This window comes from Fundulus heteroclitus, chromosome 13, assembly GCF_011125445.2.
Source record: "Fundulus heteroclitus isolate FHET01 chromosome 13, MU-UCD_Fhet_4.1, whole genome shotgun sequence".
In the NCBI taxonomy this organism is placed as follows: domain Eukaryota; kingdom Metazoa; phylum Chordata; class Actinopteri; order Cyprinodontiformes; family Fundulidae; genus Fundulus; species Fundulus heteroclitus.
The window spans coordinates 16,189,689-16,412,188 of record NC_046373.1 but is presented as its reverse complement, the minus strand read 5'-3'; the positions used below and the strand labels follow the sequence as shown (position 1 = coordinate 16,412,188).

Genomic DNA, 222,500 nt, shown 5'->3' with positions numbered 1-222,500 from the left:
CACGCAAAAAGTTCAGATGTTGCGCATATTTTTGGTTTCCTGACAGAAGAGGAGAACAAGTTCCCCCGTGACCGGGCTCGCTGTGATGGCAGCGCTTTGGACCATCTCTGAAGTATTAGGAACATTTGTTAAATTCAAAAAGAGATATGCAGTAATTTTCATTTTAGGATATGTGTTAGGTTACAGTGTACTTGTGTTTTTATTGCAATTTATCATGTTTTAATTTAGTAACTGTGAAAAACAGGATACTTAAAATGAACAATGAATGTCTGGATAGATTTTCCTTTATGGGTTGTTTTGCTGTTAAAGTCAGTTTTTTTTTTTTTAGTTATTATTATTATTTCCACTGTAGCCATACTGCTAAAAACAAAGAAAATGTTCATTCTTTGTGCCTATGAATGATTTGTATTGTTGCTTTGATTTACTGAAAGCTGTAGAGACTGTTGTAGTTTACAGTTGGTAAATTCTCAAGACAAGTCATTTTGTGACTCAGGGCAACTTTTTAGCATTGACAATATTTTATTGAAATATAAAACGTTGTGATGTTTCTATTTGCGAACCATGTGAGAATTTTCTGGTATTAAAGTACTGCACGCAATTCCCTAACAGTAAATTAACACATAATCGTTCCATCGATGCCTCTGTCCTCTGTCCTTGCCTTTCCAGTTATGCTAAAATATATGCAAAGTGAGACTTTAGATTAAGATGGTAGACATGAAATAAGTTAGAAAAAGCTGGTCACACGTATTGGCGAGTAAAGTGTCTGGTCAAAAGTTATTCGGTCCATCCTCCCATGTCTTATATTTCTTTGACGACCAGTAATGTCAGTGTGTGGCTAATGGGAACAGAAACACAGAGTTGCTTTAAGCTGACAGAACTACATAACCAGGAAGTGAGTTAGTTCCTTAGATGGTATTTCCTGGATATCTAGAGTTATGCATGTCACTACCCGATCCGTACCATCAGCTCATTTGCGCATCTGCGAACAGAATAACTTCCGGTGGGAAGTATTTTGTTTTTCTTACTTTTTTTTATTCTTTTGTATTTTTTCGAGGCAGGGGTTTCTTTTTGTATATCTTTATATTTGCGGCAATATTGCATATTCTAAAAATTAAACAGAAATACATAAAATATATTGTTTTTTGAATAGGAAAAATGTTTCCCAGTTGTGGTTAGGGAAATAAAAACATATAAACCATTTCTTAAAGTACATAAACCCCCAGCTATAAAAACATAGTACAAAAACATTTTTTGAAGTTTTATCATTTATTTGATTTGCATATGTATGTATTACATTAAATGGCGAGCAGGAAAACGAAACATAGGTCGTTTTCTCAATACATGAGAACGCGAGTCCGTACTCGCGTTCTGGTCAAGTCTGTTCTTGGTAGAACACAGAAAGATCGGACTTGAAGAGAACGCGAGCACGCAGCACATATTGTGTATTGGAACAGAAGCGGACTCGTGCCAAGTGAGGCCTTTTATTTATATATATATATATATATATATATATATATATATATATATATATATATATATATATATATATATATATATATATATATATATATATATATATATATATATATATATATATAAATATATAAATAAATAAAAAAATCAGTGACATGCAGTCAGGGGAGGCCAGGCCTCACTTGTCGTCATGGAAAGAAAAATATAAATTTTGATTCACTCAGTCATTTGTAATAAGTATTTTTTATCTAATTTTCTCATTTTTTATCATATTCTTTTTAAAATCGCAGACTTTTTGCTATTTTTCATATAAATCCTTGGTGGCGCTTGATAGCGAAGCCGGTGAGGCCGCAGTGAGCTTGGCTTCCCCTGGGATTGTGTAATCCCATGTTAACTGCGCTGGCTTCCATTCTGTGAATGCATCTTCTTGTCTCTAGATCATAAATTCAGTTGTTCAGACAGTTATGAACTGATTTTCCACAATTTAATGTATGTGGATTACGAATTATGTTTTGGTCATCATACTGTGTGCAGGTAACATGTTTTTGTGTGCTGCTGCGATCATAAAAGGCAAAGAACTGGTTGTAGGTGAGGCCGGCAGTTCCTTGGCCTCTAGGCAGGGGGCGCTCAAGGGGCACCACTCCTGATCCTAAAACAGTAGAGTGGCAGCAAGTTATGGATGTATTATTAGAGACTCTCAATCAAAAATGCAAGCTGTCTTGCCAGAATTAAAAAATGATAAATTGCCAATTGGAGATAAAAAAAAAAAATGTAACCCCTTTATCGGTACAGCCTTTAATGTAAAACCTTTCATTATTTTACTGGAATGACAAAAATTTGAATAATGAATGAATCAGGTAATATAAGACAATATTTAAAAAATTTAAAATGGCCCATTCCACCAAAAGTAAAAGAAGTACAATATAAAATTCTGAATAGTTATTACCCAACAAGAGAAAATCAAAAAAAAAAAAAAAAAAAAAGATTTGGATTTGAAGTTGATAACAGTTTTTTTGCCATGAAGAACCTGAAACTATTGAACATCTCTTCTATTCGTGTAGAGTCACAGGTGATTTTTGGCAGAACCTGCATATTTGGTTGGGTACGTACCAAAGTAGAAAATATAACACCTTTTGATATAAATTAAATATTAACATACAAAAATGACATTGCGAAAAATATATCTGGCATGATCCATATTGTCATGAGTATGGGAAGATATCATATACATGTATGTAAATGGAAAAATCAACAACCTTCATTAATATGTTTTAAAAACGAACTAAAAATCTTCTATTCATCTTTATCTTTGTTAGCTGACAAATGTGGACATATACAAAAACTTTGTAGTGACATGTCACAATTTCTTGTGCTTTAAGTCAAGTTAACATCATGCAAGGAATTGTCTCATTGCTTAAATGAGTCTGTCTCTGTTAATTGTTGATTTTAAATCCTACATATGTCTTATGTTTATTTCCTTTTGGAGATTGGTTTTCTAATTGTAAATTCATTGTAAATGCCTGTTTATTTATTTTTTTAGGTTAACTTGTTTTTTCTTCTTTCTTCCTTTGCCTTGCAAAAGTTAAGTTGATCTTAAACGCAAAGTGGAGATTCCTACTTGAGCATATAATCAAGGTTATGTTCAATAAAGTAAAAAAATTTTTTAGAACAAAATTATTTGTATAACGAAAGTCACCGTATAATTAAGGAAGAAATATTTTTTTCCAGTCCTGTTTGACCAAGCAATAAAACTAACAGAGTGCATTCAGACAATACAGATAAACGTTACGCAATGATATCTTCCCGGACTTCTGAGCATATCCGATGATGACGTCAAGCAATACAATGGAGACAATGTAAAACGTATCAATTTCTTTCAGAAAAGTCTTCAATATTTTATTTACGATATAGTTTAGCATTATTTAATGATTTAAGTATAAAAATAAGTATTTTCAGTACAGTAATTACATATTTTTTTTGGCGACCCGGAAGTTATGAACTTTTATTTAAACAAAGTAAGTACAAACTAGTAAGGCAATAGCAACAGTACAATTCTATGGAAGGCATAGAGGCAGATTTCAAAATGGAAATACAAAGTAAGATTGATGAGGAAAATAAAGAATGAGTGAATAATAATGATGATGAAACAATAATTAACATAACGGGATTTATGTGTTAGGATTGTTTTACATCAGTGGACAATTCCATTAGTATTTCAGTTAGGTATTTGTAAGATTCGATACATTTAAGAGATGTCAAATATAACTTGAATTCAGATTAAAAAAAAATTTAAGATTGGGGATGATCTCAAGACTCTCTGTTTATGAATAAAGAATTTTGCTAAACATAAAATTAGGTTACAACAGAGCTCTGTTGTTTTGTCTTTCAATTGTATTCCAAAAAGTACCATATCTCTAGAGATAGCGTTAGGGAGTGCGCAATTTTTGATTTGATCCATCTTTCTAAGCAATTCCAAAATGTTTTAGTCTGACTTCATTCATAGAAGACGTGGTCTATCGTTTCTACATCACTTTCACAGAATGAGCATTTATTGTCATCAATATTAAAACGAATTCTTAGTAGTTCTTTTGAGGGGTAAATTGCATTTAAAATTTTAAAGTGCGTTTCTTTAGCTTTGGGTTATATGGTATATTTGGTTTCTAATTGTGTGGTTACTGAATTTTTGGTTAGTGATTGATCGTCCATTAATAGATAAATTGGGTAGTTGTGGGGTAATTGGATGATATATTATTATATTTCGAATCTGATTAATAAATTGTTTTGGCAGCTTGCGCAAATGAGCTGATGGTACGGATCGTGCTACCGGTACGGATCGGGTAGTGACAACGCAGTCATTTATTATTATTATTATTTTTTTTATCAGTTATCAGTGTAGAGATGTAGTTTTTCTAAAGCTGCACCTTTCAAGTAACGCCACATGGGGGCAGCACAGGCCAGAACAAGCCAGAGTGCCTCGTAAGTGCGTTCTGCGTTTGATGCATTTCTAGCTTGACCACTGCAAACAAAAACAATGAACAGCAGCGACTTTTCTGATGTTCTTCAGCTTCGTTTTTTTATTTAATCTACAAAGCTGTCAGTAGAGAAAGCACCGAAATGTATATAAAGATAAGACAGCTAGGAATCAGTGTGTGTGTGGAGCATTTGCTTGTTTAAATTTTGGACAGTCAGATCGTCTTGGAAAACTTTTCTGCAGTTATACATGTCACATTCGCAAACTTCTGTGTAATTTAGTGGATTACTTTAAACTAAAGCATTCAAAGTAAAAACGGTTAAAAGTAAAATCCAAGTTTTCGCTGTTTTTTATTATTTTTTTTGGTTTAATACTAAAAATAAATCCACTGCAGCTGAAAGAAAGTGATACATTTGTGCTGCAGGCTGCAAAACTCGTTTTACACAGAGATATGAAACCAAGGTTTTCAGCAACTAATGTTAAGCGCAACACAGTTTGTGTCCGAGTTAAAGTAAAATGTCATGATGGAACTTTCGTTTGATTGAAGTAGGACAGAGTGATTTGGTTAATCAAACAGGAGGTAATGAAAAAGTTTTCCTTATTCCGAAAATGCTGTGGAGTCAGATTTTTTCTCAGCTGTGTGTCGGATCAGCCTGAAGCGTAATTTACACGAAGGTCCCGGTAGGACGATGTAAAGGCTTGGGGTTTCTTCAGAATGGTTGGATTTAAACAGCAAGCATTGCTGTACTGAATTAAATGAGCTGGTGATCATTAGTCTTTTGCTGCAACAAGATACAAGCTGCTTTTTAAAGTTTCTGTGAACTCATGTTTGCAGATGTACAACCATGGTTTGGCACCAGGTATCCCCCAGAACCATATGTGGTGCCCTCAAGCCTGTTCAAAGAAACAGCAAATCCCTCCAGTGAGCTGCATTTAAATTGCTATTTTATTCAGTTGCTCTTCCATTATAATCATACTTGTATTTACATAGATTTAAAAATGAGAAAAGCATTGAAGCATATTTATATTGTGTAAAGGTAAAGTCAGGTCAGTACATGTAGCGCTTCGTTTGACAGTACTGGCGAAGTAGCTCTTAGTTTTGAAAAGGTTGGTGACCCCTGAACTAGCATATGCTCCTTTTGGGGTTTCATCTTTCAAATTTGAAACAATAACTTATGTGGTGTTGCACTTTTTTTGCAGGAATAAAACATGAAATCTTCTGTTTTTCTTGCGAATTGATGAAATCCTCCGCACAATCTGAGCAATATCAGTTTTCTTGGTTTAAAAAAAAAAAAAAAAACTCTTAAAGATCCTTTTAATGGCTCCGAGGCATGGGGGGGTTGAATTAGTTCTCTGCTGTATAATCTGTGCTCATGGAGAAGCTCTCCAAACATCATGCATGACTATAGAAGCTCATTGTGGCATTTTTGTCCTTCGGTTGCAAGTTTTTTGTGCTGAGAGTCATGAGTTGTTCTGCGTGCCAGAGAGCTGAGAGAGGCTCAGCGATTGTTACGCCTCGAGTGGCTCTAATACAAATTTCACAGAGCAGACGAGGAAGGGGGGAGAGAGAGAGAAGGCAGCAGAGAGAGGGAGACACTTGGATTAGGAGAGAGACAAAAGCCCAAGAGGAAGAAAGGGATTGGAACTTGGAGTTCAAAACGAGGGGAGCGGGAGAATGGGAAGAGGAGCGGAGCGGAGGCAAAAAACAGAGGAAGAATGGGAAGAAGTGAGCGCGAGAGGCTAAGGGACACCATGCTTGAAAATTCTCTCTGATCTCTGAGCCTCGGGACTGCAGGCGAAGGAATACCCTGCAGAACTCTATTAAAATTCAACCAGCTTCACTTAAGCCTTCAGTTATTATAGAAGAGAGGCCCTTCACAGCTCAGCTTTCTGTGTTTGGTCTCTGTTGCATGCGCTGAGCCAACACTCGCAAAGGCGCAAGGGTGTCTTTGCTGCACGAAAAGATGGAGTTCTTAAAAACACACACTAAAAAAATCTACCAAGAGTAGTTCTGTCATTTGTAGTAGTTTGGACAAACTTTTTGTCAGTAGTTTTATCAAACTTGTCATTCAGGGAACTACTGTTAAAAATTTCTTATAGTTTTAACTAGGGATGCACCAATATGAAAATCTGGGCCAATATCGATTTCTGATATTAATATTGCTGTTATGTCCGATAACGGATATTTACCGACGTGTGTGTGTGTGTGTATACACAAACATTTCTGTGATGGTTAAATTTTGTACAGGGTTGTACCGGCTGAAAACTATTCTAACTTATCTGTGTTCATTTAAAAACCCCACAATGCATCACTGTCTCTTTAACATGACCACATGACCAACCCCCTCAACTCCCCCTCTTTAAACATAAATAATAGGGGCAACTAGCTGGAAATAAACATCGGTTGTTAATATCAGCCATGTTTTACTTATGGAGCCGATACCGATGTTAATGCCGATATATCGTGCATCACTGGTTTTAACATTACACAAGTCTACTGACCCTTACTAATTTATCTGCAAAGTCATTGAAAGGAGTGTAGCTCTGTTTGGTTTTGTTGATCGCTGGAGGAACATTTATCACAGCCGCTCATGGAAGACAGTGTTGAAGCAGAGTTTAGGGCAGCACCGACACCGTAAAGTGCACAGCAGGCTCATTGCGTAAGTTATCTTGCCAATTCTTTGCCTCTTGGCGAAAGAAAAATGCCGCAGTGAGATTCAAAACAGCACGCTGACTTTTGAAGCCGTGGCTCGTAGAAGGGGAAACGTTTGACTGAAAATAAAATGCGTTTGACGATCTGAAACAAAAAGCAAAAGCAGGAAACCTGTTGGAGAGAAATACTTATTCACAACACAAGTCTCTGCTCTCGCCGACAAACTTCGCTTTGACCTTCAGCAAGATCACAGCAAGATCCGGCCTCAGTGAGATTCCATTATGGTGTTCATATCAGACATGAGGAGCACACCAAGCTAAATGTCTGAGCTGTAAACCAGAGAAACTTCCTTTAAAAGGCCAAGTAATGACATTTTGACAAATGCTATGGGAAGAAATAGTCCCCCCCCCCACCATTATGTTTTTACAGAAACATTTAACTTTTTAAACGTTGCTTAAAACTGACACTTGACACCCATAGGTCTCAATATATGTCTCTCGTTCACTTGTACCAGGTAAAAATCACGCAGCAGCATTTTGTTTCAACTGCAGACATGACAAGGAGGCCTGGCTAACTCCTGTTGACAATAATCCAGGCGTGAGGTGATGAAACCCCGGACCACTGTCTCTAGGCGTCTAGACAGGACGGGCTTAATTTTTTGACAGTTTTGACCTCGACTGAAAGAACGGGCTTAATGACAGCGTTGACATTTGTGTCGTTTTAGGCTGGGGTTCATTTTTTTACACCTTACTTAGTGATGCTGGGTTTTTCATGCGGGGTCAAAGAGGGAAAAAGTCAATATAATAATTATAATAATCTTTTTTTTAAATTTTTTATTAAAACTAAGGAAATTCTTTATTGCCATCCATCCCATTATGTCAATGAGACGCTAAACAAAACTAATATGTTTTAAAGGGAAACAGACTTGTCAGTCAGCAGCATATAAACCAAATGGCACTCTATGCTTTCTAAAAATAGCACCAGGTGGTGTTAAATAAAGAGCAAACAGGAGAGGACCAAGAATAAAGCCCTGAGGTGCACAAGCAGAGGTTAGATCATCAATCATGACACAGAAGGTCCTGTCAGAGAGGTAGCACCTAAACCACTGAAGAACTGAGCCAGTGATGCCCACCCACTGTTCCAGTCTGGATATAATAATGTTACGGTCCACGGTGTTAAATCTAAAAGCACAAGTAAAACACAGTTATCAGAATCCATTGCTAAAATATATATAATTCAAAACCCTTACAAGAGCAGACTCAGTGTTGTGAAATGTTCCAAACTGGAACACTTCCAAAATGTTATAATAATCCAACAATCAAAGGCCTTTAACTTGAACCAGCTCTTCAGACTTCAGTGTGCAACGATATCATGCTCCAACGTTCCTCCGCCACCATGTGCTCACTTTCTAACGTGGTAAATAAACACAGCTTCCAAAAGTGCATATTTTGAAAAGGCAAAAAGCGAACAAAGACTATGCTGCAAACATTTTTAAAAAAAAAAGATTCATAACTGGATAATTATGAGCTTAAACACATTGTGGATTCACATTGTTGTTATAAAACTACATTGTTGCGCTACAATATGGTTCCTAAATTGTTCTGCAGAAGCTACAGACAGACAATACGGTCCAAAAATGTGCAGTTTTTGTAAAGTTAGATTATCTTTAAAAACAGCAAATAAGCTAAAAAAAATAAATAAAAAAAGACAAGCAACTCAACAACAGCTTAGCAGGGGTGGTTGCAGGTGAGCTATTTCACAAAACCGTTTCTGCAAACATATGTTTGCCGCTTCTTTGTCGTTGTTGTTTTTATTTTTGTCACTCCATGGCCGGTTTGATTTATGACTTCACTCAAAGGATGTGAAACAAACAGCCAGCAGCTGTGCAACAGACGCTGAAGAGCACAAGGGGACTGAGTCCACAGTATACCTGACTTGCAGACATTTCTATAAAGCAGTTAAACACCCAACGATGCTTCAGGGGAGGGGACTACTATCTTTGAGCATCTTCTGAGGTCATTTCTGTATTGCTCAGCTCCTCAGGGAAGTGTTCACCTGTTTATCTGCAGAAAGCTTTTCTGTGTTCAAGATTGCAGCTTGACTGCATTTTTTTTTCTTTCCTGTTACCAGGCAAGCAGTGTGCGGGGATTACATAATCAGACGGTTGTTTTTCTTTCTTTATTTAAATGGAAACATCTGCCCATGTGTGAATATGGTAGCGGTGAACTAGAACAGTCACAACAGTGGCTTTGATACCAGCAAACTTCAGCAACAGATGCGGACAGGCTCCGTGCAGAAATGAGGTCAACAGCAGGACCGTGACAGGATCCTTTACGGAGTGACGGCTGTGATGTGCTGCGACACGATGTTGCTTCCAACTGCATGCGCTTTGCTGTGTATTCAGATAAGCAAAATATACAATATGCATTTCTACTTCTATTACAGGGAATTGCAGAGAGAAATTTTCAAGGTATCTCAGTTTGTTTAACACAGTAGGTTATTTTCATTGTGTTTATATAGTACTATCGCAGAACAAAAGTAAATGACTGAATCAATAAACGCAGACCATATGAGCCCAGTTCACCTGGCTTAATCAGTCCAATTAAAGGCTCAGATCATGTATATTAGCGTTTATGAACCTCAACAGGCGGTTGAAAAAGAAATCTGTCAAAATATTTCATTGCAATGAATTGTATCGCTATAATCACAAACACAATAGGGGACAACCCTAGTATTTCATCATTTACTTAAAATCAGGGAATAGGCCCCAAGTTTGGCAATTATAGGTGAAGAGATAGCTTCAAGAGCGTGTCTATATAGGTTGTGAATAAGACTGCACCACTGAGTTTCTTGTTAAGAGATAAGGCGCTGAGTTAGATTATTCCCAGAGAAAGGACACAAAAGTAACCTACTGGAATACATAAAAGTATCTAAGGCCACATAGACCATCTCAATATAAACAATATAGTCACATTTTATGAAAATTGAGATATTTTTAATATATTGCCTAGACGTAATACTGAAAATAAAGTTTTATAGGACTGATAAACCTAAAAAATGGCGGTTTCCATTTTACGACTTTATCATCTTTGGAACAGGACAAACGTAAGAATTTCATAGATCTACCAAACGTTAAATAGTGGCTGTAAATGTATAACCCTTAATCAAGTCCTGAGGACACCAAAGCGCTTTACACTACATTTAGTCATTCATTCACACACTGACGGTGGTGAGCTACATTTGTAGCCACAGCTGCCCTGGGACAGACCGCAGGCAATGTGGGTGTAGTCTCTTGCCCAAGGACACTACGACTGAGGCTGTCAGAGCGGGGGTTCAAACACGCCGGTTAAATGACGAACTCCTTAGCTCCTCACACTACCTACAATAAAGACAAGTAATTAGAACTTGTCTTTAGAAATGCAACTCCGACACACCCTGTTTAATTAATCGGTACCTTTTCTCAGAAACATATTTCTACTGTGAAATAATTTTCATAAAAAATATTTTTTCCCTCTCTAATAGCTTAAATAACTTTTTTTTTATTTTATAAAAAGGATATACAGCTCTTGGATTGCTTTCAGGTCATTATATGCTCTCCAACACTGCACAGAGCGGAATAAGGGGGGGAAAAAAGGGAAATAAAAATAAATTACCGTAATGCGGAAAGTGAAGTTAGAGAATACGGCACAGAGAGAAACCTAATCTTTTAAACAGACAAAAGGTGTGACACATACATCCCTGTCTGTTTAGAAAAAAAAAAAACAGATCCTCTCTGTAATCCCCAGCAGAGGGAGTACAGTTTAAAGTCTGTCTGCACAGATCGGCCTTCCTCATTGGTTCCCCGTGACTTGGTGTCTCGGCCAATCGGCTCGCTTCTGGGCCACAAACATCTGAAGTAGTAATAATGTGGAATGTGCTGGCTCGGCATGAGCTGTCAACTAGAGCATGTAGTACTATACCACATAGGGATGGGGGGGAGGAGAGAGGGCGAGAGGAGGAAGTGGTAAATACTCAGTGACAAAGCAGAAGCCTCCCTGCGCTCTGGGTTAATGTGTGTCAGATTGTAGAGAGCTGCGTTTACGGCTTTAAATTACCCGACAAAAGTCCACCCTCTCTACTCTTATTACACATTTGTTTTGTTTATGAATGATTTATTGTTTCCTGCAGCTTACAGAAATATGTCGGCAGATATTTAGATCTTTTTTTTTTATTGCCTGTAAAGATCTTTGATTCATTTTGTTTTAGTTTAATTCACCCGAGCTGCTCCTCCCTTTGAGCATTTCAAAAACACGGCACTTACTTTCCCTTTGAGTACAGTCATGCTCAGCCTACGTTAAATCACCTCGAAATAGTTTTAAGTGACTTCTAGGACCATGTTCAGTCTTCATGGGGTCGTGTTGGTCTTATGGGTTGCATGATGCAAATCCTTCAGGCTTTTGAACACAGTCAGTGATCAGATTGCTGGCCCTGGAGTGGAGTTTCAACAGACTAAACACCTGCTCCCCTCGCTACTGGAAATATGTACAGAATGCATGGAGGCCCTTAGAAAAACACAACCAAAATAATCTCAGAGTGAGCACAGATCTAGAGGCACAGCATGTTCATATGTGCAGATGTCTCTGGACGGGATCACATTTATTTGTTCAGTGACAGCAAGACAGGAGAGCCGCTTGGGGAGACGGAATTTGGGGAGTTGAAGCAAACCGGTTCACACATATATAAACTGACCAAAGACGGGCGGAGCTATTCTAGAAATAAACTCTGGAATCTATACTTGGGTGTGTCTGCTTGTCTGCATTAAAATTCCTCCAGTCAGATTTGAGGAGGTTATTCCAGAAGATATGAGGAAATGTCTGAGTTTCAGGATCTTTAGTTCGAGAAAGAGCCACATTAGATAGGTTGGGGTGACCAACATTTTTGAAACTGAGAGCTACTTCATTGGTGTAGTGTCAATTTAATTAAAATTTATTTATATAGCGCCAATTCATTAACACATGTCATCTCAAGGCACTTTACACAGTCAAATTCAATCATATTATACAGACTGGGTCAGATTATACAGATTACAAAAATGTCCTATATAAAGGGAACCAGTTGATTGCATCAAAGTTCCGACAAGCAGCATTCACTCCTGGAGAAGCGTAGAGCTACAGGGAGAGTTGTCTGCATTGTCCATGGCTTTGCAGCAATCCCTCATACTAAGCAAGCATGAAGCGACAGTGGAGAGGAAAACTCCCCTTTAACAGGAAGAAACCTCCAGTAGAACCAGGCTCAGTGTCATCTGCCTCGACCGACTGGGGGTTAGAGAGAAAGAGCAGAGACACAAAAAAGCACAGGACACATTGATCCAGGAATCCTTTCTGGATGGTGTCACAGCTAACAGAACGGTGAGAACCGTTGTCTACAAGAGGGGAAACAGTGAATCAGTGCCGGTGAGCATTTACAGGAGTGATGGCTTATAAAAACCCCTCAAAGACCGGATGGACGACTCATCCAGAAGGTCAGGTAAACCCAGAATAATGTCTTAAGTCCTGCATGTGTCACTGCCCAATTAAGGTCAGGGTTCATAATTCAATTAGAAGGAGTGGAGCAGGCAATAATGGTATCAATGGGACAGATTCAAGACAAAAACCAAAACAAACCTAACGGCCTTCTCATATTTGGGCCAAAAGTAACACATCATGGGGATCTCTGTACCATAATATGTGGACTTTTCTGAAAAGGAACATCCTATGAGAGCCAAACATGGCGGCGGTTACGCGATGGTCTGGAGTTGCTCTGCCCCTCCAGGACATGAACGACTTGCCATATTGATGTAACCCTGACCACTTTCATGACCTTGAACTCAACCACACCTGGTTTACGCAGAAAGACATTGATCCATATCCCATGAGCAGGTTCTCCTCTGGAGGACTCTGGAGGAAACAAAATGAAGGTTTTGTTAGGACTGAAATTCTGGACTGAAACATAAACAAAATGCTGATGCTTGAGGTAACAGGCTGTTCATTCTTGAAAACCCTCCAATGTGGCGACATTTAAGCAATTCTGCAAAAAAAAAGTGGGACAAAATTGCGCCGCATCAACTGAAAAGACTTACTGCCAGGAATCACAAATGTTGATGGCAGTTATTTCTGCCAAGCGTGGCACAACCGGTCTAGGTTTAGGGGGTAATTACTTTTTTTCCATAATAAATGAAATCCGTCCTTTGAAAACTGCATTATAAAAACTTTATTCACTCTGACGATCTTTGAAATTAAAATTAGAGCGACCATGAATATATTGGTATGTGAGACTGGTTACTCCACATCTAAGTTAATGACTTCAGCTAGTTCAAACAAAGCATGCGTTCATGCCATGTTTTATGGATGAGTGGGACTCAGAAGCAGGCTAGAGGCAGGCACGATCATATGCAACACAAAAGTTGAAGAAAATTAGATGTAACCAAAAATCCAAGAAAGGCTGGCTCCCACTTATCAATTTCTACCCCCATTTAACTCCTGCACATTACCATTTCATTTCCACCTACTTCCATTTTTTACCTGCAGACATAATAATCAGTATCTATCTACTTAAACTGTTGCATGTTAGTTTATTTAACTTTTTTTTGTTGTTTTTGTTTTTTTTTCATGAATCATAGAGTAAAATAAACATAGATGCTCAAATCTCATGTTTGAATTTAGAGAATATTTTCTGAAAGCATATCACACATGACCTCTATTTTGTTTCGTACCCATGCTGGGGTACGTTGACATGCTGTGAACAAAACAACAGACAAATAAAAACGCTCTAAAATAAGGTCTTTGTAAAAGTCATCTACTGTTAAAGGAAGTTTGAAGTGATCCCGTGGTTAGATACAAGACAGCACATGGCCTACATTAAATGTCCCGCTGTAGTCGCCTTAATTGTGACAAATTTCTAAAGGTATGAAATTCTAAAGGGTGAAATGTCCAGCATCATAGTAAGACACGAGCAGGCAATCTGGAGGCAACGGGGAAACCAGAGACACATAACATCAGCGGTGCACACTATAGGATCAAACTGCAGGATCAAGCAATGGGCGAGTGAACCAAGGAATATAATGCAGTGAGTGAAATGAGTATCAGGGTAAGAAACTGGATACTTACTGGGTGGAGGCAGGAAGCTGAGAGACAGGAGGCGAGAGATAACTGAGCGAGGCTCGTGGGAAAAGTGACTGACCACATGGAAGGATGACTAAACACAAAGTGGAAAACAGAAAGAGTAAATGTACTGAGTAAGAACAAGAATCCCAAAAACATATCCTAGTAGCAAAAGCAAACCACTTTCTGCCAGTACCTTGACAGTTTAAAGAAAACACAGTGCAACATTAGAGAGTCGTCTGTTGCTTTGAAGTTGCCAGATCTTCTTGCAGTCTTCTAAAGCGGTCTTCCTCAATAGTCTACACTCTATCTGAGGGTCCTTTAGTTTTACTTTGAACTTTTGCCCCTTCTTGCTCAGCTTCAGTCTGACACAGTGGCATACTTTTGACTTAAAATAAAAGGCTGAACCACATAACAGACCATTTGGCTCGCCACTAACTTTTGAACAAGATCTTTTTGGTGCTTTCTTACTAGCGGCCTGTGACAAACACATACTGTGTTTTTGCAGTTTCTTCTTGACCATGTCAATGAAAACGATTTGACACGGTGGAAAACTAGGACAGAACAGGAAAAACAGTTTGGTATTTCACTTCCCACATAGTTCACTTTCTTCATGTTTTACTATATCTACAGCATGCTGTCATTATTAGGGAGAAGGACTGGATTGGAAATGACGAAAAAAGGAGGCAAAAAAAAAAAAAAATAATCCAACAACTTCAGAAAGCCTGGAGAACCTCTGACTTTGTCCCCTCTAAAAGATCACAAGGACACCAGACTCCTTAAGACCAGAGTAAATGAAGAGATCAGGGCAGCATTAAAGATTTAGCACATGTTTGCTATGCATACTCATGCTATACAAACATCTCTGAATTAGCCAGCAGGGCTGAGATTACCAGAAAATTTTGGTGTTTCCTTTTGAGTGTTTGCATTCCAGACCTACCCTACTGCAGAATATTCCCTCGCTCCTCTTTATTTTAATATAAATGGCTTGTCAAACATTAGAGCAGGGCCTCCTTTAGTTCCTTACGCTTCCAATGCAACACATTTCAGGACACGTTTCGCAACATCATAGGCAACATTAGTCACTATCTACTGATTAATGTTTCTTCTCTGGCAGGAAGATGGTTTCATTTAATTATGGGCATCTGGAATGAAGTAATTCCTGCAACCTTTAGCCGGGTCTGGAGTACCTTCACAAAGGTCTTCAAAGCAGATGGAAATAAATAAATGGTTTATTTGCTGCAAAACCACTGTGGGGCTTCCATATGCTTTGATAAAAAAAAAAAAATAACAGAAAAAACAACAAAAAAGCTCACAGGAGAGAAAGGTGTCAGCTGCAACACATTGCTCGAATGAACAATAATAATAAAAAATGCTGTTTGGAAATTAAAGCAGAAGCTTGTTTTTGAGTTGTGGTGACAACTTTTTGCCAACATTTTCTCTCTGCTTTATCGGAAAAAATAAGTGCGTTGGACATAGTGCAGTGTGTATACATTATAATATTAGTGCTGTGTGTATAGATTATGTATGCATGCATGCAGGTCTAAAGTAGTAAATGGAAACCTAATAGAGGGTCACCGTCACCATTCCCAGGTGTTTGATTCCTTAGTAGTTTAGGGTTCCTGGGAATCTTTCAGTTTTTCACCTTTTAGTGTTATTAGTCTGTCGACTGTGTTTCTTTCTTCTTATTTCTTGTACTCATCTTGATTTCAGTACATTATGGATTTGGTTAGTCGTTTTTCTGTTTCTTTTAGATCTTTGTTTCCCTGCCTGCCTGACTTCTCTCTTCAGGTCAGTCACTAGACGGTTTGTTTAGTTATACAGTCACTGTGGTTTTCATATTCTTGTTTCCTCCTTGTTTCTGCCACATCACTTCACTCCTTATCCCTCAGCTCATCAGCTTCATGTCATCAACATGTGGCTCGTGCTGTTAATTACGTTCACCTGCCCTCCTGCCTTCCTCTCCGTTATTTCCTCCCCTATTTAAACCGCTGGCTGCTTTCCCTGGTTGTCGGATCCACCGTGGTGCCGCCCCTGAGTCCTGTGTGCTCCTTGTTTCATGCCTGGCCCTTGTCATCGGCCGCCCTGCCTGTAATTTTTATTGTTTTCATTTCAATAAATTACCATTATTCACCTCATCATGTGGCTGTCAAGCTCTTGTCTGCATTTCGCTCCATCTAACCCCACCCCCGGGTTTTTATGTCCAACACAAAGCAATGCATAGTTTTCAAGTGAAAGGAAAAAAAATATATATCTTTTTCTTTAAAAGTTTTTTTTAAAGAAAAAAATGGAAGAATTTGGTGTGCGTTTGTTTTCAATCCCCTCTACCCTGACACTTCGAAATGAAATCCAGTGGAACCAATTGCCTTCATGCAATCCAGCTGGTAATGGGAGTTAACCTGTTAGCGGCGTAATGTTAAAATAATAATCCCAGATCTTAACTGCAAATTTACAACCAAATGGTTGTCCACCTAAAGTGAGCTGGGAGAGTAGTAGCAAAGAAAAAAAAAGCAGCCATGAGACCCATTGAAGCTTTGGGTGAGCTGCAGAGATCTACAACTCGCGTGGGATAATCTGTTGATAGAAGAACCATTCTGTTTTTCACGCCATAAGTCTGACCTTTCTGAAGGAACGGTAAGAGGAAACCCTTAATAAGTCCTACCTGCAGTTTGTCACTACTCAGGTAGACACAGCAAACAAGGCGCTCTGGTCATATGAGACCTAAACTTACTACGCTGAAAGCAAAGGGACGATCATTTCCCACGTATCCTGTAAATGCAACAGACAACACTCCTCCGCTTGTATGCAGTGCCTCAGCTGCATCACTGTCATCAGGCATAAATAGATTCAGATCATAAGCTGTACTTTATAGGAGAGCTCTTCCCCGCTTATAAACCATGACTGCGTACGCAGATCCACTGGGGCCATGATTAATTGATGGCGTTTCAGTGTTATCAGGCCTCTCGTTGTCAGACATCTACGGGACTCGTGGGCTGATGAGACATCAACATCACCGATTCAAGTTTTTTTTTTTGTGCTTTCCTTTTTAAAACAAAGGGGCCTTTGAAACGGAGCGCTCAGAGGAATTCGGTCAGCTGGACGTTCGTGTTCGATTACGCCTGAAGAGCACGGCGGTGAGGTAATTCTGGAGGCAGGATGAATGACGGAGGGAGATTACGGAGGCGATGGAGCCAGGTGTTTTAAGTTTGCCTCGCAGTCCCGCATTTGCATCGGCCGCCTGATGTTTCAGTCAATCTTAGCTTCGTTTTTCTTTGTAAGTGCAGAAAACGAGAAGGCTGAGAAGTACATTTCAAACCTTCGTGGAATGATGTCAGAATTGACAGAGAAATCTGAACTTGTCGTCAGACGTGGCACGTCCTGCTTTGTAAGAGGGATGCCTTAACCTTAGTATGCTAACGCTAATGATGGGAGTCAGAAGGCAAAGCCACATAGAAAGCATTGATCAATGACCACAGTGCATTATGAACTATTCAGTTGGCAGGAAAAAACATACAGAAGACTCTTGAAACAACATAACTAGATGGCACTTAGTACTCAGTAATTAACCACTCATGTATGCGGTTACAATATTAGACATCAGGTTTTTTCCATCAGATTGTTGAATTCCTTCTAAAAGAATAGACAATGAACATCTAAGACATACAACACCACATATAAGCTCCTGTTCTGGATTTACTTTCGTCAAGAGGAAACAAAAAACGCTAAATTACAATTTCACTAACACAAATTGCACGCTCCTGCAGAATAAAAGATGTTAAATGATATTGAGCACATTGTCTTACCCGGGTCACACTGCTGCCTTGCTGCCTTCCGTTTTAATAGTGAACAAAGACGCGCGTCTTTCACTTTATTGTGATCTCCAGCAAAGACAGGCTACCATAGGGTTTTAGGACAGATTGAAATATATTGTTGAATGAGCATTGCGACTCACACATCTATCCACTTATACACTATCATTGCTCACAACAAACCCAATGAACTTCTTATATTGCTCCTATTCTTTGCACAGGTTTCCATATTTTTTGTAAATAATCCATTTGGAACAAGTGTAAAAAAAAAGCCCAACTTGGATATTAGAACATAAATCTGCCATTCAGTTAAAACAGTATAGTTTTCTCACCTTGTACATTTAGGATTACGGTACAGTCTGGATTTTATTTTTCACTATTCGTTTGTTGATTTTCCTTTTTGTACTGACTTTGCCGTCTGTTTCCACAGGACCGTCTGACTGAACACTAAACAGGAGTCACCCTGAAGAAGTCTGTTGATGCGTAAATGTTGAAAAGGTGTTTGGTTTTGTCCCCGTTTTTGTTTCGACAACACATGGAGAGGACTCCGGAGGAATGGACAATGACCTGGAACAGCCGGTAATACGGTGTCCATGGAGGTCCAGCTGTTAAAGGATTTGGTTCATCTGATGTTCTTCTGCAGTCTCTACTGAAATTATTCATGAGCCTGGGCCATTTCCATTATGCATCACTTGGTGCTTCAGGAACATTTTGCTTATTTTAATCAAGGCAAAAAATATTTTCCTATCACGTTTTTATTCTCAATAGAATTACATTACTAGAGCCGCACCTTTAACACGTCGGGCTGCTGAAACCAAATAATTTCCCTCTATGGGGATAATAAAGTTCATCTTAACTTCACATTGATAATTGTATGATTGTTAAAGGCGTTTATGTGCTAATGTGCTCCACTGTTTAGGTGGTGGATCCGCCAAACAGCTCTCTCCACTCTGACCCCAAAGGTAGTGAGTGCGCTCTGTAGAGACTTGCCCAGAGACTCGCTTAGCAGTGCTTCTGGGTGAGTGTGTGTGTTTATACTTTGGGGTTTGTCCTCTCAGAAGTGTGTTGGAGAGCCTTCTTGACCTGGTCAATAATTAAAGAGACTGCTTAGCTGGAAGAAAGTTGCTCTGATAGTAAAGGCAACACTTTTTTGAACCGGACAATATGGCTGTTGAGCAGTCCAAAGTCAGCCTTTACAAGGGGTTGGTGTCGTTTGGCTCACAGGTTTTAGGTCGAGCACAGGCATAACGCGTGAGGAATGGCTGACGTGCAGAGAAAACTACAAAGGAAGTGAAATTAAGTACTGACACCGATGCGTTTTGTAGTCAGCACGAAGTGCAAAGAGTGAAGGTGTTCAGCTGTTATTTTGCACTTTAATGAGGAAAAAGCAGCACTGAGCCCTCTTCGCTTTTACATAATGCAAAGGTTAACTCTTTTATCTCTTTGGCTCTTATTTTTGTGTTCTCAAAGTCAAAACGTGATACTGTTTCTGAATTTAAGTGTCCAGCTTCCATAGGCTGCATAACAAAAGTCCTCATGTCTCTTGAATGAAATGGACTGAATTTGTAAAACACTTTTCTAGTCGCACTCACCATGGAAAGCACTTTACATCCACATTCACCCAATCACACTCACTAACATGTACATATATGTACTGATACAAACTTGGGGTAAGGTGCCTTGCCCAGGGGCACATTGACATGTCACAGGGGCAAGCTGGAATCAAACCCACAACCTTTTGATTACTCCGCCCATTGAGTCCTAGTAACCTCAGCTTTGGGAGATTTTTGTCATGTTAGAAAAAAAAAAAAAAAAAAAAAGAACAACAATTGTCTTCTAATTTCAATGGGACTCAAAGCTATAGAGTAACAGAGTTGTGCACAACGGTGACATAAAAGTAAAGTTTATATATATATATATATATATATATATATATATATATATATATATATATATATATATATATATATATATATATAATAGATGTCTTTTTTTTCCAAAAAAGTGAAGATTCTCAATCATGCAGGTCATGGTCATTCCAAAAAAGTTAAAAAACAAAACAACTGGACTTTTTTCCGAAGTTTGAAGACGTTTCGCTTCCCATTCAGAAAGCTTTCTCAATTAGCCTCAGCCTCAGGTCTTTTACAACTTGTCATCCAGGGTTTTCTGGTATTCAGCTCTCTCCAGTTTCCCATCAAATCTGACCAACTTTCCTGCCTCAATGAAGAAAAGCATGCTGCTGGTAAAACCATCTTCCACTGTGAGGTTAGTGTGTTCAAGATTATGTGCTCTGTTTCTTTCTACAAACATAAGTTTCAATTTTTCCAACTCACCCAGTAACTTTTCTTGTAGCTTCTGTACAACTTTACCATTGTAGTGTGGAAGAATAATAATACGTTTTTGAATGCTTCTCTCATTATTGCTCTCCTGACGTGTCAGCTCAGACTGACAGCCAGACCTTGGTAGATTTGCAATTCTCCCATAACAATCCCTTCTTGGTGAATGATGGCTTGAGCAGTGGTTTTGGAGATATTTAAGATATTTTAGATGCCAGATTGTTTTCTCACCTAGTATGGGAATAAGGCCAACCTTCTCTGTGTTCATGGCTCTTCCTGTGCCAACTTCATTCAGAGTTCATCCTCCTTTTTGAAAGATTCGATCCATCCCCACTCTCAGGATCACACGCTCCAGTGCTCTGCTTCCTCTGTCCTGGCGTCGTTGGAGAAATCCTCACAAGATCACCTCTGCCAATCCCCTCACTGCTCGCCGGTAAACATCGCTCAGCGACTGACCGCGCGCTCACCTGCCTGTCTCCCCTCCATAACAATCTGCTTTGCCCGCTCCCCATTTCCTGGAAGAAACGCAGCGGAGACGCAGCATATCTGAACCACCGGTCACCACCATCTGCACTTAGACTCTGAGGATGCACTCCCCTCCTCCTGCTGAAGGTAAGACCTCCACTTCATCTGTTTCTTCATTATCCATCGTCTTGCAAGTCAGGAACAATAATAACTAGTCCTGCTGAGAACCCAGACCCACCCCCTTTTGCACATTTTGAACAGATCTGTTAAACCATCACGCTGTGTCCGTAACTGCTGCCACCAGAGCCAGACTTCAAACAAACCTCTCCACAACTTTCTCCCTGACTGACCGGCCTGCTGTGTCCCTCGGGCTGCATGATGCCGTTCACTGCTGTACTCTGAGGCCCTTCGCAGAACAGCTGGATTTATGCAGATTAAATGACTTGCTGGGGACTGTATTTACTCATTAGGGGACTTCTGAAGGCAGTTGGTTGCACAAAATGTTGATTAATGTGTATTAAAATATAGGAGGCTGAACAGATGCATGCAAAACTTTTCAATTTCTCGTGAAAACATTTGGAAAACCGCGCATCACTTTCCATCCTCCCTACAGTGAGATTCCTCTGTGTAGGTTTATTCGACGGATCATGTTAAAGCACTCAGGCTTAATTTACAAACTCTGCCTGCCTAGGACGTGCAGATTCAATTGCCTGCTGGTAATACGTAGATTATAAAACTCTCGATGCATTGTAATCCTCCGTTCTTTCCGCTTCCCCTTTTGTGGAATGGGAAAGGTGTGTGAGAACAGGTAAGCCAGTAGCAGGCATTTTCTGCAGGATTACACTTGCAAGGGCGACTTTAAGCCTGCACGATTTGGTCGTAAGACGGGAGCAGAAGAAATGAGGTCACAGTTGGCAGACTGCTGTTGTTGCATGCTGATTAGGATGTTCTTTAAAAGAGTAAGTTGTGTTTAATCATTTCGAGAGACTGACACGCTTTAAGAGGTCAGTCAAGATGGTATATTTAGCAAATATTTAGAACTTTCACTGTTTTTTCGTCTTTGTTTCTAAGGAGCCGAACTTTTTTTTCATTGTCTGTTGAAGTGGTGTTGATTTAAAGTTCTCCGGGTCGAGGTTTTACACAGACGGTTAGAGGTCTTCGGGTAGGGCCAAGGCACGGTAATTGTTTCTCGTAGGTGGGTAAAAAGCGATGTCATTGGAGGCGGTTACCTCGGATACAAGGTTGGGAAGGTTTGAGGATGAGCGTTGAGTTGAAGTAAGAGAACGATGAGACGTAAGAAGGATTTTGCTCAGAGGAAAAGCGATGAACTCTTGGGAGAGCTAAGAGTAAATCCGGCAGCAGAGGAGCGGACCAGGAAGTAGCCAGAGGCCGGAAGGTGAAGCTGCAGTGGAGGCAGGACTCTGAATGAGGAGACGGTTCATCAGAGAAACAGCCGAGAGGCAACGGTGGTAACTCTGGAGGAGCTGCAGAGATCCCCAGCTCAGGGCGACTGTTATAGAGACAGTTAAGAGACTTATCTTTCAAAAAGGTTATCTGATCAGATGATACCAAATTTAAACATTCGGCCTAAATGCTAACCATTACAGTATAAAAACCTAAACTGCCTGCTTCTCTGAACACATCTTCTCCACTGTGATAACATGCTGGCAGGATCACGCTGGCAGGATGCTTTTCTTCAGCAGAGATAGATGGATGGAGCTCGATAAAGGAGGCAATCATGGAAGACAACATGTTAAAGCCTGTAAAAAAGACTTGGTTCATCCTCCAGATTTACAATTACTTTACACATACAGCCAGAGCTGTTATGTAATGGTTTAGATCAAAGTGTATTCATGTGTTTGAATGGCCCAATAAAAACACGCGCTAGAATCTAACCGGGAAACTCTGGAAAGGCCTTAAAAAAATTGCTGTCAGAATGCTCTCCATCCAGTGTGGCTGAGTTTGAGCTGTTCTGCAACTTTTTCAGTCCCCCCTGTATGTGAAAAGGTTGCGGTCAATTACCCCAAAAATGACTTGCATGTATTAATATTTGAAGGGTTCAAAGGGTATCAATGCATCTGCAAGGCAGATTTCTGTATGCCAATTTTACTTTAAGAAACGGAAAACCTTATAGGTGTTCTTGGGGCATCTTGCTTTTAAAAGAGTTTACAGATCAGGTTTAAAATGAGTCATTTGGTGAGGTATGTGTTCACTGACACAACACCAGTTTCAGCTCTTGAGTTTCACAAACCTAAAATAGGCCTTCTTGGTATTGTACTCTAACACTGAGAAAAAGCCTCCAAAGTCAAAAGAAAACCAACCTCAGAGATCCAAAAATCTGCCAGCTGGATTAATTCAAAGGGTGATGATAAAACAAAAACAAAAGCGACTCCCGACGTTGGCATCTGTTCAACAAATCTAGAAACAGCTGTGAAACCCGACGACATTAGAAACACTTGCAGATTTGAACAACAGGGGGTGTAGTGAGTGCTTTTAAGAGCGAGCAGTTCATGGTAAAGACACACTGTAGCCTTGAAATTCGAGGTGACCGCTGTTTTTAAACCGCACAAGATCTGCTTTCCTTTTCTATTAGGAAGGTCATCCTCAGTCAAAATTCCCAATGACCTCGGATCTACTCTATGTACCTTTAGACCCCTTTTGCAGCAGCTATGTGCCGGAAAGAAAACAGCTTTAAGTCTCTTAAAGGCTTCTGAAAAATATTGGAGATGATTTAATAAACCTTAATATCAGCATCACAGAAGATAGTCTTCTAGCCACAGATCAGATCTCTTGTTCATGAAGCAGACCGTCTCCTAGTTGCTGCAATGTTTCTGCTAACAGCAGACTTGCCTGCCTGCTTGTGTGTGTGGCGCTAAGGATTGTTTGCTCAGCTAAAATCAATGGCAAATGACATTTCACTATGAGTCATTTAACAGAGAGGTATGCACATTAAGCTGCCCGTTTCCATTTCTCAGGGCTGTTCTGGTACAAGCCACACCCAGTCGCACCACACTGTCCCCGAGTGTACGCCGTTCACACCTCCAACAGAGAACACGGGTAAATCTGCAGGGAGTAACCCAGCGCTGGAAAAAAAAAATGTGCCCGTCCTCTGGGGAGCAGTTCCTCAAGCACACAGTGGCCCCGAGCAATACGCACGTCTGTGTTTCCCCTCGTTCTCGAGCAATTTAAAAGGAAGCATTGGCTGATCCGGAGCAGCCAAACTGGGTTTTGGGTCGGCCCGGTAAATGTAGATGTCCGCACAATATGTTGCAACCCAGTGTAACACTCCATGTGTGCTTGTTTGCGCAGGCAGAGTGGAACAAGTGAGCTGTGCGAGTACATGCCTGTATTTATAGGCTCTGCTCCTCATGACCAAACAATACGTCGAGAAAATGTGTTCACCAGCTCAGAGACGAAGATCACAGAGCGATTTATCCGGAATCCCGCTGCCGACTTGGGATTCTCTATTATTGTTTTGAATCTGATTCGCATCACTTCGGCTGCCCTGTGAAATCTGTTTGTTGTTGCAAGTTAAACTCGTCTTAGAGACAAGGCTCTTCAGGTGAGTAGTCCTAGAACTATGCTATGGTTTGTTTTCACCGCTGGGAAATGGGTGTAACAATGCTTCTTTGTGATAAATCATATGCACTTGGTGAGTCTATTTCCCCTTTAACTGGTGCCACGTTTTGTAAGGAAAATGTACTTCCTTGTTAAGCAACAGCACTGAGCGTTTGGGCTGGTTATGTGAAAATCTTAACAATGAAAGTATGTTTTTGTAGCCATTAAACAAAAGATATCGGCATAACGGAGGAAAGAAACTAGAACACTGTTCCTCCTAGTAGCTAGTGCTAACCTCTGCCGTTAAAATGACTTCAGTGGGGCTGCGCAAGAAGGCCCTGGGACCCTTGGGCTTGGGGTCTTTCTGCATGGAGCAGTTCAGAAAGCATCTGTGAGGCATTTCTTGTAGCCATCCTTAACATCAGTCAGAGAGAAGTTTACTTGTGAGACGTTTGAGGTGTTCATTGCATGTACAACCGATTCCAAGTTACCCCACAGAATCTCAGTGAGATCAAGATCTGGTCTTTGACCCAGCGTGGGACTTTCCTACATTTACTGATATTTCTGGGTGGTTGTCGTGTTGCAGGGACCAGTTCTGCACCTGCATTCTTTTTTTTTAGACAGATGGTCTCACATTTTTCCCTTAAACCCCCCTCCGATACACTGTAACTTCATGCTCGCTCATGATGGTGATCCTCAAACCTTGATCCCTCAGACCACTTTTCACAGATGAGAGAGGCTCTTCTCTTAAAATGCTCTTCTCTTGGTGTTTAAATGTTTAAATTTGTGTATCATACGCACAGAGAACATTATTCCAGAAGTTACGTTACTTATTTTGAATGTCCTCCACTCACACAGTATTTTCCATGCAGTGGAATGACTTATAATTATTTTTGGGATACCTCTTTAAAGTGTAACTCACCCGAAAATCAACTTTTTTTTGCAGATAAACTGGGTCAAAGGGGTGATACTTTAATGTTACTGTGCAATTTTTTTTTACATTTTCATGTAAACTTCTGCAATATTTGTCTGAAAAGCGTCTTAGCACTGCCCTCTTAGGGTTGAATGGCGGCTAATGCTGTTGAATTTTCCTATTGGTTCAAACGGTACACGCTTGCGTCATCATTGCCCCGTGCTCGGGTATAAAAGCATCTCAGTCATCAGACGCGGAGTCAGACCGCCCCGTGGCATTGGGAGCATTGATTGATAGCGGTTAGCGTGTGTTACTACTTTGAACTTTCCACGTTCCACACATCTAGCTCCTGCCCCTCAGAGTCTCCTGGCACTGCTCACTTTGGTGGCTTTTGTGGAAATTTGTCTGGGCCCTGGGTTATGCATTTGCAGAGGGGTGAGTTACATTTTAAATGTTTTACAAGACTCATAAGATGTGAGGTTTTTTTCTGATGGCCTCAGTGTGAGGTAGTATGAAGCAAGAGTCAAGGAAGGTGATAGGTAGACAGCAGCAGCAGACGTCATAAAGCCTAATTGTCTCTCACGGGTTTCGAACTTAAATAAAAACCCAAAAATTAGACTGGAAACTCACCTGAAACTCATCCGTCTGCAGCATTACAAAATTAGTATAACCAGGCGATACAATCCATAGAAATAAACAGGAACCAGATTATTTATTTAATTTCATTTGCAAAAAAAAAAAAAAAAAGTACTTCTCACAATACAGATGAAGATTTTCCTTTAAGACTATAAAATCACAATACAACCAAAAATCTTGTAATCGTGTAATCTTTAAATATAATATTATTATATAATATTATTATTATTAGTGTTACCATTAGTAATGCTTTATGTATATGTATATCGTATATGCATTAGTTAATATTAATAACATAAGAGTAGAATGACATATATTTATTTGATACCTTATGAATAGGAAGAGATCGTGATTGTGATGTCGATTTAGAAGGGGTGGATTTTAATAGGCTTCTACTTCTACGCACTCCTTTAAATATTTAACATCTGTGTATTTATTGTGGTGTGTGTGTGTGTGTGTGTGTATATATATATATATATATATATATATATATATATATATATATATATATATATATATTCATATATATATATTCATATATATAATTTGTACTGTGCAATGTGCATTACAAAAAAACGAAACAGAAAATAAAAAATACTTATAATGCAGGAGGCGCTGTGCTGACCCCTCCCATGTACCTGTCCTGTCCCAGGATCTGAACAGAGGGAGATACAATGGCGAGCATATACAAAGAAACATTAAACGAAACCATTTACCAGAAATGTACCTTTCTCTGAAGGGACATCCAAATTAGCTACTGACTCAGTTGTGTTTCCTCTAAAAACATATGCTCGGATGTAAACTGTAACATAATGCTACCATCAACAAACCCGGGGTAGTACGTAAAGCACAGTTACAACAGCAATGTTAAACTACAGCATTATGAATAACTATAAAACACCATGCAATGCATCATGAATATGTTTGAGGGACAAGCAGAGAATAAATACATTATTGGCCCACTTTATGACATGAATAAATAAACAATCTTGGGTAATATGGTAATCAAGTCTGCACAATACACAACACATTATCAGGTGTGAAATTAGAAAGATTATGGCAACGTGTGACGTGAGACTTTCTCATTTAGATATCAGTCTGTTCACCGCCAAACAATGTCTTCATTTCTGTGCACGCGGGGCATCAGCGTAACACTAAACCTCTGGCTCACAGGGCAGGCTACCTCTCTGTCTCTTTGTTTGTCACACATGTGACAAGGGTACAATGAAGAGTTGGACAATGGGCCACTTATCGGGTGACTGGCAGGGAGTGGGATACATCCGTGATTATCCGTCACTCTGCAGCCTCGTGCACCCTGTGGCTCATAGTGGCCAGTGTCAGGTTCCACTCCGCTGTGAAGCCGCAGGCAAAGGCTCTCGGTGTCACACTGGAAATCTGGGAGGAGTCGCAGGGGTCAACGTAGTGAAAGTCTCTCAAAATAGATGAGGAGTGACATAGAGATTTAGAAGCTGACTTCTTAAATGCTCCAATCAGGACAGTACTGAGGATGCACCGATCTGGCTTTTCCCAGGCTGATATATAATTTGATTTTCTCACCTGCCTGCAATCCTGAAACAGCCGTGTTTGACCAAGCTGGTCACCGGCATGACGGAGAGGTGCCAGGCTGTTCCCACTGAGGCCCCTGTTAATGTGTAAGGCAATTAAAAAGTTAAACTGCCGACGTGTCCGATTTGTCTGAACTTTTTTTGTCCTGGCTTTTTAGTTGTATTTAAACAAGTTTTCTAATAAAAGCAAATAGGGTTGTTGAATAGTATTATTTATTGCGAATGGAGCTTGTTTAAAAAAAAAAAGCTGCATTTTGAAAGTGTACAAAAAGTATGAAGTTAGTGAGTTTTAATCTGTCTTGTAAATGAGATTTAGTGTCATTTTTTTCACATGGGTTTTATGTACACAGAAGTGTGTCTAACAACAACGAAGGTTTATACTGTATTTAAATTTTTTTTTCTGTGATGAAGTGAAAACAAAGCTCAGATTGACAAAATAATCCCTTTTTAAAAAAAATAAACATCTGAATCGGAATTTGGTTTATTGACCAAGTATTTTTTTTATAAACAAGGAATTTGACGTGGTGTTGTGCTACATGTACACTACTACTACTACTAGTACTACTACTACTACTACTTTATTTATAAAGCACTTTAAAACAACAGCAGCTGCAACAAAGTGCTGCACAGACAATAAAAAAACATTTAAAATGGAAAAAAACAAAGATTACAATAGAAATATAAAAGGAATAAGAGCAAAAGTCTCAACATGCGTTAAAAGCCAAGGAATAAAAATGTACACGTGTAAAAAAAAAAAAAGTACATAATGGATGATGTGAAGTTACCAGGCAAAATACGTAAGAAATGAAAAAGTCAAGATAAATATATGTATGACATTTTATCGTTGAGACAATAAAATGTCCTTTGATTTTTGCAGGAAGCAAAACAAAACAATTTTGCTCTGTTTGTATTAACATTTCTTAATAAATAAAATAAAAAAAAACCCTGAATTGGCATGTCAGAGCTACATTAAATCAGTGATGTGAAATTGGCTACAGAAAATCTCTGAGCTGTAGTTTGAACGCTGAAGTTCTGAAGGTATTTAAAGTTCTAGACGCTGCAAGGAACGTTCACCTGATGCTTCTGAGTCTCTGCGGCTGAGATCTCCACCATGCTGTTGTCAGCTGACCTCTCAGCCACCGCATTCAAGGCCAGCAGATTTTCTCTGAATCCTCCAGTCTTGGTTGCCTGCCATGACCTTATGACCTTCAAAAAAACACACACAAAAAAAAAAAAACACAATGGTTCTAAGTAGAGGGCAGGCGACTCACGGCGAGGATGAACTGTTACATCTGCAATAAAGAATGCTGTCGAGCTGGAGTTTAAATATCCAAGCGCCGCTGAACTACTACAAATGACGTGTGCGCTTTGACATCCCCACGCCTTTTTGGTGCTGTCAGAACTTCTCCTGTAATTCCGCGGCTGCTTGGCCCCGGCTGTCATATTCGTGCATGAGTAGCTCGTAAAGCGCTCCGTTTGTGAGTCTCTCTCTCTCTCTCTCTCTCTCCCCTCTCTCTCTCTTTTGCTCCTTCTCTCCGGAGGTGGGGGCAGAGAGGTATTAGCTGTGCGCCACAGACATCATTAGGACGGGAGACGCTTTCCACCGTCAGCGCCGGAGCGGAGCGGAGCGCAGCGCAGCGCAGCGCAGCAGAGAGCAGGCAGGGGAGCCCTGGCAACAAGAAGACACACCAACTCAGCAGCGCGTTTCACCCCCACAGTAAGTCACTCCAAACTACTCACTCCGAGCCGCTTTTCCCAAACTGTCACTGCTCGCTTTCCCTTCCCCTCTTTTCTGGAGCGGTGTGCGCGGATAGAAAAATGGCTGGAAGAGCTGGGTAAGGGTGGCGCTCTCTCTCTCTCGCGTTTCTCTCTCCGTCCTTCTCTCTTTACTTCCAAAAGGCTTTGGCAAAAAATGTTTACTTCTGTTCCAGCAGTCGCCAAACTGTCCGGGGAAAGGACGTCCGTACGCGGACACGCTTGTCATTTCGGGGCTTTTAGTGTAAAAGTGAGTTTTTTTTAGTGTGTGTGTGTGTTTTTTCCGCGACGGGAAGGAGGGGAGCGGAGCTCTGGCTGGGGGATGTGACCGAGCGAGGAGCGCGTTTCGCCGGCCGGCCGCCGCGCTCCGCCGCTAAAACTGCGCCACTCGACCTCGGCTCGTACGCGTTCGCCTCACGCCGCTTCTTTTCCTCCCTTCCCGGCGGCAAACACCGCCGAACGGCGACCTGTGCTGCTGCCGGGGCTTGTTTTCCTACTCTTGTGTTGTTGACAGGGAATGTCAAAGGCAGGACATAATATATTTATCAACGTTTCACCATCGCGGAAGTGTTTTTTTTTCTCTCTCCACCCGCCCGCAACGCGAACTAGAACTACTCACCAAAGTCAAGTTTATAAGCTCGCTGTTTTATTGCCAACACTTTAACTTGGAAATATGCCCCCCTCCCCCCCTACACGCATGCATTTCGCACACGTTTACCGCTGCATGTGTGACATGTTACTACACGGTGTTGTAGGACTACATTACCAGCTGGTTGTAAAGGACATACGGCTTGTGATTGCAGGACTACCCGTGATGTCATTCATCGGAGCTTGGACCATTATATAACGGGACTGTAGGGAAGCCTGTGATGGCAGGCTATTTTTACATTGTTTACACCTCAGAGCAGGGTAGGGCTGTACGCTTCCCCTCACAAATATGAATTTCATGTGCGATCCCAATGAGAAGTAGAGGTAGAACAAAAAAAATAAAAAAAATAAATAAAATAAAAAGATGCGTGGACATAAAGGGAGTGCTGCAGGTGTAAAGCATGCACTTTATGGTTTCCCCTGTCCTTTATGGGCGCCTGTGCAATAAACACTTTAACTGCTTCGTTGTGTACATTATCTCTGGCTCTCAGCGAGCGATCCTGCAGAGGGCTTTAATTTGCACACGTTTAATTAGAAAGCCACACTCTGACTTACGATGACATTATTAATAAACTCTAAGATCCAACTTTAGAAAAATGCAATATGTTCTCGAATGGGCAATATGAGCACACACCTAATTTATTGTGACTGCTGTTTATTTGTTTCATCCCACTAACCGTATTATACGCTCTCATTTTGTCTCACATGTCACGTTTTCCAGCGCTCCGATCATAATTTCAGTATGCATACGGCGACTACAAAGGAATTGTATTGACCCGGAACATTTTGGGTTAACATTCGCTATTGTATTAACAGAACACATTTTTACAATTTGAATATTTGCCAGCTCGAAATGTTTTTTTGTTCTTGCGGCGATACTGGGCTCATTTGACAGGAAGTGGCAGGTAGAGAAGCTAAAGGTCTCCAGGTCGGGAATCAAACCCACACATCGAGGACCTTATGCGCTGCATTTGGGACAGCCGCCCTAATGTTACACCCTGCGAAGTCCCAGAAATAGGTTTTCAGGACATTTGTAACCACGTGTTGGAAAACTCGATGCTAACCCCTTATCACGGCGTGTCAAGGGATGGATCCCAATATTTAGTTTTTTGCCAAATTTGATCAAATACAATGCCGGTAAACAATAAGTCCTGCAAATCTAGAAACAAAATGTGCGAGAGTTACCAAATTTAAAAGAAGTTTCGAATTAGCTGCTAAATCGATATGCAGCTAACTGGCGCTAAATTTGAAAGCAATTTTTCAAGTTCTTGTAAATTTTGGTTAAAACCCATGCAGATTGCTTGGATTATCTACTGCATTTCAAAGAATGCATGCTAATGTCTTGAAGTTGCAAGCTGTCTTTTTGTTTACATTTTAACTTTAGTTTTTAGTTGTTAAAAAAAAACAAACTATCTGAGTTTTAAAACAGGCAGTCAGAACTTGTACCGGTCTACAATAACACAAATTTTTCTCTAGCTTGAAATCTTTTTGTGAGGGATATGAAACTATTAAAGCAATCTCAGCAGTCTTCAATAGCACTTGAAGAACGGAGACAAAGCTTTAATTAAATGTACCAATAGCCTATATAATTAAAACTAATTAAACACAAGGATGAAAAAACATGCAACACTTGAGACCCCCTTCAAGTAAAAAGCTGAAGAGTGAGACAGAAACTTGAAATTTCAAGTGAAGGACTGGATGGTGGCAAATGTGCATAATTATATTTTTTGAGCTGGATATAAAATTGTTTTTTTTTTTTTTCATTTTTTGGCATCTTTTCTAACCATTGTAGCGACTTGTTTATGATACTCTTGCATGACTGCAATGTGAAACCTAGCCACGTGAAATGTGTGCAGTAAAAACTCAAACTGGACTTTAAAGCGTAAAAACATGATCCAGTTGTAAAGCAGCGCGGTTTCTGCTCGTAACATGCTCATTATTTCTTAACATTGTGACATCTATCACACAGATATTTAGTTCTTGCAGGCGCCATCTTATTCTCTCGCTTTCTAAGCTGTGTTGAAGGAAACGATGTGGAGGGCCATTTACATTCTGTTTCGCGCTCTTGAAACACCCTTCATTTGTTGTTGCCTTGTTTATTATCAACACACTCATCTAAATGAGACGGAGGCAAATTTAGAAGTTTGCAAAGATTGGGACGTCAAGAGGAGGGTTTCTTGACTTGTTTATAAGCGTTATAAAACAATGTTTATGACATTTATACCATGAACAGCATGTCCATTTATGGTATTAATATGATGTAGTTAATTTAGCAGGCACCAGTCTTCATGTTGGTGTTTATGTTCTGAACATGAAAGTTTTTAACACCAGCAAGTTTTCCAAAAAGCTTGTTTTTAATAAAATTAAATTTAATTTAATTAAATTAAAAAACTAGTTGTCTGTAATACAGAGGTGCCCATACAACACTTAACCACAAATAGCATAAAATAAATAGATTTAGATAATTATAGAATGTGTAAATTGAAGCATTTGGAGGCAGGTCATCCAACGTGGGTTTTGCTGGACAGGTCAAATCCCAAATATCTTAAATGCTAAATAGGAGGTAGGTTCTCACACATGGTTTTGCGTAGATCCCGCTGTGCACAGGTTGGGGGATCAGTCTTTAGCATGCAGGTTTCCAAAAGTATAATTCCCCATAACGATTTATGCGTATCGCAAAACAGATAAAATCCATAAATTGCTAAAAACAACAAAACTAAACAGCCACCACTGCAGAAGGTTTCTACATCCTCCTGAGACTGCCTCCTAGTGGCAGAAATTGGCAATGGTGCAACGTAGATGAACAAAGAAGCATATTTATTTACTCAGATTGATGACGAAGAGGAATTAGCAAATTATACAACGGAAACAGAGATACTGCTCAAGGGCATATGAGAGAAGATTAATGGGATTGTAGAAAAAGATCCTGAAACCACTCATGCAGATGTTGCACCCACTGGTCATAGCAGTAGAACAGCCTAGAAGGATACTGGCAGATGTAAGTTAAGGTGTTTTAGGCTCAAAATGAGATAAACGTCAGATTTATCTGCCAGGGTGAGTTTGAAAGCTAATCGATTGAAGTCTGAAAGTTTGAGGCTATTGATTTGTTGGTGGGTGGGCTTTCACTGGCAGGTTGTTAGGGCTACAGCTGAGGAGAAAAATATTCACATGTGGGGTGTATACAGTGCTGAGAAAAAATATTTCGCCTTCAGAGATTTCTTCTGTTGTTGCTCCACCCCCCCCCCCCCCCCCCCAAATCAAGGTGAAAAAAGTTGCTTATTTTATCAGCACCGTCTCTTCGTGTTTTCACTGCACTGACCGGCTCCATACCGAAAAAAAACTCTTTCAACTCTGAGCTGGGCCAATCCTGGTGCTAACAGAGAGATAAAGATATTTCCAAAAGGAGTTGGGAGTCAGTTGGTATTTTTTTTTTTTTTTTTTTTTTAGATTTTGGACTATGGAGCAACATATTTAATATTTCTGAGATTCTCTTAATCTTTGGGTAAACAAGACGTAAAAGACCAAGCTGAACTTTTCTACTGTGCGGTTATAATGCTGCTATCCAGGCGTGATGTGCCACACACACACACACACACACACACACACACACACACACACACACACACACACACACACACACACACACACACACACACACACGTAGTTCTCTGCATCCACCGTAGCCTTTGATTCCAGCCGCCACTCACTTTCAAATGGTAATGAGAGGCAATTAGAAGCCAATGTGTCCTAATCACAAGCCATTTAACCGAGCTTGGCTCATTTGTCAGAGCCCCGTGTGCACATGGAGCCTCACAAACAAACACACATGAGCATGCACGTCTTGTAGATCTTGCCAAACGAGGGAGGGGGGATGGGGGGCTTTATGTCTATGTGAGTGAGATTTCCAGGTAATGATCGGGTGGAGATTTCACAGCTGAACGAGCGAGTGACAGAAATGGCTCTTCATGTGTAAGTACAGGCAGAGCGAATGATGGGTGGGAGGGTGGGAGGGGCCCCACAGATTGACCAGGGCAATGGAACAACAGGTGTTGGTGGGTTACTCTAGAGAGAGGAGTCGGATCAACTCATCATCCCGCCATTTAGTTCGACTACAAGATGCAATGTGCTTATAGGTTCTACTGAATTTACTTCAAGTTATTTATGTAGTGCCAGTTTACAACAAACGTGTCCTCAAGCCTCTTTACGTGACAGTTTCAATTGGTATCCTGCTAGACTCCAGTTTAGTCTGCATTGAACTGGGTTGATATGAAATCAATCATACATTCTGAATCTGCTCCACATAAATGTCCAGTTCGCTCCAAATTATTATATAATAAGTCAATTCTCAGGCCAATTTTAGCTCTCTGGATTTTATAAGGCTTTGACATTCCTATATACATTTTGGCCAATCCTGACTTCTCTTAGAGATCTATAACCTTAGAAGATATAACAATGTTGTTCTTTTATTTACTCTTCCTTATGTAAGCAGTAATTTATTATTTGGAGTAGGAGCAGAGCCCTTGTGCCAGAAGGCCGTTCATGTTAAACAGGGTTTTTACTGTTATTCCAAACGCAAAGAGACAAATGATCATGTTTTAAACTCATTAAGGTTTTATGTTAGCGGTCAAGGCCGCAAACATTTCTTAGGGAGATGGCTTTTGTAATCTTTATAGCTTAAAGAGCAATATGTACTCCTGGTACCACAAAACTAATTTGTGTAGAGCCACAAAATCTGCCTGCCCCTTAAAAAAGAGAACGTATCAAGTTTTATATTGTATAAAAACATAGTTTTTTTGTTGAGATAAAAAAAAAAAAAATCACATCAGTTTAGCAACAAAATAAAACTTTTACAACAATGGAAGAAAACATTTTTTTGTGGAGAAGCTGGCAAACTTAGTTCCTTCTATTTCTTTAGAAACTAGGTAAGAAATAGAAGTAAACCTGTAATAAACTGGCTAAAATGGCTTTCAAGTTTTATCTTAATATCTGAAGTTTTACAAATCTATTTATAGAATTTCTATAAAAGTTTTGGTCAATGTTATTAGGAGCAAGTGTGTAAGGGCCACATGGTTTGAAACCACGCGCTGCGCTAGAGCATATGTTATTTTTACAGGCCTACAGCTACCACAGAGAATGATTTTTTTAAAACCTCCCTTTTCTGAATACAAACTACTTTCAGGATGGAAGGACGATTTAACCCAGTATAACAAAAAGTGTTTCTGAACAGGAATACCAACTATAGCTTTAATACCGCGTCATATGAAGACGGTCGCATTTGCCTGCTGTGTGAAGGTAAACTAAAACCAACTAAATTTGAGTCTTCTTACCTCATTAAGAACTTTCTCACTGAAGAGATAGGGGCATTGAAATTGAACTTGTTAGTGTGAATAGTTATTTTTCTATTTCATGGTAATTACTTGAAAATAATCCAGTTGACGTATACGTAAAAACTATGAGTAAAAACACAGAAAAGGAGGATAAGTGGTCAATATGTCCTGCAGCAGCCTAAGCCTATAACAACCTAACTGCAGGGGAACCTCGGGGAAGCCTAAGCCACTCTAACTATAAGCTTCATCAAAAGGAAAGTTTTAAGTGTGGTCCACGAAGGAGACAAGGTATCTGCCTCACAGACCTGGTTCGTCCTCCCTGTCTACGTTTAGAAACTCTAGGAACCACCTGCAGTCTTATGATGAAGTGCTCTGTTGGAGCCAAGGAGACACAATCCTTAATATAAGACCTTAATATAAGATATGATGGAACAATTGCAGTAGTTCAGTGTTTAGGTAACAGGTGCAAGTTATCTGCTACATGCTGGAAAATCATGTTGGGGTATTTCTACTTTTGGCAGTGTTGATAGGAAACTGGCTTTTCCTGGACTAAGAAGGGAATAACTCTCATATGTTCCTTTTTAAAATGCTGCCATGTATGATAAATGCACATTTAACTGTAATAAACTTTGCGAAGAGCAGCGTTTTGGCAAGATGCAATTTCCAGCCATTTATTATCTACCTTGTCGCGCTTTTACGTCCATAAATGTCACGTTTGATAGTACTTAAAACTGTATCGCTGCCTCTTCTGCATCCGACGCCTCGGTGCTGTCACAGCCGCTATCCCCGCTAGAAGCAACAGGAGGGAAGAGACTGGCGACGACTGGAAACAGAGCAATGTAACAAACGTGTAGGGAAGCACAGGGCAGAGGGAGGCGAGTTAAAAACAAGGTTATTAAAAATAAAAAAATACTCCGCCAGAGAGAAAGAAAGACAAAAGTCTCATAAGGAGGAGTAAGAGAGAGCTACTTGTGGGATTAAAAATAAAAAAGAGCGTGTGAGAAAAATGGTGGTGAAAATGCACGGAGCGGTGGGTGGGGATGGAGGCAGATCAAGAGATTGAGCTGTCTCGTTGAACCACGCGGTGCGCTCAGACCTTTTCAGCTTTTCCTTTCATCCTCCCCTATTCACGAGTACACTGAGTACACATGCTTGCACACAGGAGAAGGGACACACTCACGCTGTGTGCTGCCTTTAAAAGGGATCAATGAGAGCTCTTTGTATTTTGTTAAAGAACATTCTGCTGTGTGTTTTTTTTTTATTATTCTTTTTTTTTTATCGTGTTTCTATATTGTGTGTTATATAGTCCTGGGCTTGTTATGGTGCAGTTTGGATGAAATGCAGCAAGAGGCACTTCAGCTTGAGAATGACTTAATTTAACAAATGCGCTGGATGACATTTCCGTGATCAAGCTAGAAAAGAAAAATCAATATATGCAACTGTAATATAAATCTCATCTTTCCACGCTCTGTAGCGTTGGCTGGTGGTTGTGTGTGGACATTAGGCTGCACGCAAAGCTAATGTTTTTTTTTGTTAAATTATTCTATACCAGGGGTGTCAAACTCGTTTTGGTTTAGGGGCCGCATTCAGCTTAATCTGATCTCAAGAGGGCCACACGAGTAAACTCATTGCAAGATTAAATAGAACTAATACATGTGGACTTGTTGTTGATTTTTATGTTAAATTAATTTCACTTTTACACAATATATTATGAATAACCTCAGCGTTTTTAAGAAAAGTATGTGCAATTTCAACAATACTTTTACTCAGTTAAACATTTACTTGTGCATTATGCATAATAACTGATCAAAGTGATTGTACAATGTTGAAAAACATTTATTCACATTTTTTGGAACTTAAAAACACTGTCCTACATGACAAAATACATCAAACAGATAACAATTAAGAAATTATTTAAATTTTTCCACACCTGAAGCTTAATCTGCTAATTAAAACACAGCGCCCCTCGTGGACGATATAGGAACTGCAGATTTTCAATTAAACGAAGTACATGTTTTTTTTTCAATAATTGTTTTGTCATTCTCTTCCTTTTATCTCCTCTTTCTTTCACCTTTTCTTTTGTTCTTCTTGTTCTTCCTTTCCTCTCCTACTTTCCCATTGTAGTGTCCATATCATTTCAGATATTCCCTGCATGAATCATAATAAAACTGTTCACATTCATAAATCAAGCGGAGCACTATGGCAAAAGCAGGTCTGCTCCACTTGTGAAAGTCAAATCTGATGAGCTCTTTTTGGCATTAAGACAACAATTATTATTGCCACATTGCCAGAAAGGACACTGAAAAAAAAAAAAAAATATTTTTTTTAATAATGATAATGCATTTAGCCAGCGGGCCGGACTAAATTGTTCGACGGGCCGGATCCGGCCCGCGGGCCGTGTGTTTGACACCCCTGTTCTATACCTATGTCTAAAGTGGCCATCTATTTTGTGACTGTCCCAGCATCACCGGCCTGCAGACTTGTGTTATAATGTTGGGTCGATGAGCTGGCTGCGTGGCTCAATAACCATGTGAATAAGAGACGTCTGGACTTTGCTCAGCCAGGTGAAGCCTTTGGCTTTGTGACGGCTGCTCGTCTAGCTCTCTTGATCCGCAGTTGTCCATGTGCCTGGCAAGTCACCGTTAAGAGGCTGAACTTGGCTGAAGTCCAGGGAGTATAATGCCTCGACGGGGACGGTGACCTTCTCCACGCATCACCTCTCAAGTCCTGGCCGATCTGTGTCGTACGGGAAAGGGTTGAATGGAGGATAAGGTTGATCTCGGATTTTCGGTGATTTATGCAACGAGCGGTGAAGGCTGTATAGCATCAGAGCCGACGGAGGAAGGTTGTCACAGAGGCGAGTTGGTGCGGAGGTGATGGGACTTCTTGGTTGTGGGAAGAAAAAAAAAAAGACTATCGAGGTAACGTTTTTCAATATTGAAATCAAGATTATTCAAAATGATTATTCGTTGTTTTTGGAGGGGGAAAATGTGTTTCCTGCAAATAAAATAAGCAATTCATTGCACTTTACCAGAAAATAACCCTAAACTGGAAAAAAGCAATAAGTCGAAACACACATCTATCCATTGTCATACTTGTTCATGCAGGGTTGCAGGGAAGGCGGTGAAACTGTCTCCATTTTATCAGGAGAGAGGCAGGGTATGTAAGTCGCCAGTCCATCACAGGGCAGCACAGAGGCACACAGGACAAACAGCAAGGCACACAAACACTCATTCATACACACCAAGACTGTGGGAGGAAGCCGTAGACCATGCAAACTCCATGCAGCCCCTAAAACAGGTGAAAAGCTAAATTACAATACAGATAATAAATAAAACAAGAAAATGAACGATTGTCAGAACTAATATTGTGGAACAAGTAGTTTCAACTACGATAAGAACAGTTTAGCTCCTCCTTTTTATTAATTTTAATTCAAGTAAAACGTATTTCAGTAACTTTCTGTGTTAGATGCTCATAGATCAGTCTGTTGAGGCGTTTAGTTCCCGGCCAGAAGAAGTGCTGCTCCTCTCCTCTTTTCTCTCCATCCTCTCCTCTTTCTGCAAATCTCTATTCGCTACAACTTTTCAAACCAAAACTGTGCAAAACTCACGGGTCCAGGCTCATCAGTCGAGAGACATCACAAAGCAATAGCATACTTTCAAACCGGATTAAGCCAAATAAGTATGTAAGGAAAAAAAATCCCATACTCCCGTGTCACATGCTCGTCTCAGTATTGTAGCTTTTTAATGGCCGAGGTGGCTTATTAATGGGCTCAAAAAAAAAATTTTTTTTACCGTCCAAGAAATATTTTCTGTACGACACAGATATGATATGAATCGAATAGCGTTTGACTTGCCAAGCAGGTCAGAGCCGATCAAAGGGAAAATAGATTCCAATCCCTTGCCGACCGATTAACAGATAAAATGACGGAGCGGCCACAAGTCATTCTGAAAGTGGGGATTAAATCTGTCTTTTATTTGCATCCTGCAGAATAAATGCAGTTATTTTATTGAATTTCATACCTTTAAAAATATTTACTACTCACATTAAACCTGCACTCTAACCCTCATGTCCTCAGGGTTATAGTCCTGATTTAGTTTGTCCTTAGGGTTTGTCATCCAGAGAAACTGGGCACTTTGAAGTAAAACCGTACAACTTTGGACATTTTGTTACAATTTTAGTAAAAAGAAATACCAGTTTGCTTTTGACAGGGGGGCTTCTGTCCCAGTCGTTGGAAGTAAGTCAAACCCGAGACGCAGCTTCAAAGTGGGCGTGCCGTGCGGGCATCAACAATGACTTGCGTCTGAGCTAGAAGGATATGCATTCAGGGAGAGGAATTCAAAAACAGGAAAATGGGCAGTGATAGAAACAATCCCTGGAATACCAAAACCCACCCTTCGCCAGTGTTGTTCTTGGCCAAACGCTCCTTTCCATTACTACTGTTTACTCCTTAGGATGTTGACTCCAACACGCAGCACGGCAGCTCGCTCAGGGTCGCTGCCGTCCGCATCCCATTTCAGCGATTCTTCCCATGTGGCATCTGTATTATGCCACACGCTCCAGTCTATTTAAGGGCATATTCTCTTACTTGCGATTCAGAGGAATGTAAAAAAAAAAAACATCCACTATAGCCAGGGTAAATAGTTGAGCACATGGAGACGGGTTTGGGCAAGTCCGTGCACCCAGAAGTAGCGATATTTAGGTCAGCGTCTCTGAGGCCAAGACTATTCCTCCTCCGACATACCTGTGGCGTGGTCTGAAGAGGACAAGCAGAAGGAGGCAAGGCTGGATTACTGGGATTTTCAGCCAGTCACTCTGTCTCTGTCTGGATTTCCATTTGGCCTATACTTGTGGCTTGGCCCCGTTCAGGGTCCTTACTGGATGACTGACTTGATGGCTATGGATCAGCCTCATCTGGCCTGATGCTTTGTTGTGGCAGAAAGTTAGCTGTCAGGCTTTCGGGAGACATGTCGGTCTGCCTGAACCTTTCTGCTGATCATGCAGCGAGGCCAGGGCATTTGAAGCTCACGATTTGGCTCGGAGAGTCAGGGAGGTGTGCTAAAACACAGATCTGATTAAAAAAAAAAAAAATCGAGTGATTGAGGATGTTCACTGCCAACCCGAGGTTTTCAGGAATCCCAATAGCAATCGCGTTATTACAGTCGCTCTGGGCAGACTGTATTTCTCTCTTGAAATTCATCGTCCAGGCCCAGAATGGTTGTTAATGTGCTCTGTGTTCACAAACTCCAACAGGCTGTTGCTATTTGGGAACCAAATTGTCTCTTTAATGTGTAAGAGATGCTGCTTCCAGCATCAGTTATGTGCCTCGTTCACCGGCTTGTTTCCGCACCTCATTTGGTTTTAGTTTTTGGCCAAGTATCCTATAGCAATGCTGTGATTTTCTGAGTAACCTGGCACTACATTTGGATTTAATTTAAAATTTAAAATGTTTAAGTCTTGAGTTTTTATCACAAGGGAGCTGTGCTGCTGCACAAACGGTGAGGTCCATGGTGGGAGGTTTATTTGTGGCCATATCTGACTATAACCCTCTATCATAACATGCATGACTTATAAAAATGACTCAAACTCACAAGTTTCCTTCATTCTGCACTATTTTTTAAAGGAATGCAAAAGACTTTCAACCTGCGACAATGAAAACCTTCTTGTTCATTTTGCACAACAGAGAGAAAATCAAAAGATTTTTTCATGCACTTTTGTTCAGTATTAAAGGATTTACCGGTATACACCGCAAACGGAAAACACTTGTCACAAAAAGTTTCCATCATCCTAGACCAGAAACCCTCGGTGCAGCTGTTTAGCTAATGTAAACATCTATCTGCAGGGGCTTGCCCAGGGGAAATACCTGCGGTGGGAGAAGAACGTCGACCTAATGGGAAATTACTAGACATCCTCCGCAGATCAAAATAGCTCTGTTTTGTTTCTACTTTTCCTAACCTTAATTGCTCTTGTGCAAAGTTTCTGACTTCCCAGCCAGATGTCAGATCTCTATCTTTGCCACAGCAAAGCAAGTTTTCTACCTGGCTTTGGAACATCATCACACAATGCGTAGGAATTTTATCTTGAGGAACTAAGAGGCTCAACTATTTGGATAAGGAGACTAAAAAGGAAACAGTTGCAGGAATGCCACAAGCGCACACATCCATATACTGCATGGATAAAGGCAATTCCTTTGGTTTATCATTCAGAAATGGGGAATTTGGATGTTGTTTTATTTAAATTTTGGGATTGATTAAAGAAATAGTGAGAAACAAGACAGTGGTAGAATTGTGTACAAAGAAAATGGCATGTAACTTATTTTCTTATCTGGGTGTGACCTCATGGCCATTATTTTCATGATTGTAACAATGATTAAGGGCCTTGCAGATGTAGTGACTGCACCCGACCTTAGCTGTTACTTGGTGACATTTTTCCCCCCTGTGCATTGCGTTGTTTTTCTAAAGCCTTGCTTGCAGTGTCCTATAAAAGTGGGTCCCTGTGAGCGGATGCTGTCATACTATAACAGGGCTGCAGTCTTTTTCTTTTCTGAAGGCATCAAACTCTGCTGAGAGTTTCATACTTCCTGGATCAAGCGGAGCAAACGCTCTGCCTATGGTTCAGTTGCTGGTGACAGTTTCTGTTTCATAACAGCTAAAATTGCTATGGCATACTCTACATCTGCTTTAAAGTCCTTTTTTTTTTTAAAGCCAGAGAAATAACAGAAGTTGCAGCACTCCCCATCCTCTCCCGGTTGCTGCACGCTGCCAGTCAGCAGGCTGAAAGGATGCTAGGACCTTTTCTTCCCTTCATGGTGCGGACACGAATGAAGGAGAAATTTTCCTAAGCAATAAACTTTTTCTTGTGTTATTCTATGAAATCCCTTACAGCTGCTATAAATGTCAAATATTGTGAATTGGCACTTGGAAAGTTTCTCTTTAGGTCTGTATCAAAATCTAAACTTATAAATGCTATGTTCGACGTTTTAACAGTAATGAGCAACATGTTATATTTTTATCGTGGCACTAAAAAAAAAATTGCCGCAGTTCCGTTCTAAATAAGAGCAATTAGATGATGATTTATACATTTAAGCACTAAATCAAGAAACCATGATATCAATGCCTTTATATTTTAAGAATCGCGGACCGGCTCGTCCCTTTTCCCAGATTGTAATAATAGAAAGGAGGAGTGAATGAATGAATATTGGTACTGATGAGGTACTGAGTCGAAGTATGAGAGGAAGAAGGGAGCTTGATATTCTGGATTGATTTATTGTTCAATCAAATTGGACTGAAAGCAGATTGATTTCCCTGAAATCTTCGGGATCTAAAAGGACATGCATTGGACCTCTTCTGACTTGCACTAAAGAATATTTTTACTACATACTACATAGTATAATCTATTACTGTTTTTTTTAACTAAACTGATGAAAAAAAGGGTCATAGTGAGAGAGGAGGAGATGAAAGAGACATTTTCATCTCTTTCATCTCCTCCTCTCTCATTATAACCCTGTTGTGCTGTTGAGGAAAATTTGTGGGAGGATGTGGCTGAATTTAGGTTGAACGGATGAGACAAAGTTTGTTGGTGAAAGCAGCGATAGCAAATCTTTTCAAGTGATCAGGGCTGTGGTTCAATGCGCGGCTCTGTTCACATGAAAAGTAAGGTGTGCATTTGTCTGCGAGGTGGGTTTTGTTCTTTTTGATGTAAAAGAACCTAATAAATGCAAAAAAAAAAAGGTTTTATGCCTTAAATATTTGTGCTTATATGTTTACAGAACCTCTGCTGTTCTCTATACTTTGGACCAGTTATCATTAACTTGACATTTTATTTGCTTGAATAGAAATGCACTAATCAAGGCTGTCCTAGCAAATACCGATTCCCAGATTTCTTTGCTGTCAGACCTGAAAATTCTGACTGACAGAGATGATTTAGATCCTAGGACATAAAATTTGCTCATGTTCACAGACAAAAGAGGTCATGTTGAATCAACTAACAATTCAGATTATTTACATTTATCAGACTTAGAAAACATGGGCTCGCTTGATTCATTTATAGAAACAATGGTGGAAGTTCTTAGTGTTGATGCATTTAATGAAAAGGCAAAAAATCTGATTTTTCAGTATTCAACTTGCTGTTTACTGATCATAGTGGATCAAGGGGAAACCGGCCGATTCAGACCTCCGGGAGACCGATCGGTGCATCTCTGCGGTTGATTGGTTGCTTGTGTTTATTTTAACACGTTTTCAAAATTTAAAAAAAAAATGCATTAGATGCTTTGAAAAGTCTTTGAAAAGTATTGAAGTTATGATGTTAATGCAAACTAAAGCGGGCCTATTGTTTTTCTTTCTAGGCCCATATTGTTATACATACTGTAGACACAAAAATGAAACAGTCCTTAGTTTTGAATTGGATTTCAAATGGGTACATTTAGATTGATTATTAGGTTCAGGGAAGTTTTTTAAGCAAGTCATTACATTTTTTACAATAAAATAGCCATCATGGAGGACCTGGTGTGGATCTATATGTATGCTGGCAAAAAATAGTGTCTCTTCACAGATAGGAGGCGGTAATGCTAAAAGGGACACACTCTGAAGGAAACCAAGCAGCAAAACTTTCTGAGGTTTCTCCATTAACCCAGGACCTCCGTAGAAATGTTCCCCGTGTATGAAGTGACCACTGAGACATAAAAAAAAAACTAGAACCGTGTCGGTTTTTCAACTTCTCAAGGCGTCTTGTTCTGTTTGCGCTGAGAAAATCAAGAACGACTCTGGAAGTGAGTAAGAGCTATTTTGAGCTAAAGCCAGATTACTAGCGGATTCTCCTGCCCATGATTCGGCTCCGTTTCGTAACAGCTTCTCATTATGTTCATCACACGCATGTAATGTGTGACAGCGAGGGCCAGCGAGTAACCGCGCTGCATCGCGTGTGCTGTACGTGAGCACGAGGCGTGCCCTTGCTCTGGATGTGGGCTGCGTATTTATGATCGGAGCTGCCGCTGGTAACTAAGGCTGCAAAGTTTTTATCTGCAGATGCTGTCATGTGCTTTGTTCATTAGTGCTGACTGCTTGTGTTTACAACCCTTTTGGTTGTCTTGGGGATGTCAATATATTGGCGGTTGTGCAAATACGGATTTCAGGGACACTAAAAGGCTTATATGCTTGTGAAACTTTGCTCAGAGCCACTTTTCCTCAAAGTAGGCCCTGCAGCCTTGACTTGATCCTATATGTACTGCAGGTTTTGCAGACTGCAACATTTATTTATAAAATTAGCACTGTTAAAAAGCGTGTAGACTTACAGGCACTGACGTGGATGTTAAATATCTGGTGACCTGCAACTACAGTCTAAGCTTTATCAAAATGACCTGCATGCTAACTGCATTTCATAACAGCTTTCTCTGAAAAGGGATCGCTCCTAGATTTGCACAACTTTTTTTTTTTTTTCTGTTTATTTTTTTTTTTTTTTTTTGGTGGTGATGTGGAAATAGAAGTGTCCATTTTCCACACAGATGGTCGATGTAAAACGGGAGATTTCCACAAGTTCAAAGATTTTTTGTTGCAAAATTGCCTCCGTAGTTCCCGAATCCCAGCGTCTCTATTCCCCGAGTGGGGTCTCGTTTCAAGAAAAGTTGCACAACGGCGCCAAGAAGCTGATGGATTTGTAGCTTTCTGTTTAAACTTCTTGCGAGGGATCTCAGACTCTGTCCTAACGAGGGTGTGCCAAGTTAAGCACATGATTACAGTCAAATAATAAATACTACACGGTCCTCCCTGCTTGCAGCTCCGGGAAAAGAGATTAGTGACATTTTTATTGTTGTTGTTTACTTCTAATCTTTTAATGCCCAGGCACAGTTTCACAATGCCTCGTAAAGGTAGTAAGCTTGTGTCCTTTTACTCATATCCGTGGTTTTCCACCTGGAAGCCCCATGTGTTGGAAGAGACCTGATCTGACAAAATGTGGATTGGATAGGGTGAAGGATTTGTTTATTTTTTGCCATCAGTTCTGACATCGACATAACTTTTTTTTCTTCTTCAAAATATGCCTTATTGATATCGACTTACGATGCCATGTGAAAACACGAGTTCCCTATTGACTTTTTCCACATTTCGTCTCTTTACAACTGTAAGCTTCAGCGATTTATTTTTATTGGGAGTTTTGGGAGTCATTCAATCACCTGCCCTGTGTGAGCTGCATTTTGAAAAAAAATAAATAAAAAAATTGCTATGCATGTTTATTTAGTCAACACTCTGTAGAACCACCTCCAGTGCAAATAAACCGCAATTACCCGTTGCCGTATTTCTGATCCATTCTTTTTAAAATAGCTCAAGCTTAGTCAGAACTTTGTCAAAGATTTAAGTCAGGACTTTGACCAAACTATTTTTTGCAGGTCCTGATGGCCCAGTCTCAAGTCTTTTCCAGTCGTTAGCAGGTTTTCTTCCAGCATTGCCATGTATTTAGCTCCGTCAGTCTCATTAAGTCAATGTTGTCTAGCTTCCCTTTCGCCTGCTGAAGAATGATTTGTTTCCCCCAGCATGATGCTGCCACTACCGTGTGTCACTGTAGAAACAGTCTGTTTGAGGTAAAATGCAGTGTTGGCTTCAAACATGTTGTTTTACCTATTTAATGATTTTTATGGCTTCCTATGAACGGCGGCTTTACAGCAGATCCGTGGAGCGCATGACCAGCAGTTGTACTTTGGTTAGTGTTTAGGTGGGCTGCCCTCTCTTTACATACTTTTTTTCCATTTCCGGATGATCAGTTGAACATTTCTTAGCTAGATGTTTCAAAACTAAGGCTTTTTAAAATAATCTAGCTCAGCTTTAAGCTGTGTTCCTTGGTCCTTCTGATCCTGTTTCTTATCTAATGTTCTTGTTATATACTGAATAAGCGACCTCCCTAACACAGTTGGTTGCTCTTGCTTTTAGTTCAGGTTAAAGTAACGGTTTAAAACAAAAACCATGTATCATGGTCCTTCCTCTTCACGATTGTGCTCTACTCTGTGCTCTTCTATTGGATAAAACCGTAATGAAATACATCAACGTTTGTGGTTGCAATGGGACAAAACATGGAAAACTTTGAAGGGATTAATACATTTGCAAGGCACTGTGTGAGCACTACCATGCCAGCTAAATTCACACAGAATTAATCATTTGGGAAATCTTGCAAATCCGGTGTAAGCATTACTTCTAGTAGATCAGCCTTTTCTCTGGGATGAAAGCCGTGATGAGTCATGAATAAAATCCCTGCTTGGTTCTCAGCATTTGTGCACGACTCAGATTGAACTTTGTCTGCTTAAAATATTTTACTGTCTGACCTTCCCTTACCTGACATTTGAGTTTATAATTGCCTGGTGAGTATAGGAACTACAAAACTGGTGCTAAAAAGCCAGAATAAAAAAATAAATAAATACAAATTTCTTTTTACAGTATTCAACACGTTAAAGTAGGAATTGGCTGACTGTACCTGTCTGTACTGGGAAAGTAAATTGGCATTCACAGTCATGAGCTTTTATTGGTGTTTGCAGGATTTTCAGCTGTTGTCACGAACAGTAAATCAAACGGCCTGACGGTCCTAATGAAATGTGCTATAGTCATGCGGGGCCCTGTGGTATGCATTTCACATTAATGTCCATTCTCTTTTCAATTAATGTCTCGTTTTGCACCATTTTGCAAAGATGCTTCAACAACAGGACAAGCTGTATGACTGCAGATTTATTTCCCATGATGCTCTTTTCTATTAGCTAAAAAACAACAACAATCGATTCATATCTTGACCCATTTTTCTTTACACTTGTAGATAGTCCTGTTATTACTGAGAAGGAAGCAATAAAATTATTACGTCCACTTTTCGTAGTGATACGTAACGTCAGGAAGACGAGAAGAGAAAAAAAAAAATCCGTCGGCTCCCTTGTGCTTCCCTTCTTCTTGCTGCTTCGTTGCAGGGAATTACTCAGCTGTTCGCTTGATGCCATGCAGGTTGTTGGCCTGCAATTTTGTGCATGTTCCCACGCACACTTGGTAGTCTTACATCTGATTGGGTGTGACGATGCATCAGTGTGTGTGTGTGTGTGTGTGTGTGTGTGTGTGTGTTGAGTCAGACTGGGTTGAAAGAAGTTGCAGCGTTTTCAGAGAGCAACAACTGTGCGCCTGCCCCACTTTCAGTCTTTTAATCATGTATATGCACTCGGGGCACTCCTGTGTGCATCTGTGTGCACAGGACTCGTGTTGAGCGGAGCGTTAGAAAGGCTCCTGGTACAGTATATGTCAGAAGGGAATGCACACAGAACTCCCTGACCTTAGATTACCCTTTGCGTGGGTTTGTTTGTGTCAGCGCTCACTAACGCGCACGTAATTTCTCAAACACTACCAGTCGCTGCAGAATTAGCACCCTCTTGCAGCTGCTTTGTTTGGATTTGCTATTCAGACGCCGGCTTTTTTTGGATTGATTCCCTACTCACACTTTGCAGACATAGCCTAAAACACAGGTTGGAGAAATCTGTGGAAGATTAGGCCTAATGAACATGTTCAAATTAAAACAATTATTTTAATTGCCCGCTGTAAACCTGCATTTTAAATTTCAGTGAACGGGAAACTCTGGTCTTTTCCGACCAAGCGCGCAGATGCTTGAGTTGCTGCACGCCGTTTTAGTGACTGCTCCAAGGAAATAATTTAAGTATGACCTTGTAGTGTTTGTAGCCCCCTGGTGCCCATTACTGTGACTAATGTCCAGCATAACAAAAAGCCTTGAAAAGCTGTACTTGACCAGAACAGTAAAAAAAAAAAAAAGAAAAAAGAAAAAAACCCAGCGTGAGCTGCAGGGTCAACGAGTTTCAGTTCACGTCCCGTTCTTTCATTGGTTCATTCATTCATGTCCTTATCTGCACTGTACGTCGTGATCTAGAGGATATAAGTCTCTGTTTTCCAAGATTCCCCTGCAGGATTTCCGAGACGGTTTGAATGCTGCTGGATTGCAGCATATTAGAAAAACTTTAATAACCAAATTAAAAAGACGTTTGCCCTGTTTGTCTCTGTGTTGCCCTGTGATAGACTGGTGACCTGTCCAGCGTGTACCCCGCCTCTCGCCCATTGACAGCTGGAGATAAGCACCAGCACCCCTCGCGACCCCAACAGGGATAAGAGTATTGGAAAATGGATGGATGGATTAGAAAGACACCTCTGGTGCTTTTGCAGCGGTAATAGTCACTGAATAGTTTTTTGTCTGTTGCTCACTGGGCCATCCAGCCACATTGCCACAGCCACGGTTATCATAAGCAGGAAGGGGGGAGTGGTGGCCGAGTGGTTAGAGCACCGTGCTTGCTCTCTGAGAAGGATGCAAGTACCCGGTTCGATCCCAACTGCCTGCACTCTGGGTTCCTGAGCAAGACCCTTAACCCCAGATTGCTCCCCAGGCGTCGCACGGTGGCAGCCCACTGCTCCCCAATGGGGATGGGTTAAGATGTAGAAGTGAATTTTTCCATTGTGAGATCAATAAAGTTCAATTATAAAAAAAAAAAAATTATATTATCTCTGGAAAATTCCCTAAGAATTAGCAGAGTTCCCTGATATACATGGGGTGTTTCTGCACCTCCAACATCAGTTTCCCCTCTACTGTGAAGGAAGAGGCGCCATCAGTGCTTTTGATGAGTTCTCACTAAATGCAAAATCTTTTTTTTACTTTGTTTGTCTTGTCTCTGCTCACTGCAAGCTAATCACTCCCAGACTGTGTTGTTCACCAGTCACGTTTTATCTACTATAAAATGATTTTATTAACCCTATGAGCCTCTGGCCTCACTCATTCCTGCTTGACTTTTACTGCTTTGGTGGGACAAACAGATTTAGCATTTGTATTACATTTAAAAACTCACGACTTCCCTCAGTCTCCCAGCCACCAGCCCATATGTGCAGCCCAGCGTTGCACAGCTACCAAACCCCATAAAGCTAGAAGACAGTCAGGAAGGACATTAATCCATGTATATTCTGTGTTTATATGTTAAATTCTTTAGTTGATCAGCGTGTCACAAATAATGATGAGATGGGAGCGCATTGCCGTTACAGTAGAGTGGTGCAGATGCTTTCACATCCATAGGTCCGAAGTTTTGTGCATGCTCAGAACAGATGGGAGACTCTCCTGCAAACGGCGTCAACGTTCTGGACGACTTGTAATGTAGTGGTAATCCGGCGTGAAGCTGCTGTGAGCTGTGTTTGTCAACATGGGGATTATTCCTTACGTAACGTAAAAGGTTTTAGCGCTGGATGCAACATTCGGATATTTTTTTTTTGGTTTTGTTTAGGTAGCAAGAGTCTCGTTCTTAGACTCGAGCGCTAACTGCAAGTAAGACACGTCTTCCCCCTCAGATTTCTCGCCTGACATCCCTGTCAATCACGGGAGGGAACGTTGCGCTTCAGTTCGTCTCGTCGCCGCTTATGCTCACTGTCGGAGCATTTCCTCCTTTACGGGATCTTTTTTGCACTTTAAAAAGCACCTTGCTGAATGTTCCTGAACAAACTGTTGACAGTCGTGCTCTGTTAAGGCTGACTGTGTCTCCTTCAGCGTAGGTACATGTCTTTCAGTCTCTGTTCAGCTGACAGACAGCAGTGGCTGTTGCAGCATGGCTGTGCAGGGATACTGCGATGGTGTCGGGGCTGTTGAGATGTAGCCGGTACAGGATTACCGCCTTAATTTAGCAACGTTTTGAATATAAATACCACCTAAATAATTAAATCAACAGGTCTCTTCAGAGTCGTTGCTGGTTTTAAATGCCAGTTTTGGTCTGAGGAGTTATGTTCCAACATAAATCTTTTAAGTTTTTTTTTTGTTTTTCATACTTCCTTTTATAATAAAATAAGAGCTTTTGAGTATTTCTGACCAGATCCAGACTTAACGATGACCAGAGCTGCTTCATTTCTGGATTTGCCTCCTGCTTGTGTAATTTAGCTCTTTTTGGTGGTTGGATATCTCAGTTATGTTTTTTTAGACACATCTTGGTCATTATAAAAAAGTATATTTGCTAGTATGTCTTTCTTTAAATAATTTTGTTTTAAGTTGTGTTCTCTCTAAAATAAATAACTGTCCTATAATATTTAAGGTTTAGATCTGAAGTTTAGTTCAGCTGTGCCGCTTCAGAGTTGAGTTTATAACTTGAGACAGGTCTGTGTCTCCGGCCTGTCGAGTATTGATGGCTTCAGCCACCGTGGGATGTTAACAGCCTTGCAGGGTGTGGCCTCGCCGTGCCAGCAGCTCTGACCTTCTAACCTTGCTTATATAACTGATTTGTTTTTCCTTTTTGAAACGGCAGAAGGGAATTTTTTACGGTGTCACGTGCGACACTTCTGCCTAAGCGAATGAGTTCAGCATTAAAGACTGTGAATGTTTGCTGTTTGTTTTTTAGTTCATGGTTTGCCAGAAATTAATCTCTTAATTCTGCACAATGCAGGAGCCTCCCAGGATAACGCACAGTGCTTTGCAAAAGTGTTCATACCCTATCAGCTTTTTTTCAGAATTTGGCACTTTTCAACCACAGACATGGATGAATGTTATTGGGATTTCGCGTGAAAGGCCAACCTACAGTGAAGAAAAGAAAGAAAACTCTGAAAAGTGTGGTGTGCTGTTGTGTTAAGCCCGGTTTAGCATGATTTGAAATAAAACAGTACCTCCAGAGGTCATTGTAGTAGTCACCAAATTAGTCTACCTGCACGTAAGTTAATTTCAGTATAACCACTGCTCTAATTTGACATATTTTACAATTTTTTTAAGGCTTTGGAAGACAGGTCTCAAAATCCTCGAACACCAGGGTCCTGCAGCCTATGGAGGTGTCCCTTACCCTCCACACCTGAATCAAATGGCTACCCTATCTCACTAGCATGCAGTCAAGCTCTGCTAATGAGTTCATAAGAGAGTCCGGTGTGTTGAAGCGGAGACACGTCTAAAAGTCGCAGGAGTTTGACTTTGTGACTGCTGCTTTAGAGCGTTTTGGATAACCGTGGACAATTGCAGCAATGCGTTTCATGTACCAAAGCCCCTGTCAAATGATCCAGTTCTATTTTATTCAAATATTGCAAGCTTTGAGAAACCTACCCATCAAACCATCATCCAAAAATTACTAAGACATGGCAGTCCACTTACATTGACAGGCTGGGCCATTTATCTGGGAAACAGCCAAGAGACCCATGGTTACTCTGGATGAGCTGCAGAGATCCACAGCAAAGGTTGGAGAATCTGCTGACAGGACAACTATCGGTCATGCACGCCACAGATTTGTGGCAGTATGAAAAACACTTGTTGAACGAAAGCCATAGGAAGTCCTGTTTGCATTTTTACACACGCCGCGTGGGGAGAAGATGAGGAAGAAGGTGCTGTGGTGATAAAAAACAAATTTGAACCTTTTGGCCTAAATGTACAAGCTATATATGTGGTGGAAAACTAAAGTCCCATCTCCACAGTGAAACATGGTGGTGGCAGCTTTATGCTGTTGGGGGAGCTTTATACAAAAGGGGCAGGAGAGTAGGCAAACTGACTGAGAAAGCCCAAATAATAATAAGAAGGTGGATAGAAATGCATGTTACACTTTTACATTTCTGTTCCTATCCTTCTGCTTCCCAGCTATGAACTGCTTCTGATTGGTCCGTCTCATTAAGATCCCTGTAATGCGCACTGGAGTTTGCGGTCGTGATGTGGCTGGTCCAACAGACACACACAGGTGGATCAGTGAAGGTTAAAGTCGGATGATGAAACGTTATTTGGGTTAAGGGCAGTGCAGACGGTTGGAAGTGAGCCATGGTCTGACACACTTCCGAACACACACTCGTTTTTGTACGCACTGTCCTTCTTGTTCCTCCTTTCTCCCTGTGTCTTGTCCTCGCCTGGTCACTCTGAGGGACAGCTGGGGGGTACTTTCCATGTGTGCATGTTAATGCACGCCATTATCTATTTCAGGTGTTTTAGGATGGGGGATAGATGCAGCGGAAGGGCCAAGTGTTCGTGCATCAGTGTGTATCTGCGGATGAGAGCACCTGTGCCGCCAGCAGGACGCTGTCACAGTCGCTGTGCTTCCTGACGTACGCTGGTGACTTCCTCGAGCCCCACTGTGAACCCCCGTGATAACTTTTAACTTTTCAAAGTTGACTCACTCCGGTCCAGGAAACTATTCGCTGCATGGCAAACAAACAGAAATATTTGTAGAGGGCGTTGCTGTTTTCACCCAGACTTTTTTAGCTTTACTCTGACGGCGTCTGAGAGGTCGTTTGTGAAGAGCACAAAGCTTTCCCAACAAGCTTGGACTTACTGAACGACAATACGGCCCTAAGAGCTCAACGTCTGTTGTTGTAAACCGGGGAATAACACACGGTTATAGCACAGGTTCATCTTATTTGTGATAAACCTTTTTATGTATTTTCTTTAGTTCAAAATAAATATAATTCAAAATATAAAAGGCATACAAAAATCTACATTTTTACAAATAAAACAAATTTCTTTAATTCAAAAGACTGTCAACTAAATAATAAAAAACATCTAACATTAGCCAACTGTTTTGAACCTTTTTGTTTTTGGCACTATTAATTCAACACTAAAACTACTAAACTATAGAGGACCAGAGGAGTCACTGAAAAAGTAATACAACCAATTCCAATTAAGCATTTAAATCCTACAATTAGAAATCCAGTTTGAAAAGCGTTTTGTAATTGCACATTTTAAATGTAATTATTAAAGAGGACTTGTAAATCATATTTATTAATCCTTTATTGAATACTGCAAGTTGAAAATGTATTTTCAAATCCTATTTCTAAATGGACCTGTGCAGGGTGTACCCCGCCTCTCGCCCATTGACAGCTGGAGATAGGCACCAGCAACGTGTTAGAAAATGGATGTTAAATTCTTTAGTTGATCAGCTTTGTAATGGAAAATAGCTTTAAGCGTGCATGTTTTTATTTTTTTATTTTTTTAGCAGAGGGTTTGTGTAGGGGGGATTTGTGCTTGTGTGGTCCGTCTCTCATCCTGTATTTTGATGTCGGGCTCTTTTGAAGGTGATCAAAGCCAGACTTTACGTGACTGTGTGTCCCCTCTACCAACCAGGTATGTTTGAGGAATGCAGACTAACTTAATCAGGTGGCAACTTGTGGACAATTTCTAAATATTAGTGAAAATCCCCAAGATTCATCTAAACACAAACATCTTTAAGTGTATAAGATACGATAAGATAAGATAAGATAAGATAAGATAGGCTTTATTGATCTCCCATTGGAGAAATTCACTTGCCACATCGGCTCATTAGTCAAAAATCAGAAGAAGGTGCAAAAGTAGGAAAGGTGCATCAGTTATATACAGTGTATCTTCATATATACAGTATGTAGTATTATTACATATCTCTCTTTTAAGACTCCGTCATGTTTTTTATGCATTTTTTTGGTTTTCCCTACTCATCATTTTTGTGCATAATTGGGATGTTGGTTTGTGATCATTGCCTTTTTTTTAAAGGATTTCTAAATAATGATATTAAGCCTTTATCTTAGATATACACATGCACATATGCAGCTATTCAATTTAATTGGGATGTACCAACATATTATAAAAAATTGTTAACTTTGCTGGTTTTAATGCTTTGGCTACAACTTTCTCCGTTTTCCGCTGCTTTGTGAGACATTGCGTCCAACATGAAAACTGTATGATAAACACCAGGAATCTGGTTTTTGTCATTTCACTTTCCAAACACTGTCTCTAAAATAAAAATAATACCTGCTCAGTTGTTGTAAAACCATGAACCATCTCCAGCTTGTGTTTTTTTTAAGCACCCCAGTCTAAAATGCTCCGACGACTCAGATGATTGGTTAAAAACAGCAGCGTGGGAGACAGCTATTCATTCTTTATCTGAGGTGTGTGGAGGCAGGCGCTTTCCAGGCGAAATGCAAATGTGTTTCCTGATGGTGTCATGAAAGCCTGGGCTGTTTATAAAAAGGCCATCTATTTTCATAAACTTAGCTTTTGGTTGTTGCAAAGCTCCATCAGTGAATCATGTGCTTTGCTGCTGTGTCCCTGTGTGTTCCTGCTCATTCAGTCTGTCTGTGCATTTAAGTGTTAAGCAGTTTTTAATCTGAGATTTATTAGAATTAAGTCAGTCATTTCATGTATTCCTTTAGGCTAAGGAGTTATGTTCCTATTAGCATCGTCATCAGCATAATATGACCTTGGCATTTATGAAATAAAAAGTGATTACAAGAGGCCCAGCATGGTGTTTAGTTAGTACTGGGATGATCTGACACTATTAAAAGTTTGACCTTCCTTTTAAAGGTTGTTAGGATATCCGCATACAGTACTACTGTACAGTGTATTTCTGCAATTATTAAAACATAATAAGTACTGTAAGTACCTTCTCATAATTTTGTGCAATTTTTAAAGAAGATTTCAAGTTATGTATGTTCTTCTCTTTTTTTCAGAAATCCCTTTTGCTTTTTACCCAATTATTGGATATGAATATTGGATATGAAATACTACCCACCTAAGTGAAATTACAATCAATAAATCACATTTGAAATGGATAAAAAAAAAGGAAAAAAGACTCCTCCTGAAATGGCCTTTGGGCTTTGCAACGGTACCGAAAAAGCTATAAACTCAATCGTGAAAAGATGCATATTATTGCCTTATTAAAATCCAGTTTGTCTGGAATGGAATGGCTTAAAGGGCAATTATGTTTTAGAGGCAGACCTAACAAGTATGAAACGAAAATAAAATCACAATAAATAAATCACAGTCAGCCTTTCTATTGTGTTTTCCAAATAGACAAGTGTGAGCACAGACGTTCCCTGTCTAGGAAATGCATTTTTTTTACTGCGGTTTGTACTTTTTATTTGTCCTTTAACACTACGACACACATTCTGTTACACATTGCTTTGTTTTAATGGCCAATGTCAACTTTATATGTATGGCATTTCATAACCAAAACATCACTCCCCAGAACTACTTAAAGAGGACTAAAAAAGTAATCTCTTAAACATTATTTATAAAGAATTGCATAGCCTAAGGATTCTCTTGTTCAAAAGTTATATCTGAAGACAATTAGAAGGAGCAAATGCTTATTTTAGAAGCAGCCATTTATCAAACTCCTGGGTAATATTTTTTATATAAGGTCCAAACTGTACGTTATTTGCCAAGTAGTCCAAGAGCATCAAGGTATTCTGACCGTAATTGTTTGTGTTTCCCCACAAACACCCTGCACGGGCCTAAAAGACCGAAACTATATGGCTCCTTTCGCACTAAACATCTGCAACTTCCTCCCTTGACTGGTAGTCCCTCACGATGTCTCAATCCTGTGGCTGCCGACAAAATACATTTACATCTTAATTTATCTCTCAGGAGCGTTCCAGCCTTCTTTGGCCAAGTTGTGTCCGCACGCTGTTGATTGTTCATCTGTACAGCCAGCGCTTGTGTCCAGGCGGAGCGGCGTTTGCACGGTTTTGCACGGTTGCATTCAGTTTGGTCGCAGAGACTTTGGAGCGATATTTCCTGATTATCCTGATTCTCTTTTGCTCTGTTTTAACAGATACAAAATAATGATTTGGTTGTTGCATTGGAACTAAATAAGATAATACGGATGAATCAATTGAGATCTTGACTGGATTCAGCTCTTTGCAGTTGTAACAATACCATCTGGACTTCCTCTTTTAAAGCCGTACCCCACTTTGTCCCTGAAAGAGACGGCTATTAAGAAATGTATTGAAAAGGTTGTGCGTGCATGCATGTCTAGATTCCACAAGTTCTGGTCAGCTTCAGGACAAATTCCCTTCTATTGCATGCATGTTTTAGCTCACATTCACTTTTTTCCATTCACAAGTCATCTACTCAAGTAGCATGGAGGGCCCTCTTAGTCATGTGAGAGTCGATCCCCATAATCGCTGCAGGGGGCAAGACGACAACTATGCATACACACATTTACACCCGAGGCATAATTTGAGCAGACAATTCACCTAAAGCACACGTTTGGGGCACCGCACGTCCGGGATTTGAACCGGGGATGTTCCTCTTGCTCCGAGGCAGCCGTGGTAACAACTCCTCCATCACACATCCCCTCATGTGAGGGAATTCTGATCGAATCAGTAAGACATCGGGCCACAAGATATTAGAAAGAACATAGAATAACATTGTCAAACACTGTGATTACAACTTAACTTAAAACCACATGGTTCACCCCTCATTTCCTTTCCGTCACAACGCTCACAGCCAGAGGCTGCAGATCACATCGAACCGCATTCGTCATGACAATTTCAGCGCTTGATGAAATAGATTTTCGGGTGGCAGAGATGCTGAAGTTAGCAGCGGCGTTGGAGACGTTTCCGAAGTTGGAAAAGAAAGATGGAGCGAGTGCAAACGATTTCATCAACACTAATGTCACAATCAAAGATTTTTTTTCCCCCTCATATCCTGCAGCTCCATTCATCCGCTATCATAAACAGCGTGTTTGTTTCTGAGCGTTTTTGTCATTCGCCAGCTGTAATAGTCGCATGCATGTAGGCGAACGCTTCTAAAATATCACAGCCTACTATTAGCTGCTCTGCAAGCGTTCTTTTTGATGTCGATACTGTGCAAATTACATTGCTGTTACAATTCAGTTTCATTTTACATCCCCTTGATGAGAAACGTTGACTGTTAGAAAGAAAGACTGACGTGCGAGGAGTCTGCATTGAACTGTGTTGATGGAAAGATTGTCTCCTCATGAAGAGCTTCAACCCTCACAGAAAAGCCAGCACCCATTTTCCAATTTTATTTTAGGGTTAATGTTCCAAAATGGATTTTATTCTACTTTTTTTTTTCTTTAATACATACAGTATAAAGCTGTTTGTGCAAACTTTTATTTTTCAGAGTTTAACAGTTAAGCGCAACAATCTCTAAGCGTAAAAGAGACATTTTTGATATTTTTTATCCTATTAAAAAAAAGTAATAGATTAGAACATTATCCTCATTTATGAAACAAAGCATATATCCTGTATGCTTCGCCCTGAACTCAAAACAAAATGCAATTTACAACATGCTGACCTTTTATGTGTTTGAATTCCTGAAAATTGGGAGTTTCTACAGTTGAATGAACTGAACGGGACAAAAATATCCAGTTTTTCTGCATTTGTCCTGCTGTTCACTGTCAGATCCAAATAAGGTCAGTTTGGCAGTACAGTGTAAAGTGTGATGATAATGACACCCATATCCTAAAAATCGAGTCGAATGGGTGCTGAACTAAAAAAAAAAAAACACAGGGGAGATGAAAGACTGTTTAAAACACGTCTGGTGCGCTAATAATTGCATTGTGCCGAAAATGTCAAGCAGCTGAGCTCTATGCAGACACTTTTGTTAGTTTATAAGTGAATAACAAATTTTTTCATGTCCAACATTTGATCTTCTGCGCTGGAATGAAGACATTTTAATATCATAAATGATCTCGTTAAGCCAGGAAACCTAATCTCAACCTTTACGTCTAACATCTCCTTTAAAAATAATGAGTATCCTAAGTTTCCATGATGTCCAGGCAGCACTCAGACTTCTAGGGTGAAAAGTTTAAGTTGGTCTTCTGAAAACACGACCCGGACGGTACAGGTACACTCAGACAGGAACACAAACATGACAGTTTCACCCATGGCTCTGTTTTTATTTTTTTATTTATTTTTTTTACTTTCCGGTTTATAACAGCCTTACCTGTCAGAGTCTCTGGATGTGTCTGTGTATGTGGGTACATGCAGGTGTTTCCATTCCTGTGTGAGACAGGGCAGGGACGGCAGGCTGGGAAGCAACAGTACGGCAGGGTGAAAGGGAGGGGGGGGGGGCACAGACATACAGAGAGCGGGCTGTCGGGAGTATTGAGTTCCCCACACAATGACAGAGAGCCGAGTCTGGGCCTGGTGAGTGGAAGCTGTCTTTTCACAATATTTAGGTCAATGTTTTCCATGAAGCAGACTGACGGGGTTAAACCAGGTAAAAGCTTTGCTCCGTATTGATTCGACCCCTCAACTTGAGCCAAGGCGGATATCGATTTCTGACAAGATACAGGTTAAAAGAGGATATCATCATCCTGAGCCAGAAAAAAAAAAAGCAAGAAAAAAAAATCCACAGAAACTTAGAACACGGTGATTTAAAGGGATTTTTTTTATGTTTGGTTGCTTTAAAAGATTTAAAGATAGCTAGTATTTAACAAAACATCTTCCTCACAAACAGGAAATGCAGAGCTGTTATTGCTGTCTTCTGTAAATGTTTAGAACTTAGTGTTGTGGAGGATCTGTGGCGCTATACTGATTCGTCTTTATAAAACAGCGGGCTGAAAACACAGTGCAAAGCAGGTTGCATTATCTTCCTGCTGTCACTGAGAATTTGTCAAAAACTTCTCTCGAACAAATCTGAAAATGGCGTGCTGTGTTGTGCCAGCGTGGGGCTGAAATCTGACCCCGGTGCAGAATCTGTCTGTCTGCACTCTCAGTATAACATGCAGCAGTAGACCAAAAGAGGAACAGAGGATACAGCTGTTGAAACTGCCCTGTGGGTTTTTATTATAAAAGTTTGTTTGGTTAAAATCTCTACAAAAATGCAGAAAATATCCGCGCGACGTGAGATTCTCATAGCAATAATTATAAAATTAATAAAGTCTTTCTGCAAAGGGCCCATCAGTATCTGTTAGTGTGGCTTACTGTCATTATGTTGCCTTTTGTTGAAGCTGGATTTTTATACAAACTTGGTGTGTGAAGTTGTTTTTGTGTCACCAACGCGTGACTCAACACATTACGTGGACGTGGGCCTTCCAGGTCTCTACGGGACCTGCAAAGCTTGCTTCTCTGCATGTGTGAAATTTGTAACTTGTGGTGCGTTCACCTTCAGGCTCAGAAGTTCCCTCTTGCTGTTCCTTACAATAAGTCCTTTCAATGAGTTGCCAGAGAGCGTTCCGGGGCAAGCAGAGTTTTCCTCCGGCTGAATAATGCATAGTATAGCGCGTTGCTGCGAACTGCTGGTCAGCTGGCTGAAAGGAGGCTCCCATACTTTAGCCCTGCTTACAAGAAAAAAGAACTATTACAGCTGTTTTGAGCATATTTCTGTTTGTGAAAAACAATTTTGTGGAAGTACAACCATGCCTCTTCTTAGGTGACTACAGTCGGGAATCAAGCAGCACAGAGCCAGGCTCTAGCCGAGCAGACAAATACAACAACTAATATCCACTTGCTATATTTGGAGAGTTAATCTGTGAAGAGCAGAACAGTGAAAACATCAACTGTTCTCATTATTTATGTTTATTATTAACAAGGTTTTTATTCTGTGTTTTGAATTCATATGAACAACAATCATCCATCCATCCATTTTCTGACCCACTTAATCCCTCATGGGGTCGCGGGGGTTGCTGGTGCCTATCTCCAGCATTTACTGGGCAAGAGGCGGGGTTCACCTGGACGCATCGGCAGTCTGTCGCAGGGCAACACAGAGACAAACAGGACAAACAACCATTTACACACACACTCACACCTAAGAAGAATTTAGAGAGGCCAATTAACCTAACAGTCATGTTTTTGGACTGTGGGAGGAAGCCGGAGTACCCGGAGAGAACCCACGCATGCACAGGGAGAACATGCAAACTCCATGCAGAAAGACCCAGGGTTGGATTTGAACCTAGAACCTTCTTGCTGCAAGGCAACAGTGCTACCCCACTGCGCCACTGTGCAGCCCTATGAACAACAATCAAATATTATGTAAATTATAATTATTGATATTCTGTGTTATTGTACTGGTAAATGGTATTTTTCTGTTTTAATTAAGAGCAGTCGGACGACGTTATAGATTTTATTTTCCTATTTTATATTAAAATACAGTGAAATTGTTTCCATGACTAGTTTAAATGCATCCAGGGCAGGGAAATACTATAATATCAGCTTGTGTCGCGTTTAGTAGTTAGCCTGCTCACTAAACAATAAGTTATTAAGCGTTTGTTGTAACGTATGGCTACCCCAGCTATGGTTTGGTTGGTACACCAGAGTTGGAGTTGAGAGTTGAATTCCCCGTTAGCTCAGTCACCGTTACTGTAGGACTTTGTGGATGGATGAGCGAAAATAAATGCAAATCTGACTACCGAATGCATTTGAAGTGCACTGCATTTAATATGTGAGTATTGTTCAATGTTCAGCTGTATTATGTCCAGCTCCATTCCCTTTTACTCTAACTGGAATAAGTTCTCTTCACCTTTAAGGCTGCTTAAAACAACAGAATGCCAAGTAGGTGCACCCACTGCGTTTACCTTGACATATGGATAAAATTAAGCACTCTGCAACTTTTTACCTGCCAAATAGAGATTTAATTATTCCTTCTCATCAACACCTCTCATCTTAGTTTAGAGCTAAATGCGCACAGTGGGCGATGTATACCAACACACCATTCAGCTCCTGGTTTCCATGCATCTGCAACTCAGGATTTGGAGATGAAGTCCTCTGCACAGTGGGAGGCGGGCCCAGCATCGACAGGGTAAAGATAAGGAGGAGATTAAAACATATGGAAGGGGTGTTCATCACACTGATTGAGAAAATTCGCACTCTGCAACAGTTAAAGGAGCATCAATGATCGACTCTGCCTTGGAGCCTATTAGTCTCCGTATTGTCCAGAGGTACAGCATGTAATTAAAGTATCATTTGCTCGATTTCTTACTTTTACTCCAATCCTGGGTGCCTGTTGTCGATGAAAGACAGCAACTTCTCAAGGTGGAACTTTAAACGCTACGAGTGTAGCATAAAACTAAATAATTGGTCTAAATCAACCAATGATCGGATGAGACTTATGCAGCTTGACAGCTTGACTTGTGCTTTTTTGCCATTATGGAAGAATAGATTTTTTTAAATGAAAAAACCATAAGCAGCGTTGTTTTTGCTAATATTCCTTATAGTTAATACTTTGTTTCCAACCACAGTGTCGCAAGAAAAAAGTACTTTCTTAAGCCGTGTGCAATGTGTGTAAGTAAAAAGGAGAAGTCCGATACTAAATTTAGACGTTCTTAGATACAAACAACTCTGTGTAAGGAAATGATGCACTAATCAAGTGGCAGATAGTACAGATGACACAATTTCCCTTCAATCAGCATTAACCTGCGATCAGTAGATTAAATACCAAAAAACTACAATAGTATTTTTCTTGTTCATTAAAAGCATCGAAAGTGAAAACTCAGCTTTTTGTACTTTAAAAGTCACGACTGTATATAAATGCTCTTTTTTGTGAGTTTTGTAAAGATAACAGTAAGAGACAAACGCTTACATGCTCCTTAAAGAGCAAATCTGCATTGACTATAATTGTAATGGGCAGGTCAGACCGGAAAAATAAAACCTGAAATCAGTATGGGCCAATACATTGCTGCTTCTCTATTAATGGCTAAAAGAAATCAAATCCCATTTTCTAAGTGTCTACACAACAATATAAAGATGTTATCAAACATGCTTTAGTCCTAAAGGGCTGCTGTCCTGTATGTTTTGTATGTTTTTATGCACTAACATACAATTTCTTTGGTCTAGGTGTGTTGGATCAGGCGCACAAATGAAAACATACAGGAAACTGGTCGTTGACTCAGGAGCTGGACATTTCTGATTTAGTCAAATGTCCTCCCTCCACCTCTTTGCAACACCATGAGGAATTTTGCAAATGTGCTCACTTGCTTCCCCAGAAACGGCAGTATCTGCAGGGAAATTAGAGATGTTTAGTCAGAGGGAGCTACGTTCGTGAAACAGAAACTTAATAACTATGTTTTTTTTTAAGGGAAAAAAGGAGGACACAAGCCTCAAACCGGTGTCTCATGTGGGTAAACAAAGCCTGGTTGCCATGCTGATCGGGCGTCGGTGTATAAATAGCTTGGGTGTTGTTCTGAATACTCCTCAGAGAGGGCAAGAGAGCAGCAGAAAACTGGAATACCAGTGACAGAGACAGTGTAGGACACGGCACGCATGGGTGTTTACAAAGAACAAGGAAAGAAAACAAGACTTTTTTTAGCTTGTAAAAGACAGCGATTGAAAAAAATGTGTAGAACAGTGTCCATTATGGATATTATTTAATGGTCTTGACACACTTTTCTGCCTTTCATAAACTCACTCTGCTTTGAGATATTATCTAATTAGGAAATTTGATCTCGTTTTGTGAATAATTTTGTGAGCACCCGGTTGAAGGGTAAGCCGACAATTGTGCCGAAGGCTGTGAATTCAGCAGGAATAAAACTCTCCACTGCTCAATCAGTAAAATACTGTGCCCTGCAGAAGGAGTTATGCACCTTATTATTTCCTTTTTGTTGCATTAGAGGCACAAACTTCAGTGCTTTTCATTTGGATTTTATGCGACAGACCAACACAACGTAGCACATAATTGTGAAGTGGAGAGAGAAAGGATGGATAGTTTTGAACATTTTCAATAAAGAAAAAAAGCCACCCTGGGCAAGCTGCTCACATTGACCATTCACAAACCCAGCTCTGCATGTCATAAGATTTTCTGTTGGAGAGCACATGAATATAATTTGATCTGAACGACATTTATTGTATCTGTAGTCCCGCTGGAAGACAAATCTCTACCCCAGTCCCAAGTCTGTGGCAACCTCTGTCTTGGCTACCAATCGCGTATTTTACTCAATCACAGCCGTCTTTGTTTGGCCATGACTGTGAGCAAAATCAAGAAATTTGACTTTGGTTACGCTGCTCACAGTGCACAGACATTTTGGCAAACAAATATGAACAGTGTGTTTTTTTTATTATGAATTTATTTATTACATGTAAAGAAATCCAGAATATTCTCATTACTTCTGATGAGCTCGACTGTCCCTACTGGAGTTAAGCCTCCCCGGAGCAAGATATTGCCGCCGCCGTGTTTCAACTGTGTGATGATGTGCGTCATTCATTTTCCTTTACACTGTTCTCTAGTTGCTAACTACAGTAGGTGCCTTCTATGCGCAAAATTTTATTTAGAGGTATCAAAAAATACAAGTGTGTGCCACTGATTTTAGATTGTTGATTAACTGGGGTACACTTCCAGTAAAACTTCACAAAAAGGGAAAATGTATAGGCAAACGCAGGGGTCACCAACCTTTTTGAAACTGAGACCTACTTCATCGGTACAGTGTCATATGAAGGGCTACCCGTACAGACCTTTGAACTACAAGAGTCCAAGCTCACTTTAACTTTTTTAAGGTGCACCGGATTATAAGGCACACTAAATATTCTTCCCAAGCGTGTAATATAACGCCGTCCCTCCGCGTACACAGCTCTCTCCTGAGAGGGAGCGCTATCCGTCTCTGTTGGGAGGACAGAGTAGTTGGCCTTCACTGCTCTGTTTCTAACATAAGGCCAAAATACACATAACTTGTATATGGAATTAACTTATTGGGTTTATTGTTGCTAGCATGTACTCCGGGCACAGGCTGCCTTACATGAATGCACTTCTAGTTTAGACATTACAGTCAGGCAGTCTTGTAGACAGCTCAGGGGACCAATCAGGTAGTGACACAGTGTACCGTAATGCTCCGAATATCCATTAAGCGGAGCGGTTTCGTTGCTAACCAAAGTCATGCTGAAACATTTTAACATATTTTTGAGCACATTGTACCACATAAAATCAGTCAGTAAGCAAAACGGTAATCATATATAAGGTGCAACATAATTTTTTGAGAGAATTGAAGGATTTTAAGTGTGCCTTATAGTCTGAAAAATATGGTAATATAAATGTTTTAATGCTTTTGTCATTTTTAAATTATGTTAATACAAGGATGAATAAAAACGAAGAGCAGGTGAATTTCAAATGCAGCTCACTGGGTTGTTTTTTTTTTGCAATTTAGCTTTTTCCTTTGTTTTTCCTATGTCTGTAATGTTTTTCTGTTCATGTACAGCACTTTGAAGGTCTTGTTACTTAAAAGTGATATAAAAGTAAACTTACCTCACCTTATTCTTTTGAACAGTCTTGTGGGCACCATATATGGTCCTTGGGGGCTTCCTGGTGCCCACGCGTACCATGTTGGTGACCCCTGGGCTAAGAGATATGAATCCTTTCTTATAACACTTTAGTAGATTTTTTTGCTCAAAAGAAACCTTGTAAATGTAAACTGGGGCACAATAGTTGAAAGACGTGCTGATGTCTTTGTCTGTCATTGTTTTGCTGCAGGGAATGTTGGCTGTAGCTGCGGACAGGCAGACGTGAAAAGAACAGAGAGACACCTGAGACGCTTCTCCTCCACTCCTGGAAAGATTCAGTCCCCGCGTCAGTCAGCGTAAAGCTCCAGACAATTATCGGCTCCCGGCTGAGCAAGGACGCTCCACCTTTCTCGCCCAGGTAGCCGTGACTCCTCTGCGCAGGTAAGAGTCATATGGAGCACTCTTTTTTTTTTTTTTTTTTTACAGATGAGCTGCTGTGTTTATCTGTATGTTTGTGAGTAACTATGGTGTCGTTTGTTGCTTGAGAGCAAACTCTGACCGTCTTTGAGAAGGTATTGCTTATGTTGGGTAGTTAGCCCGGCAATAAATCTGTCAGGTATTCAGAAGCTGTCAAGGAATTGATCTTAATTGTGCTCCGGAGTGGATTTCCCCCCGCCAGGCCACTTTTATAACCATGGTAACCAGAAGTGTTTGGTTTTGAATTCGCTTTGATTCATTCAAACAAAAAGGAGCAAAAGCAGTGGTTTTAACTTATGTCCCACTAAGTGCCTCTATGCGGCTTTTTGTACTCATTGAACGGTGACTATGGATTGCTTTATATTAAAGTTTTCCTTGTTTAGCCAGAAAAAAAAAACATTTGTTTTTATTTTTCAACATATATTTATTTTATTTACATTCATTTCTTTGTCTATTATGACATTTCTTAGCTTACCCCCTGAGAAAACCTGTGTTGAAAAGATTTTACAAAAGATGAGTTTGCCTTTTGTCCTGATGTGGTTAAAATATGCAAAATGACATCTACACAAAGATGTTGGTTGAAATCAAAACATTGATGAGACACTAAATCCGATGGGCTTTTTAGTCTCAATTTAGATAAGAGATATGGATTAAAAGGAAAATTACCAAAAAAAAAAAAAAAAATTTAGGCTTAATGTACACAATGACTGGCTGACCTGTAATGGCTCCAAATGTCATGCAGATTTTCAGCTAACTTTTTAAAAGTCGCAAAAAAAAAAGAAGTGCTAATTATGCATGTTTCCATCCACTGGTTTGGAGCGAATTAACCAGGCTATGCAAAGCATAATTTGGTCAGAAGCTGACGTTATGCATGGTTGTAATAAACAGGAAGTATGGAACACACGTCTGAGAAAAAAAATTGTAATTCTGTCATGCCAGCTAGTGCTGGCTGTGCTACTTGCTGTCCGGACACATAAACAGAGATACACAACTTTGGGTGCATTATGAGAATTCCCGGGAGGACGCCGACAGCGGAAACAGTTGATCGGTCACGCGAGGTAAATGTTCGCTAGTAATGTGTTTCCATCTCCCGTTGTGCAGATTTACTCTTTTTGGTAAAGCCAAAAACATTCTTAAGTGAGTGTGAAAACGTTTTAGCGAATTTGAGGAAGTTATTTCAAATTTTGCCTTTTCCATCAACCTTTTCCAATACGATACTTCAAAATGCACATAAAAAAAATCGTTGATGGAAACACGTCTATTGACGTATTTAGCTCCATTCTCTTTCACTCCTTTTTTGTTATCTCCCTCGCTGCATCTTTTGCAACGCCCTTCTCAATCCTTAGCTTGTTTTTCAGCAGTTGTATAGTGAGGCTCACACTCTCCTTTTATGGCAAATAGATCTAATAAAAAGGGTTACTTAGAGTGGAAAGTGGGGAAAGCAATCTTCACTTTTACTATCCTCTAGTTTTACTATCCCTTTTATAGAAGATATATAATATATAAGTCCAATGGTTAAGGTCCTAGAATTTCTCTGCCTTCATCCCCATCTCAATCCCACACTGTGGAGTGTAATTCTCTTAAAATGCACAAGACAATAGAAATAAAGCTCCAACTTAACACATCTGCACATGCATTCATATTAAATGTATGATAAAAATTAGAAAAGAAAAATTGGTGATGTACTATTCCTGGAAACATGAACCTAGTGAGGAGCATTGTGAAAGTTCACTAATTAGAAATGAAAGTTTTAAGTTCTATTCACACAAGTTCCAACTCAATTATTTCATGTTCATATCGTTCTGCCTTAACATTTTGAATTAGCTGCAAAGCCCCAACTTTTTTTTATAGAATAACATATAACTACATGCACCATTTAACTATCAATAGAAAATATGCCATAAACAACTGTTTTCAAACTGCATATTATTACCAGTTTTTATCTGTTGAGTTGTTTTCTGTTCTCTTTGATCTTGTAAACTCTATTTTAATCTGAACAGCGTCTATATTAATGTATATGATTCTATTTGATGAAGTCAAAATGGATCTGAAATTCTGATACAACATGTAAGGCTGTTTTTATTTTGGCCACTTTCAAAACAATACAAGGTTGGAGTTCCTCTTTAAATACCCTTTCCTGATTCTGTTTCAGCACTTTAAGCTGATAAAATCTTCACCCGTGTGAATGAACGCCAATATCTTTGTTGTTATTTTGTTTATGCTAAGCTTTAAGATTGTTGGGAAGATAGGTTAGAAGTGACAGAAGGCTGTTGTGCCTGTAAAATCCACAGTCGGGCAACCACCCATCAAGCACCAGGCTTGCAAAAGGTTACAATAGAACCAGGATGCAGAAACAACGTGGCATGATTTATAAAATATGATAGTAAGAAGAGGAACTTTCATTTTATATTACGTTTAACCATATATCATCCATAAATGGTCCCACCAAAGAGTGAAATATGGGTGCAACTGCCCAAATCTGTTCCCATGTGCACGCACAGAACTCGCCAAGTTCTCACCTTCAAGGGGAAATGTCTTGGCTCTTTTACATTAATGCCTTTAATGTTCTTCACATATCAAAACATGTTTGTTATTCAGTGTGTCCAAGAAGAGCTCAAATCAGGTCAAGGTTGTCCTCCAAAACTGAATAAGTTCAATATGTTTTACAACACTATTAATGACTCAAAGCCCCTTGATAACGTATGGGCACACGTTAATTGATTGAAAATATATTCACACAACGTTAGTAGCCCGAATAATCCCTTTTATGCCTTTTGTTTATTACCCCCCAAAAAGAATGACGGTAACCGACAGCGTCAGTAAATTTGGCTTTGAGCCTCCTTAGTGTGCTGAGGGACGTGCTTCATAACTCTACAAATATGGTTTGAAGTACAGACTAATTCAGTTCTTAGAAGAACTGAATAAATGTAAAAATAAAGGAGTAGAAAAGGAAGCAATAGGGCGATTCTGCAGACATAAAGCAAAAAGGGAAAGGTAGAATGCAGATACTACAAAGGAGATAATACATTCAAATTTGTCAAAACAGATAGACCTTATATTCATATTTATTTTCTCCCTCATACCTTTCTCCTTTCTTCAGCAATCAACTCTGTTAGATGCAAACAACATGTTTTTTTTCCCCCGGCTGACTTATACATTTTGCTGCCTTTTTACATCGTTGACACTTGCTTTTTATCTCTGAGCAGAAAAAAAAAACCTTCAGGAAAGAGTAGACGGAGGAACGACAGTCTAAAAGCTCAGGAAATGACAGGTCGTCACATCAGCGTGATCAACGCATGGCTTTGAGAGGAGAACTTTAAGTTTACATCAGACAGGAAACATGGAGTCAGAACTATTAACTGAAGCATAAATCTTTTAAACTAGTTATGTTTTAAATGATCTATGGTATTTTATTTGCCGTTTGATGTGTTTTGCACATTACACAGCATCATGTGAGCATTTTCTTTGGCATATCTTGTGCCTCTAAAAGGCAGGTAACCTCCAGTCTGATACCATATCTGAACACCACCTGTGTAGACACAGATGGTGCAGAAGAGCCACTTCAGACATGCTGCTCGCACTGTGCCCAAAAACACGCACCTTGCAGTGAGCAATCTGCTGCAAAGTACCAGAAATATCCAACCAGAACGGCCCAAATAGCTGTAGAAAGGACGCAGACTTGGTTTCTCAGGTAGTGCTCTTGTATCGTATGATGAAGACGTCCCACTTTGATGTCTGTCACATCTTTCAGAACGAAAAGGCCCCCTGTAGAACATGGGTCACGTCGAATGGTGTAAAACTGTTACTGTAAATTAGTTTCCGACGCTGCACCCGAAAAGTTTTGAGATAATTTCGAGCCGCACATTTGAGAGCAACCTGAACCCAACAAAGGAGAAAATGTCTTTGGGAAAAGTGTCATTTCCATTTTGAAGTGTCGCAGAGACTGCTATGAAACAACCAGGGCTCTTTAACACGAGCTAGCCCAACATTTTACAAGACTGTATAATTTATTACCTGTTAGTTTTATAAACACTGTTGAGTGGACTGGAAAGATTAATGTCTTACTTTATGGGAGTGCAATCCCTCAACAACTTCTATAACTTTAGTCAGTTTTCTTGGAAAGGTCTGTTCTAATTTGGTGCTTTTTTAAGATAAAGTTTCTAAAGTGCCGATTTACACGGTCACATTTTCATTATAGTTTATATATATATATATATATATATATATATATATATATATATATATATATATATATTAGGGCTGGGCAAGTTAACGCGTTAATTTCGCGTTAACTCATTAGACTATTAACGGCGATATTTTCTTTAACGCGCGTTAACGCATGTTGGTCACATGCTTTTATTTTGTGAAGGTCTGTTGCTGCGGTGTAGGGGTTTGAATCAGAACAGTAGGTGGCGATAATGCGCCAATAACCTCGCTGTCAGCCCAGCCTCAGATTCAAAGAGGAAGAAAGGTGCTGGCCGGAAAAAAACACAGCTGACATGCGGAAGGCGGTGTTTCCCGCAGGTACCGCGAGCGAGCTTAGGCGGGGCAAGGCGGTGAGTTGGCGGCCGGAACAAGTTTTGTGCGGAGCGGAGCGGGGGGGGGGTCTGCATCGACGCCGTCGGTGAAGTCGCTTCTCGTTTCAAAGTATCCATGTATTTTTGCCTGTTTTCCCCCTGCCATTCACTATATGCGCGCGAGAAAGCAACAACAAAAAACCGCGTGTCAACGTCAAATAAACGCAAGCATATCGAGTTAGCAAGCATTTCAGTTTAAAGTTCTTCCAGCATGGAATATGACAGAAACAAGTTAGTTGGAACCACTGCCAAGTTAAACTTTGGTATTGAACATAAAATGGTAATGCTGCTCCCTGCTGTTACCTCAGAAATTGCCTGTTTTTGGTAGATTTTTTCCCCATAAAGAGAATTCCCTGTCAGTGGCAATAAGCTTTAATTTATTATTATTGCTATTTTTTGTTTTACATGTTTAAGTTGAGCTTTACACTAAATATGTGTTACTGATAAGTGCTACAAATGTTACAACACTTTTGTTCATATGGCAGCAGAACATTAAAATAAAAGTGCTCTTTACACTACTTTTGAATTCATTCTTGGAGTTTGTAAATACAATGCGATTAATCGCGATTAATCGCGATTAATCAGTGCGATTAATCGCGATTAAATATTTTAATCGTTGCCCAGCCCTAATATATATATATATATATATATATATATATATATATATATATATATATAAAAACACCTTGGACGGGTCCATTTATATTCAGGTACCAGATTTCCATATGAAACTTCTAAAAGCCATAATACATTCTAACTGTACTGGAAATATTAATACAAAATGCCAAATACTCTATGGCAATTTTATGGTACTTTTATGGTATATTTTATGGTACTTTAATACACAGCTGAGCAACAAACACAGAAATTTGCATTGTTTACTGAAAGCATCCCAGTGACATACTTATAACCTTCGTTAGCTGCAACTTTAAATTCATCTGTTCAAATTACTTTGTGACCACCTATTTGTAAAACCATAAAAAAAAAAAAAATCTGCATGCCTTTGATATCTTCATCTGTGATTAGGATGCAAGAGATAATTTCTGTGCCAAGAGGAAGAGTAAAACCGTGCAGGGAAATCCTGACAGCGCTTTACAAATTCAATTAATTCTCAGGGATAGATTTTTTTTTCAAATTATTTGTTACTGAGATATCCTTTCATAGGTTTCGGTGCAGCCTGCAGGGCGGCTCGCTGCGATGCCAAAGATGTCAAATTACTAATTAACCGAGAGAAGCATCTCAGATGCCTTTAGGTATTCAGCAGTCTCCGGCTGTTTCAGTCTTCGGATAAATGCTCAGGATTCCTGATTTTATTGACATCAGGAGTATTTTGGTCCTTGATTAAAAAATAAAAAAAACAGGTTTACATTACATTTTTTTTATTGCAAGTAAATTACTTAAGAGTCTTTCAGGGAAATGTTGTGTATAAGACAAAATAATATAATTAGCTTAAAACTTGTTCTTAATTTATTACCTTTATTACAGAGAGTTGTTACATTTGGGCCAAATTGCTGCCTTGAGGGGTTAAGCCATTGCGGTAAATAGACTCCGTGTGTGAAAGTGTGGAGTTTCCCTTCTCTGTTTTCCTCTAATAGCTTTGCTCGGCTTTATTTGATCTGGGCCTCTGCTCTCTCGTAGTAGGATTGAACTGTGCTTGGAGGGCGAGGAGGGAAACACACAGTCATTTCTACATGACGCAGATACAAATGAAAGCGGAATAATTGCATAAAGAAAGGGAGAGAAGAAGAAGAAGAAGAAGAGGAGATGCAGAAGTGTCTAATATATCGGGGTTGGATGGATGGATTGGTGGGAAAATAAAGCAGCAGCTACTGACCGTTCGTTTTTTTCAAAGCTAGTATGTTTCCACCCTCCTCAGTCTTGTAAATGTATGTTTGCTTTTAGCTAAAATATCTTGTCCTGGCTGCAAAAAGTTGATTTGCAAAGTATTGACAGCACGTTTGCTGCTAACTTTGGCACGAGGGAAGCTGTTATAAGAAGCATTTCCAAATGTTAGACTAAATAAACATACTGAAGATGAAGGTTTTTCTAAAAAATTCAAGGTGAAATTATGCTAATGCTAAAAAATCCATTTCTTAACGATTTTAGGACACGTTTGCTTAATGTTTGAGGAAATATTTGCTGAAAGCCAGTACTTGATTTCTATTCAGCCGACAAAACATGGTTTCCACAACTTTTTTGGCAATAATTTGGGGATTTGTGAGAAGATTAAATAAAGACACCATTGAACTCTCTTTCCCCTCATTAATTGCTGCACCCCAGCTCTTTGCAACGGTGCTTTCTGGCACAAACACACTCTGGCTGACTCTGCAGGCTGTAGAGTTTAATTACCTTATCTGGTGTCTGAGAGTTCATTCTCATCTCTGCTGGTTGTGAAGAGAAGAGGAGTGGAGGCAGATAAATGAAGGACAGAGGAGAGGAGTGAATAAAACAGTTACTCATTCTCCATGTCAGGTATCCTTAAAAGAAAACTGCGCAGCGAGGAATTTCCCAATCAAGGTCAATCCCTTTTTTTATTTGAAAAAAAGAAAAGAAAAGCCCATATCATGTTTTCACTAGTTGTAGTTCATGAATGAACGGCGTTCGTCAATGACAGTCCGGAACAACTAGGCAAAGCTGAGATCATAAAACCTGGTTAGCATAAAACAGACTGTCAGGGGAGGCGTGATCTCTTCCTGCTTATTAATTTGTATACAAATTAATAAAGTGCACCCTCTCGTTTTTGCCTGGTTGCGTTTGTGTCTTTGGCTTATCTCACGGAGCGACACGAACATGATGGTGTTTATGTTTGTTCAAATGAAACGCTGAAGCTTAGTGCAGAGTCACTGGGTAGCTGCGGGACACCGACTGGAATTCTGCCTTCGGTGTGGAAAAACCTGTGGCTGTGGGTCATTGTTAATGAACCATATGTGTGCTAACAGATTCTGAGTGTGTGTTTGTGAGGGGATGAGGGGTGGAAGCAGCTCCAGTTTCTGACGTTTGCATTGTTCCATTGTGAGCATAGCTTAGTATACTCAATGCTCTGCACAAGTATTTACATTCAGTTCCTTTACAGCCACAACCTTCAATGTGTCTTAGTTGGGTTAAAGTGATGGACCAACAAAAAAAAAATGTGTGTATAGTTCTAAAGTGGAAGGGCAATGCAGTTGAAAAAAAAAGTTTATACATAAAAAAAAATGCAGAGTGTGTCGCGCAATTGTATTTGGTCTTCTTTACTTTGATACCGCTTGATCATGAGGAAGACCAAGGAGCGCAGCAGACGGGTCCGGGGGAAAAGTTGTGAAGTCAAAATAGGGATAGATTATTAAAACAAAGACCAAAACTTTGAACATCTGTTCTCTGCACTATCCTAAAATGTATGCAATTTGCAACAACTCATGTAGAAAACACTGACAACATGTGGACGAAGGTGTTCTGGCCAGATGAGACTGAAACTCCCCCTTTTTGGGCTACATGCAAAATGCCATGGGTGGCGGAAAGCACTGCCCATCACCATGAATACACCATTCCCACAATAAAAAAAATGGTATTGGCAGCTTCATGCTGAGGGGATTATTTTCTTCACAGGACAACGGGAAAAGCTAGGAAGCACAACACACAGCAAGACATTTCCAAAATCATATAAGCATACACTGTGCAAATGCATCATAAAATCTTAATAGTAACTATTGCTCTGCACCATGGAAGATGTGAGACTGCAGGACTTGTTGCTGCAGTGGAAGCACTTCAGACAGATCTGACCGAGATACAGCATCCGTCCAGCAATAAGTGGACGGCAAGGTACGGGTGTGATTATTAGAGTCTGAAAAGAAGGAGAGGAGGAGGAGAAGACAGCTGTGGACACTCTCATGGCCGGGGCAAAAGGCAATAAGAATCATGCGTCACTCACAGCAGGATTTTCCCGGAATATATCTGACATGGCTTAATATTAGCCGGTCAAAATGAATCATCACTGTCCAGCAATTCAGACTCATGAATAGAGACGTTTCAGATTCTGTTACAATAAAAGATTTTTGGCTAAGATGGCCGACTTTCGAACCTTTCAAACTTTGCTTTGGAGGCTTAAAAAGCCTTCAGACTAAGCCTCAACCTACTGAAATCAGTAGGAAGACGTGAAAATGTATCTTAAAGGAGCTTTTAGCAAGTTTAAAGGTAAAATATATTTTTTTCTGTCCCATACATGCCCTTACAGTTGCCCCACGTCTACAATTAGTTTTCCTCTATTTACCGCAGTTGCGTCTATAGGGTGGATTAGTCAGTTCATGAGGGAGTGATATGGGTCACATTCTCTGGGCGACAGCTCTTGTTCAACTGGTTGCTTTGTTGAATCTCTGCTGTGATTGATGCATTAGCGGGAGAACGCGGGCTAACTTTCTTACCTCAGAAGACTTTACGCATCTAAACAAGACCTGTTGCTGTTGCAGCGGCAGATACTCCTTTTCTCCCATGCTGCACGACGCTGGTGTCATTTCAACTTGTCGCCAGCGGGGGCAGACATCTGTAAAAACTCTGGGACTTGCACCATGCACCTTTAATTGATGCCCTTCATCCAATCGGACTGAGCTTGAGGTATTTTATAAAGAAGAATGAGCACAAATTTCACTCTCCAGCTTGTAGAGAAAGAAGACAATTTACAAAATGATACAGTTGCTATTATAAGAAGAAGCATTCTGGTTCTCCTTTGGTTTCCTTTCTATATTGTGCAACTTAACTTCTGCTGCATTCTTCCCTGGTTTCTCTTGTTTTTCTCCCTTCTTTATAGCATTAAGCAGTGAGTAATGATGGCTGACATCATCTCTGGCTATGCTAGTCCTGACTAATTGGCCAGAGCAGTCTGACTGCATTAGATGTTATTCCTTTAGGGTATTCCCTGTCCTCCGCCTCCACTTTTTGAAAGATAACCCTCATTGTTTGCATAGACTACAGCAACGCATTGCCTCGGTTGTGCTGGCTTTTATTGCATTCGCGGCACGACAAAAGCAAACTGCGTTTGTTGAAAGCCGCTCGTGAAATTAGCACGCCTGATTCATATACGCGGCGTCTCTTTTAAACGTGAGAGATAAATAATGTTAAAAGCTGTGATTGCTGTCGAGCTTGACTGCTCTCATTAATTGGCACCATCAGAAAGGCACGTCTCGGGGTATCTCGAGAATATTACAGATGCACTACGGGGACGCTAATGTACCTCTGAAATGTCTTTGGTTATTGTGCGGATGCTCTGCGAGAGAACTATAAAGCTTGAAAAATGAAGTTGCGCCCCGGATTTACAAACAGCCTCCACTCATTTTCTCCTCCCACCCCCTCCCTCCCTCCCTCCCTCCCTCTGTCTGTCTTCTCTCCTTCACTTTAAGTGCCACCTTTTCAGGCAAGATAAAAGGATTACAATAATGGATTCCTCCCCTCTTTACTCCTGACTCCTGCTTGCTATCCTTCAACATCTCCCCTCTGTACATTCTGTCCTGTACATCACCCTGGCCACGAGGGCTGTCCTCTCGGTCTGCGGCTTAGTGCAATCGCACCAGCATGCAGTAGGCGCGCCGTGAAAGTTGGAGGCAATCGAGAAAAAGCGATGATAGAAAAAAAGGAAGGTACAGGTGGGTGCAAATTGGCGAGAGTGATCACTTCATAGGAAGATAATCACCAAATTAGCCATGTTGGATCGTTTCCATAAAACGGAAATGTCTTTTACATGATCAAGGAGCCGCTAATTCCTCGCCACCTTTTGGCCTCGCAACGCCCTCTTAATGAAACACAACATTGGCGTAGGGGAGCAGATAGTTTCTTGATTAAATAATGCATCAGTGTTCCGTCTTCATGGTTTGCCCTGAATGGTGGGGGGGCTCTGAAGTAATCAGGAGTTTATCATGACAAACACTTCTCACCACTTGAGCTCCGTTCAGCAGCTTTGGCTTTTAGTGAGATGAATGGGCATGGCCTTTTGTGTTGCCTGGGAAGTCCTCACGCTGAGACCCACCGACGGTTTATTGCTTTTTACAACTAGTCTCTATGATAAAGTGTCATCTCTCTCTACACCCACTGTTTTCCTACCTTTCCTGTTCTCTTCATACGTCAGTCTTCTTGTGGCTCACTCTTCTTCTGAGCTGTTACTTTAGTTTTTCATTTTTTCCCCCCTCTTTGTCAACTCTGTCATCACTTTCTACCTTTCATCTTGATCCTGCATCCTTAGCCTTCCCGCACTTGGCTCCTCTGCTTCTATAGTTTTCACCCCTCACTCACTCTGTGTGTGTGTTTAGCTTCCTTATGGTTTGGTTATCTGGTTCATTCCCTCTTTTAATAGTTGGCAGCATCACTGGGTCCATTTCCCCTCAGAGCTCCATTTCCTGGAGTCTTTTATTTCACCTTGCCATTTCTTGCACGTTGTTTTGACTCTAACGTGCAAAACTGTGCCGTTTGTGTAAATTACACCCACGGATGGAAACGCTCCACACCTAGGAGGTGCCCTACGGCCACTTTGTCTCCAACATCGTTATTTCCAGCAATGAAACTATAACTAATGTTTCTTTCATTGCAATCGCGCTTTGTAACTGATTGCAAGTCACTCCAAGCTCCATAGAAACATGGAGCTGCTACTAATTTCAACACTGACAAGAGGGAAGAGACAGCACCAGTCAGTGTTGTGCCAAAATTAAATATCATATTTTATTACATTGAAGCCTAAAAATCTTGAAAGTATGAAACACAGATTAAAAAGTAAGTAATTTTAAAAACAGAATAGGGCCTTTTGAGTATCGCCCTTTAAAACAAAACCCACCTAAATTTTTTGGAGAATCCTGTAGCATCTATGACATTAATGCATTAAAAATGTTGAGCTCTGTATGGTTGTAATCAGAAGAAAAGTGATCTTTTATTGACAACAAAAGTCATTACTGATAAACTATATGAAAGGGATTTGTCAGCATTTATTAGGGACAGAGACTTAGTGGAGCAAATGTGAGTAAGCTCCATGGATGTAAACAAAAGAGTTTCTCCACCAAGGTGGTGCCTCACATAGAGAAAGTGTCTTCTTTTACAGCTGTGTTTACATTTTAGTACAAAATATCAGTTGATCTTAATATATATTGCTTTAAATCAATAATTTCTCTGTCCAAATGTTCCTTTCCCCTGATTATCCACGATAATGAACTACATCAGTTACTTTTAAAAAAATTATGTTTGTGTTTAGCCTCTCAGGAGTAATACACAGGCTGATTATGTGGAGAAAAGTGAGACATGCTCTCATTCATGGCTTCTAAGCAGTCAGGTAACACAGTGGTTGGGATAAATGGCAGGGTTGACATCTGTGGACTTCAGAGTAACAGGGCTGGTCAGAATCTGAGTAGAAATAGAAATGTCTCTAAAGTCTGCCAGAATTTTAGTGTTTTGAATTGCTTGTTTTCACAAGTATAGGTAAGCCAAGCTCCCAATAGGGTGTTTTAAAATCCCTCAGTGGGCTGCCGGTTTAAGTCCCTGAGCTTTGAGACAACACATCTCCTGACTACTTCTTCTTAGAAATGTCAACTTGTTGAACTCAACCTTCTGATTCCTAAGTATTGAAAAACTTTGCTGGTTTAAAGACCTCATAACATGGCTTTGTGGAGGCTACTTTCTTATTTTGTACCCATCAAAATTAATAAAACAATTATTTATGTACGATATTTTTATTTTTCAGTAAAAATTTATAATTTTATTTTGGACCACTCTACATGTTCTGTGGATGTATTATTTTTGAAAAATGAATCGTTTTGATGAAAAAGTTGTAGCTATAACCTTTAAACCACAGTAATCGTATGACATGAACGTTATGTGTATTTAGCTAAAGCCTGCTGTTCCGCCACTATAAGAAATAGATGCACTACTACAGTTACTATGTGGAAAAATATAGCAAATGTTCTTTAATATAAGGATTAAACACGTTCAAGTTTAAATGTTATTCTGTTTGAGCCTCTCGTTTTGATCTTTTTCTCATGTTGCTTTATACCCGTGTTCCACTGTTGTTGCTTTTTTCTCCTTTTTGGAGTTTAGGATTATAACTGGAGTTTCCTCTTGGGCTGTTTCATTTAATGCCGCCCCGGTGTTCTCATGACCAACTTGTAATAAAACTATCCTTTAATTTTACCATCAGCCTTTCCTTGATTCTGGACCATCTTTTGCAGCACAGGTACTTTTATTGATGATTGCATAGTTTGAACTAGGTCTCCTATAGGCTACATCTGTTTAACAGAAAGCCCATTGTCGGAAAAATTGATTTGCCCACATCTGAGAACGAAAGATAAATTACACTTGCCGTAAATATTCTTTGTGCATTTTTTATTATCTCTCTACCAAATTAAATCTTTTTCTTAGACTGAAGAACAGACATTTCATTAAAGCAATTGTATAATGCAGCCCCTCTGTGCGGTAAGGCAACACAGATGTGCCGTATTGTGATGTTACTTATTCAAGTGGTGTAATAGCTCTAGATGGGGTGCCTGCTGTACACTTCAGTGAGCCTAATGACTTCACAAGAGTCTGTGTTTTGATCTAAATGGAGGTTTCACTAAATTACTCCGACTTCAACATTACGGACAGTTGTTATTTACCTAGAAGTACTGACACCGCAATCAATTGTTTCCCATCTCCTCAAAGCAAAGATTTCTAGGTACTAGGGACTCCAGTGTGCGTGTGTGGATGCGTCTCTCTGAGTGTGTGTGAATGTCTTTGACAGTCAGGATTACATAACAGACATGCCTGTTGCTGCAGGTCACCAGAGCAGACACTCACTCACTCACACATGTAAATCATTACAAATACCAGCATGCGGTGGAGCCGAATGTGCGCGCTATTGCAAGCACACACACACACAAAAACACACACACACAGGCACTGTCTCATCCGTCTCGCAGATCTGTTTAACCCACAGGGCGATTGAATCTTATTTCTACACATATACACATATATCATGCCATCTTTTCCCTTTAAAAGGCAACATTTTATAGCCTTCCATCCCTCAGCAATGGCTTTCCTGGTAGCAGGTTTTAAGACAGTTGTATCTTTGTTGCATTTTTTTTTTTTTTTTTTTGTTGAGAGAAACGACTCAGTTCCTGGAAAGTGCTTAGCTTGGGACAGAGCATGCAGATGGTCATATGATATGAGAGGGAATAAACAAACGTGCAGTTGAGGCTCTGAACTCCTACAGGAAGTTGGTCCTTTTGCCCTTTGAGCCCTCTGAGTTGTCTATGTAACTTTTATCCATCGGCCTGGGAGCTTTATTAAGGCATACCATACCTGGCTCCAGAGTCATGTTTAGATAATTTTTTAAATGTTATATTATTAGTTGTTTAATTTAATCCGATGTCTTAAATTATAGTATTCCAATTGTGACTTGTATGTATTTATTTACTGAATTATTTATAACATATACATATAAATACCATGCAATCTGTTTTAGTTATTTTAATTATAATGTTTTCTTCTATTTATACTTATTAATCTATTTAATTGTAATTAAAACATTTGAAATTATATTTCAAATGTTTAAGAACAAATCTAATGTTCTTTTCTTCTTCTTTTTTTTAAGGTGTCCTGTCTGGCAGTGTAGCGTTAAGAATTGCTGTTTTAAGGCCAAAGAGAGCCCAAAAGATTTTACTTTCACAGGTGGAGCCTTACTGTTTTCGGCATAGTGCTCCGCTTGATTTATACATGCAAAAATCTTGATTAGATCTTATGCTGGGACTAGTTCATGTTCAATGGACACAAAACAGGAAAGCAGAAGAGGAAAAAGATGAGACAAAATGCTAACGGGGAGAAAAGGTGACAAAAATAGAGGAGAGGAAAAGGAGAGAACAAAATAACATCCTTGAAGTCTGCTTCTACACCTGAGAGATATAGAAAGAACAGCAAAACCAACCGATAAAGTATTATAAATCTAATGTTCGAAACAGTCTGTTTTTAAAAAAAAAAAAAAAACTGGTTGCAATAGTTTGGGATTATTTTTTTATTTTTTGTATTTATTCATGCCTTGATTGCCATGATTTCATCACATTTGGTGATATTACATGACCATAACTAAAACTACTACTGTACTAACTTCAGTGAGTAAAATAACCATAGTATGTCTAGGTGGTATCGTATAGCTGAGCAAGTTATGTATAAATGATAAATCAGGTGCCTTCTTGTCTCGCGTAGCTGCTTTGGTTGTGTAACTCGTACCAGCAGTAGGATGTTTGAGCTTGAAGCGATAAAGATCTGTGATTTGATTCCAGCATGCCAAGGTTTTATTGTTGCTGTACGAAACATTATCTTTCGCTTCTCCAGGAGGACATAGTTTTCACCGCTGCACTGTTTGTTGCATGCATGAGAAGGACAAAAATGCAGCCCAACCCAAAACGGGGAAGAATATAATTTGATGTTGCTTCTAAAAACTCAAGTGCTCAAGCACTGTGAAAATGGTTCCTACACTCAATTTTTGGGAAGAAAACCACAAACTAACTGTAAAGAAGGATCCAGGTTCACATTCGGCCACTAAGGCCAACACATTCAGGGGTAGTTAAACTAACAAAACAAAGTGGCAAATACACTCACAAACGCGTGTGTTTTCATTTGTGTTTGTAAGTTGTGGTATACTGACTGCACATGAGTATTGTGTGACAAAATGTGTCCCGCCCAAGTAAATGAAGGATTTGGTGAAGATTAGAACCACGAGATGCTGCAGATTCAGTTTTATGACGGCGTGTCATCATAACACGGGTTCCTACTGATAAGAGCTGCTGGCAGTTCTCCTGAAAGCTTATGGTGGGTTGTACCGGGTGCTTTTTCAAGCTTTTTTCTGTGCTAACCCGTGTTACCTTTAAATAAAAGTAGTAAAATCACAATCAAAACATTTTTTAGAGAATTTTGGGTAATTAGCTCAAAAATTGTTGTTGTTATTTGTGGATGGAGCAGATTTCTTTTTTGTTATTCTTATGTGGATGCCTACAGAAATCTCCTGTGTGTTGGAAAGATTGCTTTTTTGACAGGAAATATTCATATAAAGATGACACTACAATTTTCCTGGCGAATCATTTGCTATAATCATTGCTCTTTATTTGCATCTTCATGTGCCGTTTTCAGATGTTATTGCAACCTCGTGGCTCAGCATGATTATTAAAGTTTATTTTGTCACTCATTTAATAATGTTGGCTCTGAGATATATTTAATTTTTAAACTGGGGAAAATATCCATTTTATATCCATATATATCATTATATATATATATATATATATATATATATATATATACATACATTTTATATCCATATATATATATATATATATATATATATATATATATATATATATATATATATTTAGACTTGTGTAGTAAAGGGCAAGATCTCAATATGAGTAGATCCCAACCCTACTGTCCACACACATTAAGGTACATGTGTGTAAAGCGAAAGTCTATTTTGGTTGCATGGAAAGAATTTGAGACAAGTATGATGGATGGCAAAGAATATTTTTAAAATACCAGCTTGTACCAGAGAAACCTCTCTCCTGTAAACTTAGATGGACTGACATGGTGATTAATTAAAAATGTATTGCAGCCTGTTTTCATCCCTTTTCCCTTTTGCCTCTCTGCTCCTGCTCTAACATGGAATCTGTATAGTTTTGGTATATTTGTTAGACGTCTCTGTTGCTCACAGTTTCTTTTTTTGTCCGGTGAATGCAAACGTACGTACTGTATACACGACAAAACCGTGGAGGTCCTGTGTGGAACATGCTGGGGTCCACTTTTGGGCACTGATTCTATTCTAAATGAAGCCGGAGTTTGTGAATTATTGAAACGCCTGTCCTCTTTTCCAGGCTCCTTCTCTTTCCTCTTTCCCTCTTTAGATCTCTATTTTTCTCCCTGCGTTCGTCTCTCCCAGACACGCGCTCACATCATCTCTTATCTCTTCTTTCAGATTGACTTGCGGACCGGTGGTCTCGTATGTGTGGATGTGTGATATTTGGAGCGGGATGTTGGTTAATCTCATGTTGTCCTTTGGGAAAGATTTGGCCCATATTACAGCCTGCTATTACTGCGTCTGAAACCTCTCGTGCATTGAGACAGTCATTATTTACTGCTGCTCGTCATTCTTTGCTCCCTCGCTGGCGTTTTATTCATGCAGCTCCACCCTGCCTGGAAACTGCAAACGCAGAGATCCAAATGCATCAAACTTCCTTACATCTATACATGTTTTGTTTCGCTTCTGTCCAAAACAGATCTAGTTAACGATTATAAAAAAAAAACGATAATAACCCATCTCAATGTAACACCTAACGAGCTAGATAAAGCAAAGTTGTTGTTATATCATTTACCACCCACAGGAACCGCTGGGAAAATACTTTTATTCCACCTTCGGCCTCACCATTTATCATCCAGAGCTTATCGCTGACAATGACTCTGCCCTTTGTCTTCTCTCTCGGGCTGTCACACACTTCCGCATAAATGTTGATAATCGGGAACGCTTGTGAAATGATTGGCCGGGCCGAAGATGGGCCTTTTTGTTTGTATAGATTTGGTGCCATGCATGGGTGCTTGGTGCCAACTTATTCCTGATTGTAGCTGATTGTGTGCTGGCAGTGGGGTTGGTCTTTATTGATATGGCTGGAGGAGATAAATGGTGTGCTCAAAAGAACGTCGTCTCTACTGGGAACTGATTCGACAGAATCTCACAAAAGTGAGAACACCTATAAGATGTGAGTCACATGACACCGGGGGAGGGAAAACGGCTAATTGGCCACGACTTGGACATTTTCACCTACAGGTGTCCTTACTTTGGTTGCCAGCTGTTTAGGCAATAACGGCAGCGTGTTGTTATTTTTAGGGGACTCCGGATTTACACTGTTATACAAGCTGTACACTGACCACTTCATAATGATAAAATATTTACAAAAATGTGAGGGGTGTACCCACTTTTTAAAGATACTGTATGTTTCATGTCTAATATATCTATATATGCTACTTTGTCTATTTGTTAAACTTTGTTGATGGATATGATTGAAATTTGATGCATAATTCACCCTGGTTTGATTTATTCTTTATTAATGACAGTAAGAATCAGGAAATTTTGTGTTTTGAAAGAAACTAACAAAAAAACATATTTTGCATCCCATGTGGGATCTTTATTATATAATTTTGTTAAAAGTTTGGTGTTTATAACCTGTGATAATTGCATGGTAGTCTGAGAGTTGAGAAAACAACAGTTGGCCCCTATAAGGTCCAGGAGAAAGATGGCAGAGGGCTCCTGATGTTTTAATTCCTGTTTTACTTTATGCTCAGGTTTAACTCTGTACATACACACAAGGCCGGCGTATAGGGGAGAAAAGTTAGGATGATTCCAAGGGGAGAGTTTTATATATTTATATGAACTTTTGGGATAATTGTTATTTTTTTATTTATGTTTTCATCATGGGGCCCAAAATTCCTGGCTGCACCCCTGCTTATACTTAATAGAAAATACTAGGAAAATGGTGCAACTGTATTTTTCACAAATTAGCTTTTGCACAGGGACCAGTTTCATTTGGTGAGCCATCTTGTAACACTAACGTCAGACTGTTTGACTTCCCACCTTTTGGCTTTGTATGAGCAGCAGATTCACAAAGCAGACTGCACTAACTACATGCTGGAGCAAACGCGTCCATTAAGTGAGGACATGGCAGGAATGTGCGTGTTTTGCACCAATTCACAGTTGTCTTCACCTAAGGAGACGCGAGAAAGTTCCTCAAAGATCTATTCTTTTGAACCCTTTAATATTTTAATCAAAACTAAAAACAAACATAAAACTTCTGAAATGACGAGACTCAACTGAAACTGTAAGATAAACATTTGAGTTGGGGAATCAAATCACAACGTTACCTCCAGCATTTGCTAGATTTCCTCAGTCTGCCTCAGTTGCAGAGTTAGGATGGATCTTCTTTACAGAGTAAACTTATTTAAGGATTTATGACTTTTGCATATGAAGCATCTGTTGACATATTCCACAATCAAGTCTGGATTCTGTAGTCTAAAAATTGGATATATGAATTTAAACACAGTCTGGGAAATATATTTTCTCTTATTTTAAATCTTAGACTGGAAGAGAGACAGAAATCTCCATTCTGTGACATCTGTGACCCATTATTCTTTAGGTCTCTTTATTTCTTTCTTTTTTCTTCCCATGCACCGAAACTACCACAATATTTCTGCAGATGCTATTATCTGTGCAGCAGGCATAACAGAAAGAGCTCTAGTCTTCGGGAATACTAAGCAATTTGTATGTCTGTAATTTACATTCATATAAAGAAACATATGCGGGCTTTCCCCTACATGTACGCATAATGCTACATTTAACTGTAGGCAAACTGCATCGGCACAGAGCGACTCAATTTGATTGGATCAAGCTATTTCTGGATCAGATCTTTCCATATTTACAAAATACTTGTGTCTTGTAAATATGTCCACAAATATGTCCCACTGTTTGCTAAGATCCCCGTAATTATTCATCACCCAGTTCCTGCTACAATTTCACTTAACTCACAATATAACTGATATATTAAATGCTATTAATTGTAGGTTATAATGGACTGGATTTAAATCCGGAATAGTCCCATCCACAGGTCTGAAGTGTGTTCTTATACTTTTTTGTTTGTGCTCTGTGTCGCAAACACTGCCTCCTCTGTCCTCTATGCTCCTCCGCATTGATATGAACATTTACTGGTCCAGTTGTTTATGAGTCTCCACCCTGGTAATTTTCCATTGGCTAATTCGTTCTTCAACTTAAATCTATTCCACAGCAACCCTATATTTGCTATTATGACAATCAGTCTGAGTCATAAACTGTTGCTTTGCAGATAGGAACAAAAAAAATGTTTACTTCATATTCATGTGCTCTTTAACCTAACGGCTATACGACCTTGCTTTTTATGATGTTCTTTCTCTTATTCAACACATACTCAGATTCTAGCCAAAAGCTTTTTCCCATAACATTGTTAGACATGTTTGTGTATGTATGTGATTCAGCACAGAGACAGATTCAAAGGCGTCTAAGCTTTGTCAGCACACCCACTTGTTTGAGCTTAGACACACAGACACACGATCCCAATGGGTTTATGTAGAAACTATTTCCTGTTTGGGGCTGGGGAGCAAAGGGAAGTAGTGTGGACAAAACATGACGCAACAACACCAGCGGGCTTCCTGTGTGCTCTACCAGGACCTGGGTGGTACCAACATTTTTGTTGTCTGGGATTCTTAATGGACCAATTGTTGAGCCACTAAAAATGATAAGTTGAGCCGAAAGCATCTGGTCAATCTATTTAAGATGAGATAGGGAGGCATGGCTAACTCCAGTCGAAAGAGAGTTACAATAATCCAGGTGTGAGATGATAAAATCATGGACCACTGTTTCTAAGTGGCCTCTAGACAGTTAAGGCTTAATTTTTGACTCAACTGACAGAAAAAGGACTTTACAACAGCGTTGACATGCGAGTCTCGTTTTAGGCTGGGATTCATTATTACACCTAAGTTAGTGATGCTGGGTTTTTTATATAGGGCAAAAGAGGAAAAATCAAAGGAAGGGATACAGCTGGAGGCAGTGGATTTAAAAAGCACAACCCCAGTCTTGTTTTTCATTGACCTTCAGTAAATTCAGTGCCATCCATCCCGGGACGTCAACAAGACAATCAAGGAAAGGCTAAACACACAACCAATATGTTTTAAAGGGAAATAGACGTGTCAGTCATGAGTTAGAGGAAATGGCACATGATACTTTCTAAAAATAGCACCAAGTGCAAGAGCAAACAGGAGAGGACCAGAAATAGAGCCCTGAGGTCCACCCCAGGGGAGCGCAGCAGAAGCAGAGAAAACAATCATCCATCATGACACAGGAGCTCCTGTCAGAGCACCTAAACCGCCGAAGAGCTCAGCCGGTGATGCCCACCCACTGTTCCAGTCGGGAGATCAAAATGTTATGGTTCACGGTGTCAAAAGCAGTTGCTAAATCTAAAAGCATGAGTAAAACACATTTCCCAGGATCCATTGCTAAAGGTATGTAATCTAAAACCCTTATAAGAGCAGACTGGAACACTTCTATTTTTATAATTAACTAACAAGACCTTTAGGTGAGTGTAAACATTTTTTTCCCCAAATTATGGACAGAAAAGGTAACTTGGAGATCAGCCTAAAATTAGACAAAGCAGAAGGATTGAGGCCAGATTTCAACAAAAGTTGCACCATAGCATATTTAAAATTGCTCCGTACCACGCTGGAGGTCAAACTACTGTTAACATTAAGGATAAAGGGGCCAAGAGTGGGAAAAAAAACTCCATATGAAGAAGTGGAGAAACATCATCACTGTGGAAGAAAGATGGTTTCATACTGGTAAGCAGTTTTTCTAGAGACGAAAAGGAAATAGGCTCCAAGTGATCAGGAAGGCACAAAGATGGACACGCACATTTAATCCAGTAACCGACCATTTGCACGGCAATTTGTGTTCGTTTAGCCTCCAAACCATAAATTATTTGGATCATTGGACTCTTCATTTCCAGCCGCCTGTCCTGAAAACTCTATTTGTTCTCATGTTCTCATATATATATATATATGTATGTATATATATATATATATATATATATATATATATATATATATATATATATATATATATATATATATATATATATATATATATAGATAGATAGATAGATAGATAGATAGATAGATAGATAGATAGATAGATAGATAGATAGATAGATAGATAGATAGATAGATAGATAGACATGTCTTTAGGAGAGGAGAGGACAAGGAAAAGAAAAGCTTTGATGAGCTTGTTTACTTATTCAGAAGGTCTTTAATCATTTAATTATTGACGTTAGTATAATTGTGCATCTAGATCAAAATTTAAAAGAAGGGCATTAAATAAAAATTATGGATGTTAAATTAAGGCTACAGCAGCATGTGTTAATATAGCAAATCAGCTTATTTTTGATATATAGATATTGACTACTTGGTTTTATCAGAAGTTATTGTCGTATCAACATTTTTAATAAACCTCTGAAATTCTGCTATGGCCTTTTGTTTTGGTTGGACCACCCCAAGACTCTTTGTTGCCCAATCCAACAACCCTGACCAAGGCTTACTGAGGCACACCTGCATTTGTAAGGACTGTGGTGTTTTTTGCTTTTGTAAACATAACTTTACCATTTGTTTGCTGTAAATACATTGTTTTAGGACTGAGACTCTTTCTGCCCTTCACTTGTCCACTTTCTTAAGTGAAGTACATAAAATAAATTCAAGAAATTCATGGAGCTCACAGAAAGTGAATCAAAAACCATCAGAGGTCTTTAAAAGACCTCCAGGAAGCCTGGAGAACAGCTATTAAAGTCCACTTTAAAAGACTACAATAAGGTGTGACTCCTGGAAAGCTAACTATGAAGAAACAAGGAATGGTTTTAAACGTTTTTTTTTTTTTCAAACTATGTCGAAAGTGTGCATTTTTAATGGTCTCAGTTTTTTTCATGTTTAACAAATTTTCATCCCACAAAGAATTAAAGATTTGTCAGATTCATGAAGCATTTGCCGAGTGGACATTTTAAGCCCAAAAACGTGGTCCCCAACTCTGGCCGTCGGGGTCCGGTCCTCTGCAACTTTTGGGTGTATTTCTGCGCCAACAGACACGATTTAAGTGCTTGATTTTAAACTGGCTCTATGTCAGAATTTAAGTGTTGACTATGTGTCACATCTTGGTGCTCATCAAAACAGAAGAAGTGTGATGTTTCACACTGAGGACAATTATTCTTATTGGATTTTCTATTCTGTCTGGTTGTAATCTCTCACTGACGAGCTGAGGGAATACAATTAGCATGGCTCGCACAGGAAGTACAATTAAAAGAATTACCCAAGTTTGCTTCAATATCAGATCTGATTAACAATCAGAACGCCTTGTTCTTTGCGAAATGATTTCTATTGAAAACATTTTCTGAATTATATACAAAAACCAACCAATGCAGAAGTGAGATCTGTTGAGAGAGGAAAAAACATAAAGAAATGGAAAGGGGAAAGTTAATCATGAAGTGATTCCTTGACAGGCTGGTAAATTCACGACTTGGTACTTTATACAATTTTGCATTGACGTTTAAGAAGGTTAAAATATTTTTTTTCGGTCTGCCGCTAAGAAACGTTGAGCTGGAGGTTTCACTGTGCTGTTGCACTGAAAGGAAAGCAAAAAGGCAAAGTCATCTGCAGTAGATCAAATAAAGCGCAGCTGGTTGACCTCTAAATTGAAGATTCTAAAAAATAGGTAAAGAAAAGACTCCAGATTTGATCAAATTTGTGATTCTGATTTGTACTTGAACAATTAATGCTTTCAACAATAAAACGATGTTCATGTGCAATGCATTTATCTTCGTTCATAATTTCAGACGGGGCTACATCACAAAGGGGGAGCCACGGGAGAGTCGTACCGAAGGAAAATCAGATGATGTGGAAAAGTTCGGGTTTACTTTGTGCAGCACTCGGTATGCGAGCTCCACTGGTCTCCTCTCAGGGTGTGAAGGCGAGCTAAAAACAGAGACGATGTAACACCTGACTGTCTGCGCGGATCTTACACGTTCACCTTGGGAGAAAAATACAGCTAAACATGCACTCCGTTTGCCAATTTTAGAACATGTGATCTCCTTCCCTGTACTATTCAAAGGGTGTATATTGTAGAAGACGTTACTTACATTTCTAAAGCAGGGAAAATAAGTATTGAACATGATAACATTGTCTTCAGTATATTACATGATTCTATTGAGGCCACTTAAAATACATTCATATCAGATGTATGTATCGATCCAAATACAAAGATGTCCACACAAATTAAGCCATAACTGATGTGTCATACTAGGGCTGGACGATATGGCCGAAACTTATATCATGATATATTTCTTGATTTCGGTCAATACGATATAATTACGGTATTGATACAAACAAAATAAGAACATTGGAAAGACTGCAAAGAATGCCGAAAACAAATGCTTATACAAACTTATGACACTTATTTCACCATGTTTATAAAAATCCTCCGATATAACGTTTTAAAAAAATTTACTTTAAAAATTAAAACACAGAATTACATAAAACCCAGAATGTCAGTCAGTGACAAATGCTGTAATCGTTGACTGTAATGTATGAAATATCGGAAATGTCACATCATCTTTATTGAATAAAATTGTGTCGCAATATATATTGATATTGAATTATTGTCCCCCTCATGTCATACAGTAGATCCACACAGGAAATAAGTATGGAACATATTTAATAAAATTCATATAATCATTAGCTGAAAAGCATTTGCAGGTAGTACCACTTTTAAGATATCACCTTATGCGGGGAAACTAGCTACAAGCATTGCTCAGATGGGATTTTACCTGTTCTCCCATGCAGACTGCCTTTAAATCCAGGCTCTATGGACTTTTTTATGCATTAAGATATTCTGGTGGTTCCAAGGTTCAAACTTATTCAAGTTGGATATTATTATTTTTTATCTCTGAAACCTGATTCCTAACTTCAATCTAAGAGAATAAGCGGAGGGCGCTAAACATTAGATGACGACAAGGAGGCCTTCCAACTTTGACGACTTGGAGCCCATTGCCAAAGATGAATCATCAAAAAGAGAGACAATAGAGATGTAAAGACATTCAAAAAGCTTGTCAGCAACTAGCAGTCAGGGTTTGGCATTGAAGACTTTTCTATTGATTATAAAGAAGGGTATAAATTAGGGCTGCACAACATGTTGCATATTTATCATTGTCACAGTATCCCTGTAAGTAACGTATCGCTAAGAACTGCTTGGACTGCAATAAGTGTTCACTAATTAAGGACCACACATGCAGACTATCTGTGCCTGTAATATATTGGGTGACAGTAGTTTATGCAGCATAAAAGATTTTAGGAAGTGAAGAGGCAGTAACGTAGTGGAGTCATTCTGAAACTACAGCTGTTTCCACATCAAAACATTTGTTGCTGAGATGAAAATAATGAATTTGTTTTTCTCCCATTAGCTGCATAGACTGCTAATTACCTAGGGTTTGTTTACTATGAACCCAAAGCAGAAAGTAATTAACTCCTGTTTCGTTATTTGTTTATTTAGAGCAACTCACATCATTATTGCAACATTATCCCATGTTTTCCTAGGATCTTGCAGCCCTAGCAAAAAATAAATAAATAAATAAAATCAACATGCTAGTTTTCATAAAGTTGTAAATAAATATTCATATAATCTAATTATCATTTAATAAGGCCCTGTGTGATTTCCTATCAAGAACAAACTTCTTAGTTGAATGAACGATTATTTTATATCTTAATCCCCCTAAAAAAACATAATGTTGCAAATACTACTAATTTTTTCCCGTTTTTCATTGGCAAAAGGTTTGAACATGTTTCATCTTCAGCAGAGGAGTCTTGCGCAGTGAGTGTGCATAGAAGTCATAGTGGATTACTAGAAACTGTAGCTGCTAACGCTCTCTGAGTGGTATTTAGGTTATTTTGACTCCTCGGTCAGACATCTTGGGTGGAGCACCTGTTTGTGGTTTGCATTCGTAGATATGAAGTTCTTTTCACTTCCAGATTATGGCCTCATCAGCACTCATTGGAACAGTTAGGACTTAAAAAATCTATCCGTAACCACTGCAATCAACGTGTTTTACAACGATAAAAGGTTGTAAAGGTCTTTAGATAGGCATTTGCTTTTACCCATCATGGCATGCTTCTTGTGCACTACCTTGGTGATGAGAAAGCTTGTCATGAGTCATTGATTTGGACTAAACCAGCTGACATCACTTTCCACTGATAGGGGGCTGGATTTATTTTTAAGTACTGACAGATTCTAGCTGTTTTTGACTTTGTATGCCTTTTTTGCGGGTTCTTCACATGTTTAATACTTATTCCCGTCATTCAACTGAATAAAAAGTAACTATATTCATGGCTTAACTTGTTTTGATTAATTTCGTTAAAAATGTTAACATGTTCAATACTTACTTTCCCTCTTGTATGTGTTTTGCTGTCAAGGTTTTGGACTCTACAGCTTTCCCTAACGATCAGATGTTTTTTGATTTGGTTTTAATAGACCGATAAGCATTAGAACAGTAGCAGATAGATCATCGCTGATGTTTAAGAACCTACATACAGTCTTGTGCCAATGCTTTCTATCACAGTTTGTTTGACTCTGATATATGCACGGAAAAAGAAAAAAAAAAAAAAACTAACACCACTTTCCTTAAAATAGACTAGAAAGCTGTGCTTTTCCTCTCCATAGCAACAGTTAGGCACTGACTCGGAGTTGACGGAGTGGATTCTCTCAACGCTGTATTTACTGTTTGTGTGTGTGTGTGTGTGTGTGTGTGTGTGTGTGTGTGTGTGTGTGTGTGTGTGTGTGTGTGTCCACCTCTGTGCTAACCTAGAAATAGTGAGAGTGTGTCAACCAAAGCTACATAATGAAGTTCACACAGTCTCACCCCTCCCAGAGGACTACATTGATGGTGTGTCGATCTCAATGATGCTACTTCTGAAATCATACTTTTAGGGACATATGTGAGAGAGAAAAAAACAGTTGTATATAGAAAAACATATGTATAGTGAGGTCATTCTGTACATAAACCTTACTGCTGCAGATGATGCTGTGTCTATTTGCAGTTGTGGGGAGGGGGGGAAGCACGAACACACACGCGCTGTGCGTAAGATGTGTAACGTTCGGGCACGGATACGTGGCTGCAGCTCTCCAGATGGCGGGAGCCACCCACCCACTGCCAGTTGTTATACAATATGTATTGTATAACAGCAGACAGCGACAAGCCCCGGTCCCAGAAACTACACACAAACACACACGCGTGTGAAAGGGTGTCAACATGGTGTCGCCATCCACATTAATGTAAAAACACGGGGAAGGCTTTCTCTTACACAGAACGTTAGACACTCGGGTTAATCCTCCTGCTATTCATTCAGGTATCATCCAGCCAGCCGGTTGATTAGACCACAAGACAGCTGGCCAACCACTGAGACAGATAATACATTTGTCTGTTTGCCAGCTCCACAGCTGTGCACCGTCACACAGCTGTGCTGAGAACCATGCAGTCGGCCGTTAAAATAAGTGAAATACTAAGTACCTAAGTAACTAAAAGCCTAAGTAACTTAACTAATTTGTGGCTTTAAAGTCATTTGTGAGAAGTGCATTTCCTTGGCAGCAGCTGCACAGCAATTATCAAAAAACAGTAGCAAACAAAACGTTTGAATTTCCTATGCTAGGTTTCACACACACAAAAAAAAAAAAAGAGTTTAAATAGCACACAAATGCATTGTAAATATCTGGATTGGCTGCTGTCATTACAAGTCGTGAGGAGAGACAATAAATAGCCAAAATAACGTCAAGCAATTAGATTTTGAGTTTCTAGGTAATTTATTGACTTTAATGAACTCTAGGCTGGTGGAGCGACTTTGAGGAGATTCCCATGTGGATTCTAAAGTACTTTTATACATTCAGATGGACTTTTTACTGGCGGAACGCAGCCCTGACAACAGAAGAAACATTCCTGCTGCCAAGGCTTCATTTTCTATGTTTAAGTTTTGCTAAGTCAAGTTGAACGGATGTGACTTAAAAAGTTTAAGGAAAATACAAACAGCGAGCATGTTAGTCGCGCTTAATGCAATGCTCTATTTTGTAAACTAACCCCTATTATGGCTTCTCAGAGTCATTTGCATGTAATATGGAAGTCGGTTTGCTGTAATTGTACGTTTTATTCCGTTAAATCACGATTTGCAACAAAAGAGCAAAACAAATTGAAAAACTGAATTTTACAGGTGAACTAAAAGATTGAGTTTGATTGACTTTCAGTGTTAGCCGGGCCAGTTGGTTAGACAGCATATTACCAAGGACACAAGCACACCGCTTTGTGATATTTGTTTTGCTCTGTTTACAGCAGAAGCCAGAAAGAAACAACAAAAAAAAAGACTGTAGAAGGATAAAGTAAGTGTGTGTTCCAGTCTCCATTCGTTTATTGGGTCTAGGGAAACGTGACAATGAATTCATATTATATGATTAGATGGCACAATCTGGATTTGCAGACAAGATAAAGGGAGGTTTTAGCAGCGTTTTAGGGAAAACTGATATATATAGATCTATCTATATCTATCTATCTATCTATCTATCTATCTATCTATCTATCTATCTATCTATCTATCTATATATATATATATATATATATATATATATATATATATATATATATATATATATATATATATATATATATATATATATATATATATTAGTGCGGTCAAACGATTAAGCATTTTAATCGCAATTAATCTCATAATTTAGATACTTAATTTGAGATTAATCGCAAATTAATCACATATTCTATCTTTTTATTTCTGAAAGTGTAAAAGCCTATTTGGGCACTTTAATATGCAATTTTGCAATAAATGGCATTAGAAAAAAACATGCTTGTACAAAAAATATTTAATTTTTTTATTCTCAATCACTTTTCAGAATTGCAAAAAAACATCCTGGTCCCATAAAATGTTAAATTATTTTAAAAATCACTAATCATAACACCCTGATGTTTACACAATATGTAAACAAATGTGTAAATAAATAACTATTTCACGACTAAATATTTTTTTGCCACTTAAACAAAGATAGGCATGGTATTAAGCATTTCCATATAAAGTAATACTAATTTTACATTTTACAGACAAATAAAGACAACAAATTAATAAGCATTAAAGTATGGTTTATTGGTTTGGGTTTCTGCAATGTTATTAGCGTGTAAAAACTCATCTTCAGAACCAATCTCTGCTCAAAATGGTGATCTGCACCGCCAAATCTACTTACAGCAGTTATCACTGTTGGTTCTTCTGCAGCAGGTCTCCTATTACTTCCACGGGAATCTCTGGACTCTTCGCCATCATCTGTACCTTGTGAATACATCTTTGCAGAAGTATTAACTTACTTATGAAATACATAGGAGACAGGAGACATCATTCTCAATTTAACTGGTAAACTGCAGAAAATACGGGCAGAGTTGCTCTTCCTGTCTTTACTCCCTCGGCTTCTATGTCAGGATGTGCTCCAGCACGTTATAAGGCGGAGGGATGTTTCAGCTGGTTATACTCACCGTGTCTGTAGTGCGGCAGTGTCACTTATTCTAGAGCCCAAATAAGCGACTTCACTTTCAGAAACAAGCCCAAAAAAACAACCCGCAACTCATTAAATTTACAAGCGATATTAGGGGGGAAAAGCCCAAAATCGCATGAAATAAGCGGGTTTGGCAACAGTGAGCGCGGGTCACTGGAACTACCGAAAGCGGCGAGAGCAAAAAAAAAAAAACACAGTCCGGAGAGCGCTGGGGAAAAAAAAAAAGCAGTAACACGATTAATGCGTGTTAAAAAAAGTTTTGCCGTTATGGTCTAACAGCGTTAACATGTTAATAATGCGTTAAAACTGACAGCCCTAATATATATATATATATATATATATATATATATATATATATATATATATATATATATATATATATATATAAATAAAGCTTTCACAAATCACAAAATGTTCTTTAAAGAATCCATTAAATGTGTAATCTGTTAATGTTGCCCAGGCTTTAGTAGCAGTTTTCATGTCTGTCTCAATCTTATCATCCTAAAGCCCAAAAAGCATGGCAATGCTAATTTCCATTTTCACAAACAACTCAAAATGTGTTTCAAAGAATCTTTCCTTAATGTAGAAATACCCAGTCCAGAGATAATCAAAGTATTTTGTATAAATAATTCATGTTTTGTTTGTTTGTGTTTTCTTCCCCGTATCCAAAATGTGGCAAAAAAAACGATTTCAAAGTGGTAGAGGTGTCTTTAATGCTTCACTAACCTTGTTGTCAGCAAGACTGACCAGTTGTTTTTATCAGTCAACTCAAGTCAAGAAAACAGGGCAACTCATGAATTACTTACTAATGTACTTTAAAGTTACTGTCTTTCTTCCTGGCTGATTACGTCTGCTGCAGAATGCTTAGGTTCACACTGAGGGCAATAATTAAATATGCCCACAAACCATCCTCTCTTTGTGGCATGCTCTGACATATTTTTAAGGTTATGTATATTTATTATGTACTGTCAGAATCTATCTTGAGTGCAGAACCTCCAGTCATGATCACAGCATGTCTTAGTAACAGAATGTATGTAAATGCCATGAGTTTTTTAAGTTTTTACCTTAATATAAGGTGTGAGTGGTAATGTAAAGCCCTCAGGAAGGCGCCTGAGCCAAGCAGACATCGGCCCGCCGTGGTAGCCGGAACCTGGAAGGACCAACGACCACCCCATCGTGAGCTAACCCCTGGGAGGTCAGGAGGGAGGGATGTCCACCAAAGCCCAGCATAGTCTCCGCAGCCAGCTGGCTCGACACATCCCCACAAACAACACCAAACCAAGGGGGCAGCCATGACACCCGGCCATCCCCAGATCTGGCACCAGCACAGTGACTGGGGCAGAAAAAACAGAAGACCCCCTGGTGTCCTGGTAGTCTGGCAGGAGCACTGAAGGGAGCAACAGCAGCAATTTGTTACAGGAAACCAGCGTCTCCCAGCAGGTGCACCCAGCCTCCAACTCCCGACCGTCCGCTCTGGGCATACACCAAATCCCTAACCTCATGCCTTTCCCTTCAATGGATTTCCTGCAATAAATTGCTGCTGCACCGCCCCTCAGTGCCCACACACACTTACAATTGCCTATGTAGTTTAAATTGGCTCTTTGCACTACTGTTTTCTGTCCAACACTCGGACTGAATAAGGGCAGTATAAAATGTGCATAATGTGTGTGTGTGTGTGTGTGTGTGTGTGTGTGTGTGTGTGTGTGTGTGTGTGTGTGTGTGTGTGTGTGTGTGTGTGTGTGTGTGTGTGTGTGTGTGTGTGAGAGAGAGAAAGTAGTTGATTGCACCTCATGTAACCAGGTCTGACCAGTCCAGATTGAACATGATGAACACGTAGAGGGGAATTACTTTAGAGAATGCAGAAAATAAACGAGGCGAGAGGATGTTCTACATATTTGGCACAATAGAATATGCAGTGTGATCTAAACCCAACAGCCATTGATCTTTTTGGACAAGTCAATGAAAACAACAAAAACAAGGACACATACTTTACAACCCTAAGGTATACCACGGGTATGAAACAGCTACAGAAGTTATGTACTGTAAATGCGCTAGCAGTAACCAGATATTTATGTAACTTCGAGGGTAATTCACCCACAAATTAACTTTTTTTTGCTAATAAACTGTTAACATGCTTGTCTTATAGAGCTCTCTACATATCCTGGTCATTATTTTTGACAAATTACTGCACGATTGTTGAAGTCCTTCTTTTGTGTCTAAATCCGTCAGTGTGACGGCCTCCTTGGGTTAAACGGTGGTCTTGATCTTGAATTTCTAGTCAGTATTGCTATTGGTTCAAACGTTTTTGTGACTTCCCTTTGAGAAACTGACGTGTCAGCAGCTCTGCCGCTGTGGGGTATAAAAGCAGCTCCATCTTGTGCCTCAGGAGTAATGCGGTCCCTCTGTACGTTTTCAGGTTAGCGGTTTATTAGCTTGGCACCAGATGCGCTGTCTGATTCACCCTCCCCAGGTCGCCCAATGAGTGACAGACATGTATAGGGAGGGTTAAACTTTGAGCCTAAAATGGTCAAATAAAGTTTTAAAAAACAACAACTAATGAGTCATCACAGTATTAGGTAGCTCACTCTGTCCTGAATAAGTAGCATGCTGTACATTTAACACTCTTCAGTCCAATGCCTTCTCAGTATGTGTAACAGGATTAGATTTCAAGCAGTTTACATATTTCACATATGTGACCAAACTTGATGTCTCGTAAAATATTACTTTTTTTTTTTGGTCTTTGGACCCACATAGAAAGTTTTTTTTTTTTTTTTTAGATAGGTCAATTTAATGTAAGAAAGGTAAGAAAGAGGGTGACAGCCCTTTAAACAACAAATACAAATAAAACTTTGTAGGTAGGATTAGTCTAACACGATGATCCTTTTTAGTAAGTCATAGTGCCATAGATGAATTAAGTTGTTCTGTGAAGTGATGGCAATAAAGAAATCGCTATCGTCTGGCACGTCTATAAATCTCACAAGTTCAAATTCCTTAAACTGTTTCATCGAGTAGTACGAGAACATCAGAAACCTTTCTGCATTTCTGACAACATTTTTCTGAGGCTTAACTGGATACTGGCCAACCCTGCTATGAATGACTTTGTATTGTTCAGTACGTAGATAAAGACAAACATGGGAATGGATTAAAGGAAGTGGTTTCCTGTCAACTACAAAGAGGTATTTTGAGAAAGTGAATGACTAAAAAAAAAAAACTAAAAAATTTTTTGCTGAAGGAATGCAAGTTGCAGGGATGAGCTATTTGGTTATATATTCAATGAAATATCACCTTCACAGTGTGGAGGGTGTGATTCATCCACACACACACACACACACACACACACACACACACACACACACACACACACACACACACACTGTTGTCATGTTCACACTCTCATAAACCGAAAGCCTGTGGCAGCAAGCCATGGTGACCTTCCATCAGTTGACGCCCATTCACAGTGATGATGTCATCCTTTGCTTGTGCTTTGGGTCGCGTTTCCCCTTTTACACACACACAGAGAAAACCCAGCCCATTCAGGTATGTCACCCATTCGTCTCTTTCAGCAAACCGATAATCCTCCGTTTCATTTTCATTGTGTCTGCGCTCCTGAGTGTAGGCCGTAAAACCCTTTGAAGTCCGGTCCAGCCTTACTGTCTTTTATTTTTAGATTGAAAGCATACTTCCTACATGCGTCATGCAGACATGCCATAGATTGTCGTCTTCAAAAGGGTTGGGGATACTTGGAAAGCCTCTGTATTGAGTTTATGGGAAATGTTAAGAGACTGTAACAATGGGTTCATAAGCCTTTTTACCAGCTAATGGATCTTAAATTAAATACTCCAAGTACTGACATGATGGTATTCAGAGCCACACTGGTAAAAAAAAAAAAAAAAAGAGAATTTTACCTCTTTGACCCTACATGAAAGAGACATTTTAAATGTATTTGTTTAATTCCGCCGTCATTGTAAATTACACCGTCTGCAAGGTGACTGTCTTTTTTGACTCGAACATTTAAATCCTGTCCAATATTAAAGAACTGTTTGCACGTTTTTAGCTTCTCAGGAAGTGTTGTCGGTGCGTTCAACGATTCAAACATTATGACTTGTTTGTGAGTTATATGTAAACCTGTGTGAATTCGGAGCTAGTGTCTTACCAAAATTTCATTGTGATAACTTAATGACAATAAAGATTCTTGGTTCTTGATAAAGGACAGAACTTTGGGATTGTGATGTGGCAAAATGTTGAACGGTTCAACTGATCTGAATAGATTTTCAAGTCAGTGAATGTGAAAATGGGTTTAGAAAAAGTTTTTAGAAAAAGTTTTTCTCATGGTTGCAGATGTATTCTGGTAATCCAACACCCTAAAGTACTAAACCTTCAAAAAAGGCAGGTTTTAAAATTTTATAAAAGCATTTGTTCAGAGGAGCTCTTGGCATCTAGATTTGCACTGACAGAGAAAGCTGCAGGCTTGTGATGTTTTTGGAGAAAACATCCACGCTTTAGAGTAAAAAACATAACTAATTTTTTATTGTGTTAATTATAGCTTTTAGAGTCAAAGTCAATCAGCCAATTGCAAAAAATCAGCACATGAGTGAACCCGTGTCTTACTAACTACGATTAACGACTGAATTTATTGTGGCTGCTTCGGTTCTGGGGGCCCAGGATTGTTGGGTCACAATCACACACCCAAGATTTAAACAGAAAAAAAAAACATAATTATTAATGTTAGCAGTGAACGCTGAGCATTTTCTGTTCTAAGTAGATGACAGATAAAACTCTCTTTTGTTGAAAAGGTCACTTATTCATGTCTGGTGTGGAAAGCAACCCAGTGTTTGTCCAGGCATTAACTTCTGCAAAGACATAAATTGAAGGCGCTAAATTGAAGTCTAGTTGCAAATATCCTTTCATTCTAAGTGCGCCATTAAACACATTTACAGTCTTCTGCACAAATATTGAGTATGCAAACTACTCTCTATTTAAACTGTGTATAAAAGGAAGTAACAGCATGAATCTGCTGTCAGCACAATGTCACCTGATCTGCCCACAACCCATGAGTGGAGGAAAAACGTGATCAGCCAGTGTGAGATCCTGTGCTGTAAAAAAAAAAAGAAAAAAAAAAAAAAGAAATCCTGTGCTGTATGCACATATATTAGCGGGAACGTGCTTTTGTACATCCACGTGTGTGCACGGTTACGACACAGACACTGTAGAGTACTCAAGAACAGTACGGTTATTAATAGACGCGGTTCAGTGTGTGAATGTCGAAAAGAACATACATACTCTTAAAGGAACATGACACCCTTGAATGGGCCTGCTCCGCCTCAGCTGTAGTCACTATTGTGTTTCGATGTTCTCGCATTCAAAATAAACTCCTGGTAGCTGGCTAGGACATTTGTGTCGGTGGGAGCGTTAGCCTGTGGAGCTGGGACATTTGCGTGCAACATTTTAAAATCATTTTACTGGCAAAAAAAAAAAAAAAAAAAGCCGTCCAATTTAAGGAAATTAGTTATTTGCTCAGGACGTGCGCATGTGTGCTCCATTATCATCAGCGTGTTCACGTGGCGTTGCTTTTTGGTGAACCGGCTGAGCGTACAATAACTGTGTGTCAAACATCCTTGGAGTGCTCATTTGACAAGTATATTCAGTGCTCAGAGGCCACGCATGAGTAAACCGCCTCTGAGGCTGCAGCTCCGGCTGAACTATAGAATACACACGCGCGTGGGAAGCGGAGGCATGGACAAACGTAGGAAGGTCAAGTGAGGGGAGAACCAAGACGCATGTAGAGCCTAAAGCCAGAGCGAGAGACAAAGCAAATGACAGCATTTAAAACACACCCGACAAGACCCAGACAAGAGACGAACGTTGTGCACGGATAGAAGAAGAAACGGAGCTAACAAGCCGTGCAGGTACATTATTTCCTAAGACCTCGCAGATGCTCTAGTAACGTAAGCAAATTATGAGTCCGACCTCATCAGCCACTCAGTCGCTTTACACAGCAAACAGGTTGGTGCTGCTGAGTGAAACTGTTGCCTCAGAGAAAGAAACGGGACGCCTGGATCTGAACTAGAATTGGCTAAAGACTAAAAAAGATGCTTCTTGAAATGTGTTTCGGTTTCATTGTGGGGATGATAGAAAAGGTTCAAAACGATAACAGCCTGTTGGAGATAAAATGAGGGCATTGAAGAATGCTGCTTTCTCAGGCCCAGCAACAATTTCTCTGATGTCAAAGTTTCATACTTTTAATACGGTTTGTCTAATTAGATCGTCTTTCTTGTTCATGCCACCAGTTTGTCTTACTCAGCCATTTTCCCTCCCTTCATCCGTGTCTCCGAGATCCGAGCTTTTCATTGCTTAAGGTTCAGAGGGGGGCATTGCAGAGCTTGTCTCCAAGTGGGGTTTACCAGTGTGGGTGTCTGTGTGTGTGCGCGCGCCGCAAAAGTATTGCTAACAGTGTCTCAGGAGTGCTGCGTTAGTCTTTGAAGATCTACAAATGAAAGAGAGAGGGAGAGAGAGAAGCTCATACAAGGACTTTTTTTTCTTCTTTTTTTTATCACATTCAGCTTCAACTTGGTTTCTGTATTTCTTTTGTAGTTCTCTTTCTTTAAATTATTCCGTTATCAGTCTCCCCTCATCTATCGCACTATTTTTTTTTTCATTTCTGTCTGTGTCTTATCTGCTTTCAGCTCAAAGATACTCTGTTTTCATTTTGCTGTGTTTCAGAGTTTGGTTGTAAATACGTTTTAATAATTTTCACTTCCACTTCCACAGAAGAAAAGATGAAAAAGACAGATTTTTATAAAACACCCTGTGAAAACGGCAACCCACCGCACAGTCTGATGTGCATTTTTGCTGACACACTTTTGATGAATAAAAAGAGAGAAAGGCGTGAATGCTTTTTAATTAGAGGACAACTCTCGGTGCAATGAAGGCATTTTTTTTTCTTGGGTGGTAAACCTGTGCGTGATCCTGCAGAACTGACCCATTTTTGAAAGTAGGCCACGGTCAACAAAACACCCATCTAACCTTGGCGGGGTTTGTTGAGAGAAATGACCCAACTATACACATTTTATTATCTCAGCATTATTGCACAATCCTATCTTACAGTGCCTTGAAAAACTATTCATTTCTGTTTGTTTTTATTAGATTTTGTCATGCAACAAAAACATAATGCAATGTATTCATTAACATTTTAGTGGTAGACATAAATTCAAGTTGTATATCACTATAAAGTGAAAGAGCACATGATTTGAAACAAATCACATAAAATATTTAAAAGTAGGTCATGTTTTGTGTTAAGTCCCCTCATTCACATTCGGACTTTAATTAAATGTGCAAGTTTTATTTTTTTAATTTTTTTGGGGGGGTGGGGTGTCTCTCCACTAGCTTTGCCCCACTATAAACAAGATTGTTGTCCATTCTTCTTTGCAAAATAGCTCAGACTTAGTTAAATTGGACAGAGAGGCTGACAAAAGAGGTTGGAAAAGAAAAAGATATATCTTTTTGCATCATATATCTGAAATATTTTTCCCCAGAAGTGAGAATTCAAAAAGGGGAAAGGTGGAGGTATCTTGCCAACCATGATCTCAAAATCTAATATGGCTACCATCCTTAAAACAAAGCAATAACTGAAAAGGGTTTATTTGGACATCTGGTGCTTTACGCCTCATTAAATAGGTCCCACACATGAAAACATCGACAACCTCTATATATTAAACATACTAGCTTATATGACCAACAGCAGTTAGCTGGGTCACATAAGTCAAACAAACGGCAAATCCTGATCTTCTGACTTACTACTAGAGTAGCCAAAATCATCAATACCTCAATATATTCAATACTAAAAAATGTAATTATTCAAATATGCTGATTTGGATCAAAATTTATATAAACTCACCCCTTCGCGTTTCCTGTAGTTGTTCCACTTTTTTCGACCGCAGCTCTGCAACAACAGAGGGTCTCCCCACTCCCTGCTGCCACTAATCTCATCAATGATCTGCTACTGGAAGAGTTAAACTCTTAACATGTTGAGCAAATCCAGAAAAACAACAACACATGAGATCCTCTTTAGTGACAAGACAACACAAAAGTGTTGATCGGAGGAACTTTCCTTACAAATGGCAGGCGGTCAGGAAAAAAACAACATGGTCAACAGGGCTACATGCTAAGCTAACAGTACAAAATGGATGTTTGAGATCAACGGTCAGAAAGCTTCTGTCTCTGCGGCAGTGAATAGACCTCTCGAACAACAAGCTAACGTTTGCTGTTATTTAGCTCTTTTATTTTTTAAGGTTTGTCATTTGTAAATACTTTTTTTGCACATGACCATAAAAAAATATGTACCTTTAAAAAAATTATCATTTTCGAAAATAATATCGAGTAACGATTATTTTTCTTAGTAGTGAAATCGAGTTTGAAATTTTAGTATCAAGACAACACTACTTGCTACTACAGAAATGTTTATTTGGGTGAAGTTCCTACATTAGAACTATGCTGTTTTCATAGGTAAATGCCACTACCGTGTTTCACTGCAGAAATGGTGTCTTCAGGGTGATTAGCAGTATTAGTTATCCACAGCGCATGGCATTTTACATGTAGGCCAGACAGTAAAATTTTTGGTCTTATCGTAGTACAGAGACTAAACATACAATGCATCCCAAGCTTTTCAGATGTAAACCTTGTGACCTTTTACTCAGTTCACAATTATGTGCTGTTTGTGTTGGTCTTTCGTATACAATCCTAATAAAGTACATAGGTATTTCTGGTTGTATCAGAGCAAAGTGTGGTCAAGTTCATGAGATATGACTCATCAAATCTTTTTTAATCTGCTCCTTTAATTTAAAGAATGAACAAGTGTATCAGAATTATTTTTTGGGGAAAAAATAAGCAGAATGAGTTAGAGATATTTTATATTAAAGTTCGAAGGTCCCCCAGCTTTGTTGAGCGCTTCTTCAGACTTAAATGTTTCCTCATGTGCACTCTGATTGGATATGCAGTGGATGCCACGACAGATGATGATGTGATGCAGTGGAAACGTTCACCAATTTAAAATGAAAATTGATTTTTCAAGTCTTATTTAGCCATTATTTATTCTCCGTGTTCTGTAAGCCTTTTGAAGTCTTCCAGAGAGCTCGATAAGTGTTGATTGAGTCGAGAAGGCCAAGCTGCGATTGTGTTTCTTTGTGTTGTGATGGTTGCATTGTGAGTCCATTGTTTTCTTTTCAATGGGAGGTCATCCGAGAGGAAGGCCGACATATTTGTGTTCATGTGTACAACTGGTAACCTGATGAGACACATGTGAGAAGCTGAATGGTGTATCGCCTTACAAGTCACCCAAGGTTGCCACGTTACCTCGAAGAAGAAGAAATAAAAGCACAGATGTTCATGGTGAGACCGAGACAGACTGCTTTATTTTCACACTGAAAGAAGTCTGAGATGAATACAGACGTAATGAAAACGTTTAGAAATTCAATTTAGTCTTGGTTAATGAAACAGATTACATCCTTGTTTTTCAGAGGGCATGATATATTATTTCTATAGCTTCAGTAGGTTTCATTTTGTGCATGTTTAAATTGTGCAAAAGTCTTGAGTTACTTATTATTTCTTTACATTTTGTCTCCAGAGAGCAATACTTTATTTTATTCCTTTAAAGTGGTCTAGATCATTATTTATTCAGGCTGTCTGAAGGGTCTCAATGTTATTATTTAAACGTTTGCTGTTTTTTGATTCAGTCTTTAGTCCAGTTCCTTATGATTACTATGAGAACTAGGAAGCATTCAGGCATAAAAGTACACACAAAAGACAATTTAACAACAGAAAGATGTAGCACGATTTTATAAAGTTAGTTTTAAAACCACCGGAATATCTATGACAGGTCATTTTAACATTCGATAGCCAGGGATCTATAGAGGAAGTTATCATAAATAGATTTTTCCTATCCAAAATCAAACTTTCAGCTATCTCAAACAATATTCTTCAGGGATTTTGACACATCTTCCAACTTATTTTATGCTATCAAAATTTCAATTCTAGATATCTTAAACTTGTATTTCTACTAGGAACAATGTAAAAGTTAGCTGTTGTTACTAGATTGCTATCCCTTTGAGATATCATTTTTTTATAAACTAGTGTTAAGATGGCTTACTTGCTAGTGTTTTGATGGTCCTTTTTGAGACAAAAAATAGTTCCATCTCAGGCGAATTATCAAATATAAACAGACGTGGCGACATCTAATGACAGCTCGGCGTGATGGAAGACCAATCGTTATTAATTAAATCAACCAGTTTAGAAAATCTTTAAGAGTCTCATATCAGAACATTTACTCACGTCAATCAACTCTGCGGACACATCTGAGCCTAGACAGGTTTAGCGGTTTATCAACAACATTCATACTGTATTCCCAGTGACATTCCAGTCTTTTCCCTCTTGGAATCAAATTTTTTGCACTTTTTTCACTGGATATCGGACCTTTCTTCATTGTTTCGATGGGAGATGCTCTTAGCCGTTAGCCGCTTTCTTGTTTTTATCCCTGCTGCCGATGCTCAGTACGTACTTCTGTTAATATCGTAAATAAACACGAAAGGCTTTATTTACTAACAAATTGATCAAAAACAAAGCATAAAACATCAAAATAACTAATACGCATGAAACATAAGAAATATGTATTACATTCCTCTTCAGTGTGCGCATTTATACTTCTAATGTTTGGCATCTAACACCATAAAGCTAGTTAAAGAAGATAAAGAAGATAATTAGGGGAAATGTATTGCCTTTTCGAATCCAAAGTGGTATTTAACTTAGGTATGTAGCATTTGTTTCTTTTCACTTTCAATTAAGACTAAAACCCAATCAGATAACTCAAAACACTCTGGCTGACAATGTTGTGGCGGCGAGGGGTTATGTGATGCTGCAGCAGCAGGTGCATATAAGCTGGGGAATCTGACCACTTTCTCTCTAATGAGATTTATTGCTCTAATGAGCAGTTAAGACACGGTAATGGTATTGATGAAAATTTATTTTTGAAACCGTGACTTTTTAATACCTTGATATACCATGAAACCGCTAACCGGCCCATGCCTAGTTGTAGCATGGCTGCCATCCACAAGAGGGCGCAGTCGGTCATTCTAAAGCGGAGCCAGACCGTCATGGCGGACGCAACATGAAGCGGTTCAAACAGACTCCAGTGTGGGATTATTTTTCCACTGTTTAATGACAAAGAATGCAAAAATGCTCTTTATGCGGTTCAGTTTTTATATATAAACACTCATCAAGCTCCTTAATTTGTCAGCTAAATAGCTCTCATTCGGCCGAGCTGAGTCAACCTTTCAAGCAAAACTAACTGATGTGCTCAGAAGGCAAGGAAAACGGAAAGCATTAAGCAAAAAAATTGTAACAATAGACAAAGACATGATGCCAAAACTTTGGTTGATGATGAAGGCTTTTGTGGGGATTATTAGTGGTTCATAAATGTTATTCTATTCAACTTACTTGTTTCTATTCAGTAACCTAATTGAATCCTGTTTGGTTATATTTTTTCAATATGTCCAAGTTCAATGTGTGAGAAAATCACCATTTTTTATTTCAGTCAGTATTTAATACAGGTGGCACAATAAACTGTAAAAAATATAACAATGTGCCTTTTTTAAAATTCAGTATATTCTATAAAAATTAGCTCTTCATTTTATGGAAATAACCGCATGATACAAAAGAAAACTAAGGTTTTTAAGAAAATTGCCACTGATCAATTAATTGTTAGTCAATCGATAAGATCAATCAACTTTAGACTACTCATTAATCGATAACTTGCATCCCTAGTTGGAAGCTTCATTGCTTGTCGAGGTGTGTTCTGAACAATTTTGTTGAAACTTTGACAATTTAAACTGCAGAAATACAGCACTTAACAGATTGTCCAAACCTAAAAATGTTGTGTGTCAGACTAATATATTTAAGGATTTGTGATATCAAAAGCTGCATTAATAATTTAAAGTTGGAAATCTACATTTGGACTTGCTTTTAGCATGTAACTTAATATGTCCCACATTGTCCCACACAAACATGTGTTTTGTCCCATTTGACCCGTAGTTGCATTCATTTTGCCAATAGTTATGTCACAAATTTGCTTCTCAGCAAACCGCTAACACATCCCTCGTTTCGTAATGCTTCACACTGTGAGCTGCAGCAATTGGACCTCGCAGGCACACACATGGACCTGGACACACAGTGGCCTGGTCCAATTGTCTGGTTGCCGGGCAATGAGCTCACAGCAGTCGACCATAACAACCTCATCTCCATCAATCAGCTGTAGAGTGCTCCACTCTAGTAATGATGTCGTCACACACACACTCTCCCTTTCTCACGCATACACACACACAGACCACTCACTACATGCTTATATCATCCTCTCTGACCTTGCTCTGCTCGTAGTTGTGCGTGTCTGCGGCGTGAGTGTTGATTGAGAATGCTTTGCAAAAACATTGCAGGGGACGATGCAATCTGCTTTTTATATAAGGTGCATAAATCTTATGCGCATCGTGTGCAATGCACCCGTACACTCCTTGGTTGACTAGAACTTTAGGTGACAGTGAAAGATCTAGTCTATCAAGGCTGTCTGGAAGGTGCTCTATAGCACACTCCTGTGGGCACATATGTCCACTTGTTAAGAGCTCCAGCATAAACATCAGAAACCACTGGCCTGTGCCCCAGTCACAAAAAGTCTTCTGTAACTTCAAACTTAATCTGGACATGTCAAAAGGGCTTTATTTGGGTTGAAAAATAAAAATGAATCCCTTTTGTTCAACTTTGAACATAACCACACATATTCAAGATTAGTGCATAGATGCACCTGGAGCGACCTGATTAATCTTACATAAAGCGACCAAAGCGATTCATTATTCACTGGAAATGGCACCTTGCTGTACTTTAGCACAGACACATGAGTGAAACCAAATCAAGGATACACGCATTTAGAAACACACGCCCACTTTCTCGAGTCCAGCTGTGCCTTTGCCAGGCACTGGGGCGGGACGCCAGCACATTGAGGTGAAGAGAGTGGCAAGAACAGTAACGGGCAGATCAGGGCCAATTAAAAATGTTCAGCTCTGCGTGTGAGTGTGTTTGTGTGTGTGTGTAAGCCAACGAGTTAGTGTATACGTCCTTGTTTGACTGCCAAAAAGAGGCTTGGCACCGAAAGCTTGCTTCCTTTTCTCTCAGCATGAACTCCTAATGCAGAAGCTCACACTCACAGACACATTAGGAGTTTGTTGCTGTACCCATTGTCTGTTTATTGTTTGTTTGTCGGGATGTGTTCATGTTGTAGTCATACACTCACGCGTAGTCTTATACAATCAAATAGGAGAGGATGTGTTATTAAATCTAAGACATAATGTAAAAACTATAAGAGCTTCTATCTCTCAGACATCACAGATTATGATTGTTTAGCTCTCGTCACGCCAATACTAATAGTGTTGTGAAGTTTACTTTAACCTGAATTCAGCCATAAGTGATTTAATTATTTGACTCAAACTGCCCCAAAACTAACAAGGTTCTCGTTTGTATTTCTTTTTTGTTTTAATTTTTGGGTTTATGTATCCCAGCTGTGATCAAACCACTGAACATTTGCTGCCATCTGTTGTGCGGCGCTATGTTTCAGTCTTATGGTTAGTTCAGCTACGAAGTAGTCTCGGCTGATCAAGAGAAAGTTGGCCAGTCCTGATCTTTGGTCAGTTTAATGGCACATCTCTAGTTAGAGTAGTTTTTAACGGTTCTTCAACACAAGCATAAAAATGCGCCCAAATGGAAAAAAACAACAAAACAAACAAAACGAGTAGCTTTTCTTGTCATCTTTTAACAGTGTGCTATAATTCACCAGTCTTTCTGTAGGCTTCAGCTGTTGTTTCACTTAAATCCAGGGCTCTCAATGTTCAGCCCGGGGGCCATTTGTGGCCCTTTGAATTATTTTGTGTGTCCCTGACTGCAATCAGATGGAGCAATTCTGGCCTGCAAAAACTGGCGGTTGATGTAGACACCTGTTTATCTTTTAGGCTGACATTTTCACAAATTGTCTTCTTAAAGTTAAAAAAAATGGGAGGTACAGAACCAATCATTTCTTATGCATTGACCAGGTTTCTGCCTTTATCTTTATTTTTGCTGTAAATAGAACCACAAACATCCACCTACTTTGTTCTCAAACTAGCCTTTTTAGTGTTGTCTTGGTAACGTTTTTTAGTAGCTGAAACCGACCCAGGTCACCAAAAATCAGGCATTTACTGATATCGATTCTAAGTCATATTTTACACTAATGGTAGCTTAGTCACCTACAAGCATAGGCAATACTGAATTAGAATGTCATAATACTTTGTGGTATTTTTTCTTTCTTAAAGGCAATAAAAAGTGATGAAAAGGATCTTAAAAACTCCTCACAATATTTGTGGCAATTGCATTTATCTTATTTGCTTTACAAACACAAATACCGCCCTGAAATAAAACATACCCCTTGCAAAAAAAGCTAACTACACCAAACATACAAAAATAGTAATAATAAAGTCCACTTTTTGGCCAGACCGAATCAGCAGACAATCCTGTTGTGAATACACCTTCAGTCAGACACTCTGATTATCTAAAGATCATTTAGAAAGGCTATGGTAAAGATGCTAACCTGGTGATTTTGACCTGAAAGCATATTATAGCTTTTAACAAACGTGGACTAGAAGACTAGGGACTGTTTTTAAAACTAAAATAACAAATAATAAGGAACGAGACAGGGTCTAGTTTTTTAAAGGACAATTAAATGTGTTACATCGCCTTTTCCCCTATTTCATATGTTCAGTCTCAACAAATGAAGAACCAGTGCAGCTATTTGCCCTTTAACACCGTCTAGAAAGGATTTTAATGTTTTAATTTTGACTTAAACGCTGCTGGGCATCCAGAGACAACGGCGAACTGTTGGCTCCGTTGGATTTGGCCCTTTAAAAAACTGATTTTCTGTGCCTTGTCTTCTAAGCTCGGATTGTTTGGGTATGATTTGAGATTGATTCTCAAGTCACAATTTAGATCAGAGTGTTCTTTTTTTTGTTGTTGTTGTGAAATAAACAAATCTCTTTGAACACGAGACAAATGGCTTTTCCTTTTTGTTTTGGAATGATGAACACACAAGAATGAGGTCTGTCTGAAGTAATTTTTCTGTCATCCGTCTCAACTCTTTAGAAAGAGCCTCAGCAATTGTTGTCTTTCACTCTCAGTAGTGTATTTCCAGGCTTTGGTTCTTTGCCTCTCCAACTCTCTCAGTCCTCTGTGTCTATCTAGAAGCTTTGTCCAAACTCAGACATAGCTTGCATAGTCCTGTCGTCCTTTGCAGCAATTGTCCTACTGCAACTATTGTAAAATACTGCATTAAAAGATTACCTGAGTGATGCTTTTGAGAAGCTACTAATCTCTTTCTGGCTGGACCATTTATTCAAAACCTCGACACATCTGCCTAGCCTTTCTGGTCAAATTGAACCTTAAGATGAATGTTTGGGGTGATTTCACTTGTGTTATTGTAAGAATGCGAGGGTCTTGGAAAACGGAGCTGTGGTCGAGGGAGGCATTTCCTCTTCATCGCAGCAATGGTCAGCCACTTGGACTACACACCCACAGAAAAATGCAACGCATTCTTCTGTCTCAAGGAACTAAGCGGCTGTCAGACGCTACGTCAGCTCTGAAAGTATTTCATCTATGCGTACGTGTTCCTGTGAATGCGATTGTCTGCACTGCCTCTTAAATAGACGAGTTGCAATTGGTCTGAGTCTAGATAGAAAGGAGAGGACAAAATAAGCCTTGAGTTTTTATCTCTTAGGAAGCAAAAACATCCACACAGCTACTGAACATGTTCCCTTAGTTTGAGTTTGGAGACTGGAATTTATTTTCGTTAAGGGGGTGTTTTCTTCACTCCTAGCCTCCTAACATAACATTTGTCGTGCAACAGATTAGCACATGAACCTTTGTGCTTATGGCTTCAAGGTCTGCAGAAATGTAAAAAGAAGAGAGAAAAAATAGACTACTTTGTTCGACAGAACTTGCGCAACAAGAAAACATTTAGCAACAATCGCAGTGTCTGTACATCTGGCGAAGACTGAATGTGAAGAATGCGATCTCTAAAACAGATGAAGTGGTCGAGTGGACAGAAGTATTTAGACTCTAAATATGCCAGCATGCAGTCTCGCACAGAGCAACACTCGCAGCGAGAACATTTGGTCCAGATCACCGCGCACAGTTGCAGAAACACATGCTTGATCATAAACGTATTAGTCACTGCGTCCAAAAACAACAGAAGGACATTCACACAATGGCTGGAAGGTTTGTATGCAAATCACTCATTTGGTCCACCTCTAGTTAAGAAAACACTCTTACGTCTATCTTTAATTTGTAACAAGAAACAGGTTATTGAATACTTGGAAAGCCTGTAACCATAAAGCAACTTTAATGGAAGTATTTTAGATTATTTACACTTTTTTGGTTGTTGTTGATCTGAGTGGCTAAAAACTTTTGCAAGTATGGCTTCCTGCTTTCTTATTTTAAAGATCTAATACAACAATTATGCTTTAAATCATTATGTTAAGGAAAGCGCAAATGAGAACTTTAAGTTTTCTTGTAGAGATCACCAGATTTTTATTTGCTTTTTTCAAAGAATCCGTGATGCCATGTGCTCAAGGTTCCCGTGGCCTGTGGAAGAGCAAAAGTGCTTCAGAAGTGCTTTTCTGTAGGTTCCTAATTTTGTTTTTTAAATTCCGGACTATCCTGGAGTGTTTGTTGCCAAAATGCTCAATTTTAGTGTCGTTTGACCAAATCACATAATTCTGGTCCAGTTTAAAGCATCTAAATGGTTGCTGTCTAACTTTTGTGATTTATTTATTTATTTTTTTGGTCTTAAATAACCCTAATTTATTCCCTCATTACTAAGCGGGTGAAACAATGAGAATTTCTATTTTCTTTTGATGGTTTGGCTTTTGTTTGCAAACTTGTAAAAGTTAATGAAGACACCAGAAATGTGTGAACCGGTCTGGGCTCAGACCCACACAGTGATGATCATACTACCAAAACAACCCGTGCTACTTTCTTCCTCTTAAGAATAAATAAAAAGTTTAAAATGTATTTCTCAAACTGATGCTGCTTTGATTGTCAACAGATAAGGTCACTGTAACACTGCTTTGAAAAAAACAAAACAATTGCTAAGAATTAAACTCATAGGATTATGCCACTCAGAGTTCAATTTATTTCATTGTCTCTGAGTTCGAATTTGAATCTCTTTCCAATCCCATAATAGTCCAGAAAATATCTAATGGATTGGCCTCTCTCAGAACCTTTCTGACTAGTTCGCTGTGTGTAAAACCATATCAGGTCTCTCAGGTCATCAGGTGCAGACCTTTTAGCCGTTCCCAGAATTAGATCCCAGCGTGCTGGGGATGCTCTAGCTTACTGAGGTCCTGCTCTCTAAAACAAGCTTCCTGCAGACCTGGAGTCAGAAATAATTGGGTCTGCATAAGAAAACAAACTCAAAAAGCTTTCCTGTTCCCGTGAGCACACAGGTGTGTTGATCTTTTTGTGTCTGCCTGCGTTTTTAAACCGGAGTCGTGCTTCAGATGTTTATGCATGTTGTTAGTTTTCCTGAAAGTCACGTTAGATGATTATGGAAGTATATGATGTTTATGGATTGACCCAGTCAGAGTCCAGACTAGAATCTGATACAGAATCTGTTGGAGGGAGTTTAAGATTAGGGGGATGGCGAGGAGTCCTTTCGACCTCAATGACATAGGGCTCATCGACGAAACAAGCGGTCGATTGCTTAGGTGCCATCAAAGATTCTTCTATTATTTATGGAGAACAGTTTAAATCATTTTACTTTGCCATTTTTATTAAAATGTAAATAAAAACAAAAAAATATTATGTCTCTTTTCCTGTTAGAAACAAACTCTTGTTTGAACCAAAATCATTTTAAATCTAAATCTGCCAGGGCTCTGAATAATTTGGAGTTTAACCATATATGTTCTTTTGGAGTTATGGGGAAATATAATAGATATCGCTTTACAATAAGGCTCCCCTTACAGATTGCTAGCAAATAGTTCATAGATATGTTATCAATTAAGCTGTTAACGCTTTATAACTCATTCATAAGTGCTTATTATGCATTAATTAAGGGCAAGCAAGAGACAAAACTAAATGGTTTGTGCTTGCAAGGAAATAACTTAGTCTGAAATCTTTGATGTAAACTATTCTAGATTAAATATATAGTTGTACAGATTAGGTTCACTATTTGGCAAGAAACCGGTCAGTTTTGTATTTTGCTTGGCCTTAATTAACACATAATGAACACTTATGAATGAGTTATAGTGTTTACAGATTAATTAACAACGTATCTATAAAAGATTTATCAGCCATCTATAAGGGGAGCCGTATTGTAGAGTGGTACCACATCATGTCCTACACACTATAAATTGCCTTTATTATTGCTCCACCTTTTAACTCATTGTAAGTCTGTCTTGGCATTGTCAGGTTGATTCTTTGATATGCAACACTCTGCGTTCTCTTTGTCTGACAGCAAAGAGCACTTACTGCAAGTTGTTTGCATGGGAGGAATTGGACAAAAGGGCCTGCCACATGTGATGCACTAATTACGGTTCAGTGCTGTGGAAAACCTCAAAGCTCATTGGATTTGAACACACAGAGTGACATATATAAGCCATGCACGCATACAAAGGGGATGTCAGCTTCACCGTCTTCTGCTGTTCAATCAGCCGCTCACTTAATGCAGTTTACAGAGAACCGTTCCTGACTAATTTAGCCTGCCTGGATCCTAGATTGGACATGATCGATCGCAACAAAGACTCTGGAGTTGTGTGTTAGGCTTTTCAGTGTGTATTTATGTGACAGGCAGAGAATATGAATTTATGAATTTTTCCACCCCTACTGCTATAGTCCATTTTCAAAGGCTGCAGATAAATGTGTCCCATCAGAATGACATCTAGACTGCCTTATAGAGAACTAGATCTTAAAAAACAGAAAAACAAAACAAAATCAAAGAAGCAGCTCACAATGTCAGGGTTCAAGTCAACAACTGACAATGCTGAAATGAAATCCCAAAATCAGTAAGGAAGATTTTAGCTCACGTCTGCATAGTTGTCTACCAGCTCCTACACTGATTTTTTTTTTGTTATTGATCTCTTGTACTGTGTGTATATAGTCCTGTCCTGCTGCATCCTGTGAAAGGTTGGTGATGCTGACCTGACCTTTTGATTGATTGCAAATAGCTGAGCAGTTCCTACTAATGACTCCACAGTGTTATAACTTTTATAGTTATATCACAAACATAGCATTATTTGTATCTTTGGCCAAAACCTTGGCTTTATACCAGCTGTGGAAGGAGGCTGCCCTGTATGAAAGTATTACTCCGCTCAAATAAGGATACAATTTTTCTGCCTGGATTGAACCTGGACTTTTAAAACTTCCCACTTCTGCAAGGTTTAAAGCACTCTTTTAATTTCACCAAAACATTTCTTCCGACTGGAAGTAAACTTTATGTTTTTGAGGGGCCCCAGCCAGAGTCCTGGCTTGATTCTCATGGGGAATCTGTGGATGGAGCTAAAGATTAGGGTGATGGCAAGGAGGCCTTTCAAACCTCCATCTCTTGGGTCAGTAAAAGATAAATTGCTAAAATACCCATGGTAACATACAAAAAGCTGGTCAGCAATTCTAAGAAAAGTTTGATTACTATAATCATGATAAAGTTTTTTTTCGCTGATTATTGAGAAAGGAAATAATTTTTTTTTTTAAACAATCATTTTCTTCTCAAAAGTGATTCTTTTTTTACATTGTTCTATTGTCTTTTAAGCGATACCTGCCACCTCATTTCCTATCTGAAATAAAAACTTCCAATCCAAATCTGCCAGGGGTTTCAATAATATCAGTTTTAACTGCACTGTGGGATAAAGATGACAGTCAGTAAACCAGCAAGCCAAATTTGTACACTTTAAGTTAGTTTCCAGGTCGTTTGATAGACATTAAAACCTGTATCAACAAACTGCATGCTTTAATGCATGTTGTTTAGAGTCTATGAGGATTATCTTTAATTATTTTTAAGTTTCAGCTTGATTCAATACTTCCACCTCTGTTAGTTAGTTAGTTAGTTAGTTAGTTAGTTAGTTAGTTAGTTAGTTAGTTAGTTAGTTAGTTAGTTAGTTAGTTAGTTTTGAAACTAACTGAAAAATAAGAGAGAAAGAAAGAGGAAAATATAATCGCATATATAACCAACAGAGATTTCACACGATTTACAGCACAACAGCTTAATGGTATGTTCGAAATAGCGTATGAAGGAGTATAAACTGTCTTTTAAGGACGCTATAACATATCTTACTTTCGATGACCAATATTTGTATTTAATTGCTTATTTAAAGCAATGTTTCCAAAAAGTAGTCTGTATGTGTTTCACTCCTTAGAAAGGAAAATGTTATTGGCCAAAATCAGAATTGGCAGGTCACATCCTAAAGGAAACTGTAAATTAATATCAGTCAATAATCCTTTATATTATTACAGGCTAAATCAGAGGATATATAATAAATGTTTAATTTAATTTATATATAAATATATTTCAAGGTGTAAACATGCATTCCTTCATTCTTTCACTAGCTTTCACTTAGCTTGGCATAGTTAAGGATTTAGAGGAGGTGGAGCCTGCCTCTTACTACCTGCCATGGTCACATGTGCATACATATGCAGAATATACGCAGTTATGTTGTATAATATAAATGATGGCTTGATTGTTATACAGAGGGCTATTCATATAAGTATACTGCATGTTACATTATAGGAATTGTGCACACAATCCTTATCGAAACTTGCTTACCTGTTTATCTACAAGCAAACTAAATATTTGATTTTAGGGTGCTTTTAGTTAGAAAGCCATATTTCCGCATTTTTGAATTGCGTAGCACACATTTACATGGTGGCATAAGTTTTTTCCTAAAAGTTGGTGAAAATGTTTCAGTGCACAGCTCTGTCTTTGGCCTGCCTTGCTCCCCCTCTCGTCGTCATTTCTCCACCCTTTTTGCTGACCTTCTGCAGCTTTTAATACCCCCCGCTGCGCCTCGCTGGCTGTGCCAGTGTTGTTCTCCCAGTGAGTTTGTACTGTATCTGCCTCTTCTCTGCCACCATCTGTTTCTCTCTGTCTCACTGCCTGCCAGTCTATTGCCTTCCTATTCCTCCCTTTCTGCACTCTCATTTCTCACCACCTGTCCTTCTCTGTCGCTTCGGATTTCCTCTACATTTCTAACCATTTCTGCTGCCTTTCAACATCCTCTCTCTCTCTCTCTCTCTCCCTGTTTCTTTATCTTGTCTTTTTAAATGCCGTTTGATGGATTCCTTTGCCAGTTGGTGTCGGTTAATCTCTTTGCTCAGTAGTTATCTATTTTTTTCTTCCTCTGACTCCTCTCTGCAAACAATTTAGTTCACTCAAACCCTTCTGCTTTCTGTGTGCAGCCAGTTTAATTCATGTAAAGGCTTTAGTTCAGCTCCACACTAAAGCCCACCGCAGAATGCGATTGATTTTCTCACGTCTGACATCGGATATTCATTTTCTCTGTTTCTCTCTCCGTCTCACTCTTCCATTGTTGTATTTTTTTTGCTCACAGCAGCTCTCAGCCCTTTGTAGAATTGAGTCATCATGCATATTATAAAAGCTTGCATGGAAAGGCATCTTCTGCTGTCGCTAATGCGTCCTTCAGACTGTAATTCCTGTCTTGGTTGCCTGTAAGAGTACATTAGAACAATAAAAGAGTCACCCACGTTTACTCCCACTCTGCCAACCCCCTTTTTTTCCCCCCTTTGTCACACTCGTAAAAAGTGGGTCAGTAGGATATTTGGCATCCCTTAAACATTCAGGGGAACACACTTGCTGCAGATGTCTAACAGCAGGGAGTGTGCGCCTTGCATCCTCTGTAACATCCGCATCATTTCAACACAACCAAATTAATTAGTCCCACAGAGTTGCCGTACGCTGTTGAGAATCACCTGGTCTGTCTTTTACCGCGTGTGTGGGTGTTTTCTCAAGCAAGCGTGTTGCGCATTTGATGTCTTTGATGCTGATCTGGAGTTTTATTCTTTTAATTTGACAGGTCCTGGGATGAGGTGCAAGTTTAAAAAAAAAAATCTTTAAAGAGAATATTTAAGTGTTTGGACGAAAGGTTATGTTACTGTTATGTTATGCATCCTGTTGCAGAATCATTTTTATTTGCTTAATGCCAGAATATTAAGAGGAGGTATTACTTTACACAATTTCTGTAACTATTCTCTTAAAGTTCAGAAGTATACTTACAATAACAATTGGTGTTTGAACAAGCCTATTTGATGATGACAACGTGGCATTGCAACCTTCTTATTGATTTACAACATTTTAGTTAAACAGAGCCATACCTAAGGATGTATTTTAAAGGAGCTATAAGTACAATATTTACTGTAAAATCAACCTAAATCATTCTCATTTGTCACATTCCCTATAAACAATCGGTCCTTTCTATCAACAAGGTCTTACTCAGGTTTTTAGCCCGTATTTACTTCCTGGGTCCTCAGCTAATCATATGAAATTTCCCAGGGTTCCCAACACAGAGCGTAGCATTTGGTATTTTATCTTGGCAATAGAGCAGCAGCCTGCAAACATCGAAGCCAGTAATAATAATTAAAAGATGCAGACCAGAAATAGAACAGAATATAACATTAAATACCCATCCTGTGGAAGTAAAAATTTACAACAGCAACACACAGTTTAAAAACGACATATTAGATTGTTGTGATTGGCAAGCTGTTGTACCGATTTGAACCACAAGATGTCAGTATTACTTATAGCTATAAGCACCTTGAAACACATTGCCTCCACGCTTGACATCATGGAAAAAGCCAAAGAAATTTGGTGAGTTTTTATGAAAAGAATGGTAGACCTCCACATATCTGGTTCATCTGAGTAAAATGTTCATATACCTGAAGCTGCCATATTCATCTGTGCAAGTATAAAGACAATAACAATCTCTGTGAATTATAGCTTTGAGGAAGGAGACTAGTTCTGTGTCCAGGAGACTGAGGTGCTTCAGTATGTATCATCCACATATAGAAAATTTAATTGTGAAGATGCTGACTGAAGCTAGCAAGAGTGTCATTATCCACAGTGGATTCAGTCGTGTACCGACATGGAATGAAAGGCCACTCAGTAAGGAAGAAGCCATTGCTAAAAAAAAAAAGCAAGATAAAAAGCCAGATTACAGTTTGCAAATGCACTCATGGGCAACAACATGTCCTGTTGTCTCATTAAACTAAATATAAAGTGTTTGCGTATAATCACCATTGTAACCTGGGGTGGAAAAAGGGGGAAGCCTGTGAGCCTGAGAACACTAGTCCAATTGTAAAGTACAGGGATGGCTGGCATTTTTCTGCAGGAGGGACGTGTGCAGATAACAGAACAGATTGTATCATGAGGCAGGAGCATTATCTGGAAACATCTGCCTTTTTTTTTTTTTTGTTTGTTTGTTTTGTTTTTGTAAAGTGCCTTGAGAGGATCTTTGTTGCTAGCACCACATAAATAAATTGAATTGAACTGAACTGAATCGGCACACATACGGAAAGCTAAACTTTGATCGCAAAAGGGTCTTAGAAGATGGAAAAGGGCCCTAAGCATATCAACAAAAAATGTTCTGAATCTTTGTATACTGTGGATGTAAATATTTGGTTTCAGTATTGTAACCTTTTTTGTGGGTGTCTTAAGTGACCTCTCGGTGTCCATTCAATGGTGTGCATAAGCCTTGTTACGCTCATGCAAATCTAGGTGCCAGGTGAGCTGATCCTATTCCCTCCTCATTGTTCGCCCGTCTCCTTCTAAAAGTCAGCGCTTGGTTAGGCTGATATTACACTAATCCATCCTGCCTCGTGTCAAACAGCAATATGTATGTGACAGAGCAGAGATATTGCTGATATACATTTTGGGTGAATATGAAACAGCCCTCAGACATGTCACTGTTTATAATGCAGGCTGACAGACAAGACGAGCGGACTGCTTGAGGGGCAAAAACGTATCAGTGTAGTTGTGCGCTTACCTGTGCACGACTACACTAATATCGACCAGCAAACTCCAAGTGCTTTCATTAGGGTTTAATGTGACTACAGGATGAAAGTATAGTTGGTGCTTTAAGTTCCTTATGAGTAGTTATACTGAAGCTCCCAACGGCATCCGTTTTGCATGACAGAATATTTCATCCTCAGTTTCAAAGTTGCTGCTGTCTGTTGAATTTCGTCTCTCTCGGATGACATCACCTTGTGCCTTCTTAACCTCATTGCGTTTGAGCAGACTTTTTCCTAATTGCTACATATTACTTCATTTCCAGCCTAAGCAAATAGCATTGCATTCTTAAAGACCAGGGCTGTTTGTGTTACACTGATTGGGCGAAAAACATAACTGGTGAAAGATGCTGAGAACTTGGTATTGGGGACGAGGTGTTTTTAACGAATGCACAGAGTGAGCTCTGCAGTGGAAACTGAAAGCTTCACGTTGCTTAATTCTGTTGAAGTTATCGAGATGTGCAAGCAACTTTCTTGGGTCTTAATGCTAGGGTGTTATTGTCAAAGTGTGCTGTTATCGTGGGACCATTATTTTCAAATCACATGCTTTTTTATTTAATTTACTTTGTACACTGTTCAGTTTGGTTGTAAACTCCACAGTGGTCAAATGTTGACATGCAAATCTCTCACTGGGAAATTCACATAGCTATCTACTGTCGCCAAACCAGTTTGAATGTCCTGTAATTCGGTAACTAGATACAAGGGCAGATCTTCTCCTCAAATAGTGTTAGTTTCAAATAACACACCGCCCCCTAGGGGCATGCGATGGAAATTTAACGTCTCTGCTAAGGTGTCTTGTGCACTGAGATCACAATTAAAAGGTAGTCGTGTAGATGTGTGTACAGGAAGGGGAAAAACAGTCCCCATTTTAATGGCTCTTTGTGTGCACTGGACCGAAATGTATTGATATTTATCAAAATTAAAAAAGAGGCAATAGCTATGAGAATGCCACACCGAGCTGACAGTGTTATGCTGATTTCACACAAAACAATTCATCTGCTGAAAGCTGGTGGTAACTTTGGTAGTTAGTGTAGGAATGCAGATCCCGCCCTTTGCAATAGAAACCAGACACTTTTTTAAATTTATTAAATAAAAATATTAGAATATAAGCAGACACAAATATTTTATTTTGATTATTCTATAAATGCAAATAGTCATTATTCATTTGTATGACCACCTTGTAATTATACTATTTTGAATTTCAATCAGTGCTTTTATGCCTCTAAACTAGTTTTAAAAAAAAAATGCATCACTCCACCGTCTGGTAATCCTTAGCATTACTTACAGTATTATTTTAGGAACAGCATTGTGATGTTATTCCTCTGATCAAATTTTGATTAATCCCTTGTCGGAAGCTCTGTCTGAATAGTGAAAAAAAATCCTAAAGTTAATCAATTATATCTTTAACCACTAATGCAAAAGCAGTGATTGTGGCCGAAGAAAGGCCAAGCGCCAGGTGTGAATTGTTCCCGATTTATTTATATAATGTTTGTGAAACCAGTGTAAAAATAAAGCTAACTTAATGTGCAAAAGAGTTGTTAAAAATGTCGGAAGTTGCACTGTTACGTTTTTTTTTTTAATCACACTTTTCTGAGCTCCATTTCCTTCCACCGGGGGTGGGGGGGAAACATTACTTACGTTCAATATATTTAATTTGAAGCAATGGAGTGTAAATTTCTCTCTTGATCTTTTTTTTTTCTTTTATTACCCAAATCATCTTGTCAGTGAGTTAAAATTCACACTTTATGGTTGTGAATCACAGCTTTGTTATGTGTTAGTCTCACTGGCAGGCACACAGACACATCCTCAGCTTTGTCTCCAAAATCATTCTTCAACCTGTTGTCATTTTTTTCTCAGGCTTACAAGGGTACATATTCTGTCATCGAGTGTTACATTTCAACTTTCAGATCAGGGCTATGAGAACAGTTTTGTTCCCCCATTTAGTTTAACCTTTGCTGTTTTTATTCACCAGGGAGTGCTGAGTCCCTCAGTCCAGGTTCTCCATTACTGGATATAGTCTGGAAGCCTCTCCATGGCCGGCGCCGCCTGCTGACAAACCAGGAAGCCTGGTTGTGTTGAATGAGGTGAGAGCCGTAACATTTGGTGTTCCTTTTTATTGTCGTGGATAAGTTAGCTACAGGTCAAGTTGTGTCTCCAGCTTCAAGACAAGGCTCTCTGCTGATTTTTTTTTTTTTACAGACAAGCTGCTGTCACACTGCAGCTCCAGCCTAAAAGCTGCAAGTCTGACTGTCATGTTTAATCTGATGTTATTAGCTCTGGCATCAAGGACTTTCCAGCCTTGTGTTCTGCGTAGCCAGGAGCCCTGTTCTACTGATAAACCCGTCAATCTGGCAACTACACGGACCAATGTTGAGTTAAGTGAGTTTGATTTTAATGGAGTGGCAGCTCATAAGCTCAGTTTGTTGCCTTGCTAAGGCTTTGAAACGCAGCAAATCACAAGTATAAGTGAGCTGATATAAGTGGCTTACTTTTCTAATCCTCATTATCTCGGCGGCGTAATGAGTTGACAAAAAACAATATTATCACTCATACAGTCAGCCACCCTTTAAAGAAGTTATGGAGCGATTTAAGGACGCCTCATTCGGCTGCTCAAACTAAGCCGCTGAGACTCGGCTAATGGAGATAACAAGACTTTTTTTTCTTACCGCGTTTATTGTGATTGGAGGAGATAAACCTTCAGGTCAATTGAAACCCAGTGTGCCCAGAGCATATGTTAGCCTGAGACGATCAATGAACCAGTGACTACAAGAAAGAGTTTTATTCTTAAAATTGGTTAAAAAGGTATTATTATTTCTGCATTGGAACTGTTTACAGTATATATTTATTATTTTGAAGAAATGTTGATCACAAGGAGGGATATTCTCATTCCTGGCTTCCACTGAGATGTAAGATCGCAGGGTCCGTTGCAGAGTGTTGCAACCTTGGAGCTGCTGACGATGGCGTTACAGATGAGCACATGCAATGTCAAGTTTTGAACTCAGGTTTTTTTTACTCTATAGTTAAAGAGATATTTAGAGATATCCCAGTTAAAGAATAATTCCGTTTCTGGTGTGAAATGTTGAATATAGCTCTTTTTATATCTGGTTTCTTTTATGTCATCCTCTGCAGCTGTCTCTCTGTGGTTAATTTCCTCAAAAACATGGAAAATGCATTTATTGGTTGAGCAGCCTGCGATAGACTTGTCGACCTGTCCAGGGTGCACCCCGCCTCTCGCCCATTCACAGCTGGAGATAGGCACCAGCACCCCTCGCTACCCCACAAAGGATAGACGTGTTAGAAAATGCACCCATGAAAAACTTGTCAAATCTGCCAATGCAAAGCATCTAATTCTAAGTCTATTGACGCTTTTTTGTTTGTTTTATTGGATGATTGAAGTTTGGAGGAACAAGACAAGCTGGCAATTTAACAATATTTATTTTGCAAACAAGGGGGCTCAGTATTTTGCGGAAGAACCGTACACGTCCACAACAGCCTGTCACCTCCATCTGTTGCTGGTCATCAGCTTGGTCACACACTGATGCGGGATGCCGCTCATTCCTTAGCCGTCTTTTGAGGAAAGTCCGCCAGTGTGGCTGTGTTGGTCACTCTGGGATGAATAGGATGAACAGCAGAAGTGCCCTATGGGTTTGAGGTCAACATTTCTGACAGACCTTTCCATCTTCTTCACTCTGCAATTGTGGAGGAAGTCTCTGATAAATTCCCCACTGTGGGGGCGATGAATGACATCTTGGAGGACAGGAAGTTGGTTCTTAAGAGTGGAGATAAGGGATTGCTGCTGGTTCCTGAATCTTATACTTACATATATATACTTCTGCGTTGTGATTGGCTCCAGTGAAGATAGGAAGATTGCCAGTGGTGTTAGGTTTATTGACAAGAAGCCTCGTTACGACAAAGAAATAATCAACCATGCACACATTTCCTGTTTTGTTCTAAGTTTATTATTATTCACTTTCACTGAGCTCTTTCGAGCGAGCAAGATTGTTTTTCACACTTTCACCCCTTTTTCTATCACCCGAACAGTAAGAAGTGTGAGTGCTTGTGTGTGTGTGTGTGAGAGAGAGAGAGAGAGAGTTAGTACTATCTTTAGCCAGCCGGGGAAGTCTTGGCTCCAAGGCGTATGGGAAAAGTGCTGCTGGCAAGTCCTGAACTAAAGCATTCCATTATGCTGTCCTCTTGAAACACACATAACCCTCCTTTTTTTTTTTTTACTTAAGAGGCCATCATGTTGGTTTATTTTTTCCTGCCTGAACCATAATCTGTGCATTTCCTCATAATAAATGATTAATTTACTATGCCATGTACGCATATTATGACATATTGTTCGTGGTGTGAACAATAACCATTTAGATTATAAGCACTTAAACTCTTTTTTTTATGTCTGTCGGTCTCTCTCTCAAGCATTTACATGTATATGCGTAAATATACACACACGCACACACACACACACAGACTGAGAAAGCCCAAGTGCCTTGTGCAAAGAGGCAGCTGTTGTAGTACTACATTATATCTTGAGGTCCAGAGCCAGGGTTTAACTATCACTCAGTCAATATCCTTGAATCAATATCCTAAGTAGCAGGAGGCTGTCGGCATGAGTTGTATTAGCTAATAGCTCTCTCCTGTCTCTTTCCTTTTGGATGTTTGTCTCTTTCTTGCTACTACACAATGATAGCAACGTCGCTTTCATGTACTTATACTTTTATCCCACTCTTACCCATCTGTCCTTGTTTTCTTTTCATTTCTCGCCTCTTTTTGTCCCTGCCACTGCAAAGCCCTCTATACTGGTCAGCAGTGCAGCTCAGTAGCCGTCTTGGCAAACAAGAGGTTTAACGTTGAAAATTGGGTCATGGTCGGAGTTTTGACTTTTCGTCACATCGCAATGCGCACAACCAGCCTTATGCCAGATTTACGTTCAGACCAGGTGTTTAGATGTGCTGTGCATAAAAACAAAACAATAAATCAAAGTAATTTTTCCTTTTTTGGCTCATGTAGGACGACCCAAAAACAAGCATATGAGGAGGTGTTGAGAGAGGAGCTGTGGTGTTGCATGAGGAAGTTTGGAGTAGGAGAGAACCATGTTAGAGTGGTGCAAGACATGCATGGGAGCTGTAAGACAGTGGGGAGGTGTGCTGTAGGCGTGAGGGAGTTCAAGGTGGAAGCGGGTCTGCATCAAGGATCGGCTCTGAGCCCCTTCTAGTTTGCTGTGGTGATGGACGGATGAGGTCCGACAGGAATCTCCATGAACTAAGATGTTTGCAGATGACGTTATGATCTGCGGTGAGAGCAGAGAACAGGTGGAGGAAGATGTAGGTTTGCCCTGGAAAGGAGAGGAATCAAGGTTAGCCGTAGTGTGTGTGAATGAGACGGACCCAAGTAGAGCTGTGAGGTTAAATGGAGGAGAGATAAAGAATGTGGAGGATTTTAAGGACATAGTATTAACAGTAGAGTAACGACAAGTGTGCACTCTGTAAATGCTAAAACACTCTTCTTGTAGCATTTGATCTTAAAAAGTATATAAGATACTTTTGATAAAAAGTGATAAAAAGTATACCATTTTTATAATAACAAAAATGCTCATCATTTTTGTTATGTAGTGGATGTTTGATGATTACTTATGTTGCCAATCGTCACTGGATATTTTAGAATTTAGTTGTTTTTCCCATGTTTCTCTTTACATGCTCCATTGAGTGTGTTATTCACTGAAGATGTACGCTCTGCCTACCATGCTTTATTTGTTACATGTATTATGAAGAGCTCCTCAAGGGTATTCCACTGCTTTTGTTATTAGTTCCTGTTTATTTGTGCCAGACTTTTCTTGGAGAAAAAAAAGTGGACGTATAAACTGTTACAGAAAATAAACTCTCTGGTTAGTCTGCCTGTTTTCTTTTAGATACGTTCTTTAAAAGCTCTTGAATGGTTGGAACGAGGCTGTAATCTATCAAATCCAACATTTGCATTGTGCATGCAAGCTTGACTATTTAACCAACTGATTTGTGCAAAAATACAATTTGGCAACTTTCCACACAGGTTGATATAACAAGAATTTGAAATGAATTATCTGTGTTTGATCTGTGTTTTATTTGTTCTAGATCACAAATTTGCAGTTTGAAACAGTTTTTCTTTGCAAACCAACTCTTTATTCTGGACAAATTCCTTCCCTAGCTTGACCCAAAGAGCTTATCAGATCTTAAAGTACATGAGTTTGAGTATTGCGTCCCTTATACAGCATTCTGCTTTGCGATGTGTGGCTATTGTACGGGGTTTGAAAGGTGCTTGGATGATGGTTGCGTGCTCTGTAGTGTTGCCGTGTATGTAATATGTTCCTTCTTGATGCTGAAGGTTGCTGACTGTGCTTTTCGAGACCTGAGAGCTTTTAACAAACTTGTTCTGCTGCCTGTCTTATGTTTTTTTGTCCATGTGTCTTTGAAAAGGTAGAGAACGCTTATTCACAGACAAGGACACATGCTGAGCAGTCACTAAGCTCTCCTTAATCCACACAATACGCACCGCCGTGCCTGTTCATGCCACTTACTGTCTGTGTGCCTGCCTATGTCGGTTTCTAGCTGTGGAGTTCGTCTCTAAGCCATCACTGTACTCTTGTCTTATACACTGATGTTTGTTGAAGCAATGTCTGTGCTCTTTTCCCCTCATTCTGCCAGAAAAGGAAAAAATAAATAGTGTCCATGATGACAAACTATACCAGCAGCTTTAGTGTCCAATAGTGTGTTGGTGTTAACATTTGTCAGCTGAGCTGTTATGTTTATGCTCCCCACAACCCTCCGGAGTCACTGATCTCACACTTGTCAACCTGTCTGCAACCTGATTCTGTTCTAAATGCACCTCATCATCTGAGCTGGTTAGCTGAGGAAGATCAAACACATCAGAAAAGATTTTCTGACCACATGAACATTTAGTGAGGGAAAAGAAGCATTCAGACTATTTCAGCCTGGAGCTTCAATACTCTTGACACAGTCTGTAAGTGTTTCCAATTGATTATTAGTAGAACTAATCAGAAATAAGGTCCTACTCCCCTGGTGTGTCAGCCCATTGTAGTGTTTTGCATGCTGAGGTGAGTGCATCTTCTTCAGTGTAGACAGAGAGTCTGCATGGGGCATCATGTTCATATTGGATCATTTATATTGTGGTATTTATGGATAAGTTTTATACATTTAATAGCAGTTTGTGCATATTTTGTCTCCAGGTTCTGAACATCTTACAGCAGATTTATTTTACATGTACATGTGGTTGTCTGTCTTAGCTCAAGATTACATTACATATGTTACAGAATAAAGCAACTTTGTGTAGGCAACTTTATTTTCATAAGGCCACGAATCTCCATACTCTTTCTAATCACAAGGGAAACATGCAGTATTTTGACGGGGTATTAAAATGCTTTGGGATTAAGTCACCTGAAGCAGTGATTCCCAAACTTTTCACTGATCCCCAAAATGGGACCAAAGGAGATATGCATCTCCAACTATCAGCTTAATGTACAAGCACTGCTAGTAAGCCAGCTGAAAAAAAATATATATAACAGAAACTAAATGGACCATCAGTATATTATTTACATCTGGTTTGTATGTATCTAGGTTATAAATATGTTGTAACAATTATCTATATTTTTGAAAATATATTTTAATCAGTATTTGTGTAAAGGACCCACCGAAACCCAACTTTAGGATCTGTTGACCAGAAGTACTGGTACTATGCAAAAGTCTTGTATTTTCACCATTTTTTCTTCAAACATTGCTTCTGATGAATCTAACTTTATTGTTGTCCTTTAAAGTGATCATAATCAATAATTCTCCAGACTTTCTGGAGGCCTTTCAGTGTTATCCACTGGAGATTCTTTTGAGGTCTCACACTTTTGTTATCCTCCATTACAATATCTTGTTATGGTCAAGTATAAGAAGTGGACTAAAAATAGGTTAAAAAGAAGCCAAAGTGCAAATAAAAACTTTGAAAAACACTCAGAAAGCCTAAAGAACTATTGATCAACACCCCTTTGGAAGATTACAGGAAGTATCTTTTTGGAGACAAATGAGGAAGTACATTAGGGCAGGTTTACACATTGTTGTATGTGATGTAGGCAGCATAAAACTTGTGATGCAGCAATATTTAGGCCAATGATTGGACCAACTTTCCCTTTCAAAATATTTTTTTTTCTTATGCACTTAATCCAATAAAACTAAGAGTGTGAATCTCTACCTGAAAACCTGTTACACAGGCCCAGAAATAACTACACAAGTAATTATTAACTTCCAAATAGAAATTTAATCAATATTAAAAAAAAATGTTGTGTGGGGAGGGGGCTTCCTCTCAGAAATTATCTGCCTTTTTTTTTCAAATGGCTGACATTTTAACAATTACAGTAGTATTTTTTTTATGAATTGAAAAAGCTGTAATTCTCTGGGTAGAATGAATTAATTACATTTCTCAGTAATTTTCACTCTCTCCAATCTGTACTTTCCTTTGTCCCTTCAGCCTCCTCCCTTCACACACTTTCCTCTTGTTTTCTTCTGTGCAGTAATTCCTTAAGGAGGATTATGTGTTGTCTTTGAATTTCCTTGTCTGGGTGATTTTTACCCATATATCCTCCTGCCTGTGCCTCAATGGCCACTGTTGTGTTTTGTTTTGTGTGTGTGTATGTGTGTGTGTACATGCAAATACATGCTTAGTTGTTGTTTTAAAAAAGAAATGAATGAGAGTTAAAGCCTGCTTGTTCACATGCTCACTTCATGATGCGTGTTTGCATAGCTACTCGTGTGTATTCGTGTTTGTTTTGTGTACTCGGCAGGATTATTCAGCAGAAGAGGAGTTTAGCGGTGATTTGTCCATCCATGGCAGTCCCTCCCTAATCCTGCAGTCATACATGCACGCTTCTTTGTGTGCGCGACTCTCGCAGAGCTAACAGCGAGCGTGGATTAGTGGTTTTGTGAATGGGTTGCGGCTCAGGACGAAATATAGCGCACGACTTAACACGGAGTGGCAGAGGGTCTCTGAGGGAAATGGAGATCAAGGGGCGACTAAGGGAGAGTGAAAGATGCTTGTTGTGCATGTTAATACGGCACAGGAGACAACGTTGGGACTTCGTGTGCAGGTATCGACTCCTGAAGAGCAGCGGCCTCGCATAAAGCTCGTGCGTACGTGTGTTTGGTATGTGACCAATAGATGGCTCTACACCTGCTGTTTTACAAGCTTCTGATTACACACACACAGTCACACATGCACAGAGAGACAGATGGAAAGACGTGGAAAAACAAGAGAGCTGAGACTTTCACAGACAGCGATGGGTGGGGGGGTGGATTGGTTAAGAGTGTGTAGGAAGGCGAGGGTTGCTGTTGTCATAATCACAGCGTGTGTGAAGTTTGCGTGGGAGACGGAGAGAGTCAAGATCGCTGTGTGTATTAGTGTGTATTTGTGTGTGAGAAAGAGAGAGAGAGAGAGCGAGAGGGGGAGAGCAGAGACAGCAGAAGAGTCTGTGATATGTATACGGGTGTGTATATATAGAAGCTTTTCATCAGTTTCCTTAGTGACTGGCTGTGACTGAGACTGTATTCTGCTCTGCAGTAAGGCTCAAGATTGACTCAGAAACACTGTTTCCTGGGCAGATTTTCAGGGAAACTTAGAATTTATTTTTTCTTATTTCGGCATAGATGGATTTATGCACATTGGGTGTATGTGAATGAAAATGCAGGAGTTGAAACACAGACAAATGTCCAAGAACGTTTGTTAAGGCTAGTAAATATGAGCGAGTGCTTTACTTTGCATTTAATTCAATGGGGCCGTCTTCTGGCATGCAAAGTACCCAAAGATGACTTTTTGCTTTGAGAACATTTTTGCCAAACCTAAGTCCACGTTTTACAAATGTAATAAATGTGATTCTGATCAGCACCAAAATGTATATCTGTTGTACATTTTTGTCATGCTCCAGTCCTCCGTCGAGTCCCATGGTGTCTCATCGGGGTGGATTTACAGAGGGGAAAACCAAACGAGCAGTAACTAGAACTTTGTAGCGTTACAGCTGTAATTCAATTTCAGATATCCCCATGAAGGGTCAACTCACATCTGAGAAGACGATAATGAATGGGTCCATGTGACTGTTCTAAAAAAAAAAAAAAAAACAACCTAAGATTGCCAAACCCTTGAAACTGCTAATTCCTAAGCGGACTAAAAACCAAACCTTGCAAATGATAAAAGTATAGATGAATTGCAGTGTTGATGTACTTTATTCACTTTACTAGATGGAAAACAAACTTTTGTTTGCCTTGTTTTTAATATGTGAAGTGTTTATCTTTGCCTTTACTTCTGGCCTTGTGAGGGTTTTTTTATGTTCTGTAGCGCATACATTTAGGCTTTTATTTTCCAGAATACCACAATATTAGGGTTCTTGTATGATTTAATTAAGCAAATAGGCAAGTTTCATGACAATTACTTTAGAATGTTGATAATTTTCCCTGTCTGTACCAGGAACTGTATCTACTGATAAAAGAAGTTTTGATTTTGATTTTAATGATTGCCTGGCTTTGTTACATCAGCACAAACATGCATACTAGCTGTCTGCCATTTTGACTATCCTGATATAGATAAGTATGGAATTCATCCATCCATTCTTACAGTTTTTGCTTTTTTTATGTCCATCAATTAAAAGTCTCACCCACCGTTGAAATAGCTGCATTCAATAATACTGAAATGTTGTGTTTATACTTAAAATTGGATAAAATATTTAAGAAAATGGAAGCTCTAGTAGGGAATTTTGACATACAAATTCTTTATGTAAGTATTTACTATGATTAAGGAGCTACTTTTTAAACAGCACCTACAGAATAAATCATTGTTCATATGTTGCTTTAATAGTTTATCATTGTAAAAATAAGTCTCTTTAAAAAAACAACAACAACTACCTTAGAACAAAATCCCAAAAGACGTCTAACATTTTATTCAATAACTTTCTCACTCAGATAAACAACATGGCATACAATGTTTTATTATTTGACTCTATTCATTGTATCCAAACTAAATTGTTGTTTCCAGTCTGGACTCGGTTAAACCCTCCATGAAAGCAAATTGAACACTCGAAGACAGGACTCATATCAAGCCTAGACGAAGGCCAACCAACACAAACAGGATGTCATTTTAGTGCATGTTTGCACCCGCTGCTCCTTCCTTCGGGGAATTATTTCAGCTCGCTGTTTGATTGTTTGTTTGTGTGTGAGTGAGTGTGTGTGTGCTCGTTTCCAACATCTTTTAGAACCGAGGAACACATTCATCCGTATTTACTCCTAAATTCTTTTAACTAGGTCAGCTAAAAAGCAGAGCTACATTGCAGTGCACCAGCGATCAGGCGTGCCATCCAGTGGCCAAAAGCTGGTAATACAGTCAAATTGAACTTGGGCGCAGAAGGGACTTTAGCAACAAGGGAAGAGAAATTGTGCTTATTCCAAAGTTTGATATTATTTTCTAGCGTTAGTCATGGGCCATAGGTGCATTTATTAGGGTTTGTAAAGGTCATTCTCTGATGCTTTTTAAAAAAAAAAAATTATATTGTTGATGCATGTGGCTTTAACAAGGCAGTGTTGGATTCATAACCGTAGATATTTATTGGTAAAATACTCCAAACAAATCTTCATATTTGCCAATATATTATTAATAATAATCATAATGAATTAGTCAATGCATATTTTTTATTTTATTTTTTTATGCTCCATGGAGACTTTCATGAGCTACTCTCCGTGTTTCTGTCTCTGTAATCTCCTCTCCTCCCTCCCTCCCTTCCTCCCTTACTCACCCCTTTATCTCCCCCACGGTCCCTGGCTCTGCCCTTCTCACTGTAACACCCTCCCACCCCCTCTCGTGTTCTCTTTCTCTGCTTGTAAGCGGTCTCTGGGCGTGCAGCCAGCTGGCTCGTGTGGGTTTTTTGAATGAATACCTGATGAAGTTGGACGAGCGAGCGGTGGGAGGAGCCCATATGGGTGTGTGTGTGTGTGTGTGTGTGTGTGTGTGTGTGTGTGTGTGTGTGTGTGTGTGTGTGTGTGTGTAGGGCAGACAGTGTGAGAGCGCTGGCTCGCATTCAGCCTCTTGCATAATACACATTGGAGCTCTGCATGCGGGACTCCCTCCCTGTGGGTGTGCGCAACTGTATGCTACCAGTGTGTGAGTGTGTGTGTGTGTGTGTGAGATCACCTGCATGTCAGTGGGTACGAGGGGAGCTTCCTGCCTCGCTGTAGAGATTTAGGAGAGCATGAGTGTCTGCGGCGCGTTTCCAGGGCTGAGAAAAACCAAGCGCAGTTTGTGGCACAAGTGCCCTGGGTCTACTTAGGATTTTCCGCTTGAAGAGGGAGAGCAGGGAGGGTGGTGAGGGTGGTGGTGGTGGTGGGGGCAGAGAAAAATTTTGGTTTGCTTTTGCAAAAAGGACACGGCAAAGCAAGGGGAGGACTGGAGTCAAGGGAGCGAAAGAATGAGAGGGGGAGAGAAAGCATGCTGCAGAAGTGGGCTACTCCTGCTCCCCCCGGTAAGTAGACTTCTCGCAGTTGTGTGAACGGAGAGCATGCGTGGGACAGCAGAGAGCCATTATGTGGGTGCGTGAGACCTGAGTGCTTTTTCTTAATTTATTATTATTTCATCACAGCGTGTCACATAGTAAGCGCACACTGCATCTGCCCCAGTTTTATTTTTCTTATGACTGGCCTAGTCTGTGTTGCTTTTTTTTTTTTTTTTCTGGTTTGTTTGCTGTCCTGAAGCATCTCTCCTCCCTCCTCCGGCTCCACTACCCCGTCGCCCCGCTGCTCAGCCGGCCAACCTCAGCCAAGGGGTGAGAAAGTGCAAGTCATGCAACACTGCCCGAGAGTTTTGTTTTCTGAAACCTTTTTTTTTTTTTTTCTCACAGCCACGCGGTTTGTCCCCGTCTCTTTGTCGTAGAAGTCGCTTTCTTTCTCTCGCCGCTCCTTCCTCTCCTTTTCCCAGCTTCATCTGTCCAGTCGAAAGCCGATCCTCCATTACTCCCAATATTTACATGTGCTTCTATTTGTGTGTGTCGTCAGCGGCCGAATGGCAGCGAGTAAAGACCCAGCCTTGTCAAGTCCCAGCCTTGTCAAAGTTTGCAGTGTGTTTTGTAACGTGCACGCTCCTTCCGATGCAAATGCACACCTCCGCTACTGAAAGACTACAGACAAAAAAAAAAAGGAAAAAAAAAGCTGAAGTTGAGAGAGACAGCGACGTGTTAGCTTGCAGCAACACTGTACTCTCTGGCTGAACTATATTTAGCGGTGAGATAACGCATCACGTTGAGCTCATCCGTTTGATCGTGCTTGTGATTATGACTGGCCAGTCGTGCACATTCACGTATGTTTAGCCCAGAATCAACAGTTGCTGGTGCTCATCTTCATGCACAGGCGTTTTGCATAAGATAGCTGGATGTTGGAGGAAAGCCAGGTTCAGAATAAAAAAACAACAACAGTGCTTTACCAAAGTAATCATAGCATTGGAGTTTTTCCCACTTTGTCACATTCAAACCTCAAACTTTAGTCTATTTTAATGGGATTGATCAATCACACATGCTTTGCACAGTTGCAGACTGAAATTTTGCATGTTTCTCTTTATATATATATATATATAGTTACTTATTCTATAAGTCATATAGAAAAGAGCAACTTTGAGCATTAATCAAGTCTTTAATAATGTAATAGATTTACATCTGGACTTTGACTGGGCCATTCTAGCACATGAATGTTCTTTGATCAAAACAGTCTCCCTGTAGTATTGGCTCAGCGTTAAGGGTCACTGTCCTGCTGGAAGGCGAACCTCCACCCCGGTCCTAAGTCCCTTACAGCCTCTGACAGGTGTGCTTCCTCTATTGCCCTGTATTTAGCTCAGCCCGTCTTTTTTCATGAACTTTGAATGTTTCGCCGTGGGGACGGTGTGTTCAGGGTGACGCGCTTGGTGAGTTCTCTACACAGCGTTTCGTGTGTGGGCTGAAAAGAAAGCGAAACTTTGGTTTCGTATAATCCCAGCACGCAAACCATACAGGTCAGTCTAAGGAGTTGATAATTAATGGTTAATGAGAGATACTCCTACTTGAGCTGTGAATCTCTACAGCTCCTCCAAAGGTATCACGGGCCTCCTGGCTGCGTGTCTGAAGAATCACCTCCCTTACCCGGTAAGAGTTTAGAACTGCCCTGTCTTAGTTGATCTATACTCTACGTTTTCACATGATGGACTGATTCATGCTCCATGAGATATTGACATTTGAGATATTGTTTTATAGCCTGACCCTACTGTAGTTTCTCCACATCCCTGAGCTGTCGTGTGAGTTCCTCGGTCTTCACGGCGCCGCATGTTCACCAGTGTTCCCTAGCAAACCTCTGAGGGCTTCACAGAATAGATGGGTTTCTTCTGGGATTGAATTACAAACACGGAGACCCATTTAAAGAAAGTCTAACCGGCATGAAAACTTTGGCCAAGCCCTGGATATCTCCTTACGTTTTCTTGCCACAGACAGATATGTGTTTATGTCACTTACCACAATAGACACGGTCGCCCCGCAGGCTTTTACTTTGCCACTAGCTTCCCAGAAAGCGCACTCTCACGAGATTGTGTAAAGCTGATCCGTGTGTTTGTGAGTGCGAGTACGAGAGTCTTGAAGCACATGGAGGGCATCGGGCTTGGGTTACGCGTCACACGATACCCGCACATTAACGCGCAGCCTCACACACGCTGCAAGCTCAGCGACTTGCAGGTGACTTACCTTTTCACCCAATCTGTGTTTAAGTGTCAGTTTCACTGCAAAAGTACTCTCTCTTTTTGCAATGTGGGTCAGCCGAAGCTCTACGTGTTTCCAGTGCATCTTGAGCCTTCCTCTGCTCAGTTCTCTATTTTGCCTTCATGCGATGGTTCCTTGTTTTACTCGTTGCTCTCTTTGCTCAACAATTGCGGGTGGGGTTTCTTTTTCTTTAAATATATCGACACTTCCTATCAATAGCACCACTGGTCTTTTTTAAAGTGTTTATTTTTGACCAGACCAAATGCTTTTTGTTGTCAGCATTTTAGATTGTGTGTGCGTACCTTTTGTAGAGCCGTATGCTGAGAATTTTCTAACAATCCCTGGACTAAATCTTTCCATGTTTTTACAAGTAGGTCATAGTTGTACAATTGCAAGGTCATGAGAAAGTCATATGTTTTTACCTTTTGCTTCCGTGTCACACTCAAATGTCTCAGATCATCAAACATATATTGCTATCAAACAAAGATAGCCTGAGTAATACACAGTTTTCATAGAAATATTTCATTTATTAAGGGGGAAAAAAAGGCCATCCTAACCAAGCTGTTCTGACTTCCATCCCGTGAAGATTTCCTTTACTCTTTCAGAATTGTTCTATATTTTCCACATCAGAGCCTTTTTGAACACTAGCAACATATTAACGTTTGATTAAGCCACTCATTCCAATTGTATTAGGGTCTAAACCAGGGGTGTCAAACATACGTCCTGCGGGCCGGATCCGGCACGCCGAACAATTTAGTCCGGCCCGGTGGCTAAATGCATTATCATTATTAAAAAAAATAAATAAAAATTGTTTTTTTTTCCCAGTGTCCTGTCTGGCAATGTGGCAATAAGAATTGTTGTCTTAATGCCAAAAAGAGCTCATCAGATTTGACTTTCACAAGTGGAACAGTACTAAATTTATTATGATTCATGCGGGGAATATCTCAACTGATATGGACACTACAATGGGAAAGTAGGAGAGGAAAGGAAGAACAAGAACAAAAAAACAAAAGGTGAAAGAAAGAGGAGATAAAAGGAAGAGAATGATAAAACAATTATTGAAAAAAACATGTACTTCGTTTAATTGAAAATTTGCAGTTCCTATATTGTCCACGAGGGGCGCTGTGTTTTAATCAGCAGATGGTAGCACTGAGCTTCAAATGTGGAAAATTGATTTTAAATAATTTCTTAATTTTTATCTGTTTGATGTATTTTGTCATGTAGGACAGTGTTTTTAAGTTCCAAAAAATGTGGGTGGATTTGCTTGTGTGCTTTGGACCATTTGTCCAGCGGGTCTTACATTCTTACAGTCAAATGATGCACCATCCTCAAAGGCAAGTCGTTCTGGTCTAGAAGAAGCGTAGCAGCACCAGACGATCAAACCACTACCGCCGTATTTGACTGTCAAAGCTGTCTTTCTCTGAAATGCCGTGTTAGTTCCTTTTTGGTCAGAAGTGGTTTTTGCATTTGCCCTCTAACATGGCCGCTGTTTTTGCCGATCATTGTTGGTATTTTTGAGCCATGAACATTGACCTAATTTGAGTCAAGTAAAACCTGTCGTGCTTTAGATGTTGTTCTGGGTTATTTTGTGACCTTGTGGATGAGTCGTCGACTCATTGGTCGGTTGGCCATTTCTTGGAAAGTTCATCACTCTTCCATGTTTTTTCAGTGACAGATAATGGCTCTCATCGTAGTTGACAGGAGTCCTAAAGCCTGGTAAATGGCGTTATGACCTTTTCCAGAGAGATACACCTCAATTACTTTCTCATCTGTTCTTGATGCACGGTGTGCATGATCTGTTGCTTTTTGAGATCCTTTAGCCAACTTAATGTTGTCAGACAGATTCTATTTCAGTGATTTCAGTCAAAGGCTTCCGACAGTTATAAAGGCTGGTTGTGGCTATTAAAATTTAACGTGGTTAAACACGGGGAGTAATTACTTTTTCACAGAGGGCCAAGTTGTTTTGGGTATATTAATGTTTACGTGCGTTTGAAATGTGAGACTTAGGCTTATAACCCAGTTGAGTCAGGATGGCCATCCGATAGAAAAACTAAACTTGCTGTATCTTTTGTCACCCATCTATTCAATAAGTTTTCTACCCTTTTTTCCGTAGTATAGATTTTCATAAAACGGCGCTAATAAAACACTCCTTTCCTGAAAAACTGGAAAAGAGAGACAATGTTACCATTATTTGTTTTTTTTTTCCTTTTTTTATTTACCTTTACTAAAGATGTTGATAATAGTTTATAGCTTATAGTTAGAGTGTCTTAGGTCACCCTGAGCTTTCGTTGTAGTTATGCTGCTATAGGCTTAGGCTGCTGGAGGACATCAAGATCTATTTTGCTCACTCTGCTGAATTCTCCTACTGTTCCCCAACTTTGCATTGTTTGTTGTTATTTCAACTTTTAACTTTTTGTTGTCTCTGTCTTTTTCTTTTCATAGTAGGTACATCTGGTGTGGCGTAGCTCTAACAGCATGCAGGGGGGCAGATCATCTGCCATTGTCATATAACATAGAAGGATTCCTCTGCTCTGTCTTCTCTAACCCCCAGTCAGTCGAGGCAGATGGCCGTTCACACTGAGCCTGGTTCTGCGGGAGGTTTTTCCTTCCTGTTAAAGAGGACTTTTCCTCTCCACTGTCGCTCCATGCATGCTCAGTATGAGGTATTGTTGCAAAGCCACTGACAATGCAGACAACTGTCCACTGTGGCTCTACGCTCTTTCATGAGGAGTGAATGCTGCTTGTCAAAACTTGACGCAATCTGCTGGGTTTCCTTAGATATGAAACTTTTTGACCAATCTGTATGATTTGATCGAATTTGACTTTGAGATGATGTGTGTTGTGAATTTGCTCTATATAAATATAATGGAATGGAATTGAATAAGTCTGGGCTGGAGGAAATAGTATTCTCCTAGCTTGAACGCCAATAATTTCTTATTTTTTGCGCAATTTTATATCATGTCATCCAGTTCTTTAAATCTACCATGCGATTTATTATTAATTCACATAACTCTGCATAGTATGCACACCAGGTTTGAAAATGATTCTCCTCTTGCAATTTATCCCTTCATTCAAACCCGATTTTAACAAGTAAGTTTGTTATATATATGTTTTTATCTTATTTGCACAGTAGAGCTAGAATTGTTATACAGCGATAAAGCTTCTCACAGGCGTCAGTCTGAATAGATCTGCTGCTGGACTCAGGGTTTCTGTCAATGTGGCGTCTGAAATGTCTGTGATGTTGCTAAACTGACTTATAAATTAAGAAGCAATCATCTTTTTGGACACAGCTTTTTTTCACTCGTGAAAACTATCTGCTGTACAACGGCTCTTTTTGTGTAGTTAAGGAAATGAGCCTACAGTCAAACTGAGGAATAATACCTCACAGATACGTAGAGGCAAAAAGCACAAATACTGTAAGGAGAGATTACTGGGAACATTAAACCATTAGATGGAGGAATGATAATTGTGAGCAAAATTATGTTGCTGTAGAGGTGGGCAGGCTGAGGCAGGAGAGTGGGGTGGAGGTGGACTGACAGAGGCGAGCCAAAGAAAAGTACACCTCAGCATTTAAACATCACTTATCACCAAGACCATTCAACACACCTCTGAGTCATGTCGGCCTGACTGAACTGAAATTCTGGTGGTGTGAGTGTGCTTCTAGGAAACAAAGCTTGTCTGTCTGTCTGTGTATGCATCGAGGCTACGCTTGTACTTGTGCAACCAACTTTGCATATGTGTTTACTCCTTTGTCCGACTGTGGCTGTGGTGTTGTAGTAATCCTGCAAGAGCTCTTAAAACATAAAAAAAAATCTGCTTTTGAGGCAAGAAATTAATTGCTCTATAAAGCAGCCCCACACATGCACACTTAAAATAACTATACACAGTTGAGGCACTCTGCACCACCTACAAGAAAAAAAGTAATCAGGCCTAGAAAATCTGGAAAGTTGTGGTTTAGCAATAATTTTTAAGGATTTATTCCTATAAGGATGAATACATGATGTTGATGATTTCGCGGCCAAAGACAAAACGCCCTTAACCCCACGAACAAGTGGTGAGGGATGACAACCTGGTGTAGAGCAGGCTGTGATTGGATAGCAGAAGGACCAGATATGTGATGCGTGGAGACAAACAAGACCACCTGAATGCTGCCCAGTTTACATCTCCCAGGGTCTGGGTAAATGCCAACACCCTTGTGCACCAGTGTAAAAGTGCAATGCTGAAGTGGAAGCAGATTATTGGCTCCGCTGCCACCTCAAGACGTAGGTCTATGTAAAAGTTAGAAGTTATGAGACAATGTTGCGTGTGGTTTATCTCTGAGGAGCTAAATCATACCCTGGTTTTCCAATATAATCATGTACATGTACCAGTAGGTGCTTGGTATATGTTCCTTGGCTGAACCAGACCACGCCCACCTTCTGTGATGTAGTCACATCATCTGAAAAACAAGCAACCAAGAAAGCCCTGGGTCTCAACCCACGTCACCGGTCACAAGAGAGTCCCAAGAAGGAGTAGTAACATTGAATCAAGGAGCACAAGAAGGACCAGCAGGGAGAGAACTTATCATCGCGGCCATTGCGCTGTTTCTTGGAAGACGTGATCAGTGCGCAGGACAACCGACCCGTAACCTGACTCTCAACAGATGGATTTCGTTCCGCAGAGCTCCGCACACCCATCTGGGATTGCTCCATTGGGATGTATTTCAGAAGGAGGGGCCTGATTAAAAATCCTTCCATACCATTGGATAAACCACTTGTCCGCCATCTTTACTGACGCGCTAATTCAACCATTCACATTGAAACCAACCTGGGGCGCTAACGAGAGCGACGCAGGGAAAACCAAAACAGAACAGCTGCCATCTTGGATATAGCACGATGTCGGTCAATGACCGACGTCGTCTGTGCATGGAAAATCTGCGACTAAAAGGCTTCCATTGTTGTCTGAATCCAAACAGTCGCTTCTCTGATATGTCACATCTACAAACGTCCCACCCGCCTATCCTGATTGGCTCGTCCATTTTATGTACTATTGAAATCCCACCCAATGGCAGCAAGTCCAGATGGATATGTAGGAGCTTGGGGGAACGAAATCCATCTGGCAAGAGTTAGGTTAACCGGGTCGGTTAACCTAACTCTTGGTTATGGAACAGAACCAGAGAAGTAGAGGATTTTTAAAATTTACCTCGTTAGAAGCATACTTTTATTCTATTTTATTATGTATAAGCAGATTTTTATTTTTTTTTATCCTCGTGGTATAGATGTCAGACATCAGACATCTATCTAGATATTGCAGACCTTAAAAATGTTGTTTTTATCTTAGGAAAATTCTTACACACACACCTTTTCTACTCTAACTAATGTGCTGTTAATAGGTGTTAGATCATTATAATTTTAACTGTATCACTCCACCTCTTGAAAACGGTGTTTGCTTTTAGGTGAAGACGTACCATTTGCTCTGTCAAGCAATAGTTTATGTTTCGCAGTGCTCTAACCCCCTCCACATGCTCTATTTTACACCAGAATGTTACTTAAGGCTTCGTATTCTCTTTTTATTTCAGATTTCTTAAAGGTGTGAGGTTCAGTCACATCAGAAACCAGCTGAACTGACTGTCTGAGATAAAAAGACTAAAAGTGCTTGCAGTGCTGAGCTTTACCTTCAGCATAACTCCACATGGTGTGTGCTTAGCTGACACTTTATCATGTGCTATTTTGCCAGAAAATATGCATGTCAACTTTTATTATTATTATTATTGCAATAATATCTTTGTAAGTGAAGTTGATCTGTATTTTAAAAAAAAGTGAAATGAATTGAATGCAACCAGGTGTCACCACCTGTGTGCCCCGGAGTGGTGTGCCTGGTTATGTATGAGTGAGTGTATATCCATAAGAGTACGTTATTGAAGTCCCTATACATTATTTATAAGTTCACACCGAGCTGTTCTTCTTTAGCAGTAGGGAGTCATCGTTAGCAGATGGCACGTATCACAAAAATATATATTCACAATTACATGGTGCACGCATTTCTGCACACAGCACTGAGCATTATTTACCTGTTAAAGAGACTTTAGTTTTATTTTATACATCTTATCTACCAGAAATGTTTGGAAACAAGATTTTCTGAATGACATGCAGTAGATTTTTTTTTCCACAGATGCAGTTGATATCAGCATGCAGTTATTTCTCACTGTTGTTTAATCTGATGTGTCAGATTAAACCTGTTTTTAGGTCTGTTAGAATGATCGAAGTTAACTTTGTTTGCCAGATGCCAAATTAATGAGAGAGATTTAGGTTATTATTATAGGACATAGTTCAGCCTTCTTTCTGAAAGGTCAAGGTTGTCCTCCTGACTGGTGTAACTGAGTCAGGTTTGTGGCCCACCTTGGTCATACCCACCTTTTTCAACTCTGCCCACAAATTTTCTGTAGTACTCAGAACAGGGCTTTGAGATAGCCACTCCAAAATATTGACCTTGAAGCCCTTTAAATCACTTTGTAACTAATTTTGTCCATTAGGAAGATCTGTTAGAACCAAGCTTTAACTTCCTGACTGGTGTCATGCAATGTTCCTTCTGTGTCTCCACGCACTGGTCTTCCCTCATGATGCCATCTATTTTGTAAGGTGCACCAGTCCCTCCTGCAGCAAAACACCCTTGCTACATGATGCATCAAGCCCTGCGCTTCAACCGCTGTAATGGTGTTCTTAGGCACGCAGACTTCCTCCTTTCTGCACCAAACGTAACAATAGCCATTATGGCCAAACACTTGAATTTTAGTTTCATCAGACCACAGGTCTTGTCTTTAAAAATGGAAGTGTTTGTGCCGGTGTGCATTTGGCAACCGTTATCTGGTGTTTAATGTTGCTTTTAGAGAGGACGGCTTCTTCACTGCCATTGCTCCAAAATGTCACTGTAGATAAAGAGTCTGTAACCAGCTTCAGCCAGCAGCTTTACCATGTCTTTTGCTTTTGTCCTGGGGTTGATGCAAATATTTCTTGCCAAAGCACATTTATCTCAGTTTGTCTCCTTCCCCTTCCTAAAAAGTATGATGATTGGATATTCCCATGCTGTTTATACTCGCATAGAATTGTGTGAATCAATAAGGTGGCACCTTCAGGCTACGGACAGTCAGACAAGATCAGTTCTGTAATTGGCAACATGAGGCCAAAGCCAATATAGCCTTCCAGCGCATTTACTTTATCCTTCTTAGTGGCACACCAGAGAAAATATATAGCCTGCAAATTGATTCAACTTTTAGATAAGATAATACCCTAATATTGCATTTTAAGAGGGCATTTTTAGCTTATTTGCAACATGGATGTCCCTTTATTCCATCTAACTCTTTATTTTTTCCTGCCCCTTTTGTTATATACTCCTTCACCAGCTTGTGTGTTTCTCTTCCACAGGGTTTCGCTCTGTGTGGGAAGATTTTTGTTTGGAGGGAAATGATTCCACATGAAGTACAACGCACTCGGCCCCCCATCATCCTCTGCAGCAGCAGCAGCAGGCGTAACGTCGTGACGCTCCCCCCCACCAGACTGGGCTCACCCCTCGGCCGCTAAGGATCAGGCCGCTCCACTCCTCCCATTAACCAATCTTCCATAAGATCCGTTTAAGATCCTCGCCCGTCAGTTTGGAACACGTTTTTTTTTTTTTTTTCTGTCAGCTGTCTGGAGTGAAATTGTGGGAAAGGTTTTGAAAGTTCATGTATGATTACTCTGAAAAAAAGAATTAAGCATTAAACACAAGAGAAAAGGATTAAAGGAAAGTGAACAGGACCGTTAGAGGGAAAGTGCAAAGCAAAAAAAAAGAAAAAGAAAAAGGAAAACGGGCGCCGGAGCAAACATCAATAAAGGATACAGCAAGTACAGTTGAGAGGCGTGAGGAGAAATCAGCATGAAGTCCAACCAGGAGCGCAGCAATGAATGTCTGCCCCCCAAAAAGAGGGGCACATCCAACACGTTACCGCCTGAGCGTCGCTCTCCTGCTGTTCCAGCTGTTAGCGACCGGTCGGAGAGCACAGCCTGCTATGGTAGTGTGGCGGGTGGACAAGAAAGCAATATTGTTGCACATCATAGCTCCAACAAAACTGATGGGCCCCAATATAAATCCCCCTCCTCCTTGTCGGACTCTTCTTCCTCGTCCTCTTTGAGGCAAGTATCATCTCTCCCCACAGTCTACACGTCCCCCCTATCGCAATCCACAATTGGAGGAACAGTCCATTACGCACAGCTGCCTCCGAATATGCAGTTCATCGCCTCGTCCTACACTACTCCATACACGAGCTACGTTTCCCCTCAGATACTCCCACCTCCACCACCTCCCCCCATCTCCTCCTCCTCCTCTTCGGCCACACAGAGATCCTCGTACACAGAGACGTCGCCTTCTCCGACGCTGGCCGCCAAACAAGACCAGCATCGAGCATCCGCAGGACGCACCTCAATGCCTCCTCCTTCTACGGACTCTTTCCCCCACCATATTCACATGTCAACATCTCCACGGACGTCGCCCCATCAACAAGGAGGCCCTCACCAACCGTCCCAGTCCATGCATCCCCACCAGTCGTTTGGGAAATATATGGATGGGTATAGCAGAAAGGAGGACGGTACCAGACCCAGAGAGCTCCATAACGGAGAGCTGGAGAGGGGTAGGAGGTTCGGACCCTCACCAGAGTCTGGCCTCGTGAAGTCGGGAGGTAAATCAAGGGAGGACAGGTCCTCCTTGTCTTCCTTTGAGGCTCGTCATCTGGTCATGGCGTCAGACTACTCTACCCATGATCACCTAGGGTTGAGAACCTCTGTCATGTTAATGCCTAATAGCCATGGTGACCACCAGTTGGTACCACCCAGAGCCAGCCCTGAGAAGCTGACCACCTCTGCCCCCGCACACCTGGAGAAAGGCGCCATGGGTAAGCCTGTCAGTCGCCCTCCCTCCTCATCCAACACCACCTGCTCGTTCACATTTCCATCCCCACTAGCTGCAGACAGCCTGAAGCTGGCCGTCGGCACCCTGCCGCCCCAGACTGTTATCCAGACCACGCACAACACCTCAGAGCCGCTGTCTCTGGGACTCCCCTCGACGAGCATCTACCCGCAGCAACCTCTCATTGGTTACATTACAGGGGGCGGTGGGAGCAGCTACCACACCAGCCTACAGCAACACTTGCTCATTCCAGGCACCCAACCAGTCATCATCCCGGTTAGTGGAGGTGGGGTCCCCACATTGGAGACTGTGACCTCCCACATTACATCATCAACGCAAGCCGCACCTTTCCCCGCTACACTCCCCCACACGTACATCGCTGCCACTGCCCCGAAAGGCGAAACGTTGGAAACCCAAGGCGGCTCGTTCCACGTGGCTGCTCCAGGAGCGGTGGTTCAAGCCCAGCTTCATCTCCCCGTTGTTCCTGCTCCCCCGGGGCTGGTCGGAGCTTCCACACCTCCAGCCCATTCAAGTGCAGTGGTGCCCCCCTCCCTGCCGCCATATTTCATCAAGGGTTCCATCATCCAGCTGGCGGATGGCGAGCTGAAACGCGTGGAGGACCTGAAGACGGAGGACTTCATCCAGAGCGCAGAGATCAGCAGTGAGCTGAAGATCGATTCGTCCACGGTGGAGCGCATTGAAGGGAGCCACACCTCGCCTAACTTTGCTGTTGTGCAGTTCTCCGTTGGTGAGCATCGTACACAGGTGAGAAAAAAAAAACAATATCTAGAAATGTGCTCGATCACTTGTCTTCATGATTAGTTTCGCAATGGCTGAATGAGTTTAAATCCCTCATCGTGTAAATTACATTTCCAGTAAGACGTTTTCACACATTAATCATTGGCGTGAATCATATAGTAAGTCGTGGCAATCAAGAATTTATCTAAATCGTTATTTTTCCGGGTAGGAATTACTACACTCTGAATAACTTAAATGCATTTTAGGAAAAAAAAGATTTGAAATGTGGATTTTCTTAAATCAACACAGTAAATTTTCCACATGCAGACTCAGATACAATAAATTAGAATATTGTTTAAAAGTTCATGTATTTCAGTATCTTAGTAATTTACTAAATTAAACACATCATATAGATGAATTGCATACATACATATCTTTTTAAGCTTTTATTTCCGGTAATTATGATTTTCCGCTTACTACGGAAGTATATTGCTGTCACAAGAGAAAATACATTTTTCAAAACGATCATGTTATAACATGATAATTATTTTGTACAAACGTGATAATTATATTGCATGAACAGGATAATTATATTGTATAAATGTGATAATCGTATAAACATGATGATTATATTGTACAAACCTGATTATCCAGATAGTGGCGGTATGCCCTGCATGTCATCTACTCGGGAAGTACAATGGCAAATTTACAGGAGTAGATCAAGTTTTACTTTATGCTCGGTCTAAGACACGGAGAGATACTGATGCTGCTGCGTACTGTGGATGAGATCATTATTAGCGTGCTCACACTGAGGGGAATCCTCAAAAGAATGGGACTTTACAGAAGGAAAAATCAATCGGATCCTCTAGAGGTAGCAGCCTTCCTCATTGACCAGCTGGAGAGTTATGGAAGCCTGCGTGGATATAAGCTTCACCACCTTAAATGTGTTCAACATGGATATGTTGTGACTCAGAGTTCAGTGAGACATCTGTTAAAATCTCTGGCCCCCAGGGGTGTAGAACGAAGGCAGAGGTGGAGGCTGATGCGATGCGTGGATATTAATCCTGGACCTAATTTCATGTGGCACGTTGGCCCCTATGATAAACTGAAGCCGTTTGGTCGGAGCAATGGGCTGTCCGTGTTTTTGCCCATCCTCTCCATTTGAATCAAAAATTTACCTGGAGCGCCAACTTGTCATTCTTACTTAATGAGTCTCGTGGTCAATACAGACTAAAAGCATACTACCGCCACCATCTGTATAAAGTTATCACATTTGTTATCACATTTGTACAATAGGATTATCACGTTTGTACAACATAATTATCATGTTATAACAAGTAAAGACATGTTATAACATGAAAAATGTATTTTCTCGCGTGACAGCAATACGCCTCCGTAGCTTTCAGCTAATGACACAACAAAGATTCTTTAATACAGAAATGTGGGCTTTATCAAAGCTTTTTTAATACCTGCTGATATTTTCACAAGGTGCTCATAATCTAACAATCAAGCCTCACTGGAATACATATTTAAAAGTATTGAATATAACTGTCTTTGCGTGCAACCCTTTGATATTAGATGTTAGTCTATTACAAAGTTTCAGACAATACACTTGTTTATTTAATGCCTCACTGGATGTTTGGCATAATTCTGTCTGGATATTGACCTCTGGTCTTGCCTTAGTAGTGACGGCGAGATAAAGCCTCTCGGAGTGGTGAGGCTTTCCATCCAACTGCTTAAAGCTGATATTGAGACATCAGGATAGTTAATTTGCTCTACTGTGCCATCAAGTGGACAGTAAATGTATAGCAGGCAGAGTGATTATTGACAAGAATTAGGAGTGTGAAGCTTTAAACTAAATACACGAACGGTGTGTGATTCCAATAAACAAATTCTCGCTATGATCCTAGTATGATCTTAATCTGCCCTAATGATACAACTGCTGAACTGAAAGGGAAGCTAAAAACAAATAAGGTTGAGGGTTGTGATGTGAATCTGCTTACATTACTTTCTAACTGTGCTTATAATACCTGTGCAAATTCTCAGTTATCCGGGTCATCGCACGAGCATATAGGTTTAAATCGGAGGCTACCGGACTTTAGCTCAGTTCTTTCTGAAAACGTTTCGACTCCTAACTGGGAGTATTTGTGAATTTTGGCAGCTCGCACTTGAGCTCAAGTGTCATCTCAGTCTTTCTCCGCTGACTGTACAGAGGAGAGAAATGTCTAATAGCACTGTGGGTATCTGCAAAATTCAAATGAGCTAAAACGTGTAATTTTTTTTAGATCGTGTTGGCACCCTCCCAGGCCATGGCGATGTAGAAGTTCACTGTGGCCATTGACCCTGGTGTTTTCAGCATTTTCAAATTTTTGGATTGAGTCCTGTGAAATCCTAGGTCGGTCTCGTGCATCAACCAGTTTAGTGTCATCTGATGGTGACGATTTGGTTGAAAATTGCTCGCAGATGGGTGTGATAATGTTTCCCGTTAAACTTTAGAAGAGATTTTTTTTGACAAATCCGGCTTCTGGAGGGCTTAAAAGCTAAACTATCTGGTTTAAATGGGCTCTACTAATTCTGCCAAGAGGAGTATCCAGCCAGAATTATGCCAGAAGCTTTTAATAGCAAGCAGTCTCTGTGCAACTTGCTAAAGGAAGTTTATCCACATTTTAGTCGTATAAATCAATCTGAGCCTGTTGTTTTCTAGATTCTGATTAAATTTAAAGTTGAGCAAATACATGTTTCAGAAATCTTTGAAGATCTTGGTTATATTATCTCTCTACCCTGAAAGTACAAATTTAATAATTTTTTATCTAAAATAAATGCAATAAAATGAGTCAGTCAAGATGCGTCCTTGAACTGTATATAAACAAACATGCCACTTCATGCAACCAAGCACAGGTCTATTGCCCCACTTTAATAAGTTAGCCTTGCAAAAAGACTGTATTCTCCTTTGAATTCACAGTGACCACATAATTAGGACAGATTCCAACAATGCACTGCCAAAGATTAATCTTGCAAATATTATTTTTCAGGCTTTTCTGTGTCAGAAATGAACAAAATGCCAGCCGAGCAGTTGAAGTGACTGAAATTCTGCCTTTAGAACCCCCTGAGAGAATGATTTACCCTGTGGCTTGAATGGAGTCCCTGCTAGACATGTTCAAAAACGCATTGAGATACTTTATTTCAGATTTCCACATTCATAAACCATTTTATCACCTGCAAGAATGCTACGGCCTCTAATAGAGTTTTATGGCTATTCACATGTAGTATAATTATGTTGAATGACAAGTGTTGAGCTGCTCCCATCTTAATTACTTCATTATCATGAATCTCAGGACTCGGCTGTTTCCACTCTAATTAACGTCAGTGTACTAGGACGACGGTCTGGTTAAAAACACCATCTTATTATGAGCTTCACAGGAGTTCAAAGAGTTGAGATCTGGAATCTACTTGTCAGCTTGTTCAATTATTGATTAAAGCAGGGAAAGTGTATACTCGTGTAATGGAGGAAGAAATCTTCAGACACCAATCCACGATACTTATATATAGCCGAAACAACCACGGCCAATTACAATACTTTGTGGTTTTCATTTGATGAAAGAGTTTGGCGTTCATTTTAATGGACAGTTTTTCAGCTTGAGACGAAAGATAATAAAGGCCAAGAACTTCAGAAGTTCTTATAGACTACTTTTAAGGTACCGTAAGACCCTAAAGTTGTAATAGTGATGCTTATTAACACTTTAAAACACAACGATTGTTGTTGGACTCCAGCAGGTCAAAGGCAACTTTCTCAAAGACCTTAATTAATGCTGAAAAACAAGAATTTCCTCACCACTGCCATGTATCTCAAATGGAGTTAGTGTTAAGCATAGAGAGAAAAAAACAGTGCAAGAAAAACAGGACAACGTAGGCACGCTTGATTAAGTAAGTAGTCAAGTAGTATAATTAAACATGAAAATGAAGAAAAGGACTGTTATAGCTTTCTGTAAAGGTAACCAGAAGGCTTTTATCGATTAAATTAGATTGGGACACCCCAACAATTTATCCCCAGAAAATCTCGCTCAGGCAAATGACATCAGGTGCACATGAAGCAAACCATTTCTCAGCATTTAGAAAGTGGTTTGCTCTGTTAATCCCACAGACGTTTAGTTTGATGTGACTCCTGACTATTGAAATAAGCATAAAGAACATGATGAAATAAAAAAAAAAAGCTGTCTGCGGCCTTCAGGAAGAACATCGTAGCAGCTCGTGAGTGTGGTAATAGATTTAAATGTCCGAGCAAGTCTCCGCCTATAATCAGACCACACATGATAAAAGAAGACTTCAACAACCCAAAGGTGTCATCATGGAAACTGCAGCCTCCTCATGCAACTCTTGGTAGCAAAGTGCTCAAATTTTGAACACCAGAGGATTTGTTTCGTATAAACCTAATATGCCATTCCATAGGAAGATAACTTTGTACCAGTTTTGAAGCCCTGGGCTGGAGTTTGGCAGCGCTTTGCTGCAGCAGCACCTGGCTAACCCACCACCATCAATGACACCGTGCAGAACGGTGCCCTGCAACGTGACAAAGACCCAATCTGTCTGGAAAAAAACATAGTGGTGCCCTTTAAACCAATCAACTCATACCAAATTATTCAGCTTCATCATAATATGTAACTTTTGAAAAGAAAGACAAAAAAACATATTCGAAGTCAATCTATCCATTAAGGTCAACCCGCTGCTTGTTGCAGCAGACACATCGGAAAAATAGTGTCCTTTTCATTTGCTTCCTCCACCTTTTTTATCTTTTAAATTTTAAGCAGCTCCTTTTTGTTGAAAATAGCAACCAGAGGCTTCTTGGCTCTATAAGAAGTTTCACAAAAAATAGTGCCGTTGATACTGGGAGTAAGATAAGATAAGAATTCCTTTCTTGTCCTGCAGTGGGGAGATTCAGGTGCAACAGTGGCATACACACACAGAGAGTTACACACAGTTATTAGCAATGACATAAAAAAGAACAAACTAGTCTGATCTAAAATTAGGCTCTAAAGAAACACCAAGAGTAGAAGATAAAAAGTAAATACCAGAGTAAATACATATTGCGCAGGGGGGGTGGGGGGGGGGGGTGGAATGATCCGTTTAGCTATGGTGACCGACCAATCGCTGGCCATGCACAGTGAAAATCCTCCGATTCTGGTCAGCGGCTGATTTCTCGGTACATTTCTCATGTCAGCGGACGCAGTGGAAGGTTGATGTTTCCCTAAATAAGGAGTGGGGAGTATCAGGATTGAGAGTTACCTCAGGATAGTCGGCCACCTCCACAGATCAGATAGACCAAATAGATGCACAACTGCTTCTGGCTTTTGTTTTATTTTTTTTGTGCCCTTGATCTTTTAGCTTAGCAGAGAAATTACTGTGATTGGAAAAAAAAAATCTTTTGATGCTGGTATTTAGTCCATTGAGACCTGTTGTACTTTAGCTGTGTTTTTTTTTTTTTTTCAACGACCTTGTTGATGATCTCCTGGGCCCTACTTTGATGGAGAGCATCTTTTCCAGCTTGTAGATTGTTTATACGTTTATAAAGGTCTTTCATTGCTTTCTGTGCATGAAATCTTGCTTATTTAACTGAACTGAAATGTTTCAGCTTTGTTTTTTTTGTGGCAAGAGCATCAGATGCCTAGTAAGTTCCTACAAAGAAACCTTGAGTCATTTCAGTTCTTTCATTAAATGTGTCTCATCAGTGGATAAATGCTGGTACTCCACTGTGTGCGTGTGATACCTTTAGCTTTTCCTGCTCATTAATATTCAAGGCACAGCTTTGAGTATTACATTTTATGTCAATTTCTTGTTAGTACTTTTTTTTTTTTTGCTGTTTCAAGCTAAGAGTTAAGAAAAAAAAATCAGTCTGGGCTGCGTTTAGTTTTTTTTTTTTTATTGCAGATATTTCTTTTCCGTCTTCGTCTAGTAATTTGTGCTATGAAGGACAGTCTTTCAACCTACGTTTCTGTCTATTCGTCCCGGATGATATTCATCTCCTTCAGGAATTTATTTTTCTTTTGTGAATCCTTTCCCAGTCTTGCTGCTTTAAAGTTCTCTTGGACTCATTTGGCTTGCTCCAAACTCAACAGGGCATATGAGGCGGCTCATTCCTTCACGCTGCATTCTGTGCCTCATCCATGCGTCCTGCTTTCTACCTCACCTCACCTTTCAAGACGTCTCTCTGAGGAGAATCTTGATTGATTGGTCACCACAACGCCAGTAGGTTAGATGTTGGTGAACCGGCAGCTTGAACTGGGAAGAAAGGGGATTTAAAGTGACTTTGAATGGGGCCAATATTGTTAGTACCAGTCAGATGGCTGTGTGTTAGAAACTGTTAATCTGTTGGGGTTTCCACAATGAAAATGTGTGGATGAAATGCCAGGTTGACACCAGATGTCAGAGGTAAATGGACGGAGCTGTTGAAGATTACCTTCAGCATGATAAGGCGCCATGTCACATTTCTGACACCCTTTTGCATCAAAGAATAAATCTTGATTCCTGAAGGCAAAAGCCGGTCCCACCCATTGCTAGCAAGATGCATCTTATAAAGTGTCTTCTAAAGTTTGAGTATATAAAGTGTTGCAAAAATACACTGATAGGAAAAGGCCACAAAAAGAAACGTGTTTGGAGACCCATACACCTCTTACCTTACCCATTGCAGAGTACTGGTCCCTATTATTCACCTTAACAATGTCCTCTTTTCATATTCTCATCAAAAAGAGGCATTTTTGCAGCATTGTATTTGTTTTTATTTATCTACTTAGACATTCTGGCTCTTTTGGCGCTTTTATTGTCAAATTATTTTCTCTCTGCCTAAATCCAACTATACGTGCCACCTAACAGAGGACACATTTTTATTTTCTTTGCTTTCTTGATGAACTATGGGTTGATAACCTTGAACAGCAAACACATTTACACAAATTAAATTCAAATCTTGTATCAGCAAACTAATTTGATAATTTCCCAGGTTATTAAATACTATAACTTAAGGTTTTAACTGTACATTTTTTTCCTCAAATCCATCTTACAGTAACACATTTTAATGCACACAATCTTGTAGGAGAAAGAACGTAGAATCAAAGAAATCTATTTAAATTTCTCTTAATTGTTTACAAAAAGTAAGTGAAATATACATACGAAAAGCAACTCTGCAGTTGGCAAAAGATAGCAAAAACAAACAGGTGCTCTCTCGTGTGCAAATAATCTTTTCAAATCAGAAACAATGACTGAAAACTGCATTTCTTTTTGGTGCTGCATAGCTTCCATACTTTTAAAGCAGTAACACCTAAACAGATACAGCTGTATTTACTGACATTATATGTATATTTTACCTCTTAGTGACAATATTTGACTAAGAAGTCAAAAAGCACTGTTAAGAATCTCTGTATTAGCTTTCAAATTAAAATTAAGGTAAATACATACATATAATTTCTGCAGATGACATATATTTTTTTTATTTCAAAAGTATGTTTTATAGCCATGAGTAACATTTTCCTTCAACAATGTTTGAGGCTTATTTTCTTTATTATTTTCCTTATTCTCTCTCACACATCCGCATACCTGCTACTCACTTTCAGACTGTGCATTTTAATAATTTCATCTCTGCGACGGCTCTACAGCCCACATCGCACATCTGAAATCATCTCTCATGCTCCTCCTTGATGCAGCATCCACAAAAACTGACCATCTTTTCAAGACTCCGCTTGTGCTATTTATTGTTGGAGACTATTAGAAGCAGCTTCCATCCTGTGCTACATAAAGTTAGACTAAGAGGAGAGGAAATACTGGCACACGTTTGTTTTTGAGAAAGTGATTGAAACATTTTAAAGCTGAATTATTCCAATCATAATCTTGTTTTGCACACCTCTTTGTAAACTTGCCAGCTTCTCCTCTTATTTTGCGAGATATATTTTAAATCCTATGTTATTTCAATTCATTCTCAGGTAAAACCCCATCACAGACTATCCTGATTATATTTCAGTGTCCTCTATAGTTCTTTTTAAGAGACTCTCTACACTGACTTAATGCCAAAATCTAATCAAAGAAACATTTAAAAAACACACTTTAGATCCACATGCCTTGCTTTTTTAGATCATATTCTTCCAGTTTTGAGCGTATAAGATGACAGCACTTCAGTACAGATCTTACGCAGTTACTACTGAAGCACCATTACAAATTGACCATTGACTTTTAAGCATTGATTGCACAGTGTATGAAGAGCCTTAGAAGCATGTTATGCTCAATTTTAGGCTTTAAAAACTCTCGCCCAGATTACTAATGTTATGTTAATTCAATGTTAATTCATCGCTTCTTCGAATAGGTGTCTTTGTTTTCTTTTGAACTTGTGGGACTTTATTATTCAAAATTTTCCAGTTAGGTTTAGGAATTAAATCTATATTTGGTAATCCTGTTCAGAAACACTTGTTATTATACTTCCAAAAAAAGTAAAAAACAAAACAACTAGACTTGTTTTCCGTCGGAAAACAAGTCCAGTTGTTTTGTTTTTTTTACTTTTTTTTTTGGAATGACCATGACCCAGATGACTGAGAATCTTCACCAGCTTATTATACTGGGTAAAATCATCAGTCCATCCTGAAATTAGTTAATATATTATGTATTCAGAAAAAGGAGGTTAAAAAATATATTGTTGTGGGAATTGCAGGCCTGTAAAAACAGCAGTGACTGGTCAAAGTTTTGTTCCTGCTCTCACTCATGTATGCAACACCAGTGTCTGTGGACATTCCCCGTTAGTTTCTGCTTGCCGGCTGCACACTTCTATTGTTTATGTATCCGGTTAGCTTAACGGCTAGGTTAGCGGTTAGCTTCCGTGTTAGCAGTTCATTGTAGCTCCGCTGCTCTCACTGTATACTTTGAATGTGGCTGAGAGTTGCAAAAACCCAACCGCCTTAATGTTTATGAGAAGAAGATGAAGGCCTCAGTAGAAAGAAATAAGACCAGAGTGGATTTGGAATATTTTTTTCATGCGATCCCCTCTGAAGAGCAGAAGAGCAAGGTAAGACGGTCCTGCACAATTATTCAAAAAGACACTTTGGGAAACTTCTGGAAAAATCGCAGACACTAGCTTTAAGGGTGTCTTTATGTTAGGACAAGCTAAAAGGCTCCTAATACAGAAACATGCTTTCCTTGTGAATCACTTAGACACACAGGACAGACAACCGTGCACCCACACACTCATACCTAAGGGCAATTTAGAGGCCAATTAACCTATCAGTCATGTTTTTGGATTGTAGGTAAAAGCCAGAGTACCCAGAGAGAACACACCCATGCACGGGGAGATCCAAGACAATCAATGCTCAAACTGCACCACTGTAAGAGTGTAACTGGCCCTTATAGAATTCTCCTGCCAAAATTTGGTTATTGCATTTTCTGTAGCAAATTATAGTAAAAACATTCTTGTAAGCTATCTAACACCACCTCCTTCATGATGGAAAAGCTAATTGTTTGAAGAGAAAACAGGGATTTTAACAGATTTTAATAGTTAAACCCTAACATCAGTAACTGATATAAGGCATAATTGTGCTCTACAAGAAGGCACCTAGGGCAACCTGAGTGGAATAGCGCTGCAGTCACATGGTAAGACATAACAAGGTCATATTTAAATAAACGAGAGCACACAGCGCGACACACCCAGGCGCACGCCCAGAGAACACGACCTGAATCACGCTCTCATTAACTAACTAATGGAGCTTATAGAGGCAAATACGGAGCAAAGCCCATTTTACACGTCAGGCAATTGCAAGGGAATGTATGGTAAAGAAAAACAACATATTCAACTTTTAAACTTGCGCAATGCTCCTTTAAACTCAATTTCCTAAAACTTGCAAAAACCTTGTGATTAATGTTGTCCTTTAAGAGAAATTCACTTGCAAACCGGTGTGCAAAGTTATCATAGCAAGAACCACTAAAATCACCATTATATTCAATTATTTGTCCTATTAGCTACAAGGTAATATAATTAGACCCTTCTCAGCAACAAGTTTTCACGTTTTTCTCCAGGTTAAGCCGTTTTTCCAGTACACTACAGACATCGTGGTTTAATTGGAAAATTCAAACTAACTGTATGAGTGGCTATGCCTGGATGTGTTTGTGTTTGCTTTGGGAATGACTGGCAACCTGTATAATGTGTATTCCTGCTCTGGCCTGTTCAGGATATCAGCAAGGTTTTCAAAAACCGTAAATATGCCCGGATTTACCATTTCAGGTCTTACTAAATAGTTTGTCATGGTAATAAATAAGATCTGAACCAATTTCTAAATGTTTAATCCCAAAACAAGTCCATCATTTTTAGTATTCAATTCAATTCAAAAGTTTATTTCAAACCTGCACACATTTTACAATACATATACTGATAAACAATACAGATGCATGGCTTGAAAGGGGGATGGAAGAAGCAAAAGCTTATACATGTCCAATCCCCTCCCGCTCATTTTTAGTATTACCACCTTGTGTTGCTATTCGTGCAAGTTTTAAAAAAAGCTAAATTCATTTAGTGGTTTCTTAACGCACATGTTTGGAACCACAAGTGTTTTCGGTTTTAACGTTTCCTTAATCTCCTTTTCTCCAGGTGAGTGTGGAGGTGTTGCTTGAGTATCCCTTCTTCGTGTTTGGCCAAGGATGGTCTTCGTGTTGTCCAGACCGGACCACTCAGCTTCTGGAGCTGCCTTGTACAAAGCTTTCAGTGGGGGATGTTTGTATTTCACTTACTCTCAAGAACCTGAAGAACGGGTCTCTGAAGAAGACACAATCTCTGGAACCAGACAACAACGTTTCAGTCCCTCACTCTAGCCACGGGCACCTTAAACCCCCCAGAACCATCTCAGAAGCGTCCCAGAGCTGCACCGGGGGCAATTCCAGGCACAGAGAGCGCGAGAACGGGATCAGCCAGCAGGGGAGCGGCGAAAGCGGGAATGGGAGTGGAAGAGACTCCAGAGTGGAAAACGGAGATCTCACGTTCGGGGAAAGAGGATCCGTTTCCAGAGGTCAGGTTGCCGGGAGCACAGGCGCTGGCTCCAGTAAGCCGCCAGGAAGCAGGAAGCGGAGGTGGTCTGCCCCTGAAGGTCGAAAAGTAGAAAAGTCAGAGGAGGAACCCCCTTTGACCTTGCCCAAGCCTTCCTTCATTCCTCATGAGGTGAAAGTCAGCATCGAGGGAAGGTCCAATATTGGCAAGTAAAAGGAAAGCAGGACTGTTAAGACACTTGGGATTACAAAACAAACAAAGAAAGGATTCTACAGAAAAAGGAATGCCCACATTAATGTTTCATTTGTTTTGTTTCATGTTTTTGTTTTCTATCTTGAATACTGTACTGTAGACGTAACTGTGCCCTACGGCGTATCACCTTACATTTTATCACATGAGCAGTCGGTGCCGTTTTTGGTGATACTTCATGAGACGATGTATGCTGAGGGATTGGTGAGGAGTGCTGAACTTTGTTATTGGTGGCTCTGTGGCGCACTGGCACCATGCTTGATGGCTCCTTCCCCGCATTACGCGGTATGTCGACTTCAAGCTGACGCTGTTTGTTTTTTTCGACAGCGATTTCATTCCCCGGGCGCTTGTGGCGAGACTACCTGCACAAAAACACTTAGACCACCGGCGCTTGCCGAGTTAGCAGTAAAGCATCCGCTGATTTTAAACATGAGGGATTTGTAGCTAAATCCTGAACACAATCATTAAATTAGATTGGTATTTGGTGCAATTTAACTCCGTGTTGCTTTCCGTACATGCATCAGAACAAACCATGCAGGGGTCACAGAGTAGAGCCAGTGCGTCACATAGTAGAGAGGGAACAACACTTACTCTGCTTACTTTATGGGCAGTGGAGTCTTTACTTTTATCTGTAGCATTTTCATCTTACTGTTTTAATTAATTTCACCTCTCGTCTTTTATCTCACCAGATAGTTGCTTTAAATGATTGTCAAGAAAAACAAAACTAAATCAGGGGGTCATTTATTCCTTGATTGAACCCTAGTCGGGTGATTGTTTGTGTGGAAATGTGAGATACCCTAACCTGATTGCATACAAGTGCAAAACACACTGTTGGTGAGCGTCGCTTTAAGAAAAGATGATTGTGTAAAAATCCTAATTGTATTTGATGAATTGCTCTGTATTTTTTTTTTTTTTTTTTAAGTCTGTCTAGAAGAACTGCGTGAGAGGAACAAAGAGAATTTTGCATGTGAGCTCCGAGAGGGTCGGGATGTTTCAAATCAATTCAAACACCTGTCACACTCACCCTACAGCCAACACACTTTAGTTGTATCTTTATTCACACAGTACTGTATGTTTTTTTTTTTTGTTTTTTTTAGATATTTTTGTATTATTTGGAGAGACGTAGAAAGTATCAGCAGCACTTTTGGAGAGAAGAAGCGTTCGGAAAAGTGACAGGGAGCGCATGTGCCATGGAATCACAAAGCAGTGGATGAATGTGACAGGTATAGAAGAAATTCTAGGTCAGACGGGGACTGGAGGTGTGTTTTAATGAAATTAATTACAGATGTAGTCATTTACAGTGCCTTGCAAAAGTATTTTCGTATTTATCACAATTTGTCACCCCGCCACCACAAACTACAATGTATTTTGTAGGGATTTTATGTGTCAGGCCAACACAAATGATCATAATTACGTAGCAGTGCACCCACTCCAATTTCTTTTGCAAATAAAAACCTGAAAAAAGTGTGACATGGATTTCTATTCAACACCTCTAAGTCGTTATTTTAGGTTGGGTGCGTTGCTGTCCTGCTGAAATTTAGACCTCTCAAGTCTTTCACAGCCTGTGTCAGGGTTTTCTACCAGGACAGTTGTTATATTTCGCTCCCTCCACCTCCTAATAAACCTTGACCAGCTTCCCTGTTCTTGATGAAGTTTGTTATGTGCCATAGATGGCTTGTTGCAAACTTGAAAGCGGACTTTAAATGCCTTTCTACAGTGAATTCCTTCTTGCCACGATCTTATACGGGCGAGAGTTGTTGAGTGTAGGGCTGTGTGGCTGTAATGTGACAAAATTAGAAAACAAAAAGCTGTAAATTGTTTTTTGCAAGGCGCTGTACATGACAGTAGACAAGTATTGGAATGTGTTTTCGTAGTTTGGGCTGTGGCATAAAGGTGAACGGAGAGAAAATAGCTTTTAAACATCCCAGTGATGGTCTTTGCTAAAGCGAGAGCTTAGAAACTCACACCACATCATTTTGAAGGTCACCGTGTATTTGTAGCGCATGTGTGTGTGTGTGTGTGTGTGATGCTGTCCTGTGTCGGTCTATACACCCACACACACGTAGACAAAGGAAACAGTACAGACCATCCGTGAAATCAATGACCTTTGATATGTACTGTATTTGTCAATACACTTTTAGATTTCTGCAGGTTCAAGCATATTTGGTGCACGGTGTCCCTACTGCAAAGACACCGGTGGACTGACATTGGACTGGGTGCACACCGCTAGCAGTACTGTCATACTGAAAGTGCTTTGTGGTGTGTTTTTGTATGGATGGGAATTTAGGAGAGTGTGTGTATGTGTGTGCGTGTGTGTGTGTGTGTGTATTGTGCATAGGAAAGAGGTAGATATTAGATATATATTTAGGAAATGCTTAATGTCCAGTGTTTCTACTTGGAGTCTTTACTTACGAGAATCTTGCAATTTGCACATCGGGAGGAGGGAGTTAGGTGGAGAAATGATTTTCAGCGGCCCTGGCCTGAAGCAAACTCTAGACCACATGTAACACACTGGAGGAAACCAGGGTTTTGTTTTGTCTTTCTGTTCCACAACAGGCACTTCACCACGTTTAGAGCGAATGCTCCTACATCAGCTAATTCCATGACAAAGTACTTTAAGTTATTCAAACAGAGCAGAATTTAAATGTGCCTGCCTACTGAATATATATTCAAACAGAAATATTTTCTAGGGTTTCTCGCGGAGACTCTTTGCCCGCGGTTGAGGCCAGAGTGACCAAGATGGAGTGGCTCAAACAGCGGAAAGCCATTATCACTAAGATGTAGCGGTTACCTCAGCAGATGTGCTTGCCTGGTGGGCCGTATGGTTGAATTTTTAAATGATGATGTCAGAGGTGTAACACCCTTACATGCTGTTTCTTACATATAATGCCCCAGCAGCCTTGATTATTCTGAAATCTATATAATAAGAAAACCTAGCTGTTCTTTCCTTTGGTAAAACACCCTTCACGCCACACTATTAAGGTCACGACATGACATTAAAAATCAGCCAGGATGCCGATGGTGCTCAAAAAGTTTCCTTTGGTGCTTCAAGAGGGCAGTGGGTTCCCCATTCCTTGTAACGAGGCAGGAGAGTTCCCCAAGGATTTCAGCAAATCCTTTGCGATAAGATCAGGGTGATTGCTTTGATATCTGGGTCCTGGGTGCTCAGTAGAGAAGCCTTGTAAGCCCCAGTGGTAGCCAATCCATAGCGTATGCTCACCATTGCTTGCTCATTAGAGATTTAGAAGATAGGGCAGCCAGATGCTGAGGCTTCAACCTCACCATGCCCACCCTAGATGCAGCAGTCAAAATATTCATTTTGATGCAGCGTCTATGCACACGGGGTCACCAAGCAGCTCAAACGAGCAATCCACCATCGCAATAAATCAGCACTCGGCTCCCTGTGGAATAGGAAGCACACACGCCTCCGAATTGGGCGTAGCCTAATTGCTGAGACCCCGATGGAAGCTTTTCAGGCTGCAGTTGAAACAAAAAAAAAAAAAAAAAACAGCTCTCACCCTCTGCTACTGTTGGTAAAGTCGTGAAATGCCTAATGTTGTAGCTTCCCCCATAGCAAGGCTAAAACTGGTGGCGGAGGTGCAGATGCCTCCCACGTTTGTAGGAAAGGTCTCCAGATTGTTAGAAAACTTTCCCGGCAGGTGTGACAGCGTTCTAGGACTATGGTCAAGAAGACACGATGGAAAAAGCTGGCAAGTATGAGCAAAGTTGTCTCAGGCTTTAGGTTTTCTTGATGAAGACCCCATTGGACAGTCTCAATGTGTAATGAAGGGGGCCTGGCCATATTTCACCACGAGATCAATCCTTCCGCAAGCATATCTGTTAAGCATAGCTGCTTCAGCTTTTGTCAGGCTTTCGTAGCCCATCTCTAAGTCATGGCTTATTGACATTTATCCCGCAGGTTATAGATCACAACTATCTAAGGGGCAATGATGTTTCATATGGTGTTTTATTGGGTTGATGGCAGGATGGATGTGTGTTCAGATGGGTGGATCAGTCAATGAAACAAGATGGCAATTGGGGAGTTAACAAGAAGACCCCAAATGAGATTTGAAAATGCTTTATTTTTTTATAATAAAACAGGGTTTTCAGATCAACATCACCATAGTAGTGCTCTTTTATTTCTTTCCTCTCCTATCAAGACCTATTCAAGAGAACTAGAGAGACAAGTATGTGTCCTTGTGTGTGTGTTTTATAAATTTCTGTTGTATGTTTTGTCAAACCCCTGTTGCCGACAAATGAATAAGAAAAAACATCGAAACGAACATTACCACTACACCAGTCATACGAACTTTTGTATTTGAACAGGTAGAATCTAAACAATGTAAACCAAAGCCGAATTATACCACTGTTGCTTTTGTTGGTTCAGGAAAGCAATAGGAAAAAACTGATTCAGGCAATCTCCTCATCCATCTTTGGAACCATCTCTGCAATAAACATTTAATAAGAATATTCCTCCAGCACTACAATCAAAACAAATGTCTTTTGTCTATTGTGAAAGTACAATATTTCGATATGAATATACATGAATACGACTTGCTTCAACTAAATCGTTCCTCCTCACCATGAAATTGCTGTTGCAATACTAGTTTTCAGGGAAGACTTTATATGCAGTAACTGAATTTAACCCCCCAAACCTCTTCTTTTTCCTGCTGGTCAGTCATTAACGCTGATGCTAAAGCTAAAGGTTGGCATACGTCTCATGCACCTGCAGCAACCAGCTCTTTGTCTCTGCCCAGCTCTGCCTCGTTGCCACGACTACATAGTGACCTCGTTAACTTTGTTTCAGGTACCCCATCACAGCCAGCCAACCTCCAGGGCACATCCTCTTGAAGCAAAGCAATTGTTGTGTGACAACCGTTACCTACCTTTCAGTGTGATCCTGTCTAGATGTTTAGTGTATACCTACGAGCCCTTAAAGGGATTTTTTTAGGAATTTTTGAAAAGGGGTTCTGTGGTTGGTTATGAGCAGTCAGTATCTTAACTGCAAGACTTAAAACCCTGAATGAGCCAAGTTTCCAGAAAGAGTTTGAAACGGGCAGTTGAGGTAATGGCTAGATTTCCATGCAATCGATTTTAGAAACCTTTTAGTCATCATCGGTTTTTACATAAATCTTCTTGGGTCTTTACACTGATCACGTGTTGGTCTGTGGTGCATACCTGAAAATGTCTCTCGAAAAACAAGCATTGGAAAGTGTTGATTTTAATTGGCCAAAGATTTTTTATCTTGCAGGGTGAACTCAAAACCTTCACACAGCACATTATAAGCAACGGACCAAAGAGCAAATAACTAGGCCAAATATAGCAGGATAATAAAGGTTGATTAAAAAGGGTTCACATGGATTGCAGAGAAATTATTATCGTAGCAGTTTTGCAACGATAAAAAGCCACTTTGGTGCTGAATAGTGCCAGTGAATTGGGATCAAGGGTGTGATAATCACAGTGTTCAACTGTGTCAGAACAGCACATGTAATTTTTGTGACGATATCTCTGTCCTCGCTCTCTATACCTAAGGATCCAGCTGCCATATGTGAAGGACATTTCCATATTCTATAAATGCCCCCAAATAGTCAGACAACTATTAGCTGAATTTATCACAAAGTGGGTCATGCCTTTAATTTCACTTTCGGTTTCACCCAGCATTAAAGGATGAACTAACCTTCATCAGTGCAGATGGAGCTTCTGCATAGTGTTTCATCAGATTAAGTAACATTATTGGTTGGGGTATCCAAATAGCAGTTGCATAAATTCTGTTACTGTGTAGGTCCTCAGGCTCGCAGTCTTTTTTTTTTCTTTAAATCTGTGGCAGCAGATTAAATGTGTAGAAAGGTGACGCTGTTGTGTTATTTACCAAGGCAGCATATCAACCTGTGGCAGTGAAACACAAGGCAGATACTCAGCACTCTGACAGTCACATTGATATCACTGCTAATTCTTATTGGACAACTGAAATTGATAATGTACCACAGTTGTTAATTTAAAAAAAATATTTGAAGATTTATTTGCTGTATTTTATTGCTTATATGCTTGTTTAAACCAATTTATTTAATCCCTATTTTCTTTAGGCGTTTTAGTCTTAAAAATATGTTCTAGCAGTATAGGTGTGAAGACTTTATTTTATGGTAGATGCATTTCAAACGTCTTTCTGTTGATCTGTTGTTCAGAAAGTTATAAACTGCAGGTTAGGAACTGGCTGCTTGAATCCTCACAGAATCCCACGTTAAAAATCCTAATTTGCCCTTTAGGTTTATTTTTCTCCTAGAGATATCTGTCAATTTTGGTTGATAACCCAAATCAGTTCGAGATGAAGTTGTGAATGCAGATGGTGTCGTAAACTCCTTTTATATATAATTTTGATCCGAAGTTCACAAATTTTTAATCCCCTTTAAATGTATTCTAATGTGCAATATTTACATTTTGCTCTCCCCTCTTTTACCGTGCCAAGTGTGTGTAGTGTAACTCCAAGCTGTTATTTTCTAACCCCTGTCCACGTGTTTTCCCTTCTGCAAGACAATGGTGAGTTATCATATTTTGTTAAACCAGATACAAACCCAACATTTTTTGTTGTGGTTGTTTCCCCAGTTTCTCTCTTTCCCCTTCGCCTGTGTGGCCTTCCTGTTCCTGTATATGTCTGCGTCATGAGTCCTGCGTGTAGTTATGTGTCTTGGGGGGGGGGGGTCTTTTTAGTTTTTATTTTTCTCTAATTGTCTGTGAGAGATCATAAATCCTAAACCTCAGAGGTTCATGGTGAGACCCACAGTAAAAACAACAACCTCATTGATAGAGCGGACCACTTTTTGTAAAAAGTTGAAAGAAAGGAAAAAAAAAAAACAAAAACAAACCAACAGAGATGCACGTGTAAGTAGATGTAAAAAGAGAAACTTGATAATGTATCAGCACTTTCTAATCCTAGGATGGGCTCAGTCTAACCCCTCTGTCTCAGACCACTGCCCGTCCAGGGGAAAACATTCATTCAAAACACACAGAGGATGACGATAATAAAAAAAAAAAAAAACGCTGATTGCTGATGGGAAAGAGATGTGGCTCAAGTTGTTTGCACATCGGCCATTTTTTTTCTTCTTTGTTTTTTTGCCGTAACCTTGTGTCCGTCTCATCTTCGCTTGCCGTCCGGCTCGTTCCTGGGTCCAACGGGCCGAGGCGTCAGGTGATCTCCGGCTTGTTTTTCCGTAAGGATAACATTTGTTCTGTCTTTTATTCTGTGTGAGGAGCTGAGATCTTTCCCCACCCCACGGCGTCCAAGCCGGGGTCATTATTTTTGCTTTCATTGTGCTCCCGTGTTTTTGAGCTCTAATTTGGCAGAGGTGTTTGACAGCTCAGTTTGGGTCGTGCGGTGTGAAAACACTGCACGCAAACCTTCGCTTTGTTTGCATTATCTTTGTGGTGCAGGAGCTGTTTTTGTTTTTTTTTTGTTTGTCTTTGTTTGTTTTTGGTCTCCTCGTAGCACTCAGTATAATGTCAGGGGACTTGAAAAACTATGTAGAGAATGTGTCATTGTTTATTCTTATGACAAGCTTCCTCAGTTGAGGAACACTGCTTATGTCTCTTTTTTTTAAAAAATTGGCTTTTTGCACAACTTTACAAACAAAATGAATGTTGGTGTGTGAGCTTTGACTTTTTTTTTTTTATCAGAAAAAAAGGCATGAGTGCTCCATTGTTTCTTGATGTTTGTATTTTCATTTTGCAAGAAAAAAAAAAGGATGTTTTGGCACTTTTTGTGTTTTAAAGTTTAAGTTTTAAAAGTGAATAGAACTTTATCAGGATTCCTTTTCTTTCTTTGTCAATCTTTTTTTTTTTTTTTTTGTATGTCTAATAGCGCTGGATAACCAACTCAGGCAGAAAGGTTTAAAAAAAAAAGTGTAGACGCCCACGTAACAGTTTAGTTTCACCCCCCCAATCAATTTGCATAGTGGGCTGTTTAATGTATGTACATTTACTACATATAATTTGATATTTCGGTTGATTTTTGATGATTAACAAATGTCATAACTGAAAGTAAACTATAAATTATTACTCTGATATTCTGTGTAAGACGCTGGAGATGCCTTGGATTTCTCTTCAGTGTACTAAAACGTCTCTGTGCTCAGCGACAAACGCTTAAAACTGTTTGCCTCTGACCCTGCCCACTGCCATGGAGGTCATGGAGGTCGTCTGTCCGCTGATTCCTTCCCCCTGTTTTGAACACTCAGCCCTGAGGCTCGCCACCAGTCTGTCAAGGTGTCTCTCTGCTACATCGAGTACTAAACTGAAACTTCAGACAAGCGGACGAGGTGGAGGCAGAGGGCCCTGCATCAGCACAGGACGGTCTGCCCTGCGGTGGGCCGCAGAGAATCCCAGCCACCTCGTTTGTACTATATTGTACTCACTCAAGTCTCCGTGTGTCACCACCCTTATCCTCTATAGCAAATGGAGAAAAAAAAAAAACAACAACAACCCTGTTGGTGTATGTATTTGACATCTGTATAAATGCACCTCTTTGAAAAGGAAAAATGAAACCTTGACATATCTGGACTAAATTGACAACTTGTGTCTTTATTTAAAACCAACACATTGGGGAAGAAATCAACAACAATAGCACAATGGAAAGAAGTCTGTAAGTGTTTTTTTCTTTTTCTTTGACTGATCAGCGCCCTCTAGTGTTTGACAGACCGAACAACACATTGCTGTTGGAAGCAACCGGAAGTTTATTTTTGACGTAGGCGTACATTAAAACATTAAAACTTCTTTGCTTCTGTGGTTGTAGGAGCACACTGATGTATACAATAGCATCTCTGATTTTTGTCCACTTTAAATCACCTATGGGCACAATGCAATCCCAGGGCATTGGGATCATCTACAGGTGCATTTCAGGAAACTAATCTAATATAATCAAAAAGGTAATTTATTTTATTAATTAAATTCTTAAGGGTAAACCTGTATATCACACAGTGTAATATTGTCCAAGTGTTTCTTTTAATTTAGATGAATCTGGTTTATATTGAATTGAGATTTTTTTCCTCCCATCCAATTACAATTTCAACCTCAACATTTTTTAGTCATTTAGCAACCCCCCCCCCCCCCCCCCCCCCCCCCACCGCCCTGCAAGGGTCAGGCAGTGTAGAAAATGGAATAATGAATGGAAAATTACTCCAGAGACCACATTGTCATTGCAACACATTTCCTATAGAATACCATTTGTGCCATGAACCAGACTGGCCCCTAAATAACAGTTTGATGCAAATGTGATTGTGGCTTCACGTAAATAACGAACAAAATTGCTTTTAGATGAACTTCTGTGACCTTTCCTAGGCTGGAGGTTTAACAAGTCAAGACAAGACCTTTCTCTGGCTAGCTGCGAAAACAGATCTACGTTTCCTTCAAGGGAAGGCGTAAAGAAAGTTCTGCTGCGTGTAGGGATGCCCATGAAAAAAATCCTGACTGTCCCTTTAAGTGGGGTTTGCCAGATCAGTCCTGGGAACAGCTTGTCCCCACCACACACACACACACACACACACACACACACACACACACACATACGGGGACACATCTGGTTGTGTAATCTGTGACCAGCCTTCCAAGGTTACAACACTGTTAGGTGTTACAAAAAAAACAGTAACTTGAAGAAGTGAAATTTTGCTGCCATATTTTGTTTCCTTTTAAATCGGGCTGTGTTGGCCTTTTGTGAGCGCACAGTAACTTAGAAGCACTCCTATCTCCCAGTAACCTGAGATGGGAGGTGAACCTACACCCTAGTATCTGGTCTTTCGCAGTCTCCTACAGGTTTTCTTCCAGGATCGCTCTTTATTTAGCTCTACTGACTGCGACCAGCGTCACCATCGCTACTGGAGAAAAGCATCCCCACCGCATGATGCTGGCACCACCATGCTTCATGGTAGGGATAGTGTGCTCAGGGTCACATGCAGTGTTGCCTTTCTGCTGAGCCTAACGTTTTGCATTTAGACCAGAGGAGCTTTGGTCTCCTCTGACCTGAACACGTTGTTCTACATGTTTGCTCGGCCCCTGCATGGCTTTTCTGAAACTGCAAACTGCACTTTTTGTGACTTTCTCCGAACAATGGCTTTCATCTTCCCACTCTTCCATAAAGGCCAAGCTTGTAGAGGAAACAATTATGGGCTGTCCGGTCGGCACATTCTCCGTCCTGAGCCGTGGATCTCTGTGGGTCCGGTAGAGTCGCCCTGGTGCTCTTAGCTGCCTCTCTGATTAATGCTCTCCTTGTCTGACCTGTCACAGTAGGTGGCCCACCACGTTATGGTGGGTTTGCAGCTTTTGCCGTTCTCTTGTTATTTTTGGAAGGCATTTTAAACAGATATGATGGAATTTTGTGACGCTGTTTCAAAGTAGAACCTTGCTTTAAACTTCACCACGACTTTATTGTGGACCTGTCTGCTGCGTTAAATTACACACAGGCATTTTCTGCTTCATTTTATTTAGAGGTATCAGGGGGGAAAGGGGACTAAATACTAATGGAAACCACACTCTTTAGATTTAGTAAAAATGTCTAAAATCATATATTTTGTTTTGTTTTCCTTTCAATTCTGTGTTGGTCTTTGACATGAAATCCCAATAAGATGCATCGACGTTTGTGTCGGTAACGGGACCAAAAGTGAATTAAGTCTGAGGGGTATTGAGTACTTTTGTATTTCCTTCGCAATTTTAAAGAGCGATAGACACCACAGAACAATTTCGCGGAGGTTTCTGCATAGAGTTTATTGCCACGTGATTTCTCCAAAGATAATTAAAGGTTTGACTTCCTCAATCTGAAATTTTAAGAAATACCAATTCATTACAAATAACCAAAAAAAAGTTAATTTACAGGAGCTGTAGCGAAAACAGCACACGTTCAGGTAATTAGTGATACACCGTGACTTCAGAAATGTCAAAACTGAATGAAATAGTTGCTGGAAGACTGAATTAGGAACACATTCACACCAAGTAATGTGGCTCTTTCTCTTGTTCCCCTAAACCAGGATGCAGTTATCTGGCAGTATCATTGGAGCATTTGACTTGCACATTCGTGTCATATTACATGCTTAATTACATTAGATTATGGCGTCGGTAAGCCCATGCTCTTGTTTTGGGATTGAGAAGAATAATGTCCGTCAGACTTCACGTGTATAGAACCTGCAGGGATTTGAACACTGCTAACAGCACACGCCCCGGTCAAAGCAGGACGGGTTTTCATGCCTCCCAGCAGTCTGATTCTCTGCACAGACATGCACAATTGTCTGATGCAGCCATAAATGTTTGCTGCGTCGGTATTTGGGAAGGAGCTTCCCCTCCCTAACCGAACATTTGGCTTGACTGTTGCGTGACTCGGATGAAGGTGGTCCTCCGGCTCAGCTCCTTGAGTTTGGCCGCTCCCACGTAAGTGCACGTGGAGCGCAGTCCCCCCAGGACGTCCCGGACTGTGTTTTCCACGTCCCCTCTGTAGGGAACCTCCACAGTCCGCCCCTCAGATGCCCTGGAAGCCAAGAAAGAATTTTTTTTTTTTTTTTTTTTTTTTTTTTTTTTTTTTTTTTTTTTTTTTTTTTTTTTTTTTTTGGGAGCCAAGAAAGAAGCGACAAAGCAGAAGCAACGGTATGACGTCAGCATCACGACACATGAGCCAAAGCTCAGTCGGCTGTTTCATGATTGCCAAGTAGTAATTCACATTTGTAGATGCTTTTATTTTGCATCCTGGAAACATAACTGTGCAGTTCTTTGTGTCAACATTAGGAATGTTTAGAAATGTGATTTCTTGTAAAGGATATAAAAAAAAATGCCACGATGGGTTAGAGATGCAGTTGGATTTAAAGCAACAATTATTTAGTGGCAGAACCTGTTGTCTTAACAGGCCACAAGGTTACATTTTCTGTGATTTAACGTCATATAAATGAACCGAAAGTAATTTTTACATTTATTAAAAGGCCTATTGACAGTGGCTTTATGAAGCCCATCTCCAAAGCAGATTTGGTGGCCGTACATCATGACATCCCCCTTATGTATCTACTTATTCCTGTCCCTCACCTGTACTCTGCTACTCCCCCCACATATTTCTTCATGGCGGTGTCGGAGCTCATCCCATAGAAGAGTTTGTATTTCTTCCCGTTCTTCTCAATGACCTCGCCGGTGCACTGGTCGTGACCTGCCAGCATTCCCCCCATCATGACAAAGTCGGCTCCGGCGCCTGAGGAGGAGGAGGAGGAGGGGTAACAGCGGAACATGTGGTTCTACGTGTAGAACACGATGAAGAGGACACAGAACCAGAAGCATGATTACTCACCGAAGGCCTTTGCTACATCTCCTGGGCAACTGCATCCCCCATCCTAAACAATGAACGATTGCATCAATGCATCAGTTGTATGGAGTGAGAATGATTTTCTTTTTTATTTTCTAATTTGGTGGACTGAGGCTGCCCTCTACTGTCTGCAAATGATATTACTGTTACCAGAAGAGGAAGCTTTTACTCAACGTGGAAATAGAGTTTTACAAACTCTTCTGTTCCTTTCTATCACAAATATTCAAAATTTGAGAATAATTGCTTTTGGGCAGTTTTTTTTATGTAGAAATAGTAAATAAGGTGGATATTTTTTTATCAATTAGGCTTTAAATATGGAACCTGCAAAATCAGATGATGGATGAGTGGATACGATTTCTTTTTCCATGCTTTTACAGTCCTGGAAAAAAAAAATTAATACTTTTTTCCCAGTCTGTGTAAGAACTAAACATTGCGAATGGGGTTCCAAAAATAGCTTGACCTACAAACCCAGTTAAACCTTGCTCTTTGGAGCCAAAGCTGTCCACCTAAATCGGTCCAATTCAGTGCACACTTTGAAACCAGACCATCTAAATTCAATCTCAACACAGTTCTTTTATTGCCAAATGTGAATCTGACCCCCTTTTCAAGTATTTGAAGATTGAATAAAGGCCATCATTTAGGCAAATCTGAAAAATAAGATGCATTTTCTTCAATAAGGTACAAAATCGTGTGACTAAATTCTTGTGCTAGTTGTTTTGATTTGCAGAAAAAAATGTTTCCTTGATCCCCAAACAAGGCCTGAACCCATCGCTGTCGCAGTTTGACAGCAATGGACAGCAATGGACAGCAGTTTGACCCTATTTATTAGGGTTAATCAAACCCTGACTGAATTTGAATTTAAACAGCAAGTCTTCTTGCATTTCCACATAACCTATATACTCAGTTATAGCTGCCTGTCATCCCTGTCGCCGTCATACATCCAAAGAACATGTCCTCACTGAGATGATGTGTCCTTTGAGTCCGTGGGCTGAGTCTGCACACTCTATGACGGCGCTGAGCTGCGGATAACCCACTCCTGTCTTGATCCTCGTTGTGCACACAGAACCTGAAGAATAAACCATAATTGTTGCATTAGAGAGGGTTATTTTTCTGTAATCTCTGTGTTGAGGCAAAGTTGCCACATGAACCAGTTGTTTAAACCTAACGGTTTAATGTACATTTTCAAATCATTTGTTAGTTGTTTTTTTTTTATTTACAACATTTGTGCATAAACAGATGACTTACTTGCCTAATTAACTGTATCTCTGTTTTTTCTATGAAATGATGCACACTGAGACGGTTTCATCCACCCACCTGGTCCTATACCCACTTTGATGATATCAGCACCAGACAGGATGAGCTCCTCCACCATCTCCCCAGTCACCACGTTTCCAGCCTGCAACGTCAACGCCAAAAAGCACAGTTGGATCAACCATAGGTGAAAGGCCATGGGCGGGGGGGGTAAACCACCGTTTCTTACCATGATGGTGTGTTTGGGGAACCTCTCTCTCACTGTCTTGACAAACGCCACAAAGTACTCAGAGTAGCCGTTGGCCACATCCAGACAGATGTACTTGAGAGCAGGGACGGCCTGCAGGATGGCACACAGCTTCTCCAGATCTGCGCTGCTGCTCCCTGAGCTAGCGGCTACATGCTGCGTGGATGGAAAAATAATAAGAGTTAGAGTGCTTGTTCTTCAGTGCAGTGGGATTTCATGTGGTAGACCAACACAAAGCAGCGCAGTAAAATGATAATTACACATGGCTTTCGTTTATTTACAAATAATCTGAAAAGATCAGCGTGCATTTAATCAGCTGACTTGAGTCAATACTTTGTAGATACACTTTTGGCTACAATTAGCTGCATATCTTTTGTAATATATCTCCACCAAATTTGCACGTGTAGAGACTGACATTTCAGTTTATTATGTATGCCAAGATAGTGCGGGCTTAGTCATATTAGATGCAGAGCACCTTGCAACATCAGTTTTCAAGTATTGCCACAGGTTCCCAACAAGTTCTGGACTTTGACTTCTAACACATAAACATCCGGGAATCTAAACCGCTATATTTTTGCTCTGGCTGGGTGTTTGGGGTCATGTTTTGTTTGTGGGTGAACCTCTACCCCAGCATCTTTTTATTTAGCCCCCAACAGGTTTTCTTCCCTGTGATGGACTGGTGACATGTTCAGGGTTTATCCCGCATCTCGCTCAACGTGAACTGGAGATCAGCACCAGCCCCTGTGATCGTGCAAACAAGACGATGGATGGAAGATTTTCTTCCAATAACATCAGGCTTTGTGAGCTCTGACCAGCTTTCTTGTTCTTTCTGTAGGAAAGCATCCCCACAGCATGACGCTGTCTCCACCATGTTTTCCTTTTGAATGGGTGTGTTCTGGGTGATGTGCAGTGAGGATTTTCATTCAAACATTTTTCATGTATGGCAAGTTCAGTTTTAGTCTAATTGTCTGCCACATATTTGCTGTTTCCCCTATACGAGTTGTGACAAACTGCAAACTGGACTCTGTACGGCTTCTTTGCAGAGATGGTATTCTTCAATGACAGCCAGATTAGACACCTCTGAATGGTTTTTAAATTGTGAAAGAAACTAAGCAATGTATCCCTTTTTAACTACTTCACAATGATGCAGTGCTTCGTGTTGGTCTGCGACACAAAATTCTCACATAGTACATTACAGTTTGTGGTTGGAACAACGTTTAAGTGGTATAAATCTGTCTGTAAGGTGCTGTAAGAAAGTGTGTGATCATAGTTCTATGACTTGGAAGTGAGCGGCGGTGACGTTACCTCTATGCATTCTGGGTGGTCAGCAGCAAAGTTTTTCCAGTCTTCTACAGAGTAATGTTTATGGATGGCTGTGAAGAGGGTGTGCTAAAGACAGAGAAAGACCAAAAATACTCACACTGCGTTGAATTTTTTTTTATATAGCATCAAACAGTTTCAACTGAGCTACATGGGAACAATGGTTCTCTACCACATGGGGAAAGAAAAACACTTCAAAAAACCTCACTTTACTGAGAACCTTTGCCATCTCAAAGGTTCCTGTTGTGTCCATGTTGGCTGCAATTATGGGGATACCGGTGTAGGTCTGCTTGGAGTTGCGGAATGTGAAGGTCCTTTGAAGATCCACCTAAGGTTAAAGACGAGATTAAACTTCAACAAAACAGAACCATAAGGATTTACCAACTTCTTGGTCTGCCTGGCTTCAGTGTCAATATGCTGATTCATTTAGATCCACCAGTTGAGGCTACTGCCTGTGATGTGTTGACCTATAAAACAAAGCTAAGTCTAACTCCTTTTGGTTAACCTTCAGTTTTTGACTGTTTCTACAATATGTTATTACCAGTGATTAGGGGGCTTTTCAATGGTTGTTCCTCTCTCATTCCTCAGTACTGAGGGCTTCTGCTACGTAGAGGCAGGATATTCATTACATAGAACTACTGAAGCTGTAGAAAGTTACTTATTGCACAGAGCACGTCCTAACAGCCAGAGTGAAATTGTTTTCAGAGCCGTAGATGAAATTGGCACACATATCATCCTGGCAGAGAGAGGGTTATGTAAGTGCTTCCAATGCAGCAAAGTCGTTTTTTTCAAGGCAGCAAATAAACTTTTCTGACTTTCAACACAACAAGCTGACTCACCGATATTCCCTCCTCCAGCGTAAAATGACAACATGATACATAGATCCACTGGATTCATTTGTAAACAACACATAAGCTGTAAATTTGGCAGTCCACTAAAATATAACTGGTCTAAAAATTGTTTCATTTATGAGGTCGTACGGAAGCCCTGAAAGGCAAGTGAAAAAATTACTTCAGTAAAAAATGTCGATTAGATTTATTTATAAGTTGTTTTGTTTTGTTCTGCCCTGAAAGGGAAGTGTGAAAAATGTCTTGTAATATGTGTTCTGCCACTAGGGGCACTGGAGTAAAACCACAGGCCTTCAGTAACAGCTGTATGGTTCAAAGGGACAGTCAGAGGCCTGGTTTCCAAGAACCAGTGTCCCATGTTCTAAATGAGATTGTTGCAAAGGTAAATCAAATTACGACAAAGGCGCATAAACTGTGTATTTGTTGATTTTTTTTCCCTTGCAGATAACTTCTGAAGTCATGAAAAAAAAGATAATTTGATCAGACTTAGAAAATGACTCGGTATTTTATTTTACTTGCCTTTCAGGGTTTCTGTAGACTCGGTGCAACATAAATAGATCTGTTTTATTTGGTAATTCTAACAAAAATGGGTTTAAGGTTTTAGACTATCCTTAATTTTTTTATATTATATGCTATAATTTCTTTATACTTTTATTTATTTATACAAGGAGCAGGATTTTTGTGTGACCATTTCTTCGGGGTCTTGATTGTGGTTCAAGATTAGTTTTTTTGGCTTTTGATGCCTCTTTTTTTTTGGTAAGTCTTTGGACCTGATCATGTTATGCATTGTTATTTGGAAAGTAGGAAAGTGGACCGGCATACAAGCCATAAACACTCTACTGGAAATTAACAGTAGCTGAAATTCTTCTATTTAAGATATTTTAAAAAATCCATCAAGGATCAAAGTCAGGACTGGAGAGATTCATCATTCTTCAGCCAATCATAAACTGTTTTAATAGGTTTCAACCGAAACAGCACTGGGAATCCTGATGTTGATGTTTAAATCCTAGTTTATGTCTTTTTTTGTGTCTCTTTTTTTAATTCAACCACATAACACTTTTGAATAGTATTGTTGCTGCTAGTAAAGGTCCAATTTCAAAGGTTCTTTGCTAAGTTGTCTTAGCAAAGAACCTTTTGCTAACACTGTTTATTCCCAGTAATATAGGAATTTTTTATGCTTTAAATTCATCCATAAATTCACAGTGAACTTTTGCATTCATAGGATATAAATGAGCTGACAAATCTCTAAAACCTCTGGAAATTTGAATAGGAAAACTAAGTAGATTTGACTTATAATTGTGTATAAACTCTGTTATAATCAACACAATAGTCTACAGTTATAAATAGCTCAGTGTGGATGTCATCCATAATGACCTGGATTAGGTCATTATGACTACAGATGGTGAAATGTAGGCACTTTTGCACAAGTCCAAAGGTTTCTGTAGACTTTGTCACTTTCAAAATAAGAACCAGAATAATTATGTGTTTTGTTGTTTTTTTAGGTTCTTTACAAAGCTTTCTATTAGATTTAACTGATTCATGTCAAGCTGAATCAGCACTTTCCATGAGTTGCCAGTCCATTTATTGTTTTCCAGATGTTGCTCCTTGGGAGGCGGGACTGCCTCCTCTCAGGATGAATTGCCTCATTTGTTGCTAGACGCAGCAATGCGCTTACATAAATTTGTTTTGGTGACGGTGGGGAGTGCCACCTAACACATCAATCCCTCATTTAACGTGGATGGGGGCTCTGCGTTATCATAAAGAAAAGCGAGCCCCATTGGGATGGAAAAGATTCTTCATTACAGTAAAGAAGAGACATCTTGGATTAGATTATTAAAAAAAAAAAGTCCCAGACACCGAATGCCCTCATTTCAGAGGCCAGGAGTTCATGTTTTCCTCCATGTTTATGTTACAGTACGCTCATATCTATTTGTCATACGGAATGTGCTCTGGTCTCATCTGTAACACACGCACACACAGTCCTATTTATAAACAGCGTTTCTGAGAAGCGTCCCGCGCCTCCTGTTGCTTTCAAACCTCTCCGATACCAGCTCCCACCTCCTGCTGGGTTCTGAGCCCCAGTCTGCTGACACCGAACCAGTCGGAGCGGCTTCGGTCAGAACCGGACCCAGATCTGATGTTGCGTCATCCGCAGAGCAACATATAGTGTTAAACAAGCAGGAGCAGCACGTTCTACCACCGTAGACGATTGAATACAAACGTTTTTCCCAGTTATGAAACGTAAAGATCTGATCAAAATAGACAAATGTTCTCTCTCCACTGATTTGCTTAGTCTTGCTGTTTTTTTTGTTTTTGTTTTGTTCTTTACAGCAAACATCGTGTTTATATCTTCCCTTTAAAAAGGCTAACCTTGTTTGTTGTCACCTTTAAGAAGGTCACCTCCCTATCACATGACCGCAGTCATAGAGGAAAGGAAACTCACAGTTAAAAACCTACAATAAGAACAAATAAAACCTGGAGAACAGAGGAACCATCCTCGTGTCAAAATGAGTAAGCGCGGCCTTTAATTAGGCCACCTGTTAGGATTGTGGAGTGAACAAAGGTCACTGCTGTTCAAGCTACATGCAGATTTGAATCCTTTTCCTTCGGTTATGATGTTAAAGTAATCAGAGGGAACCACATTCCCTCCTCCAGCCGCCGTGTGTGACCGCTTAACAGGATTCTGTCGCGTCATCCAGCACAGAGGCCTTTTAACACCAACCCTGAACGCAGATCTCCTGAGAAAGCTGCCGTGCGACATCTGACCGCCTGTGACTAACGGCACCCACCTCGGAGCGGCTCTTCAGGCTGCTCCTCTTGGGTCTGAACAGGAAATCCTTGAAGTCCAGCTTGAGGTCTGCGTCCACCCGCGGCATCCCGGCGGCCCAGAGCACCGATGATGAGAGTCTCCTGAGGAAAGCTGCAGCAGCTGTGGTGGTCACCGGTGCCGAGCTCCGACCAGCAAACCCGAACCTGCAGGAGGCCAGCGTATTTAAAGCAGAGGGGGACCCAGCCCAGTTCTGTCCCCCATGGCTTTATTTGGGCCTGGCCTCTCTCTCTCTCCCTCTACCTCTCTCTCTCTCTCTCCCTCTATCTCCGTGTCCATCCTCTCCTCCAGCCTTCTCTGTGCCCCCCCTACCCCCACCCACTCCTCCGTCAGAGTGGCAGGAGCAGCGGTTTCTGAGCCCGGCTGTCCCATCCACTGACGCAGGCTCTCTCTCTCTCTCTCTCACACACACACACACACACACACAAAAACTCTGTCTGGCACACACAGAGAGAGGAAAACTGCAGTGGCTTCAATGCTGCAGTGCTGAGAGCACACCTGCTGTCCAGCCGGGGCATTGCTGCTTTTATTGCTACACTTAGACGGAGGAAGATGGAGATAACTGGTGACCAAAAAGACTGTAATAAAAATATAAGAGAGGCTTTTCCTCTCGTGGGCAGAAACCTGGACCAGAAATATCTTGCACATGTCAATCCAGCTTTGTGATGTGCAATCTGCTCGCTGGGGTTATGGGTTGATTCATTTAGAATGCCTTAAATGTTTTTTTTTGTTGTTTTTTTTCACCCAACCTAAAATAAATCCAAGTGAAGCACTTATTTTTCTCTTGTTGAAAAACGTCCTGTTGTATATTCAAAGTCAGACCACTAGATGTCAGCAAAGTCCCAGCAGACAGACAGCAGCTAGACGGAGACCCAACAAGGAGCCCTGGGGTCACAGCCTTTGCTGAAGAGTTTCTTGGCAACAGGACGTTTCTTTGTAAAACATGTGTGCTGTGCTGGAAGAACTGCTCCGAGTTTTCCACCGAAGAAAAAGAACCAAGAACAAAAAATTCACCAAGGCAAACTTAAAGAAGCAGTGACGGGTCAGAAAATGAGTACCGCCTTACTTGATAGTGATGCTGCTTCTAAATGGGTCTCTCGTTAGTATTCAGTCTTTTAGAAAGTGTACGATTTAACTTCTTTTTACTCACAGAACTTTTATTTTGTTGCACTCTGCAGATTGGGAAAACACTGATCTGAACCCTTTAGCAAAATCCCACTAACATACTTTTAAGTGAGAACAGACGTGATGCTCGAAACGTTCATGTTCCAGTTCATCATGTTGTCTGGTTTCATATTTGATATGTGTAATATTTTTTTTGACCCACGACGTCAGCCGTGGACTAATTAGCTTTGACTTCCTTGTATCGGCAGCTCACCACGGTCGTCCCAGCTACATCTACATACAGAGTTATAAAATCATGGCCCCAGGTGGACTCAGACATCCAATCGAGCCTTATCTCTGCAGAACTGATATGATTTCAATAGTCTACAGGTATATAGAGATAAGGCTGCTCCAGTGTTAACAAACCACTGCTCTTCAGCCTCATGCATCCCACTCTACGCTGCCCTTTAGTACCTTTGCTGCCAACAAAGCCAAAGAGAGCAGAACACGGCGTCTGCGTGCGTCACGTATTCTGTGTCAGGTCGCCGCTGGAGTCTCAGGCGCTCCTGTGATGGAGGCTGTGGGTGAAAGTGGACGGAGGAGGTGTCTTCATGGTGGGCTGTGTGCACAGACGTTTTATTGCATGCAGGAAATGGGTCACTTATAATGTTTGACTTATGTTCAACTAAAGCAGGCTTTTTTTCCTGTAAACTGCCATGTAATCAGTCTGTAGATGTGAAAAACACTTTTCCTAACGTCATGTGACAGACTTTTCTAGGTCATGAGCGCTGGCCACTGACAGCAAAAATGTCTCATCTGGGAAGCTGTTACTTGCCAAATAGGTTTGATGGCTTTTATTCTTCAGTTGTACAGTTTACTTAACTGCAGATAATCCTGTTAAAACCACAATGTCCTATAGGTGAATGGTTCTTAAACAGTTCAAACTATAGGTTTACATCAGGGGCGTCCAAACTTTTTTAGACGTGGGTCGATATTTTCAAGTCTAAGGTATTCCAGGGCCAAAAAGTTAATAATAATAATAAAAAAACCAGAAACAACCAAAAAGTTATGTTCTGGATTTTTTTTGTACCTGCTCTACAAAATCTCATAATTTTAATTAAACAAATTAGGCGGGGATGTTTAACTCATTATAGATCTGAAGTTACAGAAAAAAAGGGTTTTGCTCATTTGCCTTATTAAAATATGGTCTCACAGTTTGCAAATTATTTTGGGTTTGATCAGAAGAAAAATGAATTCATTTAGCAAATTAAGAACCAGATTTTGGTCAGTGTCTCTTTGAAAACACTTGATGTATTGAGCCAATTTTAATAAATTCATTCCAAGCAGCATCGGCGTTAAAGTCGCTGCCTAGATGTGACTATATTTGCTCTCAAGTTAATAAGAATGTAAAAAAAAAAAGTGTAGTAACATTTTGTATTGTACCCAACATTTTCAAGTGAAAGATTTTAACCTGTGTGTTATAATTTCATCCAAATTACAAATATAAAGTTTCCATCTGCATCAATAACTTTTACTAGCCCTCAGGTCACACTTTGGACACTTTGGTTTACACAGACTGAACATTTACACTTAACCTTATCTCACTGTCAGACATTAAATCAGACTAACCTTTTCCTGTTTTTAGGTTGGTTAAGAATAAATATATATATATATATATTTTCTAAATTCTAGAACAAAACCAACAATGAATATTTAGAGAATGTTTTGTCTTTCTTCAAATTCCGATGTTTACCTACATTTCTCTGATATTAGGTAGAATTTCTTAACTTGCTTGACTAGAGTTAAGCGTTTTGGGCCTCATTCCACACGTTTCTGCGTCGCTAACTCAGTTAGCTGGATTTGATTGTTGACGATTTGCCATGATCTTGGATCATTTGGTTCTTCGAAACTCATCCTGCACTTGTTGTCATAGCAACATGTATGCAAGCTTAAACCTGCTCGAGAGCAGGCTTATATCATGTAAACAAGATTAGATCGCAGCTTTATAAGCGGAGGAGATAGGGAAGTCTGTCCAGCCAGTGCACTTGGACCACCTAGTGGCAGAGGACGGGACAGAATTGTGGAACACCATTTTTTAATGTTTAATAAAAGACGAAACAAATAATGCTTAGTTCCTGTCATTTTATTTAAACAATTATTTATAAAGAAAAGCCAGCAAGTCATACTTTGTCTGCAATAAGAGATAGTTATGTAAAGTCAGCAATACTACTGTCAAATGGTGTAGTAGAACTTACTCTGAACGTCCTTTTGAAGCAACTCGATCTCTAGTGCAATGTTTCTCTTTTTCACGTTGTGGAGTTCAATTTCTCTACTTAATTTGTGTTTTTTTCAGGTCAAAATAAAAAAATTTGTTGAAGAAGCCGTTTATATAGGGAACGGATGGCACCCTGTGTCATTTTGTAAAAAAAAAAAAAAAAAAAAAAAAAAAGGGTGAAACATGCCTCATACAACAAAAGTAAAAATAACCAGTTTTTTCCCCCCAGCCTTCTTATTGGTGGCTGTTATAAACAGACAAACACATCATTCAACAGTGGCTTTTAAAAAAGAGGAAGAGGTTGCTTTTTAAAATACAGTATAATACTTAAAGGCTACCATTTTGTAGAATATTCTTGTACTTCACTTTTTTCCCCATGTTCTAGTGGCTCCCGTGGAGGCTCTGACATAAAAGAACAAAATAAATATGAAATTATTAAAATTCAAAAATACATACTGTAATGTGTGTTGTTTTTATTATAATTCATTGTTGATATACTGTGTTGTCCTTGAGTGCTCTAAAAGGCGCTTTCAAATAAAATGTATTAATAGTATTATTTCCAGCTCTGCCCACAAACTTTCTATGTGATTGAGATGTGTTGGCCGCTCAAGTAACCCTTAAGCCACCTTGAAGCATTACACACGAGTGTATTTGACTGTTTACAGCAATTAAAGTAATACACCTTGTTCCAATTGTGTGTTAATCTGTGGTACACGTCACCCTGGCGATCATCAGTGAGAGGAATCTGATGGTAGAAACCCACAATGAAATATTGTGTGGACTTTTATTTAAGATTTAACGTGGCTTATTGGGTGTTTCTTTTGTTTATTTGTTATGTGTCACCAGTGCAAGCATAAATTAACACTGCAGTTTTGAATGCTTATTATAAAGTCAATCTACGATTAAAGTCTAATGTGGAGTAAAACCGGAAGTCTGAAAGGAGTCATCTAGCTGTTTGGCTTCAATTTACCACTTCATCATCTGCGTCGCCTATTTCCCCTGTCCACCAAACGAGCGTACGCCTGGTTCAAAGATGCCTTGAAGACCGCACATCTTCCCGTCAAGTTTTTTTTTTGTATAGATCTAACAAAGGGGGTCTCCCGTGTTTCAACTTGTGACTCTGAGGGAACCTGACCAGGCGTCAATATCTGACGAGTAGGGTGTGAGAATGTGTTGATAGATCTCAACTTTTACGTGGAAGGTTTCCAGCCACGTTTTGTGCCTACACAAGCTTTATAAATGAGAACCCTGGGCCTTTGAAAAGTGTTTACAGACATGTTATTATTATTATTATTATCATTATTATTATTATTATTATTAAATATTATTATTATTATTATGTGTCCAAGCTTCAGAGTTTAAATGATGTCAATAAAGGGCTCTTCTAAAAATAAAGCACTCTCTTGTTATTTTGACATGTAGCCAATACCAAAGATTTTGGGAATCCTTGCTGACCTAAAACAGAAAAACTAGTTTAAAGTTTAATCCGTTTTAATGTCACTGAGTGAGCCAAAGGGTAATGTGTGTTTTCATTGAGTAAAAGTTTTTACCACGTAACAAATGCGGATTCATATGAAATGGTATAGCTTTGCTCTTGTCTCCAAACCTGCACAGTTCTCTGCGTAAAGACTACCTTGGAAGCCAGATGCATGCATGTCCCCTCATGAACGCTGGCGGAGCCAGAGTGGGCCGTCTCATCCTGTCTTCGGCAGCAACCAGCTGACTAGGCTGTCTGGAAGCGGGCCCAGCTTGCCCTGAGGAAACTTATCTCCGACACATTCGGAGAAGACGTGAATCCCTTGTCTGTGTCACCGGGCCCAGCAGATGGGAAAACCACATGGCAGTGGGAGGGGTGATTATCTTTGATGTTCTTTTTCTTGGCATCACTTAAAATGATAAGGACTTAAAAGTTTGATTGAGTTTCTCTTGAAGGGGCTCGGATAACGAGGGCGAGGAGATGTTCTTTCTCCATCAGGGATAACAGGCAGGTTTGTGAACCAGAATAGGAATGCAGGTGGTAATGTTGTGAGGATAAGAGACCTAGATTAAAGTCTAGCAGTGTGTAGAATACTCTGGGAGGTAAGATGTGAAGGTGTACTTCCGTAGATCTTTCTTCTTTGCGCTTCAAACGTTTTTCAAAACACTTTTTTTTTAATGAGCTCGACATGTTTACTCTAAAACTGAAATCAGTTTCCTCTCCAGTCAACGCAAGCTTCGGCATATATTGTGGCGATTTTATGTGACAGACCAGCACAGGGTAGTAGAAACATCTCCTACATTTTCACAAATGCATTTCTTTTCATCTTGTAACTTTTGGCAGTTCCCAGTGTTTTAGTTAACTTAAACATTAACAGTATTGATGTAAATCAATAACGGCTTCTTTTTTTTCAGTGGAGTGGCCAAGGGGACCCTCCTAGTGACCTGTAGAGATACGTGGTGAAGCTAGGACGACAGGACAACTAATAATTGTGTACTTTACACACTTGGTTTATTTACGGAAGACTGGAAAAGACAAAGGCATCGTCCAAAGAAAACCACAAAACATCCAGTTTGAGCTTTACTTCAAGTCTTGTAGGGGCAGGAGATCTATCTGTCGCACACGCTGCAAATCTGCCTGTATGGTTTGGTGGCAATAAAACAGAAAACCACGGCATATCCAATTTGCTATAGAGGGAATACAGCAAACACGTGGAAGCAGGTGCTCTGATCTGAACAGAGCAAAATTAACTTTTTTTTTTTTAATACACCATCCCTATAGTGGTGGCAGCGTCATGCTGTGGGGATGCTCTTCTTTCAGCGACAACAGGGGGAGCTGGTCAAAGCTGATGGGAAGATAGATGAAGCTAAATACAGTAGAAGAAAGCCTGTTAGAGGCTGCAAAAGACTTTTAGGCTGGAGTAGAGGATCCCCTTCCAGCAGGATAACAACCTACAGCGTGAAGGTGTAGATCAATGCATGTCTATGTGTTTTTTTTTTATATCTTTTATTATCAAAATATCAAAAAGAAGAATCAAAGCTCAGATTTTTACACTAAAATCAGCAAACAAAGAGTACAGAAAAAATAACCTATTTTAAACACAAAACTCCGAAGTTAAACAGATTCTTCTTTCTCAAACTTTTGCCAGTTTTGCAGTGATCCAAAAACTCCTTCACAAAGTCCTTGGTCTGTTGCCTGCACCGCCTTGTAATGTCCCTGAAGCATTGCACTAAAGAGTCTCCACCGGTCCAGTCTTGTCCCCTCATGGAGTTCGTAGTTTCTGCAGATGTAAATGGTGTGTCTTGCCAGTGACAACAAAACATTGCAAAGATGGTGATGTTGCAATGCACCATGTTTGCATGTGACCCAAAAAGTCTGAGCCAGTGCCAGTCTTGCTCGTTCACCATCACATCTGGACAGGTGGTCTTCAGCAGATTTGGGGGTCTGAAAGACAGACTGTGCAATCTCTGCCATAGATTTCCTTGTTAATTTGGTGCAGGATGACGCCCGTAAAGATCGTTGATGTTTATGTGTTAGAATGGCCCAGTCAAAGCCCGGACCCAAATTCAATTGAAGAAGTAAGGAGATAAGATGTTCCTGATCCAAGCTGACGTCTCTTGGGCTGCTTTTCAGAGAGTAATGGACAAATATTTCAGTCTATTGACGAACATAACGGATGGAAACATTCACCCCCAAAAAGAATTGACGCTGTAAGTGCAGCAAAAACTGGTTCTACAAAATCTAGACTCATTGGGGCTGAATATAAATATTCACTACACTTCAGAGACTTTTATTTCATGACAAATGATGATGATCCATTTTTTACCCACTTCACAATTTTACAGTACTTTGTGTTGGCCAATTGTATAAAATGCCAATAATGGACACTGGAGATTTTAGCTGCAATATGAAACAGTGTAACATTTAAGAGGTGTGAACATTTCTGCAGCGCGCTGGATTCTGGGTTAGGATTTTGGGGGCAGGACTGCTGAGAAACTCCCAACTTTTCCAAGCAGGGTTCTGGAAACCGTTCTGTCCATTTTTTTCTACTTTACGCATGGAAATTTCAACTTCTAAGTAGAAAATTTGTTACATATCAGACAGTTTAAAGGGGGCTAAAGGATACTTTTTTGTTAGTTTTTGTTTTTATGACATAAAAAAAAGTTTAAAAAAAAAGTCTTGCTGTAGCTTACTGCTGTTTTCAATTGCCTGTCAAGATGGGAGTACTTGGAAAACATGATGTTTCCAAAGATGGTTTGTGTGATTAAAAATGAAGAAAATAACAGTGAAGGTTGTGAGAAACTTAAATGGGAGGCCTGAAATAAAACTGAAATCTTTAGGTCAGAATATAAACTTTTTGTTCTCTGAGCTCCGGCATGGGGAGAAATGATTTTAGCCAAATCAGGCGTTATGCTAGCAGATGTTTCCTCGAGACTAACAATAACAGGATTTTCTGCAAGCAAATGCTAATTTGTTAAACACTGATGGCAGCTATATTGTGAGGAAAACTCTCCTGACGGATACAAAGGAACCCACGGAGCAAGCCAATAAATATACAAAATGTCAAATATAGATTTGTAAAGCAATGTTTTGTTTTATGTTCAAAAACTGAAATACTCCCAGCAGCAAAAACCTTTTCCTGCATCAGCGCCACACTCTGCTGGCAGACCTAATTTGTTTTGCATTGTCGGTTCTGAGTATTTTTGATCTTTTTTGATCCATTATCCTTTTTTACGTAACTGCATTTTTGTAACCAAAGGCCAAAACAGGGACGGGTATTGCTAATTATCTCAGACTATAAATGCTGAAATTTGTACGTTTATTAATGTACGTTTATTAATGTTTGACCATTGCCACTAAAGAAATAAACTGCATGGATTTATATAAATCAAAGAGGCTTTATTATATAATTTAGTGAGCTTCATGTCACTATTTGGAAAAATTATCACAATTTAAGTTTTATCATCTTAAAACCATGTGTAGGAGGGTGAAAGATCCATCTCAGATATTTGTTACACAATCGTTTTAGGTATTTTTCCTCTAAAATGACCTAAGGTAATCTCTGCTGTCACTCAAATTAGCTTAGAAACGGACTCCAGGGGTGGGTCAGAGTGAGGCAATATATCAGGATGCTAATTATAGTTTGGTGCTATACGTTTATGGAGGGTCAAGTCTTGCTGTTGAGAAGCCTTAAAAGCATATAGCCACTTTATATGCTTTAAAAAAGACCAAAAACCGTTTGATTATGTGAAAATAAGGTTGTATACACCAAACGTCCATCCTGATAGTGTTTTGATGGTCCCTTTCGAGGCTAATTACAAACTCAATACGGGCGCGATGAACAGATATAAACAGACGCTGCGACATCTAGCAGCAGTATTTTGCTTAATTAATAAATCACTTGTAAATCATGCCGGACCAAGCCTGACGTTCTGCAATGACTCGCAGTAAAGCAGAAGCTCGGTGTGATTGAAGACCAACCATTATCAATTAAATACACCGATCTACAACAATTTTAAGAGCCTCATATCAGAACATTTACTCACGTCAGTCAACTCTGCGGTCACATCTGAGCAATCGGCAGCTTTAGCTTCCGCTTCAGTGAACACCAACATTCATATTGTATTCCCAGTGACATTCCAGTCTTTTCCCTCTTGCAATCATTTTTTTATTTTATTTTTTTTCCACTTGAACTATTCTTCATTGTTTTGCTGGGAGATGCTAATAGCCGTTAGCCGCCTCCTCGTTTCATCCCTGCTGCGCATGCGCAGTGTTGTACTTCCTCTGTTATTAAAAATAAACATGAAAAGCTTTATTTACTAACAAATTGAGCAAAAACAAAGCATGAAACAACTAATATGCCAGCAGGAAGGGATAATCTTTCATAAAAGCTTTGTATGCAACCAGAGTGAGCTACTGATGTATACATTTAAAAAAATAAAAATAAATAAATAACGTGGCTATGCACCTTTAAATCTTAGAAGTTCACTATACAAAATAAAATTTATTTAAATATAAACAATAGGAACCCAAGATGTTTAATTTTAAAAAGCATTGAAAACCTAAATTATTATCCAGTTGTTCATACAGTGGCCTGCAAAAGTCTTCATACCCCCTAAACGTTTTTAAGAATGTTACAACTCAAATTCCAATGATTTTTATTGGGGTTTTATTTGATAGACCAATGTAAAGAATTGCATAGCCTAAGACTGTAAGGGAAATAATACGTGCCTTTGATTTGTTTTCTATTTTTTTTTTTTAGTGTAAGAATTAATCTAAAAAGGTGTGGAATGCATATGCATCAAAGCTTCTAAGTGAATATTTAGCTGAATGGCTGTCATGGCATCGTGCAGTTTAAAAAGTTTGGCTCATTGTTTTAAAACCTCCACCTGCTTTTAACTTCCACAGAGCTTTATTACTGACCTGTATGGTTTTTGGTCTTCATGATGCTGCTTGTTTACCACTGTTCTCTAAAAAAAAAAAAAAATATGAGGACTTTACAGAGCAGCCAGATTTGTGTTTATTTTTCAGCTATAGAGTGTGATCATATCTGTGGCGTTCTCATCTAACCTGATGAGGTTACCGGGCAAACAGGTCGGCAGAGGATGCTGTCAACCGGGATCTACTCTTCATCCTGCGCCACCTCCGCCATCCAGGGACGTAAGCAGGATCCTGTTTTTAGACTTCAGCTCAGCCTTTAACACGATCAGCCCTGACATCCTCCACCAGAAGCTCGCCCAGCTCAGAGTGCCGCCCTCCACCTGTCAGTGGATAACCGGCTTCCTGCAACAGGCGAGGATGGGAAGCATCCCCCCCCCCCCCCACTGAACAATCAAACAAACAAAACTCCATGTTCTTACCTTTATTCCCTGAATAATATCTTGTCTGTCATAGATTGTACTTGCTATTCCGCTTGCAGATACTTGTCTGCCGGTGTTTTTATACAACATGAGCGCTGGAATCTGAAGCCAAATCTCTCGTTTGCACCTACAAACTTGGCAAATGAAGTTGGTTCTGACAAGAGGAGTTCTGATATTTCTGCATCGCTGACTAGTTAGAAATCACAAAGGCTTTCTCAAATATATCTTGCCCTCCCAGATGTCGTTAGTGTCCTTGGAGTTTGCTTAAGGCCGACGATGTCTGAAAAAGACGAAAGGGGAATTGAAAGAGGTTCTCTGATGCAGAAGGTCATGGACAGACAGGGAGGGTGCAGGGAGAGAAAAAAGACAGACGAATCAATAGATTAAATACTCGACCCTTCCACCGATCTATATCACAGTCCGCCGATGGCTGTCGACTCTAATCAACACGGAGCTCTTTCTGTACCGCAGGATCTGGTTTCTTCGGCTCCATCAGCCTAAAGTGACAAATGACCAGATGGTGCGCAACACACATGTGGTGCTGAAAAAGAATGGGAAATTATCAGGCATCAGCCCAAATAATCATATTTGTTTTAAGAGCTTTAGAGTAGGTTCGTTATGCATTCACTAAAGCTGCATTTTAGAATAAATGTCAATCATCCAATTTATTGTTTGTCCTGTGAGACTCGCCGCTGACCTGTCCAGGGTGAACCCCGCCTCTCACCCAGTGACCGCTGGTGATGGGCAGCAGCTCCCCCGCACGGATTAGCAGGTATGGACGAAGGTTTTTGTAGATCACGTAATGGGTTCAACCCCTTTGATTCTTTTTTTTTATTTTATTTAACTTGTTTTACTAGGCAAGACAGAGTAAAAACAGTTCACTAACAGAGGGAAATATGGGGTTGAATGAGGATGACAAACATGGCTAAATGAACCAGCCACTGCAATTATACTAAAATGTCAGCCAAAGAAAAGACCCGTCCCATAATGTCACCTTTTAATATCCTCGGATATCAGTTTAATTTCATGCTTTTTTTTCTGTAATACATTCGAATGCGAAGCCTGTCAAGGGTTTTGGGGGACCGTCAATTACAATTACATTATCAGAACAAGAGTTGCATATGGAGGCTGAGGCGTGCATCGGTTGCTATAAGTAGGGTGGGGGCAGACCAAGGAGAGGTTTATATATCAGCATGAGCCGTTGAATTTCGTGGCTAAACTGTAATGATGGCCAATTAAAATCTGAAATGATAGAGACTGTCCTTAAACACCGTTTGGCGAATGGCATCACTGCAATCAAAGACGGGCAGAGGGGGTCATTTTTACAAGAAGTGAAAGAGTTAGATTTTTGATTAACCCTTTGCTTTAAAATATACATTACATTTGTATTCAGTTGCAGCCCAACTTGTCAGGTCACATGACTTTGGTCTTCGAGGCGTTAATAGATGCAAACTGGAGAAAAGCCCCCTGAAGTCCACTGAAGCTAAGCTAGAGTTAAATGACTGTGCTGGTCATATTATTCAAGTATGAGAAAGTTGAGTTTTTTTTTCTTCCAGTAATTCCATTCAAAAAGTGAAACTTGTATATTACATGCATTCATCATTACACACACTGAAATATTTCAAAAGGTTATTACTTTTAATTCTGAGAACTGACAACTAATGAAAACCCCAAATTCAGTATCTATGAAAATTACAATATTACTTAAGACCAAATACTGTAACCCCCAGTCGGTCGAGGCAGATGACCGTTCATACTGAGCCCGGTTCTGCTGGAGGTTTTTCTTTCCACTGTCGCTTCATGCTTGCTCAGTATGAAGGATTGCTGCAAAGCCATGGACAATGCAGACGACTCTCCCTGTGGCTCTACGGTTCCCCAGGAGTGAATGCTGCGTGTCGGGACTTTGATGCAAACAACTGGTTCCCTTAGGACGTTTTTGACCAATCTGTATAATCTGATTGATATTGACTTTGTAAAGTGCCTCGAGATGACATGTTTCATGAAATGGCACTATAGAAATAAAATAGAATTGAATAATAATAAAAAAAAGATTTCCAGAAATGTTGGCCAACTGAAAAGTATGAAGAAAAGCATAAGCATGTTCAGCACTTAGTTGGGGCTCCTTTTCCCTGGATTACTGCAGCAATGCGGCGTGACATGGAGTCGATCGGTCTGTAGCACTGCTGATAGTGGCCTTCAGCATTGGTAGGTCTGGCGTATCGCATCTTCCTCTTCAAAATACACCATTGATTTTCTGTTGGTTTAAGGTCAGGTGAGTGTTCTCGCCAGTTAACAGGGACACCATGGTCCTTAAACCAGGTACTGGTAGCTTTAGCACCGTGTGAAGGTGCCAAGTCCTGTTGGAAAATGAAACCTGCTTCTCAATAAAGTTGATCAGCAGCAGGGAGCATGATGTGCTCCAAAACCTCCTGGTAGACGGCTGCGTTGGTCCATTGTGTTCTCTGAGCTTATAGGTCAACAGCAGCAGATGACATGGCACCCAAGCCATCACTGACTGTGGACCTTTAGGGCAGAGTGGGTTCTGTGCCTCTCCTCTCTTCCTCCTCTGAGACCTTGATTTCCAAAGGAAATGCCAAATTGACTTCCATCAGAGAACATAACTTTTGGACCACTCAGCAGCAGTCCAGTCCTTTTCGTCTTTAGCCCAAGCGAGATGCTTCCGTCACCGTCTCTTGTTGCAGAGTGGTTTGACACAAGGAAAGCAGCAGCTGAAACCATTTCCTGCATATGTCTGCATAACTTGTGAAATATTACCATTAGTCCATAAAAGGTTTGAGTTGACCTAAACTTTGGTATTCATGTTTACTAAAATGCACCCATGTTTAATCCCGACCCATTAAAAAAATATTTATTCCAAAACTTTGGATTTTCAGCCCCCCCCCCCCCCCAAAAAAATAAATCCATACAGATCTGAGGTGTATTTATAAAACAAAACTTTAATACTTTCTCAACTGTTAAAAGCAATGTGTGTACAAAAAGCCTTTCACTTGAGTTAATTTACAGATATCTGTGGTAATTGCTTCAGAAAACAGAAACAAATCACTACTTAATGGTAGAATTACAGTCCTTCCTCAACCTTGTCAGCATTAAAGAAGCAAAGTTTGTCTTTTCAAGAAATACAAAAACATCCGAGGAAAGCTTGTATAAAAAAAATAAAATAAAAAAAGCTTGCTGCTACATCAGAGCCAAACCTCCCCACAGACATGAAAAAAACATTACTAAAGTGTCAAAGTCCTTTTTAGAATTAAATATCCTTTGAATTTAAATAAAACGTGAGGGTGAAAAGCTTGGCAAAAAAAAAAGCAAGCAAGTATTGCACATAAATATCTCCTTGTACCCTTAAAAAAAATGTCCAAGAGAACAAACTAATAAAACCCAGAGAAGAAATTTATAGTCAAGGCCATTTAGAGGAAGCAGCTCCTGCTTTGTGCCAACTTTAGATTCTTTAAGAACCACTTTTAATGTTTTACTCTATAATCAAGAACAGTTTTTGGAGTTAAATGGTTTAGGGAGTGTTGGCCAGCAAGGACGAGAGTCTTAGTGCCTCGTTTATCCAATTAGCATCCAGAGCTATATTTGGCAGCAGGACTGCTTAGTCTCCAAATACTCCTCTGATTGGCATGAGAAAAGAGACAAAAGTGAAATACTCTCCTAGACCCTAGTACTCAAAGTAAAACAGGAGTTTTAAAATGTCAAACATAAAAATATAACTTAATAAATTCCACCACAGTTAGCTCCTCTACACAATCACTGCCTTCTGGAGCTGTGAGCAAAGAAATGCAATGGCAAGCGACCGACAAAAATGTACAAATTCAGAGATAATTCAGCATCAGATCAACTGATCCCATAATTTAACAATAAGAGCAAAATCTAAAAAACAAAAAAAAACAAAAAGAAAACTATGGTATTTGACAGAGTGACAAAAAGAAAACTCAGAGCAATCCAAAGGTGTGGAGTATCAATCATAAGGGATGTTTCTTCTTTGTGAAACTCTGCTGGTGGTTTTTTTTTCAAGTGTTCGTAAAGGAGTTTTGGCGGCTTCATAAAGTCTTCACGCATGGCAGAGCTTGTGTTTGTACTCTGTGGTGGAGCAGCAGCTGTGAGGAGAGTCCGTGTCCCTGTGGATGGGAGCGGGGATGCTGCTGCTGCGGTGCTGGTGGTTGTCGTTCAGCGTCAGGCTGAGGAGGCTGGTGCAGGTGGGCAGGTAGACGTGCTGCACGTGCTCCACCTCCGACCGACACACAGGACACAGCTGAGGGAGGAGAGGGAACAGCTTTTAATGATCTCTGCACGGCAACTTAAATATTTAAGCCTCGTACATGGCAGTGGCGTTGAGTGTTCATAGCCTCTACCTTTTTTTTGGCTAAAGTTTGAGATTTTGACACATTTTAGTGGGATTTTCAGTAGTAGACTCAACTCAATTGTGCAGCAGAAAGAAGAAAAAAAAAAAAATCTATTTAGGTTAAGATTTTACAAATAAAAATCTTTAGTGCAGCATGTGCCTCTAGCCCTCCTTACTAAACAAATACTAAAACTTAAAAGTCAACGCAGCCAATTCCATCAGCAGTTTAATTGTTAAAATTAATCCATGTTTAACTCAGTTTTGTTTAAATAAAAGTTGTTCTAGAAAGGACTTCCATTTGGCACAAGAAAGGACCTCGGGAACATCTGGTTAAGATCAACGTGTATTTAAGCGCCTCCGTCAAAGTTTAGACCTCAATGCACTGAAAATCTGTGGCAAGACTGAAAACTGCAGTTTACAGGCAACCCATCCAACCTGGCTGTGCTTATTTGCAAACGAGAACAATGATTCTAAAAAAATTACTGCCACAGATAAACAATGCATGCCACGCTTCTCAGATGCTTTTAAATTTTGAAAAACCATGTATGATTCTTTGAGTTTGTCTATAAAAAAAACCTCCACAACTACAAAGTTAAAAAAGTACACATTTGTACTCTATATAAATCTAGTAAAACACCAAGAGTCACTAAATCTCCTTATAGATCATGGTAGCGCTACCAACAATCCCCTTATAGACAATAACAGAGCCAGTAAATGGTAAACACTGATCAGATCACTCAAGTTTTATAATGACTAAAAGTAGTTTTGGAAAAAAAAATAAATGAAGTTAGAACTTCTTCTGGTGGCCAACCCGTTCACCTCCTCAGCAGCTAGGTCACGGCTCCTAGCTCAGCTAATGGCGAGGAGATTTGCCTGGCTGCTGTAATCCCTTTAAAAGAAACTCACGCACGCGGGCAAACTGCCTCCACAAAGACGGGCGCATTTAGCTGATTAAACGAGGGGACAATCAGGTCGTCGGAGTTTCAGCAAGCCTCTGGATGTTGTTAAAAGCGCCATAAAAGGATAAGACCAGGGAGCTGAAACATCATTAGACTGTTTTAGGGAAATTGCAAAATCCCAGCATAAGGAATACGAGTTCATCTGAGCCGACGCAAGACGAGCAAACCTTCAAAATTGAAGGCTTTTGTTTTAAAAAAAAAAAAAAAAAAAAAAAAAAGGTCATGGTTTCCTCCAAGCATGGATAGCGGCCTCACCTGCAGCTGATTCGCACAGTTCTGGCAGCACACCATGTGGCCGCAGGGGCAGAAGGCGGCGTCGATCTCCTCCTCGCAGCACAACATGCACAGCAGAGCTTCTTTGAGTTTCTGCAGCCGCTCCTGCAGGGCCCGGCTCTGCTGGCAGCTGCTGCAGTCCAGCCCCTTGTCCTGCTGGCCGTCCCTGGTCGGCGAGTGAGAGGGAGACGAGCCCTCCCCACCCTCGGAGCGGGACACCAGGTCGGCGACGCCGGCGTTGTACAGCGCACGCCGAGCGTGGTCGTACACTTCCTTGGAGGTTCGTCTGATGTCGAAGACGTACTTCTTGCCCACGTTGATGTTTTCGTTGAGGAATAGGGAAGCCAGGTGACCCTTAAAGTCTCTGCTGTACTGCATCATCACTGCGTTGGTGACTGTGTCACACCTAGGGGGGAGGGAGGGGTAAATTATTAATATCCAGAGGAAAAAAACATTTGACTTTAAAAAAACAAAAAACAAATCTGGTGCTAAATTACTACAGATTATAAAACCTTTGGCAGATTGAACACAATATTAGGCATCACTGGATTATTCAATACTACTTCTGCATGAATATTTCAGACCATCTACTAAGATAATAAATTTAGCAAACATTATGTATAAATGTATATAATTTAGTGAGTATGTGAGAAAAGGGGTATGAAAAAGTCAAACTTATCCATTTGCACTGAAAATAATGAATAACTTTGGGAACAAGGATGCATTTGCTCTAATTTGCCTTCACAGAACATTAACAAATGTGTAAAAATGCAGGACACTGCGTGCCCAAAGGAGCACGTTTCAGGTGTTTGGCAGCATCACTCATGCTCCGCTGGCCTTCTGTAGGTGAATGACTAACAGACTTGCTTGCAAACAGCCACATAAAAACAGCCAGCATGCAGGGCAGCAGGGCTCAAAGTTAAGTGTTTCCTTCACCTACCACAGATAAGGTTTAGTGCAGGGTTCACCTTTTATGAGCTAAAGCACACATTTAACCAAAGATGAATCCATCACTATCATCGTTAGCCGATCTCACCTGTAGAAGGCGTGCGTCTCTGTGATGGCTCGGTACAGACCGCTCGCTGCCCGGTTACTGATCAGCTTGAACAACAGAACCACGCTGTCATTCGTGTCCTTCGTTACAGTCAGGTAGACGGTTTTCCCCGACTGAGTGGCAATCTGGATGATGGGGTAGCTTACTCTAAAAATCAGACAGCAGAAGAAATCAATACGTGTAATTTCTAAAATAATTTAAAAAAAAATCGAAAATGTTTTAATATTATGGCTGAACATACCTGTTAACTAGGCTGAAGTCCTCCTTGCAGATGGCGATGCCTTCTGGCCCCACGCCGATGGCCAGCCGCTGACCGTTTGCGTCACGAGCCCAGTGCCACTCCACGCCGTAATGCTCCAGGGCTGAGATGAGCTGCAAGGCCTGGTACTCCACCGAGGCCTGGCTGAAACCCTCCAGAGCTTTGTGTCTGGAGACGATGCTGCAGAGCAGAGAGGGAAAGGTTGATTAAATTCAACAGGTAACACAAGACCAGGCTTATGAATGGATGTTGGAGTGACGCTCTCACTCCGCTACCTTTAGCAGCACATTTTTTTTAAAAAAAGGTTGAAAGCCTTGTTTGCTTAAAAAGGCAATTTTTTTGGCAATGGTTTTGATCATGAAAAGAACAGACGTGTGGAAACTAAACAGCCACCACTGTTCTTAAAGTAAGGCTGTTTTAAAGCTGGAGCTAATATTAGCTTGTTATACACAGGTGTCATGTTTACAGGCAGCACTAAAACTACCAAATTCAGCAGGTCTGCTTAAGTCCGTGACAATATATAAAATCTGACTTATTGTGTATTTAAGCATTAATTACTGATGCTTTGACTAAAGCCAGATCTCAATCACTCTGGGGTTTCTGATTCAGACATGCCACTGTCCAAGGTTACGTCATGAGAACCTGATACAGGCCCATGCCTGAAAGCTTGTTTTAGTTTGTGAACCCTTTAGAAATAATCAAAAATGATTATGCGGATGAGATTAAATGCACCACATCCTGCAGATAAAAGCTGATGTAAAACAGAGCAATGGTCGGTGTTTGTTGATTTGGACACTTTAGGGTTAGGAAGGTGGGACAGGGATCAGAATGGAACAGGCCTTCCACTCTGGTTCGACACCATTTCTGATAAAGCAACAGGAGGTCATGTTTTCAAAGTGGGGGAAAAAATAAAGGGAATAGTGCGACACCATCATGCTGGTTTAATGGAGAAATGTGCAGCAGAAAGGTCAGCCAGAAAGGGGGTAGTCTGCAAACACAAGTTATCTGATCTCTTGTCAGCTGCTGTGTTTATTCAGTGGCTCTGAATGTTTTTACAGCACCATGCGGTCGAGGGATCTTCTGTTATTAACCTTAGATATCTGTATTGCTAAGCCAACATTACGCAATTCAGCCACCGTTTGCTTTGGACCTTTTGCAGATTCTCAAAAAAAAGGAGTGAAAACTTAAAGGATCTGATCATTGATTGTCATCGGCTTATTGCTTCTGCTGCCTAGATGTGAGCAGGTCTTAGGCTGCGTGCCGTACCTGTTCATCGTAGCGGTGCTGGGCTCCTCTCCACACAGCTCTGAGTACCAGTACTGGGCCGTGTTCTGGTTGTAGTCTCCAAACTCGGCCTGCGCCAGCAGAGCGCTCAGCTCCTCCGCCTGCTCTGAGCACATGCGAAGGTGCCCGTTGTGGAGGTCCTCCTTCACGTGCATGAAGAACAAGTGTCTGAGGAAGACAAAACAAGAATGGAGAACATGAACTGAGGCGCTTCGATTGCCGCGTGCTAAAACTGGACGTTTAAAAAAAAAAAAAGCGGCAGACGTGCAACAAACGGTCCGGTTTCACTTCCCAACCTACTTCCACCAAGTAATCCACAACGAGGTCAGCATGTCAAAAGCAAGAGTTTTGCAGAACATTTAAAGCCACAAGAGGGAAAAACTTTCCCCAGTTTTACTTCCTTTAAAAAAAAAAAAAAAGCCATTTTTGGATCCACTTTCGCTCGGCTGTTGTGGGATTTAAGTTGTACGTTTAAGGGAAGGAGGAACAAGATGGTTAAAATACACCGAGGATGGATTATAAATGCCACAGTAAAGTGAGCGAATCAGCTGCTGCAGTTCAGGCTTAGAAGTCTCAATGAGAACACAAAGTTCTGGTGTTGTGTTTTGGGGGGGGGGGGCTCCTTTTAGAGAAAACAGTGGGCCTTTCCCATTGTTTTCCCACTAGAAGCGTAAGGAACCTTTTCTTCCAGCTGCAGGAGGCAACACGCGAGTGGGAGGAACACTTCGACCGACTCCGTACGTCAGGAAACCTGAACTAAAGCCTCGCACGTCCGTCAGTCATATGACCTGTGCCACAGTAACCTGAAGAGGATCAGAAACCCGTCTCAACCCGACTGCTACATTAAAATAACAAAAAATTACCCACATGTCACTTTCCTTTAACATCCCGACTGAAAACTGTGCCTGACACGGCCTTTTGTAGCGTAGCAAACACATCTCCGCAGCACGATGCGCTCAGCACCATTTTAGTTTGTGCAGACGTTTCATTTTATTCTAAGCTGTTTGTAGGAAAAGTCTGGAAATTTCATAAGCCAAAAAGGGCATGGCGTTCGCTTCGTCATCAAACAGGATCAACAAGCGCAACTCAGAACAAAAAGGAAACAAAAAACACGGGGAACGTGTATTTCAGCCGTTTCACATCACAACAGGGACACGCCTCGGCCAGCAAGCAGCGCTCCCAAGCAGCGGCAGCAGTAGCCGAGCGGCACACGCACCGAGCGAGGGCCAGACTGTAACAGGCCGAGCCCCCCCCCCACCACCCCCCCGTGGCCCCGCCAGCCTCAGGCATAACAAACAGGGCTTTGATATGGTGTTAAACATCCCAGTCCCTCCAGCACACAAACACTGAGCTCCATTGTGTGGGCCCCAGCAGGCATCATGTGACGGAGCGCCGCTCGTGACATACCTGCCTGACGCAAACAATGGAGCCAACCTGACTGGGAGTTTAACAGGTTGCTGGCAAAGAAGGTAACTGCAGGGCAAGCGGCGGGGGTTACTCTAGTTCACACGAGGCCCGGCGAGGTTACCATCGGTCACGGAGCGGGTTTATCAGACACAAGAGATAAAAACAACCACCACTTATTCGTCTGCGTCTCCATGACTCAATGTTGTGCACATCCATGAGCACATTTTTTATTTTTTATAAGGAACATCCGCTTTAGGCCGCGCAGCAGCAGGTCATCGGGCCCTGCGGCAGAGATAACCGCTCATGGCTGTTCCCGTCCGACTTCTGAGAAAAACCAGATGAGATATATCAAATATGCAAACCACCATGAGGAGCAACAAGACACGGAGGAGCGGACACGTTCTCCCACAGAGAGCCATCTTCTGAAAACCGGCGAGTCAACAGAACTCCCCCACAAAGTCTCGTAATGGAAACGAGCTTAAAATCTGAGGCAGTCGGACTTTCGTTCAGTCCTTTCTGAAAACATTGACGCCTGTCCGGGAGTCAAAACAACAAACTTGTTGCATTGCTCCCAAATAGACACGGTGCAGCTAGTGAACACATTCGCTGTTTTTAACTTTCAGTCATACCATTCCTAAAACCTGTTTTAATAATATACCAGAAAAAAAGTACCGGTGGCCAAACCGGTCTCTCTTTTGCAGATTAAAGAATAACCGCACTGCCCCGCCCCCACATATTGCTGCGGTTTGTTGTGCAACACTTTGCCCTCGTTTACAAGAAATGCCCAATATAGATCTAGGAGCATCATCTAGAAAAAGGGATATAAAAAAAATAAATAATCCCCTTTTCTCTCTGGTCCTACAGAGAAGAAAACAAACACGACTTAAAAACCTGGATGTGCCCCATTAAAATTTGTTAAATCCTCAGAATCACCACATTAACTTCAATTCAAGCTGGGGACATTCACGGTCGCTTTGCTCTGGCCTCCCACCGCTTTTTTAAACCACTCTAGATTTCAGAGGGGTGATAAATAAATATATAATGAGCTACAAACCCGAACACAAACCGAAGAGGAACTTCTTTTGTTTCAAAAAGCCTCATGTAAATATTCTAATACCGCGACTACCCATTCACTCAGCTTTGGCCACATGAGTTCTCCGGTTAAAGACGTATCCGTTTCCTTTAAGCCGACAACTGTACGGACCATCGTGGCAGGGTCGGGCGGTGCTGGACGGCGCCTCAGCACCTGCTAAGGTCAGTCAGACACTCGGAGCGCTGCAGCAGCAAGTGTCCAGAAGCCCAAAACGCTGTTTGGCAGCATGCGGTCCAGAGAAGACAGACGTCTGTGCCACTCGCCTTTGTTCTGAGGAAATGTAATCAAGAGCCACGTTCAAATCTAATTAGGTTAACACACCTAGAAATGAAGACTAAATAACTCTTCCTCTAAAGGCTTCGTGGAAATTACAGTTCATTAGCAGCCAAGTTTCTCTTCCCCCCCCTTCGTGGCTCAGTTCTTTTTATTTACAGGATCAAGAAGCAACGCTCAGACACAAACATGCACACGTGTTCTTCAGAAACAGTCGCAGCATCGCCTTTATTCTCCATGCGGCCTGCAGCACAACACACAAGACTGAATGCCAGGAAGTCTGTGTTGAGACCAAAGTCTCCTGGCCTACTTTCTCCTGCATTATACCATTTACATCACGTCGTTCTAGCCTTTAAAGAGATCACCCGTTTGATGCATAATCCTTTTTAAAACTTTAATTAACTCAGACTTTATCGTCAACATGTACGTAGGCCTTTAACAGTTCAGATAATTCTTCAGTCTGCGAGTCCTTCGGGTTTTAGACGCGGACGCCTACATTTTGCCACCCCAGTCCGCCTTTTATAGACTGGGACAGTTTTTTTTTTTTTATAGCGGTGCGTTTTAATCGTTTCTGCCCTTACCCAGTGTCAAACTCAGTCAGTTGGTTTTACAACACAGAGGAACAAAACGTTCCCACAAAGTGAAACTCAACACTGCTGCTTCGGAGACTGCTCTACATTCAGCCAATCAGCATCAGAGCCTCCAACCTCAGTGGGCGGACTCCCAACAATGCGGTTTGTGAGCTAGTCAAATAACTTGCTGCCAGCAGCTATGTGCATGGAGGTTACTCCCAGTCAATGACCTGTAGTTACCTCTGCTCGACATCTAGAGAAAAGAAAATGCTGTGGGCGGACTGTGAAGAAACTTGTAAACGAACACTTTAACATAAAGTAGCAGCACATTAATTCCAGGCACTCGGTTTAACACACACACACGCTTCTTGCACTGTGACAAACTGAACTGAAAGCCACGTAGAGATGAAACAAAGAGGCTGTTTGTGGGCTAAACTGCTTGGGTCACAGGCCGGTAAAAACGATAATTACAGCCAAGCACAGACTTCAACTTGTGGTGTTGAATAAATACCACAACAAGCTCTCAATCCAGAGAAGACTGAACAAAACGGGTACAAACTGAAGGTTGCAGATACAGTTCAGGCTTTTCGGGGGTCGCCGAATTGAAAAAACATCTTCTAGTAAAAGCTTTTGCGGAGATACAGTGTTGATGAAGTGACTTATACAACAAAAACATTAAAATAATGGAAGCACTTCAACTACAGGGGATGGGCCAGTTAAAAGTATGAGTGTGTGCACAGGTTTTAAACGGCTATAAAAATAAATCCATGAGAATGTTCCATCATATTTCCATCTTTCCTACATTTGAAGTCCCTTTATTGCAGTGGAAGAGAAAATCTTTGGTTGTTAAATGTGCCTTCTCTGGTTTTATGGAGCACAGGTTAATGAAACCTCCAGTTTTTGCTGCACTCTGGTCATCTGACTGAAAGAAGGCTACTGTACGTTTCTGTTCGTCACAAGAAATTATTCTGAAAGTATTTCCAGTTGCAAAAACAGCCTTCCACACTCCCTTAAGGCAACAAAGTTTAACAATAGTTCAGTACCTGAGGAAACTAACCTGCCAACATCAGCTGTGTAAACCTCTTACTTTATAGGGAGTAAAACTGACAAATCAGTCCAATATGCACTTAAAAACCTACAAAAATTTGTTTTCCCACTTTTACTCAATGGAAACAAGTGTTCATATTTTGCCAGCTGTATGCATACGAGTTTCCAATAAATGCAATTTTATTCTGTTCTACGTCGTTTCATCTGGGCTTAATACAAGTAGATGAGGTTCTTTTTTTGCAGAAGGATATAATGTTAGAACCTCATAGCGGTTCATGTCTGCATGGTGGAGCTTTTTTAGTTTAGTAGCCTTTTGCTGAAACTCATCCAAACAGCCGGGAAAGATTTCTGCACAGAGCAACCGTCACAAGACCGAAGCCAAGAGAGGAAAAAAAATAAAAGTTTCCATGAACAGTTTTTTGTTTTCAGGTCATCTGAATCAGTCTATTTCTTGTTTGAAATTATATAACAGAAGGTGTCCCGTGACAAAGTTTAAAATACCTTTGGATTATTCCTGTTTGGTTCCATTTTTACTTGGTATATTTGAAAAAAAATATATAAACTATTCAAGACAATTTTCCCTTTATTTTCATTTAAAGTTAAAGACTGAACACAGGAAAAACATTTCATCTTAAGGGGTGCTGTGTTCGCATGAGCAGAATGCTAAATGTGAGCACTAATGAAGGGAAAATGATTAACATATTTAAACCTCAGCAGCCTCCAGAGAGTAATGTCTAATGGTGCAAATAATGGAGGTGGTCATTGAGGGTTCTGGGTCAGTTTGCAGAAGGGGAAAAAAACTTAAATAATCATTCTTGTACAACAGATTTTCCCAATTTTTAATAAATAAGACCACCTTTGATGTATTTGCCTAATACGACAGTTTCAATGCAGGGTGCTGGTTTAAAAAAAAAAAAACTGGGGATATTCCATCCAGATAAAAGCACTTTATTTGCAAAAAGTGCTCAAAGCCAGCTGTGAAATCCAGATTTATAAATAATGCCTGGGAGAACGGGGCAGAAAGAGGCTCTCAAAGCAATAAGCTTGAAGGTGGATTTTAGGAGTCACAGCTGCGACAGAAAGCTTACAGCTCAGATGGATATGACCCAAAGTTGGCAACAGATTTGTCCACATGGTTTTACAACTAATGCAAATAAAAATGGAACAAATCATAAACGGCTCCATCATAAAAAAGGCATTACCGTAAACACTTTGTCATTCCGTTTGCCAACCCAAGAAACTCCATACAAATGGTAAATTAGGAGAATAAACTGAGCACTAATGCGACCTGTGGGGCTTTACGTGGCAGCGAACACATCAGCTTATATAAGCAGCTCTGTGCCACGGCGTTACGTAAGCAGACACTAGAAGGGCGTAACTGCGTTGGTCATCCCGTCCAGACTGTAACCGGCTTTGTAACAAAACGGCAGCCGTGTTTGCTCCAGCTCTCATCTACTCTCATATAGGAGGAACTAAAGAAACGGATCACCCGCATATGCATGAAGTGGCAAAATGTCCCCAATGGGAAGTGGCCTACAGGCAGGTAAACGTATAACCGGAGCCGTTTCACCATGAGTCACGTCTACTCATCATGCCGTCACACCAGCTCTTGTGGAGAAGCTCTGCAACTGAACTGGGTGAAAGGTGACAGCAGAAGCTGCAACAGCAATTACACCAAATAAGCTTTTAGAAACATTAAAAAACACACAAATCGGGCCAATTTTTCCATGCATAAAACAAAAATTGATTACCATCAGGATTAAAAATGACAGAATCCAGTTGGGAATGTTACTCTGCAGCGGCACGTCTTTGTGTTAGCAACCCAATGAACCCCCATCCCCCCCCAAACTATCCTCTGAGTCAACACCAGCAGGCTAGATAACCACTTCTAATCTAGTGGGGGTCAGAGCACAGGCAGCCAAGTGTCCTCTCCTGCCCCCCCCCCCCTCACCTTCCTCTCCCCCACTACTCCAAATGCTGCCAAATACGGGCCGGCACAAACAAAGACGATGTGTGGTTAGCGGGATGTAGTAGTCGGCGGCTGTCAAAATCGGATACAGATTTGTCCCGTTAAAGGAAATGTAATATCTTGAAGGTGACGTGGGGGAAAGGAGTGGATGAAAGTGGACCAAACGGCCAGCAGCGCATCAGAGTCGGCTTTATTTGCCAGGTATGCGTACACATGCAGGGAATTTGAGTCTGGATTATACAGTGCTCAAGACGCATCGTTGCAAAGCAGCAATGCTCAGGTTTAATTAATCGCTCTGGTGAGTTTCTGCAAAAGCATAAGGAGGGGTATGCCGATTTGTTTCCTCAAGTATTCATTTGATTTATATACAATTAGTTTCTGTTCTGCAATATGGAACGGTGGATATCTCAGCAGCAGCTATACCAAAAGGCAAAGTTGGGGGACTTGTAATGTAAAGTCAGCACAGGGGAATGTGGACTTATCAAAGCGAGGCTACTTTATCTGGAACATGTTCAAGTTAATCTAGCCAAGGAAAGTGATAAAGGGTCAGTTTAATCACCAGTCCTTGTAGTTTAAAAAAAAAAAAATGCACAAAGTAATAGGTTTTAATCAAACCAATGACTGAGGCACAGCTGTAACCAGTGACATCACCGTAAAAAACAATCCCCCTGATGGGAGAGTCCCCGGATACCAGCCTATTTCCAAACCATATGTGGAAAAAGCTAAACGGGGATCTTTTGTTTAAACCACGGCCCAAAACAATCAAACATTTCCAGTTCAATGGGAGCCGTAGCCAGAGGTCCTTTTGGGCCAGAGAACCCACAGGGTCCCTGTGGGGGAGGCTGGGAGCCTGAGAATGACACACAGCCCCAGCGCTGCTTCATCTGACGCTGCAGCAGAATGACCTATAGTAAACCCAGACGCGCCTGGAGGAAGGGTTACTAAAGGGCATTTCCCCTGCGCTGACAAAGCCATCAGATTATGATCTGCCTCTGTGTTTTCGTTTTACCAGCACCTGCAAGTCAGGTCAGCTACAGCTGTGTGTTGCAGATTACCTGCTGGAACTTGCATAAAGTAAAAAAAAAAAAAACAACAACAAACATCAGTAGTACCTTGTCTGCTCCTGCAAGATGAGATGGGGCTCCACAAAGAACTTGACTCGCAGCCTCAGCCGACAGGGCGTCACGTTATCCATCTGTTGGCAGATGCGGTTCCTCAGATTCAGCCACAAGTTCTCTCCTTTGCCGCCCGTGAACTGCAGACCGAAGTAGTCCACTTCAATGATGCCCAACTTTCTGCAAACCTACAGAAAGGTACGGGAAACTGGGTCAGAGAAAAGGGAATTCAGACAAAAAGGGGGGGGGGAATACTGAGAGGACGCTGGAATCAAACCAGCTTTTAGAGGACGCTGATTAGGCAGCGGAGGCAAGAATCTCGAGTGACTTTCCAGATCATAGGAGGTTTTTAACGTGTGAACGAACAAGCTGGGATGCAAACTTTAATCCTTTCAAGGGGGGCTCCTCAAACCTAACCCACTCTGAGCTGCACTGCATCAGGGATAACCATGCTATTACATAACAACTGGAGAACATCTCTAGACAGCCTGGAGGCAAAGATAATGCCCACCGGTTCCTCAAAGCAAGTTGGGGAAAATGCCCCGCATACAAAATAAGCTGTTTTTTTTTTTATTCCTTAGTAGCAATTAAACCGAGCCCACTGATAGAGTTTCTTTGGTACAGAAATTAAATTTAGACCTAGATTCATTATATTTAACCTTACAGCTGAAATTCATTTTAATGTGTACAGCTTTTGTAGACCTCACAATACTTGGCGGTAACACAAGCAGGAGCCTGCAGGCCACTTTTCACTGCAGAGGGGGACATGCGAAGAATACTGTACGTTAAATATTAAATTCTGCATGGCTGTCTTTAAAAAATAAAAAATACGACAAAGTGTGAAAGAAAGTGCTTTTTTTAAACAACTGGATTGACTTGTGGGCGCAGGGGTTTTTTCTATGGAGAGCTAAAAAGTTGCTTGTATCATAATTAAGCAGGAAAGTAGGATATTCCTAAGATCTACATTGTATGTATCCTTTAGATTTTACCAACAACTTCTTTGTATTCTCTCTTTTTAATCTGACGGACAGAGCTTAAAAATGTAAGCGACGGTACGGAGAACTTCCAACATCAGCGGCTGGGGGCTCATCACAAAAGGTAGAAATGGTTAAATAAATAAATAACTGAATAAATAACATGCTAAAAATGTAAATCAGCAGTTAGGGAGTGGATGTTTTAATGCTTATATATATATATATATATAAAAAAGAAGAGTTTCTGCATTTAACTGAGAAAAACTAATGGATAAAACAGAAAAATGCCTTGAAAGTTACATTTCATATCCTGAAATCATGCAGCTCTAATAAATAAATAAATAAAAATATACAGTATATCGACTGCTGGATCATCATCATCATCATCATCATTCCTGCACGACTCAAAGTCTGCATGTGTTGCATGGATTCAGTACAATCGCGTTTGTTGAGATTCAGAAAGAGACCGAATGATTCAGATTCTTTCTCGGAGATCTTGTTTTACTTCCTGCTCAGGTTGAGTGTTGCAGAGAAATGACCTGTAGTAACCTCGGAGGAAGCCATCTGTTTCTGACAACGCAGGAAGAGTCTCATCAACTCTTAAAAACTTTCACGCCGCCACGGAAACCAATATTTAGGTCTATAACGTTTAAAAAAAAAAAAAAACAAACAAAAAAAAAAACAAACACTTGTTCACTTAATGTCCACAATGTTTAGTTTTGCTCGGTCTTTGTGACATTTGTTGTTACGGGGAGCTAAACAAATGCAAACAACTTCCAGGCACAGCAAAGAAGACAGCTTCTTTGCTTCCTAATTGGACGTTTATTTTTAAAATAACTGACCAGTTCATTAAAATAAAAAAAAGTTTTAAAAGAAGCGGACAAGTTCAGGGGCGCTGAGACGGCAACAAGCCTCGTCGCATTTCCTCCGCATCCCCGACAGCAACAAATGTTTATTTAAATTAAGACGAAAAACAGCCCCGGCACGTATAAAGGCTCAACATTTTGAGCATTTTTAACCGCAGTCTTACCTTGTTAAGACAGTCTTCTCCGTTCGCCTTCGCGTCAACTTCCACTTCCATCACCACCGAGTCCGGACGAGTAACGTGGCAGAGCATTTTCCTTTCTTTTTTTGGCTTCGTCTTTTGTGTTCTTTGGTCAGCCACCCTTTAAAACAACGAAACAATTCTCTTGCCCTCTTTTAAAAACCCTCGACAATAAGCCGTCATCACTTTCCTCTCACCATTCACTCAGTGTGGCTAATCTGCCTCCACCAGCTGTAGGGTATATCAATGAAATGCCCCCCGTAGCCCCGCCCCCTCAAAGGGTAGCCAATCATAGGCGTTTTATCATAACCCGCTCAACCTGTCGTAGCCAATTGGAAGTAGCGTTACATCTGCAGCTCGGAGGATCAGGTTGATCTATTGTTTAAGAGGCACTGTGCCCTCTGGTGGTGGATTTGTTGCTTGCAACCAATGAGTTTTTGTTTTTTTTTTGCACACCTGAACTTAATAAATTAGATATTTCATCCAGCCCCGGAGCTCTTCAGGGTAAGTTTAATGGCTTTCTGTAAATGTTTTATGGGGTCAAGGCCCAAAAATGGTTGCTACACAAAGTGGGGGGGACTTCCCACTTCGACTGCTTTCTGTACCTATCTGAATATTTATTTTACACCGACCCCCATCCATTAGGTCCCTTTCTAGTAGAAGACACACTGATCTTTTCTCATCTCCAACTCGGGCCTCTTATGTACATCATAGCAATCTTACAAGTTATTCTGTCAAGAACAGAACGGGGTTTCTGTCCTTCGTGCAGAGAATTTGAACTTGATAACAGCGCCTCCAACCATGAAGTTTAAGAGTTGCTAATTTGAGCACCTAATATTTCTGTGACCTTATTTCAGTATGTGTTCTCTGCCTCTTCGCATCCAAAAAACACCGACGGTTTTATCATATATTATTCAGCAGCACTTGCATCGGGATTGAGGCAGAACAGGCAAGAAAAGTGGAAGGAAAAGCAAGCTCAGGCTTAAAACCCGGGAAGGCATGGTATTCAACCAGGCTTATCGTTTGTTTGCCAGAGGACAATTTTAAGTGGCGGCACAGTGCCTCTCCAATATATTTGCACTCTGTCGACAGCTGCATTCCTTATGTAGCTGGAGTGATTTGGATATAACAAGAACAGGAGATTAAGAAGAAAATAAGCAATCATGTTTTTGTATTTACCTGTATTTACCCCTTATTTTTTTTTAATAATTCAGCCACATCTTTTTAAAGATGTCCAGTTGGTCAATATAAAAGAGTAACTTAAGTAATTCAGGTATCTTGTGCACAGTCCTGTATCTAGTGAATCTCTGATTTAATGCAAACAAGGATTATTGATTAACCTTGGAAGTTCAGTGATGGCCATGTGTTTACTACAGCCTAGTTCACAAAGGTAGAGTAAACAGTGGGCAGCATGTTTGTAACAAACTGATCCAGAGGGTAGATAAATGTTTGCAGGACACACAGGGTTTACTTTGCAATGGGAAGTAAACCCTGTATGAGAAACTTATGAAACTAACAGTACCCTTCCACTTTATATGTGTTAGAAAAACATTGTGTTGCAAAAATTTTAAACTCTTTAGACATGTACGCTTTTAATTAATTTATCTTTATTTATATCTGAACATTGCTTTCCAGACGATTGCATCAGAAAGTGTGCTAAACCGTCAAGCAATCATTTATATTAACCAATAAAGGAAAACCACTGTGAGTAAGAGTGTTGATTTTTAAACAACCTGCTACTGGTGAATACTGCATTTTAAACCACGCAAGTAATCAAGTTTCCAAAATTGTAACCTTCAATGTTGATCATGGAATTTAATGTCTAATCAAAGGAGAAAAGTATTAACAGATTTAAGTTTTTTGTTTAAGGTAAGCAAATAGGCTGATTTTAGGTTTTTGCATGTAAAACGGCCATGGGGCTACCTGAATAGTCAAGGGATTTTCTTACTTTAAAAGGTTGAATAAACTCAATAAACTAGCTTTTTGAAATCTGTAACATACAACTTAAATTTTAAACGCATTGGTCTCTAGGATGAACTTATTTTGTGCTTATTCCTGTGTTCTGTGTTTGAAGTGTTAGGTTTTCCAGATCTTTAAAAGTCTGCAGAATCTTCCTCAAAAGAGCACCAAGCAACTTTATCAGCTCTAACACATCTGGATCCTTCCCTGTGCGATAAGGTCAGCTAGCACGTAGTCAGTAACGCTGTTGTCCTTTTGCCGAAGGTGACGTAACTGGGTGGTGACTGCCTGTGGAGAAATGTCTGAGCTGGCACCACAGACAAGAAATGGAAAGGAGCTAAAAAGAGTGAATAGTCACCACCATTAGCCTGGATGTGTTCTCCACTGGCAGACAGCACACATTGCATTACAACTCCATTACGAAGAAGACCTTCCGATCCAAGTCCATCTTTCTGAGTCTATAAATAGAAATGAATTGAATTAGGTCAGGCATGCCTCGGGCTAATGAAATAAGTCATCAGTGGTGGTGAAGAGGTTGCTTATTGTTCTACTATGTTTTATAACTTAACTTGAGGTCAAAATTAGCCAGAAATAAACAAAGGCCTAACACAGGGATTTCCTTAGCACGGCCTGGTAAATAGCAGGTTGGTAAATGTACTGCCAACCTGAAGGTAAGTCTAAATAGTTTGTGTGCAGGATGTGTGGGGTCTGCAAAGATGTTTGCTTCCCTTTTCCAGACACTAGACCTGTACAAGTCCAGGGGTCCGTTCTTCGTACGTCGCTAACTCAGTTAGCTGGATTTAATTGTTGACGACTTGGCATGATCTTGGATCGTTTGGTTCTTCGAAACTCATCCTGCACTTGTTGTCATAGCAACATGTGCCCAAGCTTGAACCTGCTCGCGAGCAGGCTTATTTCATGTAAACAAAATTAGATCGCAGTTTTATAAGCGGAGGAGATGGGAAGTCTGTCCAGCCAGTGCTCTTGGACCACCTAGTGGCAGAGGACGGAACAGAATTGTGAAACACCATTTTTTAATGTTTAATAAAAGACAAAACAAATAATGCTTAGTTCCTGTCATTTTATTTAAACAAATATTTATAAAGAAAAGCCAGTAAGTCATCTTTTGTCTGCAATAAGAGATAGTTATGTAAAGTCAGCAATACTACTGTCAAATGGTGTATTAGAACTTGCTCTGAACGTCCTTTTGAAGCAACTCGATCTCTAGTGCAATGTTTCTCTTTTTCACGTTGTGGAGTTCAATTTCTCTACTTAATTTGTGTTTTTTTTTTTCAGGTCAAAATATTAATTTTTTGTTGAAGAAGCCGTTTATATAGGAAATGGATGGCACTATGTGTCATTTTGTAAAAAAAAAAAAAAAAAAAGAAAAAAAAAAGTGTGAAACATGCCTCATGCAACAAAAGTAAAAATAACCCGTTTGTTTTCCCCAGCCTTCTTATTGGTGGCTGTTATAAACAGACAAACACATCATTCAACAGTGGCTTTTAAAAAAGAGGAAGAAGTTGCTTTTTAAAATACAGTATAATAATTAAAGGCTACCACTTTGTAGAATATTCTTGTACTTCACTTTTTTCCCCATGTTCTAGTGGCTCCCGTGGAGGCTCTGGCATAAAAGAACAAAATAAATATGAAATTATTAAAATGCAAAAATACATACTGTAGAAAGTGATAGAAACATCTACCATGGATAGTATTTACGCATTTAATTTGTCTATTTTTTGCCAGCCCTCTCTCCTGGCTTTAGCAGACTTTGAGGTGTTACCTGTTGTTTTAATTAATGACTCAAATTGGGCATAACCTTCCATTAAAAGCTCGTGTTCTGCTTGAGGGAAAAACTGTGGGTGTTCTTTAGCCATGTTGAACAGCCAATAGCAGCGCTGCTGATCATTGTTTCTACTATCGATACATTTCCCCTTTTAAACAAACGCATGAACGCGCAGTTGTCTCAGATAACTCAATCCAGCCATACTAATCATAAACAACAGGTGTGTTCGAAGAACCCAATTAGCCGGATCATGATTAGCCGGATGAAATAATCTTGGATGTCTCATTTGATCTTGGATGTTTTAAGCAACGTACGATGAACGGACCCCAGGATGGATGGAAGGTCAGCCCTGATGGTCCTCTCAGCAGACCTAATTGTTAATAACAGTCTGGACCTGTCTGGTTTTTGTGGATGATTCAAACCATACAGTGATGGATGTGCACAGGACAGACTGAATAATGGCCGTGTAGAAGGTGACCAACAGCCTGTGGGAAGCTGTACCTCTTGAGTTGCTGTAGGACATATACTCTTTGTTGAGCTTCCTTCCCAACAGTGTCTAGGAGCAGCTCAGGTCCAGAGAAAGAGCCATTTCTAGGAACCTAAAGTGGTGCACTGCAGACACAGTGTTGTGGTGATTGGTGAAAGGAGACAGTTGGGTGAGTTAGTCAAAAGTCCACCATCATCTAGACCAGGGGTCACCAACATGGTGCCCGCAAGCGCAGGCAGCCCCCCAGGACCATATGTGCTGACTCAAGCCTGTTAAAAAAAATAGCAAAACCCTCCAGTGAGCTGCATCTAAAAAACTATTTCATTCAGTTGCTCTTCCTTTTGAATAATACTTGATTTAAAAATGACAAGCATTACAAACATATTTATACTATGTAAAGTTAAGGTGAGCTTGGACTGTTGTGGTTCAAAGGTCAGTACAGGTAAGGTTAGTGACCCCAGATCTTGACTGCCTTGAGCAGATTAAGCCCCAGGTAGTTCTGACAGCACCAGTGGACCAGCCAGATCACCTTCGGTCTGTATTCAGGCCTATTATTGTCCTGGACCAATGACATTGGTGTAATCTGCTGTGGTTTCACTGATGGTTTTTGTGTGGGAGAAGATGCTCCTTGATTTATGGCGTAGAAGACATGTTAATAAAAGAAATTATATCTTTTCACTTTCCAAGCCTTTTTCAAAACTGGCCTAAAACTATTAGCATGTACTGTATTTGCAAAACTAAAATCCCAAACAAAATGAACTGATATGCATGGATTCAGTGTGTTAAGTGCAGTAAATATGGAAGGGGGTTGGGATGAAATGACAATGAACTAAGGGAATAGCCAACTCGTGTTGCTAAAACAAAGTCAGTGCCTTTTATCTGTTTTTCCTCATTTTTATTTTGGACTGGTTGATTTTGTTGCTCAAATCAAATTCATTCTGGATGACTTGCGGCTTTCTCTAAAACAGAGATCCAACAATTGCACGCATTAACTTTGGTTTTATTTTATTCTCAACAGTTCTACATAGTTTCCCAAAACATCAGAATGCAAGCAATGTAGCATAAGAAAGAAAATTGTCTGCTGTAATGTATTTTTTAAGCCTTTACAGTTAGCTATTTAAACCATTTAAAATGCAACCATTAAACAAGTAGAAAATACCATAACACGCTGTGTGCAAATTAATTTAAAACTAAGAAAAAGTTGGTTATATTTAAACATCTAGGTCTGTTTTTGAGTCTGTTGTTTTTCCATCTGGGTCTCTGCACAAACACAGACCCTTTTTACAGACTTCTGCTTTGCAGCTTGCAATGACATCATACAATGTGGCATGACTTCCCTGCAAGGCAAGGAATTGCTCACTCAACTGGAGTGCAAACACATAGCCATGCAAGGATTTCTGTGTGCAAATGTTTGTGTTTGTGTGTACATGCATTTGTGTGTGTGCGCCTGTGAGCACATGACATCACAGTGTCATCGCTGCCCTACTCCACAGCAAAACGATGTTTTGTGAAGCAGAGAGCAGGACAGGAAGTGCCATGGTAGCGTAACTGCCGAGGCTGCTGTTGTCGGGATTGCATTGATTGTATGTTTATTTTTTTTTTCATCTACTGGGCTTAAACCACAAAAAGAACAGTCCTGGGAAGCTGATGAGAGTGAAACTGATCATTAAGGTATGCAGAGAGGCCAAAGGAGAAGCTGTTCTGGATCAGAAGAGACTCAATAACCACAGTCCAAGGATTCATCTGATGAAAATTCATTATCAGGTTCAGATGTTGATTCAGAGTGTGTGATGAAGAGGAGTAAAAGGTTCAGCGGCTCTTTCAGCTTTGAGGAGGACCAGCACCTACATTTGAAGGAGGAGGAAAGGGAAGGAGAAGCATTGCCACCAAACTATCCTGGAGGATCAAAAGACGTGGTGGAGTTAAAACCAGCGCCGAATTTTAACCAAATAGAGGATAATTTTGTAATCTGTGACTCAAATCAGCCAAGCTCTGATGTATTCCGACCTCAGCAGTTATGGCTGGCTATGACAAAATGCCTTTCTCTTCGATGGATGTCCATCAGCAGAAAAAGCAACTGGAAATCAGCAGACCAAGGCAGGGATCTCAGCCAATACGAAGACACACAGTCATCGGTCAGCTCCGTCACAACCAATGACAGTTCTTCAACTTCATCTGCCTCAGATGACAAAGATGCATATCGGTCAAAACCTGAGGACATCAGCAACGGAGGGGGGGAAAGAGGTCCACCCACTCGTCGAGGAATTTCCCTGTCCTGCCCTAGATTACCAAGAACTAGACAAGCAACAGACCTGGGGTTGGCTTCAATATTACTGGAGAAAGAAATGTTTCTACGGGTTGAGCTTGTGGATTCAGGCGATGAAAAGGACGATTTACGCTACCGAGCAGACTGGACCTTGTCAGAGAAAACTAGGGACCTGGCTGAAGGTGTCTGGAGGTCTCGAAGCCAACAGTAACAGACTGACTTGTTAAATCAAGGCTCTAGTTGCCTTACATGGGAATAGACTTCCTACCATGTACTCCCCAAGCTAGATTTCAAGCTCAGCCGTGATTATGTTACCATAGATAGTAGGATCCTTGATTAGAAATGGCCCAGATTTCACCGAAGAGTAAGATTGGTTTTGCATGGTGTCTTTCAAGTTTCAGTACTGCAACATATTCCTCAGAGCTAGACGAGACTTTGGCCTGGCTTCAGTAATCTTAGAGTAATATCGCTAAATATTGAGCGAGCAGATTCAGGCAGAGAACGGGAGATTTAGGCTACTAGGCAGAACGGATGTTTAAGGATTTTTATTGTACTTTAAGAAGACTTCACACCATGTACCCTTCATGTGATATTGCAAGCACAGTCGTGGTTATGTTATCTTAAACAGTTGGATTGCTGATTAGAAATAGACTTCTCGAAACTATCAGTAAGATTGGTTTTGCATTATCTGTCACTGCATACTGGTTCAGATTCGGTGAATGCAGATAACCAATTAGAAAAGCTATTTTGTTGACACAGCACAGCTAATGTTAAGGTCATTCTTCTGCCTTTTTTTGCATTTCTCACAGAACATTTTACAAATTGGTGGTCTTATAGGGTAACCTAGGTTTATTGGGTTAAACTCTCAAATTGAATTTTGGCGGTTTTGACTAGAGCTGTAATTTCTCTGTTTTGATATCGTTATCAGTGTTTATGTTTTGGTTCTGTAAAAAGATAAAATATATTATCCCAACATGTCTTTAACAAACCCATGCTACAGTTTTGAAATACTGCATGAGGTCGCTGAGGTCCATCCAAGTGGCATTTAAAAATGTCTGAGGAAACTTAAAGCCTTCTTAAATCACAATTAATTTAAGCAATTTTGTTCTGCTTTAGCAATTCACCACATTCTACAATAAATACACAAAGTCCTTAGATGGCAATACAAGTGCAAGGAATGACTATCTTTTGTGTAACGTGCTTTAGAAAAATGTAAAGAATTAAATATTTAGAACGTTTTTATTTCAGTTTTATGTTTACAGTTATAGTAAGGATCTAATAACTAATACTAACATTAGTTAAACATACAAAAACACATGATGGATACTATATGTTCTTAAACAAAAATGGAGGCAAAACGAACAGGGTTCGATCAAAAATGAAGGGTATCCCCATCTCTTTCATGAAATTTATGAAGGAAGGTTGCAGTCGTGTTGCTGATCAGATGGACTTAAATAACTGATAGTTGGCAGGTGTGACCAACGAAAAAAAGTTTTGTCAGAATGTAGCGTACAAGTGTGTTAAAAGCCATCAACAATGACCTCAGAGGAGTGTTTCACAACCCTGCTCATCAGGACCCAGTGTCCTGCATGCTTTAGGTGTTTCCTTGCTGTGATTTAAACTAATAGGTGATCACCAAGCTTCTGCAATGACTGATGTCATGATAAGGAGGGAATGCAATGTGCTGGAGCAGACACATCTAAAACATGAAGTGTGGGCCCTTAGGACCAAGGTTGAGGGAAAAAGCCTTAGAGCACCAGTTGTTGCCACCCGTAAATGCATTAAGGGATATGCATGTCCAAACTCTTTGCTTTCCACATGGCCAGACTTTTCGGCAACAGAAAATTCAGCCGGTCTACCCCAAAATCAGATCATACAGAGCTCAGGGAAATGAAATTAAAAACTACAGCTATAGCTCAGACTCCGCCGGCCTCAGTTAGCAGGTTAGATGTTAAAGTTCACAGCAGGATGCATTGGAGAGAAGTCCACACTCTTGATCATCACAGCAATTATTGATGATTTGATACTTCCTGAATCTTTGTATCTGTGAAAAACCACATAGAAGTTTCAGGTGTGGAGATGCAGCAGTTAACATACTTTTAAAATTGCATATACACCCCCCCCCCCCCCCCCCCCCCCTTCTCACAACACAACAAGTCAGGTTTGGAAAAACATTATCTGGACAAAAAGTATAGCTCCACCTAAACACAAGACCAAGCAAACAGAAACAATACAATATAAAAACTTTAAAATGCAAGACAAAGCAACACCAAATCACCCATCAAAGTACAAACATTAAATGGTGTTTTATTTAAATTTTAATTGATAAATCTTTTTATTGTAATCATTTTTATTTCTGGTAAATTAAAAAGAAAAGGCGTGGTCCAACTACTTACAAAAACTGTTTGTCATGTTGAACTTTTAATCACAGGGTCTGGATCATGAAATTGTAAACACATAAAACTGTAAACACTTTTATATTATACAGACCAATCTTTATAATATGATTGAATTCGACTTTGTAAAGTGCCTCGAGATGACATGTTTCATGAATTGGCGCTATATAAATAAAATTGAATTGAATTGAATTTTTTTTTTTGGTTGTACAACAGAAAAGTGAGGCTTGTATGAAAGGCAAACATATTCTCTCTCAAATAAATATGGCACCATGCCTTGGTTTTGCAAAGTAACGTGTTTAAACCAAAAGGCTTCTGGAACAGTGTCCTTAGGAAACACAAGACAGAAGGAGATATTGGGCTTGGACTATATACGGCGCCTTACTTGGAGAAAACCCAATGTAGCACTTAGCCTTATATGTTACTGTCAAGCATGGTGGTGAAGGAGTGATAGTTTGAGCTTGGTCTGCTGCCACAGGACATTGGCAGTTTGCCATTGTTATCTGGACCACAAATAACAGGCCATTTTTTTCAACAACTTCAACTTGGCTGAAGTGGGTCATTAACAGCACAATGGTCCCAGCACATCAAGAAATCCACTCAAGGACCTATAAGTAGACCTGCAGTCTGAGAGTGAAGTGCTTTGTTAGGAACATATGGGACAATCAGAGCTCTGATGTATGATGGAGCTTGATTATTAAGCGCTTTATACATTAGAAGGAGAATTTCAAATTATATTCTTGATTTAACGGAGCTAATGAAGGGAAGCTAAAATTGGGGAAATATGATCCCTCTTGTTGATTTTCATCAGAACTCTTGCTGCAGCATTTTGGATCAGCTGAAGACTTTGAACTGCATTTTGTGGACTTCCTGTTAGTAAATATTTACAATAGTCCAGCCTTGAAGTAACAAATGAATGGAATAGTTGTTCAGTGTCAGTCCTGGACGCAATATTTCTAATTCTGGCAAAATTCCTGTGGCTAACATAGAGAAACCATAGAAAACTGTTTAATATGGGGTTTAAATTACATGTCCTGGTCCGAAATAACACCAAGGTTTTTTTCTTTATTACAATAGGTTGATTTAATGTCATCCAGATTAAGTGATTAAGAAGTTTCTTTTTATAAACATGACAACGTCTATCTTGTCAGAATTTAAAAGCAGAAAATGTAAAGCCATTCAGGTTTTGATGTCATCAAGACATGCCTGTAGTTAAAGTAATTGATTAAATTCAAGAGGATGTATGGATAAATACATTTTTACTTTATGTATAAATAATTTCTGATTAGCTTGCATAATCATCTTTATTACAGCATCTGTGTCAATTGCCTGTGTGTTTGCACGGCTTTGACTGGGTGTTCTAGAAAGGACCGAGTCCCTCTCTGGCAGCACACAATCAAGATCGTTAGCAATAGTGAATGAGAAAATTGTTCGCTATCAGTCATAGAAACAATGCAGACGGCTGGATTCCTCCTTTCTGCTTGTTGTCTCGTAGATTAACGGATGGATCGGTAAATTTATTTGGAAGGAAGGGGCCCCAAACATGGTTGCGTAACATGTTGATGGACTGAACAACCAAGCAGAGGACAAACATACCAGTTGCCAAAGGGCAAATGTGACTTCATGGAATATTTAGGTCTTGAAAGGCCTACCAGTGATTACTGTTACTTCTCAGCCTTTTTAGTTTATGCTGTATTAGATTTAAAGTTTTCAGAAATGCCAATAAGATCTACCCTTCTAAAGCTAAATTACTGCATTCAGATTACTGCAGACTGTCAAAACCAACGTTTACATTTGAAAGTCAAGTCATTTCAAGCGTGTACACGGGAGGTCCAATCACTTCCATGGCTACAGATTTATAAAATCCAGAACTTTGGCCTGTAGATTGCTTCTACAATCATTCGTAAAATAATTGTCGCTTTCAGGTGCTTAGAGAAGTCTACTATATGGTACCTTGACAGAATGCCACCAGTGAAATAGGTCCATCTATGAAATTTCCTTGCCAATAAATACTCCACTGTCAACTCTTAGTTATATTTAAAAAGGGGGAAGCAATCTAGAACAACAGCATCACACCCATCATGTTATAGGCCACGTAAAATAACAGAGCAGAGTCAGTGGCTCTGTGTAGTGTACAGGGGCTGCCAACTTTCCGTAGTTTGTTTCTACAAACCTCTAAACTTCATTTGGCCATAATATTAACTTAACATTGATGGGAGAGCTTGGAACAGGTTTGCATTGCTGAGGAGCTGCATCCAAGCCTTATATAAGGTAACTAAATGCAATGCAAAGTGTTGGATTCAGTCATGAAAAGCATGTATCCCTAAGTACTCTAGCAGCTGGTATGTTTACTCTGTAATGATATATCACGCCTCTCTGGCAATCCAATGGACAAGTCTGGGTTTGGTGGTTGCCAGAAGGATAGCACTTACCTGACTGTTGTGTCAAGTGTAACGTTTGGTGCAGAGGGGTTTGGTACGAGGCTGTTTTTCAGGATTTTCAGGCTCTGACCCTTAATATAATTTAAAAAAAAGAAACTTCAACATACTAAAATATTTTCAACAATTTTATGTTCCTAGCTCTGTGAGGACAGTTTGGAGCAGGTTAGGTCTCTAGTTTTTCTCTTCTATTGCTTAAGGTGCTGGATCACTTGGCTACTTTCAGAGGCCAATGAACGAGACACACACCATGATGATTTAGACAATAATCTTCTTTCTTCAGCCAGAACAGTAAAGATGGAATGTGGATGCATCTCCTAGCAGGGTAATGACACAAAACACACTGCCAGGGGTGGCTGAAGCAGAAGGACATTAGGGACATGAAGTGTCCAGACCAGCCTCCTGTCCTCAGTCCTACAAATCTGTGGGAAAAGCTGAGGCTTTGATTTGCCAAATGGGAGTAAAGAAACCTAAAGGTTCTGTGCAGAGCATGGACCAAACCCTTGAGAGATGTCTGCAAACCTGTCTTATTGTTCTGCTAGCCAACAAAGGTTTCTGCTGTAAATTCCAATTGATGTTTTGATGGGGGATGACTTGCAAATCCTTTTTTTTTTCCTTTTCTGTAATGTTTAATTTCTGGGTTATAGGTTGATATCCTGTCTCTCTGCATTAAAAAGAACCTGCCTAAAATATTAAAGGCTGATTTTGTGAGTTTGTTGAAAGGAAATATTGCCATAGAGATGCTTGGGAACATAAACACTTGACTCCAGATGATGAGTTTGACTTGGAGCTTGTTGGAGTGTTTGTGGGGGGCTGCATGTCCAACCATAGTAGATGTCCATGCAGCATAAAGATAGTATAGTGGATTCTTCCAGCACGGCATTTTCTGATGACAGCAACACTATTCAAGCCTTGAAACATGCATGCCCTTTGCAGATGGTGACATCCCTGCCTGTTTGGGATTTTTGTGAGTAGTGTTTGTCCTTGTAGAATTATGGTCTGTGGTGTACCGATGTAACAAGTACCTGTGAGTTTGTAAGTAAATTGAAAAACTGGGGTGGCATAGTGCTGCAGCACAGAGCTGGATGAATTTGTGATGGCTCACTATCACATGATTCCTCTGAGTTCCAGCCTACACAGATCCTTTATTTTGGACACGGTAGAAGAGGCTGATGCATTTGTCCTGAGTGCAGAACATGCATACTAACTTTAGGTTAGAACTGTGCTAAATATTACTGTGGTGCTCTCATCATCTCCACTTTTCTTACATTTTCTAAATGTCTTTAGCATTTTTATACTGAAACATTTAATCGTGGCCACAAGCAAAGTTTTCTGTTTGGTGAGACAGTATTCTTCACATCTGATTGGTTCTTCAACTGATAAAACATTTTACTTTAGTACTGCTGTCTTCCATGGCATTTTCTTTTTCCAATAAAAAAGTGGATTAATTGACACTTAACGTCAATGTTTACAAACTTTATAAAATTACACAGAACTTTATACCAGTGCCAATATAGTAAAGAATATACATTGTAGAGTATAGAACATTATCTATGTCCTAAATACAGAATGATCCTAAACATATTGCCAACTTGGTAACAAAGTGTCTCAAAGACAACAAAGTCCGTGTTTTGAAGTGGCCATCATAAAGCCCTGATCTCCATCCCATAAAAACTGAGATGAAAAGGTGTGTGTGTGTGTGTGTGTGTGTGTGTGTGTGTGTGTGTGTGTGTGTGTGTGTGTGTGTGTGTGTGTGTGTGTGTGTGTGTGTGTGTGTGTGTGTGTGAGCATGGTGGCCTACAAACCTGACTCTGTTACACCACTTGTGGGAATGGGCCGAAATTCCAGCAAACTGTTGTAAGAAGCAGTTTAGTAGCTAAACCATCAAATACTAAGGAATGATATGTAAACGTTTCTGATAATTCTGCCATTTAGAAAATACTAAATTATATTTGGTTGCCCTGACTTGCCTAAAACAGGCAAACGTTTAGTCTGATTCATATTCGTTTTGGGCAGTGTATGTAAATCCGGTTCATACTGTAGAAAGCACCAATGCTGTTTAATATCCAAAGGCTATAATGTTAGAATATTTTTAGATATAGACCAGATACATGCATGTTTGTTCATCAGTATAAAATACCTTAAGGCTTTAACAAGGCTTTCAGGTCAATTGTTAATACATGAAATAAGGCTGATAAGAAGGAAGCATCTTCAACTCAGTTGGGGGTTGTTGGCATCTAGCTGACAAGACTCATTTTGCATGCCAAAGTGAGCAACGCATTTCACAGTATGTTATTTGAACTGCTAACACACTATAAGTTTTGAAATATTCACTCGTTAAAGCAACATAAACAATAATAAAAAGCCAAAAGCAACAGTTTTGTGATATTTGCTTGGATTATAAAGTTTACAATATCCAAATGTGTTGCCTGCCTGTATAAGATGAAAGCTCTTGTTTTGACATTGTGAAACAGAGGAGGAATATTTTTAGCCTGTGTTGTGTAATGCCCTGTCTTTTTCAATTAGGCCCTCAGGATTAAATGGCTCTGGGGGGCTGAGTGGCAGAAGATGTGGATGTCTTGGTATAGACAAAAGAAATAAACCAGATGGGACCAAATAACGTAGTAGATATGATCTGTCATTTCATGCTGTGTCTTTTCAAGACCTTGCCAAAACAAAAGCAGCTCTTTGGAGAGCTAAAAATGTTGTTTTAGATTTAGACACGATCTTGTTTATATCTCAAACTAGACTAGGGATTAATCATTTAACATAGAAGATCAATTTATTTTAGGGTTCCCAAACCTTTCAGCCGCGCACCCCCTTCCATGTCCCAACTGGGTTGACGCACCTCTCAATCTTCAAAAATAAAGAAATAAATAAATAAAAACTTATATATATATATATATATATATATATATATATATATATATATATATATATATATATATATATATATATATATATATATATATATATATATATATTTCCTTCAATATATATATTTCCTTTCAATATATATATTTCCTTTCAATATATATATATATATATATATAGAGAGATAGATATAGATTATATATACTATATCTATATATAATATATTTATATATAGTTTAAAGGAAATTATATATATCTATATATATATATATATATATATATATATATTATATATTATATCTATATATATCTATATATATATATATATATATTGAAAGGATAATATATATATTGAAAGGAAATATATATATTGAAGGAAATATAGATAATATCATATATATATATATATAATATATATATATATATATATATATATATATATATATATATAGATATATATTATATATATATATTATAAGTTTTTATTTATTATTTTCTGTTATTTTTGAAAGTTGGGGGGTGCGTCAACCCGGTTGGGGACATGGAACGGGGCAGTGCGCGGCTGAAAAGGTTTGGAACCCCTGATATAATTGATCTTCTATGTTAAATGATTGATCCCTAGCCTATTTTGACATATAAACAAGATCGTGTCTAAATCTATCAAAACAATCAGAGCTCTGATGTATGATGGAGCTTGATTATTAAGCGCTTTATACATTAGAAGGAGAATTTCAAATTATATTCTTGATTTAACGGAGCTAATGAAGGGAAGCTAAAATTGGGGAAATATGATCCCTCTTGTTGATTTTCATCAGAACTCTTGCTGCAGCATTTTGGATCAGCTGAAGACTTTGAACTGCATTTTGTGGACTTCCTGTTAGTAAATATTTACAATAGTCCAGCCTTGAAGTAACAAATGAATGGAATAGTTGTTCAGTGTCAGTCCTGGACGCAATATTTCTAATTCTGGCAAAATTCCTGTGGCTAACATAGAGAAACCATAGAAAACTGTTTAATATGGGGTTTAAATTACATGTCCTGGTCCGAAATAACACCAAGGTTTTTTTCTTTATTACAATAGGTTGATTTAATGTCATCCAGATTAAGTGATTAAGAAGTTTCTTTTTATAAACATGACAACGTCTATCTTGTCAGAATTTAAAAGCAGAAAATGTAAAGCCATTCAGGTTTTGATGTCATCAAGACATGCCTGTAGTTAAAGTAATTGATTAAATTCAAGAGGATGTATGGATAAATACATTTTTACTTTATGTATAAATAATTTCTGATTAGCTTGCATAATCATCTTTATTACAGCATCTGTGTCAATTGCCTGTGTGTTTGCACGGCTTTGACTGGGTGTTCTAGAAAGGACCGAGTCCCTCTCTGGCAGCACACAATCAAGATCGTTAGCAATAGTGAATGAGAAAATTGTTCGCTATCAGTCATAGAAACAATGCAGACGGCTGGATTCCTCCTTTCTGCTTGTTGTCTCGTAGATTAACGGATGGATCGGTAAATTTATTTGGAAGGAAGGGGCCCCAAACATGGTTGCGTAACATGTTGATGGACTGAACAACCAAGCAGAGGACAAACATACCAGTTGCCAAAGGGCAAATGTGACTTCATGGAATATTTAGGTCTTGAAAGGCCTACCAGTGATTACTGTTACTTCTCAGCCTTTTTAGTTTATGCTGTATTAGATTTAAAGTTTTCAGAAATGCCAATAAGATCTACCCTTCTAAAGCTAAATTACTGCATTCAGATTACTGCAGACTGTCAAAACCAACGTTTACATTTGAAAGTCAAGTCATTTCAAGCGTGTACACGGGAGGTCCAATCACTTCCATGGCTACAGATTTATAAAATCCAGAACTTTGGCCTGTAGATTGCTTCTACAATCATTCGTAAAATAATTGTCGCTTTCAGGTGCTTAGAGAAGTCTACTATATGGTACCTTGACAGAATGCCACCAGTGAAATAGGTCCATCTATGAAATTTCCTTGCCAATAAATACTCCACTGTCAACTCTTAGTTATATTTAAAAAGGGGGAAGCAATCTAGAACAACAGCATCACACCCATCATGTTATAGGCCACGTAAAATAACAGAGCAGAGTCAGTGGCTCTGTGTAGTGTACAGGGGCTGCCAACTTTCCGTAGTTTGTTTCTACAAACCTCTAAACTTCATTTGGCCATAATATTAACTTAACATTGATGGGAGAGCTTGGAACAGGTTTGCATTGCTGAGGAGCTGCATCCAAGCCTTATATAAGGTAACTAAATGCAATGCAAAGTGTTGGATTCAGTCATGAAAAGCATGTATCCCTAAGTACTCTAGCAGCTGGTATGTTTACTCTGTAATGATATATCACGCCTCTCTGGCAATCCAATGGACAAGTCTGGGTTTGGTGGTTGCCAGAAGGATAGCACTTACCTGACTGTTGTGTCAAGTGTAACGTTTGGTGCAGAGGGGTTTGGTACGAGGCTGTTTTTCAGGATTTTCAGGCTCTGACCCTTAATATAATTTAAAAAAAAAGAAACTTCAACATACTAAAATATTTTCAACAATTTTATGTTCCTAGCTCTGTGAGGACAGTTTGGAGCAGGTTAGGTCTCTAGTTTTTCTCTTCTATTGCTTAAGGTGCTGGATCACTTGGCTACTTTCAGAGGCCAATGAACGAGACACACACCATGATGATTTAGACAATAATCTTCTTTCTTCAGCCAGAACAGTAAAGATGGAATGTGGATGCATCTCCTAGCAGGGTAATGACACAAAACACACTGCCAGGGGTGGCTGAAGCAGAAGGACATTAGGGACATGAAGTGTCCAGACCAGCCTCCTGTCCTCAGTCCTACAAATCTGTGGGAAAAGCTGAGGCTTTGATTTGCCAAATGGGAGTAAAGAAACCTAAAGGTTCTGTGCAGAGCATGGACCAAACCCTTGAGAGATGTCTGCAAACCTGTCTTATTGTTCTGCTAGCCAACAAAGGTTTCTGCTGTAAATTCCAATTGATGTTTTGATGGGGGATGACTTGCAAATCCTTTTTTTTTTCCTTTTCTGTAATGTTTAATTTCTGGGTTATAGGTTGATATCCTGTCTCTCTGCATTAAAAAGAACCTGCCTAAAATATTAAAGGCTGATTTTGTGAGTTTGTTGAAAGGAAATATTGCCATAGAGATGCTTGGGAACATAAACACTTGACTCCAGATGATGAGTTTGACTTGGAGCTTGTTGGAGTGTTTGTGGGGGGCTGCATGTCCAACCATAGTAGATGTCCATGCAGCATAAAGATAGTATAGTGGATTCTTCCAGCACGGCATTTTCTGATGACAGCAACACTATTCAAGCCTTGAAACATGCATGCCCTTTGCAGATGGTGACATCCCTGCCTGTTTGGGATTTTTGTGAGTAGTGTTTGTCCTTGTAGAATTATGGTCTGTGGTGTACCGATGTAACAAGTACCTGTGAGTTTGTAAGTAAATTGAAAAACTGGGGTGGCATAGTGCTGCAGCACAGAGCTGGATGAATTTGTGATGGCTCACTATCACATGATTCCTCTGAGTTCCAGCCTACACAGATCCTTTATTTTGGACACGGTAGAAGAGGCTGATGCATTTGTCCTGAGTGCAGAACATGCATACTAACTTTAGGTTAGAACTGTGCTAAATATTACTGTGGTGCTCTCATCATCTCCACTTTTCTTACATTTTCTAAATGTCTTTAGCATTTTTATACTGAAACATTTAATCGTGGCCACAAGCAAAGTTTTCTGTTTGGTGAGACAGTATTCTTCACATCTGATTGGTTCTTCAACTGATAAAACATTTTACTTTAGTACTGCTGTCTTCCATGGCATTTTCTTTTTCCAATAAAAAAGTGGATTAATTGACACTTAACGTCAATGTTTACAAACTTTATAAAATTACACAGAACTTTATACCAGTGCCAATATAGTAAAGAATATACATTGTAGAGTATAGAACATTATCTATGTCCTAAATACAGAATGATCCTAAACATATTGCCAACTTGGTAACAAAGTGTCTCAAAGACAACAAAGTCCGTGTTTTGAAGTGGCCATCATAAAGCCCTGATCTCCATCCCATAAAAACTGAGATGAAAAGGTGTGTGTGTGTGTGTGTGTGTGTGTGTGTGTGTGTGTGTGTGTGTGTGTGTGTGTGTGTGTGTGTGTGTGTGTGTGTGTGTGTGTGTGTGTGTGTGTGTGTGAGCATGGTGGCCTACAAACCTGACTCTGTTACACCACTTGTGGGAATGGGCCGAAATTCCAGCAAACTGTTGTAAGAAGCAGTTTAGTAGCTAAACCATCAAATACTAAGGAATGATATGTAAACGTTTCTGATAATTCTGCCATTTAGAAAATACTAAATTATATTTGGTTGCCCTGACTTGCCTAAAACAGGCAAACGTTTAGTCTGATTCATATTCGTTTTGGGCAGTGTATGTAAATCCGGTTCATACTGTAGAAAGCACCAATGCTGTTTAATATCCAAAGGCTATAATGTTAGAATATTTTTAGATATAGACCAGATACATGCATGTTTGTTCATCAGTATAAAATACCTTAAGGCTTTAACAAGGCTTTCAGGTCAATTGTTAATACATGAAATAAGGCTGATAAGAAGGAAGCATCTTCAACTCAGTTGGGGGTTGTTGGCATCTAGCTGACAAGACTCATTTTGCATGCCAAAGTGAGCAACGCATTTCACAGTATGTTATTTGAACTGCTAACACACTATAAGTTTTGAAATATTCACTCGTTAAAGCAACATAAACAATAATAAAAAGCCAAAAGCAACAGTTTTGTGATATTTGCTTGGATTATTAAGTTTACAGTATCCAAATGTGTTGCCTGCCTGCATAAGATGAAAGCTCTTGTTTTGACATTGTGAAACAGAGGAGGAATATTTTTAGCCTGTGTTGTGTAATGCCCTGTCTTTTTCAATTAGGCCCTCAGGATTAAATGGCTCTGGGGGACTGAGTGGCAGAAGATGTGGATGTCTTGGTATAGACAAAAGAAATAAACCAGATGGGACCAAATAACGTAGTAGATATGACCTGTCATTTCATGCTGTGTCTTTTCAAGACCTTGCCAAAACAAGAGCAGCTCTTTGGAGAGCTAAAAATTATGTTTTAGATTTAGACACGATCTTGTTTATATGTCAAAATAGGCTAGGGATCAATCATTTAACATAGAAGATCAATTTATATCAGGGGTTCCCAAACCTTTCAGCCGCGCACCCCCTTCCATGTCCCAACCGGGTTGACGCACCCCCCAATCTTCAAAAATAAAGAAATAAATAAATAAAACTTATATATATATATATATATATATATATATATATATATATATATATATATATATATATATATATATATATATATATATATATATATATATATATATATTTCCTTTCAATATATATATTTCCTTTCAATATATATATTTCCTTTCAATATATATATATATATATATATATATATATATATATATATATATATATATATATATATATATATATATTGAAAGGAAATATATATATATATATATATATATATATATATATATATATATATATATATATATATATATATATATATATATATATATTATATATATAGATATATATATAGATATATATATCTATAGATCTCTATATAGATATCTAGATATCGATATAGATATATATATATATATATTGAAAGGAAATATATATACTATATATATATATATATATATATATATATATTGAAAGGAAAATATATATATATATATATATATATATATATATATATATAGAAAGGAAATATATATATATATATATATATATATAGCAGTTGCAGCTACAGCTCAAACGTCATACCAAAGGTTATATAAATAAAATTAGAACATAATTTGAATTAAATTGCAATAAAGTTACACACAACATCCACAGCAGAAGCCAGAGAAAGATCGGTCAAGCCTCCACAACCTGAAACGTCTCTGAAGCAGAGACCAGGTGGATTCTCTGACTAAACTCTAATGATCTACCTGCGTGTGTTCTCACTTTATTTATTTCATGTACCAGCTTCTTAATCTGAGTCTGACTCACAATTTACGCCGCAAAATACAAATATGAAGAAGTTTGATTTGATTTGTGTCCGATGACGAGCAAGCGAGCCACACTTTGGTAGAGCAGCACAGAGTAACAATAACAGAGCGCTCCATAAAGATGTTATTAATTGGAGAAATATTTTCTGATTGTTTCACAGCGGTTACATCCAGCAGGTAAACACCCACGCACCAGACCAAGGTTTTGCTGCTAACACTTTATTTTAGGACGAACAGAACAGGACAGCTTTCACCCCGCCAGTCCCCACCACCAGTCATCCATCCTCAGGAGCCACACATTTCTTCCGGTATAAACCCAAAACGAACAGTAAGTCTGGAACAGCATTTAGCAATAAAGTCTAATACAGGAAATGTTCATAAATTGATGTTCTCTCGGGTTTTGGTTTCCATTATTATATAAAAGGTACTACCATTCCACATAAAACACTCTCAATAGGCTCTTTTCACAGGAATAAATTAAATTGAGAGTGTCTTCGGTGGATAATTCTGACCAGAAATAAGACTTTGAACATGTTCATTACCTGATTGCCTGAGAATGTCAGGTAAGAGAAGATAAATGAATTTCACAGGAGATCAGGCTGAACTTTACAGACTGATTTAAAAACATTCACTAAAGAAAGCCCATTTTAGGAGTTCTGACCCTATGTGACGGCTTTCTAGAAACTTTATAAGACAGTGAATTTCCCAGTGATAATAGGGTGGTTTATCTCTTAACTGCAGCCTTGGTTCTGGCCCAGCGGCCTGAAAGTAAATCAGTTTCTTGTTGAGATCTCTGCAAAGTCTGCGTCACAAATTAATTATCAGAAGTTTCCTGCCTCCTGTCCCTGACGTGCTTCCTATCTCTGATTTCCTCTCGCTACAGTCAGACTAATCATTTTCCTCGTTAATTGCTTTTCTACCCAACAGAGGAGTGGGAAGCCAGGCCTGCTGCATTTTCTACTAGACCTATTTCAGAATACCTTAGTGGGGGAGATTTTGTTCAAACTTCAAGAATACTCATATTTTAAAGTGATAAAACGGACACGGAAAAAGCCAGAGTCCAATTATTCTGCTGTGAATCATCTGTTTTCCTAACAATCCCACATTGGTCGGCACACTGTGCACTTTTAGGATATGAGATCATTGTCTTGTGCAACATCTAACAGCTTGAGCAGGAGATGGTGTATCAACGTAACATAATATTATTAATCTGTTATGAAGTTTGCTTTGACATGCCCTTGTTGGTGTTTTGTTCCCATATTATCTTAACCTTTCTTTAAACAGAATTCAGCTGTAGCTGTTGTTTGAACAGAAATTCATAGAAACACATAAGCTAATGTTGACGTTTAATAAATCCCTGACAGGTAGAAGTAAAAATTCCCAAATATCAGAATAATTGCAGTCAAAAACTGCTAACCAGATCAATTGTGGATTTTGCTAGAAATTATATTTGTACATGGCAATTAACATGGAGGAGGAGTAGAGTAATAATAAAAAAAAATACTGCTGATTCTGTATAACAGAAATGAAAAAGACATGTTCAAATACCAAGTTTATTGAGGTCATTCTTTGAAAACAGTTAAAGTAGATGTTTGTTATAGTGTAAAAAAAAAAGATCTAAGGTCCAAAATCGTTCGGAAGAAATGCAAACTTTTATTAACAAGGTTTATTTTGTAAGGAAAGAATATAAAGAAGTGCAGAAAAGTTGCTTGGCTAAAATTATTTTAAAGGCTTTAAATAGGGAATTAAAACCAGAAAGACATGTGAGAATAGCCAAATTGCTTAGTTGGCTTGTGATCAAAGAAAGCATACAGTTGCATACCTGCGAGCACTGTAACAACATGCAAGGGCCAGAGAACAGTTTATTCACATCAAAATATTTGAAGAAGTCATGTTGCTTCATGCAAGAGGAAATGCGGGGTGTTTTAGCAAACAAACTGAAAAGCACCAGTAAGCTTGCAGCATCTTGGTTCCACACGAACAAGATTGACACGAAGTGATCAGACCAATCCCAGGACCTTAATCCAAAAGAAATAGATACGGAGAAACTATGGATGGTAGTTCAATCATCCTGGGCTAGAATTTGTGATGACCGTTGCCAGAAGGTAGTTAAAAGTGCACAGATGTGAAGGCATTCTTCAAGGACATACAACAAAATATTAGTTTAGTGATTCAAAAGAGAGCTAAATGTTCAAGTGTTCTTCAGTGTATACAGTAAATGTACACACACACCCTAAGGCTTCCTTTTACCTCCCTTTCTGACAACAAATTTGGTCTTTTTTCATGGTTTGATTTGGCATAGACAGTGTTCATTGTGCTCTTGCGGTTATGAAAATATATGTTATGAATAGTTCTTTTTGTTT

At 39.9% G+C, this 222,500-nt stretch overlaps 4 protein-coding genes across 8 annotated transcripts in view; 2 read left to right on the top strand and 2 right to left on the bottom strand.

Moving 5' to 3' along the window:
- The window catches only part of fam8a1a (family with sequence similarity 8 member A1a), an 8,178-nt gene extending 7,546 nt beyond the window's left edge, over positions 1-632 (top strand). The window contains exon 5 of the mRNA XM_036145214.1: positions 1-632. This exon is cut by the window's left edge and continues 807 nt beyond it. The gene's annotated coding sequence lies outside the window, so the exon portion shown is untranslated.
- Positions 633-28,699: 28,067 nt separating this feature from the next.
- Positions 28,700-161,659, top strand: atxn1a (ataxin 1a). Of its 5 annotated transcripts, XM_036145211.1 has the most exons (5): positions 28,700-29,214; positions 64,340-64,530; positions 119,402-119,513; positions 139,606-141,886; positions 152,466-161,659. In XM_036145211.1, exons 4-5 carry the CDS (start codon positions 140,096-140,098, stop codon positions 153,069-153,071), a joined length of 2,397 nt encoding a protein of 798 aa, XP_036001104.1. In that variant the 5' UTR covers positions 28,700-29,214; positions 64,340-64,530; positions 119,402-119,513; positions 139,606-140,095; the 3' UTR covers positions 153,072-161,659. The 5 variants fall into 5 exon arrangements, with proteins under 5 accessions (XP_036001104.1, XP_036001105.1, XP_021174046.2 ...); XM_036145212.1 differs by lacking the exon at positions 119,402-119,513; XM_036145213.1 differs by lacking the exons at positions 28,700-29,214; positions 64,340-64,530; positions 119,402-119,513 and adding exons at positions 129,472-129,958; positions 130,188-130,258.
- A 2,172-nt stretch (positions 161,660-163,831) lies between these two features.
- Positions 163,832-172,176, bottom strand: gmpr (guanosine monophosphate reductase). The gene is made up of 9 exons (XM_012866027.3): positions 171,876-172,176; positions 168,447-168,566; positions 168,224-168,307; positions 166,901-167,074; positions 166,735-166,816; positions 166,380-166,486; positions 165,406-165,448; positions 165,150-165,309; positions 163,832-164,604 (listed from the first exon to the last, which is right to left on the bottom strand). Exons 1-9 carry the CDS (start codon positions 171,960-171,962, stop codon positions 164,424-164,426), a joined length of 1,038 nt encoding a protein of 345 aa, XP_012721481.2. The 5' UTR covers positions 171,963-172,176; the 3' UTR covers positions 163,832-164,423.
- Positions 172,177-185,066: 12,890 nt separating this feature from the next.
- mylipa (myosin regulatory light chain interacting protein a) lies at positions 185,067-200,046 on the bottom strand. The gene is made up of 7 exons (XM_012865991.3): positions 199,802-200,046; positions 197,795-197,985; positions 190,304-190,489; positions 189,020-189,217; positions 188,761-188,925; positions 187,707-188,130; positions 185,067-186,402 (listed from the first exon to the last, which is right to left on the bottom strand). The coding sequence occupies exons 1-7, from the start codon at positions 199,886-199,888 to the stop codon at positions 186,202-186,204; spliced, it is 1,452 nt and encodes a 483-aa protein (XP_012721445.2). The 5' UTR covers positions 199,889-200,046; the 3' UTR covers positions 185,067-186,201.
- Positions 200,047-222,500: the final 22,454 nt, after the last annotated feature.

Excerpts from the sequence above, each read along its gene's own strand:
- atxn1a (XM_036145212.1), top strand. The coding sequence starts at position 140,096 with ATGAAGTCCAACCAGGAGCGCAGCAATGAATGTCTGCCCCCCAAAAAG. Across the intron at positions 141,887-152,465 it reads TTGGTGAGCATCGTACACAG|GTGAGTGTGGAGGTGTTGCT; the intron begins GTGAGAAAAAAA and ends CCTTTTCTCCAG.
- gmpr (XM_012866027.3), bottom strand. The coding sequence starts at position 171,962 with ATGCCGCGGGTGGACGCAGACCTCAAGCTGGACTTCAAGGATTTCCTG. Across the intron at positions 166,487-166,734 it reads CAAAGTGGGTATAGGACCAG|GTTCTGTGTGCACAACGAGG; the intron begins GTGGGTGGATGA and ends TTTATTCTTCAG. Across the intron at positions 165,310-165,405 it reads AGATGTAGCAAAGGCCTTCG|GCGCCGGAGCCGACTTTGTC; the intron begins GTGAGTAATCAT and ends CCTCCTCCTCAG.
- mylipa (XM_012865991.3), bottom strand. The coding sequence starts at position 199,888 with ATGCTCTGCCACGTTACTCGTCCGGACTCGGTGGTGATGGAAGTGGAA. Across the intron at positions 189,218-190,303 it reads AGCACCGCTACGATGAACAG|CATCGTCTCCAGACACAAAG; the intron begins GTACGGCACGCA and ends TCTGCTCTGCAG. Across the intron at positions 186,403-187,706 it reads ACTGTGCGAATCAGCTGCAG|CTGTGTCCTGTGTGTCGGTC; the intron begins GTGAGGCCGCTA and ends CTCCTCCCTCAG.